This window comes from Lichenostomus cassidix, chromosome 1Aa, assembly GCF_008360975.1.
Source record: "Lichenostomus cassidix isolate B80296 chromosome 1Aa, HeHo_3.0, whole genome shotgun sequence".
NCBI lineage: Eukaryota > Metazoa > Chordata > Aves > Passeriformes > Meliphagidae > Lichenostomus > Lichenostomus cassidix.
The window spans coordinates 3,756,738-4,000,530 of NC_139480.1; the positions used below are offsets into that span (position 1 = coordinate 3,756,738).

Consider the following 243,793-nt stretch of genomic DNA (forward strand, 5'->3'; position numbering starts at 1 on the left):
CAAGGGGGACACACACCAAATCCCATTGCTCTTTCCAGCACTAAAGATGCATTGCCATCTGCAAAAGTGCCAACAGTAACACAAGACTGTGGTCAAGAAGAATCAGGTTCTCCTGGGCCAGGACATCAGCACTGCAGATGCCACTTAAATTTTGCATTCAACCCTTGGCAGTGAAAAGGATCTGTGTGACTTGGAGTCAACCTCTACTGCATAAAATTTTCCTGCGGCAAATCACAACTGGAGTAATATTAAAGTCAAATAATAAGAATTAATTTTAATGGTATTGTAATGTCTCATTCCACCTGCAATTCTTCTGCAGTTTAAAGCACAATTGTCCAAAAAGTACTTTTTTAGGAAAATGTTATGTTGAAAGGAAAGCAAAAAATCTTTTTGTAAAAGACCTCATCAGATTCCTTTTTGATTTAGAGCATCCCCCGACAAATGAAATTCTGTGGAAGCTGGCAGCTCTCTGTGGTTCATGTACATTCTGTTTCTAACAAGACAAAACCTTTAAAACCCTCCACCTAGAGAAGAGAAGTGTCCAGGTAGATGGATGGTCCATAGGGAAGCAGCAATGCCCATGGGAGTGCTCTGGTTTTATATGCTTGCTACAGCTGGCAGTAAGACTTACTGAGACACAGATCCTGCGTCTGCCTTCTAACCCCACTTACTTTATGTTAAACACTCCTCTCCAGTTTCCAAATTCTTTCCTGAATGCTGCTTATGAATCCTACAGTCAGAAATTAAGTGAAAACCACAATGAACCCCTTAAAAGGCTCATTCCTTGAGTTCAGGTGTTATTTTTGAGGATGTAGAGGTTGAGTGTGGAAAGGGTGATCCCTATGCAGTCACCATTATTTCTGCCTTTTACATGGGTATAAAAAAAGACAGAAATAACCTTTCCTGCCACCCAGACCTCACCCATGCTAGGTATGCCCCATCTTTTCAAAAGTCATCTCATAGCAACTGATGGTGTTCTTGCTGGCCGCAAGCAGCATTTCAGGAGCAATTAAAGTGCTTGGGGATGTGTCTGGGGGAGAAGATATTCCTCTGGCCTCTATTTAAATGAAGCTGCTATTCATTCACTAACATTTCTAATTACCAGCACAATAATTGAAATACTGGAGTAATCTATTTGAGGAAGGGGAGCAGGGGGCAGGGTGATTTTATTAAAGAAGGGGGTGGAAAACTTGGTGCCAAATGACAGCTGAGCAAAGGTGATTCAGCTTGAAGGGATGCAGGCAAAGATGAAGAGGAGATAAAGGAATGGTGTAGGCAGAGGTGGGAAGTGGATGGAGATTTGAAATAATTCTCTATATTCCACAGCTGACATTTGGGCATGATCTTAGCTCATGAGGTCTCAGTGACACTGGTGTATGTAACCCAATTGGGCTTGGTGGAAGACACAATTTCATAAGAATGAGAGATGGAAGAAGAGGGTCTGGATGCTTCCAGGTGTCATGATCCTCTTGGCAGCGAGGTTTAAGAGCTATGGGTCAAGACAAACCCCTTCTTTTGTCTTTCCACTGTTCTGTTCCACAGGGTCTAGACAGACTGTCTGGATAGGTGTCTCTAGGGCCACTTTCCAAGGCTCTTCTTGTGACAGAAACAACAGCATAGACCATTGTTGGAGGTTTGGCTGTACTCGCTTCCTGCCCCTGCCAGGTTTAGGCTCCTCACACCCTGCACAGTCTTTTTTCACATCCTTGCTCATTCCAAGGCCCAAAGATCTTCCCACAAAACACACAAGCCTGTGGTTCTGCAGCAAGCTGGGAGGAAGGAAGAAGGTGCTGGTGGGATGTTGGATAGTGGTTTCCATTTAATTTCTGGGTGTGGGATCTGTAAACAACAGTCAGAAATCACTTCTGCTCTGGAGAGACACAGAGCAGAGGGCATGGGAGCAGGCAGCAGACATGACAACTGCATTGTTGTCACCCTGGTATTACTTTTATTGCCAAACTTTTTGCACTACCCACCCTTTTTGGGGGTCTCTCTATGTCTCCTGTTGGAATTGAGATTCCCCATGGCAGTTGCTGGCTCTTTTTACTGCAAAGCCCTCAGCTGGGTTACATGAATGTCCTTCCACAACAACAGCAACCATGGATCTGCTGCAGAAGTTCAGGATGAGGTTGACTTCATGAATTCAGACATCAAGCTTGAGAGGACATGATGAGTGAGGCAGAGTAAATGACAGCCTGTGGTGAGTCTGGATGATCAGGTGCACTGAAGAATCAACAAGATTAGAGTTTTTACCCTACCAGATTATCTCCCACAGTCACCCACTCCCACCAGCACCACCTTCACAAGGTTTCAATTTCCATTTCCAGCATGGAAATAGAAACCCATATCTGCTGGTCCAGATAAAAAGTTGTGTCAGTTCCCATGTCTTTGTATAAACTGGAGGATTCAGGATGTGTCCCTCCATGAACAAGGGACAAGGCACTGCCAGTGATAGCAAGCACATCTGTATGGGAAACTTGAGACTATTGTCTGCCAAGATAAAGCCCAAATGTCTCACTGCACACAGACACTGCTCCCCTCTGCACTTCTTAGCCTTGAGCAAAGTTCATCCTTCTCCATTCATTGAGGCTGAAACCTGTGGCTGGAAAGATTTCAGTTCTGAGAAAGGCTTTGGGTGGGTGTTGTAAAAACAGACTGACATATGTATTCCCTTTCTCAAAAGGCTTAAAATCTTAATGGAAACACAGCAGAACAAGAGGCTACAGAGAGAGAGAGAAGAGTGCCATGGATGTCAGGCCAATTGAAATGTCTTACAGGAATAGGTTTTGACAGCTGATCTTGCTCATCCTTCCCTTGAGATGTGTCAGGCTGGTGAGATGAGAGGTTCTCAGGTGGATAGTAGATGTGGCACGGTGAGACAGGAGTCACTTCACAGCAACATGCCCTGAGGCCATGCCCTGACTATGCACACTGACAGCAGAGCTTCTCTGAGCCGCCAGAAACATTTTCCACATCATCAGCAATACCAAGATAACCATTAACCGTGTCCAGGTCCTAACCTTGAGAGCAATCAGTGTGTCTGTGTCTGCTCCTATGGTCTAACTCCAGGCCTGGCATTTGATATGGAATATAAGTATTTTGTTCCCCATCACATCTTTGACTGCACTGTTTTCCCCCTTTCCCTGTGGAAAATCAGCTGTGCATCTGTAATCTCTATTGGGACAATCTCTCCTTTTTTTTTTTTTGTAAATTATTAAACTTATACTTGTGCCCAGCTCTAGAGCTTAATATGGCTTGAATGGTAAATGGCCATGAAAATAGCCAGGCCCCTTCTTTAGATAAGAGCCAGCTGTGAAGCCTGGAAGTTGCTCCAAATATCCCCACAGTTTGGGTCTGTGCCAAACTGGGGATGTGGTATGAGCTAATCACTCACAGAAATTAGAGGCTGCTCTGAAAAGCAAGCGGTTGTTGTGCTGAATGCACAATATTAAGATCTTATCTTGCTTTACAAGCAGACTAAACCCAGAATGAATCAATTATGAGATTAGAATTAATCCAATAATCCTCTGTTCTTCTGTGCCTGGAATCAGATGGTGCATCTGTAAAGATAGTGTTAGTTACGGCAAATGAGATCACCACTTGTCCCATTTTATTAAAAGCCTTTCCCAAGCGTTAACAGCTCGGGTGAGAGGTTGAAATGAAATTAAATTGCAATCTCCTCTCTTTGACTGATTGCCATTGTGCACACATCCTTGGCCTCAGCTGCCCAGAGGGGATGGCCAGCACAGGAAACTGTGACTGTTGGAATGGGATGCAGAGAAGTTCTGCTGAGGGATTTCCACCCCTGGATGTGGCTGCCAGTGTAGCTGGGCTTGTGGCACTGAGGAAGCCAGAAAGCATCACTGACCTCCTTAATTTCCTCTTGCAAACTCCTCTTCCAATGCTGCAGCTCGGGCTCAGGGCAAAAAAACCTGAGACGTGCCTCCCTGCCCACCTCTGGTGTCTCTCACCAGCCAGGACTTGCAGTACTTGTCCTTTTCCCTCTTTTCTGCATGGATTTTGCATTCCCATCTGCCCTGGCCTAAATCTGGAGAGTTGCTCTCCTGACTTATCTTTTGCGTTGGAGACCAAGCCCAATTTTGCCATTTACCTGGTTTGCTGTTCAGCTTTTGTACTTCAAAGCCAGACTTTTACTTGAGAATTCCTCACACTTCTCCCTCCTTTTCTTTAAAGAACCAAAACAAACAAAAAAAAAAAAAAAAAGGAAGTCCAAAGTAAATCTGATACATGCAGCCAATCACCATTTCTTATTTGGGCCACCAGGGCTTGAAACAGATTTTTAATGTTCCTATGGCTCTGCCACTGGGTCCAAGGCATAAGAACTGTCATGAATGAGAATGAGAAGTGTCATGAAACATGCAATTCTGAGTCTCATTCAAGGGAAGAGATGTGACTGCAATGAGGGAAGAGGAAGATGACTCTTTTATCTGTGGTTCTGCCTGCGTATCCTTCAGGAAGCTGGGTTTGGTCCAGGTGCTTGTGCACTGAAAATTATATTCAAAGTTTGGAGCCTTCTGCTACGACAAGTGCTCTCTCTCTCTATCACCTTTCAAATACAATTTCCAACCAGAACCACTTGGAAAAAATTAATAGCAGTGAATTTTCTTTCCATTCTGCTAGAGAGTGTCTTGGTAAATTTGTTTAGACTTTTCAAAATAGCTCTGTCTGAAGCAGAGATGCCTGGATGATCCCAGCTTTCACAACTAATATTGTCAAATCTAGGTACAACTGAATACAGAAGTTGAAGAAAAATGCTTTTCCATGTCTTTAACATTAGGGCACAACTAAATAGCAAAAGACAAATGGGAGCAGGAAGGTTAGGATGAATTCTTCCATACATACAGCTAAGTAAGCAGATTTACACCAACAGAGGAATTGGTGCACCACAATCAACAGAAACTGAAGTTGAGATTTCCAGTGAGTATGCATTTTAAGCTGTACCCTTGATCTAAAGCCCTTCTCTAACACCCTCTCTGGAAAAACAAATTGCAGTCCCCAGCAGCAAGGTATAAGCAACAGCCCCATGAATATGTAAAGACCTTTCAGATGGTATTTTAAAACAGCGTTCAGTAACCATTATCCACAGTTAACTGACTTCACCAGGCTTAAAAACAGGAGTCTTTAATTACAGTCGTTTATATTTCCAAAGATAGACTATAACATATTTATAAACAATCTGTGCACTTGGTGAGTAAATGACACACGGCATGAATCATTCCCTAACAGTTCTTATATAATATTCAAAGTGAGCATGAATGTTTCATGAAGGCACTTCTGCTGCTGAACTTGGTAGGAAACTGAGTTTTCTTCCTTTCCAGGCTGCCTCTTCTGTTCCTTTTCCTTCTGTGAAAGCCCTGAAAGACTAGATTCCCATCAGAAACCCAGTGCTGGATTGTTGCAACTTTGATTTGGAGCATCTGTGCCAGGAGTGCAGAGACACAGTTTGTCACAAGGAATCGCCTCTAAAATAGCAAAACTTCTGTGTCTCATGATGTGGCACCAGTCCCTTGCATGTCCCAGGGAAATATTGCCTTAAACACGTGAGATGTTCAACTTGGCACCTCAGAGATGAGCAAGTCAAAGGATGGGAGATGAATTTGCAGTCACTCAAAGGGTTAAAAAGTTTGTTCAGGACTGGGAAACACTGGTGTGATGTTCTTGGTGCAAAATCACTGCGATTTAGTAGTACCTTGAGTGGTAGAAAGGATTGGACAAGTCTTCATCAATGCTAGACATGGACAACTTCCACATAACCCCCAGATCAGGATTAACTGTGTGTAAGACAATTTTGGGACAGTCCAACACCTCTCCAAAACTTCTGTAAATAAACACCTCTCCAAAACTTCTGTAAAGAAGTAAGAGGCACCTGCAGCATCTTTTTCACAGGTCTGAAACAAAAAGAATTTTTGCTCTTTCTGTGCTTGTCCAACACAAAGGGAGCCTGGCTGTAATTACGACTCCAGTGTGACATGATGTTATAATAAATATATAATCATACTTCCAGAAACTTTCTGCTTTTGTCTATTACATTTCAAACCCCCTGGAATGATGGATGCTCACCTCACTGAACTTTTCAGACAGGTTGGATAATGATTCTTTGTGAGGACAGCAGGGAGTATTGATGTGAACAATCCATTGTTAGGTGAGTGGCTTTATTGATACGTGACAGCTTGGACAGCAGGGGTGACTGGAGTCATCCTGTTCTGCTTTTGCCATTTTAATTTCTCTACAAGCCCCAAGGGCCAAATGAAAGCATGAATGAATAAGTAAGAAGATACCCATTTGCAATATGTCCACAATTGTTTCCCTTGGAGCATTCCCTATCCATAGCCAAGTGTCCCAAAATTACACCAGGCAAATTTCACAGACATCTATTCTTCCTTGACTTTCATTAAAACATGCTGTTCATAGCAGCAATAAAGCGTATGGGTTTTAAATGGACCTAGATTTGTATTTTATATAGGCTGCTCAGTTGTTGTTGTTGTTGCAATAATAAATGACATGGAGACAATTTCAGATTGTTCTGACAAAAATCAGGACTCCTAAGGGGAGTCTGCCTTGTGCACATGAAGTTGTAGCTCTGAGCAACCAGCCAGGAAGATGCAATTAATTTCCCCCTCGTGAGTAAAGCCATTATATAAAATACCACGGTTGCCTTGAGGGCCAAATTGAAGGCATTGAATTATGTATTATCAAAACTGACTTTACAATGATGTCTTCATGGGCACTGCTGCTGTGAATGGGAAGGGAATGGCAGTCAGCTGCCAGGATCTTATTTCCCTCTCGGTCGCCGTAAACAATATTCTGCTCATGTGAAGACCTTGATGAGATGCTGTGACATTGCTCTTTCCCTTGAGGGAGTGGCATAGAAAGGACAGGAAATCCTGGAAAATCTGCTTAATTGTATTGTCCATGGTCATAGCTCAGCCCAAGTCCACTGGTCTTTGCTCAAGACCCAGAGATGTAGAGGTTTTCCAGCCCATTTCTCTCTCTGGATCAAGACTCCTGAAAGACCTAAGGTGAGCTGCCACTTCCAATCTACAAGAGACATTTCATGCCTGGGATGAAGGTCTGAAGCCTCAACATCTGGTTTGGGCACTTTCTGCTCTGGGATCAGGGTGTCTTAGAATGGCCTGGGTTGGAAGGGACCTTAAAGCTCAACCAGTTCCACTCCATGGGCAGAGACACCTTCCACTATCCCAAGTTGCTCAGAGCTCCATCTATCCTGGCCTTGAAAACTTCCAAGGATGGGGCATCCACAACTCCTCTGGACAACTGTTCCAGTGTCTCACCACCCTCACAATAAAGAATTTTTTTCTAATATCCAATCCAAACCTGCTCTCTTTCAGTTTAAAGCATGTTTAATTCCCCCTTGTCCTCTCACTCTTGTAAACGCAGCATGAAAAGAAAACATCCCCATTAAAAACTGTGTGGAATTTCATCTCCCTTTTGTAGCCACTGCACTGGCAAGTAATGTGGAAGATTTCCTTGTATCCCATGAGGAAAAGAAAGCAGGGACAGGGGGATTAAGATGATATCAAATCACTTGCCAGCCAGAGAAGAGCATGTGAGATGAGCCAGAGAGCAGCTGTAAAGTCCAGCAGGTCACACCAGATCAAAAGGGGGTTATTAGGGAGTATTTTCAACTGGGCATTCCCAAGATACATCTCTGCACAGAAAAACATCCTTAGCATTTCACAGTTTCAAACCAGTAAAACAACACCCTGTATGTTATATTTATCCTTAGAAGCAAACATTGTAAGGAACAAAAATCACAGTGCCTGCAGCGAGATTGGATGGTGGTTCAGTGATAAGGGCAAAGTGGGTTTCATTTTTCATGAGCATTTTCCCCTCTTACTGGTTTCTGATCTCTGTCATCACACTGGTGCTGTGAGGCAGGTATTCACATTAAAAGCAACAAGTGCTTAATTAAACTTCACGTGCTCTGAACTGTTCAAGCACACATAAAAAGGGGAAAACACACATATTTCTTATGGTAAATGACTGTCATGCATTCATTTGTGATGGAATACATCAGCATTGCAGTGAGACAGGACGCGTTTTGCTTATCTTACAAATCATAAAAAACAAACCAAGATTGCTTCTTTCCCTTCAGTTTCACATCGTAGCAAAATAAAAGCCTCAAGGAATGAGAGTGAATGTCCACTCCAGGAAAGGGAGCGTGGAAGATCTCCTGGTCTGACTCTGAAGAAGCACAAGACCTTTCCAAGCTGGAACTTGTCCTGAGATTTTACCACTTGAAAGCCTGTGAGTATTTAAAACATGTAGAATTACGCACTAAAAGCAGAAATTATTCATAACAGAGGAAAAGTTACTAAAAACTTTTCAACAAATAATTCCTGACGTGGGAGATGGGGGATACTTAGGACAAGCAAAAAACAATTCATGGAAGCTCACTCCCTCCATCGTTGCCCCCCTTGCATATAGAGTAATGCAAATATAGGAAAAAAGCCCTGAATATTCCCCTCTCTCTGAGGGATTCCCACTTCATTTTCTTATTCAGATTGCCTGGGCCATTTGCCAACTTCCCTTTGTGCTGCAAAGGCATAGCTTGCTGCCCTTTCTTCTGGTCCCGAGATGTTCCTGGGAGATGAAATCCCAGGTTAGGAGCAACTTCCCAGGGTGCAGGAGGAGTGTGTGCTGTGCCCTTGTGAGCTGGGGAGAGGTGTGACACAGTGGCACCTCCACGTTGCCAGCAAGAATTTTCCTGTCTGGGTTACAAAGAAATGCTCCTGTTCCTGCTTCATTAATCAGGCTGGGAAAATATAGAGCCTTACCAAAAATTTTAAATTCATCGGAGCAACAGATGAGCAGTGCAAAGCAACACTTTGAATGGCTTTATCTGAGTCTCTTGGATATGGAAATCTTGGGAATCTGGAAATTCCTATTCAGGATCAAAACAATTTATTGGAGCCACACATGTGGGGTTTCTTTCATATCCAGTAGCCAAAATGCCCTTTTGAACAGTTGGGAATCAGAGTACAATGTAAATTAACCTCTAGCTCTCCTTTTTGGATCTTTTTCCTAACACAAGAACACGGTGGTTTGCAGCACAGAACTCTCCTCTACATTTTTTTTTAAAATGAAAATACAGAGTAATTTAAAGCTTGAATAAACTTGGAGGCATTTCTGTAATCTACACACTAGACAGAAAATTTTCATACCACACAGGAAGTTTGACTGGGATCACAGCATTTTTTAGCACATCCACCTCCAGCAGGCTGTGAGTTGACTCTGCAGAGGATGGCTGGTACCCCATGGGGTTGGTTTCATGTGTACATTATCACTGTGCAGCAACTGAGTCAGAATTTATAGAAAGATATCAGATCCCAAGATTTACAACTGCTTTCTTGACAAAGGCTTGTAGAAACATCGCAGTCCTTAAACCCATTTTTGCTGCTGTGTAAGCCAAAGATCTGAGAAACAAAACTCCCCATGTTTTCGTACTCTAGACGTGAACTTTACCTCATCTAATGCTGACTGTCTAAAAGCTCAGTACCCACATGGCTCATGACTCCCTTTGTAGTCATCTGAAGGGTTTGACTCATCTCACATTAATGAGATTTTTAGATAAATTGCATGAATCACATTTGTAGAAGTATTCTCTTCTTTCCACTGATGGTGTAAGTTAGACAACTATCTCAGATGGATCTGTCAACATTGTGAGTAGAGATATGGAAGAAAAATCCCACACTTTTGTCCCTTCCTTCAGCTCATGAAACACAGGAGGGTGGTCTGCAGGTAGAATTTGAATGATGAAAATAGCTTTGATTGACTTTCTTGAAATGTCACTGCATCATTCTCTGAAGCTTTAGCCCTACTAATTTGAAAGATCTATATCAGTCATCTTAAACTGCTGGAGTCACCAAAAACTGGATTCACACTTGTGGTGTAAAAACATCAATAACTAAAGCAGCATCAAAAATTAGCCTGATTAACTGTTGAGGTTTCCTGTTTATTAAACATCCTTATTGCATTTTGTGTTGGAAATACACTTCAGGGGAAAAAAGTGAGTTTAGGCTGCAAAAATGTTATTGACATATTTCTCATGTTCATCACTCTTAAACTTCATGGATTTGCATCAGTTCATCCTATCATCATTTCTCTTAAACAAAGGCCATATTCTAAATTCCTTTTTCATTTTTCAGGTCCCCTTGAAACCTCAACCACCCTGTTGGCTTCAGCAAGATCACCCTAAGAGTGCTGTGCTATGGGAAGGGAGGATGCAGTCTGCCCAGAGTGACTAATTTGGATTTTCAGCTCCTTTCCTGAAGCTTCGTTTTTATTTTTTCTCTTTATTCCATTATTCATGTCTCAGTCTGTAGCTACTCCAAAGACAGCATTGTAGTCCCTGCCACAGAGATGTATTTTTTGAACGCAGTGGGGACCTTTCTAGAGGATGCTGAGCTGCCCTTTGGAGTTTTGCTGTTCTTTGGTGATTTGCTGAATCCAACCTCCTTTTGTTTTTCTTTTCTTCCAGTGTGTGATCACTTCACAGCTGAGTATTTTCTGAATGTGCTGCCTTTCCTGCACAAATCCTGCTCCACAGATGTGCTCTGGCATTTTCAGGGGCTGCTATGGGCACATAGACATAATCTTTTGTTCTGGTTAGAAATTCCTCCAAGCTGACCACTTTGTACCATCACCAGTTCCTTAACTGATAGCTAGCAGAATTCCTGAGATGGCAAATGAAGGTTCTTTTCTCTCCAGAGGTCAGGAAAGTTTGTCATTATTTTTGTAGATATATCTGGTCCATTCTATGACCCAATTCTGGATGAACTTCACCTGCTTCCTTCCTGACATATGCCTGTCTACTCTATTTCAAGGACTGATATGAGCAGTTGGAATGCGAAAAGGGAAAATATTACTTTGAAGGAGATGAAAAAGGATTTAAACCAACCTGCATCAGCTCCAGCCCAGCCCTGCTTTGGTTTGTTGATCAGTCAATCCCCACCAGTGTGCATCCCTGTGCCTCTGCCTGATAGCAAGATAGCAGTGCTGGGGTCTTATCACTTTGAATTCCCCTCTGTGTCTTTTTCATCTCACATTTCAATACCCCTTGAGGCTGCACCGTGGACTTTTTTGACAAGTCAGCAACTGTTAATGCCTTCAGAAAACAGCCTGAAAACAGGCACTCTTTCCTTTGACAGGGACATGCAGTCACACTAACTCCCTGAGCCTGCAGCTAACGCAGGAACCCTTTGAAAGTCAGTAAACATGCAGCTCCCCCTAACCCTTGCCATCTTCTTCCTTCCCTCTGGCTGGAGGCCTCTTCCCTCCTCTGTTTGACATATATTTTGCACAGGGAGCAGAAGCTAATGGTTTAGTTATTGAACAGAGAAGGAGTAATTTGTTTAGTGTGCCAAAAATTCCTGATTGAATCGTCCTCTATGTGTTATCACTTCAGCATATGGGAGTGAAAACCTTGAATCCAAGGCAACTTTTTTCTCTTCCTATCATTTCACAATCCGATGTGAGCAATTCAGTCTTAGAATATACACTGAAAAATTACACAATTCAGTGCTGTGAATTTGTTAAAGCTTCCTCTCATGGTTGCACAGGGAGAATGGATCCAGGTTAACCAGCCAGGAGGTTTGCTGGAAGACACACAGCAGTGGAAGTTGTTATGTAAAACTATTTGATTTCATAAAGAAAATCGAGGGGGTTTGCAGTAAAGTCTGGCAGCTGTTCATTTGTTGAGCCCCAAAGCCTTTGTCACACAGGATGGACATCTGAGCACCAGAGACAGGAGTGTGCTTTGACAAGATGTTAATGGGCTGTGACTCTTCTGTCTCTCTGGATCTGTAAGGTCCTTGTGGAAAGGGTTTAAATGAAAATTAATTCATTTTTAAATAGAGGATCCAGGGAGGTTTATCTGCACCCTGAGGTGTAGATGCACTGTAGGGTATATGAGCAACACTAAATGTTGGTGAAGACAAACTCAGCTGTTCTTTAGCCCCATCTCTTGCAAGACAGAATAGTTGGATTTCAGCATGAAATTATGGGGAAAATACATGTATTTTCATTAATCCCACTTTGCAATGTAAATGAACAGCCCATGATTAAATTAGCCCGAGAATAGATAGTATATGGGACTTAAAAGAGTGGTCAAGAGAAACTTCTGACAAGATGATAATTCTCAACATTTGCTGCTTCTGTCATGCCAAAGGGGTTGTGGATTTGGAAGGAGCAATGAGTGGAGTTTGGCTCCGTGAGAATCCTCCTTTGATTATCACATGAGAACATGTGTATATAGCCTCTTGACCACAGGATATAGTCAGTGTGTGGCTTTCTATCTTCATGTCCATCTCACTAAAAAAACTCTCTTGGCTTTTCATTGAGCCTTACTTGATCATGACCTCCTCAGATGATCACCACTCTTAAAAAAAACTGTATCCCTTATATCTCCAGTTATTATTCTCCGTGTAGAGTGTGAACCTCAGAGAGATCTCAACCCTTGTCATGTCTTCAGAGACAATCACATCACAGCAAACTTCAGCTGAATGTAACCAAATTCCATTAAAATTGTCTGCAGTGCATATATAAGCATGGAAATACCATTTTTACCTGTTTGCCATCAGCTCTTCACCTTTTTTGATGGGACTGGAACTATCAGATCTCCTTGACAAGAGCTGGGAGAAGAGGCAATGTTATGGATTTAATACCTTTTGGAGATCTCCTTCTCAGAGGAAGCAGCATCCAAATATCCTTTGTGATATCCTGTCTCTAGTGACATCAAGAAAAGAACAGTGGCACTTTTTTCTTGGGCAAAGCATTAAAAATGTTTTTAAAGCCTTCAGGTTAATATTGTTTTGTCATTTTATTCTTAGAACTCTTGACATGATCAGGCCTTCCCATATTTACACAATAAACTATATTAACTGCAGAGCTTTAGCGACGTAAGAAAATGGTTTGTGGTTTAGCAGATAAAATAAACTGGGAAGATGTCCAGATGCTGTAGAAGTTGGTGATGGTGCTGCTGCTGCTGTGGACAAAGATCATTGATGAAAATATTTTGTAAAAATATAATACGGTGCAGAGGATATGGCTTGTTCATAAATGCAATGTAAATGCCATTGAGGCATTGATTATGTTCTTTTGATTTGTCAAAACACATTTTGCATGGGATGAAAATTTCACAGAAAACCCCAAAATATTTGCCCTGGCCTTTTTTTTTTTTTCTTTTTTTTTTTTTTTCTGAAGCAGCAGCTTGCAGAACTAGTGGTATTAAAGATGGAGAAGACATTCCTGAAGGGAAGTGAAGTCATCCACGCTCCCCATGTTAGCAGATCCTTCAGGCAGCTTCATCCACACATCTGACAACTTCAGAGTGTCCAAAAAATTCCTCCTTTTATATGCCAGCCTTGGTACTCTCATAAAGTCAGGAATATGGAGATCCCTGGCATTTTACAGTACCAGATTATGGGAAGGAGGATGATGATTCTTGCTGCTCATCTTAGAACCCAAACTCCTTGCTTAGGCAGCAAACTGTTATTTTAATTCTGTTTTGGCTATTAGCTTAAAAATTGCATATTTGTGAGACTATCTCTAAAAACAGTGGGCTGGGTCACAAAACAGATAGAGAATAATTACTAATTAATCAGCCATCAGACTAATAATGGGCCTTCAGTTTTGCCAACAAACCCCGTGACTAAATTGCACCCTCATTACCAATAACTACCAATTTAGAGTCTGTGTTACTGCACCAGTTTTATTAATGTCACATTCAGGAGGATACTGTAGCAATAAACTGGCATAAGGCTGTAAAAAGAGGGTTGCTGTACATATTAATAATGTATTTTATAGTGCACTTTAATATTCTGGATCCAAGCTGCCCGGCTTTATAATCAGAAGAGGAAAAAGGCAAGTCGATCAATCATCCTCACTTGATCCTACAGTGGCCACCTAACTCGTCATGGTGATATATATGGGCATAATATCCTGTTACAAAAATCTTATTATTAAGCAACACTATTAGTTCTGATTTGTTATAATGCCTTATAATAAGCTTAGTAATAACTTTCTGAATGATTTATGGGGGTGCTCTTTTAAGCAGGCAACATATGCAGTCTTTCCTGATGGGTTTGGTGGCTGACAAGGAGCTGGGAGGGAAGTGGGTCTCTCTGAGCAAGAGGATAACACCCATTTTATGTGGACTTAGTCCAGGGCTAGGCACAATCAGTCCTTCAGGTCTTCTCCATGTGCAAAACCCATCATCCTAGATGCTAAACTTTCAGTGACCCATGATAAACAGCAGAGCAGCCAGAAAACCATTGCTGCATTTCCCATCTCTGCCATACAAGACCCTTACTTTCCACTTGGATGACAGAGCTGAGTCCCAGTTTGAAAAAATGTAGAAATCTATATGATTTAGGGGTTTAGGAATCCTCATGGGTTCAGGTCTTTGTAAAACAGATATATTTTATAGTGTTTCCTTCCAACACTAGAGCAGTGAAGGAAGCTGAATTAACATCTGCAATACACTCATGTGATGAGAGAACCCAAAAAACACTTCATGGGAAGATCCCTCACCTTTGCTCCATGATTCCACTTCCTTCCTTGTCTCCATACACCTGTGGTGTTAGTTTATCTGCTATTAAATAAAGCTGACTTTGTGTCCTCTGGGAAGAAAGAATAAGGAGCTCATGGGATCATTTAATTCCATTTAATAGCAAAAGAGACTTGGATGGATTGGATTGATGGCACTACATGGTCAGCTTGCTCTGACCATCCCTGGAGCAGAACTTCTGGGGAGCTCAGATAAGGCCACCATGGAATGAAGACATTTCCTGACCAAGCATGGTGAATCCAACAACATAATGTAAGTGGCAGCATCCCTTTGCTCCAAATTTCACCTCTTGTCATGGTGCAATCAGGTGGCTAAACCAGTCCTTCTCAATCATGTTTGTGACTATGCTCTTCACCTTCCAGCCTTCCTGGCTTGGAAAAGGAAGATCTCTGGTTCTACTGCCAGTCACAGCTGAAACATCTGTTCCACACGTAATAAACTGTAGGTCAGAGCAATCTGTCCAAGGACAACTGACCTAGCAGATGGACCACCCAAACCACAGTGAAGAAGAAAATTATTATCCTTGAGAGATGCTCACAGCTTCCCTCACTGCTGTTGCTAAGCTTCAGCTGGGGGGTCAGAGACATAAGGGCAGAAGGAGGTGGCACATCCAAGCACAACAGAGGCAAAGTGTGGATTTGCACTTAAAACCTTGACACCCAGCCAAGGGCTTCATTTTTGCCTTCGTGAGATGATTGTTCCTGTCTGCCGTGGAGACGATGGGCTTTTAACTGTAGCTGCAGCCATTAATTTAACACAAAGAACAGCATTTCTGCTCCTTTCCAGTGGAACATGTCATTTCAGTCTAATGACTCTGATTATGGTCCCCACGTACTGGTGATGGACAGGGCTCTTCCCCTTCCAGCAAGATGAGGAGCAAAGCCAGATGGCTTCAGCACCAACGTGTATAATTCTGTTTTTATCACTGCTGTGAAGGTTTGTAATCTGGACTGAGTTTACAAGTAAATTGGCTTCTAATTGTAACCTAGACTAGGTCTAATTTGTAACTTGATCTTCAAGTAAATTGGTTTCTAATTAGAGAAGGACAGGAGTAAAAAATGTGTGGAGTCAAGTCCAGGGATGGACTCTCACTTGGTGTAAAATGATGTGGTGTAACTTCCATTTGATGGTGTTTAAGGCTCTGTCCTGGTTTAGGACTGTAGAATCCCATGTATGACTAAGATAAAATAAAGCCCAACTAAGACAGTCCTTGCCAAGTTTCTTACTGATTTGGCACACTGGAATGTTTATGGAAAAATTGCAGAGGTCCTATTAAATAGACTTAAAATTCTCCACTGTTGTAGTGAAAGTTTACTGTCTTGTTGCAATGGCACTGAGCAGAAGTTGGATGAAAAAATCACAGAAACATTACCCTGAGGAAAGTACCAGATAATCACCCTGTTTAACATGTGCTTTGTATCACAGTTTAGCTACTTTACACATTAATTTCCTAAGATTTTCTCAACTTCATTGAGTAATTCATTAAAATAGCTCTCTGAGCGGCTGCAGAGTTCACTTCTATCAGGTTTACCACTATATATCACTTTGCTGTTGACTGAAAATAATTCCCATTCAATTGGCTTGTTTTAACTGAATAGTTGAGGTTTGTCTTTTTTATGCTCACATGTCACTGAAACCCAGATTTCAGGAGGGACAATGGGAATGTGCTCCAAAGCTGCTGAAGATCTTCTCTGTTTAGCTGGGGACAAACTAGGAGCAGGAATACAAACAGAAAGTCATTGCTTGTATGGAATACTTTATCCTACCCATTCTGTATAGGTGACTGTGCAGCTTCCCTGTCCACCTCCCATCACTTGCAGTTTGCTTGGGTCTGGTGGCTTTGCAGATTTATTTGCTCCATGAGTTGCTGAATCAGGGCAGAGCTGAGTGCTGTGAGGTGATTTTCCCACGGGAGACAGGTTTGCTCCCACAGGGACAGATCCTGTCTCCTTCATGCCGCCAGCAGAAAGTGACCCTGGATCAAAATCTAATTTAAAAGGGAAAAAGATGAAGGCTGTGCTGTTATTAAAGGCAAATCCCTGCAGATCCCCGGGAATATAGCTGTTGTCTAATGGAAGCCGCTAATAAACCAAAAAAGCCACGTAAAGGGAAACAATCCATTATTTATATGACAGGTAAACCACATAAAGACTCCTTATCAAGTTAACATTCCGGGCCAGGTACTTGCTTTTCTAATCTTCAAAAAGTCTAATAAGTAGTCAGCCAGAGGTTTGTTTTTATTAGTGTTTTTGTTAGCTGCTATTTCCCAAGGAGTTGTGCTCCGCATGATTCATGCTGCTGCTGGATTGTTTGGCAACATTCCTTCTCAAAGAGGCTACTGGCAATAAATTAGTGCTTTTCATGATTTAAACATTTTTAAATGTTTCAAATCTTCCTCCCCACCACCTTTAACTGTCAACAAATTCTATATTTGTTGCACTGTCAACGATATGGTGCTTTTCTTTCTCTACTGTTGCGCATTCTGTATTTCACAGGAATGCTTAGTTGTTCTTCATGTGATGCACTAATAATACCTTTTGGCTAGATGTGGCACACCTCTCAAGATTTGGAAATGTTTTGTAAACTTTAATTAACTCCCTAATTCCACATACTGTAATGTCAGGCTAGATCCTTAAGGCATTTTTTTCCAAGTGCTCTTGAGACATCTGCATCAGATTGATAAATTTGGGTGGGAAAATAATCACCTACCCAGTGAAGTATTTGTGATCTCAGGCCTTTGTATGCAAACATAATGTAAAATATGAAGGTAAAATTGGGGATTTTACAAAAATAAGCAAAGCAAAATTAAGAGGCTAAATAAAACCATAATAACACTTAAAATGGAAAAATATCATAACTTTTAAGCTATTAATGTAACTTAGGAGCTCATAAGTTCTGAATACATTAAGAATAATAAATTCTTTTATGTGATAGCAAAAATATTTTCCCCTTGGCAAATATCCCTGGCTTAAAGTGCAGATTTATTTGTAGAATGGTTTCATAGTAGCTAAAAACTGTAAGGTTTTCTCCTTGAGCCTCTAAGCTCTGTGTGATTTAATGCTGGGGGAAGAGATCACTGTTTAATTAATTTTTAAAATAAGCAAATGTCAAATTCAGAGAGACAAAAAATTCTTCATTCAAGCTCTTTAAGAATGAGCTGTCATGTCAACTACAACACTAAAACCAAAGCAGAGGTATAAGTCGTTTGGAGTTTGGGGCTACAGCTAATTTAATCCCCTATGTTTGATTTAGGGGGGGAAAAAAAGCACTAACAGTTTGAGTTACATTTAATTCTTCCTGCTGTAATGCAGAAGAATTGCTGCCAACAGAGCAGCACTCAAGAACAAGATGCCAACAATTAACCATTCCACCCCATGCAAAGCACAGGACCTGAAAACAAATGCTCAGAACTTCAGGTGCTCTAAATTATGTGGACCATAATTTTCTATTCCGTCTAGAAACTGCAAATCTCACCCCCACACATGCACTTTCTAGGTCTGTTTTGTATTTTTCTGTGCACCAAGGCTGGCTGTGCTTGTATTGCACCAGCTCTGCTGTGGTGATGAAAAATAAGAACAGGGACATCAGACTTCCATACAAAAACATGGAATAAAAAGGTCCATTTACAGACATCCAGTCCTCAGGTTGCAAACATATCTATCACTGCACGGAGCCATGTGGTGAGAACACAACATATGGCAGCTTAATCACGACAGTAAATAAAAGTAATTCTCTGTGTCAGTAGCAGGAGAGGAGCCACCACGTGTCATCTGTATTTGTCTCACACCAGAAAGGCTAAAGAAGACAAAGACAGCTGCAATGGAATGTGATGGGTTAAGAGACTCCAGTGACAAATTTTCTTCTTCCATTTTGGACATAGAAGAAGAATGGGCAGCATTTCTGATCTTTTCTGCCTCAGACCTTTTGATCTTTTCTGTCTTTATGTGGCTGTGGGTGAGACAAATCCATGACTTCCATGTGGGAACCAAGGAAGAGGATTTTGAAGACATTTCATGGAAATTATCCTGAGTCCCACCATCCACATGGGGTTGCACAAGAGAGGAAGAGCCCTTGAGCCCTGAAAATATTGATGGACACCTTCCATCAATCCATGGTTCTCCATCCCCTCTTTTCAGAAGCTCCAAAGATCACACCTGGTCTTCAGTCAGAGCCCACATCCTACAGGTACAGTTTGGTTTGACCTCATGAGGTCATGAGGTACAGTTTGGTTTGACCTCAGAACCACAAGGCTTTTCACCCTAAAGCTATTTTGCAACTGCAAACATTTGGTGTCTTTGCTTTCAGCAGGCACAGACTAGTTTTGTGTCTTTTCCACTCCACTAAGATTTCCAGAAATGGGTGCCTGATAAAAACTCTTTAAATCCACTCTAACTATACATATGTCCTTATTTTTGCGAGTAGATTGCTGTTAGTTTTCACTGAGACTCAATCAACTCTGGTTAACTATAATGTTTTATAATGGGATTTTAGGAGTTTATATTCAGAATTCCAGTTCTGCTTCCAGGGACCTCCATGAACCATCACTTAAACAGGACCCTCTCTGGGGCCTAATAAAAATCCAGTCATGAAGGCCAGTAGATACCCACAACAAACTGGAGCTGGCAGATGTTTTCTCCAGTGCTGGATTTGTACCAAACAGTTTAAGCAGAAATTAATCACCTCACCCTGAGAGAAATTAGTTAAGTATGAAAGGGTTAAAGTAAACCTGAAAACTCAGGAGGAGTAAAAAAGCTTTTTATAAACCATCTTTTTTGATACTCAGTAAAGTATGGCATAAAAGGGTTGGAACAGCCCAAAGAATAATGATATTTCCTCTCTCTGTGCCGGGAGCTGAATTTAGGGCAATCTGCACTATTGTATCAACCTCAGGTGGGTGGGATGGGATGACATGGGATGGGATGGAAACTGAGAGGTGTACAGCACTCTTCCTACAAAAGGGATCTAACTACAGTGGGAATTTCGTGGATCACAAGGGGGAAATTAATTGGTCTTGCACAATAGTCACAACTCCCTGCAACAAGGTGTAAACCAGAGTAGATCCAGTGCAGCAGCTGACACAAGGTTCCCATCTGCACTCACAAATAAGCTTTGAATTAGTAAAAAAAAAAATAGGATTTCCAGGCAGTGGTCTTCCCAAATAAACTATATCTTTCAAGACAAAATTCAGCTGGCAGTGTGGCAAACAGGAGGTGCAGGAGGAAAGGCACAGAGGACAAGAACAGACCAGAAGCACAAGTCCAAGTTTGTTGGTATTTGTGCAGCTCACCCTGGCCGTGCTATGTCTGGACTCGATGATCTCAGAGGTCTTTCCCAACCTTAACTATCCTGTGATTCCATGATTCTTTCCCCCCTAATCCTGTTGCTGTCTCAACCCTTTTCCCCTGACCGTGCCAGCAAGCCCTCATACCTATCTATAGATGGCAGCAGCTTTCCAAATCAGCTGCAGATGCTGATGAACAGAGATGTGCTCTGCATTCCCACGGCCAGGAGTGTTTCACTACAAGAAGCAGGTAACAAACTGTACGTGGATTTAATGGTATCTACAAAGAAATTTACTCACTCCTAAGGAGGGGAGGTGGGGGGAGAATTATTTTTTTTTATGTCCTTCTGAAAAGGTTTGGATTGACAGCAGAGACACGCATAGGGGTGGAGGAGGCAGTTGGGGGAAGTGGGTGGATTGCTTTTTGCTGCTATTAACTGCCAGCTCAGAAATAGTAGGGGAAAAAAAAAAAAAAGTACTCACTGACTGTGATTGTTGTTGGCTCTTAACATATGTCAGGTTCTTATCATTTCAGAGCAGCTGGCAAGTTCATGCAGAACCACCAGGCGGCCCAACGTGGCCAGTAATCAGTTAAGTACAGATGTCCAAATAGATGTAACTTCCATTAAACTTTAAATAAAGATAATTTATGCTGAGTAAACAGACGAGTGAGCACATTTGCCCAAATACAGATGGCACTACCTGATAGCAGTGCATTAGAAGGGTCATTAAACAGGGAGGTTCAATAACATAGTACTCAAAGATGGTCTTCTGCAAGGAAAAATAGCTGAGATCAGGGGTATAAAGTCTACCTCTGCTCTTTTTTTTTTTTTTTTTTTTTTTGCCTCTGCTCCTTTTTGAATAGCTTGGCAGGTTTGGAGTCTTAATGGGGCATAAAGAGAAACATACTTTCTCCTGGAGGGACACCCTTGCACCTGTCCATGGAAAAAATAAATTAAAAAAAAAAAGGCATTGTAACTTGTCTCACGTGGAAATCAGGATAAGTGTGCTCACTTGGAGGGAGGAGACATTTCTGAGGATGATGGTTTTAATCCAGGGCCTGATGACTTTAGGGAGGAACTTCCCCTGCAAGGGGCTTTGCATTTGCCCTGCATCCCGAGGGGAAAGGAGGCATTTTGTCACACCCACAGTGACACATTTTGTCCTCCCTCCTTCCTTCCTTCCATCCTTCCAACAGTAGGGATGCAGAGTTTTCCTGTGGGTTTTGAGTGCCAGCTCTACAATAAGGAGAGGGAATTCAGCTGCAGACCCAGATGTTGAGGTTTAGCACCAGATGCTGTGTTTCTGGCCTTCCTAGGCCATTGGGAAGCTTAGTGAGGAATGAAAAGTTGGGATCATCTTTACTAGGAGCAGAACCACTGAAATCACCTTTCTGACTTACACCTGTTCTGTAATAACTCCACATGTCTTTGTCTGTGATCAACAATAATCACCTTATTTCAGCTCTGGGCAGATCAGGCACTGGAACAATACCACCCATGACCTTTTTTAATCACTGCAAGCAAGGATGGGATATTTCTTGGCTGGGTCCTGCTGGTGAACAGGTGGGTGTCCATGCTAAGCTTGTTATCCTGGTTCCTTCTGCAGCTGGTGGAGCTTCCTAGGGCAATTCATGGCCTGTGAAGAGCTGTGATGAATCACCTCTGGAGCTGCTTCTCTCTATTGAGAGAGTCCAGATGTCTGCACGAGGCCAGATGCCTCATTTTCAGATGGCTAATGTTAGATAAAGGAAATCCAGCTCAAAAAGGAGCATCAGCCTGTCTTTATTAATTTTATTTACTATGTTCTTCTCCCTGCTTCAACTTCGTCCTCGTGGAATAAGGATAGAGATGCATTGATGTTAATATGCTATCCTGCTTATCAAACCTCCTCTTATCTGTGCTAAAGGTTGTTCCTGGGACACTCTCAGTGGGACAACTGGAGGATGTAGTTTAGTTATTCCAGATGCTTTTTCAGAAATTAAACACAAACTCAAAGGTTTCTGAGTCTTGCACTTATGAACTTGCCTCGTTTTTATTTGTTGTGAAATAATAATTTATTTCCAGATATCTGCAGAGCCAAAATCCCTCTCCCCACATTACAAGGTATTGTCTTTCCTTTGACTGTCTCAGAATCCTCCCTCCAGTGACTCTCATTTTAAATCAGGGCCCTTTTTTAAACCCTTTTGGTCTGTTTTGATCCCATTCATGACATTGACCTGCACAAAACCTTTCACCTCCCTTCAACTTTCCTCTCCCATCGTTTTAAAATCATCCCTGTTAAAAATGTGTCACATCAAATTCCACAACTCTTGAGGCTGATGTTGAGCTTCTCTAACAAGAAAATTCATGCTGCTGCAGGCACTGTTGAAACATTTTTGCCCTAAATTCTCTCAGTAATATTTAAATTATTGGCAAATGGCCGGGACAAGGCACTGAACAACAGAATTTGATGTTGCATTGAAGATTTCCAGCATCATGTGTTATTCAAAGCATTTCCTTCTTCAGGGTGATTACTTCATTTTACATTTCCTGGCCTCATGCTCATGTCACACCCCAGTTCCTGTGGCTGTCAGATTAAACACTGCTTTATCAGAAGAAATGCCACTGAATTATACAATTTCTTTGGCCATTTAACACCTTTATCTCTGCCTTGCCTCTGCCAGGATTACTGACACAGATTTGTCCTGTCCTTGCTATCCTAGAAAATTCCTAAAATACATGTAGGAGGACTTCCTAGGGAGTATTTTTAACACTCCTTTAGCCTGTATGCAAAATCCATGTTGTAGTCAAGGAAAACTATGGGCAGGTACAAATGAGCTTTTCATCTTTGGAATGTCATATTTTTTTTAAATAAAAAAAATCTCATGGATAGGGCAATCCTGCTGATTTCTTTCCCATTAAACACAAATGGGATGAGACTCTTGTTCATGTATCCCACCTGAAAATTGCCCCTTGGAGCTGATACCCTCATACTGGGAGCATTAACCTTGATGGAGATGTCATCTGGGACAAGAAAAGGGAAACCAAAGTCCATCTTGATGCCTAAAACAGGGCTTCCTAAAGCAGAAGGCTAGACAAAGTTAGGAGAATAAAAAGCAGATAAATTTGTTAAAGGCATTTAAAGTAATGAATACCTCAAATAGGCAGACAGAGCCTATTTGAGAGGCTACACCCAAAATGGATGACGAGTCACAAGATCTTCACATTTTATAAGTTCTGTCTTACTAACATATTGGGCCTTAATCCGCCAATTACACCTTTAGGTGATGATGTCAACCACCCCAAACTTGCTCCCCCCAGTTCACTGTTACATATTTTGGGGCTCTGAGGCAGTGAAGTGTCCTTGGATTTTCCAACTGAGAGGAATTGTTTTGTCTAAAATGCTGAGAACAGAGGTTTTTAGCACTTTCTATGAAGCCTAGAGCCACACACCAAAGCTACAGATACGTGAAAAATAGAAGCTAAAAATCCTTAAGGCATCAATCTAAATGGCCCAGAGCGCTCAGAGCATCTCTCTCCCTCATCCAGGGTGTTTTCTGCTGCTCACACACATGCACAGAGTGACTCTCCATGGCTGGAGGGACCTCAGCAGAGCCACAGGGTCACAGCACAGCATGTAGGGTCATTCCAGCCTTGGACAGCCCCTCCTGAGAGGGGTGACAGAAGATGACAGGCTCTGCTGGGAGCAGGCTGTGCCACATCAGCTGCACAGCTTCTGGCCAGCTCAGAGCATGACCACAGCAAATGAAATCTGCTTAGAAAGCATCGTCCTGAGACACGGAGAAGGGGGAGCACAGGCTGCCCTGACCCAGGCCTGGCTTTGCTATTCCACAGCTTTAACCTTAACCTCCCCAGCCATATAAAAAAATTATAGGATCATAGAATAGTCGGGGTTGGAAGGGACATTTAAATGTCATTGTCCTGTTTTCAGCTTTCTTCTCACCAGCTGTCCCAGTGCTGTGTTCTAGGTTCAGAATGGGAATGGTGCTGGTGACACACTGAAGGTTTTGGGTTTTGCTAAGTCATGTTTATCCTAAGTCAAGGATTTTTTTTTTTCCCTTTTCTCATGCTCTGCCAGTGAGGAGGTTCACAAAAGAAGCTGGGAGGGAGCATAGCTGGGACAGGTGACCCAAACTGACCAAAGGATATTCCACACCAGTGGATGAGGGGTTTTCAAACCCAATTCCTTTCTCAGCCCTAATTCAAGCTGGGAATTCAGGATCTGGCTTTAGGCTTTCTTCAGCTACAGCAATTATTATCCCTGATAGGTATTACGGTCTTTCTGTCTGACATCAGCAGTAATTTTTTCTACTTCGGTGTCTCCTTAGGGCCAACTTGTGCTAGAAATTGTCAAAATATTTCCTTGTTTCTGCAAATTAAAAAAAAAAAAAAAAATCATGAGAGAACTGAGCCAAGATGAGCTGTGTCCCTGTTCTGCAGCCAGGCCTCTCAGTCCCAGCCATTCCCACCAAGTGATCCACCTGCCAAATGGGATTCCTTCTTCTGGCTGCCGTGATCATTCCCCTTCCAAGAACAACTGCTGAACAGACAACTGACTCACTGAAGGATCCCAGGCAGAGACAAGAGGGAGAGACAAGCAGTGAGTTGTTCACAATCTGCTTCTCGTGTTTGAAATCACAGCTAATTGCCCTGACTTGGCACAGTGGCCTCTGCCTCAGCTCCCTGAAGTGCAAGATTGGGACATGTGCAGAAGACCCTCGGGGACACATTAGGGAATTGTTCCATCCATTTGCTGCTTTTTAGATGTGGCAGTTGTTCTGACACCTTAAATTTCAGCACCCAGGACTGGAAATGTGACTGCCACCCTCGGAGCTTCTCTGTGTAAAATGTGAGTGTGAGGTGACATTTCTACATTACCTCACTTAAACTGGTGCATGTGGCTGTGGGCAAGATGCTGATTTTAGCTTCAGTCAGGACATATTTTGTTATTCACTCTGGTTTATATAAAGCAAGTCGTTTGGGTTGCATTAATTAAAATGGTTCAGCCTCGTGGAAGAAAAGCCCAGGAGTTGTCAGAAGGAGTTGTCAGAAGCACAAAAGCAGCTCCATCTCAAGGACACAAATAAATGCTCATGATTTGTTTTTCACTTTATGTTAGTTAGACTCTTATTTATTTTACTACTGTTTCAGGCTAGAAGCTTAGGAACTAAATAACCCATGGCAAAGAAAATCCTCCTCTTGTTTTTAATAGGGGTAGGGAATCATAGAACAGTTAGGGATGGAAGGCACCTTAAAGATCATTTAGTCCCAATCTTGAGGTAAAACTCTTAAGTTGTTCTGCCAGGATGAGAATCCCTCAATTCTGTGAGCAAAATATAATCTTGAGTGTGACCAGATGCCTCAAACCATCTGACTGGTTTAAAATAGGAGGAACAGCTTTTCCCAGTGAAGTTATTAGGTCAAATCCTCCCCTCTCATCCCACTCTGCAGCACACTGATGTCACTGATGCTGCTGGTAAGAAAATGTTGATTGACACAGCCTGTCAGGAAAAGAAAGGGTTTAAGAAATGGGTTAAATACTTCAGGCTGTGATTTAACGACCATCTGAGTTAGCAGCAACTTCTGTATTGATGGCAAGGAGCTCTTGAGTGCTTGCAAAGCAGAGGGAAGGGGCTGATAGATCAGATCAGCCACAAAACAGTCTTAAAAATGCACATATACATGGCAAGGTTATTCAGCTCCTGCCTTTAGGTGGAATAATTGCCGTGTGAAACATTAGTGAATCAGCATGAATGTTTCATAAGTTTGAATTTATAAAATATTTCTGATTTTCCTGTACACATGCCTTCCAAAGATAACTTTCAAGTGCTCGTTGTATTATGCATCTCACTTTTCAAGAGAACAGCATGATTTCCTTGAAGACATATCCGTTTAGAGAGTTGCCATGGCAATTTGTTCCCACCCCCCAAAAATGCTTAAAAACAGATTTTTCCATTGTCTTCTGATTTCTGCAGATTACAACATGCTTTGCTTTTCTCTCTTCCCTGGAGTGGCTCTAGGTGAGCGTACAGGAAAAAAAAAAAGGAAGTGAAATCTTTTTTTTAATTTAAATTACCTTCTGATGGAAGCAGAAAGCTTTTTCCTCTAAAGTTTAGTCAAAACCAAGGCAAAATCATCTCACTATTTGAAACAATCATTTATTAGCGTAATTTTTTTTTTAATCCCAGGAGAATCCTGATAAAAAAATTGCCTGTGCAAACATAAAACCTCTTTTTACATATGCAAGGTAATTATTAATCCAATTAACCATCTGCATCCCAGCATATTTAATTAGTTCTCAGAATTACTCTTTCCCTGCTGTAATTGAACTAACCACCTTGTGCAATCTGTAAATCTGACCCAATAAGGTATGTTTTGGCAAAAATGGGATTAATTGAAGAATTTTCTTTATTTCATCTTTCTTTTTTGATTTTTTTTTTTTGTTTTGCCCTCAAAGAAAGACAATCAGTGATGAGGATTATATTTTCAAGTGCTGACTAGTTATGGTTTTATTTCTGGAGGGGGAAAAAAGGCCAAAAAAAATTAATATAGTGATATTTTTATCCCTATTAACTTTTTAACGACAATTACGCTCTTTGATCATTGTTAATTGCTTGGTCCCTGAGCTTAATCAGACAGAGTATTTTGCCTTTAGAACAGACTGCCTTGCTTGTAAACACTCTTTCTTCCCCTCTTTTATTGAAAAATAAAATGGAAAAACTAATAGTGCTTGACAAGTCCATTCTTAGTGCTGTTTCATATCAGAGGCTGCGCTGTGTTTTTAAAATAATATTGCTCTTTCACAACTCTGGTTTTAATTGCTCTGCTGGGGCAGGTGGGTCAGCACAAAATTCGTGACCTGATGGTTTTTCTTTGTGCAGGAAACTCTCTGAATAACTCCAGGAAGCTAAAAGTCATGAGTGGATTTAACCAGAGCAACTCTGAGCTCCTTCCACTGATATGGGGAAAATAAAATGAGGAGGGAAAAGGGATTTTAGATGGGAAAAACATAAAGGGCTCTCTGACATCACTGGAGATGTTTCGGAGGGATGTGAAGCATTCTTACAGGTCTGGTGTGGGGAGGACCTGTGGGAGACTGTGCACTCCTGGGAACCAGGCTGGACACCCCAAAAAAGGGCTCTGGATGGTTGTGTTGAGGAAATTGAACCTAATTCCTGTCCTCTACAGACTCCACTGGAGGTTTGACTGCCAGCCCAGGGGCTCCTGGGTGAGGATATCATCATCTATTTGTGTTTCAGCAGTGAGCTGAAGATTTATTTCCTTTTCTGTCTCATCCTGTGATAACCCTGCTCCTGACCAAGCCCTGCAATAAGTGGTATTTTGCCCATTCTTCCTGACCTTTACACCCCAACCTGGTGTGCCACAGTCCCTGCAAGAGGGACATAGTAAATAGCTTTTCCCTGAAGCCAGTTCACCAAGCTTTGGATGCTCTTTCCCTAAAGGAATCTGAGAGATGACCCTGGCTGACCAGTGTACACAAACATGGTGGGAACCCTGATTTTAAAAGCCTGTGGCCCCAGAAAACTCAATTCAGTCACCATGAAACCAATATTTGATGAATTTCAGTGCAGAAATTAGGAGGATCTAGACCAGGTATTAGGGATGGGGGCTAAACTTCAGGTCCTGATGACAAAGCCAAGACTTTACAGTAGTTCAACAAGTGTAGAAACTCACAGAGTGCAAGATTTGGTGATTTTCGGGTCTCTGCAGCCTTTAGGTTGTGACAATTATTTGCTGCTTTTCCTGTTCCTCCTGTTTGAACAACTTAAACTGTTACTGCCTCAGCGTTCCCATTTGCCTCTGCTCTTATGTGTTCTGGAACAATGAACACAATCACCCATTTCAGAACAGGATTTTGACTGTGTGTTTGCAAATAAGCTTCCAACAAGAAAGGGAGAGTGGAGAAATGAAGGAATTACTATCTGCTTTCTCTATATACAGACACATAGTTTATATATATATATATATATTTATATATATCCACAAATATATATGTATCCATAAATATATCTATCCATAAATATATATATCCATAAATAAAGAGAACTTTCTGATGCTGTGCTGCTTCCCAGGATGGGTTACAAAAGGGTAAACTGGAGTCAGTGGGATTTTCTCTTTTGCCTCCGAGATATATCTATGGTTTAATTACTAAATAATCTGACTACAAAGTTGATCCAACTGAACCAGACACAATGTTCATTTTAGCAATGTGATGTGCATGAAAGTAGAGAGGAGTTCTGAATGCTGATTTCCTCTTTGCCTCATCCCCATTTGAAAAGGAAAAGGCAAAAAAAAAAAAGTCTTTATAATTAAGGATCACCCAGCTGAAGTGAACGAAAAGCTGAGAAGTATTGAAATATTAAAGACAATTTTGTGCTGCTTTTTGGGTCTCACAGGGCTGATTCCACTGACACCTCTGAGCTGGAATGTGTCTGTCATGGATATCTCATCCTCACAGCTGCAGTGACTGCAACATGTCTAGGACAAGAGGAATAGGTGGTAGGGCAGGAAGAAATGGCCTCAAGTTGCACCAGGAGAAGTTTAGGCTGGCTATTAAAAAAAAAAAATCTATTCACTGAAAGAGTTGTCAGGCCTTGGAACAGGCTGCCCAGGGAAGTGGTGGAATCACTGCCCCTGGAAATGTTCAAGAAATGTGTGAATGTCACATTTAAGGACATGGTTTCATGGTGGCCTGGCAGTGTTGGGTCAATGGTTTGGCTTGATGGTCTTGGAGGAATTTTCCAACCAAGACAATTCCATGTTAACAGCAGAAGGCTTTCTGTGCACATACAGCATTGGACCTGCAATCTCAGGGAAAGGTGTTGGAAGAAAAGGCTGCCAGATCCCAAAATTTGCTAGTGAATTTGCCATGAACTTGCAAGAGCTGCATAAAACCCACAGGAATTCAAAATCGCCATCAGTGCTGGAAAAACAGGGAGCTGTCAGCCAGCTTTCATTTGAAACAAAATGATGTTGAATGTCATGAGCTGGCCCATCTTCTTCCTCTGGATTGTATCACAAAAAAAGAGCACAGCAGAACACAAGCACAGCCTCATTCATCTTCTGTTGAACATGAGGATGTCCCAGGAAAAAACCACAATCCTTTCAATTCTCTCTCTTTCTAACAAGAAATGAGAGCAAAAACAAACAGGTTTATACCTGCCTGTGGATCCTAAATGAGGTTTAGCTGAACTTCTCTGGAGCTGCCTGAAAATGCTGTCACAGACCTCATAACTCATACTGATAACTCCCAGTCATGATAACAAAGCTGTGTGTGATTTCCTTTTCTAAATCATTTAATTTTGGCTTCTGATCCTTGAAAGAAATCAGCCAAGAGCTTATGCAGAGCCAAGCCACCCTCCTAATAATCAGCCAAAATATGGCAGTGGAGACACCTTGGGCTGGCATGTGCTGATCCTCCACTCTTTGATTCCTCCAGCACTGGTTTTTGAGAGGTGCTGCACCACCCGAGCTGTCAGAGCAGCACAAAACTAATAACCAGGCTGAGCTACGTCCTGATGATGTGACAGTGGTACTGATGGTGCTTATTCTCAGAGACTACAAGGCAGCATTTCTTTGATTGCTTATGGGAACACTTTACAGCTGAAGTATAATTTCATTTATTAGAGGCAGACAGCTTATAAAAATGTGTGAAACACAACAGGTACCAAAAGAAAAGCTCGGGAAGACTAATGAGGCACAAGGCTCGTACCTTTAAAGAAAACAAAGGTTTCTACAGGCAAACAGCTGATGCAGTTTGTTTTTTATAGACGTAAATCAATCAAAATATTCAAACTGTGTTATCCTGAAGTGTTACAGCAAATGCATTTCATCTAAAATTATTGATGACCTTGCTTTTAAACAGAGGATAGGACCAAAAAGAAAACACAAGGGAAAAAAAAAATAAAACCTGTCACATTCAAAGAAATATAGCTGGAGTGAAAACCAATCTAGCAGAAGGGGAAAATGTGCACGAGTAAAATTATAATAGTATTGCCACAAAGTGTCTCTTCCTCAGAACTGTCTCCCACTGCCTGAGCGCTGAATTAAAACAAAATGTGATGCAAACATCTTCAGCGTAGATCCAGGAGTGAAAATATCAGCATGGTTTGAGAGTGACAGAAATGCCCCAAACAGCTGCAGAAAGGTTTGCAAATCCATTTCCCAGCTGGTGAGGGATGTCCTTGTTGAATGCCAGACATGGAGCAAAAATCAATTGAGGCACCTTCCACCAGATCAGGCTGCTCAGAGCTCTGTCCAGCCTGGCCTTGGACACTTCCAGGGATGGGGCAGCCACACCTTCTCTGAACAACCTGTGTTTTCAGTGTTTTACCACCCTCATTGTAAAAAACTTCTTCCTTGTATCTAACCTAAATCAACTCTCCTTCAATGTAAGAGCATTATTCCTTGTCCTATCACAACATCCCCTGCTAAAAGGTCTGTCCCCATCTGTCTAAGACCTCTTTGGGCACTGGAAGGTTCCAAAGGCTATCTGGAGTCTTTTCTTCTCCAGCCTGAACAATCCCAGCTCTGTCCTCATAGAGAAAATGTTCCATCACTCCCATCACCTTTGTGGCCTCCTCTGACTCCACTCCTACATATCATTAAAAAGAACCTTTGGATTACAATCCTAATTAAGGCATTAATGAGTTGAGCTTCACCAGGTCCTGTTAAGAAAACAACCAAAGTGTGTTCTGTGAGAGATGAGAACAAGGAAGCAAAATGTTTGATAAACCCTTCCCTCTCTCTACCACCATCTCATTCCTCTGATGAGGACATTGTGATCCATCACACAGACATAATTTCTCATTCAAATTACTTCACATTTGGTTGAATTCCGGTAGGGGTCATGGAACCAGTTCAGTTCCCATCCTCTTGGCTGCATGGTTGCAGGTTTTGGCAAAATACAAAAGGAAAGGGTTGGGAGTCTGGCAAAACCCTGTTTTCTTTCATGTGAAAGCCATTTAACCTTGAGGGAGGAGTCAGTACCATGTACATTGCTTTGAAGCCCTGACACGTTCTGAAGAGTAAGAGACCTGTCTGAAATATAGAATTAAGCCCATGGATGTGAATGGAATGGAATGGAATAGAATGGAATCATTAAGTTTGGAAAAGCTCTCCAAGATCACCAAGTACAACTAATAATGGCACCAGATCCACCACATCTTCACACTCTTTGAACACCTCCAGGGATGCTGAATTCACTGCTTCCCTGGGCAGCCTGTTCCAGCGCTGAGGAGTGCCTGAGCTTGACCTGTCACCACTCAGCTCTTGCTCCTGGAGCCTCTTGTCTTCCTGGAATTGAGCACAGCAGTCACAGGGATGCTCAGAAAGTGTAACCCTGAGCCATTCCCATGCCCAGACACACCCTGTATTTAATCCCTCTCACTCACACTGCCTGATTTCCCTTACCCCAAACCTGATCTCTTCCATGGGATGCCAGACTCCTTCCCATGCCCTCAGGACATGCTGAGTGCATTACCCTTGCTCTGCCCCGACCACCCACAGCTCTCCATAATTCAGTTCTTCCTGGAAGCAACATGGTTGCTTTCATCATGAACCACATGAAGGCTGCACTGACAGACAAGTCTGAATCTGCATTTCCCCTTCTGACAGAACCTCTGCCGCAGAGAGCAGAGCACATCCTTTAGAGAGCTGCCCCACTGCTCGGGTACATTAACTCCAGGCTCTCTCAGCTGATGCCAGCAGGAATGAAGACTCCTGGGTAGGAAACTGCATAATCTCCATCCACTTCTTACACGCTCTTCTGCAGTGTGAGGACAAGGGAAAGAAATTAGCTGACTTGGCAGGTGTCTGCATCCCGGAGCAGGTCATGTACAATATCGTGCCCGAGGTGTAATCTCAGTGCTAAGTGTTGTGCTCACAGGGAATGCTTTGTTACTCGTGCTCAGCGAAGTCATTGCAGCGGAATAAAAGCAATGCCAGGACGACCCTGCTTTGCTCTCGCTGCCTTCCCTCCCATGCATAATGGAGAGAAGGCAAAGGGAAGGAAAAAAATATCCTTTGCTATTGTACTCTGGCAGAAAGAGCTCATCTGAACTGCCAGCCATGGAATTTCATCTGAGCTTCCCAGATAAAATCTCCTGTTTCAGGGACTATATTTACTTGGTGTGTTCAATGTGACAATGAAAACTCCACAGACCCTGATCTTTTAAGTAATAATATTAAAAATGCCCCAACAATGAAAATCTCACAGGCAGCCTAATAAGTGGAAAGTTAATAAATGTCAAAACCAGAAGATTAAGTTCTAACCTGTGAAGCAGAAAGGGAGCATTCCTGTTTCTTACAACTGAAAGAGCATGAAACAAAAATTGTTCTGCTGTTTTGCATCCACCTAAAATACTTAATATTGCCATGTAGGTTCTCCTTGACCACCTTCCTTTGGGTGAGGTGCCTTCAAAGAGGGGAGTGCTGCTCTGTGCCTGCAGGATTTGGACCAGTTTCAGGGGGTTTTATTTCAAAAATGCTTTCACACCCCAGCAGGTTTCTGGCAGCTTTTTTTCAGTCAAGTGAGAAACCTTTGCTGAAGAGGAGAAGGAAAGGAAGAATAAAAAAGAAGTGCTCTTTAGTAATTCTTTGGTAAACAATCATTCTTTACCATCAGCTCTGCCTTAAATGTGGACAAGCCCAGAGACTCACTTTTCCTGCAAAAGCATAAAGGCAAATAACTTGCTCAGAAATGCCAGTCTGTGAGGGACAGAGAACTTTGGGACTCCTGGGGTGAATTATCCAGCAGCACTCTAAGGAGACAGGGAAGTGACTGTTCTTGTCAGAAAGATATAAAATAAGACCCAAAGACATACTTTCCATGCACCCTGAATTACTGCTTGGAAGTAACAGTTCATGATCCTTCTGGGAGTCCCCTATTAAAAGTGAAGCATTTGAGGCTGACTAACAAACTGATCACAGGCTGCATTATTGATTGTGCTATTAAGGTCTTCGTTTGGACCATTAGCAGGGTTAATGAAATGGTCGAATGTTTCTCTCCAGCACAACCATCACTCTGTTTCTTTCCAGCTCCACTTCCAGGGTTCAGGCTGGCTCACACTGAGCCCAAGAGAGAGCCAACCCAACAAACTGCTGCCTGTTGTAGGAAGAGATTGGCTGCTTTGTAAAATAAGCCTATGGATGAGATATTAGCAGGGCATTAGCCATGGAAGAGTATAGGAAGGTTACTGTGTTCATTATGCAACAATTTACTAATGAAGTCAGAGGCTGTAAATGTGAGTGTATTTAACTCCACATCTCCCAGGCACTCAGCTGAGGCAGCTGATGTGTATTTTTTTTCTCCCCTTCACCACCAACCTCAACAGATAAGAAACATTTTTCTCACTTACACCAGGAAATCAAAGCTCACCTGGAGCCCCACCCAAACAGCAAGATCAAAGAGCAGGAACATTATTCCCAGGTTTTTCGGCTTTTTTTGCCAGCTTTGCAATATTTTTAAATTCTTCTCAGCACTGTATGCAAACAGGAGCTTTATTGTTAGGGGAATGAGGGCAAAATAAATTTTACTGTCCTGGTCTGGAAGTGGAAATATTCCTCCCTTCCTAGCTGTTGATCCTTCACTCTGCACACTCTCTGTGCTCAGGTCCCCTCGGTGTCACCTCAAGGTGACACAATCGCCACCAACAGGTGAGGCAGAAGTAACTCTGCTTCCCTGGGGTGTCACAGGCAGGGCTTTGGGTCCAGTTCCAGCAGCCTCCATATCCAAGAGCTCTGACTCTCCCTCTCCAAGAATATGCCCATGAGGCAATTTCAGAGTGATAAATCAACACACACTGGTTGGTGCTTTGCTGCCCTTTAACTTCTGTTATTTTACTGTGAAGATCCACAAGAACCATAGTGGTTTTTTTCATCTGAGGAAGCCTTTTCCACATTCACTGGCAGACCAATGGTTAAAAAGAAAACATTACGTCTTCCTCACACCACTGGTACCTTTAGATTTTAAATGTTCCATCCCAAAGTCATTCTGTATCACGTGTTTAAAACATCTCAGAAGTAATTGAATTCACAGTGCTTTGTAAAATTTCCATCAATTGCACATGTACATATATAGTTTAACCAACTGCAAATGTAATTTCTCAGAGAGTCCTTCTCCCATTTGCTTCCTCTGCATCTCAGCAGCTTCTCTTCCCCCACTATCCTAATTTCCCTTCTGCCTCTGCTGTCCTCATTCCCTTCTCCACATGTCCTGGCTGCCCACAGGCTGACCCACTGCAGAAACCATTTTATCTCTGGGCACACTGGATATCTACCTCACTGAAAACTGTGGAAGCTGGGAGCCAGCTTTATTAAAACTAATTACACATCACTCTTTCAGGAAAAAATTTCTGGAACGAGGGTTTGAAATGCTGGTTGTACATTTCTTGGTGGTCACAGTTCTTGGCTCCTGTGGATTTGTTGCATCAGCCTTGAGACAGCCCCTCAAGAGGACTAAGAGTCTCCATCACCCAACCAAATCCTACTCCACACAACTGCTGTGGCCCTAAGAAAACTCACCTCTCCTGCTTTATATCAGTTCTTTCCCTTCTGGTTTGAAAATCCTGGTGAAAACCCAGTTCCAGGTTTGGTTGGCTGGAGCTGGGGAGAAATCCAGCTTCAGTGATGGCCTAGGAGGTGATGGTGAATAAACACTGATGATTAGAGAAACTGCTCCATCTCATTGCCACTGCAGCTGCAGGGACATGGAGATACTGCAAAGCGCCATGAGCAAACAGGGAATGGGACATGAGGGAAGCAAAAAGTTTTAGAGGGATTTTTGTCACACAGCAGAGTAAATGAAATAGGATTCATGTGGCTTTGTGTGGAATGGGCATTGTGAAGAGGACATGTTGATCTAAGGGATAGCAGCATTCAGGTCAAGCAACCTGTATTTTTTGAAGAAGGAAATTAACAAATTACCTTCTTGCTGACCAATTCCTCATGCCCTTTGCCTTTTTATTTCAATCCATTTAAATTGCAAATGTCTTACTCCTAGTGGCTTTCTGCTGACAGTTCACCTGTTGGGAATCTGAGCTCTCAGGTCTCTCTGGGGTCTCCTCTCTGCTCTCCTCAGGGAAGAGGAAAGGCAGCTACATCCACTCTTATCTCCATAATTTCATTGTGCTTTGTAGCTTCTTTGGCTGCCACCTCAACTGCTCCAAGGTCACTCCTGCAGTGCACACAGAAGCCTTGGAAGGATCCAGACTCTCACCTTGGGGGATTCAATCCAATTTCCCAAGCACAGGGAGAAACTGGGGGTTCTCCTCAGCCCCAGGGGTTCTCCTCTTCTCCCCCCGGAAGCACAAAGCTCCTGTAGCTCCAAAGTGGCATTTGCCAAATCCAAAAGAATCCCTCAAGCAGCATTTTGTATGCAACAAGGCTCCTGTCTACAGGCAAGTGGCTCAAATCTTTGTTGGATTATAACAATTGGAGCCATCTGTGACTGCTTTAAAAAGTCTTTATTTGAGAAGGCACAAGCCAGTGCATTTATTCAACAACATTGGACCATGTGGTACAGGATTTTGTCCTACTATTGGAACTGATAAATCTGTAGATAAATCTTCTCACCTCGAGCTTTTCATCAGTCAATCAGCTGCCTTTCCAGAAACAAAATATTTATTGTCCCTAATCCTATGACTACATTCATTCTCCAACAGTTTTTCTTGATATATTTTCTCTTATTCACTCAGAAATGCAACTCACACAAGGGAGAAAGTATGTAATTTAATAATTTGGCCAGGAGTTTTGGATATCTAGCAACCCAGACAGCAGATGAACCAAAATTACCTCTGCATGTCCCAAAATGCCAAAGATTGATGTTGTCAGGGCAGTGGCTGCAGTGCAAGTGATTTGTGTCCTGCTGATTTTGGGCAGTGTAACAGATGACCTCGATCCCCACTCTTGGAAAATGCAATCTGAGTGCATGGATTGCTCTTCTGGTCCAACATGAGCTGAAAATTCAAATGTTTTTTAGAGAAAGAATTCTTTAGGGGAATAAAGAAGGACTGTGAAATAAATTTCAGGGGTTGGAGAATTTAATTTTTACTTTTGAGCAGGCCAGAAATTCTTTGCTTTAAGCAATCCAATGTTAAACTTAATTTTTTTGTATACACCTGGGCAATGTCACCACAGGATGTCACTGCCACAGATATTTGTTGTCAGGTATAAGGTGGGAAAGGACATGACTTAAACACTATATAGCCTTCAAGGTAAAAGGATATGAAAGTCTCCCTCCTATCCCAGTTTCTTTTTGCACTGGAGCTTACTGGGATGCTGTGGGTCTTGCTGATCTATCCTAATACCATCCCTCCCTCCATGGCAGGTTAAATCTCTGTTACCTGCTCTGGGCCACAATACTTGTGATTTATTAACTCTGTTTGGAAACAGCTCTTTCACAGAATTCACAAATTCTTCTGGATTTATCAGTCAAACCAGAGGCTTTGGAGAGCAATTAGTTTCCAGGGAGAATAGGTACGGATGGATGTACAGTGACAAAAGGGGTAGAAGGCTTTGAAAAAGGCAATTTTAAAATGGAATATTTCTTTCTGTGGTTCAAAACAGAAGTTGGATCCTAAAGGAGAAGGGATTACTCCTTCAGAGAGGATCTGAGTTTTGCTATTCCAGCAAGATAGGTGTCAGTAGCTTAGCTCCAAAGAATTATATTACCAGTCCAGCCTGTCTCTTTCTTTCCTTCCTTTTCCTCTGTCTCTTTATAAAGTTCTGAGTACTTTTCAGTGAAGAAAGGAGAAACATGATTTTAAAATGAGTTGGGGTTGAGCCTTGAGGCAGAAACAATGCTGAGAAACGACATTTTAATGAATACAAAATATTACACGGTGAAAATCAGTGGCTGTTGCTGCTGCTTTTTCTTTGAAGGTATGTTAATTTTTGTTGCTCTTAAATACTCTTGTTGCTGGGAAACCACCTCACATGCTGTAATTGAAATTAGTTCTTCATATCCCATTTTGTTCCTGGCAGGTTTGAAGTGTTCTTGAAAGCTTAAAACTCTGCTGAAGAAAGGTGCACCTGATGGCAGATCTGTTGGCATTTCTTTGGGCAAAAAGACAGCATGAAACACATTCAGAAAAATTAAAGCACTGGGGCAAATTATACACTGAAACTGGCAGGGGGTGGGGTGAATATATTGGGGGGTGATGTAGTGGGTGAGAAGATTTGGGATGGTGAGAAGAATATTTAATGGACTGTGGAATTAGAGGGTTTATTTCACACAAATCCACCTTGCTCTGAATCACTCTGGCAGCAAACATTTCCCCATTCAGGGGTTATAATTCTTGCTCCCAAACTTTCCAAGACTTTAGTACACAGACATTTTGCAATGCTCTGACTGTGTAATTAGTTGTATTTTTCCTTCACAGATCAATTTGGTTTTACTTATGTTTTAAAAGATATGTCACTTTTCTATCTTTTTTTTCCCAGTGACTTGTTTAGCACCTTCTGTTATCTTGCAGGATTTGTACAAGTAGCTGAGCAATGTGGCTTCAGAGTAAAGATCAGCACACAGCTTAACTCTATTTTAAGATGCTTAATATGCACTCTTGTACCAAATCATTGTCTCTGAGGTGAAAATATACTCACTGTTCCTCTGACAGAAATCCTTCTTTTATCTGCTTTGTTTGGCCCCTCAACAGGGTGAAACTTGGCCAGATCTGAGTACTGAGTCCACAGGGAGAAAGTTAAACAAGAAACACTTCAGTGTTATTAAAGACAAAGCTCTTGACTCTTCACCTCCTTGATTAATGCTGCTTATAATGGTGCCTTATGTAAGGAAAAACAAGAAGCTCAGAGAAACAAAGCCTCTGCTGAAGTTTATGGACTGAATTGCAGCAACACACATCCCATTCCCTTTTTTTATCGTCTTCTCCTCCAGCCTTGCCTCTCCCTTAGCCTGTAAACTCCTCTGTTGTGCTCAAGTGCTATTCACATCTTTCATCCTACATAAATAATAATACATCACAGCAATAAAGCAGCTGTTGTGAGTCAATTCCGACCAATCTACCCCTATGCAACAAGATGTCTGCACAATCACTCCGGGTAATAAGTCCTGGGAAATGCTGCACAATAATCTCAGTGCTTGATTAATTTTTATTTCATAACGAGCTGTTATTAATGGGCCAGAGGCTGATAGGTTTGTTCATGGTGAGGACAGTGTGACTGCGAGAGATGTGGCATTAAAAAAAAAAGGAAAGCAAGTGCAACTGAGCTAGCTCAAGGATATTTTAGTGCACCACTGCCAGAATAAAACAGCTAGTGAGTCAAACAAAACAAGATCAGGTTTTAGAAGCAAGTACAATGACTTGCTGCCTCGAAGAGATAATGTTCCTCTTTTAGTTTCTCGTGTCACGCAGTAAAAGAACAGTGAAAAGTTCCCAGAATATCTGCGCAGGGAGTTAACATTTCCAGGAAAAAAAAAAACAAAACCAGCCTTTACAAAAGAGGTTTTCTTTCTTCCAGGCTCTTCAGAGAAAGGCTGTGTAAAAGAAAAGAGCGAGGAAAAAGTCCAGGCGAACTCAGAAGAAAAACATCAAGTCTTTTCAGCAGGGAATGAAAGCACAAAGGCAAGTCCGTGGCAAATGTCAATATTTACATGAGCCACAACAAAACGGCTGGCCAAGGGGTAGGGCAGGGAAGGCTATTGAGAGAAGTGACCCTCTGGCCACCATGCACAAGGTTTCCTTTGGCACTGCAGGGTGTGGGGTCAGCCATCCACAGTGACCGAGACAAGAGCCTTGGATGTAGCGACAATCCTGCAAAGCTCAACCAAAACCACCCAGCACGGAAAAGCCTCAGTGTCCTGGTGAATTGATTTGCTCAGCCAGCAGTTCTCCTAAGAGGGCAAAGCAGGATGAATTGGGTGCAGGATGTGAATACCAGCACGAGTGATGGCGTGGGGCTGGGGGTTGCAATTTTCATCAGAACGAGGGAGCCTGGCAGTCGTCACTGCCTCGTACAAATAGGAACAGGAGAAGGGAACCCAAACTGCCCTAAATAACTAAAGAAACCCATCCTAGACTTAGCTAGCAAAGTGAAACTACTTGGAATTTACCCTGGAAAAGCCAAGGACCAGCTCAGGTCCTGCAGATCTGCGCTGATCAAGCCAGATGAAACAGCTCCTCCTCAGTCATGCTTCAGATATAATCAGCCTGACAAACCCAATCCAAACTTTCTTCTGAAAATCATTAGTCATCGTATTAGACCAGATTATGTTAACAAATTGCTTCCATCTTCATATTCTTCAAGCAAACAGGCGAGCAAGAGACAGCTTTGGTTTGAGAAAATGACTTGGCCAGAGCTGATAGCAACTTGTACGCACTAATTGAAATTTTAAATTAACACCATGTAGCACAGTTTGGCTTAATTGCTTTTAAAGGAGTTTTCCAGGGCACAATCTTGTTGTTTCCAGTGTTACACTGCCAAAGGAGTTCTAACTTGTGAAGGTGGAGGAACAGGTTTAGGAAAGGCTCAGGTGTTCCCTTTGACCACATCAATTTTCCTCAGTGTTTAGGATAATCCCTCTCAGCTGTTGCAGAACTGCTGTGTGCTCAGTCCCGGGAGGTTTTTCTTGCCTGAACACAGATGCAGATATAACAGGGCTCTCTAATAACTTCATGCTTTATAGATCCAGCCAGGATCAGACTCTGGGTGAGATCTGAGCGCATCAGGAATGCCAGTGCTCTAATGAGCCCCATGCAGGCAAGAGGAGCAAGATACAGATGGAACAGGGGAAAAAAACACTGCCCTTTTTGTAAAAAAATACAGTTAACAAGAGAGCTATTTTTCTAGATAACTGCTGAATCTTAATTTAACCACAAACCATGGATATGCAGTGACATTTGAAATGTTACTGGGAATCAGAGTGGGACTGAGAGATGCAGTTGGGATCTAGGGGAGGCCCTCACCCTCAGAGTGTTGCTGGAGGCCAGGAGGACACCCCAGACCACCAAAACCACCATTAGACCCTCTGCTCAGACAACTGGATGACATCACACATTTGCATTGATTATCTTGGGAATTTACAATCACAGCTTGCCCAGAAACACATCCATGGAGACTCTGAGATTCACATGTCCTAACTTACAGTGTAAGTCCTCTACTGAAAACTAAATGAGATTAATCCCAGCTCGCTGAAACAAGCTTAACATCTCCAGAAACATGAGCAAGAAAAACCATGACCTGAGCTTGGCTTGAGTCTCCAGAGACTCATCTGCAAGTCTGTGCTCCTCGGAGCAAAAATGACAGATTCCAGTTTGAACTTCACCGATGGCAGTTTGAGCATTAGATTAAGATGAACTAGAAAAGGTTAAGTCCAAAGAGCAAATTATTATGGACATGTTTGTATTTCCACAGCTGAAACAGTTTAAAACCTCTGCTCCTACCAGCTGTATTTCTGTAGAGGTGGTTCCAGGGACATCTGCTCTGGCCCAAACAAAGACCTTGGAAAAAAAATCTTTAAATTCCATCTTAAAGAAAACACCCAGATGGAAAAAGGGGTTGTTTCCAAAGAACCACAGATGTAGATGTACCTACCTTAGCAGGAAGGTTGCATTAGATGATCTTCCAAACCCAGCCCTTCTGTGATGCTGTGGGGTGATCTGTTTGTCCTTCTGGCCAAGCTATGCCTGCAGACTTCATGGGCACTTCTAATCAGCACCTGCACAAATTAAACCAGGTCAAAGTAAATCACAGCTCCAGGATGGGAACTTAACTTGCTGGGACTCTCCCAAAAGCACATCTTTCAGCAGGACACCAGCAGCTCACAAAAATCTCCTCTGCCTCACACACAAACCATTCACTGAACCTGGTGAGTTCCAGATCTGAGCAGACACCACAGGACAGGCAGGAAGCACTGAGGGCACATCTGACACTGATCCTCTTCTCCATGGAGCTGCTGGGACTTCTCCTTCTCAGTGTAGGGCAGGCATTATACCACCCAGCACTCTGCATGGTTATTAGCTCCAAAGGCAATACCTACATCCCACCACAGGTTTTTTACCCTTTGTTCTCCAACTAGCTGGCTTGGAGAAGCAACAGGAGCATGACCCAGTTTGGCACAAGGACACAATTGAGGCTGTTACATGCCAGCTGTGGAATATTGTGTGTTTTGAACTCAGCACATTCTTATGGTATATTATCAATTTTTCAGTATCTCAAATGTTCAGGCACAGAAACAGTCACAATCTGCAAAAGCTGGAAGAAGGGGTTTAAATGTTTTAAAAGTTATCCTGCATTATGCCAGGCCAGGAGAGGGACAGGAATAGAAGATTTCATTTAGATTGCAGTTTCCCTAGAGAACAGGCTGCCTCTGACCATGTTTCTATGTGGTTCCTGACATAACACACTCTCTGAATGCACATCTACAAACCTGGACACAGAGCACAGAGTCCCAAGTGAAAGGACAAGAGCCTGACATGCTATTTTTGGTGCTGTGTCATGGGGTAGAAATGACCCCAGGAATGCTTTACAGGTCTCAATTACAGAAAACTACATCATGAAGTCTTTTTCCTGGTCCATAGAGAGCAATGGGCATTTCTCAGGCATGATTTATCTGCACTAGTTCAGACCAATTTCTCCCCAGAAAGCCTTATTTCTCTCTTCTGGCTATAAAGGTAGAGATGGAGAATTTTACCTCCTACGTGTCTATATTTGGTCACAGGAATCCCATCAACTGTGGCAAAGGCACATTTAAATTTCCCAGAGACAAAGAGGTCATTTGACATTTTCTTCCAAAACCATCATGGTTATAACAGCAAGGGTGAGCATGCATACAATGCTCAAAGATCCCACTGATGGTGGTGGACCATTTATGAGTTATATGATTTGTGTGATATTTTATGATTTATATGATATTTTATGATTTATATTATTTATATGAAGGACTGAAAGTGGCTGAAGAGATCCTGGGTACTACAGATGGACATTTTATTCAGAAGTCTTATTTCCAACAAGGCAAAAACCTATGGAAAAGCAAAACTTCTAGACTTAAGTAGAGTGAGGCGAATATTTGTCCTGCAAGTATTACAATGACCTATTTGGTGAGAAGACAAAGCCACAGTGTTCCAGCACTACATCTTCACAGGAAAGTCTTCAAGGTGTCAGGCTGAGTAGTCAGGAGAGTGTTAAACTGGGAAAGATGGAAGGCAGAGAGGGAGGAATGAATGAGCATTCATTTAGCTCGAAATTAAGATGTCAAGAACAAAATTAATCAAGGCACCAAGGGACGTGAAGAGAAGAAATTCTTTAATTGCCTATACTCTAATGCTGGGAGTCAGAGTAATAAACAAGAACTGGAATTGGAGGAGCTCATTTATGAGTATACATCAGTCCTCACTGGCATTATTGAAATCTTGGGGGAAGATTTGCATGATTGGAATATTAAAATCACTCATTATAATCTATTTAGGAAGGATAAAGTGGGCAAATGCAGAAGGGGAGTGGCACTCAACATCAAATGTGTTTCTGTGGGAATCAGGTGCCTGAGCACTTCTTGTGAGGGTTTTCAAGCACTTCTCTATGTTTTACATCTGAAGACACCGAAAAAAGACGGATGGCTGGGATTTGCAGTGTGGGATCTTTTGGAACCTCAGTTGTTGGAAGGTGCTCAATGTTTGTCACTCTGGAAAGACTGTATCCTCAAAAACCAGACTCGCAGCAAACAGAACATTCTGGGTAAATCGTTGCTTTTTTACTCCTCACAAAAACTCGGAGCACTGCTTGAATGGCTCTGAAATTTGCCATAAATAAAATGAGACATAATGAGTTTGCTCCTCTGTTCTGATTAAATCCTACAGACATTTTTGTGTACAGCGACTGAGCCGCTCGGAAGAGCATTAATACCTAGGCATGTTTGACCCTTCCTGGCATGACACACAGAAGAAATTTGGTCCTTTATATTTTTCAATGGCGTAAATTATCGCTGTGCTCTTGGAAGACGCAGCATTGGCAGGTCTGCAGAATCAGAGAGGCTCTAATCATCACTTATTCTTCTGCTGCGATTTCCCTGACATCACTTTAGATTCTCACTCTCACTATATATACACATATTTTATTTCCTAGGTAATTTTCATTATTCTCTCTACACATTTTCAGATGAATGAGCTATTCCCTAAGTAGCGAAAATTCTCTAAGCCATTATCTTTAAGGCTCACCTTTTCCCTCCCTCCTACCCTACTCAATCTTTATATCCATTCTGACTTTGGCAACAATTTAATTCATCCTAATTGAAAATCCCACGCAGTATCATGGAGTTCATACTGCCAAGCTAATTTCATGCCCTCATTATTGTGATCTTTATTCTGCTTCACACTACAGAAGCCCCCCTCCACTATGCATCATGCTATCAGAAAACATCTCAAAATCCCAAATGCCAGAACAGCTCCAAAGTTTTTCTTCCCATATGTCAAGAATTATTTATTTTTATCCAAAAGTTCAGAGCAAAATAGTAATAACTTTGAATATGTCTTGATTACTTTGAAAAGTTCGTTATGAGAACAGTGTGTGTGTGTTGTAGGGGGTGTAAAGCCAAGGGGCATCATAAAATCATAGAATGTCCTGAGCTGGAAGAGACTTACAGGGATTATCAAGTCCAACTCCTGGTTCTGCACAGGACACCCCAAAAATCCCCCCCTGTCCCTGAGAGCATTGTCGAAACATTCTTTGAACTCTGGCAGGTTTGGTGCTGTGACCACTTCCCTGGGGAGCCTGTTCCAGTGCCAAGCACCCTCTGAGTGAAGAACCTTTTCCTAATATCCAAATTAAATCTCCCCTGATGCAGCTTCATGCAGTTGAAATAGATGAGAAGATGTGCTTGGCTGGAGGAACAGCTTCCACAGAGTGGATGGGTTGCTGTGGTCCCATCCAGGAGCAGTTTCTGGATGGACTGGGACTGCACAGGTCACTCACAAGCCTTTTGATTGAGTGTAATTTCTCTGATTTTCTCCAAAAACATGTGCTTCTCTGGTGTAAAAAAAAAGAAAAAGAAAAAGAAAAAAAAAAGATATGCTTGTGCTGCCTGTGTTTGAGTCAGTGACTCACTTTGTCTTTCCACAACAAAGCAAACTGAAGTCACAGCAGAGCACGGAAGAGAGATGTGATTCAGACTTCACTCCTGATTTTATGCTTGAACAATATTCCTGAGTACAAAGTAACATCAGTCAGCCTCTTGCCCATATAATGCTGGGATGAGTGAAGGCAAAATTGGGATTAACAAGATCCATGACTTTACAAAGCTTTATATATATATGTATTTCTTTTTGCTTGCAAAATTAGGACCAGTTTATAAGCTAAATAAAATCAATACAATAAAGGGTTCTCCAGCCAATTAACTAATTAGCTCACGGTTTCCCAGCTCCATCTGAAGCTCAGCTCAAGCTGCAGCAGACTCATTTCCCCCCAAGACAGTACGAGATGCCCGTGGTTGTTACAGCACAGTGTGTGCCTGGATGAACAGGCATCTATTCATACTGACACAGCTCCAGAGGCACTTCCCAGCATCTCCTGGGAAATCTTACTTGAAGCAAAACTCACTGGAATTAATTCAGAGGGAGGCACAGTTCTGGCTGTGGGGCTGTAAACAAAAGGCAATGTTTGTCACCTCAGAGTGGAGTTAAAAGGAAATATCCTGGAGATGATGTTGGGGTGGAGAGCAGGAGATTTGGTCTCTGCTCTGTTAATACTAAAGAAAATAACAGGTACTGCTAACGACCAAAGGGAGGAGCAGCACTGAGGGCAGAGAAGGAACAAAAAGGGAAGGGAGGAGGTTAGGAATATCAGCTGGAAACAAAGGGAGAGGAAAAACAACATGGGAAGGAAATCTGGGACCACATCAGTGAGGTTTAACACTGGAATGGGGCATGTGAATGGTATGCATGATATGCAGTGATACACATGATATGAAAGGGAGATGGTCCAAGAAGGAGGAGAAATGGTCTGGAAACTGGAATGGAAACTGGTTGGGTCGGTGTGAAAATAAGGACTTGAAAAGGGACATATTACTTGTCTCAGAGAAGTGGAGAGTAGAAGAAACAGAAGGGACAACCACAGCTTAACCAAAGGATTTGATCCACAGGGCCAAGGTTTGACCCCCTCAGCCTACAGGGCACTGCAGCTGTCTCTCAGTCACCCTCACAATGTTTTTCAGAGGCTGTGCCAAGGGAAGGGCAGAGCACAAAGCACAACAGGTCTAAATTCCAGCAAACACCCTGCAGGAACACCAAGACCAAAAGAGAAAAGACATCAGCTCTCCTTGCTCCTGGCTGCATTGGGATCAGCCCTCCTTTGGGCTCACAGCTGTTCCTCATGCAGCTCAATGCCTCTCCTCATTCCCTCTGGATTTCTGACCCTGTGAGCTGAGCTCTGCTGCTTTCAGCACCTTCAGCTGTTGCATTAATTTGTGAGGGCCCCAGAGTGAGGATTTTAAGACTCAACTAGACAACAGCAGTAGGAGCTGCAGCTGAGGGATAATTCAGTTTTAATGGAGAGATGCAATTACTGATCTCCTGTTTGGGCTTTATCCCTGGCTTAGCACACCTATGTCATTTATATTAAACCATTCATCACTGTGGTGGTACATACCTGCTCTTAACTGATGAGCCTGCTTAACTGGAGTGTTCAATTTAATTTATTTCACTAAAGACAAGCAGTAACATTTGCCCTTTCCTGAACCCTCATGGAAAGCAGAACTCCTTAATGTATACCCTTTTATTAATTATGCACTACATTGGATAAAAAGTACAGTAATGTGTGTGTGCATGTGAATGGACACAAATACTGTAGTTTTTGTTGAAAATAAGGAATATTTTTGTATTTAGGTGGACACATATCAGCTGGGGATCCTCTCCTTGGGTGCCCAGCTGTTCTTCAAAGTTAAAAAACATATAGCCATCACTTAGAGCTGTGGTTGTGTGCCAGGAGGTTGTTACTTGGAAGTCCTTGAAATTCAGAGTCATCATGCCCAAATTTGTGTGGGGATCTGATCTAAAGTCATTTTTTTATCAGTACCCAGGAGTCTGATTTCCATCACACTGACAGTGGGAACGTCCAAATCCCAGCTGAATGACTTAGCAGTAAAATAATAAAATCAAATTACTGTGTTTTAATGAGGGCAAAGGAGAAGGGATGTCCCAGCAGCAGCCATTGTGCCTTGTAGATGTTTTCCTTCACCTTTATGGCAAACCCTCCAAGAAGACCCAGGGCATGCTTTCAGTCAAGGCTGGAAGAAGCTTTTTTTCCTGAGAGAAGCAAGCCCAGCCTGGCTATTTAAACTCACCACCAACCACTGCACAATGACATTTCTGCTGCATTCACATCACAGACCTGTGAAAGAGATTGCTGCAGCAGCTGAGGGGAAAAATAACTTCAACATGAATAAACCAGACCATGCTTGTCAAGCTGAGCAGACACATCTCTTATCCTGAGTGGACATTTGGAGAAGTGAGCAGTAAAATAAGCAGTGTGGTGACTCCACGGAGGAGGTACCAAAACCTCCTCACAGGCTGGCAATTGCAAGAAGCCATGGTTGGACTTGATGATCTTGGAGGTCTTTTCCAGCCATAATAATTCCATGATTCTATGCCCTTTGCAGTGCCACAATCAGCAGCCCTGCCTTTCTCTGGCTGTTAATCCTCCCTGCTTTGGCTTTTTATCCTCCTGGTTCAAGCTTCTGATGGGCATTTTGAGGACCCCAGAGTTGCTGCCATGCTCTACACAGGACCTGCACGAACGCATTTGCAACAGGAATGGATAAAAGTTGAATGGCAATGGAGTAACATGATAAAAGTCTCGTGAAAGCAACACACAGCTGGGATGCACTTTTAGGCAACTCCCTGTAATTCCACAGGCTTTCCCACAGCAGCATCACTGAGGTGTCTGAAGACCTCATTGATCTCAGGGGTTGCTTAAAAAAGATCCTTCCTTTTATACCAGGAGGGACTCCTGCTTTGGGGAAGGTCTCTTGTGCTAAATTGAAAGGAGAAAACTTGAGAATCTGCATACCCTCAGCAGCAAGGACACAACCCATTCATTACCAGTTGGCCTGAGGACCTCAGACTGGTCCTTGGCTCTTTTTAATGAGCTGTTAGCATCATCAAAGGGAACTCAAGGACATTGTGTGTCCATATAAACTGGGTGCAGACACCCCAAAGAAATTCGTGTATTCATGGCTGGAGATGGTGCATCCATGCTAACCAGCACCCAGAGACACCTCAGGCTAAAATGGGATTCAACAACAAAAAAAGAGCATCACAGTGAGGTGATGGCTGTAGGATGGCCCTGAGGTGATGCTTCTTGGCCCTGAGGACACAACACCCACAGATGCTCTTGGCCCACACAAAACTGTGAGGTGTCCATCTGTCCTCACCTGCCCAGCCTGGAGCTCTGCTCCAGGTGGTACCTGCCACGAGCAGGATATTCCTCTAGTGACCTCCTGAGAGATAAAGAAATTCCTCAAGAGGAGCTGAAATCAATCTATCATGCAGGAAATAACTGCAGTGAGCGTGGCAAGGCTCCTTGCATTAACTAACCCGCTACAAAACAGGTTTTAGAAGTTATTTATCTTTTCCTCTTAACATTTTTAAGCCAGTTGTCATTATAATGAGCTACGAGAGCAGCTCAAAAAACCCCCAAAAGTTAGGGAAAAATAAAAAAAACCAAGGGAAAAAACCCCAAACAAACCAGAAATAAAAAAGGGGTATCTGTATTCTTCACAGTGGAACAGCAATGATTTAGATTTAGACTGCTATGATATTGCTGGATTCAGGTTTGGGGGTTTTTTTCTTTTCTTTTTTTCCTCTTTCTTTTCAATGTTTGTCTTCCTTTCATGGGGAAATTGATTGTTTGAAGGAACCAAGATTGATGCACCTAATACTTACAAATGGCTCACACTTCTGGACACTCTATTTTCCAGTGTAACCTAATAAGAAATTGATTTGTTAGTTGCTGGGTCTTCGCCTTGTTCGATGCATTTTAAAATATTTATATATGTATATTAGTACTAATCAGCCTTGAAAATGATGAACGGGCTGGTTAGAATTCTAATAAACTGAAATTTTGGTCATACAATATCCAGCAGCAATGATCAATCTAATATTTTTGTGTCATTTACACACATATCTAGGAAATATTTCTTAGTTAAGGACGGCTTTTCTGGAATAAGCAAGAATTTTATCACTTTCTTCTGTGATCATCTGTTGTCAGCTCTGTATCCCTCAGGCTTTTGTGTTACTCCTGTTTTGATTTATCATTTGATCTTTTTCATTTTGTCATCTTTGAACACAACTGAAACCCAGCAATGAGGATCATATGAAAAGAAACACATTTTTGCACACATTAAAAGCTGAACGAATTTAATAAAATGCTTTCCTCCCTTGTCTCTCAGAAGGGAGCATTCACCTGCTTTGTCTAGCTCTTCATGTGGGCCACTGAAGTCTAGCACAACCACAACCACAACTGAGGCAGCAATGAGGACTGATGGGATTTTTAGTCCCAAAAGTGGAATATCCTCACAGAAATAAACTTCTGGAAGGATCAGTCTGGGGGAGGATGGAGGGCTGGATACTGGATGGAGCAGCCACAACTTCTCTGAGCACCTTGTGCCAGGGCCTCACCACCCTCACAGCCAAGAATTTCTTCCTAACATCCCATCTAACCCTGCCTGTTGTCAGTTTGAAGCCATTCCCCCTTGTCCTGTCACTTCTTTTCCCAAGTCCCTCTGCAGCTCTCCTGGAGCCCCTTTAGGCACTGGAATGGGCTCTAAGGTCTCCCCAAAACCTCCTCTTCTCCAGGCTGGACACCCCCAGCTCTCTCTGTCTGCACAGCAGAGGTGTTCCAGCTGTTAGGGTATCTCCATGACCCTCACCTGGACTCACTCCAACAGGGCCATGGATCTTGATTTAGTCTAAAAAATGCCATAGAAAAAGAGGAGATTATTTCCCATGAACTATATTGATGCCAGTATCAGTCAGTGTCCCATTCCCACTTTAGGCTGCTGAGGGGATCATCTACCCCAGGCTCTTTTCAGAACTAATTGTAGACTGCCACAGGTTGTTTTCAGCAGAGCTGCTAAGACTGAACATGTGAATCCACAGCTCCTGGATTATTTTTTGTCCAGCATAATGAATATATGACCCACCCTGTAAGTACCAAAACCATCTGCAGAGTGCACAGCTTCTACTGAATGTCCTCAGCTCAGGCTGCACCTCCTTGATCCCAGGATGGGTGACTTCCTCAAAAAGCCTTGCACTGCTCAGGTTTCCTGGGCTGGAGACTGCCTTACCTGAATCTGTCACTGCTGCTTTTGTTGCCACCCTGTTTCTGTGATCACAGCACTGCACGGAGTAGCTGCTCTCTCCTCAGCAGACTTCCTGACAGGTGATTACTTTACAATAAAGATTTAGGATAAAACAAATGTTGAGTTGCTGGTGACACCCTCCTTTTCTCCCTCCAGCATTTCAAGTCTGGGTTCATTATCACTTCTTTAATTGGGTAATTATAATAGAGCTGACAATCACTTGGTGCCATCCAAAGGCATTTTTGATCTCACCTTTTTTTTTTTTTTTAATGTGTATATATAGTTATACATTAAGAGAAGAACAATTAAACTTATTTTCCTTTGTCACATCCTTTTCAAGGATTTCAGAGAGCCTAAACTGGGTGTCTGTAGAGCTAGGAATGACCCAGTCCTCAGCCAATACTGAACCCAAGCAGCATCACAGCCACTCAGACACAGATTATCAAAGAAAGGAAGATGGGGTGGCTCGAGTTGAACAATATTTAACAAATTAAGTGAAGGATGTTCAGCCTATCACCACAGCAAGCCCAGGATTAACTACAGCTCCTTCCAGCATGTCTGTGTTTAAAGGGATGTGGTGGATCACTTCACCAGTCTCACCACGGGAGAAGGAAAAGCAACATGAGGAAGCTCTTGCTAACAGACTCTTAGTCCCAGGAGTGAATAATATTAATAGACTGCCTGCAAACTATTAGGAAAAGGAATTAATTAGTATCTTTAGATGAGTTTGTTGTGTGTTTGTTTAATTATGCACACAGGGAAAAAAAAATACCATCTGCCCTTCTGAAAAAGAATAAAAATGCAATCACACAGGAGCAGATGCCCAAAGAAGGCAAGTGGAACTGCAGCACACACAAAGCTGATGGCAACAGAATCCTTAAGCATCGCTCCATTTCCTGTAAGCACATTTTAAACAGCCAAAACTTTCTTCTGCGTCCCCAGGGAGATAATATTATTGAAGAGAACTTTTCTATGCTGCAAGAAAAGTCTATCAATGCTAGGAAATGGTCTGTTTTGGCAGCAGTGAAGCTTGTTTGGGATAAGGTCTGCAACCCACATAATCACAGAATCCCTGAGGCTGGAAGAGGACATCCATTCCACCTGCCCTGCTCAGAATAGAGTCAGCTACAGCTTTGCCCCACACCATGTCCAGCAGTTCTTTGAATATCTCCAAAGATGGAGACTCAACCTCTCCAGATAATCTATTTCGGTGTTTAATCACTCTGACAATAAAAAGCTTTTCTTATGTTCAAACAACTTCACATTTTTCAGTTTGTGCCCCTTGTCTCTTGTTCAGTCACTGAGCAGCTCCGAGGAAAATTGTGCTCCAACCTCTTCATTCCCCCCATCACAAATTTATACACACTGCTGAGATCCCCCTGAGATTTATCTCCTCCAGGCTGAACAGTCCCTGTTCTGTCAGCTTCTTTTTTGACAGATGCTTCAAACTCTTAATCATCTGCATCTCTTAATCATCTGCCTGGCCCTTCAGTGGCTCTGTGGCTGTTCCTTCCCAAATGCAGGACTCCACATTAATTTCTGTTAAATTTCCCAGCTTGCCCCTCTGACCATTTTTCCAGCCGGTGAAGATACTTCAGAAAGCAACTCAACCATTTTATGTATCAGCCACTCCTCAAAGTTTTGCATCACCTGCAAACTGGCTGAAAGAAGTTCCTGTCCTATCAACCAGGTCATTGATAAGGATGTAACTCTGATGGTCTCAGCACTGGCCTCTGCTGCTCACCCCTCATGCCTGATGTCCAGCTGATCCTCATGCCACCAACTGAGACCCTCCAAGTCCAATTCACTTAGTTTTCAACCCAAATCACTCTCCAATTGTCTAACCTGTATTTCACCAGCTTAAAAATGAGGATGATGTGGCAAAGACTGTCAAAAGCTTTATTTAAATTATGGAAATAATCCCTGCTCTTCTCTCACCCACTGATTAATTATTTTTCTGTAGAAAGCTTTGATCAGACACAGTTCTACATTCACGAATCCATGCCGACTTCTCTCAAGTGCTTTATTTTCTTTATACATTTGAAAATGGCTTCCAGAAGGAGTTGAAAGCAGGATATTTTCTTCCAGCCCTTATGGACCTCTAAGGAGAACACGAAGTATTGAAAATTCCTGTGTCAAAAGAAGTTCCAGAGAAAACTGAGCTCAAGCTTTTCCCCAAACCATTCAGCTGTTCTTCCCCAGGATTGCTCAGACCTCTGTCCCTCCTTGGGCACCTTTATGGCTCATAAAGGTTTCAAACAGTCATGATCAACCCCAGGAGATGCAGGAATGGTAACACCTCATCCCTGGAAGTGTTCAAGGCCAAGCTGGACAGGGATTTAGGCAACCTGGTCTAGTGGAAGGTGTCCTGACCATGTCAGTGGGTTGGAACCAGATTATCTTCCCTCCCAATCCCAGTCATTTCATGATTCTATGGACCTGTCTCGTTTGAGTCTACAGTAGAAAACCACTGGGTGCTGATATCCCCATTCAATTGCACTGCTATTTTAAATGGATTTTAGAATGAAGATAAACACTACAGAAATGGTTTCTCTATATATTTAATGTGCATAATTTATAAAGAAACCATTCCTTAAGGCTATATGGGGACATACAGGGGCATGTATCAATATACATGGGTTTAACAGAAAAGAGCTGGAAGGTTTGGGCTGAAATAATCCATGCTCCAAAAATGTCTATTTTAAACAATGGAACAACACTGGCAGCATTTGTCTTTGTTTTAGGATCATGCTGAGTGGCTTAACTGTGCCAGATGGTTTGTTCATGTCTTACGAGTGAAAAGAAATGTCTGTGAGCTCACCCAAACTTGAATTTCCCTCGCTGAGACACTTCTGACATGAAAATAATGAAGATGCTGAGATGAAAGTAACTTATAGGACATTTATTCAATTTCATACTAGATGTACAAAGAATAAACCAGACAGGGTGTCACAGGAGATAGCAGCAAGGAAAAGACTGAAAAGAAGGAATATATGGAATCTCTGCAGCTGCTGCAGGAAGTTGCAGGGTGGGAGCAGAGTTATTGACCTCAGCATCGTGTGCCCAGAGAGGAAGGGTGCCCAGAAAATAATCACATTTCCCTGGGATCACACTTGCTGCTTTATCCCCTGCTCTGTGCTGCAGTGCTCAGCTCAGTGCCAGCCCTCTGCAGCTATTGGAGAAAAGGGAATTTTATTTCAGCCTAAGCTTCCTTATGAAGAGCTAAGTGAAAATGAAAAATGTCCCTTCATGGCAAATCCCCTAGATATTTCTGGTCGGTGTTTTCCCCCCACATCAGGACAAAAGAAATGTGTGTTTTTCTTTTTACAGAATGGACAAGGGAGCGACAAAGAAATTCAATTTGGAAAGGTCAAAACACAACAGATGTCAAATGCTCTTTTTGACATTTCCAGCTGAAGAGAAATGTTTCGACATGCCTGAAATCAAAACCTTTCCATTTGGGCTGCTGAGAGGTTTTGTTTTGAGTCATGTCAACATTCAACTTTGTTTTCTCACAGCAGCACGTGGTCTTGTGGGAGTTTTAGTTAAAACAGAAACATTCACATTTCCCCCACTCTCCTAGAGCAGGCTTCCTGTTCATAATAATTACATGCTAATTACAAGTTGCTGTAATGTCCACAACAAACCACATTGCTTGGCTGGTGGGAAGTCAGCAGAGTTCCTTAGTGGAAGCAAAATCCTCTGAGGATTTTCTAAGGAGATTATTTTATTGGGGAAAATGGGGCTAAAACTACCAGTCCCATCAGGCTGTACAACATCAGAAAAATTAAGTTTCATGCTTTGCTAAGGTGTTTCCAAAATAAACACATTCTGATCAGCCCAAAAGGAAAATATAAGTATTTCACAAAACTCTCGAAGTGTTTCCTTAGAAAATTCTACATATATAGAAAACTTTTAGACTGGAAAAGTCTTGTTCATCTGCAATTAGAAATGATGGGCCCCATCCTGGTGATCCATAGCCCTCAAAAATGACATGTAGAATAAAGCTTAATGTCTGCAGGAGAAAATGTGTTTTAACAGTGACAGAACACACACGCAAAAAAAAAAAAAAACCAAACAAAAAAAACCCAAACAATTTTAACTTTTCCACATAATGGAATACATTATTTAACAGCCCTCCTACACAGAAAAATAATATTAAAAAAATCCTAAACCATAAAGCACCACAGAGCTGATTCCAGTCTGAATGACAATGATTATAACATATATTTGTGAAATGTCAGTCATCCTCAAAAAATCCCAGGTTCTTCCTAAGCTGTAAATAAAGAGATCCTTCACCAGATATTGGGGTGGAAGGTAACAGCTACTCTGCATCAGCTCACTGGATTTTCTGGGGATGGTTTTATTTGCAATTACTACTCTAGCAGCAGGGACACAATCCAGAAATAAAATCCCTTAGTTATGACCTAGGAACCCTAACTAGGGTCTAGAGAGAGCCCCAGCTTTGACACTGACCTTTGACACTGACCTACCCCAGAAACATTTTCTAAGCTGCAACAGGACCTCAAATGCTTCCAAAAGTTCCAAGAACACTTAGCCCTATAACAGGATGCAGGTGCCCACAAAATGCCCCTTGATTTCCAAACACTATTTGGAAGTAGTGGAATAAACCAGAACCCCATTTCCCACACTCTCCTAGGGACAGGAGGGACAGGGGAGGGACAGGCAATAGATGTGGATGAGCAGCTGGATGGGCTCACTCAGAAAATTTCTTTTAATAGCATTGCAAAGAGGTTTGGATTGAATGGGACCCTAAAGATCATCCAGTTCCACCCCCTGCCACAGACAGGGACACCTTTTACCATCCCAGGTTGCTCCAAGCCCCATCCAGCCTGGCCTTGAACACTTCCAGGGATGGGGCAGCCACAGCTTCTCTGGGCAACCTGTGCCAGGGCCTCATAACCCTCCCAGTCAAGAATTTCTTTTGAATATCCAGTATCAATGTACACCCATGTCTCCCTTTTGACACTCAAAACTATGAGTTATTGCTTTGGGGTGCCTTCTCTTTCACACAGCTTGAATCGTTCATGTGCACTGGAAAACTGATTAGAGCATAAGAGGGTTGAAAATCTGTATCTGAAAGCTGGAACCACCAAGGCTGGTGTAGGAGAGAGGGAAGGAAAGAGAAATTATCTTGTGTATCACAGAAACTTTTCTACTGGCTACATACCTCTAATTTTATGATAATGGACAAAGTGCAGACTAAAACTCTTGTGTCCCTAGAGTGTCATCCACTCAGGATATCCAGCACTGGTACTTCTTCCCTAACATGGAGATCCATGAAAAAATCTGACTGATTTTTGGTGGAATCAGGTTGCCTTATTGAATATTGAGTTAAATCAAGGGGTGGTTGAAGCCAGGAGCAGATTTTGCTTGGAGCCCAGGAAAGGTTTCTACCTGTGACAGCTTTTTCTAAGCAGCTTTGTGCAGCAGTTGGAGCTGTCATCTTGTCATGCAGAAGGGTTGCAAGGACAAACCTGTGCAGAACAGCACAAGGCATCTGTTGGAAGGGTTTATGAGTGTACAGCCTTGAACAGAGGTGAAGTAAAGTAATTTGATCCTTTCAGAGCCTTGGCTGTAACAATTTCAAGTGGACTGTTGCTTTTCCAAAACAAAAAAACCAATTTTCTTCCAACTGCCTTTTCAGATGATTCAGTCTTTTTTCATTCTGTTTATTCTGTTAGCTACTAAAAGCTGTAAACTCGCAGCACTTGTGCTTGGAGTTTTGTTATGTTTTCTCTTTTTACAGAAATTAATCTGCTCTTGATGATTTTGCTTGCTTTCAAAAGTGTATTAAAAATAACAAGGAACAAATTGGGTGGAAAAATGAACAGTTGATGAATCATCCTTTTCTCTGTCAATCTGAGAACACTGAACCAAAACAGCCCTTTTTAACAGAACTGTTTAAGGTTTTTGGACAGGATGGACAGAGAACTTTGTCTTGACTGCAGCTTTAGGGCATCTCCTTGCAGGATATACAATTAAAACATCTTGGAGACTGGTCCTTTGGAAGGAAAGCATAATAAGTGTTTGGAAAGTTTGTGGATCTTCTAAAGAGAATGCAACTGCAGCTACATGAAGCTGCATGTTTAGTGAAACCAGAGACACAACCTCAAATGGAAAATAGTTCTGCTGTCTTGCATACATGATGATAATGCCTTGTGCTAAATATGATATTAATGGTACTCACCAAACCCTAGGCAAGATTATGTGACCAAACCATCACCGTGACAGAACAAAATCTATCTCCAAAGACATAATTAGTCCGTTTACAGATTTGGCCAAAAAGTGTTAAAGTGTATACAGTGAAAGGTTCTTAGATGGGAATGTACCTTGAAGGAAAAAATGTGTCAGGGAGAAGAGTCACACTTTCCCTTTGCCTCCAGGAAGTCCTTTCTCCCTTTTAGAAAATTCTAGTGTAGATTTCCAACACAGGGTATTTTTCGTGGATATTTTAAGCACTGAAGCAGTTAATGATGTTGCTATCAGAATTTTTATGTTTATCTGAATACTCTTCAGGATAATTCCCCAGGCTCTCTGCATACTGGTGCAGATGAGGTTCAGCATTTTCAAAGTTGATCACATTATGTGGCAACTATCACAGCAGTGGAATGGGCTGAACAGTTTCAAACCAAAGGCAGGAAATCCCTACACATGTTCAGTAATGAGTTAAAAGTTACTTAAGTTCCAACAGTTAAATAGTAATTTAAATCATTTAAAATAATAATTAACTAATTAAGCCCCAAAGCTGTGAGGAGTATTTGATTTGGATTACAGGGAAAGGCATAATTTGCCCAACAGCCAATTGGCTGTTCCATTATGTTCCTAATTCCAGCTATTTCCTTTCTTTACACAACTTCCCTTTGTGATTATAGATGAAATTACTGAGATGTTTATATAACTTTGGACTCCCCTCAAAATTTAATGTACATAAACATACCTTTAGGGGAAGGCAATAAAACAACTGAAAAAATAAACCTATCAGTCACACCATTATAGCCTGCAATACCTCTTCTTGCAGAGCCCACTTGTACTAAGGAGGTAAAATCACATAACAAAACCAGGAAAATCCTAATCTAAAGTCATTGTAATGGACGTCAAATGAGATCCAAAGGCTTTTTGTGGGACTTAATTCTTATGTTCCTAGGAAAAATTCAAGCCTGAAGTAATGCTGCATCTCTCCATGTGTCTGGATAGCATGGTCTGGATCCCACTGTGGAGCAAAGGGAGGTTCCAAACTGGAGAGGATGCCCAGATTTGAAAGAGCCATGTGTGCTCCATAGGGCATACCAGGTGTGATCTCTCACATCTGCATTGATGTCACTTATTTAACATAAAGCTTGGCTGTAGGAAGGTGTGCCAAGTTCATGGAACCCTAATTAACTGTTTAGAGCTTGTAAGGTACCATTTGTGTCTTAAAATGTAGTCATAAATTCAGAGACTGTCTTGGGTTGGAAGGGATCTTAAAGGCCATCCAGTTTCAACCTCCCTGCCAAGGACACCTTTATATTAGTCTGAAAACAAGCCAGTGGGAGAATGCAAGTCAGGATTATGATTTAATAGGAAAATTAAAAATAAGTGCAATAATACATGGAAAGACACTGACAGAGTCAGATACAACCTGACACCCTGTTAGGTAGGATGGTGGTAGCAGTCCAGGTGAAGTAGCTAGGTTGAAGGAGTGATCCTGTGGAAGGTCAGGTCTCCACCTGAAGATCCAGTAGTAGCTCTTGTCCTCTGGGAGTCCAGTAGACAGGGCTGACTTGGGTGGTTCCAAGGCCAGGTTATATCCAGGTGGGAATGCTTGGCTCCTCCCTCCTGGGTGGAGCATCTCCCAATAGGATGAGATAAATCCATGAGTCATGCTTGGGTTCTTGATTGCTCATTAACTGTTATCAGGGGTGAGTCACAGCAGGAGATAACAACCAGTGCCCCACAGCTGGTGGTAATAGAATAGTAAATACATCTATATTGCAATCTAGGACAACCTTCCACTATCCCAGGTTGATCGAAGCCCCATCCAGCCTGGCCTTGGACACTTCTAGGGGTGGGGCAGCCACAGCTTCTCTGGGCAACCTCTGCCAGGGCCTTACCACATTCACAATGAAGAATTTCTTCCTAATATCTGGTCTAAATTTACTGTCCTTCAGCTTAAATACATTAATTAATGATCTCAGGCCCTCCCCATTAAAGTCATAAGCCACACTTGGGTCCTCTTCCTCCCCAGCACCTGTCTGAGTGGGAATAAGATGAAGTTAACCCCTGGTTCACCAAGTACCAAGACAGATTCATCAATGAAAGATGCATCTCAGAAAAGGAGCATCACACTCCCAGCCCTGCCCGCACTCCGAGTATCAGTCTTGTCAACAACACTGCTCATCACAGATCCTGTATCTTTTTTTCCTGCTTTTTTCCTCAGAATAAGGCTGCTCATGGCAAGTGCCATGATAGGAGAGCACACAAGGAGAACAGGGTTATTTGGGAAGCTGTTACCAACAGATAAGGCTTTGTAAAGGAAAAGGCCTTGTAACATGGCTCCAGCCTGTCACTTAGGCTAAGTAGAAGGGAACTATGGGAGAAGGATTCAGCTGGAATAGAAGGACATGAGAACCTGAGAGACTGCTGCGTGACATTCACGTGTCCACCTCGTGGTGTTTGCTGGTTGGTTGATTTGGGCTCGTTGTGCCTTAAACTATGTAAACTGATAACCAGTTAACTGCTAAAAAACACTGGTTTTTTTCCAAAAAACAGTCCTCCTTTGCACCTGCCTGGTGTCTCTGCATCGCTCATTAACGCCACAGCCGGTGAATGAAAGCAACAGGAAACGTTTGCTTTTTTGGGCTCTACGGCGATATTCGCAAAGCTGCTTCTGATGAGCTGCTGCTCCTCCAGCCTTGTACCCCACTCGGTGAGCTGGCAGCGTGATGGAGAGCTCCCATTACCAGGGCTAGCACGGGGAGTGGATTGCTTTTCTCCATCCAGGCCCAGGAGCAGCTATTCCTCATGATGTATTGGCGGGAATGCCGACAAATGCAACACTGTCATCCTCCGCGGTAGGACTGCGGCGCGCGCTGGGGCAAACGAAAATAGATGGGGGAGAGTGCGTAGTCAAACAATAAAATCTGTGCAAGTAAATCATCTCTTATTGCTCCATACATCTTCTCCGGGGCTTCTTAACTGGCAAAGTCTCCCTGGTAATGCTGGTTTTCTCTCTGCTGTTCCAGATGTGTTAATGTCGTTTACTCAGCTGGGGCTGAGACAAAAAATGGTGAATGTTCTCCACTCCCCATGACACACTTCCACCTCTTCCCTGTGCTTATTTCTTGAGATACTTTTTCAAACTAAGGATAGGGTTCTGGGGAAGGTGAGGGAGTGGAGGAGAGAAATGCACTGTCCTTGAAATGGGAACTGGGAAAAAACACAGCTGCTCCCAGAAAAAGGAATTTTTCAACAGTTGCCATTTTTTGTTCTGGTGTGATGCTTCACAGGGGTGGAAGCTGTTTCTCCTCATCCCTTTGGTTTGTGTTGTCATCCATGGAGGATGGTGCTAGGTCTGGTGTCATACTCTGTGTTAAACAAGACTGGAAATATCAGGAAAATATTCTGTCCCCATCCATAGTTTGTAGTTTCGTGCACTGCATGGTTACTGCATTATTCATAACAGTAATAATAGCAATAACAGTAATAACAATAACAATAATAATTATAGTAACAACAATAACAAAAGTCTTTCTATGGTTTCCCTAGTACTTCAAAGAGGTTTTGTGATCTTCATTTAATATATGGGGAACATGAGGTGGTAAACCACAATTTCTTGGTTTTACCATGGAAAATCTAAATCCCAGACCTTTGCATGCTGGTCCAGATTTATGATCCACTAAGTCCTACAGTGTCTTCTGGAGCAAAAGCTGTAACTGGATGGTTTTGGCAGAGCCTTTCTCATATAAACACCCTTAGGAAAGCTGATACATTTTAGGCCAAGGTGTTGATCTCTCCTTTTTTAGCATATAAAGGACAAGTAAAAAAGGAGCAAAAATGTGAATTTTTCTCTCCTTGGGACGTGTTGTCCCATACATACAGGACAGTGAATATTGTGGTAAGTGATGGGCACAAGCTGCTTTGGAGAGCATCTATGCACTGCCCTTCTTACTGTCTGATTCTGTTCTAATCCATTCATTTGATCATTGCCCTCATTAAACTGGCAAAGTGGATTGTTTGGAAAAATTCCCATTTAAAATTGTCTCAGGTTTTACAGATTGATTAAGTCTTGGTTGTTTTCCATAACTCTATCTCACACTCTCCTGATGGCGTGAAACAGGATAATCATATCCTGACATGCCTTACAGCCATAATAAGTCTTTCTCTACTTCCAGTTTCTCTCATATTATTTACCTGAATATTAAGGATCTCTGCCTGGGAGCTGACAGATGAAGAACCTTATCTATGTCCCATTTGTTAAGGTGCTTACAATTCACTGCTTCAAGTATTTAAAGCTATTTTACAGCTTGTGGTGAATGCATTGTAATCACCAGAAGCTAGCAGAAAACCTGAATTGAGTGTCCCACTTTGTTCAGGTTACAGGGAAAGGACTGAATGGTCCCCAGAAATTTCTTTACTTGGAGTGGAGGCTTTAGTCAGAGATTGCTTCAGGATGCACTAAGATTTTGGCATATAAAGATATAAAATTTGGGCATATAAAGATACAAGATTTGGGCATACAAAGGTATCTCAGACTCAGGGGGTTTGGGGAATCTTGCAGGGTAAAACTCAACACAAGTTACAGACTCTGACGGTACCTCTATTAATCTGGAAAGGTCTTTTTGAAGCCTTGGCCAACCTGTGTTTGCCCACTGGGAGGATGAGCAAGAGAGGCCATGGACTCCAGGGCCTTCTTAGGAAAGAGCTCCCTATGACTTTGCTCCCACCTTAATACAGATTCCACTTTGCCTCCCCAGCTGGAGAACTGTCTTCTTGGAAGGTCAATCATGCCAAAGTGGGATGTTTGAGGGGACAGAGGGATGTACTTTAGTGGGGAGCACTGGGGAATGGAGTGAGAGCAGGATGCTGAGGCAGGTGGATATGAAGAAGTAAGGAGCAAGGCTCAGCCAAGGCTGGAGCCTACAAATGTAATAATTAACAAAGAATTAAGGACATAAATTGATTAAAGTGGTGAGAAATAAATGCTTGGTTCCCAGTTTCATTCAGGAAAGAGCCAAGTGGAAAGATGATCCTTTAGGTGTTACCTGGGTCAAGCAGTGATCCAGAGCTGCTCCTTCTACAATTCCCCATTCCCTTTCTTCTCTTTGGACTGATGACATTTGTTTCCTGCCCTTTACAAACCAAAAATTTCATGCCTTTGGCAACAAACACCCAAGTTAGGCCTCATAACTGCTGTGGTGTCTCAGTGCAAAACTGGAATGAACTCCTGAGATTGTTCCTCCAGGGATCTGCCAGAGCCAAGGTTCCTGAGCAGGAAGACATGGACCAAACTTAAAAGCTTTTTGCTTATGTCCTGCAGGTAGAATGGATACAGCCCAGTGGATTTCAGAGACTTCAGGAATTGCAAGAACTCTGAAGAGTGCAAGGCCAGAGAGATCTCTCTGGGGTTCCCCTGAAAGTGCACTTGCCTGAAGACAAACTCTTTTTTCTTTTTCACCCACTGAGACCAGACAGGTGCTTCCCTGCCTCTTTATCATGCCACCCTTCCATCTTCTTAATTAAAATATAGTTCTGTCCTTATTAAAAACCTTGTAAACTCTAGATTTATTGTATCACAATGGTAGACGATAGGTTTAGAAAAAATATATTAAAAAGGGATATTTAGTGAGTTTGTTGAGATCTATCAGCCAGGACCAGCAACACACCTGCATGTTGCACCAGTAGTGAAAAAGCTGCAAGCTAGTTTCTTTTTAACTACCTGCATATCATCTGAGCAGCATTGCAGCATGCAAGAATCATGGAAAAAAAAACATCCATGAAACAGATAATTTAACAGGGTACAGGAGGAAAGACAAGGAAAGGAGAGAGAAAAGGAGTGAGGGGAAAAGAAGGAATAGTGGGAGAATAGCGAGAACACAATGGTAATATGAGTCCTTCTAGTGCTTGAATGCCTGGTAGCTCATCCACTGTTACAGCAGGGGCTCTTGCCCATCTCCCTCTACCCTCCTGCACGTCCCACCTGTCTGTCCCACCTTTGCTGATGGTCATGGCCTCCAGCTGAGCTGGCACCACCAAACACCTGCCCCTCATCAGCTGCCCCATGTCCTCCACAGCCTCCAACTTCTCATGAAGGTGAGTTTCTCTTGGAGCCTTGCTGGGATAGGAGCACATGTTTGCTCCAGCTGCCTCTGCTGCAGGAGTATGACCTGTGCTGGGAAGGAGACAGAGAACATCTGGGAGGAGCTGATGGTGCTATGGCTCTTTGCTCAGTAAATGCCAGTCAAATATCCAAGATAATCAACGGTGAGGAATGACTGGGCCCCAGTGATGCCCATTGCTCTGGACATGCATTTGTATCTTGTGACAGGCAATGTTTTCCTCTCCTTCCCTTAGCAATCCAGCACTGGCTCTGCTCTCCCAGAGTATTTCCAGGCACAGACTCACCTGGAAGTCATAGAGATCACAGGTGCCTGAGGCTCCTGGGGCTGGTTTTGACACTAAAGGTATTGTCATTGCTTAAATACTTTAGTTACTCTACTTATTCACAACTTCTTTATATTTTTTATTATCTGTATTGTTATTTTTGCCCCTTCACTGGGATTTTCCAGCTCCTGGACACAGACTGGTTAAATGTGTACCTTCAGCTCAGAAGTCTCTGTAGCATGTCTATTTCTCAATCAGGCTGCAAACATTGATTGTTTTGGTTCTTCACCACCTTTCAGACCACGTGGGCCATGGATGCCAGGAGTCCCATCTGCCCAAGTGACTCCATACAGCGAGATATTTGATAGGCAATAATTTCACAGTTACTCAGAATTCATGCATTGTGCAAAGACAAATTTATCCCATCTCATCATAAAAACAATTCCATTTAAATCTGACTGGATGGGTTTAGAGTAGATGGATTAAGTCCTGCAGTGAAACTGGACAGGAAGACAACCCAGTTACCAGATTAACTGCCTTTCTCCTCTAAATACAACCAAATACACCCATACAAAGTAGGAGAAGCATTATTAGAAATCTTCTATTTTTATGGATAGGAATGAATTTTTATGCAGCTGATAATGCAGATAGAACACACAATTGGTCTAGTCAAAATGAAAGATGAATACAAATTGCAAATCAGCTCCTGAGCTATAAAAATTGGTGTAACCTTCTCAGCAATAACTGATTGTTTAGGAGGCTCAAATAGAGTCACAGTGATGTTTCTTCCAGCCTTATTAAGCATCACAGTTGTCATATTAAACCAATGATGTATGAGTATTTGCTTATTGTAATGAGTTCTGGAGACAGTAGCTGGAGGAGCGATACAAAAAACCTCAGGCTGAAGATTTTGGATATCTTTTTCTCACTCCCTGAGGGAAATATTTCTCTCTTTTATTTCACTAACATCAAAGACTGCCTCAAGCCCTGATACAGGCAGAACTCCTCCTGAACCTAAATCTCTGGGATCTAATGCCCCTTCCCCCTCAATGGACTGTAAATAGAATTCCAGATGTATCTGATGTTATTCTGTATTTTCAGCTCCCTGGGAGCAATGGGAAATTAATATTCCTTTCTATATGGTAGGCTAGAGGATCCCAAATGGCTTTCCAAGCTTTAGCAAAGCTCCCCTGGGAAATAAATTTGGAGGTGTTAGCAGCCACGTTGTTTGGGGTCAGATTCTTCCAGCAGGGTGAGCTTTGGAGGAATTTAGAGTTGAATGAAATGGGGAACTCCAGGCTCAACTAAGGGAGGTTCAAAGAGAGAAAAAAAGACATGTGCTGTTGAAGAAAGCTTGGAAAAACCTTAAGGGAGGAGAGGCAGCCAGGTGATGTGTGATTATCTGATATTCACATGTTTTGTCAGCTCTGGAGTCCTCTGGCAGGGTAGCAGCACACTGAGGAGATGCTTTGATGTCCTCACAGGCAGATTGCAGGGTGTTGTGGCTGTGGCAGGAGGTGCTGCAATGACATCTCTGGCAGCCATCAGCTTCTCTATTCCAGCCTACAGCTCTGTTAGAAGGAATCAGGATGGGAGGAACACTGAGCCTCCCCCTGCCTGACGCTTGAACCAATGGTGGGAGAATCAAAAACTGTTAATTTCTTCATGAAATTTAGGTTCATCTTTTCTTGTTCTACCACCCATGGGCACATGTTAAAGTTTATTTTCTCCTTTGTAAGAGCCTTGTAAAAGCTTCCCCTTAAGTTTTTCTCCTCTGGCTAAACAACTCCATCTTTCCTTTTCCTTCTTACAGACTATTCACATCACACTGATGATCATTTTCCTAACTGCCCCTGGGAACTCTCCTGTTGGCCCAACCATCTTCCTTGAAGGCTGATATCAAAACCAGACATGGGATGCCACTTGGGACAGACAGGAGAATGACTTCCATTGTCTTGCAGGCTGTTGCCCAGCTGATAGAACCACACTGTTGGAAAGAGCATGAGCACATACATGCTCAATTTGTTCAACCTATATTGTGTAAATTTGGCTTGCTCTGCTCTGGAAAGGAAGTTGAAATCAAATTGAATTATCAGCATTTCCTCCTTTCTCCCTTTATTCTCTTTAACAGCCAGGCACTTTTTGTTCTTCCCTAATCTTCTGGATTCACATCATTACAGGAGATATTTAAGCTCTATCTCGTGCTCAAGACAAATCCCCTTTGCCTCAAAATGCATTCCACCTGCACAGGCGAAGACAAGGGGAGCTAATTCAAGTTGTAGACTCAAACATAATCTGCCCTTCCTTTTCCAGTGCTTGTCTTGGCAGCTAAAAACACTTTTGCAGAGCTGTCATATGTCATTATTAGAAGAGTTGCAGCCATGAGCTGAATTAAAGCTCTGCAAAGCTGGTACATTTATTCCATATATTTTGCAGATGGGGTCTTTGTCCTCAGGGAGATAAGTGATTGCCAGGACTATATAGGCTTCATCTATACAGTATTTGGGATCTGTCCAAAAAACAGACACGGTCCCCAGGCCATGTGATGGAAGCTGCTTTATGTCTGCACAGTTCAAGTATTTTTGGCCGTGGAGCTCAAGGTGTGTCATTGCAGGAGACTTTCAGAGCTCTTCCTGCTGTTTTTCATGCCTGGAGAACATGCAGCTGCTCCCAACCCACTGGGGAAAACTTGAGGATTGCTGGAATAGTCTCAGAAGACAAAAATGGCCCGAGGAAGCAACATCTTGTGCAACTTGAGTGCACGCTGTATGTAAAATATGGATTTCAGCATGAGATATTTTCTAGTCTGTGTCATTCATTTCCAGCCAGGAAAGGAATAATTTCACACTGGAGTCAAAACTGGGTTGAGCTAACATACACACAGTTATAGTTGCCATGCTAAATGAGGCAGTGTTCATGCTGCATTAAATAGGATAACAAACTTCCTTTGAGTGGAAAAGGGAGAGTGCTACACTCTTCCCTTCTCAAACGCTTCCAGATCCTGCAGCTATTTTAGAGGCACCTGGAGTGGTTAAACTTGTGTAACAGTGTCCTGATGCCAGATAAACACCAACCCAGGCACTGCCAGGATGTCAGGGGGCTTTTAATGGACATTCAGGAGTTTTTCTCTGAAGTCACTCCCAGTTAAGTGCTAATGGGGATGGTCATGAGCAAGGCCAGGATTTGTACTTGATGATCCTTGAGGTTCTCTTCCAGCTTGGGATATTCCGTCATTCTGTGACCTGCAGAGCTGCCTCAGCCCCGGGGTTCCCAACATCAGGAGGACCTGGAGCTGCTGGAGTGAGTCCAGAGGAGGCCACAGAGCTTCTCCAAGGGCTGGAGCTCCTCTGCTCTGGAGCCAGCTGGGAGAGCTCCAGCCTGGAGAAGAGAAGGCTCCAGGGAGACCTGTGAGGACTTTCCAGTGCCTAAAGGGGCTCCAAGTAAGCTGGAGAGGGACTTTGGATGAGGGAATGTGATTATAAAACAAGGGGGAATGGCTTTAAACTGAGAGAGGAAAGGGTTAGACCAAATAATAGGAAGAAATTCCTGGCTGGGAGGGTGGTGAGGCCCTGGCACAGGCTGCCCAGAGAAGCTGTGGCTGCCCCTGGATCCCTGGATGTGTCCAAGGCCAGGTTGGACAGGGCTTGGAGCAGCCTGGAATCATGGAAGGTGTCCCTGCCATGGCAGGGGGTGGAATGAGGTGATTTTTAAGATCCCTTCCAGCCCAAATCATTCTGGATTCTGTGATCCTGTGAATGTACACCTTGCCCTGCCAGGCCTCATACACTTCAGCATATCTGGAGAAAAACTGGATTTGTTTTGTTTAGGATCCATTTCAGCTTTGCTCAGTGGAGGTTTTTCAGGTATCATAACAGACTTCATGAGCAGTCACTCTGTATTCCTGGGTGAAAATGGGCAGCACGTGGCAGAACTTTTTATCACGTGTTTTACAAAGCTGGGTTTGCCAGGTTTTACTGCTGCAGTGATTGTTCACAGAATGAAAAATATATTACCCTATTTGCCTACTTCTTGACCACCTAAAATGCAGTACATTTTTCATGCAACAGGCTATAAACCAGATTAAAATCAGTTTACATTTGAGTTTCAGACCCCTCGCCTGAGATTATCTCAGAGGCAGTTTCCATGACTCATAGCACTGACAAGACTAAAAACATAAAAACATCGCTCAGCTCCTGAATAAAATTTGTGCTTAAAAAATCACTACTTAAAAATAACGAAACACAAAGTTTTATTTCTATTTGTTTCCAGCAAGGTGCTCTAGGTTCCCACTTTTCAGCTTTGTCCTGTAACAAGAAGGACCACAAGGAAGACAGAAAGAAGAGAGGAAGAGGCAAATATGTAACGAGTGCAACAACTGGACACTCACCAAAAAAAAGACCTCACCAAATTCTATAGTACTGCAATATACCCCTGGGAGCTGGCAAGATCATGTCAGACAGGCAGAGTAAGAGCTTTGACTGTCATCCTCCCTGACAAATATTGATTTAAAAAGTGAGCTGAACCTTTGTGAGGACCCAGATACATGCAAGTTGGATTATCTGGACAATTAACAGAGTCACAATCTGCTCCCCTGGAGTCACCAGAGGGCAGGTGACCCTCTGAGGAGCACAGTGTAATTCCCTGAAATCCAAATCAAGCCCAAGTGATTGTGTTTCTCCCTGGTCATTTCAATGCAGGGGTTTCAAGCCCTTCTTCCAGTGTCAGACTGTAGATATTTTACATGGGTGATGAAGACCCTGAGGAGCAAATTCCCTTCTATTGACTGCAGGCTGGTTTTCCTTGGTTATTTTTTGGGAGTAACTGGGAAGGCTTAGAGGTGACCAGCTCCTTCTTGACAGAGTAAAGGATAAATCACTGTGCCTCCATTCAGTGCTGCAGGGTTATCTGGGATGAATCCCAGGCTGATTGCTCCCAAAAGGATGCTCATTCTGACAACTTCCCAGGGAGGCCTTATATGGGAAAATTTACACATTTTTGGATGCCCTTCAGTCACAATGCTTCTTTCCAGACTCTATGGAGCCAGGAAGCCTGGAGCCAAGGAGATGTTTCCAGGGTGGATTGTGGATGTTTAAGATGATTTTGACAGTGACTGAGAGGCATAGATGACAAAGGGATGCTCATGTATCAATGGTGAGAGGAGAGGTCCATCAGCAGTAGCTGTCTTGGAAGTCATCTGGAAGACAAAATGAGAGTGCATGAGAGCAGAAGAATTTCCTTGGTTTGGGTGAGATAGACCAGATTATAGCTAAAATAGGGGGGGAAATGCTTTTCCCTAGTTTTGTCTGGAAGAAATAAACCAGCAGGGCTTTTCTTTTGGTATGAGAAGAGAAGAGAAGAGAAGAGAAGAGAAGAGAAGAGAAGAGAAGAGAAGAGAAGAGAAGAGAAGAGAAGAGAAGAGAGAAGAGAGAAGAAGAGCAGCAGCAACGACGGTCTGGAGGCCAGGGACATAATTTCTACCCTCAAAGCTAGCTGAATTTATGTCCTTTAAATACAGCAGGTTCCTGGAGGGGAAAAAGGCCAGGATTTCAGTCATGTGCTTTTTTTTTTAATATAAACCAAGGGTAAAAAGGTAGTAGGACCTGGTTAGAAAAGAAGCTGTGAGACCTGACAGCTTAATTCTTGCCATAGCTAGAAATCCTGCAAAATTTTAAAAACCCTCTACTTTTGTTACTGAAATGCAAATTTTTCATAGGCAATCAGTATAAATATGCTTACAGAGGCTAACAGGCCTTATTCTTGTTTTGCTAGTTCAGCAAAAAGGTGGAAGAGTGCTCCAAAGTTCTCTGAAGTTACTGAAAATCTTACTTTTTCACTCAAAAGGTCACAACCAGCCTTTCATCTCCTCTTGAAGAGGGTCTGACCTGGCTGAGACAAAAGTGCAGGGACTGTGAAACTTCACCTGAGAAATGCTATTACCTGCTCTCTGACCTGCCAACAATCCCGTTCTGAAGATATTTAAATAAAAAAGAATTTTAAGAAATCAAAGGAGAAAAAAAGGCATGAGGCAATCTAGAGAGTAATTTAGGTTTATTTTTCAGGTTGTATCTGCAGAGCTTTTGTTGTTATATAAACTTTAGAGTAAGATTCAGAACTCTATATTGACTTTCATTCTGGTTATAGGGTTGATATTTATATATTGGCTTGGGCGTGTAAGAACAGGTTTATCTTCAGCAGTGCCATCTGTTCTGTTTTTTTAGCTGAAGATGCTCTTTGTCAAGAGGAAAAAATTGTTTAGGTGGACATGAGAAATTTTCTAGACTGCAAAAGTAAATATTTTGACATGCACTCATACTTTTGAGAAGCACACATCTCTAGCTGGAGCAGCTGTGGCAGCCTCTTTGGATGGCACCACCTCCCAGGTTTCAGTCTGTTCAATTGCTCTCAGATTTTATAGTTGAGGTATTAAAAGAGGAGCTGGGGAGAAGTGGCTCTGTAAAGCAAAACCACTGCAACCACTGCTCTTCCTCTGGGGCAGATTGGGGGTGAAGAGGAAATTAGGGAGAAGCCAACTGACTGCAGCCCCAGCAAAGCGGGGGGAATTAAACTGACTTTTAGACAGCCAAGATATTATTTTTTTTCCCATCTATTTCCCAGAAGCACAAAGCTTCCCATGGTAGATGACAGAAAAGCACTTTTCTAGCTGGTTTAATCCAAGCATGACACCTGGAAACTTCTCTGAACAGCTCATGTCACTCCACAATTCCTACTGAAACTTGATTCTGATATCCTTTGCTCTCCATTTCTGCGTCCCATCAACAACAGCACAATTTGCTTTTGTGTCACCTCCAAGGCTCTGAAGTGTAAGGATACATTCATCCATGAGATCAACACAGCCCAGCAGGATTATAAATTCTGTCCAAACCCTTTTGCAACTACTTGCATTTGGGGAGAGGCAAGTGTAGGCTGTGTTTTGATTTGCAAACTCTTGGATGCAGCAATTGATTTAACAGTTTAATAATTAATCAGGGAGGGAAGACTGAAGGCATTTGTAAAGAGCTGATGGGAAATCGATGGCAGGGAGAGCACGTTGCTGCTCAGAAATTAGGAGTGCATCAGACTGGATGGGAAAAAATAATCCTGTGAATACTTAGAGAGGCTGGAAATATTCAGTCTCACTTAGAAAAGGGCTGTGTCTTTTCACCTTTGCAAGCAGGAGTGGCTGAAAACACCTCTGGCTTTGTGAGGTGAAAAGAGGAGGACGTTTGGCTCGCCAGTGCTCTGCCTGCTCGTCATGGAGGAGAGGCATGGCAAGGTTGATCCTCTTCCACTATTTTCTGTCCCTTGGTAATCTGAAAGCCTTTTCTTTTCCAGGGATCTTTATAGGACAAGGAAGACATTCTGTAACTTTGGGAAAAGAACTGTGCGCTGCCTTTTAGTGTGGAAATCACAACCAAATATCTCTGAACTAAACCTCTGCTGCTTAATTCATTGTGATTTGGGGAAGAGATTATTAATGAATTTAATTTGAAAAAACCCCGACACCAAATAAGAAACACAAAGGAAATGGGTTTATAATGTGCTCTGATTTCTCCTTTGCCCAGAGAAAATGTGTTTATCTGACTCATCTGAGCATCTTCAGCAGCCTCTTGGCAACTGACTTTGCCTACAGTTAAATAATTTTATTTCTTTATTTTATAGATTTGCTTCCAGTTGCACTTTTCAGAGTTAAACACCAGCCAATGAATAGAACATGAGAAGCAGTTCCCCGGATTCATTGTCATTTGAATAAGACACCCAGCAGTCCTTACACTAAAAAAATGCACCAAACTGTTAATTGATTTTTAAAGGAGAATTATGATGCTTTTAACAAGCCACTTATCTTGCTAAGCATTGCTGGGGTAGTGTATCTTCCCCTGAAATGGCTGTTCCACAATGTGAGTCCCTAATTGCTTATAAAGCACACTGTTTATTGAGTATTAGCTCTGGCGTAGTTGTTTATTACAGGAGTGCATTGCTTAATGCTTGTAAAAAGCCATCCGACTTAAATATGCCCTGCCTTGTCTCTCACCCTCCGATGAACACACTCTCTCCACCCCTAAGTTTGCAGCAGGAAGGGGGGAAAAGTATGAGCAGAGCTGTGGAGAGCTGGAGGAGGTTGCCTGGTAACTGTGAGGAAAGGATCTGACTCAGGAGTGCATCCACTATTTATTATCTCCCGCGCTCTGCCTACAATTAACAGGTCAGCGACCCAAAGAAACATTTCAGATGAAGTCAAACCATCAGCTGGACAAATGTGCCTCGAGGGCTGCTGTGTGCTGGTTCTGTGTGAAGGAGGGATGGGATCTCATGGCACACTCATCCTGCAGCCTCCTGGTCCTGAGCCATGGGCTGTGTTATCATCATGAGACATGAAACCTTCAGCCTGTGTGATCTACAGGGTGGTTAGTCAGCACCAGGGATGAATTTACCTTCCTAGTCCGTGGGAATTTGTCATTCCTTTTCCTGGGATGGTATTTGAAGTTGTAGGGAGGAAAATGCTAGGAGAGAGAGAGGGAAGATGAGGGCATAGATATACTGATATCATTTAGTTACAGCTCCTTTTTCAGACCTGGAATGACTTCTCCAATTTGCTGCTCCTGTGAAGAGTGAGGAGGTGGATTTATCACCCCTTAGTCTCCTCTGTACGACTGAAGCAGGCAGGTGGGAGGATAGCCAAGCGTGACACTCAGCTTCTGATTTCTTCATTCCCATAAAGTTAGAAAACCTCTTTTCCTGTCAACAGAACTGCCTGGGCTGTAGGAGTAGCTGAAGAAGTGTTTTTGGGTTTGACTGAGATTGGTGAGCAGTGGGGTGGGATTAACTGAGTGAACAACTCTTGCAATCATGTTTTACTGCACCTTTTAGTTGGTTTTCTTGACCTCAGGACTCAACTTGCACTGATTTTATGGTGTTTTTACCAGTGGCCATATGCCAAGACTCTTCACAAAGGAATGTCACAAGATAGGGTTTGGCCTCTTCTCACAGGCAGCCAGAGACAGAATGAGAAATGGCCTCAGGTTGTGCCAGAGGAGGCTCAGGTTGGATATTTGGCAAAATTTCTTCAATGGAAGAGTGGTTAAGCATTGGAACAGGCTCCACAGGGAAGTGGTGGAATCACCATCCTTGGAAGTGCTCAAAAAACAAAAACAAGTGGATGTGGCACTTTGTGGTATGGTTTAGGGGAATGGTGGAAATTGGTGACAAGTTGGACTTGATCTTGAAGGACTTTTCGAACCTTTATGATTCCATGAGACCAAACCTTAGTTGTATTCCTAGACAAAGAGGGTCTTGGAGGATTGGGCACTGGAGTATAATTTTGTATTTTAGCATTTACCATTTTTGCATATGTGCTTCTTGGAAATATAATTTCTCAATTCTTCTGTCCAGTGAAGCTGTAACACCACTTCGTTGGGAAAAAGAGAATTATACTTGTGTGTCAGATTCAGACAGAGGTTTGCGCAGAGATTCCTGCTATTTGAGATCTAGTCAGATCTTGTTGATGAGCTGGATGAATTCTTAATGTTTCATCTGTCTTGTCAACCTCTTCTACCACAAGATTTCCCTCTGCTTAATGTCTCAGACACTTTTATTTCGTTAGCAGCAGAAAGCAGTGTTGTGTTCCTTCGCAGTATTCTCAAGGGCTTTATGAATCCTCCAAAAGACCTTTAAAATTAGAAATTACAAGCTATCTTTGTACCACCAAAGCTGTGTAACAGTCAATTTCCCGACTGTTTGAAATTAAATTCAGTTGCCCCACTTAATGCCATGATTTGGATAAGTTGATTTCTAAGGGAGCTCAGGAAGCTGAAGCAACTTACTTTTAACTGAAAGTTGCTTTGAAGGAGACCATTTGGGATTTCAAATGGCCTTAAATGGAAAAATCCAAATCCACAGTAAAACTAAACGGGAATGTCTCTGGAGATGGTGTGCTTCAATGAGCTTCACTCACTAAGCTTATTAAGAAAAATGTCAGCAAATACGACACTGAAAAATCCACAGTGTATTTCTGCTACCATCAAAAATGTTACAGTCCGAGACTACACTGCTCTATATTTATATCAACTGGTTAATTAAATTACACAATGTTACTTTAACTCACTGGGAAAAGATTTTCCTTTGGTACTAATATCTGAATTAGATGCTGTGACTGCAGCCCAGGAAAGGCAAGATTACACAATTTATAAATATAGATAGATGGATAAGTAATTTCAGATATATATAATTTTTACAGTTATCACTGTTCCAGATCAACAAGCTGTACTAAACTACATCTCATCTTGCAGAGAGACACCAATTCTTGATTTTGAAATATTGTCAACATAATTTTAACACCTTATTAAAGTGAAAAATCAAGTATTTGACTGTATACTCTCAAAACACCATATTTGTAAATATCCTAGTATCTATTCACACCTTTGTAACATTTAAAAAAATTAAATGCCTGTTTGTTGACCTGTAAAGGATTGCAGTTGAGGTTGAATATGAAATCAGCCTGGAATGGTCACATCTGTCTTGACCAAGATGCTTCCAATATGTACAACCAAACTACCTGTCTAGGCTACTTTTATAGTCAGTGGAGCGCTTTTCTACACTCTTAGGAAAATCATTAATCTGATTGTAAAATAATTGTCTAAAATCAGTCCCATGAATTCCAAAAATGAATGTTTATCTCCCTTGGCCCTACTGGGGTCCAACAGCTCAAACCCAATGCTGCACCTTGTACAGGTGGAATTAATCTAACACACATGGGTTGCATCTCTGATCAGCTAAATTCAAACCTGTGCCATCTGCAGCCACTGAAAAACAATGGGATCTTCACAGAAAATCAAGTCACCATCTGCTGATGCAACCACAGGTTGTTGCCTTGGAGGTTTAGGTCTGGAAGAAGAAAAGTAACAAAGTGGTGAGTTGTCTTAGTGTTTGTCTCTTTTGTGCACTCTGGCCCTGATGCAACTGATTCCTGCACCTGTTCTGACAGAATCACCAAAGCTTTTAAAGTAAAACTCAGAAAAGCTTAAGATTCTGCATGGTTGAGAACATCCAGAATCATTTTTCCTCATTGCTTCTGCCATCCCCACATCTTCAGCTCTTCTCTCTTAACAGTGCTTGGGCCCTGCTCTGGTGTTTCCTTCTTAAGATGTAAATTGTCCCTGACTAAAATTTTCAACAAGATCATGAGATAGGTAGGGAAGGACTTTTTAGATCAGTTTGCTTGCATTCAACCCCATAGAACTGATCTGTCACCTCCACTAGTGTAAGGGTGAAGTGAGTAAGAGAGGTCAAGAAATAAATGTTCTGTGGATCATTTTAGATCAAAAGACACTCTGCTTAGGCTTGTATAACTTGGATAACATTAGTGCAATTACCCTGATCTGCACAATCACAGTCAGATGAGTAGATAATTACTGGCAAAAAATTTAATTACATGGGTTTATTTGAACTACAGTCATAATGAACATTACTATGTGTTAAGACTTAGAAAAAAATATAAGTTGACAAGATGAGTTGGGATGGGCTACAGATAAAATAGGTTGGAATGGTGGTCTTCCTAGATGTCACTTGGCAGAGTACCTGTGGCTTTGCTGGGGAGCTCTGAAATGTCATGGAACTCTAAATGTCATGGAACATTTTTGAGTGCCATGGCAATACTTGTTGGGTTATGCTGTATTTGTTTACATCTTACCCTAGGTGATCTCTAAGGTCCCTTCCAACCAAAGCCATTCTGTGATTCTACTTTTAGCAGCAGAGCTGGGGAGTTAAATCACAGATTTAGGTTTTTGTCTTATTGTTTCTCCTCAAAAATAGCCAGTGCCAGCCATTCCTGAAATCCTGACTGGATTCCTTTCCACTGAGAGAGCAATAACAGAGGTTTCTTCATCTGGACTGGTCACCTCTTCCCTCTTCTAAGCGAAAGCAAAGAGATTTTGTGCATATCTCATTTCTTTCTTAACTGACCATCCAAAGGAGTTTATTCCTGAGGAGTATTTGATTCCTCCCATGACCTATAAGAGGAGGTGCCATTTCATCTGCACCTTCATGTTTTATTTCAGTGCATGGCAGTACTACAGTACAAACCTTTTAGTAAAATCCTTTCAGTCAAATCCTTTTCCAGCACAATCAAGTGAACAAAGCAGAGTTACCAGCTCCAAACAACTTTTCCTCAAACCAATCCCTCCTTTCTGCAGTTCTTCAAGCAATGGGGCCTCCAGCCAAGACTTTCCTTCTTTTGCCTCCTAAGGAGTTGCTAAAATAACTTGTTTAGCAAGTCTGCTGTCAAAATGGTGCTTTGATCTGCCTGCATTTTCCTCCACAGTGTTTGCATGGATGTAATCAATTTGTAAGAAGGTAATCATGCTGCTTTGCTTCTTTCCCTAAGCCTGCAGTAGATAAATGTATTAACACTGCGATACCAATCTTGCAGCCACTTCTAATCCAGTATTAACTCTCCCACTGACCTGCTAGCTGTATTATTCATAGTTTTCAAAGGAGGATATTGAAGCCCAAATTACCATTACTTTCAGAAATGGTTGCTTAAATCTGGATACACATCACTGAGAAAACCATGAGATGGGTCAGGGGAGTTGGTGACAGGATGGGAAGGAACAGGGGGATGAACAAAATGGAAAACAATCCTCACACACAGGGACAAAACCCAACCAACCTAATAAACCCAACCCCAAACTCACCCAACAGAGGTCCATTTTTAAATTATCTCAGAAGTGATAGAAAGGAAAAATTGGTAGAGCCATCCTGGACCCAGCTTATCCCACCTGAAATTGTTTTCCCTATGCATTCATTCAGATGTAGAGCCAGAAAAAAACCTTTCTATTTACAAAGAGCAGCTTTTGTAAACACACTTTTCTGGTGATGGCTATTTTATTGTCTGACTGATGCACTGTAGGGAGCACAAATTTAAGTTTTCCTGTAGGCTACATTTTTTATTTTACAGCCAGATGTCACAGTAAAATTGTATGAGAAGAAACGATACAAATAAGATGCCAAATTGAGAAAAAATAATCAGCTCAGGGAGGAGGAAAACACATTTCAGTCTTCAAAACATCAGCAGAAACTCTTATAGTTCCATTATGAAAATAGATTACATTCTTAATGTAAAGGTCTGATATGCTCTGCAATATTATATTGTCCTGCATAGAGTTATTCTGTGAAAAACCTCTATTATAAATATTCTCTTGCTAAATCTTTTCCACTGTACCTTATAAATACATAAAATCTATTTGCAACTCAGTTTTGGTTACCACTTTGATGTATTTTGAGGGAAAGCACCATAAGAGTTGCACATTCTCCATCATATTTGAGGGGTGACTTTAATGTGTTCACCACATATTTTGACAAAGGGGTCTCCAGAGGCAGCTGAATTACTGAAATCCTGCTGAAGTCACAGCATTAAGAAGGTGCAGTGGTTTTGGTTTACCATGTGATATTTAAATCATTTATGGTGGTTTGGTTTTTGGGTTTTTTTTTTTGTAATCCAACTGTGAGGTGGAAGACCAGGATTCAATTTCCTTGACCTGCAGCAATTTTTAATCACATTCATCCTTTTTATTGGAAAGTCTGAGCTGTAACACAGGGACGAGTTGCTCTCTCTTCTTGGAGCCATGCAATGCATCTTGAAATTTTGTTCAAGGGAAGCAAACATTAAAATTACATATGTTGCAAAGTTGGTTTTTTTTTTTCTGGAGCCCTGAACCACCATGAAAAGCAGGTCTTGTGCTTCTTGTACAATATTTATATACCCATCTCTGATAGTAATAAAATAGTGCTCAGGATAGTGCTCAGGACTCCCAGCCCCTCTCCAATGCAGGTTTGAACATATTGTACAAAGCAGAGAGAATCAGACCATAGAATTATAGAATTGTTTGGGTTGGAAAGGACCATTAAAGGTCAGCTAGTCAAACCCCACGATGAAAATGCAGAACATCACCAACCATTTATGGTGCTGGGTTAATGGTTGGACTCAGTGACCTAAGAGGTCTTTTCCAAATTTAATGATTTTATGATTTACATCTTCCCAGACAGAGGTGGTGGAACACACCTGAGACTTTGGAGTCTCCAAAACCTGAGCATATTTACCCAGAGCTCCTCCCTTCCCCAGTAGATAAAGAACACCTCCATCTATTTTCCTATTGTCCCAAATTACCAAAATATAAATGATTTGGTATAGAAATACACTTTGAATTAAGCATTTCTAACTCATAGGAATGTCGTGTTAGGTGCCCCCAACTCATTTTTTTCATGAATTTGAAAAAAATTTATTATTTCCGTCTTGAGTCAAGTTGAACTGTATGTTTGCATTATGCTTAATTTTGAGGGTGGACAAGGGGTCAACCCCCACACAGCTTTTCATTTTGAACAGCCAACAGGATCAGGCACCTGATGTGAGCTTATAAACCAAAGCAGTGTTACAGAGAGTTCTGCATGAAAACCTACTCTGAGAGAGCAAGAACACATTCCACTCAATAAAAGAATAATAAAGTGTCAGGTAGGAAATAAATATTGAAACGCATTTCCCACCAGGGAAATCTCTTTGCAGTAACTAATTTAGATGGAGAATAAAACAAAAAAGGCCCTATATCTCAACCTTGGCAATAAGCTGTCACCAAGCACCACTCACCTCTTGTCTCTGCTCAGACCTGACGCCTGCATGGGAAGAAGAGGTGACAACTGCTTTGCTGTCTCCCTTTATAAATCAAATTAAATCAAATAAATCATGAATGAAAGGAGTTCTTGCAAAATAATAACAGTGCATTAGGGCCCCTTGGACATGTTTGAGCAGCAAGGACGAGGCTTTTCTTCTCATTGCTGTCAGTAATTATGTGAGATACTGCAGGTGAAGGGATTGCTTTGGTATTCCTTCACCAAATTAAACTGCTTCTGTGATGAAGGCAAAGCCTTTCAGTTGCTGGTGGTGGTTTTCTTGTTTAAACTTCTCTGAAGATGAAAACTGAGGCTGGATGAACAATACAAAAGGGATGGCAAGGTGTTCACAGGTTGGGTACCTGTGGTGGTGAGGAGACCATGATGGGATGAGTGATGTTTGACTCCCCTGGAAGAAGAAGCAACAAAATGATGGCCAGGACCCACAGACTGTCCCTGCTGTCCCCTGTGTCCCTGTCCGTCCTGGCTTCACCTTGTGCTCCCTCTCAGGGACAAATTTTCCACTGTGTTGCTGCCTCTTCCCTGCACCACCTCTCGTGGTGATTTTGTGGGTCTGGCTGGAAGCTCTGCAGGGACAGACATACCCTGGGGTCCCTGGCAGGTACACCCCTAACCTGGGGTGGGCTGGCATTGCAACCTTTCCCTGGAAAACCAGATATTGCTGTGTTGTCACAAGGAAAGTCACAACTCACTTTTTTTTGTCGCCATTCCTCTGGAAGCAAAAATGGGGAGAGCAGCACAGTGCCTTTGCAGCAAATGGAAGGAAAATATTAACAGAAATAAAAAAGTAGGGGGGACAGCCACCAAGGATCACTGTTGCTGCCTGCAGAAAGCAGGCATGTCTGAATTATCCCCACTCTGAAACATATTTGCCTCCATCTCTTACTACCTGGAACAAAGAATCAAGACCTTGTCACAGTCCTTCCCTGATGTCACCTGTCAATGTGCAGAATCCAGAAGATTAGAGTGACTGTTTCCTGAAGGCTGAAATAGAATTTCCCTTTAAACACAAATATCTACCCTCCCAGATTCTTCATCACCTCTCATCCTCCATCAAACCTCTTGGATAAGCTCCCCCAGCCCCTTCAGTGCCTGTTTCTCTTTGCTGTGCTCCTCAACTCAGTCCAGGCACAAGGCTGTTGCTCACAGAGAGACCTCCAGGACTGGATGTGCCCTCCTGGGATGCCTGAGATGACCCCCATGGTCCTGATGTGGCACAGGACAGACAGGAGAAGCTCTTTTTTAGGGCAGCACTGATAGTGATTGGCACATGCTTGCACACTTGAATATTCTGTTTTCTGTATTTTCCTTAAAATATTAATAAAGATGTTCATATATGCATAAATATTAATATATTCCTACCTCAATAAAAATATTAATATGATTATAAAATAGCTTCTTGCAGATGATGCATGCCTGAGTTTCCACAGACAAAGCAAAGCTCATCCATCCAATATGAGATAACTTATATACCTCTACAGCGTGAAAAACAACCTCAAAAAATTAGGGAGCCCTGGAAAGGGAGGAAAATATAGAGGAAAGGAATTTTACTACGCAGGTAACTTCAGTCCAGAGATGTCTATGACTGTAGGTGGAAATATCTACACTGAAACATCTACATATCTGAAATAGTTGTAGATATGCTGTCAGCTACCATGGGAAATAGGGAATTGGAAATAGATCATTATTGATCTCCCTGATTTTAAACATCTGAACTGGTGCAGGAGAAATCATTCTGTTGGAAATGCTGCACCTCTCCAGTGATTTTTAAAAAGTCCAAATATCCCTATCAAGAAAGAAATGTCCTGTCCACTCCTAAATTCCCAAAGTCCCGGTGGTAATGCATAGCAAAAACTGTTCTCACCACCCTCACCTACACCTGGAGTGAGAAATTTCTTCATCTCATATTCATTCTGCTCTGGCATCTCATCAATATCTCCTCTAAGTCCCTGGGATAAGGAAACTTGTCCTCCTGCTACACCTGTAAAGCATGATGTAATTTTATGTGAATGATGCATTAAAATAAATAACTGTGTTTTTCTGTGTCTAAGGGTCTCAAGCCCAGGAAATAAATTGCCCATCTCACTTTACAGCTTTACCATTGGCACCTTGAAGAAGTAGCTCATTAACGAGTGAAGGAGGATGCAGAAAGGGGGGAAATCCAATTTCTAGCTTGCAGTATTTTGCTAAAAACGTTGATAACAATTTCTGCTATTAGTCTCTGTCAGAAATGCCAGAGTCATTACTGAGCTGGTGTGGCCAGAGGGCACCCTGCATCAGAGCTCGCTGTGGAGTCTGAATAAATATTACAAAACACAAAAAAACTGTCTGTGTTTGAAAGTTTTCAAGTCATTAGAGAAGTACTCAGCTCTGTTGGTAGCAGACAGTTGAGCTGAAAGGAAATCTCACCTTCTGCCTTCAATTTCTGAGCTTAATCAGTGTGTTTTTGTTGTTGTCCCAGCCTGCATCTGTGCACACACCTGAGTGTCTGACCCAGACAGAAAATTCCATCCACCCAGGGTACCCTCAGAGCAAACTGCCAGGATCCATGCTTTCCATTGGGGTGGGAATTCAACATACTTTTTCCATCAGGTCAGGACTCAGATGTGAGGACAGAAGAATGCTTGGCTGGCATCCACTGAGCTGTCAATCCAGATTAAAAAAATCTTGCTTCCTCAAAGCACAGTAATTTTAAGTTGTGAGTGGCTGCCTGTGTGCCTCTATCAGGACCATGTTCCTGAGAAGAGTAGGATAACATTTTGGAAAGTGTTCCCAATATTCCAGAAAAATCACAGAATATCCTGAATTGGAAGGGACCCACAAGGACCATCAAGTCCAACTCCTGGCCCTGCGCAGGACCACCCCAAGAATCCCACCACGTGCCATTTCCTGCCTTTTGTGTGGTTTAAAATCCTAGAGCTCACATTCCCCAGGGGTTTACATAGGAACATTGTGAATCTGGGTTCACCACCTTCCTGAGCACAAAAGTACCCATCAGCTGCAGCTTTCAAGAGGCTTGAGATCTGCTGCCTTCACTGCTGAATCTCTTCTGCATAAGTGAAGCAATGATTCACCTTTTGGGCATACTGCAACAATTAGTTAATGTTTGGGGAAGCGTTTTAATGATATGAAGTGTGGTAAAAATGCTAAGTATTATTATTGTTCCACTTTGTCTTCCACTTAAACATAAAGAGGGATTGTACAGCTACTTCCCAAGTGTCTCCCAAGGGTGTTTCTAAAGCAATTAGGTTGGCTGACACTTTCAAGCCTCAGAAAATGGAAACGATTCAGAGGCTGACCAATCAGCCCCTTCACCAGCAGATGAATCTAACGACTTCAAAGCTATTCATTAGGCAGTACTATGAACTGATTACATAAATTAGCATGCTGCTGACAAGGCAGGGGAGGGAGGAGAAGACGGCAGAGGAGGCTGACATAACACATCCCTCATTTGGCAAAGACAGTGGTTATTAGGAGCCCAGAGCTAATGAAAGAGACAGATCCATTAGGCACGTGTCGCTGGAGGGGATTGATTGCTCCCCCTGAAAAAAGGGCTGCTCCTCTTGCTACTGGAGGATTATATTTGTTCTGGCTTGTTGATCCAGGGGCAACTGTCACACTCAACAAAAAAACCCCTGTAGTTTGTAAAGAGAGGGAAGGGAGATGATGAACTTGAATCAAAACCATTATTGAAATCTTCTAAGCCGGAGCACTGCAAGGCAGGTTGGTTGAGTTGTTAGAAGGGATGATGTGTGAGGAGGATTTCCTGTCTGAAGCACCTGTATTTGGGAGAATTACAGTCAGAACTACTGGAAACAGGAAGTTTTTCAGTGGAAACTTTGAATGACCAAATCTGACTAGTGCAGAGCTCTGCTTTCAAAGAAAACTGCTTGTCCAGGTCTAGCACAATGCAAAGTTTATTGTATGTTCCCTTGAGTTTAGTAAGTCTGGACCTAAGGTGGGTCAGCCATGGACTGTCAACATCGTCTCTCCAGGCAAAGCAAGCATCACTTCCCAGAGCAACTGCCTTCCATGAAAACTGGAGAGGGATTGAATAAAACAGTCTGATTGCAATGTTTTATCCAGTTTGTACATTCAGGATTCTCTAGACAGTACCTGCCAGTACCTCCCTGTTTAGTTTAGCCCAGAATATGCCTGAGTAACTCTAAGTATAGGCAAATCCCTTGTATTTTTTGTTAGAAGAAGGATTTTCATCCACTGGAGCTGCTCCTGGCTCTGCTTTAGAGGAAGATGGGTTGAATGATCTTTTGTTTCTGGTCCCTACTGCAGGATGATTTGAGTAATCTCTAATTAGAGGGGCACAAGTGTGTTGTTCAGCCCTTCAGACCCTCAAGTATATATGCTTAAATTAAGCACATGTTGAAGTGCTCTTCTGAATCAGGAGCCTGAGCAAGCTCAGGCTGAATTTTCTGCTGTATGCTGAAATTGTTGCAATCCATTATTCCAAACGCAGCTCGGGCGCTGAACAAAACTGAACAAAAGCTCTTGGAAAAAGAAACTCTTAAGCAAAACTCACATTCTGCAGACTCTGCTTGGTGAGTTTGATGCTGCTGTTTGTCTGCATTGTCATTTGCTGACTGATGCTTGTTAAAATATTTTGTACTCTTTAGAGAAGGAATTGATGTTCTTTAAAGGAGGAATTACTCAGCAGTTCCATTACCAAAGAAGCAGGAATCCTGAATGTGACATCCATTCAGATTTCTTCCAAATTTGCAAGAAAATGTTGTGATTCAAAAAAAAAAAAACCAAAACAGTTACAAGCTGGAGAGCCTGGATCAGGGAACAGACCTCCCCACAGTTCTGCATGGCTTGCTGGTTTCTGCTGGAGGAAAACCTGGGTTTGATGGATCACCAAGAAAATCCATTATGGCAACTGAATGCTGATGGCAGCTGCACCAATTTAGAATAACTGAATTCTCATGTTGCAGTAAAGAATTCAGCAAGATCAGGAACTACCAGAGCATCATTAAATCTGGATATCTAATGGAGCAGCTTTGTGCAACAACTGAACTTCAGAGAGGATTTTTCTATCCTTCACCATTGAAGTAATTTGGTGGATTTGTTATTAACCAGGAAAAAAACCAACTGGGATAGAATATCTTGCTAACTCAAGCTACCTCGGGGTTACACAGAGCCTGCTGTATTATGCAGTTGTTCCTTTGCATATTTCATTGGCTCCGGGGAAATATTAAAATTTGTAATTTCCATATTGCCAGATTATCGTACACTCTCCGGTGATTGTTCTCTCTATTTTTTCTAATCTGTCAATTTTCACACTATTTTAAAAGACAATTTGACTGCCTTAATGCCAGAAAAATCTCACAGGGTATTTTCTTTCTTTTTCTTTCCTCAGCATAGCAGAGGCTATTTTTAGGACTAGAAACCTTTCATTACCATTCATTGAGTACCTTGCCTTGCCATTGCAGATAAACACTGAGCTTAACAGTTTTTTAGCCCTGAAAAAAAAAAAATAAAATTTTGAGTCTGCTTCCAGGAAGTTTTTGGTAAATATCATGTCACTGTGCAGTGCCACATTAATAGAGAGTGTGAAATACAAGTGTGAAGTCTACGATATATCTATACCCTGTGCTTTTATATGTCATAATATTTAGTTATCCACAGCTAAGGAACTCACAAGATTCTCGAAGTGCAGTAAGCAACACTTTGCACATTTTACAGACAAGGAGATGGAAAAAATACGTGAAGTAGATGCTGTGGCTGGCAGGAGGTGAGGCAGCTCCTCAAGTGCAGCTCGTGGGACTGATTTGCCATCTTCCTGTCCCATGAACATTCCAGTGCCTCCGGATTTGACCAAAATAATAATGAAATAATAAATCTGGATGAGGTAAAAGGCTTGATGAGATGCAAAGCTTGTCAACAGGGAGGCACATGTGAAGACTTTTTCACAATAATTAATGATGGGAATTAAAAGTGGATTTTTCAGTTCCTTTCTTGAGCCTCAGTGTCAACACTTGCTCCAGATGAATTGCTCTTAAGTTTATTTGCACAGGAACCTGCTGTTGGGAGGCAGAATAGCAGAAATGAGGGTCCTGAAGACCTCTTTTGGTGGGTTCTGCCCCAGCTGGAAGTGTTCAAGGCCAAGTTGGGCAGGGTTTGGAGCAGCCTGGGATAGTGGAACATGTTCCTGCTCATGGGGATCTCTAAGGTCCCATCCAACCCAAACCATTCTGTGATTCTATGAAATTAATAGCAAAAGATGCACCACGTTGTGGAAGAAATTAAACTCTCCCCAGTGATGTGTCCCTCTGGCATGACTGAAAACACACAACAGGTCAGAAGCTCTTAGCATCCTTTTGAATGAAGCTCAGTGGAAAACTCACCTTGCTCCTGCTATCGAGAAGTTGTAGAGCCAGAGAACAACACTCCTACCAAGCTCTTTTAAGGTTCCATTAGTTCCTAATGGAAACTTAGCAGATGCAGGAGGCAGCAATTAACAATTAACAGCAATTAACAATTATTCCTTCTGCTTGCTTCCTGCTGGAAAAGGGAGACAATTAAAGTCTCTTATGCCTTCCTTGCTCTTGTCCCTCTCTACCTTGGGAGTTGTATTATCAGGGAATCACTTTATTTAGCAAAGTACCTGTTTTGGCTTGTGGTAAATAGTTGCTCCCTCAGGGCCAGTTTTCTAGAAGTGCCTGAAGGCACAGCTGAGTACTCCCTTTTCAGGTTTTTGGGAGGGGAAGAGGGAAATGTCATTTAAAAATCATAAAGATATTTTTTTTAATGGAGAAAAAACATAGTGAGCCAAGTTTTCATCTAACCGAAAAGTGTGGATAACTGGGCTAAGTGAGACACAACTCTCCTTTTCTGCATGTGGTGTGAAGAAGTGTTTGCCCTTGGCCTTAGGGCTGTGGCAACTCCTGTACCTGATTCCATGTGCAACTGAAAAAAATGATGCTTTTCTCCTTTCCCTCCCAAGGTGAATTTCTCAACTGCCAAAATATTGATGTGAGCATGAAGGAGAAAGGAGGAGGGACACAGGGAGGGGATGGAACCACTCAGTGCAGCAGGAAGTTCTCACACTAAAGCCATAGAGCAACCTTGGCTTGAGGGCTAAGAGCATTAAATTCCTCCATGTTTACTTTGGGCCACAAACCTATATTCAGGTAATTATGACAACCAGACAAAGCACGAAAGTCCATACTAACTTTCTCCTCCCATAACTTCACACCTCTGTGCTCAGAAACTACCAACCTGTTTCCACCCAGGACAGGCTGACTGGGGAAGAGATATTGTGGAATAATACTGCGTGACTCACTAATACTGATCTGTGAATGCAAGAGATCCCCTGTAATTAATCATTTAGAAACAGGCCATTAATACTCCACAGACTGTAATTTATACAACTTCTGCCAGCTTTGTTATCCAGATCAGAGGATAAAAGATAGAGGTTGCAAGGAACTGAGGAGGAAGCAGCCCACAAATCTTCACTGCAAGTTCAGCACTGAGAAAAGCAGCATTAAGCTGCTCATCCATCTTAGAGGAGCTGCCTGGACCAGGGTGGTTATCACCCCACACATCCTTTCAGAGACAGAAACAACAAAGGGAGTGTGGATCTTGGTTTTCCCAGAAAGGATAATGGAAGTCTCCATGTCTGGAAGCATTTCAGTGTCTATGGTTGCACCTGGTACAGAAAGCCAGCAGAAATCCAGGTGAGACATGAATGAGGTGACTCAAAACAGGTGTTTGGCACTGTCTGAGAGATCTCAAAATGCCACTTCTGCTGGTGCTCCAAGAGGGTGAGACTTTTCCCTGGCTTTGCCATCCCATTCACGTCTTGGGTGACCTGTGGTGATTCCAAGCTCCAGTCTTGGCTTGAGTCAGGTGAGAAACTCTCCACCCAGGCACTTGAAAATTAAATAACACTTGTTACATTGCTGTCCTGCTCTGCATTAGTGGCTGCAACCATCAGCCCCCAGGTGTCTGATCAGCCCAGACCACGCTGTTCTCAGCTCCTGTAAGACAAACCTGACCTGACTCCTCTCTGGAGTCAGAAGGGATGAGATTTCTCCAGAAAATGCACCATGCTGGATCCTCAAACATTTCTCCATCAGCCAGACTTGCCTGCTTTTTTCTGTTTCTGGTCACATCTTAAAAGCAAGGTGGTCACAGAGTCACAGAATGGTTTGGGTTGGAAGGAACATGAAAGATCATCCTGTTCCAACCTCTGCCATGGGCAGAGACACCTTCCACAGGTGTCATCACTTAGTGAAGTATCTAAAAGAGGCATTACTGAGCTGCAGGCTGAGATGTTTACTCTCTAAGATTTCCATCAGTATTTAGTCTGCATTGTGAGATGGTGTCTGGGAAATGTCTTATGACCATTTCTTTCCAGCTTTGTAGTTTCTGATATGTCACCAAATTTTGTCATTATTACAAAATTTAAAGTCCCTTTCTCTGCACTTCAATTATCTGAACCAAACATAATCCCCTCGATTATCTGAACCACATCTGTCCTCACATGCCTGTCAATAATGCTAATAAAAAAATTCAGCAATTTTTTTTTGCCTCATGTCTCTAATACTCTATCAGTAAAAAATTAAAGATAAATTTGTCTGAAACAAGTTATAATTCAGAACGTCTTTTCCTATTCCACATGAAGGGACTCATCTTCAAAGCAATCTGCACAAATCCCATTAACAGCAATAACAGAATTTGTGCAAGTAACTCCCCAAACACCACTTTGAACATTAAGCCCTTTACTTAATTCAATATCAGATAAAAACCACAATCTAAGGCAATGCAAAGACTTGATATTCCGGTTTGTGTTTCACAATGGACTGGAGATTCTCAAACACAGAGACACACACAGGCATATTGATGCCACAGCTTAACAACTTTAAATGGAAACAGAAAATCTGCTTCTTATTAATGGAATAAAATGGGGGAAAAAATAAAGAAAAAGGCCCCCAGAATCAACCTCAAATAGCAACTCCATTCCCAGAAGAAAATAGGAGAGAGAACTTTCTTTGAGACCTGGAGACAATCCCATCCTTCACCATCTCATTCTCAACAAGTATTTGGGTCTGGATAGGTTTCCCTTGCCCTCCTACACACACAAAGTATACTCCTGTAAAAATTCAGATTTCACCCAGAAATTCTGTGACCAAGGTACCTCCCAACCACCCTCTTATGGACACTGTGTTCTCAAGCACCTGAAGGAGAGGGAAGTTTATACATTGACTTTTTAAGTGTCTTAGAGACTCTGGATCAGGGAGGACAAAGAAACAGATTCCCAGTTTTTCACTGCCATGCTGTGTCATGTGCAGGATCATCCTGGTCTGCCTCACTGGTTCATGTGATGAGAGAGGGCAGCAGGACTTTCCCCCTGAAAAAGGGTGTATGAATTTATTCCAAGTTCTTGGTTGAAGATATTCTCATGAATGTATTTATCATCTGTAATAGTAAGTTAAAAATTAAGTCAAACTCCAAGGTGTCAGCAGTTGTAGATGTTGGATGAGCACAGAACAAAATGGTTTTTTCTCAATGAGATGATACTTCAGGGCTTTAATCCAGGCTAATGTAGGTCTTTGGAGGCAGCGAAATCCTCAGATGGTGTTCAGATTCCCAGTTTTCCTGTGTAAACTCAAGGCTGAAGATTCCCATTTGGGATGTTCAAGGTCCTTCCAAGTAGGAACAACAGTGAATTTCAGAGGAATGTTTACATTTTGATGTGGTGGATCTCCCCAGAGCACTCTTCCCTAGAGACAAGTGTGATCTCACCCTAAAGCAGTGGGAACACAGTCCCTGATTCCTGCCAGGTCCCCAGGGCTCAGTGACAAGTCCATGGCAGTGATAAAAACACTTTCTTCCCCTGAACAGATCATTGCCTTTCGCTAGGTGTCATCACAGGAGATTGCTGATGGCCTTGGCAGGGAACCATTCCCTTCCCTTCCCTTCCCTTCCCTTCCCTTCCCTTCCCTTCCCTTCCCTTCCCTTCCCTTCCCTTCCCTTCCCTTCCCTTCCCTTCCCTTCCCTTCCCTTCCCTTCCCTTCCCTTCCCCTGCTGTCACCTCCCTCATGAGCTCTGCCTCCCCACCTCAGGATGAAAATGATAACCACAGTTGCTTCCATGAAATCTAATCCATCTCAACCATGAATTCTCTGCTTTTACTTTTATGAATTGCTGCATTAATCAGCAATCAGACTGAGCTTTTCAAAATTAAAATGACCATTCCACAGCAACATCAGCTCTGTGGCTTTGCCTGGGAATATTATGCTTCATCACCCAAATGCCATGATTTTTTTTCTTTTTTTAAACATGCAGTGGAAGTGCTGGGGAAAGGCTTGTTGCTGGAGGTGTTATTTTGACACCCATCCGAAGGTCAGGTTAAACAAATGCCAAACTGGAATAAGATTTGTCTAATTGGCCCTGCCATGCAGAGGGGAAACAGTCAACCTGACCCCTCAAGGTGTCCTGCAGCACTATTTTTTCTCTGGTTTTAAGGTTTTATGACTTATTAGAGAAGACAGCATAATTACAACTTCAGCTGAGATGTAGTTATAAAATCAACTTACAGTAATTGAGTACAGACACTACAGCAAGAGGTGTATCAGTCTTAAGTAAATATTGTAGCAGTAGAGGGACTTGGAGAATCATTAAATTTCACAGAAAGGCATGAATCTTGAAATTAAAAAAGCAATAAAACCGCTATCAACAGCAGCAGTAACAGCAACAACATGGTTATTAAAAACAATAATTATTTGCCGTGAAAGTCTGTCTAGAAACCCTGGGAGTGAAATATAACTACCTGCCTGCTTTGTTTATTCTGTATGCAGAAAAAAAAGATGGTGTTTCCTCAGAGACTTAAAAATATAACTTTATTTTTGTGGGTATTTTTTTACAATGTTGATGTTCATACTCAATGTTGACTCAATGTTGGTGTTCATACTTCCACTTACACGAGTGCTTGATTGTGTCAACAAATCAGATTCACATCAAGGATCTGGAAGTCATTCACAAATTAATTGTCCATGAAAAACACCAAAAAAAGGAGGTGTCTTCATAATCTGGGCCTGTGGTATCAGAAGCAAGACTGCCTGGGTAGGTATTTTTCCCCTCAGGAAATGATGTATGGCAACCGTATTTCATGTGTTGGTCATTAATTTCAAGGAACTCAGTTGGTATACCTTGCCAGCATTTTCCTAAAATCACTTCACATTACACTCTGCAAAAATTAGCTTTTTGCAGAGCTCTGAGCATGTCTTGCCTGAGCTGGGGCAGAAATTTAAAAACCAGTGTCTGACCTTTGCATTACTTTTAAATGACTATATAATAAGCTACAGGGAGGTACATGGATTTATTCTCACCTCTGGATTCTGAAGAATATCATAAACCATTCAAGCTTTCGCCCTTTCAGTTTTATGTCGCCATCAGATTCACCTCAGGATGATTTCCTTTGATAAATCCTTCCCATTCTCAGCTTCACCTTTCAGGGAGCTCTTCTGTGCTCCAGCAAACCATTTGTCAACACTCATCAGCACCCACTGGTCTGAGGATTTATTCTCAAGGCTGTCTGGAGAGGTCACTTCACTGACCACCAGCACTTCTGTCCCTCCCAAAGCCTGGACTTTAGCACAGTGTCATGATGAATAATACCAGACGATTATCATCCCAAGACTTTGTTGACATTGTAAAATAACAGTATTTTCAGTGGCTTGATCCTTTTTTAAGTCACCCTAACCCAACTTGCAGGAACACCTTCCACAAGTGTCATCACTTAGTGAAAAATCTGAAAGAGGCATTACTGAGCTGTTGGCTGAGATGTTCATTCTCTAAGCTAAGATTTCCATCAGTATTTAGTCTGCATTGTGAGATGGTGTCTGGGAAATATCTTATGACCATTTCTTTCCAGCTTTGTAGTTTCTGAAATGTTGCCAAATTTTATCATTATTTCAAAATTTAAAGTCACTTCAACTATGGTGTAAAATATCCAACTACTGTAAAATAACAGTATTTTCAGTGGCTTGATCCTTTTTTAAGTCACCCTAACCCCACTTGCTTGCCCATGGTTGTGTTTTTGCCTGACAGAACATAGCCAGTCTTGATGAAATCAGAGAAATGGTGGAACATGAAAGGAGAAATTTTGTTTCTCCCCTTTTGCTGCATCCACAAGAGATTAACTAAATGGGACTGATGGAGCAAAACCAAAACAAGGGTGATCCAAGCTCTTGTTAGCTAATTCTGTGGGCTCTGTGCTCACTTTCCCACACTGCATGCAGCACTGCTGTCCATGAGCACCACCTCCCATTCACCGTTGGGATGGGTGAGGAGACCTGTGGCAAATGCTTGGTAGCCAAGCTAGCCCAACAGAGACCTTCACAGCAGGATTTAGGATGACATCGAGAGGTCTGAAAGGTGACAGGACTCAAAAAGCTGGAATTTAGGCCCAACACAGCCTGTAACTGCAGAGAAAACATCACACGAAACACAGAAGGTTTTGTCTGGCAAAGCAGGTATGTCTGGAGCCCCTTTGGCATCCACAAACAGCTTTTTCCCCACTGCAGGATGGCTTCCCCCATCTTCAATGGCTGCTGTGCACCTGGGGAAGTTTTATTTTCTATCTCCTTATTCCACGTGCTGTGGTCCTGCTGTAGTTCTTGTCACCATCAGCTCCTCTGTCACTACACCCTCTTTTGCCAGTTGCTCACTGAATTATTTTCATTCCTGTCTTTCGCCCTGCTCCCATCACCTTCCTAAAAGGTCCTTGGATGCTGTTTTGTCTCCTCACACTCATTATTTTTCTTGTTTCATGTTCTGCTTCTGGGAAGAACCTGCTGAGCCAGGGAGGCTGTGTTGTACCTCTGGAACTTTTGGGCTCAGTGAAGGCAAAACTGATCCAGTCAGCTTGGACACACAGATACATCAAACACATCCCCATCAACAAAAAAACTACCCTGGAGAGATGTATGACTTATTGGTACTTTATTAACAACGTAGCTTACAACTGTTTCAAGTAAAAAGGGGATTTATTTCGTTCTGAATAAAAATTAAAATATAACTCTGAATATAGATTTTCACTTATTTACATGAAAACATATATACAGAATAGAATCTTACAGCAAACTGACAACATGCCCTTCGCCCTGGGAACTTTAAAAAGTAAAAACACCAGCATTGATTGATTTATATGTATATATATATACACATACATATACATATATATATACACACATACGTATCTGCAACACACCAACGGGATTATGTACACAAATTTTGAGTCAAAACCTTCAGTACAAACTGGAATGCAAAACAATTCAAAGGTTTCCAACGTGCACCACCACGAATGGAGCATAACTGCTGGTTGTGGAGCCAATTTCTGCTGTTCCACAAGAGACAGGAGGGTTTAAGTGGTTGCCTTGTCCTACACAAGGCACATGAAAAGACTCAGCTCCCTTAAAAAGGCTGCATTTGAGACTTTTACCTCTCTCTGACCACATGCAACAAACACCCCTGCCTGTGCATATGAAAGTGCCATGGTACTCTCCAGGTGAGTGTTTTCCAGGTCCCTGAAGGTGAAGGCTGCTGGAATAACTGATGTGTTGGCATGTCCTGATCAGGTTTGGCAGAACAGGGCTTGGGAAATGGAATGCATACATTTACAATGTATAAATTACAGATATTTGTATGCCTGTTTATGTGTCCATGTCCTCTCCAGCGAGGCTGGAGCAGCAAGGAGCAGGTGGGGTGCCCTGGGAATGAGCATTTTCATCCTGTCACATCCTGACACAGAGCACAGCACAGTATTTTGTAGACCCACAGCCCAAACTCAGGGCAATTTCACCTTTTCCTGTGGGAGAGAGCTCAAGTTTAGCCTGGTATTTCCTATGGACATCTGGAAGGTGCAAGAGAAAAGTTTTCAGCCCCTGAATCCCAGAATACACACAGGATTTGGGTATAAGGAACAAAGACTGATCTTCCCTTCTATCCAGCCAAGGAACCTAGAGACAGCTAAGCCAGATTTCTGTATCTCCACAGGGAAAACAAAATTAGAACGTTTCAGCATTGTAGCTCTGAGTCTATTGCCAGCTTCTTTCCTTCCTTTCACCTGGCCCCTGCTGGGACTCAATCCATTTTGCTGTGAAAAAGAAAAGCTTTCAGGAATGATGCCCATGGACCCCAGCTGTGCTCCTGCTGTGAGAGGTCTCTCTCCACAAAGACACCTCAAGCCCAGAACTGCAGCCTCTCTCTCTCCTGAAGCCCTTTCTCCCCTCTCCCACATCCTTGGCAGTCATCAAGACTTACCTTTTTCAATGCAAGAATTAACACGATAGACTAAAAAAACCAGAAAGGCCATGAGTATTTAAAATTATGACCCAGGTTTGTGCAGTTCACGTGTCTTCTGTGAGAGAATTCCTGTGCATGGCACCAAACCACTGCAAAACCACTCCTCTTCTGCAGGACAGCTGACATTTAAAGCACTGCTGGGCTATAAAATTCTCATCTTTGATGACTGGTTCATATTCTATACGCAGCCATTAACACCATTTACACTTCTTGCTGGAGTATTGTACCAAAGAATAAATCAGACCATTAAAAGCTTCTGCTCCTTTATTGGGAGTTCATGAGCACCTAAGGACACAAATCCTCTCTTGTGAAGCCTGGCAGATTGCAGCTGCATTTCTGCCTGCTAGGAGGGGAAGCCATTTAAATTTTCTGTTAATTAAATGCAGACTTTTTGACTCCTAAGTAAAAGAAATTGGTGAACACTTTGTCCCACAGTCCACACATCTGTGAGGGCCCTAACTCTAACCTCAGCTATTTCTGGATCAAATCCTGAGTAATAGATTCCTTTAGTTCTGGGTCAGCTGTTGTGATGAAAAATATTAGTGAGGGGAAAATATTCATGCACCCACATTTTGAAAAAGTTTTTTACATAAATATACTGTATAAAACATCTCCAAAACTCACAGGTCTGTGGGTGAAGGAGCATTTGTTGACTGTATCTAAGTTTAAAAGTGTACAGTCACAAGCAAAAACCCAAATCCTAATGTTCAAGATGTTGCAGATTACAGAAAATATTTCCTGTAGTAAGGAATCAGCTTTGTAATCCCAGGCAATGGAAAATACAGCGTGACATATCTTAGCACCAGAATGGAGCCCTTGAGACTGTATTTATCCACATGTAATAAAGCTGGTTTTAATGGTGTTCAGTTGCAGCATGTTCTTCTCTTTTGGCACTTGGATTTGGAAACGAGAGGAACGCTCTGAGTTTGTAGTTTTCCAGATGCATTGCACCGGGAAAGCAAAAAAATATTTGAAGTGTCCTGATTGTATGGAGCTTCTGGAATGCTGAGATGGCACAGCAGCTCTGCCAAATTCCACTCTGTGCCCTGAAAATACCAAGGCAAGCTTTCAGGTGACTAAATGTTGATTATAGCAACATTGCCTGGTTTCCCTTCAAAGGGCTGAGATGTGGTCACCACACAGCTGGGACTGCAAAACGCTGAAGGTTAAAGCCAAGGAATGGTGACTTTCCAGTTTAAGGCAAATTAGCTGTTTGCCCAGAGTAAAATAAAAGAGTTTAGGTGTCCCACTGAGAAACTCTGTACATCCCAGCAGGAATCCAAATACCTCTGGCAGTGTGGGTCAGGCCATCTCAGCTAGGACATGCACCTAAGGACAGGGTGTGCTCGGATTTTGGTGTTTCCTGAGGGCACACAGCATTTTTAGGAAATTTCTGCACCCTGCAGGACCAAACTATCAAGGGTTATGGAATGTGGATAACACAAAAAAGCTGGAGACCCTGAAATCCTTCTCAGGGCTGAGAGCACTTCATGCCTCTGAGAGGTAGGAAAAGCCAGGGTTTGGTCATCCTGGGAGAGAGTTAAAAAACAGGAGTGTGGATGGGAGCTGTGTTTGTGAGCTGAAAAAGGAAGAAAAGTCCTTAAAGCAAAGATCACTTGTCTTGAAGAGCATCCATGGTGGCAGGAGGAAGGCAGGACAACCAGCCAGGGAATCATGGACATTCCCAAAGTTAGTGATTGAATCCAATTTCAGAGATGGATGCTTTGGGCCTGAAAAGTGGGAACTGGCTGATTCTGCCAAGGTCAGGGCTGGGAAGGGAGCAGGGATCTGGCCATGGCTCTGTTCAGCCTGACTGAGTGCAAGCTCCAAGCAGCCAGTGCAGACAAACATGGGCACCATGCACTCTTCAACCTCCTATTTTTGTTCCCAAAATGCCCATCTTTGGTCCTATGCCTGAACAGAGACCAAGAACACCTGCACAGCCTTCTTGTGGGAGCAAAGTGGTGTCAACGTGCTGAAGGTCAGCATCCAACAGCCCTGAAACAACAGGGCTGCTCCCTTGGCAATGGCCTTGGATAACTGTGAGTCCAGCACTTCACAGCAGTGGCCTTTTGCAGCTGATAACACAACAAATTCAGGCCTGGGTGCCAAATTCAGAACAGGGAAGGGAGAAGGTGTGGTTTCACCACTGTCATAAGTGTACCTGCAAAGCAGCATCAGCTCTGAATTTAACACAGAATCAAAAACAAGCCCCAAACTTACACTGCAAAGTAAAGTAGTATTTTACCCTAGCAAGACTGGATTTCCATCATCCCCTTTGAAGTACATTACTCCAAAGCTTTACTGATGTTCCAGAACTGGAATGAAGTCCAGGCAAGAGTAATTAGTTCCTTCTGATCTCTGCTCAATCTGAGCATATTGTCCAGTTAAACTCCACACCACCCATTCTCCACCTGTGTAAGAAATGCCCCAAGAAGTTCAGCTCCAGCTTTTCTGGAAAGCAATCAATGCAACAGAGAACACTACCCCAATCCCAGATCTCTTCCCAACCTGCAGACTAAAGAGAAATAGTAAAGCATTTACCACCTAAGGTAATTTTAGCATAAAGATTTCAGGTTATCAACTTCTCTGAAAGGACAGAGAGTGATAAATGAGGCAACACTGAAGAACAATAAAGTGAAAGACAAATGGTGAGGAAAGAGAAACCTGTGGAAATAAAAGAGACAGCGCAAGATAAAATTAAAACTCTTTTTTGTTTGTTTTTTAATAGTTTGAGTTTTAAATATGATTTAACTTCCCTGAACAATCAGTAAAGATTCCCATGTTCTTGGCTCAATGCTTCACCCATTCCCTGCTTGGCCAGTACCAGAACTGGTTGCTCTCAGAGTCTGTGTGTGTCTGCTCTCCCATTGTGCCTCCAACAAGGAATTAGCTGCCATAGGAATATCTACAGTTACAAGGCTGATGGAGACAAAACCCGACATTTTTGCAGTGTGTCCCAGAAGGCATTAAATGTCTCTGACAAATCCCAGAGGCCAGAAACTCCAAAAACATCAGAGCAGCAAAAGAAGCTGGATATGGCAAGTAAAGGATTGGTGCTGGATGCAGTTTAACAAACAGCCTTTCTGCTTCCCTTCCTTGGAATGTCCTCAGTTCTGACAGAATCCTCCCAGGAGCTGTCTGCTGCTGGCAGCTGAACCACCAGGACTGGGCTGAAGAGAGGAGGGGCTGGGAGAAGCAGCCTCCCTGGTTTTCTCAGCTGTGCTCTCACTTTGCTGAGCTCAATCCTTCTGTCTTCAGAGGTGAAACAAGGAGCAACACTTTTAGGGGACCCTGAGAGGGATCCAAATCTGTGATCAAACCAGTTGCATTGACACATTTCACTGCTACTGCCAGCAGGAAATCCAGTCCAAAACCCACTTTTTTAATGTCTGCCCCACCACAGAACCCTGTTCTTGGATTTCTGAAAAACAAAACACCAACATTTAATGCAGAGGAAACTAAAACTCCCTTGAACTGATTAAAACTTGAACAAGAACTTTGGAACAAAACAGTAGCTGAGAACAGATCCAGTCCTGCTCATCTCCCACGTAAGAAAATTTCTGATGAAGTCTCAGGATCTGGCCCAGCCTGCAGCAGTTGCACCCATCCCATTCCTCAGTGGAAAATCAGGAAACTCGCTGAAAGGCAAGTTAGGAATTCCCAAGTGATGCATGGCAGAGTCAATGCTTCTTGCCTAACACACTCTCTGGGCAAGATTTGGATGTAGTCCAGAGTATTTCTTTCTGAAGGTTCCCCCTCTTCTCTGAAGAATTTAAGAGGGAAACTGCTGAAGGAGAATGCAGCAGCTGCAGCCTGGTGTTGGTCAGTAGGTTCTCCTGAGCACAGTGGTCAGCAGGATTCCCTGATCCCAGTCTGCTGTCACCATGTGGGCTCAAAGTCAGGTCTTTAAAGTGACTTGGATTTAAGGAGGATGGGCTTGACTGTGAAAGCTCTGATATTCCTGTACAAGAACTGAGCATTGTACAGATCCCATCCCAGAGATATTCAGCTTATTGTGCAGGGACAGCGTGGCTCAGGATGTGCTGCTGCTCATCAGGTCTTTTGTCACCCCTGTCAGTTCACTGCAACTTCGTCTGGTACCACAGAGACCATGGGTTGAGTCCCCTTTCAGAACTCACCCAGGAATAATCAGTGTATGCCTGGTGCAACACTTTTTCCTTTTGTAAAACCAGAGACATGGAAGGAAAAAAAAAAAAAGCCCATCGATCGCCAAGGTCAAATTTGCAGTGAACCCCAGGTAATGCTACAAATGATCACTTACATTTCAATATGAAAGTAGAATGTCAGAGTTGTCTAAAATAAACGTTCATGTCCAGAAATCATCCTAGACAAACCATCACCATGTGGAAACTTCGGACTCTTCTCCTTGGGAATGTGTCTGCCATTAGTAGGTTTGGTTTGGTTTGGTTTGGTGAGAAACCACCTGAACCATGCAGGCTTTGGACCACTGGGCAATGGGTTGGAGAGGCTCACGAGGAGAGATGCCAACAGTCTTTCCGTGTGCTTTACAAGTACAGAAAAAATCAGTTCCATTTGTTGCTAGTTTTCTTTTGCGTTCGTTTTTCTTCCCCCCTACAGATTAATTCCCAGTGCTTCCAATTCCACTTGTTCTCGGAAAAGAGAAAGGAAAGAAAACCCCTTGAACAAGCTGAAAAGTTAAAAAAGGCAGGGAACAGGGAGGACAGGAAGGAAAGAGGAGAAGTGCAGTCAGTTGGCATATTGTGCATAGAAAGCAACTTTTACTCGCTCGATCTGGTGGCACAGTTTGATGGCTGGACCCAGCTTCAGCTCCATGCACTCCTGCACCGTGGGCAGTGTCAGCAACAGGAGGGCTTGGCCATCGATGTCCTGGGGAAAGAAACACAGGGAAGATGGATTTGTTTGTGGACTCTGGAGGGCAGAATGCACCAGCAAGTTTGGAGGAATAAGAAGGGAAGTTTGCCCTAAAAATTAAGTTCTTTTGCTCTCTGATTTTTTTCTCCCACTGTGACACTGCTCATCTCCTTTCCCTGATACAACATGTATTTTCAGATGTTGTCTGGTGTCTTTTCACAGGTGCTCACCTTCACCCCCAGTTTAGGAAAAGCCTCCCAGCTGCTGAAATGAGGAATCACTTCCAGAAACTCTGCTGAGTCCACAGAGATCTGATCAGTCTCATTTCACACCTGAGGAACTCAAACAACAGGGAGGCTGCAGAGAGACCCCAGGAGACAGAGGGAGCTGACTGGAGAAACTGATGCTGCTCCCACAGCCAAGTCAGACTCTTTCCCCACCTCCTCTGGCCCACGATTTGCCCAGCAAATTTGTCTGCCTTGCTCCATGCTCTGTACCCAGATCTATCCAGGACCTGCCTTGTTCCACTGCTGAATGACCAAGGGGCCAAAACCACCCAGAGCCCTTGCAATCCCTAATGTCCCAGCATCCCATTTTGGTGCAGGCTGGAAAGAACCTCTGGAGATCATGTCTTTCCCTAAAAACTACAAACCAAACTCCATGAAGCAGCATCCCAGATAAGCAATTTTATTGAAGCCTTCTGTTGGCATTATGATCCTCTTCTTAATAAAGAGCTCAAGTCCTCTTTTACTCTTTAATGGACTGAGAAGATGATCAGGCTACAAAACTACTTTTTACCCCTTAGGGAGGATCAGAGTCTGTACACAGCAACTCAGAGCCAACATAAACTCCCCAGCACTGCCATGATTAGGCAGCATTGAACACAAGGAAGATTTAGACACTTGAAGTGCTGCTTTTATCAGGACTGTTCATGGCTCAGGTTCTTCCTCCCCTGAAGGTGAATGGCACAGCCCACTGCACCAGAATGTCACAAGGAAAAGCTCCAGTCATCTGTGTTTGATTCAAATCCCTATAAAACTCTCTGGCAAAGCAGAAACAGGGCTGGTTTCCAAGCCCTGGCATTGTTCCAGGCTGGTTAACGAGTGGTTGGAGCTCACTGTGACACAGCAACTGCAGCATCCTGCTCTGGAGAGCTCCACTGGCTCCAGACTCACCCTCCACCTCCTCTGCAGGCAGCAGCTGGAGTTATCCATGGTGAGGAATCAGAGACAGCTCAATGTGCAGCTAGCCACACCACTGACTAATTAACCACACCACTGACTAATTAACCACACTTGCTTCCTCCTAACTATGGGTGCCCTTTGCCCTCAGCAGTGGCTGCTACTCATTAGCCAAGAATTGCCTCTTTCCATATAAATTTTACATGCTCACGCTGGCTTGAGATGAAGAACATTGGCTTTTACCCCTGCAAACCTGTCTGCTTAAAGGGGAGCTGATTGGCATCTCCTTAATTTAGGTCATCCAAAGGACCTGACTGGCAGATATTCAAAGGAATGTAGTCAGGAATTAAATGTCTACACATTTGAGGCATCTAGGTGTTAATGGCAAAATTCAGGCAGCCAGTTTTGGCTTCAAGAAGCATTTTTCTGCTTCCCAGGTTGGAGTTTTAGAACAGCATGGAAGCCATGTGGCCAGAAGAAAGCCTGTTATGTACCAGGTAACCATTACCTATTTTCACACTGAGGTTCCTACCTATGGGACATCACTATGGCACTGTGGACCTTGGCATAAGAGGACTAAACTTCCTGCTTTCCACAAGGGTTTTTCACAAGGCTATATGGAGTTTCTGGTCTCTCTGAGCATCTGGCAAGTCTCTGACTCAAGTTTCTAAGGGTTTTCATGCCCTGCCAAAATTTGTGCTATAACTTGGCCTGATGGGATCTAAATTCTGGTCATGATCTTTTTACCAAAGTCCCAGGCCCAGACATCAAGAAGGGATATTAACAGACACCACAGACACAAACGAACAAGTGACAAAAGGATTCCTACCTGCTCCTGAAATATTTTGGCAAGGGGTGCACAGTCGGTGAGTTTAATAAACCTCACAACATCAGTCACAGTCCACTCCAGTGGGTTACTGTCCAGGACGAGCTTCTCTTCCTCTTCTTGTTTAATTTCCTACAAAGGAAAAAAAAGAACAAAAGATTTCATAAAGGAAACCCTCCTGTGTGGAGAAGCAGGGCAGGTTCAGATGAGGAAGGTTCGGCACTGAAGGTCAATTCAGGAGGAATATTGCTACGAAATGGGGACACACTCACCTCCTTGGCTTGTGTGCCCTTCTCAGCCTCGCCGCAGGAGTGGGCTTGGGGTCTGCGGCTCCGCCGGGCTCTCTCCGTGGGAGGAGGTCTGTCCAGCTCAGCGTTGCTCCGCAGGGTGACCGCTCGCCGTGGCCTGGAGGGCACCTCGGCCGAGGACGTGTCCGTCTGGTCATCGCGCAGCTCCGAGCTCGTCTCCTCGCTGCCCGTCTCGTCCTCCAGCGCGTCCGGCTCGTCCTCCTCGCTCTCCTGCATGCAAGAACAGCATCCAGGAGATGGACAAACTGCATTCCTGTGGCCGTGCTGGTCTGGGGTAACATTTATTTTAACTGAATTACCTTGTTTTCGTTACAGTGCTAAGTGAGTTAGCCCTCGATTTAGGTTTGTTACAAAATGTAGGAAAAAAAAAAAGTATGCGGCAGAAAATCCTTTTTCTCCATCTAACTAAAGGTCAACAGCAATAACTCATCTGGCATGAAATGTTCCTCTCTTGGGTTGGAATCTCAAAATTTGTGGCACTGCAGATGCGTAAGAGAAGAAATGGAAAATAGTAAAAGGACAAAATGGAATTCAGGTTGATTGAGAAGAAATAAAATAAAAATAGGCCTGACTTCAAACCTTCACTTCAAATTGTCATGGGTGTTACCGGTCCTGAAAACAAGGAAATTTTGGTGCCTTTTGTAAATATCTAGAGTTCAATAAGGCACTCTTTTACCTGACATTTCTGCAAACCTCAGGACAGCATAATTCACCCAGATCTCCCTGCTTGCAGCCCAACACTGAACTGCTGGAGGTGAAGCCCCAACATCCATTTAAAGTATTACACCACATCCCTGTTACTTCTGTCACACAGAGCTTGCAAGCACACACCAACTGATGGAAATTGTGCATTTTGAACTTTATATACACTAATTGCCCAAATGGCTTTGAAAGCTTATCTCTCATCCAAGTGAGAGCAGGCACCCAAAGCCACATGCTCAGGTCTTCAGTGAAAGAGCAATTTAGACAAAGGTAATTTTACCGGCTGAAAGGTTAAAAAACTTGGCTAATGGTTGATTTAGGTTTAACGTAAATTTAAGCTCCTTTGAAGCAGGTATAATCTAAGGAAATGAAGCAGAACTACACCTAAATGAGGACCAAACCATGAAGATGCAGGCAATCAACTGAAAGCTGAATAAAATATCCTACTCCAGTTGAAGTACAGGGAATTTAGGTAAACCAGCTTTATTTCAGATTGCACTAAGCAGCAATCACCAGCACTCAGCTGAGGAAGGGAAACCACACATGAACTTTGTTATTGCTGCCAGAGGAAAAGCCCCAAGAAAACAGCCCACATAGCACTGAAGTCTATTCCAGGTTTAATTTGGATGTGAATCTTTGCTGAGGCTCAGACCCTGTTGTATTATACAGCAGAGTGGAAAGACTAAGCCCTCAAATTCCGTGTATTTGGGACACAAACCATTTGCTTGTATGCTAAAGCTTGATGTTGTGAGTCAAAAATATTAAAAATAGTTAATGAAAAAAAAAATTCCTTGAAACCTTAATGGCTCATGAGCTATTATTATTTATTATACTTGGAGATCTTAGACATGGATCACAGAGCTCCTTCACTCTGCCAAATGCTGTGCAAAGCATCTAACAGCCTCATCTGCCTGCTTTCAAGCAAGCAAATGAAAACAAGGAGATATTAGGCAGCGTGTCAGCCATGAGCATTGTGAAGCTGGGAGCGAAAAATCTACTTGCTGCCTCTAAAAGGGACAAGGTAAAAATCCCCAAAGTGCCCCAATAAAACCAGTCTGACCTTAGAAGAACGGAGAATCAAGGAAGAATTCAAAATAAAAACTGGAAGTGCTCAAGTGTGCTGAAAGTCCCCCAAAAGGAAAATGCAGAATGAGGGACAAAAACCAAAACACCAAGGGGTTTTTGCTGATTTATCCCAATGCAACACAAACCTCTGCAGAGCCTGCAGCATTCGAATCCACAGCTGACGACCTCCTTTTCTTCTGCACAAAGATGGATTTCCGCCTCTTTCTGCGTCTGGCTGGCTTGACGTGGCCACTTTTCATGTTGTTATTTTCCCCAATCGGTGGCTTAATGATTTTTTTCCTCTTCCCATAATAATAAGCTGAAGAAATGAAGCACAATGCCTATTAAAAACTTTAACCACCAGAAGAAGGGAACCTTGGCCTGCTAAAGGTTCAGGGCTGTACTCTAGATGCAATTTAAACTTTAAAACACATTGATTTGGAATAAACAATGTCCAGCATAAATATAAGACATCACATTGGACTAGCACAGAGTGTTACAGTTCTTATGTATCCAGATTTATTGATGATGAATAAAGACTTCAGAATTTAACAATATGTGTTTAGGCAAAGCTGAGCAATGATTTGGAGGGAGAGAGGCCAGTAAGTTCCAGATTTGATCCAGCGCAGTTCTGTGTGAGGTAACAGTCTCAGACACTTGTTAATGTTTTCAGCAGAGAGGAGAAAGTGCCAGCAATCCTCAATCATGTACTAAGGAATGTAACTATTTTGTGGCCCAAGTTGAAATTAAAGATGTGAGAGGCCCCTGACCTTGCATTAGATATTTGTATTAAATGCCTTCTGACATGCTCTGGGGGTAAAAGATACTCTGTCCTTCACCAACAAGGGAATCCCAGGACATCTAAAGTGGCACTTGGCACCCCTAAGTTCAAAACTGAACTGAGCCTTTCAGCAAAACAATGGAGTTTTGAGGAAAAATTAATCCACCCATGTAAAACCATCCGCTCTGAGATGGGACAACCTCAGCTGAAGCTCCCCACCTGCACTCCTCCAGATCTCCATTTGCTACCAGTGGAAGCCAGGAGCCCAGGTCAGGTGTAGACTTGTACAGAAACCCATCCTCAGTGATCTCAGTATCCCCTTGAGCCCATTCCTCCTTCTACTCTGGCACCGAACACCAGAGAATTGCTTTAAATCAATCATACTGCTTTCTGCAACCTTTGTGGAAGAGGGACAGCATTCACTACCACTTTCATGACCTGTTTAAGTGCCAATAATACCAATAACATTGACAACAAGAAGTGTTGAACACATGCCTGACAACAGCTTTCCTGATCAGGCAGGATCATGTTAAAATATTAAACATTCTGAGTAGAGAGTCAATGTTCCCAAACCTTCCAGCCCTTTGGTACTGGTCTGTGCTGCTGTGTATGACAGAAACTCCTTACCAAGAAGATTCATCTCCCCTAAAGAAGCTGTCTGGGATGTAGCAAGTTTAAATCTCAGCTTCCCACTGCAGGTTCCTTTTAGGTGCTCCTCATGTTAACTCTGAAGTCAAGACTTCCAAAAAGTAATGACATTAAACAGATGTATTAGGATGGAGTGAAACTGATAGTGTTATGGCACGAGACTCTAAGTGAACCTGTTGTGGCCTCAGGGTTAAATAACTGCTCTTAGATGAGATGAATCCTTATCAGTATTAACACATCACACAACTCCTGTTCTTCACCACACCACCTCCCACTTCTCTGGTTCCCTGCCAGCACCAAGAGGGATTTTTCCAATACTCACTGTACTTGGTTTTGGTGTGGATGGAGCAGTTCTCAGGGCAGACTTCAGCCACCAGCACAGGGCTGAAGAGGTTGGGGCAGCACTCCAGCTTGGCACAGACTCTCCTGCAGAAATCTGCCACCTGGTCTGACGTCCGCACGATCTTCACTGTTGCCCTGTATGTCTTCCCTCTGTACCTGGGGGAGAGTACAATGCCCACATCATCAATCCAGCAAAATCCTGGGGTGCTGCAGACCAGACTCTCCTCTGCCAGGGAGACATCCTCCCTAGTGACTTCTGGGAGAGTGTCTCCTTTGGGAATGCAGGTGGAACAGGTCTGCTTTTTTTAGTGGCTTCATTTCGGATGGACTTGAGGAAGGAAAGGGTGAAATAAAGAGGTGTGGACATGATTTGGGAAGGAATCCATGACCCAACTGAATTTATCTGTAGATATGGCAAGAGAGGGGGAAAAAATCTCAGTAGGCTTGGTGACGATACTGCACAGGACAGCAAGCCCTTATTATTGAACTGATGCAAAGTTTTTGGGAGAAGGATGTAACTTCTGTTCATATATTGCTCATGATCACATGCTTATATACCCTGAAGAGCTTTCTGCTCACCACCCTGTGTCTGGGCTGAACTCTGTAAGCCCCCAGTGTACTTTTGATTTTCTCCAGTGTCATCCTTCTTGCTCCCATATCATATTCCAGCTCTCAACAATCCCCAAGACTCGCTGTGCCAGCTGTGGCTACCAGGACACACACTTATTGTGAAGAAGTATCTGAGTGAAACAACAATCTCTGCCACTCCCGAGAGGACCAGGAGCTCCTTGGGTACTACATAACCCCAGGAATTCATCTGGAGTCTCTGGAATTATTTAAAAGGGCTGCAGCAACAGGCCCTAAAAACTGATTCCTGCAGGGAATGCTTGGAGCAGAAACACGCAATGGAAGGTTTGTCTCAAATTTGCTATGCTACTAAAACATTTATTTCGGTGTTTTATACGAAGTGTTTCTGAGCGATAAATGGCTGAGAAAGATACAGTTACATCCCTGCTGTACTACATTGTAGATGTGAACCCTGGAAAACCAATTATCCCCGCAATTTATTAAACAGCAGAAGCAAGCTGTTGTAAACAGTGAGATAACGTTTTTAAAACATCTCTTATGCATCCTGAGGAATGCAACACGAGAGACAACCACGCGAGCGACCTGTGCTGCGGCATTATAAATGTGCTCAGAGGAGGGAAAAGTTAACACGCACAAAAGAAAAAGAGGGAACAACAGTGGAAGGGAGATTACTTTGGATGGGAGGCAAGGAAAGACAAAGATACAGTCTCCAGGAAAAATGAGACAAAGCATTTGTCAGTGTATTAAGATCCACAGTTTCCTAGCAGCTGCTGATAGATATGGGAGAGGAAGAAGAGGAGGTGATGAAATGAAGATGTGACCAGAGAGTTAAAACATTCAGACAGTTTTTTTCTGAAACAAAGGGATGTGGAAAAAGGGTTTGAAACTGTGGCATATAAAATGTTCTAAAGGGGAAACCCAAATGAAACTTGGGTCTGAGAACAGCACAGTCCAACCATCCTCAGGCTGCAAAAGCCTCAATCCAAATTATCACCTCAACATAAAACCTGAATGAGCATTCCTGCAAGGTGCCAGGCTCTGATACCCATTTGGTGCCAAGACAATCCTGCATTCATTCATCTGACTGAATGAATGAACGAATGACTTAATGAGCCAACATTTCACACACCCTGGAAGATCTGCACAGATGATGTAAAAGGAAAAAAGAGTTCCTTTCAGGTACAGAGCACTGTTAGAATCCCAGCTTCCCTGTGAAATAGCTGCACAGCCAGGCTGGCTGAGGAGGGGTTTGGCAATACCTAATATCAAAAAGACCAAACTCCACAGGCATTTAAATATAAAAGTTTTACATTCCTTTTCAATGTGTTTGAAAAGACTCCTGCACTTATTACTTCTCCAGGAGCCATTAAGTTTAACGACAGCCTGGATGGTCGGGTGAGTGAGCCTGAGCCAGGCTTCAGGGATTCACTGTGCTGCTTTCACCTGGACCCAAATAACTCTGGCTGGACTAAACCAGCACTTCCAGACAAGCAGCAGCCTCCCCTCAAAGCTCTCCTCACTGGAAGAATCATGGCAGAGGGAGCACCTGTAGCTGTACCTCATTGCCTACACCTCTTTTTATGCCTGGATGAGTCTGAATTTAACTCACATTTATTTGTCCTTGTTCTGACTTTCACCACTAGGATGAAAAGGCTGCATCTGGTTTTGTTTCCCTGCAAAAGCACTATAATCAAATTGCCTCTTGATCTTCTTTCTTATAAGCTAAGAAAGCTGCCTGATGGGTATTATTCAAGGATGGCTGACTTTTTCTAACTGTGTGCTTCCTATTGTGTTTGGCTGCCCAGGAAGGACCCATTGTACTACAGTGCCTGCTGAAAGGAAGAGATGAAACCAGGAAAATGAACAACTGGCTGATTTCATAGTCTGCTTTGAATGCAACACACATTTTAATTAAGAGAGAGGATGGCAAAATGGAGATCTCCATGACTGCAGCAATCAGTCTCAACAACCCAAGGTGTTAGTACTGGCCACAGCAACACTTTTTACATCATTTTGGTCTTGGCAGCACCTCTTTCAACTATAAACCAGGTTCTACTAATATTTTCCATATTCCTCACACACTAAAGATTTTTAACACAAGCACCACCAAATGTAATCTGAGCTGTTTCTAGGACAGCCACATGGAAGGAGCTCCTTTGTCAGAAAACCTTTTCCATTACCATCTCTCAAAAAGTTACTAACTGCTGATAATCCTACTTATGTTTTTATACCAGGGCTCCTGTTTTCCCAACTACTTGTAAGCAGCAAGTACCTGTAAGCACAGCATAGCAGCACTGGAGACCTGGAAATTTGCTGTGTCAAAGATAATATTTTTAGTTTTCTTAGAAATCACTGTTCTTTATTAAAAAAAGATTTTTCAGCTAAAACCAAAGGAATCTTTCCTCTTCCCACTTCTCTGCCCTCAGATTCCAAAATTGGAAAAAACCTTAAAGCTGAAACTATTTAAATGAAAAATACACTTGCAGATCCATGAGCAAAATATTAAATGAATGGTACTTTGCAATAGAATTATTCCATTGAAGCTTCCTGAAATAGATTAGAGGTTCATGAGAACATGTTGTCCTGTAGGAGCTCCAGTTAGGGACTGCTGTGTGATGGCACAGAAAAGTCCTGTGCTGAAAGACTTCAAACAGCAAGAACATTGAGAACCTCATTTTTAAATGAGTCCCCTTCTAAGGTGTTCTGACAATTCTTGAGACTAATTTGAACAACTCAGTAGATAAAAATCTCAATTTCCTTTTGGGGGACTAAAAATGCCTTTCTGTTCTCTGCAAGAAATTTCCATTTTGTCTTTCTACCTTAAAGTTTGCCAAACATAAGGAGTTAACTTCCTTCAAAGCTCTTTGATCATCCAAAGGTACTTTGTACTCTTAAAGACAGGATTCAGTACGGGCACTGGAATGCTCTGGTTGTAAGGCCTTGTCTCATTAAGTCTCATCCTGATTACAGAAATAAAAGGTTTAAGTCATTCCACGGGTCCTGGTTTGGAAAGCCTTGCTAAAAATGAACATAAATTAACTTCCACTGTTTTTAACTCAACCCCAAACCAGTCATCTCATCACATCAGGCATAACGCACCCTTTGCTTCTTGCCAGTCCCCTGCTGGTCCTGCATGTTCTCAGAAAAGGCTTCCAAGAGGATTTATTTGGCTCATAACCTTTCCAGGGAAGCTAAGCTGACAGGCTGTACTTATGTGGATCCTCCTTCTTGCCCTTCCTGAGGAGGGGTGTGATGATTGCCTTTTTCCAGACATCAGGGAACTTCCCTCATCCTCATCAATTCCCAAACACAGCAGCAAGTGGCCTTGCAGTGACATTGGCCACTTCTCCCAGGCAGAGCTGGCTGCATCCCAACTGCTTCCGTGCCCTTGTGCATCCATTTGCTTTTTTCCCCATTTACTGTGGGTAACACTTTGCTTCCTCAAACAGGATCAGAGCCCTGGGAGGCCTGAGAGCAGCCCCTGCTAGCAAAGGCTGAGGCAAAGAAGATTTCAAACACCTCAGCCTCACCTATCACAAGTGAAAGACAGTCTTCTAAAGCAACTGCAGTGAAAAGGCTTTCTTTGAAATGCAGCCTCATAAATAAGCAATGATGTCTGGCATGAGGGGAAATATTCCTAGAGTTCAGCTACTGGATTAGAGCAGCTCTCAGAACTTCATTTAATGAAGGAGTCCAGGAATACTCATCTTTATTATTTTGATCAATTTGGCTTCATACAAGACCCAGGAGGTAACTCTCTGCACACACTGCTATTGTTTATGTCCAAAGTTCTGCAAAAAGGGGTAAGTCCAAACAGCCTTACCAACAGCCCTTAGAAATGAAAACCCTTGAAAAGCAAAAAGTCCCTTAAGCAATTTATGTAAAACTGGGAAGGCAAACCGAAATGTAGGTACTGAACTTAAGAGCATCAAAACTACAAGGGTTGAATGCCGACAGCTTCTGCTGGCTCTCATGGGAACTCAAGAGGATCAAGCCTGACATTTCTAACTCATCATCACCAGTAAATCAGGTTTGACTCTTCTCACACGGCGCCAGCAGCACTGATGGGAAGAGGCTGCCATCACACACTGCAAACACATCTCTCTGGACAATCTAAATGGTTTTATCTTCTTTGCAAGGTGAGCGTAATTGATTCCACTGTGGTCACTCATGACAGCGGAGTGAACTAAATGCAGGCTGCCCCAGGACTGAGATAATGCATTCCTGGCAGTGCAAAACCTGGCATTTGGGACAGTGGGGAAAAAAACAGCCTTCTCTTCACCATCCCCTTTGCTCTGCCCTACTGCAGGCACTGCAAACAAACAGTAACACTGCTGAGATCCTAGGCGGTGCCAGTTCACAGCAGAAGGAAGGTGGTGACATGATGTGTCACATCACACATGGCCCTGGAGCTGTCACCCTTAGCAAAATGCACCAACCAGAGCCCATGGAGCTGGAAGTTGGAGCAGACACACATTCTGCCCATTACAGGTCTCTGTTTAAGGTTCTGGAGGGCTGTCACACCTGATGGGATGTGTTGTGTGCTGTCTGCATGTTCCACAGTATATGGTTTCATGACCATGTTTTCTTTTCTGCTCCTGCACAACCAAAACCTCTTGATGGAGAATGTCAAACCTCTGCCATCCACTCTTGAAAGTACTCAAAGCACCCACAGGCAAGCTGGCATGGCCACCAAGCACTGCCCTGTGAAGAGATCAGCCCCAGAAGCCAGAGAGCTGCAGGAACAAGGTGCTGTCCAACCTCACGAGTTTTGTCTCCTCAGGAGCCAGAAGGCAACACCACACTGGAGGAGAATCCATTGCTGTTCTCAGAAGTCACTTCAAAACTTGCTGTCCCAGCTCTGAGCTTGCCATGATCCATTCTGGGGCTTAATAAAGTTGAAAGATGCTGCTTGACTCCCTGGAGAGCTGAGGCTGATGGCTCCTGGGGCAGCACACAGGAACACATACATGGACTGAGGGCCCAATAGGAAATACTATCATGGATGGTCAGTTAACATTTCCCAGGCTGTCTCCCATTAGAAACATGGACTGCAGCAATCATGCTGCATCTACTCAAGAAATAGATATTTCTGCTTTTGCACAAGGCAGATCCCCACACCCAAATGGGAAACCCCAACAAAATCCTACTTTGGATACTGCTCATAGGAAAATTGCCTGTCAGCTCAGTTCTTTGCAGGAGAGGATGTTAAGACGGAGTGTTACAGCTTGATTTCACAACTGCTAATACCTGCAGCAGTGAATTATCTGGAATTTGTAGCACACAATGTGGGATCCTGGAATCAGTGAAAACCAGGTCATGGGCAAAGACTTGTTTTTAATGAAAATCTGCATGCACAAGGCTGACCTTTAAGACTTCCATCCACAATATCTCAACTGACAAACACAAAAGCCTGACTTTCCACATGGGTGAAATAAGCAAATTAAAAATAGTATTTTTCTAGTAGATTTTCATTTCAATTTGCAAAACTGCTTTTCTGAAGGAGGATAAGTGTACACAGAATCAAAGTTTCTCAACTCTCTCCCTCAACCAGAGAACACATGAACTTTCTGCAATATCTGCATGGGCAAAGATCAAATACAAAAGCCATCAATAGTGCTGTGTTTGGCAGCTATTCATATCCAATAACCAAGAGAAAATTGCTTTTCTTTGAAAAGGAGTAACAGAGTTCAGTACAGAGGGTGAGATTCACTGCATTTAACTACAGCACTTAAGAAGTCAAGGTGATCATTAGTCAACAAAGGGAGCTTTCTTCACAGAACTATTTGTTGACGTCCATCTTCAAGTGGGAAGAATTGCTCTTCAGGACTCGAGAGAGCTTAGGTGAGACTCCCCTCTTTCAGAGAGACAGTGGTTGTTGAAATACATCCTAAGTACAGTGCCCATTACATAAAGAAGAAATAAATAGGTAGATTTAAAGTTGAAAGGAGGAATTCAGTATTCTTCACTGCTGTTTAGAAGAGAAATGAAGAACATATTCTAGAAAGACATCAAATCTTGACCTGAATCTCTGATCTGTTACTACTTTGCCCTAATCACACTCCTGCTAAAAAATGTGTCCTTGCTAATTTGTTTGAGCTTTTTTTGGTGCCATTCATTCTCACCAGTTTTTTCTGCATTAGCCTGACAGGCTCTAATTTAAAAGCAGCAATACTTCTACATTTAGAAAGCCAGGAATTGAGTTCATTCAGTAATAGCCAAGCTTATAAGAACAGCTTATCATAAAATTCAGGACTTCACTTCATCAAAAACTGGATGGCTGCTTGGAGAAAGACAATAGAAATGAACCGTTCAGGTGAACATTTCATTTCTGAAGTTGCTATGGAATGAGTCAAATAATTCAATGAGGCAAAACGGTAATTAGAAAAGCAAAACTCTCACAATAGAAAAAAAACCCTTTTCTTATCTTTTTTTTTTCTCTTTCCCTAGTCAGTTCCCATTCTGAAATCTCCCAAATAAAAGAACACACACTGAAGACTCACTTTGCTTTGAGTGTTTCCTCCTGGAAATTCCACTGAGGGTCTTCCACAAGCTGCAGTTCTCGTAAAACACTCCCTGGCTTGTAAGCTGCATTGATCACCATGCTGAGAACCTATGGGGAGACAAAACCAACAACACTGATGGGTTTAAAAGCAGTCCTGGACCACACTGAATATGGCCCCAGGTGCTGCACAGGCAGGAGAAGCTTGCAGGTGCCTATTTATGTCCTCATTGCACAGGGTAAGTGCTGGATGAGAGGTCCCAGAATGGATCACTGTTGCCATGCTGAAGATGACACCTGAGCCTGATAAAGTAACTGCATTAAATGCTGCTTTTTAACCCCAAAAATCCCCTGCTAACCAGTAACTTTGTCTTTGAGACAGACCCTCTCATCTAAAGCAGATTCCCCAGACTGCATTCATTGTGGACCAATTCAATTAAAAAAATGAAAATATAAATAGTTCTGAAGGCACAGCCAGGTACAGTGCCATGTGCACCCCCAAACAGTGAACACTAACAGGGAAATTCACACATTTGAGGTCAGCAATACGTTTAAAAGCCTGAGTGCTGTGTGCCTTCACTGAATTTACAGAATAGTAATGAAGTCTCCACAAAAAGAGCTTGCAGGAGGTGTGCCTGGAACCCAGCATGTGCCCACTCCCTACAACAAAACCCATGTGCCAATCCTTCTAATCCAAAATCACTGAGAATAAAAATGATTCCTGCTCTTGGCTCAGGGAATCCAAGCTTTAATAGCCTACACTTGGCATAGGGAGATAAACACAAGGAAAACAAATCTCTTAACAGCACCAGACCGTGTGTTTGAACACTGTGCATTGTATGCACATGAATGACCCCACAGTGAGTCTGGATTGGTTTTCATCTAATTTAGCTCTTCACCTAACGCCTGTTCTTAATTCCTTGGAGGCCTGCAGATGATTCCAGTATGATGAACATTAAGTTTGTTCAGCGTCCATGAACGTAGTTCATCAGAAATGAAAAAATAACTAGGTCATTCTGCAATGACCAATGTGTTCATGTTTGTTTGTTTGTTTCTGGGTTGGGTTTCTTTCCCCCTCTAAATCCAGCAACCTGAGGATTTGCTAGCATTTTGAAAAACCTATAGGATTAATCATTTTCAGGCAAGGGCTTCACTTAATGCTGCAGAGTACTCTGTAAAATGGCATTAGTTGGAGTTATTTGGATAGGTTATTTACTAGAGGCAAAATTTAATTTATCATTGGGCCCTTGGAAACATTACTCAAACCATTCTTCAAAAAAGCTCTATTAGAGACACCAAACACTGACAGAGGACAGGTTTAGATTAAATATGAGGAAGAAATTCTTCCCTGTGAGGGTGGGGAGCCCCTGGCACAGGTTTTCCACAGAAGCTGTGGCTGCCCCTGGATCCCTGGAAATGTCCAAGGCCAAATTGACTGGGGCTCTGAACAACCTGGGATAGTGGAAGGTGTCCCTGCCCATGGCAGGGGGTGGAACTGGATGATCTTTAGGGTCCCATCCAATCCAAACCCCTTTGCAATGCTATTAAATTCTCCCATCCAGTTGCTCATCCACATCTCTTGCCAGCCCCTCCCCACAAAAACTGAAGGGCACTGGCCTCTGACAAAGCAAAACAGAGACCTGACATCAAGAAATCAAAGATTTTTCAAAAACATCAAATTCCTGGGGAGCTGCTACACTCCTTCACAACCCATCAGGTGCCTTAACCAGCAAACCCAGAGAGTTATTTAGCCTTTATGCAGGAGGTTGTTGGGACAGCTCTATTTCAAGCACCCTTACCCCACCCTGCTTGCTGGTGGGACAGCCAGGGGCAGAAAGCATCTTGCTGACCAATTTCCACCAACAGTTCTGCCCTGCCTCTCCACCAGCGCCCTGCTGCTTGTATGAGCTGTCAGAATAGCTGGGAAATGAGCAAGAAAAGCAAAGCCAACCCTGCAATACCAGAGTGGCCCTGTCTGGGCGTTATCCCAGACACCTAATCAACTCCAGCCCTGCAGAGGCACCCACTGAGCCAGGACTTTTCTCAAAGCTGGCTTGTCACCAGCAGGACTCCGTGAACTTCTAAAATCAGTTTTAAAAGAGAGTGTTTTGTAAGAACAATTATTTCCCTTTCAGGGAAGGAAAGAAAAAACCCTCTGGCTTTTACTCTTCTTGTATTTCAAGTAAGTCACTGGGTTTGGCATTTTCCCTACAGCAAAGGTCCATCCCCACAATAACAGTGGTACCTTCTAGCAACAGTATCACTTCATATTACACTCTATTAAATGCAAACAAACAGATTTTTGGAAAAAAATTAACTGCGATTTAAACAAAAACACTGAAGACACCTAGAACAGTTTCCAACTTTCTCTGGAGATGGAAAATTACATCAACCATCTCAGACCAGTCAAATTTCCTTTGGCTGGAGTGTGACCAGTCAGAGATTTTGGTGGTTTAACTTCAGCCCTCTCCATTTTTTTGGTTTTATTTTGGTACTGCTGAACTTGGGATTTTTAGAGTCAAGTGGGTTGGAGTCACATCAGTGAACACAATGACACAGCACCATCACAGACCTCTGCCCAACCTCACAAACACCTGATATTCATAAAGTTCTCCATGTCGTGTATTTTCATGTGCACCGGGGCTCTTTTCTGAGTTTATCTGGTGTGCCTGATGCCCCATGGCAGTTCAGCACCTTTCTTCCCATCACAGCTCTTTGGTGTTCACACATTTCCCATCTCCATCCCCTTTAAACAGTCTCAACCCTGGACTAAGTTTCCTTAGGAGATATCACTGGCAAGGTACAGCTAAAAATATGATCACACCTCTTTTCTCCTCTTCAAGATCCCAAAGAGCAGCATCCTTATGAGGACAAACTCAATTTCCCTCCTTTGAGATATAATCCCACATCTCCCACCTCACAAGGGATGCTAAGTCCCAGGGTAGCCTCAAGGCAGGGCAGCAAACTGTTATTTATTTTATTTTTTAATAATGGAGAACTGATGTGTCCGTGGGACAGAGAGAGAAGGGGGAAAGAGTTATTTGGGATTCTTTCATTAGATGATCAAGTATCTAAAAATCATCTTTTGTCACAGTCCATTTTCTTTTTAAACAGGGAAAGAGCAGTGTGTCTTAAAAATAGTTAAGAGCAGTAAGCAATGAAGCTAATTAATTTTCACAGTGTATTTCTCTAAGACAGGGTGGGTTAGAGATCATCTGGCGTCTCAAGAAAACACCTTGTTTTATTTTACAATGTTGCTTGCTGAGGAGTTCTTGGCATCTGTGAAGAACTGTTTGTGTTTCTTAGATATTCTGACCCCAGAACTAGATCTAAACCTGACAATGTGTTTATTTTTATTTAGTCAAGTCAGCCTTTGTTATACAGAATAGCTACTTTGCAGTCACCACTTTTCAGCCCAGATGCAATGGCTGGATGGCAATAGCTGATGCCTCCACTGTATTTGGCTCCAGGTTCCAACTTGTTTTCCAAGAAAATACCTCAGAAAATGAGATAAACTGCAGCTGATGTCAAACAACAGGCATTGTCACCTCACTTGCCTCTTACAGTAAAAGAAACCACAATAAACCAGTGGTCCCAGCAGAGAACTTGTGTTGGCACTGGGAATATTGAACAGTGAGGCTGTAAAAGTAAGTTTGGCACAAAACAACTCAAGACTTACTTGTTATTCACCTAAGACTTTGCATGGATTCAAGGGTATACACATAAGATGATGCTTCATGGCATCAGGGGTGGAAGGAAGGACAACACCCTGGGTGGAAAGGGCTGAGGAGCACCAGAACTTCAGCTGTGCTGCATTTTTTTACCTCCATCCTGCCCATGGTTCTCCCAGCTGCTGGAACCTCTCTCATCTCAGCAACAGCTGACAGCAATCAGGTGTATCTCCCCTACAGCAACACCCTGAACGTTTTCTCTTCACCCTTTCCAGATTTTGGAACTGGTTCCTGTGGCCATAACAAGTTTATAGCCATAATAAGCTTGAATTTTTCTGCAAAGTAACACTGACCAATGCTGGGCCACTGCCATTGTCCTGCTCCTTGGGAAGTTGTTTGTCTCCAAAACAAGATGCCCATGTCTCCATGACACTACTATTTGCTCCTATGTTGATGGTAACACAGGCAGAAGTTGTTCCCAATCAACAGAACTCCCTGTGTTTCAAAAGCATCACCCTTCCCATCAAAACCCACAACACAAAACCTTGCCTTCTCTTCCCAGCCCGCAGTTTTGCCTTATGGAAACAACTCCAGAACCATTTTTAGGTGCATTGTTTCCAAATTCTGGACCTGGCAAGCCAAATCCACACTCTGGTCTGCAATCCCCCCACAAGAGAGCTGGCCCATACCTCTTTGAGCACCAGCACACACTTGCCAGGCCCCACAGACTGAGGTAGCTCTGCGATCCTGCCTTTGTTTAAATATGGACCTGAGAAGCAGCGGTGGTTGATGTAGAGCTGAGGGCAGCAGTATCTCCCATTGATGGTGCCTGCAAGGAGAAAGCAGCAGTGAGGTGCCTACAGCAGTTTTAAATCATAAATCAAGAGCACTTCTTCCTCCTGGATATGGGAGGGAGGGAGGAGAGTAAAGGAGGAAAAAAATTCCTCCCTGGGATAAAGGGCAGGGAAATCTCTGCTACTCAAGTGTTGCTAACATGGGAAAGAAAGTGTTTTTAATAGTGGCTGATTTGGCTGCACACAAAAGGAGGACTGGAAAAGGATTTCATCCATGACATGAGCCAGGGCTCTTCCAAGAATCACACTGCAGATGGACATGAGAGACTCACTGCAACCTGCCAGGAGGGGATGTCTGAGCTGACTCTCAAAGACAGGGAACCAACTCAGGGAGGACATTCTCAGGGAGAACATCCTCTCAGTGGAGAGCCTTAGAAACCCCTCTTCAGCTCCTGTCCAACCCAGCAAGCACTGCAGTGACATTCCCCTAAACCACCATGGATCTGCAGAGCAGTTTTCCTTGTCTGGGTTAATTGCTCTGAGCTCCTTTATACCCCATGGAGAGAAATGGGTACTTCTAGACATGGTTCATGCGCTATCCAAGTGGTTATCCACTTCTTTTGGTTATCATGCCCAAAAAGACCCTGTTTCTCCCCATTTGACTGTAATGGGATGTTGGCTGCAGTGCCCATGTGTGTCCCACAGCCTGCTGGAATTAATGAGATAAATCCTGTCCCTGCTGCTGGGTCCACATGAACTGGATGAATATTGCACTCTCAGAGCCTACAGCCACTGCCAAAGGGGAGAGAAATCTGCCTTTGGCAGAAGCAGCAGCCACACCACGAAGTCCTGATAGAACACAGGGACCCATCAAGCCCTGCTGTGCCCAATTTTATGGGTGTCAATTAACAACCTGCACCCACCTGCACCAGAGATTCATTAGCCTTGCCTTAACATCATTATCTGAAACAGGCAAGCTCCAGGAGAACTCTGGCAGCCCCAGCAAGACATGTGGAGGACCAGACCCTTACCTGCTGCACATCAGGTGGGTTCACTCCTCTTTATACCCCCTAAGCATGTGGGTCCATCTCCCCACCCCTGTGGCAGCTCACTGCCTTTTTGGGGTCCTCCCCCTCCATGGGTCTTTGAAATAGGGAGCCTTACCTGTTGTGTCTGGCTGAGGAACTGGGCAGAGGTCGTGAGGTATTTTCTCAACAGGCACTGTGGATGGTAACCTGTTCAAAGAGCAATTGGGTGTATTTAACAGCACATTTAGTGTATTTAATAGTCTCAGACAGGACAAAGGGCCAAGGAATGGAGATAGCTCCAATAAAATTCTAATTGTAGATGGTTTATCACAGACCAGGGCATTGCAGATGAAGGAGCCAAAGACACCCCTTCTCTAAAAATATACTCTGATGTGTCAGCTCCAGGCTTCAACTATTCTCACTTAAATCTCATAAATTCAAGTTTCTACAAACAGCAAGGGCTAGACAGGGAAATGCCCTCCTGGTAAATGTCCATCCTCCCTAAGCATCCCTTGCTGGCTATCAGACAGGGCCTCTGCAGCCCAACCAGTAAAAAATTGCTGTTACAGAGCCTTTCTAATAGGCTAACAAATATTTCAGATTTAAAAGAATCCTCTTGCTGACTGTGCTGCAGTATCTGGGCAGTAGTTACCAAGCCACACAGCTGCTGTGTATTATCCCCCCTGGAAGACCTGATGCATTCCTGTAAAAATACCACCTTAAATAACTTTAAAAAAACCAAAAAAACAACCAACTTACTGTTTTTCTGGTTGCACAACTGCAATTCTTCTCTTCCTTCGCACTGCAAAATTAAGCAAGGAAGAAGAAAAAAATAGTTTTGTACCCTTCTGTCCTATAAAGTACACCCAGAATGCATAAAAAGCTGTGTAAATGCACTGACTATAAAACGACTTTGAACACAATGAAATGGTACTTAATTACTATCACCATCTTTTCTTGGTATTTTTTAAGTAAGTCACTACATCATTAAAACCTACTTTAAAGATGCAATAATACATTTAATCTTTCCTCTGGAATGCTAATATTGTGTTTTATGGGATCAGTATGAAAGAAAAAAAATTAAAAACACAAATATTTTTCCATACAGAAACACATATGGATAAGATTACATTTTACAAGCATGATTACCTCCAGCATAATTTATCCCTAGCTATAAATTGTGATAAGGCTGCATAATGTTGCCATAGCAGTATTCTCCTAAATTAGGCTCTGGCTGCCTGATTTTTAACTTAGGCATATTTAATTCTCTGAAAGGGCTGACACATTTTAAAATCTGCCTTTCAGATATTAATTAATATAAACAGGGAGGCCAATTTTTCACCTGGTGGCTTGAGATTGGATATGTTGGAACAGGAGAACAACACCAAGCTCTCATGAATTGCCTTCAAATGCAGATAGAAAGGAAAGAAATTTGTCTTAATATGCACTGGAGGCAGGACAAAACACTACAGGCCTAATTGTGCTGTGGGGGGATTTAAATTGAACATCAGGAAACTCTCTGAGCTGGGAAGGGCAGTGAAATAAGGGGACAGATACCCTGGGAAAGGGCAGAAATGCCAAAGAATGGCAGCAATTATTTCTCCATTTAGATGGAGCAGATCCTGTTTCAGAAAGGGGCTCCTGGATGGCCTCTGTATGTCCATTCCACCTGATATGTTATGCGGTTTTTCTCCAGTTTGAGGTTTTTGTCCCTAATCCACTCAGATGCCTAGCACAACAAAACCTGTTTTCCCTCTGACAATCCCAATGACCAACGACCCCTTTGCAAACCCACAACCCACTGTGCAACCCCAAACCATGGAACAGTCTTCCCCAGCACAGACAATCCCATTTTTGGAGGGGCTGATCACAGAGACAAATATAAACTGTGCAATTCCAGTCTGGTCGCTAATTAGATTTATTACCATTCACTGCAGCACACTTCCAGCCTGGTTACTGGTCTGCTGCGTAGGTTGACAGTGTCAAAAATGGGATTATAGACCTAAAGCAAAATCCCTGATATATCCACTGATGTAACATCTGCACTGCTCAGGTCTCCATGTACTTACAAACAGCTTTGTGTGGTGGGGTGAGGTTATAAGCATTTGCTTCACACCAGCCAACAGGGAAAATGTCCATAGACTCCACATCAACAATGTACTCTGGAGAGGGCATCTGTGAACCTGTAAACACAAATTTGTAACGTGATTTAGACATGGGAATACCAAGCTCAGAGCCATCCAAGCATTCATCACAAGCCTGGGGAAGCGAATGATGGAACGTGTAAAAATAAATCTGCTTCCCTGCATCAAAATCAGGCACCATTTCACCTTCAGTTTTGCCCAGACAGCAAGGATGGGGCTGCTGCATTTACAGTGCAGTGTGGCTCAGAGGAAAACCCCACTAAGAGCCCTTTGAGGGTGTGCAGTGAAGCAGCCAAAAGCCAGGGAGTTTAAACACACACAACCTCCCTCAACAAGAAATCTGACTGACCCTTGGATTTTTTGTAGAGTTGTGTGAATTAGCAGGACTTGTTGGGTGCTTGCTCTTAATGCTAAGAGAGTGTATCTAGGCTTTCACAGGGTGGCAGAGACGCTTTTATGCCCTAGTGCTTCCCTGAAGCTTTTTTGTGCAGCTCTGCCCTTGAGTCTCATTTTTTAAGGGTGAGAGGTGGACATTCTTCTGTCCAGAAGTGCCACAGATTCTCCTAGGGTTCCTAACATGAAACAAGAGCTGATCACCCAACAGGAGAGAATCAGTATAAAAACTCCAAGTGGGACACATGCAACAAGGTCTCCAGTATGATACTGACTCCAAAACTTCACCTGAAGTCTCTATTTAAAGCAATTATCTTCCAATTTGTTATTAGGCCTCCTCTAGAAGACAATCTCCTGCCTTGGTTTATGTGGGTCACACTCACAGCACCAAAGAATTATTTAGGTGGGAAAAGACCTCCAAGATCATTGAGTCCAACCATTAACCCATCACTGTCAGGCCCACCACTAGCCCATGTCTCTCAGCACCACATGTACCTTTTTGGAACATTCCCAGGTTATTCTACCACTTCCCTGGGCAGCCTGTTCCAATGCCTGACCACCCTTTCAGTGAAGAAATTTTCCTTAATTTTTCTCCTCCTAGTTTTCCTAATTTCCACTCAAGCTTCAATAAAAATACTCCTGCTGGCTTTGAGTTCTTTCGGAAACAACTCTATGCCCTGAGTCAAGGCACCATTTAATTACTCCAACTCAAGTTCAACTGCGCTGGCACAGCTGGGCCAGCAACTTCACCTCCTCCCTCTGCCAATTCCACCCCGGGACAGACAGTTCCAGCAGCAACATGAGGTGATCTCCTAATAAAAGGGACCAAAGGATCAGCAGCTTCCCCTGCATCACCCTCGCCTTGGCATCTGTTACAACATCTTTGCCTCCTGCTTAAGGCAGCAAGGGTTTGACTGTGCACAGCCAGAAGACTACAGGGAGCTTCCCACTAATGAATGCTCATCAAGGGCTTGTGGTGTAATTGAAACAGTAATTGAACTTTGTGATGGCAACAGCACTGAGGCTGAGGTGCAGCGTTTGGATCAGTAATAAACCTGCTGCTCTGAGAGTGTGTGATGAAAACCCAAAGGAGGCAGGGAAATAGGTGCTGGTTATCACCCTGCTGGAGGAAATAATTTTAAAAATGCAGTCATGATGTTTGTGTAGATTCATGGGTGTCTTCATGGTGTTCATGCCCTATGAACTGAAAATACAGTATCTCTTTCACTGAGATACGGGAAGGAAAGAGAATGGGAAGAAGGCACACAGTACAGGACACAACTTGCTGAGTACAAGATTTCAGCAGCTGAAATTCCCTGTAAAACCATTTCCCTCCAAGAGAAAATACCACATGGTCACTGCTCAGTTTGAACCTGATGAAAGCTACACTCTCCAGTAGGGAAAACATTTTCACCTGATGTCACAAATCCAGGCAAGGAGCTGATGTGAGAATGGCTGCAGTCAGTGGCAAGATATGCACACAGCATGCAAGTCATGGGTCAAACCCTAAACAGAGCAAGAAATCAACACAGACCCCACTGAAATGTCACCAGATCTGGGAAAACCCATGATTTCATTATTGTAATGGTGTTAATTCTGACAAAACACACTCAATTATCTTAGAGGTCTTTTCCAACCCTCATAATTCTACGATTCTAAATTATTAAAAAGTAAGCAGATCAGATGTATTTTCCTCCTTGAAAGCAACAACAAATGTGCCATGAAGGGTCTTTTCCAACCAAAATGGCTCTATGAACATCCTGGGTTTGAAGTTTACAGCTGCAGCCACCCTGAGAGCAAGAAAGCATCATAATGCCCAGTCTCCTGCAACACCTCTATTCCTCTTCTAAGACATATTCACAGCTACTCTGTCCTCCCTGGCACTGCTTCTGCCCTCTGGCAATCGATAAATCTGCTTTCCACTTCCAGCATCTTACTGCTTCCTTTGGCCTCACTCACAGGAGTGGAGAACAGCTTTGAGACTCATTAGTTTCATTTGTTGCATTTTTTGCTGCCCTCTTCTCAGAGCAAGAAATGTCGGCGAGACTTGGGAGGTTAAATGGAAAACAAGGAGACTGGAAAGGGGCTGAGGAAAATGTCTGTGTCCTGCTATGAATCTTACAGGATGGGCAGAACAGAGCAGGAACTCTAGAAAACTGTAAAAGGAGAAATTAGGGGGAAACTCCCTGGAGAAGCGATTAACCAAAAGGTTTTCCTCAAATTCCTGGGCTGTGCAGGGAGCGTGCATTATTACTTGTATAAATTCACACCAGAAAGCGTCGAGCTCTAAAATCTAAAATGAACCAGTAAAAATTAACAATGCAGATGATGAGTAATAAAGTAGCAGAGAGCGCAGAGCATCCCATCAGTCCTGAGCTTCTCCACCACGGGGGAACCACGCTGCTGCTCATTAAACGCTCACCCTCGAGTTTAGGGTTTTGCTACTGTACAAAGTGTGATTTATCACACAATGCTCCCTCACGTCTAACTCGGCCCTGCTTAACTCCTGTGCTCCTGGTTTATGGCTGCAGCCTGGGCTGTCAGACTGGGAAACTGGGAGTGCAACAATGAAAGCTTCAGAGGTGCCGGTGATGGATGGTGGGACTGAGGTCTTCAGGGAGGGGCTCCTGTGGTGGCTGGGGAGCCTTGCTGCTTCCAGAATATAAATAATCAGCTAGAAACACTACTGTATTAATGGAGTCAAAAAAACCCATGCCACACTTCAAGCCACATTTATTTTACAACTCTGCAAGCAGGGTTTTTTGGTTGTGTTTTTCTTTAATGTCTGCTTTTAGCGCAACACTGTGCATAGTGTAGTGATGTATTCTTAAGGCAGCAGAGATTTCTTTTTATTTTTGCAGTCTTTTGCATCTTTTCTGTTTACTACAGATCATTCCATTCCTGGTATTGAGATATAAACCAAGCTTAAAGCATCTATATATCAGAACTCAAAAGAAAGGAGATGCACACAGGGTTTTTTTATGGTAAGTTGTAAAAAAACATCCTTTAAGAAATTAAAAGGGTAAAAGGCAGGGAGAAAGAGATGACGGAGGGAAGCAAGATGGTAGTGTGTAATCTTTGGCATTACAAGTGAAGGCACTTGGTCATTTAAAAAAAGAAGTTGCCAAAATGGGTCAGATTCCTTGACCAGATGGGTGTAAATTCAGCAACAGCCTTAATGAGAATGGAATTTCAAACAAGTGTTGATTCCAGCTCTTCAAAACAAATATTTGCCCTGTGTCCCAACCAGGCTCCAGATGAGCTGTTGCTGCCTTGAGCTAGAAGGCAACCAGTTATGTTAGAGTTAAAAACCAAAACTGCCATTGCACAAAGCTCTACCAAAACCAAACACTCAGGAGGAACTGTGATACTTTGGGTTACCTGGCAATGTTTTTACCAACTTTAAGGGCTTTGATTAGAGACCTCACCTCTTGTACAAATTGCATGACACATTGTCAGGTTGGGAATTGCTGTGGAACTCTCAGTTGCGAAAGTGAGGCAAAATTCCACTCCCAGGATGAAGGCCCATCATGATGGCAGGGAGGAGAAGGCTGTTATTGTGGTGATAAAGACCTCATGGATGGGAGGGTGGAAGAGCCTGCAGCTCCCCCAGAGAAAAAGCAGGGAAATATAATTCCTCGTGACACATTATTAGTCAATGTGTGTAAAGCCGAAAAAACCGAATAAAGCAATTTTGTGCGGAGGATGAAGGACAAAATGAAGAGAGTGAGAGAGCGAAGCAGACAAACACAAGAAGCCTTTAGAGCACATACCTTCCAGGTGCAGCCACATCAACCGTCCTTTCACCGAGGTGATGGAAGCAACACAAATCTCTGCAGGGTTCCTGGGGTTCACTGCCTCCAGCTTCATGTTCTTGGTGAAGCCACGGCTGAAGGATGTCTGAAAGAGTCAAGAGCCAGTGCTGAAACATGGCACTGAAGCACAACTTCAACCAGACTGTCTGCTGGGAAGCATGAATTTGGCATGGATTGCTTTCTACTGGAAGGCAGGATGCCCTGAAGAATGCAAAGGCATCCAGAGTCAAAGCAGAGCCGTCCTGGTGCAGCCCATGGTGAGGCAGCTGAGCCTGCAGCACATGGGGGTCCATGGGGGAGCAGAGAACACTTGCAGCCATACAGGACCCATGGAAGACCCATTTCCCATGCTAAGAGGAAATGGATACCCCGAGGAGACTGTGACCCCAGAGAGAGGAGCCCATGCTGGAGCAGGTTTGCACAACGTCCATGTGAAAAATCAATGATGGCAACAAATCAGGATGAAATGCGTCATGCTTTACTCCTATCCCTAACTCTTAGGAGACTGGGAAGAGGCTGCTCCCCATCGAGCATGTGTGAATGCTTACCAGTGATGCATTTGCTAATAACTCTCTGGCAGCCCAGAGGGTTCCCAGAACTCCTGTGCTTAAGCATCTCTCACCTTGCTAGGAGAAACCTTATAAAGCCAAAAAACATCTTGCCTGAGACCAGAGAAACCTCTTCATACATTTAGTCACCCAAGCTGACTGAGGCTGAAGAAATTAGAGTAACAATTTCAAATATGACTTTTCTTCATGGAGTTTTCATGGATAGGACCCTCCTTGGATTTTCCTCCCCTCTGTCCCACCTGCTCTGCACCTCTCTGCACACAGCAGCACAGAAAGGTTTCCCCCTCCTGGATGGGATTTTTTCCTAATAATAATTGGGATGGGTAATAATTGTTGCTGACTCACTAATGACACCAATCTCTCATCCAGCTGCCCCAAGTGAGAACTGGAAGCCAGGCTCAAATTCAACCCCTCTATTCATGCAACACCACAGGCCATGGGCACTTCACCTTGAACAACCACTGAGAGCTCTTTGAGAGACTAAAGACTTGTGGCTTTGGTCTCTTTTCCATCCAAGAACATGCTGCTACTCTCAAATACAGCTTGGACTGCCTCGAGCCTTGCTCAGCACACAGATCAGCTTCACCCTGTAAAAGCTGCTAATGGCCAGGACTGCAGGAATGCAGGCTGAGTTTGTTTAAATGCCTTTTATGTTGCCTAACAAGGAAACGTCATTTATCATCACCCCGGCTCCTTTCATTGCAATTCGGTGCTGGAGGCTCATTTATACAAAATCAATGGCAAAACAGTTAGGTGGAGTTTATTTTACTAAGCATTTGGGCACGTCAATCCATTTCATAACTGCCTCTCCTTGTTAAAAATCCCCCCCGGGGGAACAGATACAGCACCTCCACTGCCAGCACCACGTCTGCCTGCACGAGGTGGGAGATGCAAAAAGCTTCCATCAAAGAGCACCTCAGAGCCACGGATCAAGGGGACCAACCAGCCAGGAGGCTGCACAAGTGACAACAATCAGCTCTCTCCGAAAAGAATTCTGCTATCAAGAGTGAAAGAATAACAGACACGTGCTCATCTGGTAAATGTTTCCTTGAAAAAAGAAAAAAAAAAAAAGGACAAAAAGGGTGCTCAGACCTGACTTAATCTTGGAGGATATTATGCAGAGACTTTTCTCAAGGCTGCCAGTGCTGAAAGAAGAGATCCATTACTAGGCAAAATGAAGAGAGATATAAAAAAAAGCAGGGGTGCTTGCAGAAGAGAAGAAATGCAAAAATAGCCCCACTGTAGTGATGTGATGCAGCACTGTCCAGCTTCCCTCAGCACAGCTGGAAATCTTTGCTTTAAGTTCCTCGAGGAAGAGGATCTTTATGAGGCAAAGAAATCCTTACTCTGATTTGACTCCCAAGTCAGACTCTGTTCATGGTACAGATCTTCTGAGTTCATCAACAAAAAAATTCATCAATTCACCATCAAACCTTCCAAGCCAGGCTGCCCTTGGGCCAGCACAGATGAGATCCATGAGAGCTATCCATTCTTCTCATACATTTTCAACGTTTAGCTTTTAAATACATCTAGTTTGGTTAAATGGATCCCCCCCCGAGATACGGGCAAAACACCCAAAATGTGAAAAGGGGCAAATGATACTACACAATTTCTTTCCCTAAATTATTTTGAGTAGCACTTGAATTACTTTCAATAACCATCTGAGATCTTTTTGTGCTGTACAAAACCAGAGAGGAGATGAAGAGCAGGAAACTGATCAGATAAAGACAAGACCAAAATAAGATTTTTTCTTATTAGGGATGGAGACCTGGAACACTCTTCCAGTTTCCTTCCTAAGGCAGCCTCATGGTGATCTGGGGGAAACTCCCACACTTCACAGCATCTTTTCTGTACGAGCTGTTTTATTTCACATGGATGGGCAGGAGCAAAAGGAAGAACTTACGTTTCTAAAGCACAGGTGAGGCGCTGCCTCGGCTCCACACTGCTTCTGGTAGTCTGCCCAGTCAAAGTCCTGGCCAGAGTAACCTGCAGGGGGACAGAAGAGAAAGTGCCATCAGCCACCACTCCACAGCACAGACAGAGGACAAAATGGGCCCCAAGCAGATGAACATCTGTGTTGCAGCATCTCATCCTGCCTCAGTGACTTCTGTAGCGTCAGCAGAGTTCCTGCTGATTCCCCAGCCTCCACGCACACTTCCTGCATTTTATTGCCACTTTTTATTTCCAGGTCTTCATTAAAAAGGAGTAAGACATTATAATTTTCCTTATTTTCCCTTTTCTGTGAGCATCTCCCAGCTTTAATAAACCCATAACTAATGTGAATGTCCATAACTGGCCCGAATTTCCAGGTGGGGCTAGTCATGGACTTCTTTATCCTCCTTTCATCTGTCTAAAAGATGGGGTTATGGAGCTGGGCATGGGTTATTTGCTGGTCCCTTAGCAGTGGACAGGGACAGGAGCAGCATAATCAGATGCTCACCCATCCTCTCTTTCAAAGCAGGAGATAAATTCTCCTCTCCTCCTTGGTGTATCCTCCCTGACTGACTCCCCAGCAGCTCAGGGGATGTGAGCTGAATCCCATCACAGTAAGAATGTTACAGAAATCTGAAGCAGAGCTGGAAAATGAACACAGATTTCCCAGTCCCCAGCCAGCGGATGATCCCTTCAGCCTCTGCTTCTAGGTAAAATAAAGGGATTCATTTATATGATCATCTCTCAGAGAGTCCCATCACAGAAAGACAAATCAGACCTTTGCCCATCCACTATTCTTACATGGCTATTTAGGCAATAAATTATTGGGACAGAAATGCTTTTCTTTTTCTTTTCTTTTTTTTCCTTTTTTGTTTTTTCTTTTTGGGGCTGTTTCTGCCTGCCTCTTAGCCTCTATTTTTGCAATGCTTGAAACCAGTGAGTGCTAATCCTGTCCAGGAGCCTGTGGGTACTCTAATGACATTATTGCAGAACTACTCTCACTGGAAATTTTCAGGAGTCACCCAAAGGCCAAATTCTCCCCTCAATCTCCCTTCCTGGCATCTCAGCCTGGCCTCATTTCACAGAACATCCTTAAATGCCTTTTGCGTTGATAGTCAAAAAGGGACACTCAAGATCAAATGCGAATGAATCATTTATGACAATGGAAATTGTGACTTTTTGTTATGGGCAAGGACTGGAATACTAAGCGTAATCCCCCATCAGATCCCAAAAAAAGGGGGTAAAATTTTTGTAAACCAAGTGCCAAGCATCCTGCTATGATCCAAGTATCTGGGATAAGATGATTTCTAATCCTAACAATTGCATTAATGACAAACAAATTACTGAGATAAAGCCTTGAGCTAAGATGCCTGTCTCTGTGGGGCATTAAAGTGCATAATAATTTAAAAACTAAACATGCACTGGGAAGAAAAAAAAGGACAGTTACTTATGAAGAATGTTCTTTACACAAAAAATATCTTTGCACTGTTTTTTAACAATTTCTGCAACAGTATTTTCTTCACACTTCTTCTCCATCTCCCTTTTTATCTCTGATAAAAAGCCCTCACAGATGGGTTTCGCATCTCAATTTTAAGCCACACAAATCCTGTCAGAGTGGATGGAAAATGCACATTAAAGAGGTTTCAGTGAGGTACAAAAACCTGACTGTGCTGTCCCCAAACAACAACCTGATGGCTTGGCTCTGCATCTCTGGAATCACTGAAGAACCTTTCCTTCAGGTTTCAGAAGGAATACAACCTGGGAGGGCACCTGGGGAGTTTAAAATAACTCTCTGCAGCAGCTCAATGATGATTCCAAGAGGGGAAAGCCCAGGAATTGGCTTCAAACCAGCTCTGACCTCTCTGTGGCCTTTTCATGGAACATCATGGGAAGGCTGCACCTCAGGTGAAGTCTGACCTCTGGGCCCTTCACTTCAAGAAAGACACTTTCTTGAGGGGCTGGAGTGTGTCTGGAATGGAGCTGGGAAGGGTCAGGAGCACCAGGAGTGGCTGAGGGAGCTGGGAAAGGAGCTCAGCCTGGATAAAAGGAGGCTCAGGTGCTGTGGAGCAGAAAGGCCTTGCAAAGCGAGGGCCTTTCTGCCCTTGTGAAATCCTTGCTCACTTCTGTTACTTTAGCTAACTAGAAAAGGATTCTGGGAATAACTCAGCTACACTACAGGTGAAAAACAAGTTACATAATTGTAAAAGAATTATTAGAACCAATAACTGCTCACACCGTGGGGCTGTGGTTGGTCACACCTGATGTTGCTCCTATCATGGTCTGTAGTGCTGGTTAAGCACATTTGTTGTGCCTCTCAAGTATGGAAACTCGTAACAGTCTAAGAACCCTGGATTTTTGCAATAAAGGGTCTTCACAGTAACTTCCTGGAGTCCCTGTGTGCCCTTAAAGAACACAGCACTCAGGGGGGACCCTGTGGTTCTGCACAACTCCTGACAGGAGGGGACAGCTGGGGGGAAAGCTGGGACAGCTCCCAGGGAACAGACAGGAGGAGAGGACATGGCACAAAGCTGCACTAGGGGAGGTTCAGGCTGGATTTTAGGAAGAATTTCTTCACAGCAAGGGTTGTCAGGCATTGGAATAGGCTGCCCAGGGAAGTAGTGGAGTGACCACCCATGGAAGTGGTTAAGAAACAACAGGACATGGCACTCAGTGCTCTGCTCTGGCTGGCAAGGTGGGATCAGTCAAAGGTTGCACTTGACAACCCCAGAGATCTTTTCCATCCTTCCTGATTCCCTGATTCTGCGATCCTGCTCTCAGCTGCCTCCCTCAGCACACAGGGAGGCTCCAGACACCCAGTGCTTCCATCCTTGTAGGCTCAGCCCAAGTGACAACACTGAGAGCTGTGTTTGCACAACCCACTGCTGCTCCTCAAACATGCAACACCTCCAAACTGTGTTTGCCATCTCAGCTCTGGGCATGGAAGAGCCCAGCAGCCTAATCAGAAGTAAATACATCAATACAAACGTACTGGAGGTTTTGGAAGTGGCATTTCTTTAGTAAGCTTTACAACCAGGAGCATTATCAAAATGTTTTTTCCCCCACTTAATAGCTCATAAAACAATGGCTGTTACTCTAAGGGAAGTGGTCTATAAATCCAGCTCTAATAAATATAAACAGAGCTTGTTCAATGTTTATACAGCAGCAGTTAATGGGTATTCATTTTTGGCACTCTACAGGAAAATACTGCTCTCTATTTCGAGTAGCAAATATTTGCACCTCCTGTTCATGACCTATTTACTCTTTGTTTGGCTTCAATAAAGCCCTGATAGCCAAAAAGGCAAGAGAATGGATATCAGACAAATAAAGGACTCTGAACTCCAATACCCCCACACAGTACATTGTTCTGACAAAATAAAATCAGCTGATTTTGAGATCAGAAAGCCTCCCTGTCAACGCTAAATTAACCAAAAAAACAAGCCCAGAAAAGAGCAAAGAAATTCTTTCCACAGAAAAGGTACTTTTTCCATTGCCATCCTTTGCTTACAGGAACTTCCTGCCTGTCAAGGGGGCAACTCTAAATAAAATCATAGAATCATTTAGGTTGGAAAAGACTTCCAAGTTCATCCAGTCCAGCCACTAACCCAGCACTGCCTAATCCACCACTAAACCACATCCCCAAGCGCCACATCTGCATGTCTTTGGAGTATTTCCAGGATTGGTGATTCCATCCTTCCCTGTTCCAGTACTTCATACTCCGGTGGGTAAATGAATGTTGTCAACCTCTTCCCTCTTACGGATGATGTTGTGAGCAGTGTGTGACCCTTGGTATAGCAGGAGCAAGAAGGGGCAACTCCAGGGCAGGTAGAGCTGTCCAGGGTGGAAATGGTGGGTTTGCCCCTCCTTGGGCAGATCTGCTCACTAGCAGTGAGCTCACACCACAGCCTTCCTCACTTCCACAGCACTGCAGCCCTCTCATATCAGTCCTGGACATTTTTTTTACCCAGAGCTGCTATTATTCTGCTCAGAGAAGCCTGGCACCCCCATAAGGGGTTTGGATGCTTTCTGCTTTCCCTCTGCTTTCCTTTTTGGTGGTTTATAGGTTTTTGTTGTTTAGTTTGTATTTTACTTTCAAATAATTCATTCTACTAGCCGACTACATTTTAGTAACTCATGGAGTGTGTCTGCCCACAGAAAGTTTTACAGTGCTAAAATTCAGTTTGGACATGCAGCCCTCTTACAAAGTATAAAAAACACAGCAACACATAGAATGCATCTATCTACCACTGGCTTTATGCCTTTTTAATAGCTTCCCTCCAGGACTTGGGATCTCACAGCAGAAAGCCAATTTTATTTTCACTGGGGGAATAAGCAGAGACTTTCTGCACTTTCCCAGGTGCCCAGGTGGATCCCAATAACCAGGCATCACACTGGATCACAGAATCATAGAATCCCAGAATGGTTTGGGTTAGAAGGGGCCTAGAAGGTCACCCTGTTCCATCTCCTTCCCACTAGACCTGGCCAAATTGAAAAATATTCACATGACAGATGTTTCTGATATGACTTAAAATGCTGGCATCTAAAAGAGAGTTCACACACACTTGACCCATAAAAAACCATCTCAGACAGGCTTTGTATCAGCATGGATTGGAAATTTTTAGGCCACGACCCCATAAAAAAGACTGTCTGGCCTACGGTCCCCTTCAGTTAATTATCCTGCCTGGAGCAAGCTGCATGTGAATTTGGGTGGAAAAAACCCAAATATTCCATTTACTTTCATTTTCAGCAACTCTTCTGGCCAGTATCAATGAGTGCTCACACAGGCATTATCATTACACCTGGGTTTCAGCAGGAGAGAGCTAAAGCCCCAGATGGCAGATTTATTTCAGCAGAAGCAGCAGAGCAATCAAGGATGCACCATATGCAGCTGCACGCACTGGGCCCCAGGACTTTGGTGGGAATTTTAAATTACATGTGCTGAAGAAGCACTCTGGATATACATAAGAGAATTCTGAATCTGGTAGGGAATAACCCTTCACTTCCCTGGGTTTGGCAGCATCATGCTTTTTCCAAAATGAAGACAAATGTTCATACACAAAACTTCGCTTGATTTTTTTTTTTTTCTGAGGCATTTCTTTCTCCCAGGCAACACCAATTTTTGGCAACAGACCAACAAGCCGGCCAGCTTCAAAAACCTGAAATTCCAGGGAACCAACACATTTTGCAAGCAATGAAATATTGCTAGGGCACCACAGGTGGTTGTCTGAAGTCAGGAGTAATTAACTGCACTGCTACGGAGTTGGGGAACAACACGGCTGGAGGCTGTTTCTCCTGGCTCTGACCTGAACACTGCTTTGCAATGTGCTCTGGGATTTGTTGAGAAAGCCAAGGAAATCCCTTCACACTCCTGGGCTGTTTTGAGCTCAGCCATTCAGATTTAGGAGCATTTCCTGGCCTCAGTGTTGTACCAAGGTGGATGCTACAGGGTTTGCCTCTACAATGATAGGACTTTTAATGCTCCTTTTGCTCTCAACACAAAGAATTGCTAGGATTCATTCCAAAGGAATTCATGAGGTTTTGGTAAAGCCTGAATTAGACTTCAAAGCACAGGGACATTAGTCCATCAGCAAGACACAATTGCTAAGATGTTCATGGTCTGGAAGGCGCCAGAACAGCCTCAATAACTCCAGAGGACTACTCTGCCTTGAGACACTTCAGCTGATGCTCTGCAGCAACCACCACCACAAAGGCAATAATAACAAGCAAGAGTCCTTCAGAGTAAACCTGAAAACCACCGAGAGGGAATACAAACCCTTGGGAGGTGTGAGATTGACTCCGTTTTTAAGGCACCACTGTATTGGCAAGATCCCCAAGGAATCCGCATGGCAAAGCATCGAGATTTTGCTGGGTTCAGGTCTCAGGTCATCAATGGTCACTTGTAAATAATGATTGTTAAAAACCTAAGGGGCAAGAAAGAAGAGATCAAAATCAGGAGTTAGATTTGCTGCAACATTAGGTAACATAGAAAGCTGAAACAGCCAAGCCAGGGAATCAAACTAATGGGAATAACCTGCTCCCACCTTTTCATCAAAGTGTTTCTACCAAAGTGATCAAAGCCTGAGTTTTAAAGATAAAAAAACTGAAGCAATGGAAAGCACTGAGGTTCAGGGTCCCAGGGCTGAGCAGGGACTGGAGATGATCCTGGAGACCCCAGAGCCTTTGAGACTGTGGATTAAAAACCTAGCTACTGCCTCCATTCAGCTGTTTTATTTCCAAACATTTCTCAGATGTGCAGGGAAAATACATATGGATGGAGACAAAGACAAAAGAGAGATCCCTTCTTTTTGCATAGAAGTGGTAGATGAACACACTCATCCCCACTGGTTTTAAGTGCATGGAGTCAGCTGGTGATGCTTGTGGGAAACAAAGAATTAATTAAGAACATCCATGGATTTTAAACATATTTCTTAATGTGTTCTCCAGCCACTTAGGTACCCCTCTTGTGTTTTTCTAAATGTGGTGGAAATGAAGAAGAGTTTCATAGTCAGGCTCTTTTCATCCCTACTTTCTGAGCACTCACCTTGGTCACTGATGCAGGACAGATATGAAAAGGCTCCCTCATATTCACTGCCTCCAGCTTCATCCCCACTGTGAAGAAGTGGTTTCTCAAATCAGCGTGGTCCTGTGGGAAGAGGGACACAGGGTGACATCCACCAAGAAGGAGCATTTGAAAAATCTATTTGAAAGGTGTCCACGTGGATTTTGTCACTTAGCTGAGTTCTTCTGGCCCTATGTTCTTTTCATGCCAATCCAACCACAGAAAGGGAGGGGACAACCTCTCTCCCAGAGGACACACCTACAGGACCAAGCCCATCATACCTAAAGCACAGGGTACATCCATCTCAGTATGATCTCACCAGAACTTTGTCAACAAGGAGATTGTGCTCACCAAAATGAGGACCTGGCTGAGAAATGGCTGCTTGAGAATCTCCCACGGGCAGTCTCTTCACCTCTGCCACCACAACCCTCTGGGAGCAACTAAGAGTCCAGAGGTGCCAAGAAAGATCAAACTGAAGCTCCCCAGAGTAATGCACAACATGGATGCAAACACCGCAGCATGGCCCTGATTTACCCTGATGGATGTCCAGCACCTGCAGGACACCAAAATAAGCACCTGGTCTCCAAGACAGCAAGATGGAAAGGTATTTTCTTCCAGCCAGGAGACTGGAAACAGGCTTGGACAGTGAATTCAGACCCCAAATGTGGGCAACAAGAGAACAAGACAATGGGAAAAGAGGCAGCTGTGCTCAAGTACATGTCCAACATAACACACCTGGGATCAAACCTGGCTGTACCCAGAGGATTCCCCACAGCAACTCTGGAGATGGCAGCAGGATGCTGTCCTGAATTTTGGAAGCAACCCAGACTCAACTCCCTGATTTGCCACCAGTTTAGTGTTTAACAGTTAATTCCTCCATCCCTTGTGACCCCTATCTAACAGTCACACAAACTGCCACCCTAATTCCAAGGTAATGACTGCATTTTGCGTACATCCAATAAAAATGCCCCACAGTATTTCTAAACCATCAGTGCATTAGCCAACACTAGCATAAAAAGAGATGATGATGTTATATTTAGCACACACTCACAGACCACTCCAGAATACATGCAGAAAGCTTGCTATCTAATAAGTGGTTAGCAACAACAATCCCATCTACATTCATTGCTACATGTTGTATTCTTGTTCGAAAATGATTTTCTATTGATCCAAAGTTGTGTGTCATTGTGCTTTCTTTTCCCAAGAACTGTCTGCACTTGTAAGGCTTAACAACTTCTATTTCGGGATCTTACATTCCAACTGCTGCTAGAGATAAGGATTTTTACAAGCTCCAACTACAGCTAAATGAATGGTTGTTTTCATCTTACCAACCTGCAGTGTTTACGGAGCCCTTTTTGGTGAGAACCAAAAAGCAGTAAAAAAAAAACCCCAAAAACCTCTAATGGATTTAGTCTCACAGCAGAAGAAAATACTGATGAGGAAACTGAGGAATATTTAACAATAATGGTCCAGAGCCCAAGGAACTGATGGCTGAGGAAGGAGGAAACATCCAGGAGTTTGAGTATACTTTTCACAAGGATAGGAGGAGGGGTAATGGTTTTAAGCTGAGACAGATTTAGATCAGGTATTAGGAAGAAATTCTTTACTGTGAGGGTAGTGAGACCCTGGAACAGGTTGCCCAGTGAAGCTGTGGATGTCCATCCCTGGAAGTGTTTAAGGCCAGCAGCCTGGGGTAGTGGAAGGTGTCCCTGCCCAAGGCAGGGAAGTGGAACGAGATGAGCTTTAAGATCCTATAAAAAACTGCCACCTTTAATACTGAAAAGGTTCCAGAGGGAAAAGGTGATTGCTGCAAAAATCCAACCTCACCAGCACTGAGCTTCAAACCCCTAAAGGCAACAAGGCATGTGGACCAGAGGGCTGCCATCTCCTCCATGAGGATCCACACCCTGAGTTTCTCAATCCTTGGGGTAAGGTAAAGAAAAAGCAATTTTGCAAAATGTGCATCTGGAATCAGCATCCCTCCACAAACATTCCATGATTCAACTCACGCTCAGATCCAGCCTCAAATGTAATAAGCCAAGATCCACCACAGTACTTAATCATGTTTATCTTTAAACATGCAAGTAGTTTAATCAACTTTTAAAGTGATTTGTTGATTGAGACCGAAATACATTGACACCAAACCACACTGCTTCTCTTTTTTTATCTGAGTCATTTTCTTTGGTGTTTCTCCTTCTAATTGTTTTGGCTTTTTTTCAAAGGGGAAAAATAATCAGATAGGGAAAAAAAAAGCACTAATAATATTTAAAGCTATTTTACTTCAAAAGCGCTGTGTACCTTGGGATCAAATCTCCCTTCCCATTCAGCATAGCAAGTAAATATTTTCCCCATTAAATTAGTAGCAAGAGTGAACTCACAAGGGGAGTTCATGGGATCTCAAGTATGTCTCCCCTTTGAGGGTCAAAATCCTCTTTGAAGCAGGAACATGCATTTCTTTGGAGAAATGCGGTGGAAGTAAAAACCTTGTCTGTGTTAAATGTCATTTCTGAGATGGAAAAGCCTTCACAGAGAAAAAGCCTTTGTATAGTACCTCTCTGGAAAATGGTCAGGCTCTGTATATTTGATCTGTCTCCTATATTGGCTAAACCATCAAAATTTACCAAAGCAGCTTTATAATTCTGCAGCCACAAAAGGAAAGAAAAAAGATTCCCGATGCCATTCTCCGGTTCCAATGCTGGAGCTGCCTCAGCCAGCAGGGAATTACTTAGGATTTGGCATATGCTCCTCTTCAAAACTCCAATTAATTTACATAATTTCTAAGAATAGGTTCCAGAGAAGTGATGGCAAAGCTTTTAATTAGTATTAGACTCAAAGTGATACACTGGATAATGAACTGCTCTCTCTTCCCTTTATTCATGTTGACAGGAACGACGCCTGTTTAATATAAGCAGCTACAAGGAGAGGACTGGAGGGGTGAGACTTTCTCCTGGTCTCTGCCAGGCTCTGCAGCTGAACAAAAGAAATGCCTGAAATTATTATGAGTGGCAAGATTTGACCCTTTGCTGCTGTTTCACAGCATTCAATGCCACCAGCGAGGATGTCACCAGCCATTACTTTCTTGCAACTTCTCCAAGTGACTTTCAATTTTCTTTGAAATGGAGATGAACAGGCAGAATAGTTTTGAGCAGCTGGGGCATTTTATAGCCCCATGCATGGTAGGTCTTTACTCCTACTGGCAGTCAGTGCTTCCCAGGAGTAGCCCAGCTGACCACACAGAAGTTTGGGTTGGATGTTAGGAAAAATTTCTACCCTGAATGGGCTGCCAAGCACTGGGACAGGCTGCCCAGGGAAGTGTTGGAGCCACCATCCCTGGAGGGATTTAAAAGTTGTGCAGATGTGGCACTTGGTACATGGTTTAGTGGTGGGCTTGGCAGTGCTGGGTTAATATCTTATATCTTAGAGGTGTTTTCCAACTTAAATGATTCAATGATTCTATGATTCTATGATTTACACCAGTATATTGCCTGTCCTGGGGTTCACAAGCCCTGAGTGGGCAATGAAAACACCCTCAGGCTGCTGAGGAGTACTCAAGTAACCTGGACTGACAATCAACAAGGACACAGGAGAGTCCCTTAGAGCAGAGTGAAAAATCATGCCACAAAACATTCAACAAATTAACGTGGCATGGGCACCACAGCTGCTCACTCGAAGGGTCACAGTCTCTAACATGATGGATTACAGCTCACGGGTAATGAACAGAGAACTGCAAAACCCCTCCATGAACGCCTGTCACTCACAGCCAAACCCACTGGCAAAAGCCAGGGCTGTCACAGCTCTCACTACAAGCCCCAAAAAGCAATTAAACTCAGCCCCATGCTCACAGCCTTAGAGCAGGGTGCATTCACAAAGGCACAGGCTGTGACCCTGTGGGCCACCTGAAAGACAGCCCTGCTTTGACACACAACTGCACCATTATTTCCATCTTCACATGGACTCTGTTTCTGTAATTATTCTGCAAAAAATACTGGTGGGCTTTTCAACAGCTCACTGCATCCAGCGTCACACACAGGGCTGGGAACTGTGATGTCTGGAGGCCAAGGAACAAGTCAGCAACGGTGCTGGGAGGAGAAACAGGCTCCAAGTTCCCAACCATCTTCTTTAGGGTCTGAGAAGATAATACTCTCATTCACATAATTCTCTCCTTCACAGGTAACAAGCCACCAGCAGAGCAGGTTTCAGAAATGCCAGCTGACATAGCAGCCTAAATGTCACTACAGAAGAGATCCACAAACAGATTTAGAAAAGCATTCCAACTCTTGTGAGTAAGCTTTAGGGAAGTACCTGTGTAGGTGACATGCTTTTGAAGTCCTGATAATTACGTCACTAAGCATTAGCTTTAGGTGAAAAGTCAAAAAGAGAAACTTCAAAATCATCCTCACCATTTGCCCAACCTGGTACCTAAATACCAGATAAACAAACGTAATTTTTGTCCAACAAACATCACTTAGGTGTAAATAAACTCAATTCTGTCCATGTCACGACAGTGGAGCTCAGGTAATTTTACAGTGCACTGGGTAAAGCTGATAGAGCAGGGGGACCTGGCTAAGCTGCTTTTGTCTGTGACACTCAGGGAAGTTGCACTCTGGCTGGTTGCTCTGTGTCCCCAAACCCAAGAAAGGGCATCATCTGCAGACTGTGAAATGTCCACTTTTAGCCCATCCTCCTCAAGACCATTGGAACAATATAATTTCAAATCCAGCAGCTTACATGGTGTACACAGTAAAGAGCAAAAGGCTCTCATTTGAGCCTAACTTTCAAATTTGAGGATAATTTTCAAATACTCTTGAAAGTCAGGGCTCATTTGGTTCAGGACAGTCAGATGCACACAAATTACACAACTGCAACTTGGCGCAAAATTCAGAACTAAATTTGAATGCTGAGAAGCTGCAAAGTTGAGAGGCTGATTAAAAACGCTGAGCACTTAATAATGATTGACCTGAACCTCCTTTAACTGTAGAAGTGTGAAATGGTCTCCCCTCCAGTCCCATCTCTCCTGGTATACCTTAATAAAGAACACAGAAGAAGCAGGCCCTATCTGGTATGATTGGGAACATATCAGTTGATTCAGTTTTTGTCTTTGAAAAAAACGCTTCCCCTCCATGTTTTCCCTAATTTCTCCAAGAAACTGGCTGTTTCTAATAGCCTAATTTTAATCACAAAGCTCATGTGTGGTAACCGGTCACAAACACAGTAATAGCAGTGGCTAAACTGCCTCTGCAGGAATCTGGCATTTGTTTTTCAATTGAGAAAAAGAAAAAAAGGTAAAAAAAGAAAGAAAGAAACGCTACCAAATGCAACCCTCTGCATTATTTGTAGATGAATCAGTCGTGTTTGTGATTCATCAACTTCAGCTAAACACGGAGCAATTTACCCTGAAGGTGCATTCTCTGCAGAGAGACAGAAATCCCCGGTAAGACACAACATGTGCAAATTGTCCCCTTGTTCTGACAAGAGCCATCAGAGGAAGACCAAAATGTAGAGATGTGGGGTGGGATGACAAGAAAAGGGTGCTGGGAGGGAGGTTTTAGAGACACCATGGCCCTGAAGCAACAAGAGCCAGCTACAAATGGAAACCACTGAAGAGCCCCTTGAAAAACTGCAGATGCTTCTGCCGACGATTGGATTTAGCCCTACGGATTTTAAGCTCCTCTTGTTGAATAAAAAATAGTTACCATAGAAACAGCAACATCGCAGAGTAGCCGGTCGAAATCCAAGCACACCTTCTCCGTATGGCTCGGCCTGCTGCAGATGGCATTAGGGCAAAGATCCCCTCCCACACAGCGCCTGCTCGGTGCTGGAAGCATGGGCAGAGGTAAAAAGGATGGATATGCACCCACTTGGGGTTTTTTTGGTGGGTTTGGTTTGGGTTTTTACCATCTCAGAGCCACAGTGCTTCACCAGCGTTCACAGGTGAGACCCAGGTCCCATTTAGAGGGGGTAAAGTCACACAGAAAGGGTGGCACAGGTGGGAACAGCTGCTTGAGAGCTCAGAGTGAAACCAGCAGCGTCTCTTCTCACATCCCCACGACACACAGCACCTCGGCTTGAGGAGGCACTGAGGCTGGCCTCAGTAACATCATGGCAGGAATTGTTACCGAGAAATCAACAGGAATTTGTTAGAGCAGAGAGTATCAGGAGCCTCAATGTTCTCAATGCACATTGAGAGCTGCAACAACACTGGAAAAAAAGCTACGGACCAGAGCTGCTTTGGCTTTCTTTGAAGGCAATAATTCATTTATAGATCACAGAGTAACAGACTCATGGAATGGTTTGGGTTGGAAAGGACCTTAATGATCAATCATCTCATTCCAAAGCCTCTGCCATGGGCAGGGACACCTTCCACCAGACCAGGCTGCTCCAATCCCCATCCAACCTGGCCTTGAACACTTCCAAGGATGGTGCATCCACAACTTCTGGACAATCTATTCCAGTGCCTTACCACCCCTAAAGGAAAGAATTTCTTCCTGATATCTGATCTATATCTTCCCTCTTTCAGTTTTAAGCCATTTCCCCTTGCCCATCCCTACATTCCCTTGCAAAATGCCCTAAATGGATGACTTTTAGGTATCACCCACCCTGTACATGGGATGAGATGCTGCTGTAGGTGCACATCAGCCCCTCTCAGCGGAAAACACAGCCCAGGGATGTGGAAGGCAAGAGCTCAGGATGTCACAAACTCCCCCCCACCAAGCCTGGATGCAGTAATTCAACTAAACCAGGCTCTTTTACTGACCTCTCCCCACCCTGAGAGACCCCAGCATGTAATGAAGAAAACTACACATGCCAGAGGAGCAAGGAAGGCTGAGGGACTTGGTTCCCACTCAACCCATCTGCTTGGCTTGAACTGCCTGTAGCATTTCTCTCCCAACCCTCACTTTCATATGGTGCTGCCAAGCAGACCCTCGAGGCACCTCAGACAGGGCATGGCTTTGCCCACCTCCTTGGATTGCAGTCCCCACCCACATCCTGGTCAGCAGAGAGCTGCAGAGGGGTCAGAACCATTCACTGCTCACTGAGGCACCACCAGGCCCCATCCCACCCTCTGATATCAGAGACATCCTCACTCCCTCTGCAGTATCCCCTGGGTTCTACGGAGATCAATGTTTTTAACAAGCTGAGGCAGGAGTGGTCAAAAGGCAGCAGAACAACAGAGGGATTGGGAAGCCATGCACGTCTCCCAGGCAGGCAAACAGCAGCCAAGGAAAAGGGCTGGCGAGCCCACGGATGGGGAGGAACAGATGGAGTATAAATAATCTGGCAGCCTGCAGCCAACGCGGCAACTCGCGGGTTATTAAAGCGCAGCGTGCGGAGCCAGGGCCAGCCAAGCCATCGGGGCATGAAGGAGCTCGGGACTGGGATTTGGCTTCCAAGGGGAACCAAAGGCACGCTCGTTTTAAGCTGCTGCATCAGCACATGACCATCTACCGAGGGGGGATGAAGGCAGGAAAACCCTGCTGGACTTCAAGGCTGCTCATGCAGCCAGGTCAGGATTGTCTACGAGTTGAAAGTATCCCTTGGGTTTCTCTAACTTACATTTAAACTCTTCCAGAATACAAAATACTGGAAGAAAACACTCAGAAATACCCAAAATGTTTACTAAATTCTGAGAGATGTTGTCTTCCCTTTCTTTAAAAAAAAAAAACAGAAAAAAACCAAAGTCTTGGAGAAAGTGTCAATCTTACTCTTACTACTAAAATGCACAATTCATCCTATTAAAAATATGTATTTTTTGGTATAAAGGAGTCCTGTTTAATATTTGTCTTCATGCTTGTGAGTGTAGAACTAGAAGCATCACTCTTGCCCAGGTGATGGATGGTGCCTCCATCAGTCTCCTTAGGAGAGAACTGTCCTAAATGACTCCTTCTGTGTCATTAGTCCTACTATTTATTAACACTATTAACTGGTAACAGGAGACATCCAGAAGCTCCAGTTAGAAATAGGGGAACACTGGGCTGCGCATAATGTAGAGGAGTTTTTTGCCAGAAAGATTTTGAGCTGTAAAAAACAAACAACTTCAGGAAAGGAGGAGAGGAGGGTGGAAGCAACAGAAATGGAAATAAAGGCTATGAATCAGGAACTGCCACATGTCTGAGATAACACCTCTCTCTCCTAAGTGCTCTTCAAGCCATATATCAGAGTTTGGTTTACAGATGTGGCTGCTAACAGCTCCATCCAGGGTAGCTATCAGGATTCACTTCATAGGAATTGGGAATAGGATGACAATATCCAACATCTGGAAAGATGATGAGCACGCGAAATCCTGGGTAGGATTCAGTTGTCCAAAAAGAAGCATCTGAGGTGAGGATCCACATCTGTATGGAACCCACAAATCTGGCACAGGAGACTGAAGGAAGCAGAACAGGATGTCAGAGAGCATTTCCAGGATCTCCCATCTGCCAGGAAACTAAACCTATTCACCTTACACAAGCTGCTGGGCTGTAACTCTAAAATATGCACTGATTTGTAATATTAGGGCTGTGTTGGGAGCATAGCTTCCTTTAGAGAGCACCAGCAATGCCAGCACTGAAGCAAACCACCGAAATTGTTCCACTTAACTTGAAATCAGGCCCCAGTAACACTTTGACCATCTTTATTCACACCAAGCCCAGACTATTTTATCAGGTGTGCCCTCTGAAGACCAAGCCATCATTTATGACCAGTACCAAACCAAGTGTAGGGGCATCCCAACAGCACCCTGAAATCAGAGCAGACACAGCAAAGGACTCATGTCCTTGGTCTGTGGCCTTTTGGAAGGATTTGTGCTCCTAAGCCATTCAAACATCCTTGAAAATCCTGTCTGTATTTATTTTTCTTCAAGCATCAACATGTTTTCTGAAAAGCAGCGAACGACAAAATAGCAGGTGTGTTGCAAAAAGCTTTTGTGAGGAGAAAAATTTATTCCAGGATGTGCAGTTTGCAAAACACTATGTTTAGTAGCTGCATAATAGCAGCATTTTCTGGCAGTTAAACATCACGTTCCTCCTCAAAGGATCCTAAAGCATTTTACAAACATTTCCAACATATGGCCAAGTGTAAAATAGCACCAGAGGAAAAAAAAAAAAAGAAAAAAAATCTTGTTTGCAGCCTTCTCCCTGATTTTTTGCAACCAGCTCACGTGGTCTGGTGTCTTCTCCTTGGTGCCAAGAGGGGATCAGGGCTGTGCTTTTGCAGGGGGATTTTGGACCTGCTGCTGAAGGCCACCACGTGCCAAGTTCAGCTCTGCCACACTTCTGAGCATTGATAATTCAGGCTCAATTCCATGGTCTGTGAGTTCCCAGGCAGAACCCAACGCTGTGACACCAGAACTGCAGAGTGTCACTGCTGACAGCAGCAATGGGCTGAGGGAGCCCTGAGAGCTCCCTGGTAACAGGAGACATCCAGAAGCTCCAGTTAGAAATAGGGAAACACTGGGCTGGGCATAATGTAGAGGAGTTTTTTGCCAGAAAGATTCTGAGCTGTAAAAAACAAACAACAACTTCAGGAAAGCAGGAGAGGAGGGTGGAAGCAAGAGGAATGGAACCAAAGCCACTTCTCACACTACAAATGTGGCTCTGCTCTCCCAGTGCCACCTCTTGGGACAGCTTGATGGCACCACAGTGACACTTCCCACAGCCAAGCACAGCTTTAAAGACAACATGGATTTAAGTCATAACCCAGCCCAGGGTGGATGTGCTCACCCTGGGGACGGCTCTGGAAGAGCAACCACACACCTACACCCTGCTCAGCCATGGAATTCTGCAGGGAAATGTGGGAAAAACAGAATGTAACTGCTCAGTGTGCAGTTTGCCACGTCTGCCAAAGCAGACATTTTCAGCTTTCCCCAAGATCTCTGAGAGTTGCCAGCTGTCAAACCTCGTGTTTTTTATCTCATCTAACACAAGACAGCTACAGTAGCAAGGAGCCCCAGGCACCGTGTAGAGACATTACTTTTGTGCTGGGTTTGTTTAAAAAAAAATTAAAATTAAAGAGAAGTTATAAAAGACACCTATGGATACAATACATTTTGCTGGAGTCTGGGATTCTCCTGGAAGGTCCCACACATAATCATTGGGCTTCTTTCTAAGATCAGTCAAGTTTACTCCCAGACAGTCTCCTAAAGCCTTAACTCATGTTTAAGTCATTACTAGAGGAAGACTTGCTCACAGGCACAGATGAGATTTTGTCATGTTCTCCTCAATTAAGATGCACAAGATGGGATTGATTCACCCTAAATGGGCAGAATAAAGTGATGCCCACACAAAAATTTATTCAGTCTCCTGCCTTCCCAGCACCAGAATCAGGGCTCAGACAGCATCAAACTGAATTCTGCTCATCTTGTGCTCAGTTTCAACATTATGATAAACAAAGAAGTCATATTGACCTAATCATGGACTTAAACATTTATTTTTTGCCACACTTGGCCCCGAAGTAACTCTCCTCTTGGGCAACTCAAGCATTCCAAGGTTTTGCAACGTCTTCTAAGAGGAACATCTTTGGATGCTCCAACCACACAGCACAGCAAATGGGACTTGCTGAATTCAAATTTATGACCTGCATGCAATAATTAAAATAAGTGGGTATAAGTCTGGCACGCTGAGAAGAGGCAGCAACACAGCTGTTAGTTATAAACTTTTTTTTAAAAGGATGTTTCATGAGCCTCATCAGAAACATTCTTCACTCCTTCACATAGACAGGAATAAAATCTACACATTAGGCATTCCCTTTTGTGATTTAATGCCTGCCCCACACAATGCATTTTTGATCTCGAAGCTGCCAATGCAAACTTTTAACAGAGTTGGCAGATGGAAGCCTCGGATGAAACAAATGGCAGAGACCCAAAACTCTCTGCACGCCACTTCCATCCCGAAACAGGGCTCCTCAAACCCACATCCGTGCCCAACACACAGATCTTCCCACTTCTCCCAGCACGGCACAGCTCCATGCTGCCAGCACATGAGCCACTGCCCAGGCCATTAGCAAAGTGCTCCCAAATTGATGCTGCCAATTTGAGTGCATCCCAGCTGGGTGAGGATTCCTCACAGGAAGCTGCTGGTGGCACTGGGGTGCTGTGACAGCCAGAATGGGACACGGTGAGGGTGTTATTCCAGCTACAGAACCATAAAATCATACCAGCGGGAAAAGCTCTCTAAGATCAAAGTCCAATCCAGCACTGCCAAGGCTGCCACATCCACACGTGAACTGCACCAATTCCATGGATGTTCTGGAATATCCCAGTGTTGTTTAAGGGCTGGGAAGAACCCAGAGGGTCCCCAGGCTGGTGGTGGGGAGGGCACTGGGGTACCCAGTACAGGTCCCCAAGCAGGAGGTGACACTGGAGACATGGGGACATTGCTGTGCTCCCACACACCTCCCTGAGCATCCTCTCACTGCCCATCCCACCCCAACCAGGATGGAATTGCTAGAAACCACAGCTAGAAATCAGGGTTATCTGGAGCCACCACAGTTAACAGCAGTGCAGATCTGCATGGGAAATTAAAGCCAGTGCCTTGGGGCTAAAGAATGTCTCTATTACAAACCTGCGTGAGATTAAAAAAAATAAAAAAAAAAGAAGACAGGGGAACAAAATTACCTCTCACTTCCCTTACAAGTGCCTGAAGGAGGTTCCTCTGTCTTGTGGCTTGTAATCAGGTGAAAATTTTGGTGCAAGGCCCACCGAAATCTGCCCAGTTTGTGTCAACTTTTATATCTGCAGCCTTACTACTCCACAATTTTGTACAATGTCTTTGCACAGGTCCAACAGAGTAATGTTGGACAAATCACTGCTGATCACCCCAGCCCCTAGAAAATGCTGACTAAGAAATCACTTCTCAAAAAGGAAAGCCCAAGCATAAAAATGTGTTTTATACAACCATCCCACTTGTGACCTTCCACAGTTATGTATTACAGCAAAAGTCTTTCCTGAAAAACTTTATCATAACATGCTAAATATGGCATGGTATTTATTCATCACGGGTTCCTTAAGTGAAGGAAAAGTATCTTTTACCTTGAACACTTCCATTGGAAGAGGAAAATTTGCTGCATCATTAAGGGATTTTTCCAGAGCGCATTTCCACTCAGTTATAGTCTTCAGAGAATAGATATCTAAAGGGATGACAATAACAAAAAGAAGAAAAAAACAACAAAACCAAGAGGTGACTGTTTGGAGATCAAACATTTTTGGAAGACTAAAGTTCTGAAGTCATGTGAATGGACAGAACAAGTGAAATGAACAGTGTGTATATTCCAAGCTGTGCAGCATGGATAAATTCAACACAAAAGCAACTAGCAGGGGCACACTGGAGGAAGATTGTGTTTTATACCCTGAAGTAAAACCCAGAAAAACTCACATCCTTCAATTACTGCTGAAGCAATGAGAATCATATTATCTCATTACTTGAAAATAGAAAAAAAACCTCTCCTTTGATTTTCATTTCTCAAAATACCTGATGATTTCTTGTTTCAGGAGTCTCAGGTCTTCAGCCAACATTAGTTGTATTTGAACAAAACAAAAATTATCATTACTGAGGCTCCTGTTCATTGGAAAGGGTTTGGGTTTTGGGCTTTTAATTGCAGTTTCAGGGTGGGAGTGGGAAGAAACATTTCAGCTAAATCTCTAACCAGACACATGTGTTGGTATCACACTCAAACTAGAGCATCACACTATTCCAAAGACTTACACCTATGAATTTTCATCATTATACTTTCAGGCAACACCTTTGTGCAGCTTCACATTGCTTCCAGTGAGTTTCTTTACACAGGTTTAATATTATTAAATCATTATATTAACAAGCCCTTTATGGTTCAGCGCAGTGAAATGCCTATGAATCATCAAAGAGAACAATGTAGGAAACAATACTGTGATGAGGAACATTATACTGGATTTACTTCTGCCCTAGAAAACATATTGTTATCTTGCACGTAACAAGTTATTGCAGAACATTCATATCAAGGCCTCAAAGAGAGAAGATAGGTAGATAGATTGCAACAATTATTAAAATGGAAATGCACATTTGCTCAATAATAAACTCGAACCTCGATACAGAGCGAAGAGTGTGGAGCTTTTCTTTGGCCAGTCTGGCTTCCCACACTTACATCAAGGTTCAATTTGGCCCAATTTGCATTTAAATCCTGTACATCTAATAACCATATCTATTTATATTTACTAGCTAGAAAAGATTTACTGCTGTATCTGACAATGCTGAAAGAAGGAAAAAAAAATATGTGCAAAAAAAAAAAGGAATTGGCAAGCACTGTTTCTACCTAGCACTGATGGTACAAGAGAATTTTATGCTCTGAACTCAACAGATTTAAGACCTTATCTAAACAGGATTTGCAGAATCACTGACTGAAGTGGATGTATTTATACTTCCACTATATCAAATCTCACTACTTCAGAACAGACATCAAGGATATGCATATGAATTTAAACACACTTGAAGGGGGATGTTAACCTTTCAGGGCAGTATTTTTAATTCCTCAGCTGTCTGGTTATTAATGGGAATATAGATTTCAAGTCTTTGTTTACAGCGTGTGCAGCAGGCACAAGTGTTAAGAAGTGCCCTCTTTATCTAATTGTTCATTATTTTATAGTTTTGTTGCCCCACTTCTCCCTTGCTTGCAGGAGCTCTGATCAGCGTGAAGTGCAGGGAGGGCAATGACTCACCTTGTTTCTTTCTTTTTGCTTTAATTTTCAGGGAAATACTTAATACAACATAATTTTGCCCCACACTGCAGCCAGCCTGTTGCTTCAACTAACAGAAAGTCTGAGTTTAGAAAAACTCTGCCTGATGCTTCCCTGCTGGAAACAGACCAACATTTTCTACTGTGATGGCACTGAAGCACAAGGAGGATGAAACTGGCATTTTGGGCAACTCTGGCCAAATTTTGGGCAACTTTGGCCAAAATCAGTGAAAACAAGCAGCAATTTCTCTGGGCAGTGCCAACAAACTTGAAGATATAAAGGCATCTCCAGTGGTTCCAATGGCCAGCAAGGAATATCAGATGCACATTTAATTAGTGGCGTCTCGCTTATGCTGGCAAGCGTATGGACACTAAATTGCATGGCTAAAAGAGCATAAAGCATTTTATTTAAATGCTAGGGCTGCAGGTAATTGAACAAAGTGTACTGTGTCAATTTGTATTAGGGTTCACAAGTAGAGAGCAATTAAAATGACTGGCAATTTGTCTTTAAATAGAAAGTAGCATAAAAGGAGATGATCTCGTCCTGCATAAACAGCTGAGCTCAGGCCATCAGTGGCTCTGTGTCAAGCAGCCTGTGCCAATTTGCACTAGCAAGGAGGCTTATTCCAGACTCAGATATATATCTGAAGGGAAAAATAAGCTATAGACCCTTTTGTTCAGTTGAATGGGCTTGTGAGGCGTAGAGTTCATTTGGAGTAGACAGCTGGGATGCTGTTTTATAAAACCATTGAATGGTTTGGGTTGGAAGGGACTTTAAAAATCATCTAATTCCAAGCCCCAAAGGACTCTCTTGCACATTAAGTGTGTGTTAGGACGGGGGTGCCCTCAGGAAACACACCTCCATCCAAAATACTGTTTGGGTCCATGGGATCTCCTTTATCTGAGATGCTCTGCATCTTGAAAGACTGACCTGGAAGTGCTGTGCAAGATGAAACCTGGCAGGTGCCAGAGGTAGATCAACAGGGAAAAGTCACAGCCCAGACACAAAGGGAAATACAGCTTGAGGTGGATACATAGCATCCAAGTCGAGGGTGGGCAAGGCACTGTCACAGGATGCAGAAGTGATGTATAAAAACACCCTTGTTTGATAGCAAGGGGACACACAGCCTGATTTGGGAGGAGCTGAATGTCCTCAGCATCTCTTCAGAGCTGATTCATAACACAACTTTGACACACAGTCTAAGGCTGTTCCTTTTATCAATCAAGGAGTCATCTCAACCAGCTTCAGGTGCTCAAAACTGAGACAACCAGGTGTGTGGTCATTGGTTTCAACTGCCCTGAGTGAAAAAAACAGGCTTATAAAGATGTCACTTTACCTTACCTAGGTTAATCATGTCTTGGGCACCTCCTTATCCCTACCTGCCATAAAGAGAAATCAATTTCTCATGCTGAACTGTCTTTTGAATACTGCACTGTGGCAGGTGAATCTAATCCCTGGTGTGTAAAAGAACAGACTGCCACAGACTGACTCTCCTTCCCAAGAAGGTACAGGGCAGAGGTCTTTCTAGTCCAAATGCTCCTCACTAAAGAGGTCACTAGGAAGGGGGCAATAAGCAGGCCAGGATGTATCCCTGGCAGTCTCCAGGCCTCAGGTCCTTGGGAAACTTCATTTGTGGACAGTTTCTGGTTTAGTAGCTTCATCCCTGAAGTTCTTTAGAACTCTCTGCTGCCAGCATCTCGTCCTGACAGCTCACTGCTGCTTCCCTGACTGCTCCAAGATTCCTTCTGCAGAGGCTTTAATTGAAAACAGATCCCATCAGAGTAGCCACTTGGCTTTTCTTCTGTCTTCTTCCACTGAGTTAATGTCTCATACACTTTATTCCTTCATTGTGCCTCATGGACATGTTGGATGGCTGGACAAGAAGACTTAAAAGGTTTTTTCTAACCTTAACGATCCTGTGACTCCACGCTGGGTGGACATCAAATGATCAGGTGTGGAACAACCAGCATTCCTGCCTTCAGAAACTCCTCAGATTTCCTCTCCTGACTGACTACTCCCTGCAGTGCAGAGCCTGGAAACTTGGTCAGAATGGGAGATCAATAAAGACCCTGGATGATGCAGGGATCAGGAAATGACTTGGGCAAAAATAGAAGAGTTCAGACCTGGAGGGTCTTTTCTCAGCAAACTCCTATGAGGCTCAGCTTTAGGAGATATAAAAATAATGACCACCTATTTAAGTCAATGAAAGTCATGAAGAGGATCTGGGCATTGAATTCATTAATAAAAATGTTGACTAAAAAAGTGAATGACCAGAGAAATGCAAAGGAGAGGAAACAGATATCAGATGAGAACAGATGAGAACAAGAGAGAGAAATTTTAAAAGTTAAATCAAGGAGAAAGCAGAAGAAAAGGAAGCACTAACGTCCTTTGGGCCATTTCTATGTTCACCAAACCTATACAGGCCAAGAGGGTTCAGAGATGGTCAATGAAAAAGTCGTTCCTCTATAACACAGAGACTCTAAAATAACAGAGTGGGTGATACTCATGCTCTCCAGCATTCACATCCAATTTAGAAGTGAGGGGGAACATTGATTCCTACCTATCAGGGAAGAAAAACACATGTTTCGAAAAAGCACTCGAGACCAAAGTCCCAGAAAACCTCATGAACAGGAGAACTGAACATATTGTGGTAAACTCTCCTTGTTAGGTGTGAGGGACAGAAGCCACATCAGAAACACCCTCCCAAAGGAGGGGAATTCAACACTCATGGAAAAACTTCACCCACAGCACAAAGAAAATGAGGCACAGACCTGGACACATTGTTAACCTACACAGGAAAAGGTGAATCAATTTGTGATCCCAGACTGCCTTAACTGCAGTCCCAAGCCCTCTCCATTCAAGCTGGTTTGAACACTAAACTCAACCCTAAAGAGCTTCTTCTCCAAGCTGTAATCTCGTGGAGTTTAATAAGGTCTGACAGACTTGCAAAGATTTCAACTGAATTTATTTAATAAACAATACCACTCATTTGACCCAGCCTGAACCCAAATGAGATGGATCTCACCTCCCATTTGTGCCACAGCCAGAAACTACTGACAAAGCAATGTGAACGCTGGAGAAGGACAAACAGGCTGCAAAAGTATCTCAAAACATCAGGGAATCCCATAAAAGGAGACAATATCTCAAGGAAGTTCTTTACCTGCAGGTGGGTCCATTCTGTATTTATTCTCTTGACACCAACCGACTGGTCGAAGTCTGCAATCCAAGTAAAACAACCACTGGTCATAGGATTCAGTCTCCTCCAATCCCACATAGCGAAGGCGTAATCTTCCTCCAACATTTTCAACCACACTAACTATCCAGTACTGAAAGGGATTCTGGGAATCCTGCAGCTCTATTAAGGAATCAACTGTAATGAGGTCTACAGGGTTTTTTCCTCGCAGAGGCTGTTTGAATAGAAGCAAAACTCCTTATTTTAAACTTTATTTGAAGACTTCTCAAGGAAACAGATGACAGCAGAAGATTATTTTTGTTTTTCACACCATCATCCAAGCGATCAGCAAACAGTCTGTTCTTCTTCTATTTTACCCAATGTCTTCCAAGTGCAAATTCAGAAGTAAAACAGAAAACAACAGTTGTGCTAATTTCTCAACCGACATCATCAACAACAACAAAAAAAGAATAGTAAAAGGTGGAGCAGCTCCTAAGGCACATCCACTTAGGATGCTCCTGAACTACTTGTAGCCCAGTTATATTGGAGGATTTCAAACCAAATTCTCATTGATTGCAGCTGATAAGAACCAATCCCAGGACTGGACCCTGACATTTACCTAAAAGATGACTTTGGCATGACCCAGAAATTTCACACTGTGTACTGATCTCTTCCACCAAAGGCTTTATCTCATTCCTACTGGCGTGGGAGCAAATTATCCCCCGGCCATGGATGGATGAGTCCGTGGGGGTTACTCCAAAGCTCAAGGCCAGCAGCAGGTTTGGACCCAAGCCCAAGGCACATGGATTTGTTGAGTCAAACCACAATGCTCAAGAAATGCCAGTGACTGAGGCTATTTGTTTCCACATGGTATTTTCTGGGATCCCAGTTTTGCAGCCATTTACACACATGTGTAACTTTCCACCTGCAAAGCTGCCAAGCACAGGCATTAAAAAAACATGAGATGCTCTGCAGAATGACCCCTTTGGGGCTCAGTGGTTTTGTTTTGTGACTGTGAGCATCTCTGTGCTCTCAAGCTTTAACGTAATGGTTAGATTTCTTATTTTTTATTAAATACAAGTTTGAGTTCTAATGCAATGTCTCGATTCTGGGGTTTTAAAAACAGCATTAAAATGACCCCAAGACTTGGAAGAACTGGTCTCCAAAGGAAATGCTAAGCAAAGGCAAAATACATTAAAAAAAAGGACTTTTTTCTTTCCTGTGTGTTTGTCCCACTTTTACTTAATTAAACCATATAAACATCTCACATTACTTTTTAAAATATTAGTTCCGTAAATCAAGAGTCAGTCCAGGATGGTTCTTTCTAACAGTGGCTACAAAGCAAAATAAGGAGAAAGCCTTATTTTTCACAAATTCTTTTTCCTACTGAATATTGATAATATTCAGATTTTGAGATGAAACTGATTTTCATACATCTCTCTTAATCCAAAAGTGCAGGCAAGAGAACGAGAATATGGCAAAAAAATGCAATTAAAATTAACTAAAAGCTTATCACATGTACAATTTTAAACAGCTTTATGATTAATAGATATTTCTCAAAACAATATATTTCATAATAAGCTACTTTTCTACAGTGCAAGCTGCAAGCATCTGTATAATCTCTTCAAATATTATTTCATGGCAAAATGCAGTGTCAGAATTTAATAATACAATAGAAATCCACTTTAATGTGGATTTTTCCCCCTCTCATACAACTGCTTCATTGCAACAAAATACTCTTTAATATGAAATGATGGTGTAATGATTTAACTTATTATAATAAATCCCTGGCTGTATCAAAATGAATATTGCTTCTCTGATTTGTGTGCTAAATTTTAAGCCAATGGGTTGTCACTTACCCCATGAGAACTGAATGGCTAGGATTAATAATCGGCTTGCATGAAATATTAACATTTACCATAATGCAAGAACCCTTCACATGCCTAGCTGGCATGTAAAAAAAAGATTTAAAAAGCAGCACTACATATTGATTTAACAGTCTAACAACAATCTGCAGCACTCATGAACAGCAAATCTGTCAACAGGGGCCAACATACATTGCACGACACAGACAGCACTGAGCACATAGAGCACCAGGAAAGGGTCAGAAACTGCTTTGAGCCAACACAATGTTTTCTCTCTGCATTTCTGCCTGGGGCTGCCTCTCTTCCCTGCCTGCAGAAAGGAGAGGTTTGGCACACAGCAGAGATGGGAGTTGGACACCATCGGATTTCTGCATATGCCGCCCAGGATTGGTCCAGGAATGGGGATGAATCAGGATGTGGGTTGTTTGGGGTCTGCAAGGGCTGTTTATCCCACAGACTGGGGGAAAATCCCTAATTGTACACTGTGAATTCTCCCTGAAAGGCACCTCATCCTGCATGGGCGTGTGGAAAAGGGATGCAGCTGTGGCTGGTGGATGTGACTGGGGACAAAATGATTAAAAACAGTGCCTGGATGCACACTGGCTTCCCACAAGCCAACATGAGCACTTCCACAAAGGTAAATTCCTGTATGCCCTCGCTCTCAGCCTAAACACAGAAGGCAGAAAGAATCAGGGGCTCCTGCAGGACCATCTGTCTCCTCTCCAAATGCCCCCACAGCATCCATGTGAGAGCAGGGCAGGCCCTGGTGGAAAAGCTGCCCATAGTTTCCAGGTGAATTTTCAGGGTTTTTATCCAGGATAAAACATAACCACTGAGGCTGCCCCAGATGCAAGTCACCCTGTGGTTTTGCTGCACAAACTGGGCTCTTGGGTGTATGGATGACTCTGAAAAATGGACCCTTCTGCTTTTTTGAGGCCACCTCACCCATAAACACACTAAACCCCTTCTCCACCCTGTGCCACAGAACCACAGAATGGTTGGGTTGGAAGGGACCTTAAAGCCCATCCAGTTCCAACCCCCAGCTGGACACCTCCCACCATCCCAGCTTGCTCCAAGCCCCATCCAACCTGGCCTTGAACACTTCCAGGGATGGGGCAGGGATGAACTGGCAGCTCAGGTCAAGGGTTTGATGGATCTAATGGGGCACTGAAGGGCTGAGTTCTCCCTCCTACGGATGCCCTTCATGCTCTCCTTCCCCACCCAGCCTTTTTGAGCACCCAACTTTCTAAAGAACTAAAAACAAACTCCCCATCACTGTGCAGAAGCAGAGCCAGCAGAGCCCAGGCAACACTGCCACGGATTTTTGGGCAGGGCTGGGTGAGGTCCCAGGTGTGGCACACAGACACTGCAAGCACACACACGAGGAAGAGAGGAACTGCAATCTAATACATACACCTTCCAGCAAATTGGCAGGGGCTGTCCTGGCGCCAGTCAGATCGTGGATGAGAAAGTCTGTCCAGTCCATGTATTTCTCTTTGATTGCTGGGGAAGGGGGAGGAAAGAAAAGAAATGCTTAGCAAAGCAGACTGCAGCAACTTTCCACGTGTGTATCATGCAGTGGACTTGGCGTATTTATTAAGAAGAAATTCTTCATTATTAGAGGGTTGAGGTCCTGGCATAGGTTACCCAAAGGAGCTGTGGCTGCCCCTGGATCCCTGGCAGTGTCCAAGGCCACGTTGGACAGGGCTTGGAGCAGCCTGGGACAGTGGAAGGTGTCCCTGCTCATGGCAGGGGATGGAACTGGATGATCTCTAAGGTCCCTTCCACCCCAAACCATCCTGGGATTCAATCACCTTAGAAACATCTCAGGGTTTACCAGCTCTACAGTTTTGGATGCAACTGCAATTCAGACCAGTAAAAAAGCTGGTTTGCTGTCCAGTTCCTTGGGCAACCTGTGCACACAGTTAAATCCCAAAATAAGGGAAGGTGTTGCTCCACTGCAGCCACTGACAGTGATTTACAACATTGTGGTTTATCATCCCCATCTCTCCCACTCAGAATTGGCCACTGCTTGTGTTTCCTGCTTATCACCTGTGCTCAGGTGTGATTTATAAAGCCTCTTTGTATGTTCACTAATGACCTCTGGGAAAAAAAGAAGCTGTGCAAACTTTCAATTCCTTGACAGGAGAGCAGAAACTCCAGGTGCTTTTCCAACAAAGTAGAAAAATCAACCCTGAGAACATCATATATCAGCTGCTGAGTCAATACACTAGCAAGAAGAAAGACTTAAAAGTCTTTCCTTTATCACGAATTTCTGTTTCAGAAAAAACTGAGTAATTTCTGAGCTAAACACTGTGAATCTGCATTACTTTAGGATGTGTATCCAGACAGTTTTTTAAGATTTGAACTGAAATACATAAATTTTTCCTCTAGGATTCAAGTTCTGGGTCAGTTCTGGGTGAAATCAGTGGGCACATAAAGGCAGCAATTCAGCAAATCTCAGCTTCAGAGACGCTTCTCCAAATGCACTGTACAGTTGCAATCAGAAATGGAGAAATTGGATTTTAATTCCACCTGCCTGTAAATGGGAATTAAATTACATCAGAAGCTTTGTTTTCTCCCCCATATAATCTTACTTATATGTCAGAGAATCATCAGGAACGCAGTTATGCTGCTACCTTAGCAACACCTATAAAAGGGAAAAATCACAAGCATTTGAAAATTTAAACATTTCCTCTGAATAAACAACTGGATATGTGGGACCATTATCCCATGGTAATCCATAGAAATGGACATGGATAAACACACAAGCCATGCCCAGTGCACCTTACCTCAACCTCATTTCTGAGTTGAGCTCCTTCCCCAAAAGCCAGTTTTCCCAGCTTGAGCTATACATCCAATTTATAGACCTAAATGACTTTGAAAGTGCATTTAAATGTATTTAAAATTATCAAACCTTGCCGTGCTGGACTTGAGACTCCATAAAATAACACTTTAACTTGCCTGGAACCATTCTAAGTCTTTTGCAGCACTGATTTTTCATGATTTCCAGAAGAATTATGACTTTTGCATTATTTAAGACAAAAGAACAGCCTGAGAAGAAATGGTTTAGATATGACACTTTCTCTCTCAACACTCCTGCTGTGTACACCTCATCAATTCCTGTCCACCTAGATCAGGATAAAGAAAACAAGCTTAATTTTGGCACCAGGGAGAGGACAGTTATTGTGGTAATGCATGAGGCTGGAGTCCCTCTAGTTGAGACTTCTGCCTCTCCCTGAGAACAGCTCTGGGTGCTCACAGAAAGGTGCAAGTTGAACTCCATTTTGGCTCATTCCCACAAAGCTGTCAGCCAAATTCTGAATGCCAGAGCTTCACTACCGAGGAATGACAAATGTGATAAAAAGAACACAGTTTGAACTTTCAAAGCTGGCAGGAGTGGGGAGGGAGGGGGAGGTTTGGGGGGAGAATAGGATTTTCAAAGTTGACAACAGATTAACAGATTTCAGGGGTTTCCACTTCCAGATGCCCAATTGGAGATGTTGTAACGGTGCTTGATTCACAGATCTGGCTGGCTGTCAGTCAGTCTCCCTTCCAGTGCCTTTCAGAGAGAAAAAAAATCCCCTGTCCTTTTTATAAGACTTGCACCTCACAGTTTGACATCTAAATAAACTGATGCGTCTCTCCACGTTCAAATCTGGATTAGAGCCTTCTTAAGTCCAGAAGTGCCAAGGTGACCTCTGTTTGCAGACTGAACTGACTTACATGAAAAAAAAAATGAGCTATTCTCAGTTTCTGGGTGGTTTCAGAGCATCCTCCCCATACAAATCTAATTTCTAGGGTTTTCCTTTATTTTATTCTGCTTTTGTGGCATAGATAAAGCAACTCTGAAAACCTCTGAGAGACAATAAATTGAACTGGAAGTCGTAGGAACAGAGATTTGTACTTTCTTCTGTGCCTACAGAGCACAATCAGCCTTCTCAGTTCTACAGTTCAAGCCACCACAATGCAAATATTAATTTTTAGTAGTAATGGAGTGAATCTGAATGATCATGATATCTGCAAAAGCCTTTGAGGACCAAGCAAAATGTTAAATAAATACATTCAAACTAAGGGAAATCTGCTGGGTAAATGAGAATAGCTGTCAGTGCAATGCATGGGTGCCCAAGCTGAGCATCCCTCTCCAGAAATGCTGGTGCTGCTCTGCCATATCAGACTCAGCACCTGGGGACTGAAGCAGTGAACTTTCAACCACTATTTCCCATTTTCACTCGTTAGCTACAGGAAAAGGCTCTACTGAACCTCTCCTGCAGACAGGCTAGGAGAACTCTGGGTTTTTTTGCAGCTGGCTGGCCACCTGGTGGGAAGGGAAGGTAGCCAGGACAAAGGATCCTGCTCCGTCATGGTGACCTAAACTCCACTTGCAAAATCCTGTTTTCAGTATTTTCCTGCCTTAAATAACTTCAGTTTTTCAGGAGTGGTCCATGGGCTTCAGCCAGCCATGCTTTCTTCACCTTTCAGCAGATCCATTTTCCCAAAAGACCCCTGTGAACTTCCCCCACCCAGCACCTGCCAAGGCATGGAGTGACAGGACAAGGGGAAATGGCCTTAAACTGAAGGAGGGCAGGTTGAGATTGGATATTAGGAATAAATTCTTTCCTGTGAGGGTAGTAAGGCCCTGGCACAGGGTGCCCAGAGAAGCTGTGGCTGCCCCTGGATCCCTGGAAGTGTCCAAGGCCAGGCTGGACAGGGCTTGGAGCAACCTGGGACAGTGGAAGGTGTCCCTGCTCATGGCAGGGGGTGGAACTGGACGGTCTTTAAGGTACCTTCCAACCTAAACAATTCTAGGACTCTATGATTCCATGATAGCAAAAAAACCCCAAGACTTTGAAAAGACCTGAGAAAAATCCCACATTTCCCTGCCCAGCTCCAGCTTCTGAGCAGCACCAGCAGTGATTCACCAGCTCCCAGACTCAGTGATGGGCTGCTGAAAGCTGAGCCACTCTTAACACACCTCAGTGAAATTATCCACACCTGGAAAAGTAAAAGCCAGGTCCCTGCAGCTCACTGCCTCCTTCCATGAAAAATATTTATTGCAGAGAACACCTTCTAGTTTGGCAAATATTACAGCAAATTCTTAAATTAGAAAGGAAAAGGACCTTTCCACATTAAGACTTGGTTTATGAAACTGAGCTCCCCTTCCAGAGGGCTGAACTACACGGAAAAAGGGATCATATCCAATATCCCTCAAATTCTTCCCACTTTCCTCTAGTCAACTCACCTTGCCCACAACCTCTCTGACTCCCCTTCCTCTCTCTCCTGACCCACTGCCATTTTTCCCTTTTACTCACTGGTCTCATTTTCCCAAGCTGTGCCTGGAAACTCCAGGACCTAGCAGCTCCCAACCTGAGCCCCAGGGCATCACCTGAGGAGCAGGGGCTGCTGCCAGCTGGTCAATGCTGATGTGCAAAGTCCCATTAGCATTTATCACTGCACACCAGGCTTTCCCCATCAGCTGCTCAAACCTCCTTCCCTTGCACTGTGCGCTCTGAGCATGAAAGAAATTCCGAGAGCAGCTGGAAATGCTGGAGCAGTGCACATCCCACATTCCCACATCCTCTCCAATCCCACTGAACATGTGCCCAAGAGCCACGACAGCAGCTTCATTCCCTACAACCCCGTAAATCTCAGTGCCCTGCCTCAGCCTCAGCACATAATGGGCTCAGATTTATCTGCCTCTCTAGAGAAATAAGAGATTAAAAGCACATTCGCAGTCCCATGGCAGCACTGAGGCACAGGCACTCCATTCAGTGAATATGAGATACTATTATCACATTAGCAACTCTTGGGATTTTATCTAGTTTCCTAGTAGTTGCTGTTTTCCTGAAACCCACTCCTCTCAGTTTATGGGTTTACACGAAAACTCTCCTTTTTTTTTTTTTTCCCCAAGAACAGGACACTGCAAAGTGCAGGAAAAACCTTGAAATCTGAAAGAACGACAAGACAATGGAAAGAACATGGTTTGACTTTTACTTTTCATGACTGTTTTCTTCCCCCAAGACACCCACTTGATTGACAAGAACAAGAGCCAGAGATCTGACCTGCTGCATTTGGTAAAATAAAGGAATGGTAGCATAAATAACTTACAGGCATACAGCACCTAAAAATAAGCTATCCCTTGGAAACACCTCAGCATGCCCCATGATACCTCTGCCCAATAAGCAGTAATGTGAAATTATGCTCTTTTTTGTCCATACTTTAAATAAAAAAACAACCAAAACACAACAAAACACTCTTCATGTTGGGTTTCTTTTTTTTAATAACCCAGGATCACCAGCAACCTGTCGACACCTCTGCTGGAGAATCCTCACTGGAACCCATCAACCTCTAAACAGCAGAGTTTTAATTTTCTCGTATGTGAAGAAGAGCATCTTAAACAGCTTTATAAAATGGTTTAAGATCTTTCGGATTAATCTGCTAAGTGACAACACTCTCAGTGTGGGAACTATTTTTATCATTAAAAAATTTAACTCCTTCCTAGGACTGGAATGAACAAAAATAGTTAATGTGAGGAATTCCAGCTGGGCAGGATCCAGGCAGTTCTCACACCATTGTGAAATAAACAAAAACACTGTGATTTCATTAAAAAAAATTATTTTCTAAACAAATAATTGAGGCTGTTCAAAAGTTTATATACAGGTGTATTATATTTACATTTAAGATATATTAAACTAAAGCTGCTGCTGCCAGTAAATGCCCAGAGCCTGGAGAAGGATCACAGATCAGCAGGAGAGCACCTGAAGGGCAGCATAGAGGAATTCCAGCCACTCCATCCAGCAGGGACAGCTGACATTATACTGGAGATCTGCTACGGGACCCAACCAGGAAAACTAAGGCTGGACAGGGCTTGGAACAACCTGGTGTAGTGGAAAGTGTCCATACCCACTGCAGGAAGGTAGAAAAAGATGGACTTTAAGGTCCCTTCCAACCCAAACCATTCTGAGACTCTGTGATAAGATATGCAGTTTTTTAAAAGCTAAACAGCATATTGCAAAACTATAGAAAGCTTACAATATTGACATTTTCTTTTAATTTTAAAGTTGTCACACATTCGATGCAATATTTATAAGTTACAAAAATATTAACATATAAATGTTGTAAGTATGTTATAAAGGTCTAAATGATGGAGTCGAAATGAGATGTCTTTATATCAAAATAACATAGAATGCTAAAACAATTTGTTTAGACTTCACCCATCAAAACAATTTGTCAAAACTGACATGTTCTCACAAAATATTTCCATTTTGATAAAACAGCATTTTGACAGGAAACGGTTGAATCCCCACATTTCCATTCGTCTTGCTGAACTATTTACATCCTTGTGAACCAGACTGGATGTGAAAACAGGATGGGGGTTGAGTGCTGTCCCTGCTGCTGTGCCCCTAAGCAAAAGGCTTTTTCTGATCCTTGCCCAAGACCTTCAGGGCTGGGAACACACTCCACTTCATACCCTACAAAGCCAGACCCCCCATTAAGTAGTTCCAACATAAAATAAGTAAAACCAACATTTTGAAAAAAATCTACTTAGTGCTATAATGGCAATTTTTATAAAAACGACTGTTTGCTTTGAATTCTTTTGTGGGCTCCCTGAAAAAAAAGCCAAATGGGGCTAAAGACATCTTCAAACAAATTTCTTCCTTAAAACTTCAAACAATCTTCTGTTCTCACAGCAGCGGAGTTCTGCGGTTGGAACTGGATCACAAAAAAATGCAAATGCAGTGCAGAAAATAAAAGAAAGTGCATCAAGAGCTGCTGATCTGATTTCCTTGTGGTGCAACCACAAACGTCATGAGACCCCAACTTCAGAAGCCAGACACTGCCTTCCATACACCTGTCTTAAATAGGAAAAATGTTCACGGAAAACATCGTATAGAGAGAATTTTCATGGAAACCACAAGTTACAAGCAACTTTCCATCCAGGAATGCAGATGCTCAAAAGACACTTCTGGACCAGCAGTGCTCAGTGATTCCATCCATGGGAATTTACAACAGGCTTATGAACACATTCTGGAAGGAGTTGGTGTCTGTAGGAGAATGCACAGCTCTTGTATTCTCTCAGTAGATGGTCCTTTAAGCCACTGATTGATCTGCTTGCTCTTACAGCTCTTAATTATCTCACCTTTTTAAAAATAAAACCGAGTAAGTGCAAACTTCAAATTAATGTTTAGCCCACATGAGCTACTTAATTTAGTAAGAATATTCTGCATGCTTTTTTAATTGTCTTCAAAATATTTGGCGCACTCTGTTTTTTCAGGCTACAAAAACCATCCTGAAATCATTTCTGAAAGAAGATTGTGGCGCAGTTTCTATGGTCTTGACCCAAGAAACAGCCAACACACAGATTTTAATCCTTGCATGCCCAGCTCTGCATGAGAAAGCACTCCTTGGTTAGAAAAAGTAGAGGAGGAAAAGAAACCAAACCACAGAAAGGCATGAACACATGCTCAAGTGTGTTTAGGTTCTCACCTGAACAATTCCCTTATAGTTTTTTCTATTCAATTACTTTGAATTTCAGGACAATGCGACTTTTATCCTTCCTGCTGCCATTCAGGGCTTCCAGAAATTATCTGCTTATATTCTCTGGGTCAAAACAAGCAAATTCATGTGCAAAAAGCTGTCTCACTGTCCACAGGACACTTCGCTTCCTAACATTCTCTGAGCCCTACACAGACATGCACACCATTCCCCTTGGGTTTCTCTAGTCCTTAATTAATTGCTATCTTTTTAACAATAAAAAAAGCAGTAGGTGGTTTGGGAGTTGATCTTTCATTTCTTGAAGTTTGCACTGGCTTCGAACACCAACCCAGCTGCAGCAAATATGGGTGAAACTATGGGATACACTGGGAGAAAACCATCAGTATGTGTAGACAGGGCAAGTGGGTGCTATCACACCAAATTTTATTTCTGAATGATACAAAACCCTGTAAAAATCCCCTCCAGTAACTCACTGCAGCTCAGAAAGCTGAACAAGACACTTTGCCTGGCAGAAGATTCACCACCAACTACTGAGGCACTCCCATGCAGCAGGACCAGCTGTCTTCACCCCAAACACAACATTATGGATACAGACACACTCTTCTGAGATCCCACTGCTGTGGCTTTATGCTTCCAAGTCAAACTGGCCAAGACCAGAAGAGAAATTTGCCTAAAGATCCCATGTGCCACAAACCCAGATCTGCCTGCCCTGACCCTGAGTACAACAGCCTCAGGCACCCATCAAGCAGTAAATGATCTACTTACAAGTACTGTGATTAATTACTTCTCTTCAGTCAAAGTCAATACTTGGCTTGTACTGAAGTATTTAAAATATTTTTTTAAAAGGGATAAAAAGAGAGGGGCGCTGATAATGGAAAGTGACTCGGCTCTGTCGTGGTGGCATTGCTTATCAATTGCAATCAGATTATGTAGATAAGGAACAGCAGCAAATTTATCAGCTCCACTCACACTTGCCATGTCCCTTTGCTTCAAGACTTCACCCAAAGGTGATCATCAAACCTGGAATCACCCAGACACAGCACTGCTGTCCCTTGGGATATGGGAATGGGGGAAGAGGGAGCAGAGATACAGGTGGGAGATGGCAAGAGGAGAAGGGAATTATGATCTTCCCACTCTTTGCCTTCCAGGGATGCAACCAATTCATTTACCTGGTCACTCAGCATAACAAAAAGTCACCTGTGGCCATCCAGCCCCAACAGGGTGGAATTTAAGGATGAAGCATTCAACTGTTCAGAGCATTTACCATGTATTTATAATGGCTGGACTCGATGATCTTAGAGGTCTGTTCCAACCCAAGTAATTCTATGATAATTTATTTTTAAGGTGTTTTTACACTGATTTCACCTGGACCACAACTCTGCAACATTATCACCTAGGTACCAAAATCCACCCTAATGAACAACACCATGAACTGAGAAGGGAATGTAAAAATATCTTGTGGACACAACCATTTTTAAGTGGGTCAGTTATCTGCTCTCTTGTATCTGCAGGCAAGAATGAAGGGTGATTATTCTGACTTTGCTATAAAATCCAACACGATAAAAAGGGCTGATTTTAGTCCCAATTACCTCGGTGATAAATCAGGAAAAAACCTGAGGCATAACTACAAAGTCAGAGTGTTTCACTCAGAGCGAGTGATTTGTACTCCTCCAAAATTTCTTACCCAAACAGAAACTGCCCACTCTTCAAACACAGCAATAACACTGCTCTCTGCCCAATTCAATTCCAGGTACAAGGTAACTAAATTTCACTGCTGTCAACAACAGCCTTCGAAATTAATCAGGAATGGCTGACTTCAATGATCCTGGATGTGTACACAGAGTTCCTGAAAGGCATTTCTGAACGCCAGGCAATGCCTGGATTTTTGAAATCTCTTCACACACCACATCACCGTGGGGGTTCCCCCATCATTAGTATCAATGTCCATTAGGGTGATGGCTCGCTGTGAAAATGAGCATCCAAACTCTGCAGCTCTTGGCACTTAACCCCAAGCCTCCACATACATTCCCTGATTATTTTTTCCTTCCGTGTGCATTAAGCACCGTGCCCAGGGCTCAGAAGAGATGGATCATGTGCATTGAGAGCTCCAGCTCCCAGTCTTCAGACCCAGGAGTCTTAATGAAGGCCTTGTCAAATCAGCAGTTCAGGAGCATTCAGGGAAGGGGGGGGAAACCTGGCATTGTAATTTCTACATCCATTTTTATCCCGTAGAGATAAAAAAATAATAACAATAAAATTGCAAGAGCGCTGCTATCCAGGCAAAATCAGCATCTCAACCAAAGTGCTCAGAAGCAAAACCAGCTCACAGAGCTCAGAGTGTGACTGCATGAGAAGGTTATGAATTCACCTATATGAGACACAAGTACATACACCAAATTCCCTGCACTAAATTGCGCTTAGCAGGCATTTGCACATTTATTTCCTTCCAAAATGTAGCCCCTCCATGTGAAAACCAAGAAAGTATTTAGTCATCTTTGCAGGCACAGAGATTTGCTGCTTCAGGTATACAGAAATGCACAGACATCCTGTAAAGATGTAACAAAACTTGTAAAATCCAGATTTTAAAAGTTTTGAAAGCCACAGGGGAGAATGTTTGTGCTGCTTGCCCAGCAACAGCCTGGTAAAGCCTTCCTGTAGCACTCCACAGCTCCTTGGGCACAGTTCCACACCAGAAATGGAGAAAGAGGAAAAAAATGTCTACCAAGCAAAATGATAAAATTCCCATCTAAGTTAGAATTCCTAACCACAGCCAGAATAACTGCAAGCCAGCCACCAGCTTGGCTCAGACCCCAATCAGCATTCCTGGGCAGCACTGGGCACACACTGCCCATGCCAACAGTGGGGATGAATTGGGGTCTTTCACGTAAAATTGCATTGCCCCAGGTGTCACTGGTGCCTCAAAGTGGAAGTAAGAAAATCTGGAGGTTTCGTTATCCTGACCTGAACACTGAACATCCTCTCCTTGGCTTGCCTTGGCAATGGACACAATAGGCAGCTCCATGCCCTGTGTCTTTGGGATCTCACACACCAACCCCATATGGATTCTGTGGCACAACAACACCTAAAAGTTATGGGCCATTCTGTCCAGGGATGTCATTGCAGCATAAATATCCTGCCCAGGGCTCTGACCTCACACCTCCAAACCCATCCAATTTTCCCCCATACTAAGTGCCTTTTCTCACTTCCAAACCCCGCGGCCGCTTTCTGAAGGATATTCTTTGGAGACAGCTCTGTAAAACCCAACAAATTTACAGCAGCACAATGTTCTTACATAAAGCATAAACCAGTTCACTGCACAGTTACGTTTTTTTCCCTGGCTGTGCCAACAGTCGACAGCAAATATCCACTACAAATAAAAGCATCAAAACACAGAAGACAAATAGAGGGATGTGATATCCAAGAAATACATTTTGATTTTGGGTTGGGATTTGAGGGTTTTTTGTTTTCATTTTCTGTATTCTACAGAAGGGGGAGAATGAGCGGGGATGATGCTTCAAAGTTTATTGAATGCATTATATTGTTTAATACACATCAGAAGAAACATCAATTACCAAAAAAAAAAAGCATCAAAGTTTTGGTTAATGTTTAAAATTGGAAGGGACCTTAAAGATCCTCCAATTCTAACTTATATCCACTTTTTTTTTTCCCCACCAGCAGTGTTTTTAAAGAAAAAAGCAAGCCATTACCAGTTTCAGCCTGACACCCCCAACACCAAGGTGCATTTCAGAGGCAAGAGGCAAAGGGATTCTTTACTGGAAAACCCTGGCAGGACTCAGGGGGAAGCTGGTGCCACTGTGCTTGAGTTAGTGAAGTACAAACAGCAAAGCTGGACTCATGAGATCCAATTTAAGGATTTGCCCACAATTCTCCCCAACTCTCACTGCTCACAACCAGAGCTTGGGACAACAGTGGAAATCTAACCATTCCCATGACCCAGCACACTCCCAAATTATCATGGAAACAGCAAACAAGCCTCATTCACCACGACTCCAACTTCTGACACCCCATGAAGCAGAAACATATGTTTTCAAAAAAAAAAAAACCCCATCAAACTCATTTCACAATTTACAGTGCGTTGTGTAATTAATCACATTTGTATTGCCAGCTCCTAATGACTGAATCCCGTTTAATCACTCCGGAGCCTCTCGGCTGTGTGATGTTGAGCACCACAAATCAGAACCTAGAGGGGCTGATGAACATTCATCACGCATCCTTCCCGAAATTAATGGTACAGTCGAAGCACAGCCAGGCCCCATGAGGTGCTTAACATCCTAGGCACAAAATGTAAATTCATAATCATCATCACAACGCCATCAAAGAAATACTCCATCAAGGCTCATTTTGTGCTTGCTAAACATGTGTTTTCTTCGCTTGGAACCAGAAAAAGGGCTTGAACTATAAATCCCAGGATCAAAAAAGATCCCACGAACTTTGAAGAGTTTAAATCTGAATGGGAGATCAACGTGGGACATTATGCAAGGCAATGTCTGAAATGAGAATAACAATGTGTTACAGGACCTGAAACGGGAGCAGCTTTTCCACAGTGCCCTAAATTTCCTTTGAGTTGTAAAATTTTAGCTTCTCCATCAACCTGGGATATTTTGACTGGAGATGATGATGCTCCAGTGAACCAAATGTCTTCACTGCTAAATCAAATATTAGTGCAGAGCCATGGTTCATTCAACTCGTTTGCAAGCCCTTAATATCATCTTCATCATACAATACTTCCTCTGAGTTTTTTCTTTCTAAACGAATAAATTTAGATGTTTTAGCCTCTTCCCAAAAGATCCACCTGCTGATATCCAGGATGACAAGGCCAAGGACAACAGCAGAATTTCTCAAAGCAAAGCAAAAATCTATGGAAGAGGTAATTTCAGCAGTCAAAATATTCAGGGTGTAGATGCTTCACATGGCCAGGGACTCCTCACTGACCTTCCCAGGGTTGTCTGGATTGGGAGAATTGCAGGATTTCCTCCTCTTTAGGTTCTGTACTCATCATGGCAGAGCCTCTTCAGTAAAACTGGTACAACACATAGCAGGGTGGTTTCCTGAATCTGGCAAAGTTTTCCCTGGGTATACCTCCTACATCAACTCCAGCACTTTAGGAAGAGCTACATTTTTACACCACAGCCTAAAAATGCTGACTTTTCCCTCATTTCTGCATTCCCAAGTGACAGTGTGAGGAAAAAAGCTTTTTTTAGCTACAAACCCAGGAGGTGGATGCTCTGCCTCACAACACAAAATAAACCATCAATCAGGATGGGTTTCAGCATGTCCTTAAGCTCATTTGTGGGTTTGGACTTTTTTTTCCTTCTGTGACCAAAATCAAATGGAATTGAGAGACACACACAGACAACAAAAACAGATTATTTGGGAATTTATTTATTCACAGCAAAATTTTCCAGTGCCACACAGAAGGGCCAGAACCAACACAGAATTTGGTATCTGGGTTAGAAAAATTGATTTTGAGGTGTCATCAGGGAAATGCTTTATAGGAGCATCCCTTAAACCTCCGCACTGCATTATCAGCCACCTCCACGGGCTCCAGGAGCATATGGTCTGCTTCAGGATTCCAGCCCCTTCCACGGTGACTGGGAGCCCACATTACCATGCATAATGAAGGAAAAATCAAGTGCAAGTCACAGCTGGCTCGGGATCATGCTGGCGCTTGCATCTGCCACTAGCAGCTTCCCAAATTCACCGTTCCTCACAAATCCGAGGTGCCCCTGGTGCACCTGCAGGAATGCTCTGCTGAAGACATGGCATTGGGCACGTTGGTTTGTCCTTGGCCTTAAAGAGCTCAGAAAATCTTCAACTCAGGGCTAAAAGACATCAAACTGATCAAAAAAGGTCCATCGTAGAAAAGTGCACTTCAACTCTGGATCAAACCCCTTGTGCTACTCAGTCTTCCCAGTTCCTACCCAATGCACAAAAAAATAACCACTTTTCTGATATAAACACCCAAAACTGTGTCTAACTTAGAATATGAAGGGTAGAGGGTTTTTTAGTCCCCACAGATGTCTCCAATAGAGATTAATTAAGTTTGACCATGTTTTACCTATTATACCATTAATTACTTAGGTCTAGTCTTACAGTTGAGGTGGCATTTCCATTCCAGAACTCCTTTGGGGAAAATTACAGGAGACTGGGGAAGGGAAATTAAATGCAATTATCAAGAACGACTATTTAAAAACCTCTTAAACTAATAATTTTTAAAGAATATTTTATTAAAAATGCATTCAGCCAGACATTAATAAAGTTGTCAATGCCCAACACGAGTGGTCTGCACCCACTGTTATGCTTCCAGGGTCAATCCTCCCATTTCTTCTGTGGTTTTTGAGCTTTTTAGCTCCACAGCTTCAGAGTACATGTCCCAGGACATGCTGTCAGCATGGAAGAACTGTGGATGATCACTGCTGGATATTCAAGGTGTGGAGATCTCCAGAGTCACAAGCAAGGTGCATATGTCAGTGGTATTTTCTTGAATAATGAATAATGAAACTGTAGAAACCTCGATGACAACACACCAAGCCTACAACTGGGGCTGTAATTCTTGGTGCAATACTGAACAGATTCTCAACTTTTCTGCATTTTGTTTCTGATTCACATGGTCTGAAACAAGGAGCTGGATGACATCAAATACTGGCTCAACACAAAGCAACAGGGCCAAAAAAAACTTACTTTTTTAAGAGCCTCATTGAGGCTGATTATGAAATCATTTCCATCTTGGTACTCAAATGCCTTGGGAGGAGGATTTTGCTGTTTCATTCAAGGGATGGAAGAAGTTTTTTGCAACAATTGTCGAAGGGAGATTTTTTTTCTGAGATGGTCTCAAAGTTACCATCCAAACATCCACCCTGTCCCACTTGCTGCTAAAGAACAAGGAATTCTCAGGTAATATCCACTCCCAGAAAATTCTGGTGTCTCCTCACAGCCTTTTCCTGCAGTATTCCCTTGGAAATACTTTTCCTTCTCATTGACAGCCTCTGCCTCACACTGCAGTCACTCCTTTCCTCCCCTAGCTCTGCTCCTCCAGCACAACCTGCACTGAACATCAGCCCCAAACCCAAATATTGGCCACACTGGAGGCTGCAGAGTTACCCTGCAGACTGTGACCAGAATCATCAGTAACAGAAGGCGAAGCCATGGGGTCTCAGCTGCTCACCTCAAGTGCTCCAAGCATCCTGAACAGAGCCTAAGCCCCACTGAAATGAGCTTTCCTTGCAGCATGTCAGGAGTGGCCGCAGAAATTGGTTCTGCCAACATTTTGGGCTGGATGAGTCAACTGCTGCAGCTCAGCATCACTTGCAAGGAGTTTTGCTTCATCAATCTTTGCTAAAGTTTAACTCTTTTGCTGTGCAATGGGCTTGAGCTTGGATCTATAGAGATATGATTTCTCACACACTAATAACAGTACAGATATAAATGAAATTGAGATCTGTGTGGGTTTGGACAAGCAAAACTCCCTGATAGTTTCCAGTATAACCCCTCTTCTAATACAAAGCCCTGATGAAATGTACCACAAACCTCATGGGGCTGTACTCCACCCAGCCAAGAGGGATAAATTTCAGTTCCCAAACCTGCCCACTACAAAATCAACTGGTTCCACAGGGAAGGAAGAAAAATTAAAAATAAAATAAAATAAAAATTTTAAAAAAAAGCACTTTTGCTCCTTTTCATGGCAAAAGCAGCTAAAAAAATGCCCCATTTCATGCAACACCCTGCAAGGTGTGAGGTTGAGTGGGTTCTCAGCTCATGCTGATGCCTTTCCAAAGTTAACTCTACCCCTCCAATCACCCTTGCTTTTCTCTCCCTACTGTGTCTGATTTGCTTTTCATTCGCTGGTCCAGCTGTGAAAACATCAGCTGGCTTCAGTCCTGCTCTTCCCCAGGAAAACTCAGGTCCCCAAGGATCTTTTAGAAATTATTGCAAAAGACATGGAACATGCAGCTAATACATACCCTGATGTCCTCCTGACCATTTGTCATGACAGCCAACCATAAAGAAACTTCACTAGCACTGCCTTGCCAAGAGCCTGAGCTCGAGGAGAATTTCAATCTCCCTGCATAAATCTCTGATATCCACTGCAGAAGCATCCAAGCCTTGCTGGCCACATGAGGCCAGACTCCAGAGCACTTTGGGCTACTTCTAGTCCTTCAAGCAGCAGCAAACTGGGTGATGAAGGCTTCCAAAATAAGAAAAACTCTTATTGCTTACAATCAGAAATGACCAGCATGCTCAAGTGATTTTCCTGCTGGATAATGACCTCAGCTGGAGTCCTGTAACACCTCCAGCTGTGATGGTAGAGGATGGATGGCTCCTCAGGTTTTAGAGAAAAGGAAGAAGTCAGGACTGTGCTCTCTGCCTTGAAAACCCAGATGCACCATAAGGGCAGGATGAAATGAATCATTCTTTGATATTCAAGCATCTTCCAAACAGCGGAACAGGTACCAGGAGAAAACAAACAGAACTGAGTACAGTGCTGTGTACAGAAATGAACTAATATCAAGCTTGACTGAAAAAGTTGATTAAATTAGTTTAATTTAAAAGCCCAAACAAACCCTGAAGGAGGTTCTTTGTTTATTGCCTTTTACCAACAGCACACGTTACAGAAGAAGCACCATGTGGGCATGAAATATTCATTCATTAAATCTTTCATAAAGCTCCACACTATTGGTTTCACTCAGGATATATTTATAACTTGTCAAAGCCCCCAAAAATCACTGCTTTTCTTCCTCCCCGCTCCAGACTGTTTATAAAAGGATTAGGCTTTCAGTTTTCATTGCAATATCCCTGATCCTCATCTCTGCTGTTGCTTGTACACAAGGTGCTGCTGCTTTAATCATAACAGGATTCATCGTTCAGCCTTCCCTGCACCACCCGAAAGAGACCTTTAGGATGCTGCAAACCATTTCAGCTGCTTCACAGCATTCCTGCCGTGGGAATGGCAGCATCACTCATTTATGGAGGAAGGCAGCAGCATGTGGAGATGAAAGTGAGGATGCAGAGTCCATCCAAGCAAGGGAAAAGCAGGCAGAGAGTGGATTCTTTTCAGCAGGGCCATGCCCGAGTCATTGGCTCCCAAACCTTATCCACTGGTGAACCACTTCTTGAGCCCTTCCTTGGCTGGCAGCCAACCTCCAGATTAAACCCATGCTCCGAGTTGGGTTAATAACACACCAGAGTAAACACTGCTGCATTATCCCCAGTGTTAGCTGTAAAACTAAGTAATATTTTTTTACAAGGTTTGCTGACTACACGGCTCAGTCCAGTACAGGAACGAGGACAGGCTGTAGTTACAGATGAAAAGTATTTTCCATCCCTAAGCTTGCAAAAATCCAGGATTTGCATTAGGGGGACAACTGCATCAGTGAAATTGCCAAGCCTCTAAGGACTTGCACTGATATCTAACCTAGGTGTACGGCTAAATCTGATTTTTCCCGATTATCCTTAGTAATACTCTGCTCTGCAGAAGGTGCTGCTACCCATGGCATGGGGTGGAATGAGATCCCTTCCAACCCAAACCATTCTTGGATTCTACAATAAAAAAAGCACCCAAATATGGATGCTGAACAGGCACTTTATGTGCACTGCAGGGCCCTGAGCAGTTTTAATGCCCACAATCACTGCCTCACTGGACCACAGGCTGTCTGGTCAGGCCTGCTCCTGTTTCCCTTCCTCCATTTGTTTGTGAGAATAAATAAATATAAATAGAGCATAAGCAGATGTCGTTGTCCCTGGAAACTAGGCTTGCTGGGCATGTTTCTGCTGAAACGGCTTCTTACTGGAAAATTAGGTTTTGATTAAAGTGTGTTTCTTTTCTTGCTTTTAATAAACAGAGCCTACTTCATGTGCAGGCTCTGGGCTTTCTTTTTTCACTGGAAAACTAAACAATCTTGCACGGTTTCAGTTTTTCAAATGCCTGATCCTCAGCATGGCTGGGTTTCCCAGGCACAGGAGCATCTCATGGGGCATCAAGGAGAATCTCAAGATGAATACAAAATAGAGCCCAAAACCTCCTGAGACAAAGCCCAACTCAGGCAAAAGGGCAAGGAGGGAGCAGCACCCACTTCTGGGTGTTTGATCCCCAAAACAACTATCCTGACTTTTTTGAGGGGAAAAACACTGACTTCTTCCATAAATACCTGTGTTTAACCAAATGTCGTTTTTTCCCCTCTATTCCTCCATCACTCACAGCAGCCCCAGCTAAATCCAGAGCAGTGCACACCTCGCATTTCCCACTCAGGAAGTGTTTCTTTGTCTGAGTTTCACAATTGAAACATCAGGATAAATCATTTACTCCCCACTCCACCTAATAAACCCGCCAGCATCTCATCCCTGCAAGGCTCTCTGCAGTTATGCCTCTAGACCTGAAAAATTATATTAAAAGGAAAATCAAAACAGAAAATGTTGACCTGGAGCCCAGCAGAGCTGGAGATGATCAAAACCCTCTGCATTTGATAAAGTCTACAACTCAAACTTCTTGCAAAGGCTGACCCACTGCCCAGGCTGTGCCACATTTACACAGTAGCTCAATAATTAATTGCATTCCCAAAAGACACGTGGGGGCCTGTTACACTCAGTTTACCCCAAAAAGGGCCTCACTTGGCAATATTAAGTCTTTAGAAAGTAACTAAAGCCAGCAGCACATGCAAAAGATTTGCAGTTTCATACAATAGTGAAAAGACCATTTTTCCTATCACTACAATATTATCCTGGTGCCACACAAGCCATGGGCTAACTCTTGAATTTTCACCTCCCAGACTGAGGGATCTGAGTCACATCAAAGAAGAGAAGGAAAAACTACTGAGGGTGCTGCAATGAAAATTTGTTTTTCTGGGGAGCAAGTCTGCAAGAGGCTACAAGGGGCTGGGGGGAAATGCCAAGCCATGACACGCTCCAGTGACTGACTTCCAGCTCCTGGAAATTCCCAAAGTACACCAGAGTCAACTGACTTGACTCCCACTATGGTGAATTTCAGTCCCAAACCCCCTAGCTTTTCAGCCAAAGCCAGCATTTTTACCTCTTCTCCTCCCCTTTGCCGTCATCAGGAGAGCTAAGGAAAAAAAAAGCTATTTTTTATATGCTCGTTAAGTATAATCTGCTAAATGTTCTGTGCCAATGCATAAAGCTGCCTACTATGCTAATAGAATATTTAATTGACATTTATTTGCTGACTAGTTATTTATGCTAACGTCACCCCTGCATAATTAATAGTCTGCTAAAGTCGACTTGAAAAGCACACATAAAACACTGTACTAGGAGTCATTTGCAGCATTTAAAATAAAGAAATCCTGCCATCTATTTACATTAGGTTAGTCTAAACTCAGTTTTGACGGAATAATAGGATAAAGATTGGGCAGAGATTTTAAAAAACAGCCCTGTATACTGCTTTAGAAACATCCACAGTCTTTGACAGTGCAACCTGCCAAAGAAGATTTCCGAGTTTCATTTTACTTGGCTCGAGGGCCCAGTTCTTAGCTGATGTAAAACAGCATAAGCTCAGTGAATGCCTACTTATTTTCTCCAGCCTCAAGCTCTTAGGAAGTAATATTTCAGGTGAAAGAGCTAAACTGGGGCCAGACCTGCTCTCCATAACAGCAGAAAAGCAAACTCATCTCAGACAGGTTGGTGGAGATGAGGCAACTCCTTGCAAAAATAAAAGAAGTCCACCCTTCCCATCTGATCCCTCTACCTGTGCTGTAATCACAGACCTGCAGGCACAGTTTAATTTTTACTTCCTCTGGGATGAGATTACCAGGAGAAAGCTGGCTTCATTTAAGAAAACAACATCCATGACTATTTTCTGCAAGGCAAGCCCTGGCCGCCCTCATTCATTGTCAGAAACAACATCTCTGTGATCTGTGTCCCTCTTTGAGAACTCATGGACGAGCTCTGCAGTCACAAGGGACCTCCAGTAATGATCCTGAAAGCCAGGTGTCTGGGCTATCAGCACCACCCTGAGCTGTGGCACTCAAAAAAGCCTTGTGTGTGCCTTGGAATGACACCAAACCCACACCTGCAACACAGCAGAACATCTTCTGGCCATTCAGAATCCATTCAGAGTCATCAGGCTGCCAAAGTTGACATGTTCAACCAGATCCACTTCTCCCCTCCTTTACACCAGTGACCTCAAAGAGCAGGACTTTTCTCTGTGATGGATTCAGATGATAATATATAAAACCAACCAAACAAAACAAGCAGTAAGTTGTCACTTGAAGGCAATCCAGTTTGCCATGGCACAAGTTATATCTCCCTTTTCAACCATACCCTACCCAGAATCTGACCCAGAACTTGGAATCACAATGAACTTTCCCTCCTTTGGCCTAGATCTGGGATAGGAGTTAATCTCACCTCAGAGAAGCATGAAAACCTTTCCCAAATGGTGACCAAATGATGGTGTTTGCCTCCACAGAAAGCCTGGGCAGGCAAAATGCTCTTAATGGTATATTTGGTGATTAAACTTTATAAAGCTCAGCACCATGAAAGAGAAGGTTATTTCACCCAAGGATCAGGCTTTTGAGCTTTAATCCTCCTTTTATTGATGCAACAGAGAGGTAAAAGCTGCTTTCCTACACAGAATCCAGGTATGATTGATCATCTTGGTCACCAAGCCTGGGCACAGCCCGTGTTCAGAGGTTTTCCCATCCACACCAGTCCACTGCAAAATCAAAATATAGACCTGGTTCTCTCCCTGCTGTTGTCTCTCTCCACCTCCAACCTCCCTATTTGTAAGGCAAGCAGACTCCAGCTCGCAGATCTGCACACAGAAACGTCCTGTTTGAATTTCCATCTGTCAACAGCATTAAAGCAGAGCCACCGCCGCAATTACAAGTGTACACAACAATCCCGCCGTCCGGTGCCTTCAGCTCATCCCAGGATGCATTAAAACAGTGCCAGGAGAGCCTGGGCTCTGTTGGCTCAGCTGTAAATCTGCAATCTGTACGAAAAGCCCTGGGTGTCAATCACAGGATGTCCCTGCTCTTTCACGATGCATAATTTAGCTACTACACTTGTCAGGTTCTCCACGCCGCTCCTGCGCCCGATGGTTGATGTGTCCATGAACTCAACTGTCATCAACAGAGGAAAACAGCACATGGAATTGAACAGGCTAAAGGAGGCAAGACACCTTTTTTCCTTTTACTAGTCAGGGAAGTTTAGTTAGGCTTAAGTTTTTAATGGTCAGTGGGTAAAAAATCGCAAGAGGTGAAGGATGCTGGCAAACAACTGCACTTTGCTGAGGACAAAGACAACGTTTGGGGATAAACGCTGTCCCTGTTTCCATGCAGGCTGACATAATGGGGGAATTAGAACTAACTGATGGAAAATCTGCATTACATCCCATGTTTGTAGTGCAGCAAACAAAGCCTCTACACCACCACAGCCCTGCTAGTGAACTTTGAAGCAGGTTGTCCTTCCTCATATGAATTACAATTGCAGAAGAGCCTTGTCAGGAAGGATGAAAATTTCACACTCAGCTACATCAGGCAGTAGTTACCCACTGCTTACACCACAGTTAATATGCAATAAAGAAGAAATCTCTGTCCCAGGACGTGACATTAGAGCTGATCAGTGCCAAAGCTACAGACCATAAGGACAGCTTCACACTTGCCTCAGCTAGTTCATGAATAAACATCCAATTCATTCAAATGAGTTCTATATTAACTAATTTAAATAATTTTCATTTTGCTTTGAATGGTAAACAGATCTATTCTGCCAGGATAGTTGAGTTTGCAATTCAAATTACACACCGATTTGTAATGAGAAAAATATAATTAATGGCAAAGCTTGAAGTAACTACAATTTTACTCCTTTGATTTCCTGCGCAGGAGGGGGCTGGAGGGTGAAGCTCACAGACTCACACCATCCTGCCACCAACCCAGACATTTTATTGCCACCTCAGGTATTTGGCTGGAGCAGTCCTGATCTAGTGACTGCATCACAGGAGGACACAACGTGACTTGACATTTTACCCACAGGCCAAAGGCACCATGATGCAACACTAACGTCACCCCATAAATAATGCTGCAGCAGTCTGTAAATTTATCAACTTCCTTCGATTTGGATCATAAACAACAATTATTTGGCAGCCGCCCCTTAAAAGCTCTGTGTGTGCTGGACTTTAAATCAAGTTCTATTGATCTGCTGAACTCAACCAGCCCATTTTGTTGCATCTCTCCCCCATCTAATGAAATTCTTTGTCCCATCACTCTATCATTCTTGTCTGGCATCACATTTACGAGATGAGCACTGATCAGTCCAATCTGATTCCTAAGCACAAACAGAGCATTGTCCCAGCACTGTCATTCTGGCTGTTAAACAAGCCCATTTTGGCAAATCTGCTTTTTAACCAAAGCCTTCAGCTCCTGATTAAAATCAAAGCCTAATGACAGATAACCAGCCCTGGCCATACTGTTTGCATGGTCTTGCCAACAGATACACTCATTGTAATTAAGATGTGCAGAACTGGTCCTTTTGGAAAAGGGTCCATGTGATTTGAGGCTGGATTTTGTTTCCCCCAAAGGTTTGACAACAAAATAACATGCAGTGCTGAAGAGGTTTAAAAGAAAGTCTCCACGGAGTTCACAGTGAACATCAGTTTCTCTTTTACCAATGCACAGATCCTATGATTCTGTGAGGCTCAGATCTTCTTGGGTATTTTAGATGCCTCATTTCAAAATATGAGCCAAGCTCTGAAATGCTTGAATCTCTTTTGAAGTAACAACCCATGCATTTAATTTATTCTTTCTGAAAATTATGCTGTGATGTATTCAACAGTTTATTCACTGAGAATGAGGATGGAGGTGAAAAAAATAAAACAACAACAACAACACAAAACAAACAAAAAAAAACCCAGAAAAACCACAAACAAAACAAAACAAAAAAACACAAACAAAACCAAAAAACACAAACAAAAACCAACCAAACAAAACCCACAACAACCAAACCAACAGGGCAGATGCCCAAATCCAAGACCCTGGTGTACAGTTAGATCACCCACCAGAGGAGAAGGGATGCAGGGACACACTGCACACTTGCAGTCACTCAAGCAAGGTAATTCACACAGAGTAGCCACGACCCAAAGGGCAAATTCCAACAGATCCATGAAAAGCAGTTGCCTCCGGTTATAAGGGAATTGTTATTTTCTATTATGACATTCAATAAGTTCTCTTACCCCCATGACCCTCACATTCTGAGATTCAGTCTGCAGCGCTGTACACCTTCCTGGTAATGCTGATTGTAATCCACATAATAAAATGCAGTTTAAGAGGCCAATAAAATAAAATACCTCACCCCTCTCACATCAGTTTGATTTATTGGAGCTAAGCCAAGAGAATTCTCAGCCATATTTATCTGCAAGAGCTTCTTTTATTTTTTTTAAGCAATCAATCTTGTGTTTATTCAAAATAAACAGACCAGAACAAAACTGTAAGTTTAGCTCAGAGTTGGGCATTTGCAAGACAGGAATGTCAGCTTTGACTCAAAGACTGTGTCTACAGCTCACTTCAGGGGGAAGTCAGGGAACACTTGCTCCAGGAGAAATAACACACAGCACAAAACTGGCACATGCACTGTTTTCAATGGCCAGATGTAACAGAAAGGAAAAGAGTAACTTCAGCAGCAGAATCCTTAAATGAGCCTTTTCTTAAATGTATGCACAAGCTGGAGGCTAAATACTCATCTCCTCTTCCCTTGATCCAGAATAAATGGGATACATGGCAGGAATACTTAGGAGCAACACTGACAATATGCCTCCGCTTGGAGCTATGTAGTAGCAAGGATACACAGCTGCTTTATTGTGTACATATATATATGTTCTTATACACTGGGGATCAAATTGTATTTTTAACAAACTGCTCCACGTGGGCCATTTAGGAACCTGTAAAACTTGCAATCAGCTTTTGTGCACCTATGAACTGACAATCAGGACGTATCCTAACAAATAATGACCAAATTTTGTTATCTTTAATCACCTGGACCTGTCATTGGGATTAAAAGCTGCAAAACCTGACAGTGGAAGGTTTTAAACTTTCAGGGCAAAACACTTTGAGTGCAAAGGCAACTTCTGATTTTGGTGACATCCCAACTGCTCATACTTATTTTAGTTTATTCTCACTCTTGACTTTCACCCCTCCTTTCTACAAGAACAGGATGGTTTTCACCCCAAAGTGAAAATCACAGCGTTACAGTTCAGCAGCAAGAAGACAGCTTGAAGGCAAGAAGGCACATACCCTATGAAGTGCCTTCTGTTGCTACCAACTATGGCAAAAATGCCTTTGCTGGAGGCTGACAGGCAAACTGAATCCTGTGGGGACATCACCCTGCCAGCATCACCCAACACTAGCTGGAATGCCCATCCCAGACCCACCAGGAACGTGGAGATCAAGCCCCAGCCCAACACCACAGCTCAACCCCAGCACAGCAGGCAGAACTCACCATCTGGAGGCATCAGGACCTTGTTGTTCTGTGTGCACCAACCCACGGGGTGCAGGTCTGCTGTCATCACGTCACACCAGAAGTCTGCCCTGCGGTCATCTCCGTAGCCACAGTAGCGAAGCAGCAGGAGCTGCCCGCACGTGGTGATGATGGTAGCCACCCAGTACGTGTCTGGATTGCTCTTGTTGGCCACTTCTAATTTCATCCCTGGCTGGAAGCTGCTTTGGAGGCTGATTTCAACCTTACAGAATGAGAAAGGCACGGTGTTACTTTTGATTCTTTGCAGGGAGATCAATGGAAATGCTGGAAATGCTGCCCTTGAAGAGCAGCGCTGGGATAGGAAATGAGCTGATTGTGCTTCTTAATCCAGCCACCTCCTTCACCATCTGTCTGGGCAGTTCTATTCCTACTCCACTGGCACATATCCATCCCATCATGCAAGTTCCACATCTTCCAAAGTGCTAACTTCAGGGGTACTACACCCAAGAGAGGACTGGCACCCATCTTCACCCCCTAAATCCCACTAATGCCTGGGAAACAGTCAGCAGAACTCAAATGAAGTTTCATTTCCCACTGCACAGCTCCATCAGGCAAATCACAGGACACATGCAAGGTAGAAAGGCAGGAAAGAAGAACCTCTAGGAGTTAAGCCCAACTACAGTATTTAATTCCGTAACAACACTGAAGCACCACTTGAGGCTTGACAAGCAACAAGACCTTGATGTACCAGGCAGGCCAAGGAGAGAAATTCCACTGAACTCATCCTCAGCAGCTCAAGCCTCAAGTAATTCCCCCTCCTAGCAGCCTGGTGACTGAGGTATGACCTATCACTGAAAGAAGGAAATTGCCTGGGTCACTGTCCTGCCCTCTGATGGAGATGTCACTTCCATTTATCCCTGCATGTCACATGTAACTTGCCTCAGGACACTGGAGATGCCAGCACATCCCTTTTGGGACACTGCTGATGAAAACCAGGGTCTGCTGTAGCATAACCTGTGTTCCACAGACCAGTGGGATGCTTGTGGCTGTTGCTGATAAAGAAGAGGTGGATGGAAGTTCACTGCTCAGATGCCAGCCTTGTCTTCACAAAACCACCCAAAATGCAACCTGTCACTCCCTGTGGGATGTTTAAGGACAGGTTCTTACAGGTTTCTTAGAACCTTATCTACTGCTGAAACCAGAGGGATTATAAAACTGGGTAACTCTGATTAACTTCTCATTTAAATGGCAGGTTAAAATGACTCTTTTACTCACAAAGATAAATCTAACATGGTCTACATGGTCAGCTGAGGATTTCACAGACCTGGAAGGGCTTTATGGAGCATAAAGCTTTCTACTTTGGGCATGGAGCAGAAATCTGGGACAAGATGCTCTCTCCAGACAGCTGCTGGATCAAGAATAAACTCTGCAATAAGCATTGTAATTCTCCAGTATAAAGAATTATGGTCCTTCACCCTGCAGTACTCCCCTGTTAAAATGAAAGCAGAATAGGGAATGGAGGACTGTAGTAGCTTTTCAGATCTAGATAAAAGAGAGGTTTTTCATCCCTGCAGCTCCTTAGCCCTATAGAACAAGCCACAGAATCACCTGGGGACAAAGGTGGTTGGACCAGATGACCTCCAGAGCTCCCTTCAAACGCTGCTTGTGCTCACACAGAGCAGAGCCACCATGTTCACCCAGAAAAAGCAGCCCTGAGTCCCTGCTTCCCACACTCCTGAGACAGCATGTCCAGGCAGGAGAGATGGTGTCCAATGGGCCACAGTGGACTCAGCACTGGAGTGGCCCTTCTAGTCAGTAAATCAGGCATTTAAAGGAGCTTTGGAGGGGTAAGATGTATCTCTACAGGCTGGCATGGCCAACAAGGGATGTAGAGGGGGAAGAAAGGTGAAGAGAAAAAAAAAAGTGCATTATAAGCAAAAGGAGAGCAACACAAGCCCCCAAAAATGCAAAATATGACCCAAAGGCAGAGGATAAGGGAGTGGCACAGAGCTCCAAGCTGGGACTGCAAACACATCAAGGTCATCTAACACCAGCTAGGGGGATATTCCCACTCAGGTGGTCATGTGTAGAGGGATGATTTCTCCCCAAAATGCTCAGACTCCACTACAGCTCTCCAGGGAGCCCCTGAAAACCAGAAGAAGGAACGTGCACAACACCCAGAAGGCTCAGAAGAAGCACATACGTGTTTGAAGGAGGTGTGGGGAGCAGCACAGGCTCCTGTTTCCTCCAGGAACTCATCCCAGTTGAAGTCGGTGTCCTCAATGCTGGAGCCCTCATCTGCTCAAAAGCAAGGAGAAAAAATAAAAAAAAATAAAAAATGAGAGAAAGAAAAGCAGCCTAAAAACACAGCCAAAGAAGGCAAAAGTTGTGTCAAAGAGTTCAGGGTGAGAATAGCAACCAGTATAAACATCAACAGAAGGGAAAACAGAAAGCTTGCTGTAAGGATTTGTGTTTTGACCAGCTCTTTGCTCTCAGCAGACTCTGGGGCTTCAGCAGCCAACACTGAGACCAGAAATGACTGCTTCCATGGCAGTGGGGGAGCAAGAACTGTCACACACTGCAACAGGCACTTGTGCTCTTTTATTTTGCATTTGCTGCCTCTCTGGCCGTGAGGGAGGTGGCTGCCTGCCCACCGTCACCAAGGTGCAATGTCCTTGTGCCCTCAGAGAGGCTCACCCAGCACTGTTAATTACAGCACTGCCCCAGGGATAAATCAGAAGATGCTTCAGTTGGCTGTGTAGACCAAACATCCCAATTCTTGGGTGAGGGAAACCCATTTTCACTCCTGCCACCCTTTTGCTAATTCCTCAGCATTGCTTCACCCATAAATCTCAGACAAACCCCACATGCCTCTCTCTTCCCCCAAGACTGCAGCTGCTTTCCCCCAAAATCCCAGCACACCTCATCAGACCCTTACTGCCTTCTTGCTCCCTCCTCCCCTTCAGATTTGGGGCTCTGCACCCTCTCTCCCCCATCCACACCACAAAATCCCTCCCCACAGGGAGGGTTTGACACGACCACTCTTCCTCTTCTTTCTTTATAACCACACCGAGCAGAGCCAAGGCCCCAAACCATCTCTGAAACGCACACAGCAATAATTAAAAATAAATCTCCTCTCACTTACAGAAAATCAGCCAAATCTGATTGTTTTCATTTCGTTCCCAAGCAATCTCACAAGCCCAGTTTCATCCCCAGAGCAAAAATATTTACAGTCCAGCAATGAGCTCTTTGCAATAAGCATTTATCAGGCAAACTCCACGAGACCCTTTACCTGCCCAAACATTCATCAGCGTGGTCATGATGTAATTAAAGTGACTCATGACAAACTGAATTAAGAACCCTCCCCAGACAGTTTTATGAAGAAAAAGGCAGGGTTAATTTATTGCAATTATTGCTACAGGTCTCCAGTTTCCAGGACCAGAAAATTATGGTGTGCAAGGGTAATCTCTCATTATTAAAAGGGGAAGACACAGGTTTTTATTTGCTGCCTGTGGCACCAGACCCACGCAGGTGAGGGGAAAAAAAGGGATCAGAGGAGAATTTTTGAGACAGAGCTGGTGGAGGGTAAAAATCTGTCTGGGAGCTCAAAGCTGAGCTGTCAACACTGTTAAACACTTGCAAACTGCTGCATCAAGTCTGACTCCTTGTCCTAAACTCAAATAATCTGCTTAAATATGGAGATGCAAATCAACATTTACTCCAGTGATAAAGAGGCTATCAGATGACTCCTCAACTCAGCAAGAAATAACCCAACTCCATGATTACAATCCAAAAATAGCCAAATTCAATGCAGAATAAAGAAAGGGCTTTGTTTTGATTTTTTGCAATCACTGCAAAAACCTTCAGGCAGAGAAGCTGGCTCTACTTGAGGTATCTGACCCAGAATGAGGGGTTTGTTCAACCCTGACTGAACAACAAGCCACAACTTCAGCACAAGGTAGGAGCTTGGTGGAAAAATTCTGTATCACGCAGGCAGGCAATTTAGATGAACAGGGATATTTTTCAGCCTTCACGCCTGCAACCCTGTGGAGTTCATGTTATAGAGAAGAGTGAGTGCAGAGATCTCTCTGGGTGCAGAGATTTCAAAGCTGAGCTTCTAAAACCAAGTATGTTAGTCCATGAGGAGATGGGCAGATTTGATTATCCATCCCAGCTTAAAACTGCTTAAGCAAATTTTTACCCTGAGCACAACCAATCCCCATCCCACCCAAAGTCAGGAGAACCTGACAGGAAAAGCAGAAGGTGCATCTTCCCCTCAGCCTCATCTCTCCCTGCATCCAGCTGTGTCTGTGGGGTTGGGATTGGCTGTTCCTACAACCCCAAGGGCATCTCCACCTCAGGACATGGACAGGACATTTGGGACAGGCTGCCCAGGACAGTAGTGAAGTCACCATCCCTGGGGGGATTTAAAAGTCGTGCAGATGTGGCACTTGGGGACAAGGTTTAGTGGTGACTTTGGCAGTTCTAGTGGAATGGTTGGACTCACAGAGGTGTTTCCCAACCTAAGTAATTCAGTGATTCTACCACTTCCAGGTCATCTCTGGGCTCTCTACTCTCCTACTCAGACACTTCCATTTTAGAACATGAGCCATTTCCCTCAGCCCAGGATGCTCTGTCTGTGTACTCTCAGTTTTTATTCCTGTTTTTGCTCTCATCTCCTGTGTGAATCAAGGCAAGTGTCTCCTTCAGCACATCTCCTTTTCTCCAGCATTCCTCAGCAGTCTAATGGGAAGGATTCATTCCACAGAGCAGTGTTTTTTAGTCAGTTCTGAGTATAATTTCCAGCCCTTGCAAGAAGCAATGTCTCCAGGGGGGTCAAAGTCTTCTCCAGAATTTGGCAAAAGCTTTTTAATAAATATAAATAGATGCATCAAGTCCTGCTGTGCTTCACAACCTTATTAACCCTCATCTACTCTGCCACAGGCCAGCACAGAGACACACACTGGCACTTTCTTTCACATGCCACCCAGCAAAACTCACCACAGCACCTGTTTAACAAAATATCCCCCAGATCTCTCCTTTCTAAACCCAAATAAAGAGGCTTCAAGGCCCAGAGAGTGAGAGCTGCAGCCTCCCCTCCCTGTCAGCTCATTCCTCTCTGACACATCACCAGCCTGGCTCCTCTACCGTGTTTTATCTGCAGACTTTATCAGGAAATTACTTTTACAAGGTCTATAAAAATAATGTCAGAGTACTCATTTATCACAGCATCAGTGGTTTATTTTTGCTTCATTTCATCACAACGAATTTTGAAGGGACTGTATGTTTCCAGAATGGTTTTTTAATGGACTTTGTTCCCTGCTGGAATTCTGGCAGAGCAGACACAGTGTGGCACAGGGATGGACCCAAAAGGACCCAAAACCACCCACAAATGCAACAGGACTGCACAAAAACCTCCTCATCCATCAGAAAAGCCCAACTGCTGAGGAGCACAGGACACCCTGAAAGGTGATAAATCTGCCATTAAACCTATTTTACATATCAGCTCCCTTTCCAATTATTGGTACTTAGGTCCAGAGCTTTTTCTTAATGAAAGAGTCAAGGCTGGCTGGTTTACAATACGGTGATGTATAAACAAGCCCAGGATGGCAAATAAAATCAACAAGTCATTATCTGTGAGCCTCTCAATGGCTTTAAAGTGCTCATGCATTGACACTATAAAAATGCAACTGTTCCAGCTGTTAACAGCCCCCTGGGATGTTCGGCTGTGGAAAATAAAGGGGATAAAAGACCCAAATCCTGTGACTCCAGAAACACAGATTTTTTTTCCCCTCCCAGGCTTCACTCTAGGAGAAAGTATTTAAGGCAAATTGCTTAGACATCTTATTTATAGCACCTAGATACACCTATATGACTTTTTGAGTGAATAGAGCACTGAAATGCTCACACAACAGGCGGGGAGAGGGAGGCACACAGACACCTGATCAACCACAAACCTCTGGTATGGCCTTAGGACAAACATCAAAATCCTTATCCCCACAGAAATTTAGGTGTCGCAGGCCAGTTCTTCTCATTCCCAAAACAGTATCTAAGGTTGGCCAACTGAATCTCATTTTAGAGGCTTCTCACAAATAAAATTAGAGCCAGTGGTGACTACATCAGCCTGGATGTGTCCACTCTAGAAATCCAAGGATCTGGTGTCCAAGGAAATGGGAAAATCAGAGTTGCTACAAGAAGTGAAGAAACTAAAGGCTGAGTGGCCAAATTTCTGACATGCTGAGGAAGAAGCAAGGAAAAGCTACTATAAATAAGGATCTCACACTCTGGCACCAGAAAGTAGATTAGGTCTAGCCATAATCTATTTCTTTACCATGTGACACAATCTCTTCCTGTTAAGGCTGAGATATGGGAAGCTAAAGCACCTAATTCCACCAGAAATCACCAGAATGTAGCATCTGCTTTTCTGTATCTACCCCAGAATGCCCAAATTCAGCACAGCAAATCCTCACACGTCCAGGAGCCCATCCCAGAGTATTGCAAACATCCAGTCATTCCCATGAGCACAAGGACAACCTGTGACCAGCTCTCCTCTGGCTGCTCTAGCCTTCGTGAAGACTCCTGACCTTAAGCCCTCAAAAAAAAAAAAAAACCAAAAAAAAAAACCAGTGAAGGAAGCAAGGGAGAAGGTAAAAACAAAGGAGAAATGCTGTAATTTCTCAATGTTCATTTCTTCTCTCTTAAGCACAAAACTTCAACAGGATAAAAAATGGTGAGGAAGCTGGGAGAACACAAATGATGCCTTCGGAAAGGTTTTCCACGGCTTTTTGTTTAAATTTTTTAAATTTTGAATAGCTGACACTTATACTGTCAAAGAGATCCAGAAGAAGAAAAGCTCCTGTTTCCCATCCATCACAGTCACAGTCCAATCCACAAGACTCAAAAAAGGAGCTGTGCAAGCATTCCCAGCTCCTCCCTGGCTCCCAGCTCTACCTGTGAGGAGCTGTAGCAGTGACAGGGATGCAGCAGGAGGATGAAGAGGAGCTCACCTGAATCAAACTGCTCCCCATCTCCGTTGGCTGGGCTGGGATCCTTCTCTGGGGAGAGGTGCTGGGTGTCTCTCATGCTGGCAAGGAAGGATGCCCTCGTCTCCATGGCTCAGAGCAAGAGGCTTTGCCTTCCTAATTCATCCTGCAGCAAGGAGGACAAGCTAAAAAAACAACAGGAAAAAGCAGTGAGTGATTTGTTCTGCCTACACCAAGCCACCCCCTCAGCCTTTCCCAACAGTTTTCATGTCATCCCATCCTGATACAGCTAGTATCAAACACCTTAGAGGTCTTTTCCAGCCTAAACAATTCCATGGCTCTCTGATGGTAACCCTTCCACCTGCTCATCTCCAAGCTGAAGCTGGAAGTGCATGAAAACCACAAGAAAGGACCTCAGTGGCAATAATATCATAACAGCAGTATCAACAATAATGACAACAGAGAAGATAACGAGGTCATAAACAGCATCCACAGGCTTCACATCTCAAAGTTCCCTCCAGCTCCCAGTGCCACCAACACAGAGGGAAGGACCAGCCCATCAGGCAGCACAAGGCTTGCTAAAAAAAAAAAAAATAACAAAAAAAGGTAGGAAATGTCAACCCCACCATCCTCCAGCAAGTTCAGCCCTTGATTTCCAGCTTTTTGATGGCTAACACCGTGTGAGATGTATCTCACTCCATAAATATTCAAACTTCCAAGGGGGGGAGATTTGTGATAATGAAACAGAGGAAACACTGAAGTGAAAATACTCACGAGAGAAAGACTGGAGTAACTCTAGAAAATAAAACTGAGCAGGCAAAATGCAGATACCCTCATGGAACAGTGATGGCTGCAACTGTTTATTGAATGAGGACTGACCTAAGGTAACTACCAGTTTTAACATGCAGGGTAGCAAACATGAACTCATTTTAAATTGAGTTATGTTGGCAGAGGAGATTCTTCTAGAAGGAATGACCACAGTAAATTCAAAGTGGAATAAAACACACTGAAATGAAAAATTGTATGAGAAAGGGCATCCAGGCTGACCAGATCTTGCCTCAGACATCAAACTAAATGAGAACTGTATTTCCAGCCACACTAAGCCACCAGACAAGCAATACCCCGAGATACACCTTCAGGAGTAGATTAAAAAGAACTCCAAAGTGAGCTTTTCAGCAAAACTCTGAGATGCTGATGAATTACGAGGTGCCAAAGGACGACTGAAAAACAGAAACCAAGAGCTGTGGTTATGGGCACAGAGGGAACCAGCTATTCACACAAGATATGCTAAAGCAAAAACAGGCAGTAGGGGAGGTGTGTGTCCAGAATATCTGATGGGGAGGACTGGTCCTGCTTATTAAAGGAGCCTCCAAATCCTGCATGACAGAGAGGACTGTGCTGGCAGCACCAAATGCTCTGCAAGAAGTGTGACTAAAAGGAGGAAAGAAGTTTACTGCCAGAGGCCAGGCAAAGCAGGATGTAATAAGATTGTAAAAATATATGGGATTTTTTCAACTTTTACTACTCTGGAGGCATATTCTAGAAGACTAGATATGATGGTTATAAAATAGAAAGGAGGAGAGTGTTCTGCCGTGGATTTCTCACTCCCAGTTTTTAAGGCTGCTCCGATGGCAATTTAAAAGAAGAAATGGATGTGTGTGAGCACTTACAGAAGAACTGAAAAATATGAGGAGCATTTCAAGTGTCTGATATCCATTAGCTGGACCGTGGTGGGACTGTCTGCTGGAGCAATCACAACTGCAATTAAAACCTGCAAAAACCACGGGTGTTTCACAAAAAAATCACTGCTGGAAGCAAATTACCACTGCAGGCGATTCAACCCCCATCTGAAGGTTGTTCAGGCAAAGTTAGAAATTTGTGCTCCCCACCCCAAAGGAATCTACTAATGAAAAAAAAAATTAAAAATGAAGATCATAAACCAGCTCAGAGCCATATGGTTGTAGGTCTCTTCACAAAGTCCTCAGCAGACTTTAAGTACTTCACAAATACCCTTTTCCACTGCCATGGCCACTACAGCACTTCATCTTTATTCTTTGTTGACATGAGACTGCTAATGAATTAAGTATATTATAGACTCCGAGTATTCTGAGTGCAGCTAACCTCAGAACATACACATCACTCATCCCCAGTGTATATTAAGTTTCAATTAACCATGAAACTATAAGTAATCAGTTTACTGAAAGTCAAAAAAACCCACTTCTCCTTTGGTAGAGAACACTTCCGTAAATAGCATTAATAATAAATTAGTTAACTATCAGGATTTTACATCAGGCTTGTTAAATGTGAGATGAGGGGAGATCCCAGCTGAAGCTAAACCTTGGGTGGATTTGGCTGTTTTCATTTTTGCCTGGGACCAGAAAATGATGGAAGGTAACCTGGGTCTACCAAAAATATCCAAATAATTGAGAGAAACAGAGAGATCAATTTTAAACACAACAAATCCATCACCTTAAAGAGAGCTCAGGGGTTAAAATACAAATACCAAGAAGAAACATAATCCTCTTGGTGTTGTAGTTAAATCTTGTGATGCTTCTAGATGCTGATAAAATGAAGTTATGAGCTGATAATAAGCTGAAGGTGCTCAATCAGACAACAACAGTATTTGTTTTGTCATACACAGCCAAGCCCCAAACCTGCCACCAGACCTATAAAGAGCTCATTTCCCTAGATCAGGGAATTTCCCATCAGAAATGGAAAATGGATGGGCAAACCAGCAGGAACCTGCCCAAGGTGTCTGCAACATGACTGGGATCCATCCACAGTGGCTCCATCTGGGGCTGGGTTTGAACCCACTAAAATTAAAAGGGGGAAATGCAGAATATCTGAGCCACATTCAGCAACACTACCAACATTTTTGGGGTTTTTAACTCTGTTTTAATGTATTTTTTGCTGTATTAATGTATTTTTAAATGCATTTTTTGAAACATCATGTTGAGACCATCCACATCCAAATAAACTGGATCTATCAGAGACCATAGCTTGTATTTTTATTTTGGGAATAACTAGTTTACAAGTTAGGCTAGGAGAGCACTTCAGTATTTTCCCAACACCATGTGAGAACAAGACAAAACTCTTATACAAACAACAGCTTCAAAATAGCTCTGAGCTTTCGTGTTGATATAACTAACTAGCAAAGAAAGCTGACACAGGGTATTAATTTTTCATTTCTTATTAATTGCTGCTAATTAACACTTCAAACAGAGTCCCCAGCCATACTGTTAACAGTAGCACACTGGCTGGCCTGCAATCATCAACATCACACAAGCAGCACACACCACTGTACTCCAATTCCTCTGTCAGTGGGAAATCCACTGGAAACCAGAGTGAAATCCACTGGAAACCAAATCAAGGACCACAAGCCACACTGCCAGCCTGGGAACAAGATGATGGGAAACAGCACCCAAAGAGGCTCAAGGTGACACTACACCAGGCAGGAGCACAAAGGGGAATTCTATAAAATGCATCTGAAAGAGCAGAGAGGGGGGAAATTCCCTGTTTTCAGATCCCTTGCTCATTGTTTCTGCACAGTGGTGGCTCAAACTGATCCGATTCTTCCCCCCACGCAGCTCCCATTCCCTTGGTATTTAATTCAGATCCAGGCTCTTAATTCACAGGCAGGAAAAGCCAGGCAATATAATAAAGAATCTCTTTTATTTCCTTCTTCCCACGGCTGTCAGTCTCAGCCCTGCCTTTATCTCCAGCGTGCTGCCTTGTCATCTGTATCAATATTGGCTCTTTTTACAAGTGCCAGTGCTGGCTTCCTCTCACAATTTTACATTTCTCACCTCCTCCCGACTCCATCCTGAGTTTTCTTCCTTTGGTGTAATCCCCTGTAGGGAGAGGTCCCTTACTCACACACTAATCCAGCATCACAGGGCTCTTCCTTAAAGTTACTCCTGAAAAACTTACTTTCTCCCTCTAATGTATGGTTTGTTAATTGATATCGACATACACAACACAAAAAAGATGCTGCCTCCTTGAAACCTTCTGCTTGAATAGTGAATCAGGTGTGCCAATGTAATGCTGAGTCCTGAACAGTGCAGAAATAAATTCCACTGCTTTCCCGGTGATCTGGGATTGATTTTGGCCCCTCCAAAATCCAGCAACAGATTTTGACTGGAGCTGGTCCCACCTCTCAGCAAGGTGACACTTGAGAGTGGCAGCAGGGCTGCAGTGTCAGACAATCACAGAATGTCCTGGGCTGGAAAGGATCCACCAGAACCATCAAACTCCAACTCCTGGCCCAAAAACCCCACCATGTGTCTGAGAGCATTCAACACTTCTTGAACTCTGTCAGTTTTGGTGCTGTGACCATTCCCTGGGGAGCTGCTCCAGTGCCCAACCACCCTCTGGGTAAAGAACCTTTTCCTGATATCCAGCCTAAACCAAGCCAAGAAAAATCATGTCCAAAGGATGATTTAAGTGGTCCAACGCAGACACCTGAAGTTCAGATGAGAGGAGCCACCTCCCAGGGGTTCTTTTTCTTACCCAGCACCTGCTAAGATGTTAAATATCCCAATTTCCCAGCAAACTAGCTGAATCACAGTGGTTTGGTTTGGAAGAGGCCACAAAGATCATCTGGTTCCAACCCCCCTGCCACAGGCAGGGACATCTTCCACCAAACCAGGTCAAAGGAGATGCTCAGATGCCATGTGGTGCTGGTCCTGTTCATGGAGCAGGATGAAGGGGGATTTATCCCTGTGGGATTTGATCCAGGATGCACTGCCAGTGGCAGCCTGCCACAATATTTACATCCCTGAGCATCTGCACAATGCAATGCAGGCTCATTCAAAAGGGCTATTGAACACATCAAGTAACAGTTCTACCTCCTAGAAAAAGGGCCTGTCTCTCCTCTCAGACAAAGTACCAGTTGGAAACCTTTTAAGGACCTTTTATTCCAAATTCCTGTGAGGGCTTTTTATTATTTATTTGAGAGCTTCCCTCACCAAATGTTTTCAGTTATATCAAGTGACAATTTCTCTTTCATATTGAAGACCCCACAGGATTTTAATAAGGGAAATTTACTGCTTTGAACAGCTCTGTGTTGCACTCTGGGGTGGAAGAAACAAATCCCATGTACTCTGGAGAACTAGGAATGCTCACAACATTCAAATACATAAAAAACAGCTGAATGGGGAAAGAATATAATCTGTTTTCCATGTTCTTGGCGGATTGAAGAAGGCAGTTTAAACTGCAGGGAAGAGACATTTGATTTGGGCATGAGAAGAAATCACTTATAACAAATCTGGTGAAGTAGTACAGACTGTGGGAAGGGCACAGAACTCCGCTTTTTGGAGGAGTTAGGATCTGTCCAGAAACAGATCTTGGCAGAGTTAATCCTGCCCTGGGGTAAGGGATGGTCTGTCCAAGGTCCCTTCCAGCCCTCCTGCTAGAGCCACTCAACAGGGCTCATCCTTCTGCTCTTTAACTCAGTATTTGTACAGCAGCAGAAAATAAATGAGTGAGCCTGGAGGGAAAACATGCAAAAACAGGAAACCAGGGAACCACCAGAGCAGGGATGGTCTGGATTGTCCACCTCAAAGTCAAAGAAGGACAGGAACTAAACTTCTCTGGAGAAGGGATGATGCAAGGTGGTGGCAGCCCCTGTAACTCAGCTGGTCTTTTCTTGCCAAAAGTGTGCCAAAAGCATCACACTTTTGCTGCCAACAGAGACAAACCTGCTTCACAAAGCAATTTTCTCATCCTCCCTACCTGGCATGCTCCAGAGCCCAGAATACACGCAGAGATAAATGGTAGTAAGATAACAGAAAGTAAAATAAACCTAATTAGAGACTCTTAACATGTTTACAGCAAAAAGCCCAGCAGTATTAAGGAAAGAGAGACAGACGACCCATGTTGAGCACCCAACATATACCAACTACTTGGAAATACAGCATATTAAAGATTGGGCATCTTCTAAAGCTCTCAGATGAATCAGGACCATGAAGAAGATTGGGGAAATGTCCTCAATGCCATTTATGACAGGAGAAGGAAGTACAAGGAAGAAGCATAGCAACAACCATGTGCAACGCTGTCTTCTCCCACCTCTGTGTTTGAAATTAAGCTGAAACCAGGAAGACTTTGAGATGGGTAACTTGAAGACACAGAGCTGCTTTATCATCCTGAGACATCTCATCTCGTTAGGTAAAATCACAGAGCAGAGTGGTTTGGGCTGGAAGGGACCTTAAATCATGGAGTTCCAACCCACATCATCTGATGCTTATCACCTCAAAACAGCAACCACATGGACCAAATTAATCACTAAGGCCCCCTGAGTGGGACCAATCAGCCCAGTGACAGAAGTCACCCAGCAGGAAACACAAAACACTGTTTTCACGGACTTAATTTAGAGCCCAATTCAGAAGTGCCTCATCAACCAAACTCCCATTGTCCAGAGCAATCAGTTCTGCCTTCTATGCCTTTGCAGCAGTCAGGGCTGTTTTTCAAAGAAAAAAAAAAAATACAAGATGCAAACCAGAATCTAGGAAACATCTGCCATCCCATTTTTAACACTTTTTAGGAAAAATGACATTTTAGATGTTGGCACTGTTTAGTTCATTCAAACAGCACAGCTGATCAGCACTTGGGCTTAGTCCTACATGCACTTACATCCCTGTCAGTGCTTTACATCCAGAAGCAGCTTCACTGACTGGCAGAATCTGCCAACAAAAGAAACATTAAAAAAAGATCCAGCCCTCACAGCCAGCTCCAGCCAACCCCATGGTACAACAGCAGGAAGAGGAGGACTCTTCCCTTCACCAAGCACATGCAGGGGCAGCCAGCACACCCCTGCCAAGGTCCATCCAGAACCAAACTGCACAAGACATTTTAACTCAGAGTCCTACAATTCCAGGGCTAATTCCACCCAACTTCTCCCAGAAAAAGCAAATGGGATTCCCTGTCACATGAACATGAGAACTGCTGCAAAACACCCAGGCTTAGTGTCCTCACCACCATCCCAACAAGGCACCTTGGACTCTGATCTTACACTTGCACCGAGCTCCCATGTTCAAAACACTTGCCAAGAACCAGTTAATTTTTGCTTTTCCCTGAAAATTCTTTAAAGGTGTATTTTTAACAGGAAAAGCTATTGCTTTCTACCCAAAAGTCTCCACAAGGGACTTTATGACCCTTTAGACTTTAGGGATCCTCAGCTTGTGGTTGTCCTGCCTGATCTCCTACACTGCAGGGGCAAACACAATGTCACCTCCTAGATTTTAGTGGAGGGGATTCCACTTCCTTGCCAGGCAGATAAATGCAAGACTTTCTAATAACTTATATTCCAACTGGGTCTCAGAACTTTACCCAGAGGAGTAAAGAGGAGTACTTTGCACAAGCCACCCAGTGATGCTAAGAGTATTAGTCATGAAAGCAGGAACTGGGAGTAAAAATAGCAAGGATTCTGCACATACCTTTTTTTAAGCCTCACACCTACTCAGAATGGATCTGTGGGTCAGCTGTCAAGAATTGCTTGGTTTGGGTTTTTTCCTTTCTTTTTATTACCATTTAATTTTAGAGCAACACTTCTGATTCATAAAAATGGGAGTAACTGAACACATTTTCCAAATCAGCCTTCACAAGAATGCTTTGTTGAGGTCTTACAAAAGGCCAATCTCAAAATAAACTTTTTCAGGAGTTTTTTAAATGTCAGTGACGAAGTCTTTGCTCTTACTTCTGTTTCCTTATTTTGCAACTCAAACATTTTTAACCACTGTAGGAGTCATACCCCAAGACACAGAAAATATAGGAAAGAGAAATCTTTTGGCAAAAAAATCCCCACAGGATGGATTTGACAGGTTTCATCAGGGTCTGCCATGCGAAGATCAACAGTTTCAAATGATGAGTTTTAAATATTGACAAGATACCATCAGCTACTCTAATCCTAAAAAGCCCTGCTCCCCCCAGGGACCAGATGTTACAATGACAGAACAAACTCATATTTGCAGGTGGCATCACTATTATCAACAGCACTTCATTTTCAGCACTGAGAACCCTGTTGCACTAGCTGATATACTCTGCGTCATTTTTTGTAGTAATAAAATACTTCTGACACCTTCAGGTCATCTAAAACATGGACCCTGTGGTCCCCACACGATTTTTTTTCCTGTGAGCTCTCAGAAACACACCTCTGGCTCCTCTGCTTCAAGTGTTGGCTACTTGTCACAAGTTTTGAAGTTTTCCACAACTCCTTTACTTTGTCACTCGGACAGTCAGGGACCAACCACCTCCTTCAACCATCACCATCCCTGTGAACCTCCTCAGATGCTCTCCATGCCTCTGCTTACCCCTCAACAACATGAATTTAACCAACAAGAAGTCTGTGAAGACTCATGGAAACACAGAATGGTTTGGGCTGGAAGGGACCTTATAGATCATCTCATTACAACACCCTGCCACGGGCAGAGACACCTTCCACTATCCCACATTGCTCCAAGCCCTGTCCAGCCTGGCCTTGGACACTTCCAGGGATCCAGGGGCAGCCACAGCTTCTCTGGGCACCCTGTGCCACGGCCTCATCACCCTCACAGCTAAGAATTTCTTCCCAAACCTGTTGAAGAGACAAGATGGCAATGTCTCTACCATGTCCTGTCCCAACACCACATCCCCTCACTGATGCTCCTATCAGCCCAGCATCCCATGGCTCTGAAAGGTCACAAACAGTGACCCAAAATACAAGTGTCCTGTTTCATGGGCCACCAGCCCAGCAGAACACAAGCCAGGAGTGGGGAAAAAGCATCCCCAGTCTGAAGTGGTGACAGTTGTGGTGTTTACCCTATTTCTAGTAACACTTCCATGGAGTTTTAATAAAGCTTCATTAAAACATCAACTGCCTGTCCAGCCAGTCAATTATCACTCATAATCACAGCTATATAACGATATACTGTCTTCTGCAGATGTTCTTACATCTGTGCAAAACACACTCTCCACCTCTGCCACATGTAACATCTGTTGAATACTTGCAAATGCTTTCTCAATACAGAAATGAAATTATACTGTCTTGCTTATAATGTATATACTGTCCCACTACCATGTGCATCCCTTAAAATCGTTAAAAAGGTATTTCCTTGCTGTTTACAAGGTACCAGTTTCTTGATAGCTCTTTGCTGCATTTATTTAAATGGCTTTTAGATTTTCACTTAGTAACAGATTACACCGAGCCTCCATCTTATCGCAGGAGTTATTAGGACCTAATCCTTTATAAGCACTGAAGTTATTAGACTTGTGAGGATATTTTCTTCCTTTTCATAAATAATCTGTTGGAGAGAGTGGAAATAAAAAAAAGAGGTGAAAAAAAGCCACTTGCATCCCTGCTCACCCAGGCAACAATGCCAACCCCAGACAAAGAACCTGCCTCACCTGCTCCTACTTTGCCACCAGCAAAGAAAATCAAATTTGTTTTCACCAAAAGCCTTCTAGGGAGGGAAAACAAATTGCAGTAAATCCTGGCCAGCACCCTTCTCTGCCAATGCAGGAAGAAACTCCTTGGAGAAGGTTTGCCCCAGGTTCAGAGGGATCTGCAATGACCTTCTCAAATCCCCTCCATCTCCACATCCCCATCACACAAGCAGGTGAAGCTGTTTCTCTGTCACACACCAGCTCACTCTGCCACACCACTTCCTTCCACGGAGCACCAGGGGCACAAACTGATTTTAGAAGCTGTCCTGTCCAAGGGACAGCAAAGTTGGGGATGGAGAGATGGATGGGGGCAGAGGGGGGAGATACCTTCTCCTTTTGCAATGGTTCCATCTATTCCCACCACAAAGAAAACCCCACTGACTGACACCTTTCCACTGCACCTCTTGGATTTTGCCACCCGAGTCCCACCACAGTTTGACAGCTGCCTTCCAAGCCTCTCTGTTTATAATTAATGCCTTTTTCTGCTATTTTGATAAGAAATCACAATTCAATCCCCATCTTCTCCTCTGCCCCCCTCTCCACCACCATATCCTTTGATGAGAGTTTGCTGGATCCCTGAGCCAGCTTGGTCCTGGCAGGGGCTGGAGAAAGGAGGGGAAAATGGGTGGCTAGATGGATCAGAGCCTTTTTGGAATGAGAAACCTCACCCTGTATGTGCAAACAGCATCACCAAAATAAAACCAGAGTGAGGTTCTGGGGAGCATCTCCAAGAGGCACAGGGAAATAAATGAGCAGCAGATCAGCTCTTCAGCCACTCTTAGATTCTCCCTGGCTCCTCCATCCACACCCAGGCACTGACAGCCTGCGATGCTGGAGCATCCCATTGCTTCCCACACTTGGAAACACAAGATGCTCCCAAGTTAGCATCTCACAACCACGGTGAAACAAGCCCTGAACAGCAGCAACGAAGTGCTCCCTGCACAGAAACAGGGAAGTTTTCCCTGCCTCTGAGGCAGCCTCACTCCTCCACTGCCCTGGAAAACACATTTGGGAAAGGCAGCCAGGAAGGGCACAAACAACTCCCTGAGAACTCTCTGCAAACTCCTTCTGCTTTGCAAAAGCCGTGAATTCACCTCTGTCACCGTGGGGTTTTTAGGGTCTCTCTGCAAAAGAGATGCAGGCTGCACTGCCCAAGTCACTTGTTTGCCACCCAAATTCCCCTGCGGAGCAATTCAAGAGAGCTTTTACTAACCAAAAACATGCAAAAAGCAAAAAAAAAAAACCACCCCAGCTGATTGAACCCAGGAAGGTCTGACAGCTCCAACAGGACATCTCATCCCACGACACGTCTACTGCTAATGCAAAATAAACCAGCGCTCCGTCTCCCGGCGCATTTTATTATTTTATTTTTTTCTTCCTCACGGCACGCCTGCAATTTTGGCATTCAAAGGCAAATCGGCCGCGCTCCCAACTCCTTCCAAGCACACACAAATGCCTCTGTACTTTTCCCACCGCGGAGTCCAGCGGAGGGAGGACCCAAAATTCGGATCCCATCCTCATCCCTCCGCACGGAATTCTCCAGCGCACCTCTGCGAGCAACAAAAGAGAGTTGAACCAAACGCGTGGCACGCCGCCTTCCCTCTTTCCCTCCTCTCAAAATGTTTATTTTCAGTTTTTAAAGACACCTTAACCCGCCATGTTGAACAAGCTTTATAAATATTCATTTACCGCAGTTCGGGAGCGCTACGGGAAAATATGTCTAGATCAGGGCTGCACATTTTGGCACAGCTGATTGCTTTCTTCTCTTCTCTTTTCGCTTTTTTTTTTTCTCCCTTCCCTCTCGCTTTCTGCAGCAGCTTTTTTTTCCCCCGCAGATCCAGAAGAAACCCACCCGCACACCCAAAATAACTCTTTCTGAGCGATGTGCATCAGCCTCGTAAATCTGAAAGGAGGTCGCACGAGCATTTGGCAGGAAAGCGGAAAAGCGACAGGTATTACTTTAAAAAGAAAAAAAAAATTATTTTTTTAAAACAGATGGGGAAAGGAAGATGGGAAAAGGGAAAAAGAGAAAAAAGGAGGGAAAAAAGGGAGGAGAAAAGGGGGGAAGAGAGAGGCGGGGGGAGAAGAAACGAGAGCATCAAAAATGCAATCGGTTGAGGTAAAACACGAGCCCCGCGCGTTTGCGGAGCGGCGGATCGGAGCGGATGGGATCGGATGGTAGCGGAGCGCAGCGCGGAGCCCGCGGGCGCACCGGGCAGCACACCGCGCACCGAGCGCTGTCCCGGCCGGGGGCTCAGCCCGGCACATCAGCACTTCACCAACTCCACCGCCGGCTTGCCCGCTGGAAAACGGCCGAGAAAAAACACCCACGCCCATCCCTGATGTTTTTAAAAAAAAAAAAAAAATGAGGATTTTTAATATATCTTGGAAGGGGAAAGCGAGTCTCTCCACCCAAGCGCTGCCAAAGCTGATAAATAAAATAAAGAGAAATGCCAGCCGGGAGGGGCTGGGAGGGGGGGCTGTCGGGTGCGGTGCCTTACCTGTGCGAGTTTGGCTTATTTGGGGGTGTTTTCCCCGTTTTTCCCCGCGGCGCGGTGCGCGGTGCTGCGCGGAGCGGAGCCCAGCCGTGCCTGCGCCCGCACCCGCGGCAGACTCATTCCAATATGGCATCCGCGCAGTGCGCATGCCTGCCGCTCTTTTTAGGGCTTTTTTTTTTTTCCTTTCTCTTTTTTTTTTTTTTTTTCTTCCCCTCAATATTTAGCAGCCAACTCCTTCGGCGACCTTTTCCATCAGTTTCAAGAAAAGGGATTAAAAGATAATAATAATTCGTAAAAATAACCGTGCGCGCATCCCCAACCCACACCGCCGCGCTGCGCGCCCGCGGTGCCTCCGCGCCCCGAGCCGCGGATTCGGGGTGATGGGAGGGATGGAACCCACTCGTGGAGGGGATGCCGCGGTTCGGCCGCGCTCCGCGGAGCGGGGCAGCGCGCAGCGGGACCCCGGGCTGGCCGCCCGCGCGTTAAATGCCAGAAAATACCATAAAGCCTTCGACAGCGGAGCGCTGCCTGCCGGCTTCCCCTCCCCGCCGCTCCCCGCAACCTTTTTTTTCGCTTTTCCTCCTCATTCCGTGTCGCCAAGAAACTTCCAGTGAGGGAGATGGGGAAAGAAGATGGGGAAAGGAGGGAGAGCGAAAAATGCGGCGCATCCCTCAGCCCGCCCGTTCCCTCCGCTTCGCAGGGCTCCGGCATTACCTGCTTATTCCCTGTTGCAGAAAATAAATAAAAAAGCTCAAGAAAAGCCGGCGAAGGCACAAGGCAGGATGCAAAATCAACTGGTGGGCACCCTCCGCCCTCCCGGAGCGCAGGGACACGCACAACTTTCCCTCCTTTGCTCCTCAGGTTATTGGATGTGTTTTTCCTTTCGGGTTATTTGATGGTTTTTCCTTTCTTCGGCGCTTGCCGGGGATTCGCGGCGGAGTCGCTCTGCACGGTGTGCGCGGCTGTGCTGCTGCGGGGGTGTTCGCACGTACGGGCACACTGCGGGGTTTTGCACATTGGATGGATATTCTTTCCTTCCCTCCCGAGAAAATCAGCCCCTCTGCAGGGCTGGAAAATCACGCCTGACACCACTGCCCCCCGCCCCGGCTGGTCTTGCTCTGCGGAGGGTCGGAAAAATCCCCCAGGGTGGGTCGGATGGGGAAAATCCCCCCAGCGCAGCCGGGGTTTCTCGGGATGCTCCGACCGCCGGCAGATCCCAGAGCTTCCCCCAGCCCGGTTTGCTCAGCAGCGGGGCTGGGAGTGAATTTTGCAGGGTTTTTGCCCCTCCTCTTGCAGCCCTGCTCGGGGTGTGCATAAGGCATCTTGATGGGGGTTTTTGGAGCCCCAGCTCCCCTCTCCCTGCGGGCAGGCGGGGGTCGCACCGCGGTACGATTGAGGATTCAAGTGGATGCTTTCGGAGCATCCTCGGCGTTGGGGTTGGTGCAGGGCACAGACATTCAACAGGTCTGGAGCAGAGCGGAGGGAAGGGGCAGCCCTGTTTCGAGGCAACAGCCAGTCCTGGGCTCTGTCCTTTCCACCCTAAAATTAATCTAAAATGCTGCTGTGTCCATCCCCACGCCGGGGCTGCCAAATTTACATCACCCCTCAGGCTCAGATGCAAGTGCTGTCTCCACTTGCCTTTCTCTGGTCATTTCCGAGCCGAGGTTTGAAGTTTCCAGGTTGATTTCGTGAGCATCCCTTCTTGCAGGGGCAGGGAGTGCTGCAGGGAGGGTGATCTCACACCTGGGCCAACACTGATTCCCCACAGGTGACCCCAGCTCTTTTCTGCCCCATTGCAAGCACCAGAACTTTTCACTGGTTCTTGCCGGGGATTCATCACTGAACCTCCCTAATCCCTTTCTCCTCCACTCTCTCCAATCCCTTTCTCTTCCAGCAGCCTCTCATAGACACCCTTGCACACCGACAGTCTTTCTTCACCACAATCCATGTTCTTGCCATTCACACTCTGTCTCTGAGAGGCCATGGGCATGGGCTCAGCCTCTCCTGTTCCAGCAGATTTCCTGGAAAACATACAAATCAAGCAGTTCCTGTTTTCAGACTTTGGGCTGGATAGGATTTCAAAACATCAAGGGAACAGTGTCAGAACTTCAAAATAAGACCAAAAACCCAACCAGATGCCAGGAGAGCACTGAAGTCCTGTTTCCCCAGATGATTGTGGAAGTGGGTGACATTTTCAGCATGGTGACATTTTCAAAATTTCAACCTACTTTTGAAAGAAAGATGCTCTGCAAACACCATGTCTGTGTTCTCTCTCCTTTTAATCTGCTCTGAGTTAGTTTACACTGAGATTCCTCTGGCTGCAGCCTATTTTCATCTAAAGCTGGTGGCATCTTCCAGTTTAGGGACACAGCCACAGTGGCTCTCACAGCACTTCAGGTGTTTCTTCATCTCCTTTCCTTTAACACCAGATGCCTTTGTGCTTTATTTCCATTCATGCTTAAGTGGTTTTCTCAGAAATTTTAGTTCCACTGCCTTCTCTGGAGCTTCTTCTTCCCTCTTGACCTTGGTTTTCTCTGTCCTGGCCTCTTTCTGTTTTATGTAGAGACTATTTCTGAAGCACTGACAGTGCAATTGGCCCTGTATGGGGAGATGTGGAAGAAAGAATTCTCCTTGTCCAAAGAGTTTGGGATCTAAATTAGGTCTGTGGATGGTGTCCAAAGGGGTGGTTTGGAAAATGAAAGAAAAGTAATTAAAGCTGAGGGACAAAATTGCTTTGGGACTTTTCTAAGTGGCTTCTACAACAAAGCTTTCAGATATCAATGAAAAGGTGCAGATTTATATCAGGTCTGATGTGGAGATGACTCTAACAGCTCCTGTTGGCAGCAAAGATTTTCCATCTTGCTCATAGCTGAGAATACAAATTGGTTCAATGGACATGAACTGCAGTAATAGTGGAGAGATTTCATTTTAATACTACCTTTGAGAACATCATTGGGACAAAAAAGAAGTGCTTTGAGAAATATTGAATTGTCCCAGTGTCGTATCCCAAGATGTAAAATAGATTTAAGCCCTGGCAGAAAAAACACACTGAGATCAGCTCCAGTTTCAGAGTCAGTGACACTCAGGGATGTTTCTTCCACTGATCTAAAGCAACTACATTAATTTCACTGCTGTTCATGCTCCTTAGTGCCACATCTGTTGGCAACCACCTGACACCTGAACTTGTATTTTAAATTGCAAAGAGAAGTTTCACATCTGAATTTTGGTGTTGTTTTCAACTAAAGCACTTTTATGCAAACAGCACTGATAAAAAAAGGAGATTTACCTGAGCACCACATGCCCAAGCTGCTATGAACATCCATCTGCCCTTGCCACTGATGATCACCCCCAAAGGATATAACTGTTCACATCCCAAATTTTCCACAGCAGAACACGAGAAAAGTGTCCAACCTAGAGAAATTCAGACAGTCCCATTACTTTAGATCAGAGATCAGCAGTTCCTGATCTGCAGGATATTATTAAGACACAAAAATTTTCCCATTTTCCAGGCTGTTGCCTTCAGCAGGTTCAGGGTTTTGGAAGATAGATGAAGATGTAAAAAGATCCCCTACACAAGCACACACACAGACAGAGATGTTCTGGCATTAATAGTCCTAATCTCTCTCTTTTCTCCTGGTTTGGGAAGATAAATGCCCTGGGGGACTTTGTGGGATTTGTAGGTGGTGGTGCATTTGGTCATCCATTTCTGGCCCAAATTTAAGCAGGTGCCTGAAGGACTCAGAGCATCCCACAGGCTTCACATGGTGCTGAGATGACATTTGTGTTCATAAGGGAGTAAATGGCATTAGCCTTGCAGATGGTGGAAAAGGAGGGATCTGAGGCAACCCTTCCACAGGTAAAATGGCAAAGCTCAGGCTCTGGAGCTTCAGCCACGATAATGAGACTGGGCAGAAGTGCCTTGGTGGCAGCCAGGTTTCCTTTCAACCCAAAGCAAGTGGTTATCTCCACTTTCAGAGATGTTTGCCTGCTTTTGGGATGCTGACACCGAGCTGCCCTGCACTGGAAAAGGGGCAGGGCTGGGCAGCTGACTCTGGTGAGTTATTTGGGGATTGTCAGCAGTGTCCAGCCTGAGTGAGCTGAAGGATGGAGAGTGTCTAACAGGAGCTTGGTGTCAGAGAGGAGATCACCAGGACATCACCTGGGGCACCTCCACAGTCACATGCAGCTCCTGTTAGTTTCTCTGCCCTACACATCTCCTGGGACTTCTCCTGGGTTCCCAGTGAAGCTGCTCTGCATTTTACCTCTCCTCTCAACAAACTGTGGCCTTCAGCTTTTAAGTTTCACAGTTTTCACCCCACCTTATCATGATCTTTACAGGACGTAAAGACACCATCAGGTCCTTATTTCAGGACAGTCCCTGGGCCAGGGCTTTCACTGACACCTTTGTCTTCTTTTTATCCATCAGCCCTAACTCAGAGAGAAGTTGGTCCCTGGGAGGTGGCATTAGGATGCTGAAAGCCTTGTTTCACAGTGCCATCTCCTGGAGATCACATTGAGGCTGAATTTCTCAGATACCTTTTTTTGTCTGATGTATCTGAGCTTTGAAGGCAGGTGTTTAAGGCATGATCTAAAGAAGAGATTAGCATAAGTGAAGTCAATCCAAAATTTAAACTCCCTCTTTATGCTTCACAGTAAAAGTCCTGCTTCTCTAGTGCTGTGAACAGCAAAGAGATTACTGGCTTCTTGGGATGCATCAAATATTCATGGGGTTATGGTCTCACAGGCTTTGCACCTCTTGGCAGCCCCAGCCCTGTGTGCAGTGATTGCAGAGGCAAGATGCCCCCTGGAGAGGGGAAAGGTCCCTTGGTGTAGCCCTTCTCCTGCAGGAACTCGAGGAATAACAGGGAAAAGGGATCAGCTCCTCTCAGCTGGGAGGTTTCAGGGCCAGGCAACCCCACAGCCTCCAGCAGCAGCTGCCCTGCAGACCCTGCCCTGGACAAACACCCCACGTTGAGATCAACACCACAACTCCACAGCCCAAAGCAGTTTACTTACCCAATTTTATTTATTTTTTATCACCTGTTGATTAGAAATCACTGTGTAGGGGTTGTGGCAATTCAGCAGAGAGGCAATAACTGGCTTTAATATTAACTGGAAAATCTGAGCCAGTACCTCATGCCTGCAGCTCAGGAATGCCCAGAAAGCATAGTCTCTGTGCTAAACAATAGCTCTTCCACCTTAGCAGTAAATGAAAAGGAAGCACATGTTATACCCAATAAATCACAGCTGAGGTTCAATACTGAGGCTCACAGCTATGAGCCTTATTGATTGTGCCAGCACTACAGGAGAGATCCACTCTCATACCAAAAACTTGCTCATTTCTACCATTTACTAACAGCTTCTTTATTTATTTCAAGTATTTACAGGGTTTGCCTTGGCAGGAAAAAGCCTCCTGGTTTTTAGCCTCTATGAGTTGGTGTTGGGAAGGAAGGTTGGGGAAACTGAGGCAGGAGGAGCTGAGTTCTTACACACAGCTATGCTGTCCCAGGGAAAGGCTGTGGCAATGGAAATGGATTTAGACCTCAGATGCAGCACAGTGGTTATAGCTTTCACTTAACAGGGGTGTTTCTGCCCAGCTCTGTGATGTCAAACAAGTAAATTCTCCATATCCTTCCCCTTTCATACAGGAATTTCTGTAATGGCAGAACAAGACCAAAATCTCTAACTAACAAGGATGACCAGGATCTCACGTTTTATTAAAATGTAAATTATGCATCAGATCTGCATTTCTTGCCATTGCTGCACGTGGAGTGAATTCTGTATCACAGGATGTGAAATATTGAGTGAGTGCCCTGCTTGCATGGTGCCCTCAAAAGCCAGCTCAGGCATTTCCATGGGTCTGGTGCTTAATAGGATTTAGGAGCTGGTCAGCTGTGGGTAGAAATGCCCTGGCACATTCTCACAACAGCCCTGAATCCCACCAACAACACAATTTGTGCCCAAAATTTCTCTGGCAAACATCTCACCATGCAACAAAACCTAATCTTGCCATTCCACAAAACCCATTCCACCTTCTCCTCCCTCCCTCCAGCCCCACTCACCACCACCCCCAAATTCACAGCAAAGTATTAAAAGATCATGTCAGTAATTTTGAGGATTTTCTTTTTCAGTACAAAGAAGAAAATGGTGCATTTGGAAGCATCTCTGTGAAGCTGACTATGAAACAGGCTTGTGGATGGCTTTTGCTCTTTTAATGGCTCCTCCTGTATTAAGGAGGAAGATTAAGAATGAAATGCCACTAATTGCACATAAAGGCCTCGGTTTCCACAACAGAGTAACTGTACATTGTATTCAGCTTAATCTCCATCTGCCCCTAAGAGCATAATTGATTTTTTATTTTAATTTGAAGAGGCTGACGGTTCTACTTCTTCATTGCCAGGTTGCTAAGCACATTTAATAAGGATGCATATGAGTGGAGGAGTCTACTGTATGCCATTAAAGGTAATAGGTAACATATTTAAGGTCATAATGAGCTCAGGACTGAGTATCTCAGTGCAGGGATCAGGAGGGAAGGTGTATAAATACTGTTCTTACTGGAACTATGCTGAGCAAGACAAGGCTGTGGGCTTATAAGTAAAGAAGGAAACATAGTTTTTTCATGAAGTGAATTTTCTGATTTCATTTCAGCCTATGCCCCCTTGGTAGTTCATGTCCTGCCTGCAGATGAGCATGGTTTTACCCTAGACTGCTGACCCCTGACAAGTGGCAGCCTCTGTGCCTCAGTTTCCCCTTCCCTAAAATGAAAAGAGGGATAATGCCCTGCTTTTATAGACTGCTTGAAGAATTCACTGCTGAGAAATGCCATATTCTGTACCTTATAAGTATTCTGTACTTTGTCTGCAGAAAGGAAGTACTGTACAGATGGGAGACTGAAATCCAGACAAATTAAAATCCAAGTCCATAAACATATTTAAGAATTTTAATCCCTCTTTGATTTCCTATTGCAAACAACAGGTTTTAGGAATGTACAAACATTTTTAAGAATCCCAAGAGGATGCAACCAGCTGTGGATGAGACTCCAGGATCAAGTGAGCTCCTCGAAGTCTTTACTTTTATTATGACATTGATAACCTTTTCTCCACTTTCAGACTCTCAATAAGCCTGCTCAGGACATGTCTGGTTACACTCAGGCACCCCCCAGGCTTGTAGGAGCCTCAGGAAGATTTGGTCTGAGAGCAGCATCTGCTCTATTTGAAATTCACACCTGCTCTGAAATCCTGCAGAGAGACTCAGCTCCTACGTCTGTCACGAACTTGCAGCCAAACCCCCAAAAAAATTCAAGCTTAGAAAAAAGTTGTAGCTGCTGCCACACGTAGAGAGGGTGAAAATCCACAGCATCCATCCTGGCTGCTCAGAAATTCCTCTTAAGGGGATGAGATACAACTTCAGGCCCCAAACCCAGGACTCTTTCCTGAGTATCCCATCAGTTAAGAGTGACTTGGATTTTGGTGGATCCCAGAGGGCACAACAAAGGCTTTACTCTTCCATAATTCACATATAAGAAGGATCATGAGGAAAAAACCCTTGGATTTTGGCTGTGTGCATCATCCTCACACAGAGCCCACAGTGCCAGGAGAAGAACATGCCCTGAGGCACCAAGTGTGTCATCTGAGTCAAACACTCTGATTTGTGTGCTGGAACTGATCTGCTACCCTAAAACACAGCATGGAATGTGCTCAGCGAGAGCTGGTGACATTTCATGAGACAGAGATTTTATGCAATTCAACGTAATTGCTGATTCCCTTTTGATTTTATAAACTGGCACTGCTGGAGGCCAGGATTTACTGTGGGATCTCTGGACAGAGCTGTTTTCCAGTGGGCATATCCAGATATCTCCTAATTTCTGACATTCATGCCAGCCCTGCTTTTCTGGGGGTTCAGCTGCAATGTGAAAAAAAAAATACTTTCCCAGCTTGTTCTTCTCACACCATAGATATTAATGATTTTCCAGGTTTTCTTTTGGATTGAACCAGGTTGTTCCCTGAAAAAAGGATTTCCCTTTGTACACAGTGTGACTGAGGATGGATTTACCTTCCTCAGTCCTGCATGGTTCTCCAACATTATTCCAGCAAGCCTCAACCTCAAGAACCCTTAGGAGATTCTGCCAGGTTCCCAAGGGAGGGATGTACCACATCAGTGCCACCCTGGTAGGCTGCATTTTCAGTCTTTTTGCACTGCAAATTACGTCTTTTTCTGGGGATAGAGAGATACCTCATTAATCTCAGAGGAGACCAAGGTGGACATGGCCAATGGTCTTGGGAAGAGGCCAGCTGTGAGCTGGATGGACAAGACTTTGCCTCGAGAATGGAAACAACAAGAGGAGGGTAGACACAGGTGATATTTCCCTGGCACTGGACAAGATTTTCAGGCTCTTCACTGGGGAAGGTGTGCTTCCAACAGCTCTGACATTTTAACGTGAACAAATTCCCCTCCTTCCTTGCTTTTTGATCACCTCTCATTATAAGTGTGAGGTAAAAATGTAAAAGCTTCCTGGCATGGTGTTTTGGGAAAAGAATAGGTTTTAATACTCTGACAAAAAGTTTTTATCTAAAGGAACACAATTCTTTACACAAACCACATTTTTGTTTTCTTGGTGCAAACAACTTCTGCTTTCTTGCTCACATCTACAATTTCATAATGCAAAATGAGAGAAGGTTTTACCCTGACAAATCTTCTTAGTCCTCATCTCAAGGTCCTTCAAACTGCCTCCTTATAAACAAAAGGATGTTGCACAGTCCTGCCAAGAGGAAATGCTTGCTGACAAGCATTGCATTTAAAGTACTGTTTAGGTAAACAAATCATGATTGCAGTCAATTAATTGATTATGTTACTGTCTATGAAATATCCTATTTGTCCAGGATCCACCAAAGGCAGCTCATTAGCTATTAGCATAAACAAAGAGTGAAAAGTAGGAGCTGTGGCAAAGGGAGCTTTGGAAGAGATGCCAAGACAGGGACAGGGAAAATATTTTCTGTTTGAAAAGCAATGTCAGGGATGAAAGTTCATGTGACAATGCCTTCTTAAACTGGGCAGTGCAGTGTCCCTGTCACATATTTGGGATATCTCAATGGATGGACCCAAGAGAGCTTTCTTAAAGAAAGAATTGGGATTTTTTTTTTTTTCCTGGGGGAATGTCTTTATTTTGGGGATATTTCCATCATTTCCATGCCCCATCCCTGGAAGTGTTCAAGGCCAGGTTGGATAGGGGTCCAAGCAACCTGGACTATGGAAAACTGTCCCTGCCCTTGACAGGGGTTAGAATGAGATGATCTTTAAGGTCCCTTCCAACCCAAACCATTCTGTGACTCTGTAACTTTTCTGTCCCTCTATTCCTATAAAATTACTTGTGCCCAGTGCAGTGGTAGGGTGGGAGCAGTGAGAAATGTCCATGGAGACAGATCCAGATCTGATCAAGGTGACAGCATGGGGCAGAGAATTCACATTCCTCCACTGCTGAATAACAACGGGTGTCAAGGTAGGAAAGGAATTTGATTTTCCTCAAGACAAGCTTTAAAGTGCACTTGATTTTCAGCTCCAGTTTCCAAAAAATCAGGCCAGTAGAAGCTTTCTGGACAGGGATGGGCCTGCATTTCCTGGCAGAACAGGCTCCAAAGGCTTTTCCCCAGCTTTGCCGTAGAAAAAAGGCAGAAAACTCAGCATGCAAAGTCATTCAAAGGCATTTGCACAGCAAAGGCAGCACTTTCAAAGGAGACCGAGAAAACTCAGACCCAGTTGGAGAGGGTCAGCGTTTCCTTTGGACTGCTTGGAAAATCCTCCCTGTGTGTGCTGAGAGGTGGCCCTTGTGGGGGCAAACCACAGGATTACAGAGAAATTTCCCAAAAATGATTAGTGCCAGCGCTTGCAGGTTGGAGGCACAGAAAGGTGACTTCCCCACGTGACTGGTCACAGTCCAAGGATCCATCATTAGGCCGTTCTGCCTCCCCATTTTTCATCTCACCAGGTAGTTTTAATGCTAATCTGCTTAACTGCCTTTTTATAGCTGGTAGCTCGAGGCTGGTTGAGTTAAGAAACCTTTACAGCTGTACAGTCGTTTACAGGGCTGCTTTAAGACATGGCATATATTATGTATGAAGCTTTATAACAACCATCCATATCAGAGCTGATGGGGAACATGAAAGCAATACAGCACTGCTCCTTCCTACAGCACTTTGTTACAGGTGACAAGAGATAGGAGATCCAAAGGCTCAGTAAAACCAGGAGCAGGAAATTATTTTCCTGAGAGACTTCTAAAGGATTGAATGATAAATAAGACTTTTAGAGGCACAGTGAAACAAAGGGCTGCTTTAATTAAAAAGAAATCTGATCCCATAAAATGTTGAAGGTTGTATTCATCTGTCTGAGCTACGAGATATTGAGATAACTGTAGCTGAAGTATTAATCCCCTTTGTAATTGGAGGGGGGGAGAAATCACTGCAGGGACCTGGAAAAGAAATTCATCTCCCTCCAGGGCAAATAGCAAATATTTTATCTATACTTGAGACTTCCAAACTCCCACACTGAGTATTAACTGTGATCTGTTTCAGTACAAGGAAAACTAGTTTCCAGAACCAAAGCAGCCTGTGAGGCCCCTTAGTCTGGACCTTTGGGTGAGAAGAGTCCCAAATCCAACCTAAAGAAGAAAACCCTGATCCCACAGATTCCAGTAAGGAGCAGAGATGCCCCACAGGATCACTACTCATATGTCAAAATCATGCAGGTGCTTATGAGTTTTGCTGCATTGGAGCTACACTGTTTTGAGCTTCTTTGAATTAAACCCTACAGGAACATGGTAACTGAGAAGAGTTTTCCTTCCAGGATATGAATCAGTCTGCAAAACTGTATTAAATTCACTGTCACTGTAATCCTTCCCAAAGCATACAGAAGTTTAAATCTTCCTCCCCTCTACCCCAAAACAAAGCTCTCAACTCCCATCTCCACTTCAAGGCTGATTATGAACAGAAAGTCTTGCTCCTCCTGGAGTTTAATCAGTTTTGCTTTCGTGCCAAAGACAAGCACAAAAGCTGAGTTTCTTCTTAGTGGTTTTGGGCTTTTTAGTTCTGGAGAGCTCAAGAGCCAGCTCCTGTAAGTAAAATCACTTTCTAGCCCTAAATACTTCTCATTTACACCCACAGAGCACCTGAGCCAGCTTTTTCAAGAAATCCGTTTGTCTTCTCACTCCTCACCACGGCAGAGCATACACAGACTTGTATAAAGGCATTATAAGAAGTTCATGAGAAAGACACGTGGTGTAATGAGACTAAATGAAAATACACGTAATGAAAGCTTGGAGAAAAAGCATTCACACACTGGCTGCGAAGAGCTAATGTCCACTTTAAGTGGTATCAAGAGCTTGAGCAATTGAAAGATAATAAGGAGAAAATGAGTAATGAATCAATTTTATTGTGTGCCGTTGAGCAGTCCTCGCTGGAAGAGAGTGTGTTGATAGTGCCTGATAAAAGGGATGGATGAGAACTGACAGCAGCAGGCACGAGTACTCCCACACTTTCTGAAGAAATAAATGATTTCTGGAATTATTTTTGCCTCAGCCAATAGGATTCTGCTGAAAAAAAAGGGATGTTTTCTTGTGGAGATCAGTGTAGACACAGCAATTGAGCAGCACGATACTTACGGAGAGTGAGAATTACAGTTCTATTGGAGACACAAACTCACTCTGCAGTTTTCTTGAATGTGGCTGTGCTGACTCCCCCAGAAAAGGGGACAACAACCCAGCTCTCCCCGTGGGACTCATCTCTGCTGGCACACCTCCCTTTTCATGTATTATGTCCCTAAGCCACCACTTTCCACTTCACCTCTTTGGTTTGGTATGAGTTCCAAATTCTCACGTGCCTCCCTGGACTCACAGAATGGCTTGGGCTGGAAAGGGCCTTAAAGATCATCTATTTCCAAGCCCCAAGACATGGGCAGGGACATTTTCCACTAGACCAGTTGTTACAATCTTCCTCAGGAGGTGACAGCAACCCAGGTCCTTGTAACCAAGCTGATTTGGGTGTCTTCATTCAAGTCTGAAGGGTGAAAATCCATTTGGCAACTGTTGTCTTACTGTTTTCCATTTTTCAATTTTCTCATCCCTGTTTAATTCCTCATCAAAGCACCATTTATGCCTAATTGTGGAAATTCCAATCAGTTCTGAATCTCACTGACTAATATTATTTCATCCATGTGTTAACTTGCAAACATCTGTGATGGCAAGCAGATGTCTTCTAGCCTTTGGAAATCCCTGGGCATTCAGGGGTTTGTGTTTCAGTTGTAACATCCAGAAGTGAAGAGATGGGGAGGAGAAGAGCATATGGCCTACATCAGCATCAAGCTAAGAGGTTACAACAGCAGCCCTTGGTTAGGGAGAGGCTGAAAACAGCAAAAATGCAGTAGAAGAAAGTAGAAATTGTGTTTAGGTTGAGTTTGAAATAAGTATTTTATGGATTTGAGGAAGCTTTGGCTGCAGGGCTACATCTCAGAGACCTTGAGTGTTCAAAAGCAACAGACCTAACTCCCTGCAGTTACAGCCTCCCTTCCACTGCTGAAGGAGACTCTGAGCTCAGCATGTGTACAGATTTATGCTATAATAATTCTGCTTGAAAAGAAGTTGTATGTTGTGGCACGTGTCCAGTGTTTGGGAACTAAAATGTGAAAACACAGCTCTGGTAAATGGATCCTTTCAGCTGAGATGGTTTTGTATCAGATCTCATCTAAGGGTGAGATTTACACATCTGATCTAAGGCCAGCTGGAGCCAGGGAAAAGATTCCCCTTGAGTTCATAAAACACAGGGCTGGCCTAAGTGACCTCATTGCTGTTCATTGCTTTGGAAAACCATTGGACATCATCATGGAAAAAAAATAACCACATCAGAGTTATCATTTTTAATAAAATGCATATTTTAGAGCAAAGTGTTTTACTAAACACCACCAGATTTCAGGTTGCCCATCACAGGAGAAATGAGCAATTTCCCCCTTGGTGCTTCATTTGTGACTTTTGTTCCTTGCTTAACTGGATGAAGTCACTAAGAAAGGATTAAATCCAAATTCAAGATCCCAGCAGGTCTTCAGGAAGAGCTGGCTTAGCTGAGCAGTTCTCAGTGCATTCTGCAGGGCACACCCAATGTTTGCCTGTTGGATGATGAGCTGAGATGGGACTCACACAAACTTCCAGGTTTCCTGGATCCTAAGGATGCTAAGGAAATAACACAAATCTCATTGCTTAAATTCCTCCTCCCATTCAATATCCAATATGATCATTATGGGCTTCCTGTACAGCTTTGTACATGTTTCTCATCAGAGACCAACTAGGTGAGTAAAAACCAACAGTTTCGAGACAGTTGGTGGGGTTTATTCAGCAATCCCTGGGAAGAAACACTCTAGGTGTAGCACAAGGGCAGACTTGACTGAGGTTTTTAGGCTGGAGTCAATCTTCTCCCTGAATTTTAAGAAGGCTTGTTTGTCACAATACTTGTTGCATCATTTCTAACCCAAGCATTATTAACACCCCTTTCCCTCCACATCTGGGTGTTTTCTCTCATGGAAATTCATCCCAGTGAAATTTAGCCAAGGTCAAGCCCTCTTCTGAAAGCTTTTTTTGTACCTGTAAGGATCCATCACACTCCTGGCCTGAAGTTCTGCAGCTGAGATTGCACAGTAAATGTGAAACGGAGTCCTTGAGCAAGTTATTAGCTTAAGGTTAGGTAGCAGGTACTGTTTTGGAAACACCTCAGGAGAGGCAGCTCAGATCCCTTCCAGGATGACTCTTTGCAGCCTGGATAGAAATAATATCCCTGCTGCAGCTGTAAAAAATGCATTAAAGGGAGTAGAAGCGATGTCTCAGCTATAACATTTATAAAACATCAAGGATGGCTTGTGAAGGAACCTGTGGTTTTCAAGTGCTAATGGAGAAAGGCTTGGGAGCAGAGAATATTTGCCAGGTCCTGGGAAATTAGCATTTTATTTCAAGGCTCTCAATGAGAAATAGAACTTGGGGGAAAATAATCAAGGTTCTCTCTGGTTCGTGCTACATGAATGTTGTGAATATTTAACATCTCTCCAATAAGGTAGGTCTCCATTTCCTAACTGATCTTTTTTTTGCATAAATAGTTACCCAGGCTGTCAGATTCCAACATCCAGCTAAAGACCTGAAAGGATTCATCCAAACCCACAACTGTGCAGAGAAAAAAGCTTCCTTTTTCCTGAGGCAATCTCAGGTCTGCCAGAGAGAAAGAAGAGCTGTAAAGAACAAAACCATATTTGATCGGATTTTTTCTCTTTACCCCTTTTTTTTTTTTTTTTTTTAATCCTGAAGAAGAGTTTGATCTCCCTGAACTGGAAGGGTGTTGAGAGGAGCAAGATCTCCAAAAGCATAGGATTAGGACACTTCCTGTCTGTCCAATAAATAACTGCATCACAAGGTCAGGCTGGAGGTACAGCCTGGCAAAGGGAAGCTGCACCCAGAAAATGCAGTTCATGGAAAACTTAGGAAATCAACTCCTCAATTTTCCCACCTCAAGCAGGAATTACCCACTTGTCCCTGAGAAAGGACTATTGGTTGGACTCAATAAATAGTTGGACTTTATGATCTTAGAGGTCTTTTCCAAACTAAATGATTCTCTGATTTTAAAAAGATGGATGTCCTTAAAATCCTCCAAGGGCAGAATTTCTCCCACTGACCCCAACAACTTATTGCATCTCTTAACTAGCCTTAGTCCTGGAAAAGATGTCCTGATGCCAGCCTAATTCCACTCTACTGCAGCTGAGATCCAGGGAATTTTGCCCAGATCTCAATGGCCATAAATCCAAATGTGTCTTAAGCCTGAAGGAACTTTTATGGCCATTCTCACATAAAAAGAACACAAGTTTAATTTTCAAGAAAGAAACTAATTAAAAAAGCAAATGTTGAGCCTTTCGAGCAGTTCTATCCATGTCCAAACAAATCTAAGGACCATCTTAGAATCATAGAATGGTTTGGGTTTGACGTGACCCTAAATATCATACAGTCCCAACCCCCCTGCCAAGTGCAGGAACACCATCATCTCTGTAGGAATGTGGGTTGGAGCCTCAGCTCCAAGCCAAGCACAGCCAGCCAGCAATGCCACAGCCCTGCAAAGTGGGAAATGATCCCCATTCATCCAGAGTGAGACATGAACATCTCATAATAACACAGCTAAAGCACTTACAGAAAATAGAAAAGAATTACCTTGACAATTACTCCTTAGAGTATCCTGCAATACAAAGTCCTGGCTGATACAAAAATTGGTGTTGGCCTCTTGCTTATGAATATAACCTGGAACTGATTGTTAAATGTGCCAGGCCTTGTAAAATGGGTAATTCAGCAAGAACAGGGTCTAGCTGTTATTTAATCAGCAGGGATCATTGCTGCTGGCAGCATGAATAAAGTCTATTCCAAGCATCAGCTAAAGGAAGTTTTCTCAAGAGATCTTGTTTTCAGAAGTAATTTCTTCATCACAAGAGGAATACAACCAGATGAATAATTTACATGAGCATCACCCTGGAAAGGGCAGCTTCGTGTGTCCCCCTCCAATTCACCACAATAACCATCCACAGATCTGCCACCACCTTTTCCTCATCCCCACCATCATGCTGGGGGTACAAAACAACTGAGTGTCTTGGGGGCAAGGGAGGTGAAGAAAACAATGTTGTGTTGCTATAGACAAAAGGGACATTCATGTTTTTCTGACTTTTCTGACATGGGGCCACCACTGAACTGCCTGAAGCTGGAGCAGACTGAATTCATCTGAGCAGGATGGGTCAGAAGAAGACGTTCTGAAAGAGGAAATTCCTCTCCACTGGCTGTGAAAGGAGGCAGGAGATCTCTCAAAAAGGAAAATCTGAAGCCAGGGAAGGTGGATCCCACCCAAGAGTAACTTGTGCAGAGCAGGGATTGGATTTCTCATCCTGATACTGCACCAGGACTGCACTAAGGGCATCCAAGGCCATGGCAACGTTACAAAAAGCAGTGGACCTAGAAAAAAAAAGTATCTTTCTGGATCCCAAGCCAGCAGCTTTTCACAGCTAAGTGCCCTTGAAGTGAGAAAGCCTTGAAAAAGGTATCCTCCTCCCAGGTCTGTTTTGAACTCAGGCCCAGCAACAGCACACTGAGCAGATTCCTGTGTGGTGTGTTAGATATGGACTGGACAATTTTCCCAGTGCTGCAAAACACTTTTTTTTTCTTTTTATCTTTCTCTCTCTCTATTTTTTTTCTTTTTTTTTTTAAACAAATCTGATTTGTCTTTTCAAGGCAGAACAATTCCAATAACTTCAATAACTTTTTATAACCATACTGGAACAGTTTTGCCACAAAGCCTGTTCCTCCAATGACACCTATTATTCCTGCAGATTTTTTCTGAAGGAGAAAATATCCCATTTCCTTTCTTTTTCTTATTTTTTTCAAATTCTTGCCATTCTTCTTTGCTTTCTCCAGACTCCAGCATGGAGTCCATCTTAATGTCCATCTTAATGTGACAGCAAACCTGGGCTGAACCCAGCAACTACACAATATTTCTATAAAACACTCCAGATCACCTCCAAAACAGGATGTGCTTGTTTGCAACACCTTTTTTGTCACCAGCTCACATTTCATCTGCAGGCCATTTACATCTCCTGATACTCTTTCCAGCCACTTTCTGCCTTCTTCCTCTCCTACCTCTCACTGCATTCCCTTCTGTTGACTTTGGAATCATCCCTTCAGTTTAACAAAATAATTCCTAATTTTCACCCTAACCTCATGAAGAGCTGCAGACTCTTCTAGTTTGACATTCTTGATCCTTTCCTAAGGGTTTAATTTACCTCCCCTAACTCCAGATGCCCAGCTGGAGCCATCACAGTGCTCCTGCTGCAGCAGCAAACAGCTTTTGGAGCAGCTGGGGGATTTTTGGGATGTGGTGCTCCTGCAGAGCTCACAGGAGCTGTGTATCCCCTTGGTTTTTACTGGGGCAACAAGACAAACCTTCCCCAAGTCAAGATACATGCAGTCATCCTCTCAGAGCAGGAAATAAAACTCCCTTGACATGATTTATTCTTCTCAAATCCATATTGGCTGTTTTTTATTACCTTATTTTCCGCTAGGTGCTTATAAATTGATTATTTGATCATTTTTAACAGTGTCTTCCTGGCTACTGGAATAAAGCTGGTGGGTCTCTGATTCCCTACATCCTCATTCCCACCTCACAGGCAGGTACAGCATTTACTCCTCTCCTGTTGGTAACCCCTGAGGAGCCAGGCTTTACTCTGCCCACTTCACAGCTACTCTTTCTTGGGTTTCTTCAGGCCCTTGAATCCATCAGCCTTGACTCCTTTCATTTTTTAACCTGTTATTGTCCTGTATTATCACTGCTCGTGTTGTTTCAAGTTAATTTCACTTGCTAAACCTTTCTGGAAGGATGGGAAAATGCAGGTATTTTCTGTGGTTTCCATTATTTGGTTTTCCATTCTATCCTAGATTATATCACAGGTTAGAATATTGTTCTTATAGAGAATTCATGGATTTACTCCATCCTTCATTTTCCTTGTGCTTTCATAAATAGCCTGGGTTGATGTCTATATTCCTGATCACTTGAAATCACATTGGTGTTTCTGATTTCATGCTTAAACACATAGCCTAATACTTTAATTCATATTTCTTAGGTATTTTTTTCTCTTTAATGATTCCTTTACTAAATTCTACTTCTTGCATAAGTGCTTACTTGGTTTGCTTTTACTTTTACTGGGTGTTTTTGAAATTATAGAAATACAGAATGGTTTGGGTTGGAAAGGACCTTGAAGATTATCTTTTTCCACTCCCTGCCATGGGCAGGGACAACTTCCACTATCCCAGGTTGCTCCAAGCCCTGTCCAGCCCAGCCTTGGACACTTCCAGGGATCCAGGGGCAGCTACAGCTTCTCTGGGCAACCTGTGCCAGGGCCTCCCCACCCTTACAGGGAAGAATTTATTCCTAATATCCAATCTAAACTTGCCCTCTGTGAAATTAAGGCCATTGCTCCTTGTGCTGTCTCTCCATGCCTTTCTCCAAAGTCCCTCTACAGCTCTCTTGGAGCTCCTTTAGATACTGAAAGGGGCTCTAAAGTCTCCCCAGAGAGAGAAAAACCTTAGGGGAAAAACCAAAAAAGCAGGGAGCCAGGAGTGAGGCATCTTAATTGTCAAAATAATGGAGCAGAATTTAATAGCCAAAGCTCCTGGACTCCACCTGGGATACAGAAAAAACTGCAAGACATTTAGCCTGGGTCCAGAAAACACAAATATTTTGAAGTGCAAATGATGCATTTGATAAAGCAAAGCTGTGTTTTCACGTAGGAGTGTGGAGCATCCACAGCCGCTGAAGGATATCTCCCTCTTCCTGCAGGGAGGAGAGAATTCAAGTTCTGTTTATTGCCCTCTCTAGCCTGAGTGTTTTCACACATGGGAGCCACTCTGCTCTCTTGTAAAACTATCAGCACCTGGAAATAAGGCCTCAGAGGACTCTGTCCTGCTGATAAAGCAGCTGGGAGGAATCACTATTAATTGGGCTTGAAAAAAAGGGAGGAGACAGTACTGGCTCTGAGGGAGTCTTTGAAAAACTGTTCCCTTGGGTAAGACCTCAATGTATCACAGATACTTTGCAGGTTATTCACAGAAACTGAAATTTTGTTTAAGAAATACCCATCTTGTTTAAATGTCTTTTTTTTTCACCAATTGCTGTGCTGTACCTGGAAAAATTGCCATCTAGCAATTCTTGAAAATGTTTCTTCAGCAGGAGCCTAGGAAATCTGAGAAAATGCAAAAAGTTAGAGCCTGAGGAAATCTGTGTTAAGATGTGTACTTGCTTAATAGATGATTCCACACATAGTGTGTTCAACTGGCTCATATAAAAGTATCAACTTTAATATTTGATTTAGAATTTAATATAAAGGCAACTGACTGCGAAACACAATCAGATTTACCAGCTCAGGGGAATGAACCTTTTTATGAAACTAACAATTGCACATACAAAATCAGCTGAAAATGAGTTAGTGAGATGAAACTTCCACCTTCCTGGCTGAACTCGTGATTAAACCATGATTAAAGTCAGTGAGCTAAGTGAACATCTATCAATGCAAAATTCAATTCACCCTTGGAAAAAAAAAGAGGAGGGACGATTTTCTTTATTTCAATGGTGTGCAGTCAGGGGAGGCACTGGCTGAGTTAAGCAAGGACAAAACTCCAGTCCAAACTGCCTGGCACTAATGACCTCCCCAGGACAGGGGATTCCCAAGCCCAGGAATAACACAATTCCCTCCTGTGTTGTAAACTGGACCTACTCGGGAAGCAGGCCAGCTCCCGTGATTTTCTTGTCTCATAACATTTACTGCTGTTTTTCATGCCATTGCTCAGAGTCACATGACAGGATGAGATTTGCAGGCTCTTTGGCTTTGTAACTAAACACAAGCTCCCTCCCTACAAAATCAGGGAGGAAAACTTCAGTGTGTGACCCCAGTGCTCCCTAAAAATGGCCTCAAGTGTATTGAAAAGAGAGAGAAAATGAAACCTGCCCTGTGGAGAGGAGGCTGTAGAGGGGGGTGACAGCAAGATTACACAGAGGAGCAAAACAAGGAGATTTGAGGCTGCAGTTTCAGAACCTGACCCCATCAGCAGACCCTAAATCCCACTAGGACTCCACTCAGCACTCGAAACCCTGCTGGGATGCTCTCCAGCCTGGTACCCCAAAGCCCACTGTGAGCTGCCCAACCCAGCACCCCCATCCCCACAGGAACCCCTCAACCTTGACCAGGCACCCCTTCTTGACCAGGATGCCTACCAACCCTCCCCAGTCAAGTATCCCAAACTTTGCCAGGACCTCTCCAGCCAGAGCAATCCACAGCCTGCTGGGACCTCCACATCCTGGCACCTGAAACACTTCTTGGACTCCTTCAGTCCAGCATCTCAAACTCCAACAGGACCTATATCCCACCAGGAGTCCCCAAACCCAGCACTCCAAACCTCATCAAGATTTCCCCAACCCAGAACCCAGCACCCCCATCCTCATCTCCACATCATCCCACCTCTGTCTCTATCTCTGTCCTCATCCACATCCATAACCCTGTCCCCATCCCTGGCTCTGCCTGCATCTCCATCCCAATCCCCCTTTTCATCTCCTCCCCCATCCCCTTCTCCACTCCATCTCCAACCTCATCTACATCCACATAATCATCCCCATCCTCATTCCCATCCCTGTTTCCATCTCCATCTCTGCCCCCATCGCATCCTCACTTCCCACCCCTTCCACATCTTCATTTCCATCCCCATCTCCATGCCTGTCTCTCTCTGTCTGCCTGTCACCATTGCATCCCCATCTCCATTTCTGTTCACATCCTTGTCCCCTTCCCTATCACCATACTGATCCCCAACTCCATCTCCATCCCCATTCATCTCTGTCTCTACGTCTGTCCCCATTGCATCCCCATCTCCACCCCCTTCCACATCCCCTTCTCTGTGCCTGTCCCATCCTTATCCCCATCTCCAATTCAAACCCATTTCCATTCCCATCCCCATCCACATACCTGTCTGTCTCCATCTCTACCTCTGTCGCCTTTGTATCCCCATCTCTGTCTCTGTCCCCATCCTTGTCCCTGTCCCTATCCTCATCCCCATCCCCAACTCAACTCCATTTCCATTCCCATCCCCATTCCCATCCCCGTCTCCACCCTCATCCCGATGCCTGTCTGTCTCTATCTCTGTCCCCTGTGTATCCTCATCTCTAACATCTTCCACAACCTCACCTCCATCTCTGTCCCCATCTTCATCCCCATCCCCAACTCAAATCAATTTCCATTCCCATCTCCATCCCCATGCCTGCCTGTCTCTATCCCTGCCCCCTTTGTATCCTCATCTCCAACTTCTTCCAATCCCCATCTCCTTCTCTGTCCCCATCCACTTCCCCTTCCCTCTCCCATCTCCATCCCCTCTCCCGGTTCCCGGTCCCTCCCCTCCCGCCCCGCCCCGGGTGCTGCTGCCGGCGGGGCGGGCCGGGGGCGGGGGCGGCTCGGGGCCGCCTTTGCGAGCGCTGGGGCTGTCCCGCTCTCATTCCCGATCCCAGCCCCTCTCCGCCTGGCGTTATCCGCACCATCCCGTCCCATCGCCTCGCTCCCCATCGCTCCATGGCCTCTCCCCGCCCGGCGCACGGCTGCGGCAGCGGAGCGCTGCTGGGGCGCTTCGGGGTGCTGCTGCAGGCGCTGCTGGCTCTCTGCGCCTTCAGCACCCTCATGCGTGAGTACCGCGGGGCTCAGGGCACCCCTGCACCCCGAGGGCACCTACCCCTCGGCTCGTGGGTGGCTGCCCCTTCCCTTTCACAATCACCGAGTTTTGCGCTAACTCCCGGCCGCGTTTCGGAGCGAGGGACAGGCTGGGGATGCTCCCGAGCCGGCGGCTGCAGCGCCAGATGCTCCTTCTTAAAAACTCCCAGCGCTAATCTGATGGTAATGAAGCTCCGCGCGGCTGTAATCTGTCAAAATCGGCTGCGCTTGTGTGAGCCATTGCTCGGTCACTTAGAAAATTTTAATGAAGGGTAAAAACTAGCGGTGTGACCCCGCGAGTTGCCGGGGAGGAGCAGACAAAAAACGGGGCGGGTGTCCGGCACGGCGCTGCGTGGGGAGGGTGATTTAATCGCGCTGTGATGCTGTTTTGTTTAGTTTTCGCTTCAGCTTCGAAGTTTTAGGGCTTGAGGGGCTGGGGAAGGAGGTTACAGAGAGAACGTGTTTTGCTCGTCACCGGAAAGGGGTGGTAGTGGGGGAAATCTGTTGAGGAGTGAGAAAAATCACCCGGGGTGTGATTTCCAGGTCCAGAGGGAACGGCATCAAGTTGCACTGGAGAAAATTTAGAGGGGATCTTAGGAAAAGCTTCCTCCCCGGAAGGGGAAGGCATTGGAACAGGCAGTGGTGGAGTCCCCGTCCCTGGAGGGATTTAAAAGCCGTGTGGATGTGGCACTTAGCGATGTGGTTTAGCGGTGGGCTTGGCAGTGCTGGGTTGGTGATTTGACTGGATATTAGAGGTGTTTTCCCACCTCAGTGATTCTGCGATCCTGTGAAAAGGTGGGGAACACTAGCGCTGAAAGAGCCCTGAAAATGTACTGCTGTTTTGTGCTGCAGCTGTGTTTTGCTCAGAGCGACGTGTGCGTTGCTGCTCTTCAGGGTTAAGTGGTTTAACACAAGTTGAATCAACATGCCAGAACTCGATCTGTTTTCCTTGTTTAAAAGCCTGTGGTGACAGTGAACCGAAACTTCCAAGTTTTCTGGCTAAGTAGCTGCAGATTTTTGAGGTTCCCTTGCCCCCTTCTCTCTTCTGGAAACCACTTTTAAAGGCTCCGGCGCTGCGGTTACTGCCGGGCTGCCAGGGAAAACTGCAACAAGTTCTTCCAGCGATAACTGAGACTTTCTTCCAGCTCGAGCAGCCCAGTTGCAACATGTTGCTGCTTGTGTTTCACCGAATACTATGGAAAGACTAGAATAATTTATTTTTCTGTTCCTCTTCCCCCATAGTGAGGTGTGCATGTGGGTTACTTGTCCCGTAAACTCCATGGGGTGTCCCATAAAATCAAAGATTTTGGTAAATCATGTCAGAATACCTCTGTGGATGAGGCTGCATAACCCCAGAAAAAACCCCAGCTAGAAAATCATCAGCCCTGGGCTAACTGCTGTCCTCCCCGTGCTGCAAGGGCTAATATTTCCACGAACATTAACAACCTCTTGGTTAATGAACAGAAACCGAAAGCTGATCTGTGCGGTTTTGTTGTGTCCCAGCTGTGGAGGAACTGCCGGGTGGGACCTTGAGGGCAGATGTGTTTACAGCCCTGGGACCCCAACCACAGCCCCTCCTCTGGCTGCAGCTGGGCTGGTGGTCCCTAATCCACCCCAGCTGGTCCTTATCTGTGCCCTAGTCACACACTTCCAGCTGGAGGCTTTTTGGATCTGCTGGAGGGGCTGTTTGTGTTCTGACTCCTAACCCACAGTGCTTGTGCTGGGCTCACCAACAGTTTGATGTTGGGCAGCAACTTGCAGCTTCTGGGCTGTTTCTGTGGCCCCTTCAGCTGGCAGCCTTCTGGGGAGGAGAAGGCTCCAGTGTCTGGGAGGTATGGAAGCCTCTGAAGCTCAGGAAAAAAACTTCCTGGGAACTTTGATTGCATCTTCAGTGCATCCAGCCCAGCATCAATCAGGCAGTCCCAGCTGGGTGACTACATCATGCAGAATTTAGGATGTTGCTGTTGTTGGAGTCAGCCCTTTGATATTTCTTCCTTCAGTACTGTGACATTCTTGGTGTGTGCTTCTGTTGGTTTAATTATTGTGATTTCTGCTTTGCTGGGGTGTTGCAGAACATGGATTAATGAGTGGAGAGGAGGTCCATGAGAGTGGTGATGCCCTGGCACAGGTTGCCCAGAGAAGCTGTGAGTGCCCCATCCCTGGAAATGCTCAGGGCCAAGTTGGATGGAGCTCTGAGCAACTTGGGTTTGTAGAAAGTGTCCCTGCCCATGGCAGTGGGGTTGGAAGTGGATGGTCTTTGAAGTCCCTTCTGTGAGAAATGAAGTTCACTGTTGTAAAATTTTAAACATTTATTAACAAAAAGACAATGGGGGCAAAACAAAAAAAATTCGCCTCACAAAGTAGAGGGTACAGCACTGAGTGCTTAGCCACCAATGGAGGGTAGCCAGAGGCACACCTTTTGGCTAGGGGATACAGTTTTTATAACCCACTAAGCCCTCCTCCTTCAGGTGTTCCCATGGGCTCTTTGTCTTATGTCCTCATTGGCTCATCCTTTCTAGGGTCTTCTGATAGGTTAGCTGCTTGCCCAGCTCTCCCCTTTCTTAACCATAACATTTAACAATTAGCCATAACAAATTAACAAGTAGACATAACAAACCTATAGAGGTAGCCATGACATTTCTCAGTTAGCCCAAACAAATCTATAGAGGTAGTCATAACATATACACAACCATTAACAAATAACCATAACAAAAACCTCATAAACCTTTATGAAAGCCAGCTCCATGACTTCATTTATAACAAGAAGGTGTCCCTGCCCATGGCAGTGGGATTGGAACTGGATGATCTTTAAAGTCCCTTCCAAACCAAAACTGTGTTATGAAATTCCTGTCTCAACCCAAGCCAATGACTTTTCCATTCTTTCTACTTTAAAATACCAGCTCAGCTGTAGGAACACCTGGATTTGGATGGATAAGATTTCCAAATTGTGCAGATACTGTTCAGAGCTCTTGAAAACATCTCGAGGAGCTCAGACTAAGAATAATGTGTCATTCTGCAAAGTTTTGCATGTGTGTGTGCATGGGATGTGCTCAGAGCATCCCTCCAGAATGTGGTTCCCAAGCATGGCCATTGCAGGAAGGATAAATTTGTTTTTATCAGAATAACTTGTGTCATTGAATTTGTGTTTCTTGGGGCTTTGGAAAAATCCACGGCTGCCAACCTGGTAGGAAAATGTAATGGAGGAGGAAATTAGTCTTGAATGATGGAGTGGGTTGGCTGCTCCCCATTGCAGTGGAGTTTGTGAAATAGGTTCTTTGTGTGACGCAAACAAGACCCAGAAGTAAATGATGCCCAGCCTTGGCAGGGAGTCAGGACAGCTGTTTAGTGGGGTTTTATTATTCTGTCAACTCCCATGAGGAGCAGTGATGACAGAGTTCATTTCAGCCTACAAACACTCTCTTGCTTTTCCAGCAAAAAGGTCTTGAAGGCTGTAGTCAAGCCTAACCCCACTATGGTCCAGGGCTTGCTCTAGTTGCAGCTCTGTCTCATTTGGGAATCGAATGGCAAAGAGGTGTTATCCTTTCCACCTGCTTGGGGTGGCTCTGGAGGCACTTTGACCGTAAGGACAGTCCTAGAACTGAAACACAAACACTTGAAAGCAGGCAGAGGAGCCCAGCAGCTGTGTGTGTGTGGCAATCTGGATTCCTGTGCAAGAACGTCCCCTTGGGGAGGTCATGACACTGAGGAGTGGGATAATTGTGCAATCCCATCTGAAGCAGTTTGTAATGCTTTGCCTTGAGCATCACTCAGCTCGTTGCAGTTACCTCAGCTGCAGAGGCTGGGTGTGATTTTGAGGGCTGAGTCCTTGCAGTTGCTGCTATTCACTGAAAATAATTTTTTTTTTTTTTTTTTTTTGAGGAGGGGGTTCTAGACTAGCAAAAGTTGCCCAGGTTTGCACCAGGGACAGCAAAACTCTTTGAAAAGAGGGAAGATCTTCTATACAAATTGTATCCATAGCCTTCTTTGTGAATTAACTGGAGTGTGAGAGAAACAGATTTTGGGAGTTGGAGAATTTTTGTCTCCATTGTGAATGGAAAAAGCTTTCCCTGGAGCTGGTATACTCATTTTCTTCTCTACCCTGAGCAGCATTGAGGACATGCATGAACATTTATTTCTCTTCCAGCTTCTTCTTTTCCTGAAACTGTCTTGGCAGCCCTCTGAGCTGCTGAATGAGGTGTAGTAGCACTTGTGATGTTGATATGGAAACAGATTTTGGAGAAGGCTTATACTGCCAGGCAGGAGAACTGGACTGGTCTGAGCTCCACAACCCACTGAGAAACCTGGTTTTCACCTTGACTTTTGAAAATATCTTCACGCTGCCTCATGTGACAGCAATGTCCCTCTCTCTGCTCTTGCTCATCACTGCTGGACACATCCAGCACATCTTGCCTTGGGCTTAGCCGTAAGAAGGCAGAGCTGTTTGCAGCGGGGATCCTAGTGCTGAACCCCCAGACAGGAGGTGGTGGTGGAGATGCTCTGTTAGCACCTGGGGTGGTGTTTTATTAACTGGTCTGAGTAGCTTGTCCTGAGGCAGAACCACAGAAAAGGAGTTTGCCAGACTGCCTGTAAAAGAAATGGTGTCTCTGTGGTAGAAAGCAGTTGTTAAAGAACATCAGAAGTATCCTCTTGATCTGTGGTCTGTGTTTTCCTGATCCCTGTGGATTTTCCAGCTGGCCTTTCAATGTTGTTTTTCTCCTGGATGGTAAAATGGGAGAGAACATCCTCATGTGTAGAAGTGTCTGAGCTTTGAGAGGGACTAGTGGAAGCTGCTGTATTCATCTTCACTGGATAAATCAAACTTAATCCACCTTTTGTGACTTTTTAGTAGGCCCAGTAGTGATAAGAAAAAGCCTGATGATTTTAAACTGAAAGAGGGTAAATTTAGACTAAATACAAGAAGAAATTTGTTACAGTGAGGGTGCTGAAACACTGAATCAGGTTGCCCAGTGAGATGGTGGATGCTCTATCCTAGAAACATTCAAGGTCAGTTTGGATGGGGCTCTGATCAACCTGGTCTAGTGAAAGATATCCCTGCCCATGGCAGGGGGTTAGAATGAGATGACCTTCAAAGGATCATTCCATCCCAAACCATCCTGTGATCCTGCCCCAGTGCTCAGTTCAGGCTGCTTGCTGCATGTAGTTTGAAGTTAAGTAAGTGCTGTTTCTGTACTTCAAAAGTATCCCGACTGCTTTCTGTTTTGTGTTTTGATTTTACACTGAAAATATCTCATTAGGGTGGGTGGAAATGTGAGTCCATGTCAGAAAAAAAGAAGAAATAAGTGGTAGAGCGCTTAACCTGTCCAGACTTCCATTCTGTTGTGAAATTAATCTGCCTAGGACAGAAGAGCACTGCAGGTTTACCATGCCCAAGACAGGCTCTGCTGCCTTTGCTTGCTCTCACACGAGTGCATAAGTGAGAGTGATTTTGATTGTTCACACATGAGAACATTTAAATTCCAACTTCACCCCTGTAAGTCCTTTTCCCTCTAGAGAAAAACAAAGCCGTGGAGGTTAAGTGTCTCTGGCAGTGTGAAGCACGAGGCCTTGCTGATTTACATGTAGGTTTGTGGGTTAAGCAACGAGCTGCACATGGCAGGACTCTCAGCACGTTTCTCTTCTGCTTCAGTACGTCTGAAAACTGGATGAGCCTGAGAACACGTGTTGCACTTTGTGGGCTGGAAGGTCTGTGCAGCACTCAGTGTGCTTCATTAAGCTGCACACAGCTTTCCACAAAGCTTTTGAATTGCAGCTGTTGGTTGCTCTGACCTCTCCTCAGCCATCACCCCTTAAGCAGCCAGAATGGTGGAAGCTGAGCAGGGACTGGGAGGCTCCTGGTTTCTGGAGGAACAAAGGGATTGGGGAAGATGAGAAATGAGCTGGCAGAGTAGAGCTGCTTGAGGAGTTACCTGTGATCCACAGGCAGCTCTGAGCACCTTGGACTTGCTGAGTTGGTTCTGCAGCATGTGGTGAGCAGTTGATGTTATGGGTGACTTAACGCGAGAAGAAACTTTACAGGGAAATTAGTCTTTTATAATTATGAGGTGGAGCGTGTAAAGCTTTAAGGAGTCTGTTAAATTTCCAGCTGTTGTTTTTTTTTAACAGCATTTGTAAGAAAACTGCATGGCAGATAGACTTTAATGATAAAAGTTGGGGTTGGATAAAAAGCTGTCTTTAATGCTAAAAGGGAATAGAAAGTAGATGATTGTTAAGGTCTCTTCCAACCCAAACCATCTGTGATTCTATGATAACTACTTGTGCAATTGCATCACTTTCTTCAGGTGTTGTTCTCTTAATGATCTTGGGGTTTATGGTCTAATTTTTATCTTTTCATGCCTAAACTCCATTTTTTAAGGGACTTGCTTGCATGCTTTATATATGGAGGGAGTCATTCCTGCCTCATCCAGGGCAGTTTGCATTTGAGCTGGAGCCCAGCCTCAGTCCAGGTGTCCTGCAGGACCCACTGTGTCAGCAAATAATGTGTTCTGCTCTCCATGTGCAAAGCACCACTGATGCTTGTTATCTCACAGCTTTGGCTTGTGACCACCTGGCATTTGGGTAAAATGAGAGCTTAACAAATCTGCATAGAAATACGACACAGGGGGTAGAGTGTAAAACTGAGAACCATGCCAGGGTACTCTTCATTGGGGTATTTGGAGTCTCCAGAAGGATGAATGGTCCAGCTGAGACTCCTGAACATCCTGGTTTGGTGGGAGGTGTTCTGCCCATGGCAGGGAGTTGGAATGGGATGTCATTAAGGCCCCTTCCAGTCAAACCATTCCATGAATCCACGAGCATAACCTCAATTTCTGCTCCTTCCTCTGCCAGTTTTCCTGCTTGTGCTTGCATTCTTGTATCTGGTACAAGGCTGATTGGGAGGGAATAAATAAATACACCTAGTACAGACCAGAGGATGGAAATCAGCAGCAGACTGTGTCATCAAACCACTGACAGGTGTTTTGAGGAGGAAAACCAGGACTTTTGCTGCTCCCTGAACTGATGGGGGATATAAATTTCACACTTTTCTAGCCAGCAGCATGTTGGCTGCTCTCTGCACACAGTGGCTGCTGCTTCCTCCCATTGTGTCTGGGGTCGAGCTGTCTGAGTGGCTGCAAGCTCAGGCTAAGAATAGTGCAGACCCCAGGGTTTTGGCTCTGTATCCTGCATGTTGGCTTCTTTCCTGCCTGGGGCTTGGAAAAAGCCTGGGAAAGGGTGTGTCCTGCAAAATAGGTTGAAATGTGTTATTGGAGACTGTAGTTCTGGAAATAGCACAGAGGCTGGGCAGGGGAAGAGCTTCTGTTTCCTGCCTGCTGCAGTAGCTCAGAGTCCTCTTTGGCACAAGCAGAAATAAAGTCATGAGACTTTTGCTAGTGGGACATGGATATGGGGTTTATGGCAGTGAATTTAATCCCCTCTTAAAAGCAGGTAGCAGTATCACCAATTTTGTGCACTTCAGCCTTTATTTTTGGTGGACCTTTCACAATTTAAGTGTATTCATGCACCTAATAGTGCTTCTCATATCAGGTTCATTCTCAGTGCCCATCCCCTGGCCCTGTGGCTGAGCTCAGCTTGAGGTCAGAACTGCATCCCTGTAAATCAAATCTCAAAAGCTTTGTTGAGTCAGCAGCTCCCTTCCAAACCTCAGCTTCAGAATCCTGTGGTTGATTGCAGTAAGATTTGTCAAGGAGGTGGTCTGGCTGTCAGCCAAGCATCTCTAACCACCTCCTAGGGGAATTAAATTTCCCTCTATAACTTTGGAGAAACCTGACTGGGTAGCCAGTGTTGCTTATCACCAGCTGGTTGATGCTGCAGCTAATTCTGCTTAAATGAGGGGTTTTATACCTGTGCTGATGCACAGATTTGCAGCAGATCTGCCTGAATGCAGTGTGGGGTTGATGGGAGATGCAGGGAGAATGCTCCACTGGGAATGTGGTGAGAAACAGCTCAAGGCAATAGGGTTGTTGCTGTCCTCCTTGTCTTAATTGATTATTATAATCAGAATTTGTTGTAGAACAAAAGTAGACTGTGGGACATTGACTGCTGCAAGCTCAGGTAACTTCAGGGAAGTTATCTGTGTCTAGGGTAGGCAGAGCTGTCTGTCCCCTTTCTACTGCATCAAGAGAGCACCATAATGAATATTAACCTCTATATTACCCTGGAAAAAGAGTGAGGACAGCTGTCACTGAGCTTTTATCTTCTGGCTTTCTGACTATTTCCAGATCTATATTGAAAGGCTACTCCAAATCCTTTTTCTTTTAACATTTCACAGATTCTCACTCAGATGTCAGCTTCCCCCCAGCCTGGTGGTTCTGAGGGAATTTCAAGCATCTATGATCTTTATTGTCCTTGACTGAAGAGGAAGGGCTGGGAAGTATTTTGTTTCCTGCCCTACCCTTTCTGAGCCTTTGGGCAGGGAATCTCTCAAATTGTCACTCATCTTCCTTCCCTTCTGGTTCAGCTTCACAGCTTTTTGTCTGCAGCAGCTGGAGCCAAGCAGGGGCAGAGTGGTCACTCATGAGGGCAGATCCTGAGCAAGGCAGGCTGTCATCCCACTGGTGCTTTGCTCATGTTTAATGGGATAGACCTGGGACCCCTTCTGCTGCCTCTTGTAGAATCTTGGAATCACAGAATGGTTGGAAGGGAGCTTAAAGATCATCTTATTCCATCCCCCTGCCATGAGCAGGGACACCTTCCACTATCCCAGGCTGCTCCAAGCCCTGTCCAGCCTGGCCTTGGACACTGCCAGGGATCCAGGGGCAGCCACAGCTTCTCTGGGCAGTCTGTGCCACCACCATAGTGAAGGATTTCTTTCCAAGATGTGCAATAATGTTGCTTCCTTACACAAGCCAGCTCTCTTTGCACATGGACAAAGCTGAGAAGGGAAGCACAGCTAAAATTTTTGATGCTATGGTTGGAGAACTGTTGGGAAGACAAATTCCAGAATCTGTCTGTTGTGGTGTAGACCAGGTACATGCCAGTCTAATTTTCAGTCTAATTGAATGGGGGTTCTCTGCTATCTTGTGCAACTCTGTGCAGTAATCTAAATTTTTAATTGGTGTCGGGTGTTTTTAAAAAGTTTAATTTAGTTGCAAATGCTTGAACTTCAATATCACGTTTTGTTTGCTTGATGCACACACAACTTTCTTTAAAGTAGTGTTAAAGATGGACTGACCTGTCTGAACCAGGGCAGCAAACCCACACCTACAGCTGGTAGAAAACTGAGGTGACTGCAGTGAGTGGAAACACATTTTGAGAAGAGCAAAGGAAATTTCAGCCTTTCTCCAGCCTCATGCCTGTGCATGCCATGGCTTGGCTCTCTGTAGGGCTTGGAAGAGGAGAGGGAAGCTTTGCAGTTGCTGCTCAGTCTCCAGAGCCCTGCTGTGCTCACTGAGCACAAAAGTGCTGTTCTTAGAGGGCTCCATCATCTCCTTGAGTTTTCAAAGATGTGCTGCTGCTCCTGTGTGGATTTAACATCCCCCTAACCCCGGGGCACAGCTACCAAACAACTCTGCTCCCTGTTTAAGCTCTGGTAATCTTGGCTGGATTTCTGGTTTAATTTGGAGACAGCCTGCTGCAGCTCTGCTCAGTAAATGCCCTATTAAGCAGTTAATTATTTCTCTATAATACTAGCTTTTATCTTTAATACAACAGTTTTACTGTCCCTGATAATTACACAGTCTCAGATAACTCTCTTAAATCTAATGAGGCATGACAAGCTGTGTTCAACAAGGCACCACACCATTAACTTCTTACCTCTTACTTGTCATCTTATCACACTGAATTACTGTATTTCCAGCCTGAGTGGCTGTGGATACATAACATGTCACTTCTCATTAAGGAAATAATGAAAATCATCCCTGGTGCCCCTGTGGTTGGGCTGGTGGTCAGCTGGCTGACCTGGTGGCCTGAAGACCTCTCCAACAGCTTCTCTGCAGCACTGTGCTCTTTGCCCCAGGAGCTGAGGCTTGGTTTAAACACTTCTGGCCACTTGGTTGGTGTGATGCTTGTGGGTAGGTGAACTGCAAATGGACCTTTGAAAGGCATCAGTGATGGTTGAGCTTGTCTGTGCTGATGGAAGTCATTGCTGCAGGGGTATCTCATGGTGGGATTCAGCTGGATGAGGGAATCTAAGCTTTTTCTGGATCAGGGTAGGACGGAAATGCTGCAGTGATAGGTGGTGTAAGTTGACTGATGCTTTGCAACTCATTCATGGCAATAATGGATCAGGTCAGGGGAGTGCTGCTTTTTGGTGGATTTGAGAGTGCCTGACTGAGGTCTTGGGATTGGGGAGATCACAGGGTTAGAGAATAGTTTGGATTGGAAAGGACCTTAATGACCGTCTTGTTCCACCCCAGCCATGGGCAGGGACACCTTCCACTATCCCAGGTTGCTCCAATCCCTGTCCAACCTGGCCTTGGACACTTCCAGGGATCCAGGGGCAGCCACAGCTTCTCTGGACAACCTGTTCGAGGGCCTCACCACCCTCCCAGGGAAGAATTTCTCCCCAATATCTAATCTAAATATCTCTTCTTTTAGTTTAAAAGAGTTCCTCATTGTCCTATCACCTTGCAACTAAAACCAGTACAAAACTGCACTTCTGAAACACCAAGGCTCCTGTCAGGGAAGTCCCTGCATCCTTCCCTGTTGTATCAGGAAGGCATTTCCTGGGGAATGACCCCAGGCTGTCCTTTGTGGGGAACCTGAGTGGTAGAATACAGCTGAGGAGAACAAAGCAGTAACCTGGCCTGGTGTTTTCAAAGAAGGAAGAGTTCCTTCCCTGTCACTACCATAATTTCATGTTGCCTGGAAGGACTTTTAGGGCTGGTGGATGATGAACTCTCCCTGGCTCTCCTCAGGTCTCTTCCCATGGTGTGGGAATGCTGTTCATGAGGGACTCCAGGAGCACCAAACACCTCTGCTGTCCATCCTGCTGAGCTCTGGGTGCAGCCATTGCCTCTGGTTGGTTTGCATCCAGGTCAGAGAACAGAATCATGGAATCATTAAGGCTGGAAAAGCCCTCCAGGATCAAGTCCAACCATTAACCCAGCACTACCAAGCCCACCCCTAACCCATGTCCCTCAGCACCATGTAAATGTCTTTTGAGCATTTCCAGGGACAGTGATGCCACCACCACCCTGGGGAAGTCCTCTGGCTTTGCTCAGCTTTAGGCTGGCAAATGCTGAGGGTCCTGCAGAGTTGTTTTTTTTTTAACTGCTTTTGCAGTGAAGATGCATGCAGGCTGCACATGTAATGTAACCCCTGTAATTCTCTTTGCAGTAAAACGATTTAAGGAACCAAAGGCAGAGAGGCGTCCCTGGAGGATATGGTGAGATTTTTCATTTGAAACTTGAAAAGACTGTGTATATGATACTATTTTCTCTTTTACTAACAATCTTCTAGGCCCCCTGTGTATCCTGTATGACATTTAGTTGTTAAATGAAATGTTGTGCTGCTGCTTCCCAAGGAAACCTCCATAAAGCAGCTGGTGCTCCCTAGAAATAAAACTGCCTGCATAGCTCCTCCAGAAAATCTTGGGGTTTTTTTTATTATTATTTCAGGTTTTATGATACCTCCAAGCAAGCAATAGGTGCCCTCTTCATCCACTTTGCCAATGTTTTTCTGTCTGATCTCACTGAGGAGGACCCTTGCTCTCTGTAAGTACACAAAGCTCTTGAAATCATTAATTGTGGAAGGGAGAATCGTGTTGGGAAGGGTCATAAACAGTGGAAATGGATCCATTTGAAGCACTTCATGGGGAAAAATCCTGCTGAGCTTGTTTTTGTGGTCTCTGTTGTTTTCTTTGCTGGTTCTGTTTGGGGGATTTCTAAACCAAACTTCAGACTTAAGGTAGAAGTGCCACTTTCAGCCACTTTGCAGATAAAAATCTCATTTCAGAGTTATCCTCATCTCATTTTAAGAAACTCCTCTAGGCTTCAAAATGCTCCTTAAAACCTCCTGCCCTGTGTCCTTTTTATATATTAAAGTGCAGCACCTTGATATGTTTCTTTAAGCAGACACAAGTTTGGCTGGGGCTGCACATAACCTCCAAAGTGATGTATTGTTGTTTTTACAAACAGACAGTCTTTTAAAATAAACCCTTTCATGCTTATGCTCTGCCCTTTGGGTGTGTTGTTTATTTTTGATGTGTGTTTTATGTTTCCCTGTGCTGCCTGGCTTGTCATCCTGAAACCAGGCAGCTTAAAACCCTCCAGCCCTGTCCCTGGGCTTTGAGGCTCATACTGTGTGTCCTGCCCAGTGCAAACCACCAGAGCCTCATGTTGGTATGGAATGCTCTGATTTCAGCAGCTGGAAGCTGTAAAAAGCCACTCGGAGCTTTTGGATGTAGAAAAACTTAATGTTAGGCTTTCAGAGTGGATATCAAAAGCAGATTGTTGTTTTCAGTTTCTTGGTTCAGAGGCAGTATTGAGCTCTGGAAAAGGAAATGTTCACTGCTGTAGCTCTGTGCTTGGCATTTTCTTCATGCTGTGGAAATCTGACAGAAGATATTGCTGTAATGAAAAACTGCATAAAGGTTTTTGGAGACCTCTTTGTTCCTTCTGCTGAGCAAGGGCACAGCACCTCTCCCAAGCCCTGCCTCTCAGTCTGTGTTTCTGTTTTTGGGAGCCTCTTGCACCTGCTCAGAAAAATGGACTTTCTGCCTCTTCTGCAGCTCAGTTTGTAGGGCAGCTGTGGTGTCCAAAAAGCTGCCATTTTCTCGTGTGAAATTCTAGAACAATTTGGTTCTGTTTCCTCTGAAACTTGGGGTTTCACTCTTTTTAATAAGAAAAAAAAACATGCTGCAAATGGGGGTTTGGGGGGCTAAGTTTTGAGGAACATTTATTGCTATATGAATAAATGAGCAGTGCCAGAGAGTTGGTGGAGCCTGTCCCTTCTCTCCTGAACAAGCTTTTAAGCTAAGAAATCACTGCTAAGGCTATAGGAAAATGCAATAAAAGAGAAAGAAAGTGAGTGTAGATTGTTAAGTGGGGTTATTTAAAATCTTGGGGTTTTCTTATTGATTTCCCTATTGAAATTAAAGATTTTGAATGAGACTTGAGAACACAACTGAAGCCTGAATTTTCCTCTGCTCCTAGCTACCTTATTAATTTCATCCTTGATGCCACGCTGGGGATGCTGCTGATCTGGCTGGGTGTGAAAGTTGTCTCCTGGATTGTGCAGCACAAGAAATACACATACCTTGTCTTCGGGGAGTATGGTAGGTGTCACCTGCTCTGCCCAAAGAGGGTTGGTGTGTTTCCAGCTGGGAATGGGGACAAGAAAATGTCCCCAGGAACTATAATTTTGGGCTGAAATGCGAGCAGCTGCCTTCTGTTATCCCTTCTCCAAGGAGCTCATGAGGGTGAGTTAAATCGAGTTAAACGCTGGGACACTGGACTGTAGCAGGGTGGTAAGGAAAAGCTGAACATTTCTTTGGATGTGTAATACACCCCAGGACATCCATGTGGTAAATTGATGTGTTTGGGGTTCTTTTGTGGGTTTTTCCCTAGCCTCTCCGTTCAGAACATGGAGTTGTTGAATTTGCCTTGAGCTGTAGTGGGCATCAGCCAGGCACAGTGTGTCGCTAAAACTGACTTCTCAAGTCGGAGCTCTCCTTAGATTCCTGCCTTGACATGGAGAATTTTCAGAAAAGCTCCTCTCAGGCAGCCCCACTAGAGGGTAGCAGTTCCCTTCCAAAAGAGCAGAGCCAGCCTCCAGGAGAAGCTGCGAGAAAAGGGAAAAAATAATTCTTTGCCTATTTTACGTTGTATCTAGTATACAGATTAATTCAGTCGTACTTTAGAAAATATATCTTATTCATACAAATTGCCTTCTTGCCTTTAAGACCTTAATCATTAACTTTGTTCTGAAGTTAATCTGGTTTCTTTGTATTTTTAGTAGCTGGTTTGGCATCTGAGCTGGTGAGACTTGATGCCAAGTCTGGGCTGAGCTAGGATTAGTTTGGGGACTACCTTCTGTATTTTCCTGAATAGCTCCTCCTTTGTAAAAGATCCCTAAAGTCAGTCAGATGGGACAGCAGAAGAATCCAGGTATTCTTGGTTCAGGAACTGGAATTTTTCCCCTTTTTGAGGAACAAGAACTGGAAACATAACCACAGCCATCCCAGGGCACAGCTTCAGTTTTGTGTGCCACGTCTGCAGTTGAGCAGAAGCAAGGAAACATGAAAAGTGTATTGGCAGAACAATGATGAACTTCTGTTGAGCTGTAGCTGGCCTCTCATTAGGTCTGGCTTAGACCACAGAAACAGCTCACTCCTCTGAGAAAACCTTGCTTTCATTAGTAAAAAATAAGTTTGTGCTGTTGCTTGAATTTGGTTCTTGGACTGGGGGTTAAATATCTCATCCATCAAGCACAGGTTTTGGTGCAGATCTCTGGCCAGAGTGATCCCAGTGGAAAATTCAGGTAGGAGCCAAGTGACATGTCCAAGGCAATGCTGTGGCAGGGCTGGGGAAGGAAAACACTCTTGTCCTCATCTCGGGTGTTAAGTAACTTCCAAACCAGTTGGGAAGATGCTTGTAAACTTTGTACAGTTTGATGCAGGCTCCAGGAATATGATTCATTTTCTGGGCTAATTGCTCTACCAGACTTTTGCTCCTCTGGAGAATTGAGGGAAGCAACATTAAATCCTGCAGAAGAAGAAGGGCAGAAAACCAGGGCAGCACTAAATCCATGTTGCCAACAGCAGTCAGTGCCACTGTTCCAACCATCAGAACAGAATGGTTGTGGTTTTGCCCAGTAGAGCCAATACCCATCTTCCTATATCAACTCGGAGCAAAAAATTTTTTTAAATCTGTTGCAGCTGTATCCTCCCAGCTTGTGGTTGCATCCCTTCAACTGATGGAAACCCCTGCAGTTGCCCTTTGGTTTGGGCTGCAGCAGTTCCTCCTGCTCCACAGTTCTTCTCCTGCCCCCACAGCCCTGCCTGGCTCCCCCTGTGCAGCTGCAATAGCTGCATTAATGGAGAAGAAAAGGGAAGGGAAAGCACTTAAATCTGTGCTGCTATTTAAAGCATTCAGCTGTCCAGAATTGTTTAGAAAAATCAATTACTTCCATATTTCCAAAAACCCAGGAACAGGCATTCTGAGATCAGCCTCTCTTGTGCCTGAGCTTGTGGCCAAACACTGCTGCAGCCAGGAATGACCTGGTTTATAGTTAGTGGGGAATGAAAAGCTCCTGTTTGCTTATGTTCCTCCATCTTTGCCCAACAGCTCTTGATTACTGTCTGAATTGCTTCTAAGCACAGGAAACTGCATTTTGAAAGGTGCTGTCTCTTCTAAAAATGCCTGGGCCCTTAGATCAGATTGAGGGAGTGTGCTCTTGGCACAGGTGGGCTTTGGGGAATGATGCTTGCCTTATACCTGCTCACAGCTAACAAACTTCTACCCCTGGAGGTGTTGAAGGCCAGGTTGGATGGGACCCTGAGAAACCTGATGGCATGGGGATTGGAGCTAGGTGATTTTTATCAGGTCCATTCCAACCCAAACCCTTCTCTGATAATTCTGGGAAATTCCACAAATGCATCATTGCTGCAGCAGGTCATGACCATAGATGCTGCCATTGTAGGGATCCAATGCAGGGAGGAGAACAAAGCAGTTTAGGCTTCAAAATACATGGGAGGTGGATCCCCAAGTTCTTGGAGGTGCAGTTGGGGCTGTACAGACTGAGCAGGGGAGGTGCTGGCTCCAGTCAGAGCATGCAGATTGAGTCTGGTTGAACTTTGTGCCTCATCTCCAAACTGGTCCAGCTCTCTTCTCTCTCATCATGGCAATGAGCAGCTCCCTAGAGGGAAACTCTGGACATTTTAATTGTCATTAATGTTTCTTTGGGATTACTCCAGTGTTTAAGTAAGCAAATGCTATGGATTTGCATTGAGATTTCCTGCAATGCGCTAGTAAATTTTTCTAAAGGAGCATTAAGAAATGTGGGGGAGGAAGTGTTCTCACTGGAAAATGTCCCTCTGGATGCCCATCTGCATGTTGATTTGTGGTCACTGGCTAGCTAATCCTGATGCTTTGTGCTCCTTCAGTGTCTGGAAATGGAAAGGCATCTTCCTTGGAGGCCTTCAAAGTCTGTTTAGTGGCCTGTTGAACTCTGCTGGTCAAATTTAGTTGTAAGAGAATATGCTCTGTGCCAGCTGCTGAGTTTAACTGAGGACCTGTGTAGGCTGCTTTTTGGCCCCGTGGTGATGTTGTACAAAATTTCCATAACAAATATTCCCACGTCCTGGAGCAGTCAAGGGAGCTGGCTGCTAATGCTTGAGGAAATACTGCTGGAAATAGCTCTAACCTGAGGGGCTTTCCTGTCCTCATCCTGCTGGGCCTTTCCACCTCCAGGACCAGGAGGGAAAAGTAAGGAGAGGACTGAGAGTCCTGCTCAGGGACTGAATGTGTGGTTGGATCTTTTGCTCTGAGCAAAGCTCTGAGCCTCCTAGAGCTGGGTGAGAGCAGAACTGTTTCTGGGAATAAGAATTCCTGTAAAGTCCTATTCTGCTGCAATAAGAATACCCCTAGGGACCAAAGATCCAGAGCAGTGCTGTGACACTGCACACTGGGGATAAATTCCAAGGGTGCACTCACTTTTTTGCAGTTCAGCAATGCAACAGGTTGTCCAGAGGAATTGGGAATGCCCCATTCCTGGAAGTGTTCAAGGCCAGGTTGGATGGGTTTTGAACAACCTGGTCTAGTGGGAGGTGTCACTGCCCATGGAATCCCTCAAAGCCCAAACAATTCTATGATTCAGTCATTTTAGTTCAGATGCAGAACATGCCAGAGAGGGTCTGAGGTGTCCACTGAACCCATCTGGCTGCTCTGATGCATCACATTTCCATCTCTGAAAACCTGTTCTTGCCCTTCAGCTAAGCCTGTCATGCAATTCAGAGTTTACTGCCCTTTCCTACCCTTCTCTCTACTTGGTACTGACAATTGCTCCCTTGGTTTTGGAAGTGCTGTTTGAGTATCTCTTAAAAAGTTTTTATTGACCTTTTTTCACCTCCACCTTGTCACCCAGTACAACTTTGAATGCTTTCAAATATCTGCCTTTCCTCAAACCCCCTAAACCCTCCATTCTTGCTGCCATTTGGTGTGGTTAAACTTTTTTCCTACCTGCTTTGTGCTCACACAGTCCCCAGAAGACTGTAAATAAAGCTGTCTGGCAGTGACATGTGGGCTGTGCTGACAGCTCGGTGCATTAGGCAGCCTGGATTAAAACTAATCCTGTTGTGTGGTAACAGCTCAAATAGCTCAAGCACTGCTGCTCTGGCTCCCCTGCAGTTGGGCTCCCACGCATGAGGGGAACATGAGACACATTTCTGTGAGGTTGCCAGGGGTTCCAGTGGTCCTTGGGCTGCTCCAAGGAAGTTTTACTGATTTTTGGGGAGCCCCAGGAATGCTGCTGGAGGAGAGCAGTCAAAACTCAGTGCTTGCACCCTTCAAAGTGAAGAGGATATTAATTTCTGTGATGATGGGAGATGGCTGTAGGAAGGTTTTAGCAGAGGATGTTCATTAAGCTGAAGGGAGAGGCTTGTGATAGACTCAGTGTGTAGAGCTGAGATGTCCTGGGTTAACTCCCAACTAGAACCAGAGACAAGAAACTGGAAGGGTACAAAGGGAGTGTAATACATATAATTTCCTAACAGATGTGATGTGGAGGCTGCAAAGATCCTTTGGACCAGTTCCTCACTCTCCTACAAGGAAAGGAAAGTTCTAAATTGAGCAAAGAGGAGGACATCTATTTTGTTTTAATTTTTTTAGCCTCCAGGTATCAGATTAGTTTTTGCTGGCTGGCACTGTGGTGTGGCAGAAAGTCTTGTGGACACTCTCTGAGATTTATGTAATAAAAACACGTTGTGTAAGAAGAATGTTTTCTCATCCATGAAGCAGGATAACCTCTGGACAGCACTTGATCCATTAAAGACATCAGTTTGAATGTGAGGATGCTTCTGACCAGCTTTCTGGAAAGCAGTTGCACAGTAAAAACTCCTCTTTAACAAGGGGAAAAAAGATTTTCAGTCTCTGAAGGAAACCTCAAGAAAATGTACCAACATTTAGATGGCTTTCTTGCAAACTAAAATGAAAGTTTTTGGGGTGAAGGGCTGTTAACCTTGAATACACAGGCAAGTCCATACTAGGATGGGTCAAAGCAGGTTGTTTTTCCTAGTGTCTGTGTGAGCCAAAACCTGCCTCAGGCTGTCCATTGCACTGAAGGAAGACCCACAGCCTGCTGTTGTGATAGTGAATGGCAGTGACCTGTCCCCAAAAGGGTGTGAGGGGGCAGGTATTTGGGAGGGATCTCAAACTTGCTGCTGCTTTTTGGGCAAGCTGAGATGACAGAGGGAAGTGCTGTCACAGAAGAGCTGATTCACAAAGGGTCCTGTGGCTCTTAGCCCTGTCCCTCCACGGGGGACAGAGCACAGCTGACAACACAGAGCAAAAGGGAAAGAGTTCAAATGCAGGAAGGACACAACGGATGTGTTTGTTTTCCTGTTTTGTTTGTACTCGGAGCTCTGATGGGTGGTGGGAATGTGGGGGTTTGTGGCAGAATTGCTTGGTTTTGGGGAAAGGGGCAAAAAGGTGTACGAGACCTGATGTGTGCCAAAGGCAGCCAGGCATCGTAACCTTTTAGGAGAGGTTTTTAGGAGGATCAAAGCCTCTCTGACACCAGCCTGTAGCTGCCAGCTGCCTCTAACACTGCTCCCTCTCCTCACAGACCACCCATTAAGCTGTTCCTTGCCAGGGAGCAGAGATTCTGCTCTCCAAAATCCTCCGTGGGCTCTGCTGGGTGTGCTTGTGCATAACCTTCCTGGCTCCCTCTTCCTGCCCTCCCCCTGTGCAGTTCCTGCTGGTTTGGCTCTCTCTGCTTGCTCTCCTCATCCCTGCACCCTTGGCCTCCCAGTCCTTCCCTCTCCCCTCCTTTGCGTCCTTCTCAGTCAGGGCTTGAGCAATTCAGAATTTGGGGCACAAGGTGATCCTACTGGGGACACTACTAGGATGCCTCTATATTTTAGCTGTAGCTTTGCGATGAGGCAGATGTTCAGGGATGTCGCTAAAAAATGTCAGAATAAGGACAAATGTACAAGCAAACCTGTTTTGCTCTTGCTGGGAAGCAGATCCCCACGGAGCTGAGGCTTGGTTGGACACCAGCTCTCACTAAATCCCAGTGTGTGCTGCTGATTTTTGTGGCCAGAGGTTTTTACTGGTGTGGATAAATGTGCCTTTGCAAACTGCTGGCATTGTCTTCCCCTGCCCCATCTTGACAAAATTGCGCTGAAAAGTGGGGAAAAATGAGGCAGAGCTCCCAGCCTGCTGTCACCTGGCCATGTCAAGCACTGGCATTTCACAGTGCCAACTGCATGGGTTCCCTTGCACGGATGGAATTCCAAATTCCAGCCCAATTATGCTGGGAACAGGTGTTGCCAGGGGTTATCTTTGGTTTTAAGTGGTAAGAGGAAATGCTGCAGCTTTCCTAAGCCAGATAGAGTGGCTCAGTTTTTGCAGACCTGAGATATTCTGGAGAGCCAGGGGAGGTGATAACCAGCTGGCAGAGTGCTTAGAGAGGGCTGAAGCAAGCACATGTAATAGATACAGAACCATTATTGTTGTTAACAATACAAATATGCTTTTCCTTATTACTTGGTGAGTACCCTGTTGGAAACATTCGTATTTAATCAGCATTGATTCTTTTTGAGTGAATTGCTTTAAAACCTGGGGTGATGGAGCCCCTGTCTCTTGCTCAGATGGTGTCACATAGCCAGCCTTTCACTTCATCAGTGAAATAAAATAATTCAGGTTAGGGCTGAGAAGTTGTCCTGCTTGTAGTGAAAATGGTGACTTGAAATTTTCAAACTGTTTCTGGCAACTCTGTGGCTTGGCAGGGAGCAAATTTCAAGTGATATCTTTAATGATTGATTTGCATTTACTTTATTTTATAGAGGAGCGTGCAGGTACTGATTGGTCCTTTTAGACAGGAGGGTCAGGATCAAGCATGAGGCTACTTTTCTGCAAGGCTGTTTCCTTCTGTCCTCTTATTAAATCCAGATTTAATGTGCCGTTTTTCCAGGTGACCCTCCACAAGCTGCTGCCTGGATTGGCCAGTGTATCCTCTACTTGCTGATCATGGTTTTTGAGAAGACTGTGATTAGCCTTGTCCTGCTTATCCCTGGCTGGACAAAGGTAAGCAGTATTTTTCTAGCTGTAGCTGTTGTGGTTTGTTTTTTTGTCAGCTTTGCCTGATTCATGGTTCCCATTATTGAAGGCCTTTAATCCTCACACTTGTTGACATCACTCTGTAATCATTAGCTATTACTTAATTTTGGGAAACATGACTTTCATAATGGTTTGGCTTTTGGTGCATTCTCTTGCTAGTCAAAAACTAATGGAATAAGATGATGCTTTAATTTTCTTTCCCATTCTTGGAAGGTTAAAATGGGCTGGGCTGGCAGCTGAGCTCCTTCAGTTCTGCCAGAGGATTTCTGTTATTCTGTCAAGTCAGTCCACATTGGTGTTTTGTGATCCTGTGCCTAAACCAGGGGGACTCTTTTAGATTAATTTAGAAACAACTACCCAAGTAGCATGTTGTCTTTTCCTGCTCAGCTGCTTCTGCAAGGTTCCTGATGCAATGCTAATTGTGTTGAGCAGAAGTTTATCTTAAAAAAAATAAAAATAATACCCTGTGGGACTTTTAGCCATGTACCTGGTGGCAGGTAGGTGTGATGGGCATAAAACCCAGTTTTGGGAGCCAATGGTAACTCCAGTTTGGAGTGCACTCACACCTAATGCCTGGAGCAGCAGTCTGGGAGCACTTATCTGTTCAAGGGTTGTCCTTCAAACTCAGTAGCCCACAGTGCTGATACTTGGGTGTGAACTTGTTCAGCAGCACAAATCCAGATCCAGAGATGCTGTTGGATTCCTTTCCATGATTACTGCTCATGGCTGGTGTCCTTATTGTGCAGATGAGCTCTAGGGAGCCAAGGGAAGTCCCACCAGTTGTCATGGATAGTTACACTGAAAGACTTGCAGTTCTTGTTTCTGTACAAAGTCATGTGTTTGGCAGCTGGGCTGAGGGAATATCCTGTGTAATCTTTCTAAGAGCTGGGTTGAGGCAAAGGCTGCAGAGCTCTGGCTGCTCATGTAAGGGGACAACCAGTTGTCATCAAAGGTTTTGCGACAGAGCTGTTCAAATACTGCTTCTAAATGTTTTCTCCTCTGCAGCTTCAGCAGATCCTCCTGGGTTACATCCCAAACCCTCAGCTGGAGCTTGTCCTGGTGATGTTTGTTGTGCCTTTCATTGTCAATGTAAGTGGTGCCTCTGCAAGTGCTGGGTGGGCTGGTTTGGAAATCATGGTCCATGCTTATGGGATTGTGCACAGGGACTGGCTGGGGACAACCTTGAAGTGGCTGGGATGGGGTGGAAGGGTGTGGAAATAAATATATCTGTCACTGCCATGGTCTCTGTGCCCAGTTCCCATCCCTTCCTCTGAGCTGCTGTGAGGTTGACTCTCCACCTCCTGGAATAAAGCTGAGTCTTGGTAGCTGAGGGCTGATCTCAGCAGCATGCTATGGGCTCAGGGATGCCCAAAACTCCTTTAAGCTTGTATGGGATGGCTTGTAACTTTGCAACCTGCTCATCCAGTCATTTGGCTGCACTTCAGATTGTGTTACAGCAAGATAAGGTGCACAGGGTTACCCAGAACTGTTGTTCTTCTCAAAACTAGTTTGACAAAACCTATTGAAATCTTAGCTCTTTCCTGGTCCCCCTGATTCTGGGTAATCCTTGACCTGCTGCTCAGTTCCTAAGATGGGAAGTGGGAACAAGGTGTTGACATTCAGATGCTCCCTTGACAAGCAGAGTTGAACTCACTTTAAACTCATCCCACGCACATTTCAATGAATGCAGCACTGGCAAAATTGGATTGACCTGCCTCTCCACCATCCCAGGCTGCATTTCCTCATTAGAAAGCAAATTCTGGTCCTCAAAAACTGACCATGGACAGGTTCAGGCAGATGACCCTTGGATGGAGCTTGGTTCAGTGGTTATATTCTGATGGAAGCTATCATGGTCTTTTTTTTTTTCCCTTTGTCTTCAACAACTGTGGAATCAATAGGACTTAGATAAGAAGGGACCTTAGGAATTTGACTCATTCAGTTCCCATGGACACAGTTGATGCAGGGTTGATTCAGATACGAGGTTGATCAAGGCTGGATGTCTGGAGAGCCCAAAAGGAGAAGAAATATCTGTGATTGAATGATTTTGTATTTTGGTGTCTGCAGTCTATTCATGTAACTTCTTTCTGTCCAAGGCCATTATGTTCTGGGTTGTGGACAGCTTGATCATGAGGAAATACAAGCAGAAGGATACCCTAGACATCAATGGATCCATAGAAACTCCTCGGGCCAGGAGGACTGAGGAATCTCAGGTGAGACCAGGGATACAAACTTGTGGGATTGTCTGTGTGTTTTACCACAACTCTGTAACAGAACATCACATTGCCTAGACCTGGGGTGGTGCTTCATGAGTGTGGGTGATGACCCTGCAAAGTCAAATTAACTCTGTCTAACCATGAGCAATGTCACAGCCCATGAAATGTTACTGAAATATTGCCCTGAATTACGACAGTAACTTGGGGGGATCAGCTGGCTTCTGCACTGATCTGTGTGTGCAGGCTGAAACTGTCACTCTGAGCTTTGCTGAATTTAATTGTAATTAATTTTGGCTGGGAAGAGCTTATTTTCCTCACTGTAATTGCTAGCATCCTTTTTAGAGGACAAGGCTTAGCTGGGAATCCTATTTTTGTCAGCATTTGGTATTTTTTTAACCCGATGATTGTCCCTTAGCTGGAGGAAGCTGGTTTTTGTGCAGTCTGAGCTTGACACTAAAAAGTTATGATGGGGGAGGAAATGCTGCAGTTCCAGCAGACTTTGTTCTTCTTAATGGTGTGTGGTTTGCTGGGTAGGTGGTGTCTGCTTCTTACTGATTTTTGGGCAGACACCTGGGAGGAAGTCCCTTCCTTCTCCTGGCACCCAGGCCTGGTTTCAGTGGTTTGTGTGCAACTGCTGATATCCTTGCAGCTCACTGGCAAGACCTACAGAGGTAATTCCTGGCAATCACAAACTGGCTCCTGGAGGAGCTTCTGCTGAGGAATTTGGGATGAACAGAAATAGCTCTTGCTCTCTGAGAGCTCTTTCATCAGGAGAAGCTCAGCTCTCGTGCTGATGGGTGGGATGGCCCATCACTGGTGGAATTACAGCACACACAGGGGTAGTAATGTTTTACAGTGTGTGCTTCGCAGTCTGCACAGCAGCCAAGGCTTCCCTCTCCCAGGAGGACAGTGGGGATGTGGCCACTGCTTGTGCAGTGTCAGGGGAACCCTGGCTCTGGCAGATGTGAGCAGCTGTTGAGACAAGTGAGTCACTCCTCCTGGCCCTGCCTCTGGACAAACAGCCCTGACCAGGTCACTGGTGGTAAAGCCCTGCCCTGCTCACTGGATGTATTCCTGAGGCCCAAGGTCAGTTAAAATTATACCAGCTCAGAGGCAGAGGAAAGGAGTTGTCACCTCTAGTTGAGGCACAAGCCTCCTTCAAGCTTTTGGAACCAAAACTTGCAGCATCCACTCCCACAGATGATGTCACAGGGATTGCTCCTCCATGGAAATGGAGCTGAAGCTCTGCCTTGTTCCACTGAACACTATTTTGTGACCTCTAGCTCAGTTTTGGATAACCTGAAAGGACAATACCTGCTCATTTCCATGTGCTTCCTAGGAAAGCCTCTTCTGGCAGGTCAATAGAGAGGAAGCTTCAAGTGGTGGAAACAATTCTCACCATCTACCTCCTTCCATCAAAAGCTTCTCCCATCTTCCAAGTACTTGACTGCTTTTCTCTGAAGACTTCAGCAAAAATTCTGCAATGTGCAGGTCATCTGTCCAACCTCAAAACCTCTGAGCCATCACTGCAGTGGAAGTGGGCGGGTTTCTACTCAGAGCAGTCTGCAGGGATTGCATCCTCTGTGCTCAGGCATGTTCCTGTGCCTCTGGCCTGACAGATATTTTGGGCAGTGAAGGAAGCAAATGAAGAAATACACAAGTGGGTGACCTGTTTTCCAACTCTTTCTTGGCACTGGGCCTGGAGGAATAGCTACAGGCTCCTGCTTCATGTGTCAGCTCCTTAAGCTGTGAACTGAAGATCATGTTGTCTGGCTGAGCCCTACAGCTGGATTTACTGGAATTTGGGCTTAAAAGCAGAAAATGAGCATTTGCTGGGCTTATTGCTGCTAATAACCTGTTCAGGTGGGGGAATTTCTCCTCTCCCTGCTGCCCAGTGGAGGAGAAAGGGGGGCTGAGGAGTCTGTGTAGGGCAGAGCTAATGTGTCCCACATTTATCAGGGTTCATCAGGGCTGTCTCGCTGCAGGCGCCACCAGCTCCCCATCTCACTGCCGACTTGAATTTCAGCCCTCTGCCTATCTCACCAGTGGAGTGTCATTATTTTCACATGAACTAGCAGTTTGTGTTTGGAAAAGGAGGAGGAGAGATAGGAAGGAGAATGGAAAGACTGGGCTGAAGTTAACCTGTTCAAAGCCCCCGCTCTGGGTTTTCTCTGGGGGCAGCAGGAAAACTCAGTTTTGTCCTTGGCTTGGTAGAGCAGCTGGGCAGCAAGAAAAAACCCAACAACAGCAATCCTATCCCTGGTGTCACTCAGTAACTCTGTGACTGCAGCCAAGGAAGTGGCAGCCTCTTGTGAACCTTAGGGCTCCTCTGGTGAGCCAGAGGATGAGCTCTTGCTACTTCTTTACACTGAATCCCTGAAAGGGACAAACTCCCTCTATGGTTGGAAGAATTTCACCCTTTCTTCCTTCCATGTCAGTCTTAAGCTTTGTGTTGTTTCAGTCTCCTGCCCTGCCTTGTAAATTTTCATGGAGTATATTTTTTTCCCTCTTGGGGGATAGAAAAAGGTCTCTCTCTCGTGCCAGTCTGCATCCAGTACTGTTCAGCCTGAGGAAATTAATTCATCTGCAAGGTCCTCATTTTTGCTTTGTATGTGTCCTGCCCTTGACCCTGAGGCTCTTTTCCCTTGCCCTTGTAACTCCCAGTGAACTCTAGATCTTATCAGTGATTTCTTTGTTTCCTCCACTCAGGAAAACAAGGCAGTTTTAATAATGTTTTATTTGATCTTTTTTCAGTTGTTTTTTTTTTTTCCCCAAGGGAGGTGGATGAGTTTCTGTTCCTTTCCTGAAGGCTTATATTTTCAGAGCAGTCCTTAAAGGAAAAGTCCAGTGAGAGTGGTACTTGTGAGAAAAATTAAGGAGAAACTAGAGGCTAGTTTGAGGTTGGGAAGAGAGTTAATACACTGCATGAGGCCCTGCCTTTGGTCAGCATGTTCAGCACCTGTCCTAATTGCCTTCATAAGGAACTCTGAATTTTGGCATTCACTAGACTGAAGATGCTGATAAACACCAATACAGTGCTACCTGCTATTAGTGTAAAAACACTAGAAACTCCAAGAGCAAGTTGGATTTGCCTGTTGCTTAGTTGAGAAACAATTTTCTTCTTTTTTTTTTTTTTTTTAAATTTTTAGTTCAAACTCATGGTGAACTCAGGTGCCAGGTCCTTACAGGGAAGATAAATGAAGGTGAGCACAGAGGTGCCTCTGGAAGGAAATTGTCCCACCTGTCAGTCTTACTGATTTGGAGCAGCTCAAGCTGTGGAATGTGTGAGGTATTTGAGGACTGCTGAGCGAGACAGCAGCACGTTGTCCCAGGACTGGGAAACCATGTCCCACTCCCAGCTGTGCCACCACCCTGCTGTGATCCTGACCTGGATGCATCTGCAGGGGAAGAGCCTTGTCCAAGTTGAGCTGAAAACTCCCAGATTGAAGTTGGGCTTGAAAATGATATCTGAGGGTATGTCCTGTCACTGTCATGGTGGGTGACAAGGTGCTCTGCTGTGATGATGCTTCATGGGGAATTGTGGAAAGGTTACTCAGGGACTGCTGGCTCATGTGGCTTCCTCCAAGTGTATGGTGGGCAGGTAGCAGCCTGAAAAGGTGTGGATGCACAGCCCTGTGTCACCATCCCTGCTTGGCTGCCAAGGGGGTTTGAGTTTTCAGCTGAAACCCACCCAAATCACCAGTTTATCAGGCCCCACAACCAGTCTGCTGCAGCCTGTCAGAGCTCAGTGAGTTCACAATACTGTGTGTGAGGAATTACCGACATGATTTTTCAGGTTCAACAGCATCACAATATTAATGTGATAAACAGAGGAAGTCTTCACGTGAGGAAAAAGGAAACTTTCCAGTGTGTGTCCTGAATGAAAAAAAAAATCCTTAAAACCAATGAGAGGGACAACAAGAGAGCTTAATCTGGTCTGTTACTGTCCTTTGGGTGTCTGACTGTGAAGATAACAACACTGGATGGAGGGGCTGGGGTGTGTGAGAGGGTGGGGAGGAGGAAATCTTCCCCTGCGGCTCTTGTGCTCCTTTGAAGTCACTGACTCACTGGAGTTTTGTTTTTCCTGTTTGGTGGTTTTGTTGCTGTGGTGATTGGCCCCGTGGTGCTGCCTGAGTGTTAACAAGTGGAGGGCAAGTGAATTCACAACTGTGTGTGGAAATGGACAGAGATAGGGGTAATTCGCCCCTGCTCCTGGTTTTGCCCAGGGATCCTGGGCTCTGGGACTGGTTGAGCTCTTGGGGATGTTCTCTCTGTGTGGAAAGGCCATGTATCATCCCTGGACTTTGGCCTTTGAGCTGGAACAGGGACACTTCATAGTGGCAATGCAGCTTTTCTTGCCCAAACCTGGGTGTTTGAGGTAAGGAGAAAGGTGTAGGATGAGATGGAGCAGTCTGGTCTGGAGCAAAAGTCTGATGAGGAGCAGCTGGGGGTGTTTAGCCTGGAGAAAAGGAGGCTCAGGGTCACCTTATTCCTCTCCTCAAATCCCTGAAAGGAGGTTGGATCTAGGTGGGGATCAATCTCTTCCCCCAGGTAACAAGAACAGGACAAGAAGGAACAGCCTCAAGTCACACCAGAAGAGGTTGAGATGGGATATTAGGGAAAATTTCTTTACTGAAAGGGTAGTCAGGCACTGGCACAGGCTGCCCAGAGAAGTGGTGGAATCACCATCCCTAGATGTGTTGAAAAAACATGTAAATGTGGTGCTCAGGGACATTTAGGTTTAGTGGTGAACTTGGCAGGGCTGGGTTCACACTTGGACTCAGGCTAGGAGGTCTTTTCCAGCCTTGAGGATTCAGTGATTCTAATCTGTCCAACCATGAATATTACCTGTGTGAACTGCTGGCTGGCTGGCATTGGGTTTCAGCTCTTCTGCAGTCAGTGCAGCCATCACCTGGGTAAAATCCAGCCTTTTTCCTCTCCCAGATGATGTGGCTGGAGGATGCCTGCACATGGCTCCATCTGTATCATGCAAATGCTCCAGGCTGATGCAGCCTCTGGTGGCCTCCAGTGTGGAGTTAACTACTGAGGATGTTACTGTTCCTGGGGGCAAAGGGCAGCCTTTGGGTCCTGCAGCCAAAAAAAAAGTGCTTTTTTACCTCAAACACCAGTGAGAGGTGTCGCTGCTCTGCTTTGGCTCCCAGAACTCGTCCTGAGCCAGGAGCTGTTGTGCCAGGCAGAAATGAGGTGCTGCCAGGCTGACACCACTGCTGAGCTGGTTGGCCATGGCTGAAACTAAGCTTGTGGCTCTGCCTGACCTTCTGGCTGTGCTCTGGAGGTGACAAGTGGCTGGGGATGTTGGAAAAGGTCTCCAGGTGGTACGCTGTCCACAAAATGCGTGGCCTCATTTCTGTGCATGTTCACTGAGGCTTCAGCCTGGCCTGAACATCCATGTGTGAGTCCTGTGCCATGGGAACAGGGCCTTCAGCTGCCCACTCTGCTCTCAAGGAAGGGGACTGGGACACCAGATGGTCCTGGTGTCTGTGCCCAAATCTGCCTGGCTGTTGTTGGAGAGATGGTTCAGATCACCCTGAGACCTCACCCATCTGCCAGAGAGGACTGGATCTGCCAGCAGACCTCTGTAAGGGGTGCTTGACTTGTTCAGCAAGCAGGATTGAGAAATATGAGACCTTTCACTCCATCATCATCTGCCTGTTCTCCTTTCTAGGTATTGCTCTCTCCAGACATGGATTTGGATCAGTCTGAAAGCGACCAGGATGTTTCAGGACTGCAGGAAACCAACCAGAGGATGACACAGTCCAAATATCAAGTGGTCATCTGACCACACTGGACAAGGGAGGAGGAGGAAGGAGCAGCACTGTGATCCTTGAGCTGGCCAAGGAAGGGCAGGGTGGGGAATGCTGGTTGATCCCTATGGATCTACAGAGATCCTTTTGCCTGCCTCATCTTAGACATATCCTGCAGTTGTCTTGGGGATTATATCTGTGCATCCTGTACAGGCTTGAGCAGTATCTGCTTTATCTGTCTGCCCCACATGCAGGCATACTGAAGTTGGGGATGCAGGGATGTATTTTCCCTGGCTGGCCAACTGGGTGTGACTTTTTTTTGTCAGGGCTAGAGACTGAAATGAAAAGATTGTCTGCTTTTTTAATAGAAAAGGAAAATAAAAAAAAAAGACTATTCAGTACTACCTGAACTGTGACACTTTTATATGCACAACACTCAAAAGAATTGGTTTGCAATATGTATTTAAATGTCTTGAATCGGGAAGATTGTCTCAGTGGATCTGACTCTTTTTTTACTGTTTTATAAGGAATCCAATAAATATTTGACCTAAAATTGCTTCATAGATTAAATGCCTTCATGTGCTTAATGTTCTGCAAAACCCTAATGCTGTGAAGGGGGAGGAAGGGGAGCTGTTGAAATCTTTCCTGACCAGGGAAGATTTTTTTCTGCAGCTGTAGGTTAACACCTGTAGGTTAACTAGGACTAGGGCTGTCCTAGTTAACCTACATGAAGAGCTGAGCTACAGAGTTTGGTTTCTGTGGTTGAGGTGTAGGAGCTGCTTCAGTGCAAAGCCCTGATGGTGCAGCATCAGCCTGTGCTGGGCTCCAGAGCAGACTCAGAGATGGATCCCTTACAAGGGAGTGTTTACTGGAAGTGGAGAACTCGCCTTTTGCTTAGTTTAAAATAAACATCTGAAATATCTGCAGGATCTGATTCAAACTGTATTTGAAAGCCCCATTAGCCAGCCCTGATCTGGGGTAAGGGAAAGCCTGGGGTGATACTGGTGCTGGAAAAGACTCTGTGTCACCCCAGGACTGGCACTTTTTGCTCCAAGTGTGAAGTGCAGGGCTTTGCCCTGTTTGCTCTCCTCTTAGCAAACTCTATTTGTCTGTAAACACAAAAATGCAAAACACTTTGCAGCTGTCCTGAGGAGCGAGTGAGCACACAGCAGCTGCATCACCCCACATCCCAGGCTGGATGCAGACACAGCTGGGGAGAGACCCATCCAGAATTCACATGGGGGATAGTCCTTGGAGCAGGGATCCAGGATCCACTGGACTGGAATCCCTAGTGGAGCCAGAGCCAGGCTTTGCTCATTGCAGGACAACTCCCCTTAAGAGACGGATAGGAATGATCTTTTATTTTTTCTTTATGCCTTGTATTTTTCCTAAGAAAACAATCCTAGTTCAGGGGTAAAAAATAAAGGATTTGGATTTTCTGACTTGGCTGGGTTAGATGTAAAGGCTGAGCTCAGAGCATGTGAAGATATTTGGTGGGGTTTTTTTGGGGGTTTGGTTTGTTGGTTTTTTTCCTGACTTCAAAGTGGTTTGAAGCCTTAGATGCAAATCAAAGTCTCGGATGCCCCTCAGTGAGCTAGACACGCTTGGCTACATTTGCAGCTGTGCAGCTTTAAACTGTTTTTTGGAAATTAAGTCCTTTTTTGTTTTTCTTCCTTAATGAAGGGTCAAAATCCTACTTCTGCTGGCACATCAAAAGGCTTTTGGAACACATGGCACACAGCTCTCTGAATGGATTATTTATATTGCTCAGTGCAGTTGGTTTCACAATGGAACTTCTGCTTGTCTGGGGAGTTCTGCACTGGTAGGGGCTGGAATAAGTCCTGTACTGTGTAAAGTTTTGACTGGAAATAGATTAAAACAGCTTCCCTATTAGAAACTTGCCCCCTGTTTTGAGGTGTACTGGTGTTTGGGGTTTTCCTTTTGCTATAGGGCTGCACAGTGTAATTCTGCAGTGGGTGAGGAGTGCACATTTGGCCACAGAAAAGTTCCTTGTCCTAAAGTAACATGACCTTCATTTTAGCCCTTAGCTGAGGCTGGCTGAGAAGGTTCACAAGAGGCAATAGCAGGACAAGATGTGGTGGAAGGCTCTCCCTCAGTCCTTGTGTAGTCATTGCTGTTTCATCAGCCCTGTTCCATTTCCATCTCTGAAATGGTGCTGTGCAATTGTTTCCATTGCACTCCAAAGTGATTG

The 243,793-nt window shown here is 43.8% G+C and overlaps 2 protein-coding genes across 4 annotated transcripts; one reads left to right on the plus strand and one right to left on the minus strand.

Annotated features, from left to right (window-relative positions):
* Window positions 1-89,448: 89,448 nt before the first annotated feature.
* On the minus strand, window positions 89,449-193,031 carry SFMBT2 (Scm like with four mbt domains 2). Of its 3 annotated transcripts, none has more exons than XM_085082379.1 (21): window positions 192,793-193,031; window positions 180,188-180,348; window positions 175,384-175,478; window positions 173,202-173,442; window positions 149,662-149,750; window positions 146,371-146,617; window positions 141,534-141,631; window positions 129,512-129,613; window positions 128,744-128,891; window positions 122,945-123,027; window positions 120,431-120,557; window positions 116,190-116,303; window positions 114,880-114,922; window positions 114,257-114,327; window positions 112,988-113,127; window positions 108,629-108,738; window positions 101,518-101,693; window positions 99,913-100,085; window positions 97,964-98,209; window positions 97,695-97,823; window positions 89,449-95,699 (listed from the first exon to the last, which is right to left on the minus strand). In XM_085082379.1, exons 2-21 carry the CDS (start codon window positions 180,291-180,293, stop codon window positions 95,559-95,561), a joined length of 2,679 nt encoding a protein of 892 aa, XP_084938505.1. In that variant the 5' UTR covers window positions 180,294-180,348; window positions 192,793-193,031; the 3' UTR covers window positions 89,449-95,558. The 3 variants fall into 3 exon arrangements, with proteins under 3 accessions (XP_084938505.1, XP_084938495.1, XP_084938513.1); XM_085082369.1 differs by lacking the exon at window positions 192,793-193,031 and adding an exon at window positions 192,082-192,209; XM_085082387.1 differs by lacking the exons at window positions 173,202-173,442; window positions 175,384-175,478; window positions 180,188-180,348; window positions 192,793-193,031 and having other exon boundaries at window positions 146,371-146,426; window positions 149,662-149,753.
* Window positions 193,032-213,089: 20,058 nt separating this feature from the next.
* Window positions 213,090-242,134, plus strand: LOC146443085 (store-operated calcium entry regulator STIMATE-like). Its single transcript, XM_085082411.1, has 8 exons — window positions 213,090-213,340; window positions 224,662-224,710; window positions 224,943-225,038; window positions 226,479-226,600; window positions 233,458-233,570; window positions 234,609-234,692; window positions 235,697-235,813; window positions 241,503-242,134. Exons 1-8 carry the CDS (start codon window positions 213,232-213,234, stop codon window positions 241,614-241,616), a joined length of 804 nt encoding a protein of 267 aa, XP_084938537.1. The 5' UTR covers window positions 213,090-213,231; the 3' UTR covers window positions 241,617-242,134.
* The last annotated feature ends 1,659 nt before the right edge of the window (window positions 242,135-243,793 follow it).

Excerpts from the sequence above, each read along its gene's own strand:
- SFMBT2 (XM_085082379.1), bottom strand. The coding sequence starts at position 180,293 with ATGGAGACGAGGGCATCCTTCCTTGCCAGCATGAGAGACACCCAGCAC. Across the intron at positions 113,128-114,256 it reads TCCTCAGCCAGACACAACAG|GCACCATCAATGGGAGATAC; the intron begins GTAAGGCTCCCT and ends TTCTCCTTGCAG. Across the intron at positions 98,210-99,912 it reads ATGCTGCAGGCTCTGCAGAG|GAGAGCGAGGAGGACGAGCC; the intron begins GTTTGTGTTGCA and ends TCTTGCATGCAG.
- LOC146443085 (XM_085082411.1), top strand. The coding sequence starts at position 213,232 with ATGGCCTCTCCCCGCCCGGCGCACGGCTGCGGCAGCGGAGCGCTGCTG. Across the intron at positions 225,039-226,478 it reads GAGGAGGACCCTTGCTCTCT|CTACCTTATTAATTTCATCC; the intron begins GTAAGTACACAA and ends CTCTGCTCCTAG. Across the intron at positions 233,571-234,608 it reads TTATCCCTGGCTGGACAAAG|CTTCAGCAGATCCTCCTGGG; the intron begins GTAAGCAGTATT and ends TCTCCTCTGCAG.